This window comes from Ischnura elegans, chromosome 11 (genome assembly GCF_921293095.1).
Source record: "Ischnura elegans chromosome 11, ioIscEleg1.1, whole genome shotgun sequence".
Classification (NCBI taxonomy): domain Eukaryota; kingdom Metazoa; phylum Arthropoda; class Insecta; order Odonata; family Coenagrionidae; genus Ischnura; species Ischnura elegans.
In genome coordinates this window covers 47,698,392-47,951,302 of record NC_060256.1, presented here as the reverse complement: position 1 = coordinate 47,951,302, position 252,911 = coordinate 47,698,392, and the positions used below count along the sequence as shown (strand labels likewise).

General features: G+C 37.8%; 2 protein-coding genes across 4 annotated transcripts; one reads left to right on the top strand and one right to left on the bottom strand.

Annotated features, from left to right (window-relative positions):
* Positions 1 to 23,533: 23,533 nt before the first annotated feature.
* Positions 23,534 to 87,657, top strand: LOC124168135 (alpha-tocopherol transfer protein-like). Of its 2 annotated transcripts, none has more exons than XM_046546259.1 (8): positions 23,534 to 23,756; positions 73,525 to 73,696; positions 81,213 to 81,307; positions 82,478 to 82,631; positions 84,362 to 84,555; positions 85,321 to 85,431; positions 86,978 to 87,128; positions 87,478 to 87,657. In XM_046546259.1, exons 2-8 carry the CDS (start codon positions 73,528 to 73,530, stop codon positions 87,519 to 87,521), a joined length of 918 nt encoding a protein of 305 aa, XP_046402215.1. In that variant the 5' UTR covers positions 23,534 to 23,756; positions 73,525 to 73,527; the 3' UTR covers positions 87,522 to 87,657. The 2 variants fall into 2 exon arrangements, with proteins under 2 accessions (XP_046402215.1, XP_046402214.1); XM_046546258.1 differs by lacking the exon at positions 23,534 to 23,756 and adding an exon at positions 60,240 to 60,710.
* Positions 87,658 to 97,892: 10,235 nt separating this feature from the next.
* On the bottom strand, positions 97,893 to 188,537 carry LOC124167932 (alpha-tocopherol transfer protein-like). Of its 2 annotated transcripts, none has more exons than XM_046545997.1 (8): positions 188,421 to 188,537; positions 115,074 to 115,268; positions 108,921 to 109,015; positions 107,192 to 107,345; positions 104,760 to 104,953; positions 104,103 to 104,213; positions 101,522 to 101,672; positions 97,893 to 98,448 (listed from the first exon to the last, which is right to left on the bottom strand). In XM_046545997.1, exons 2-8 carry the CDS (start codon positions 115,255 to 115,257, stop codon positions 98,414 to 98,416), a joined length of 924 nt encoding a protein of 307 aa, XP_046401953.1. In that variant the 5' UTR covers positions 115,258 to 115,268; positions 188,421 to 188,537; the 3' UTR covers positions 97,893 to 98,413. The 2 variants fall into 2 exon arrangements, with proteins under 2 accessions (XP_046401953.1, XP_046401952.1); XM_046545996.1 differs by lacking the exon at positions 188,421 to 188,537 and adding an exon at positions 160,068 to 160,444.
* Positions 188,538 to 252,911: the final 64,374 nt, after the last annotated feature.

Below are 252,911 nucleotides of genomic sequence, written 5' to 3'. Positions count from 1 at the left end.
TTTAATAGATAATAGAAAAAATGAAGTTTTCAATAAAAAATGAATCGTGGTAGCCCAGCGGGTAGAGCGCTTGGATACTGTTAGAAAGTTCCCGAGTTCAATTTCCTTGTGAATCTGACGGATATGCCCCAAAAAGGAACCCGAGGTACGAGATGGCCCGGGAAAAGGAAATTCCCCCCACTTTGCCATGAATGCGTGAAGTGGGTAGTTTCCTTCATCAAAGAAAACGAAAGGCATTATTTGAGGTTCGTTACTCACCAATACATCGTCTGAGATTACCAATGCATGCATGAGGCACAGAGCTCAGGGAAACCTCTTAATAATCACCTATTAAAATTGCCTGAGGTCGGAAAGGTTCCTTCGTTTGATAGGGCATTAATAATACTTATCAGTCCTTATGTAAGCCAAGCGCTACCTGCTAGCAGGGTACTCACCTACCTGCTAGCGGCCTGCATCGTAGCGACGCCCGTAGCCTCGCACCAAGGTGACCTCACACGGCGGCGGCCGGAACCATAATAACGTCATACACTCTTTTCCCAGCATTCATACTTGGCCGTCGCGTTTTCGCGCGCTTGAAAATTTTCACTTTTCATTTAATCGCGAAAAATATATATCGCCGTTTAAAAATCTAAAAGCGTAAAATACGTACTCCAGAAGTGATAATCTTTCGATTTAGGCAATAAAAAATAGGAAACCACCCTATTCCCACGCCTATCGTGTGAGCTATTATTGTTGCAGAGGATACCTGATTTGATACAGTAATTTACGTTACGTAATTTCATACTCTCTCTATAGGTAATTTTATATTCTCTCATATTTTCTCTCTCGTTACGTAATTTCATATACATTATGTATCAAAATCTACATTATATCCTGCGAGCCATCTCTCGGGTGTAAAGCAGGGGGTGATCAATTACCAACATTCAGCACGCAAGAGGACCGCCACATGCACACCGCACGGTCATAGAAATATTGCGTAAAATACATATACGTGTATATTCATGCAAAGATTAAACTTCCCATGTAATTCCTAATGCATATCCATGCAAGGTTAGAACAATGAAAAAATACCTGCACGATGTCATTCTGACGTCATTAATACTATTAATTGAGACACCGTTGATATCCTAAACCTTTTTTACTGGTGCAATATTGAAAATGCTGAGTTCAGGCGCATTATGCCTAACAGGCACAAATGTGAAAAAACATTAATAATTCTTGGCATGGCTCAGTGGGATTCAATTTTAAAGTTTAAAGTACCATCAGTATAATAAACGAACGCTTAAATGATGTCTTATTTGCTATGCATATACCCCTTTACACATCGTCATATGGCCCCGGACTGACCAAGCAAGGTGCGATTTGAGGTGCTCTTTAGGCTATTAAGTATTATTATATGCAATGAGGATTATAGCAGTGAGGATTCTGAGTGGTGCTGGGCCCCGTGACCACTGCAGGCCAATTTTTAAAAACTTTCATATCCTGTCATTTACAGCCTCTTTGTGTTTCGCAGCATTGTGCACATTAAAGATAACTTAGAAACCTACCCCATACGATCCACCATCCACTCTCATGACACCAGGGCTAAAAATAACCTAAATATTAATTACTGTAGGCTGTTTAAGACCAACAACCAGTCTGACAATTTGGGAGTAAAATTATTTAATAAATTACCCAGCAAAGCCAGATCAGTGAGCATCACAAGACTGAAAAATGTGCTGGAAAAGTGGCTGTGCAATAATCCACTGTACTCAATTCATGAATATTTTGAGCTGGACTTTTATTCTCTTTTATTATAAATGTAATCTTTGTAATGTATGTGTTTCTAATGTTTTGATCCAATGTACATGTTTTGAATGTATTCGTTGTATTGAATGTTTTTATAAATGTGTTGTATACGATAACTTGACAACATCTGCGAGGGCCAATCCTCGCCGTGGATGAATAAAGATTATTATTATTATTAATGGCGTAACTAGGAATATGCTTTGGGGTGATGAAGGTGGATGGGGAAGGGTGACCTCCCACCCCCTACCCACCCACCGTTTGGGAAAATTTTGTAAAAATCACATGCCTGAAAAATATATTTTACATAATTTTGGCACTTAAAATTTGGGTTTCATTAGAAGGTTACGTTAAAATTTACTATATGTCCGAACCAGACAATAGTTTTGAATACTATTTTTACTTCTCTGAGGCTTTGGGGGGGAGATCTATCCCCCTCACCCCCCCCCCCATAGTTACGCCACTGATTATATGCAATGCATTTTGGTGTGTCAATTCTATAAGATTAGTGTTTTTAAAATGTTTCTATCTTATTTATCTAACACTGCTTTTATTTCGCTTTGTTGTGTTATTATTTTGCTTAATTATTATGAATAATCCGCCACTGATCCGTCGGCATAAATGCGAAAAGTGAAAGGCTGCATAGAGCATGTCAAAACAAAAAAGCTACTATAAGCGCCAAGGGTCTATGCCATAGATCTTTCATATAGATCTGTATAAAAGATCTATGGTCTATGCTGCCTAGTGGTGCGGAGAAATGAAAAAAAAAACTCGTGCTGTGCCTGTCAGATCCATTGCGCCCGACGGAAGGTTAAAAGTACGAAGAAAGAATGACATTTTAAATCTCTCTGTTTTGCAGACTATTTATTTATTTTATTCTCGTGATTACGTCTACCATGGTACGACGGTAAACGAAGGGTATGTTTCACGTCGTTTGACAAAATCTTCGAATTCAATAAATTAATTTTGCCTATACTTAGATCTATGCTCCTTTAAAGATTCCCATCCCAACTCGCGTAACTTATTTAAAACGCTACTTTTTTATCGCATTAACTTTTTTAGCGTACAATGTATAAGAGAGAATCCGAAAAGCGATTACTTGAATGATATATAGCATCCTAAAAAGAATTCATAAGTTCTGCATTAGAATAGGGTAGTTTCCTTCATCAAAGAAAACGAAAGGCATTGATTGCGATTCCTTACCCACCATTACCGTATTCATAATATACAAATTATTTCGTTTTAGAAATACCGGTTTAGACGAATGGCAATGGTCAATTTTATCCTCATTTGAAAAAGGCCAGATTGGCGCCCATGCGATGCCACTCCACGTGACGTCACAGGGACCTAGTTTCTATACGAGTAGATAGGAGTTTTACATCGTCTGAGGTTACCAATGCATGCATGAGGCACAGAGCTCAGGGAAACGTCTCTTAATAATCACCTATTAAAACTGCCTATGGTCGGAAAGTTTCCTTCGTTTGATAAGGTATTAATAATCCTTATTTAAGCCAAGCGCTACCAGCTAGCATGGTACTCTGCTACCTGATAGCATCCTGCGTCGTATCAGCGCTCAGAGCCTCACCCCAAGGTCACCTCACTTGCGACAGCGGGAACCAGAACGACGTCAAACGGAGTTTTCCAAGAATTTATACTTACCCGTCGCGTTTTCGCGCGATTGAAAATTTTCACTTTTCATTTAATCGCGAAAAATAGATATCGTCATTTAAAAATCTAAAAGCGTGAAATACGTACTCCATGAGTATTAATCTTTCGATTTAGGCAATAAAAAAATAAAAGGAAACCAACCTATTCCATGCAATAGAGGGCTGATTTCTGTTGCCACTTCGGTCGCATTTTAATCGGTTTTCAAGGATGTCCGTGGGTTAACGACAAAGATAAGAAGAATCATACGACAAACTATAATATCACAGAGAATGGATGCCATAGGGCATTTTTTTAGCTTCCCGCATCGGATAGATAATTACTCAAGAGCAAGTTGATCAATATAGAGTTACGAAATGCTCATATATAGAAGTAATTAACTGATTTCGCATAGTTTAAACGTTATGGGAGAAATATTCCGTCATTTATGGCCGTTTAGAGCACTTATTTCTCCATGTCACAGCCAGCTTTCAGAGAGAGGGAAAAGTTGTTTGTAAATAGAATGTTTCGCGCGCGTAACTATGGCGACACGATTACGCAAACCGTAATCCGAGCGGATGGTCGTTCACCCCAAAACATGCGTATTCCGCGACATGCTGTAGCCGGATAGTTGCGATTTGACGTCAAAACAACCCTTTCATCGTAATTTGGGCGATTCTAAACGATTCCAGTCATGGAATCGTGATTCGGGAAATGGTACACAGAATAAGGTAATATGAAAATGTTATGATATCCGAAGAAATATCCTCGGAAACGCGGTCCACCAAAGATTGAATTTTAGCGAATATATTGAAGGAATATCTCCAACAAAATTTATACCTAACGCCAGATATGGAGAAAATTGAAAATTATATTACCATATGGGAATTTTTAAAACTAATTTGAGCGCAGCGGGACAAAATTTCAAATGTATGATCACTAAATATTGTATTGGCACCAGAAGCAAGCAAGTTTGCAAAAATGTGCGGAAAATGCATCATTCCGTTATCAATATGGCAGGGTCATGGTGGTTCACTTACTTATAAGTAAAACATGCTCTACTTTGAAAATTTAGCATCCAAGTGAATCATAAACGCATCAAGTGAATCATCATGCTGATCTATAACGTAGAACAAACGGAGTTAATGCGGGAGATGTAATAATACTTATGCTAAATTCCTTCGAAATCTTTTCCTTCTTCTTCCTTGCACGAAATATTAATGTCTAAACTAGTCAGCACCCAAGCTTTATTCTCCAATTGATAAAAAGCTTACTTTTTTACTTTTTATTGCATTAAATTTTATACTCTTTTTGGAGAAATGTTTTTCTAAGTTGTTAATTTTATTTTCATGTTCTACTTTTTATTTGACGAATCAAAAAGAATTAATCCATTGCTGTTAGAGAAATTTTTAACAAAACATTTATAACTAACGCCATCTATTGAGAAAATTTAAAACTGCTTCTCTACACGGTAATTTATTTAATTGATTAGACAAAAGTGGAATAAACATTCAAATTTCTAATTATGAATATTATATTGTCATCAGCAGTAAGCAAGTGTACAAAATTTCAAGCCGATCTGACAATGTAAAGTGGGTTGAAAATCAATTAGAGGATTCCATCAATGAAATAAAAATAAACGAAGTTAATAAAATTTATCTATTTATTTAGCTAACACCAAAAACAGCACTTACGCCTTTGCGTTGAGTTTAATAACAAATTAAATAATGTAAATATAGCAAAAACAACAAGTATAAAATAATCTCATTAATAACAATCATGTTTAACACGTACAATGCATACATAAGGTGGTAATCAAAATGAAAGTCTTTGCAACTGCCTATTGAAACTGGTGCGGGAGGCGGATGAAAAAGTGTGTAAGAAGAAGATTCAAATATAAATATAAATCAAATGCGTAAATACATTAAGAGATGCCACCTTTCACTGTTTATATTCCTCCCGAGGGAATAACTTCGCGTATTTTAAAAGGGTATTATTTTAGGATCGCCTATATCGTTGTCGAATATCGAATTCCTATATTAGTGGCCTCACCTGAAATTATACAGACACAGCCATTTAGAACTTCAATCCTAATTTTAATTCGAGGAAGAGAACAAAAATCGGCAACAAAAAATTATTTTTCTCACACTCCCCGTTTGTACGTGGTACGTCATTTAAAAAATGGTTTATAGATTACTTCTCCGCTAAAATTTATCAGCTTGGTACTCGTTTTCTTCTGACGGAAAATTCTATAATTGAGCTTCTCAGTTTTCCAACGATTTATATATAGTGTTGCAGTAGGCATCATCAATACTCCAGGAGGTGGTAAGGGAGACAATTTTAATTATTTTTCTCCTAATAAACATGGAGTTGCAACACCTTGGTTACCAAGCTGTGGCAACGCAAACAATTGTTGTATTCACTTAGCAGTTACCATAAAAACGGCTTTTCTTGGGAATTCAGCGTTTCCGACATTTTATTTAATGCTCAGTAGTTTCAAGGGCAAAGAATAACTAAGGTTGTACTAAAATGTACGATTATAATTTTCTGAGAGAATTATTCTTTTCAATTAAACGAGAGCTTTGGGCGAGTATCAACAATGGGATTTAGAAATCTCACACATTTTGAGATTAATTGTTTGAGTTTCCTCCCGAGATATATATTTTACAGCAGGAATTTATTTGTAATGTTCAAGGCCTACCTCAAATATTAGTTTCTTAATTTCCAAAAAGGAATTCTAAACCATTTTAAAACCATCCAATCCCTTAAATTCCATATTTCGCCTACGGTAAATAGAAAAAAGAACTCGCTTAAATATAGGTATATGACGTCTAAGGTAACCTTCACCCTGGATTTCTTGAAGTTTACGCCAACCAAGATCAACTCTGACAACAGGAGGACTTGTATGCTCTCTGAGAAGCATGGCCTTATAAGATTCCCGAGGGGCACTGACTTAGGGAAAAGTTGTCCGTATGGACGTAAGCACTCGTCCAACGCAAGCATCGCACGAGGTGGTGATGGAATATCCGTTGCAGATCAAACTGTTGAGTCACCCACTGCATGGGAAATCATGGGTGATGAACACCTCTCATCCAAGCCTCATCTGTTTCATCCGAAAAAGTGGCTTCTGCAGTTAACTTGTTGGTAGCGGACAGTAGGAGTAGATTAACGGGAGAGGATGTAAAACAGAGAATTATTCTGATGTCAAAAGTGAGAAAAATACTGTTTTCATTGATTAAAGTTGATTGAAAAATAAAATAAGAATTATTACTATAACATATCCTTAATTTTGACAATTTCACTCTAACATTTTAAGTATATTTTCGTGAAACTTGAAGAAACAATCGTTTTGGCTACATTATCTAAATATGAAAATATGCATTTCTTTGTTCAATAGCTATCGATATGTGTTTAAAATATTTCTACGATATTTATCAATGCATTTTGTTTATACAATACATTTTGTTTTTACTTGCCCATCCCTACTCAGAGCAACCTGATGCTGTGATCGAACAACCGAGTTATTATATGATTGTACAGGGATCAAGACGGTTGTGATTGGTGGATGCATCTAATCCAGTTCTGTGATCGGTTCAGGTGGAACCCTTGATCTTCGCTAAAATTTTTCCATTTAGCCGCATTTCAATTGCTCATAGTGAATAGTGAAGCCTGCCACGTCGTGGCGCAACTAGTCCATGTAAGGCTACTAAAAGATGAATTCTGAGTAATCTTTCGGAATAATTTTGTAATATTTAAACGTCCAAAATAAGGTAAATACGGCCATGAATCGTGACTGAGTCAGATGGGAAATAATGTTAATATTGCGTGGTTTAAACGCGTTATAGCAACACTCAATGGTTAAAAAACAATCACCTTCACATCAGATGGATAATCACAAGAGATGCGTGAAAATCACGAATGCGATATAGATGCGATGTGCGCAAATAAATGCGACATAGATGCGATGACTGAACTTTAATGATATTTTTACGCAAATTTGCCTTTTCTACGGCAAAATTCGAACATATTGTGCCGAGCGCACTTTAAATGCTCCGCCGACACTCACCGGTTAAAGCATGTGAGCGACTGGCCAGCTGATAGTTGGCTGGGACTCTACGTGGCCGCGAACTACAAGCGGGCGCGGGCAAGCTACACCTCCGCCACTATATGTCTTATTCCTTAAATTGTTATAATTATTCAAAATACTCTGTAATTTGTCATATAACTGTGTTTCACAATATTTATCGTCATCTACCACATTATGAAAATAAAAAAATAGACGCGATAAACTGTTATTGAAAGTGCGATAAAATAAAAATGAAAGTGCGATTTTGTCGTATCTTTAATAATCACTGTAAAATTATACCTCAATAAATGAAATCTAAACGATGTATAAACTACTTCTTCCACTACTTCTTTCACTATTCACTATAAACGATTGAGATTCGGCTGACAGAAAGAAAAAAAATTACTGACAAAACCCACTTGTGAGACCAAAGGTTCCAACTCACCTAATCATGGAACCCAATCATTAGAGACATCCACCAATCAAATTCAGCTTGAGCCCTGGCCATTCATATATAAACCCGGATATTCGACAAAAATTTGCTCTTTTATTAGTCTTTATTTCTTACATTCTTTTAAAGGCCAATTGTTTTCAGATTTTAAATGTTGCAATTATATGTGCAAAATATAATGAAATGGAGAAAAGAAAAATATTTTCTAAATAATGAAATTGCTACTTGCAATAAAAAAGGTAAAATGAAAATGGCCGAAAAAATATACCACCAAGAAAAGCAAAGAAATAAATAACTAATTACTTTTAGGTCATTCTGAAGGTCTTTCTCAAAGTCAAAACGTCTTTCTCAATCCGTTGGAGCATTCATTGAGAATGACCTAAAAGTGTCGAAACGTCACCAACTTCATGGCGTTTATTATCTTGGTCCTTATATATTCAAATGAGGATATTAGTATTGATGTTTCATTTTTTATCATGGCCACGCGTAATAGGGAAAGTAATTGCTAAAACTATGGCTTAATTTCAAATTTAGGCACGATTTAAAAACGATGACCGTGTGGAGTAATTTTTGAAACGTAAAAGCATGGAATTTATGAAAATTCAGCTTTCCATGCTAAAACAGTTTTCAGTCTCCATAGAAACGGGTGAGCGAAAGATAGCACGTGAGCAGTTTGGGTAGCGAAGGAAATATTAGTCGAAGGAATGAGATAAAGACTTGAAAGCTTTACCGCCGGATTCATAAAAAAACGTTATCTCGATATGAAAATGATTCGGTTACAAGACACTTATCAGAATTCTCATAATTCCCTTCAGGCTGCCGTGTGATAAGACTGATAAATACAGAGCTACCATACTTTGTCGAAACGGATAGTGAACTTTCATCACGCGCCGCGATTGTAACAATAATCTATATATATAAAAGAAAGTCGAAAATCGTGTTAGTTAGAACACTTATAACTCGAGAACGGCTGCACCGATTTCAATGAGATTTGGTTCTTTGGATTCGTCTCAGGCGGGGTTAACATATAGGCTATTAAAAAAAGGATAATTTCACAAAAAAAATTCATCTCTTTCCTATGGACATGCTTTTAGGAGTTATAGTAACACAACAATTGATAAGTCGGTCAAAACTACAAATTAAATAATTTGTTTTGTTTTTACCACTTTAATAACTGAATTTAGTAACAATATAACATTTTAATTTCTAAATATATTCAAAATATTAATTAAATTGAAATTGCATTTAAAAAATTTAATTCGAGCTAATTGTAAGCCCAGCCGTGGCCCAGCTCGAGTTGACACTCCACTACCGTGTTTGTAAACAAATCTCCAAGCAATTGTTGACAAACGGTAATGTCCGTGTTCCTGTCGAGGAATCGAGTAGCGAGCAAGAACGAAGATGTGGATGACTAAAACGAGGTAAATTCAAAAGTTCGTACTCTACATGAATTCGAATCTTTTAAATGTGTAACAAACGAAGACGAAATCACCAACTATCTATCTGAATACTTGAACGTACCTGGCTTACCAAGGCACGATTTACAGAAAAATGTAGTTTCTGTGTTCATGATCTTTCGAAGCCTAAACCAACCATAACTATCCAACGGAACGTGCTTGGTGATTAAAATAATTGGTAATGAATATGATTCACGCAACTTTACTCAAAGGAAAATTCAAAGGTTAGGAAGTCCTTATTCCGTAGATTCCATGATCTCAACTCATATGTCCTTTTGAGCTTAAAGGTATTCAATTTCCAATTCGTGTTGCATTCGTGATAACGATTAAAAAATCGTATGGTCAGTCTTTCAGTTTTTGTGTTGTTTGTGCTCATGTGCTAATGAAAACCCATGATTTTCTCATGGTCAATTTAACGTGCTATGTTCACAAGTCGATAAGCCATCCTCTGTATTTCTTCCTTCACTTCAAGTGCGTAGCTAGGATGGGGGGTTTGGGCGCAGCTAATAGCACGGGTCTGTAGGGTATAGAAAACTCGCTAAGGTGAGCGGGAAGTGTGGGGGCACTTCCACCAGACATTTTTTAAGATAAATGGTTCAAAATAGTGGGTTGTGCGGCTGTGTGAATAGATAAATATATTTTGTTTGTTAGTCATCCGTCCCCCCAATATTAATAACAAAATCTTTCATAAATAAATTCTCTAAGCTCTTGGGGGGGGTTTATCCCCCAAAACCTCCCCTCGCTGCGTCACTGCTTTGCTTCACTATATTTATTTAGCTTCATCCGCTTCATCTTGCGCCTGATAACAAAACAAAAACTGTTGTTTATCAGAAGGTGCTTGACGCAAGACATTAAACCCGAATGTGTAGGGCTCACCGTGGTGCGTTTACGCATGCAGTACGTTTACGCAGTGCATTTTTTCCAAACAGAGATACTAAAACTGGCGCGCCCTAAGTCATTTAATGGAAATGCTGCCTCATAGGGGCTTTTCTTGCACGATTTTGAGCATCAGTCAAGCGTCGGTCTGGGGTTGTGTCAACCTCCCCCCTGAATGGACCAAGTGTATGCAACAGACCAAAAACATTTTTTTACAGCTAATAACGCAAATAGACAATGCGTATAATGAATGCGTATAATTTTTATTTCATGAACTGCTTTATTAAGCCACAATGCCCAAAATTTCTTAAGCTAAAACGTAAGAAAATTTGTTGAAAAAAATCCGCGTAAACGTGCTCCGATCCACCTTATGTAGATTCAATAAAGAAAATGTCTTTCTGACAAGCAATTTTGGTACTCATTTACGTAGTTTTATTGAATTTGTATCCTTATTTTATTGTAATAAATTAAACATGATTAAAAACGATACAGCCGCTCTTGATTAATAAATGGTGGAAGTAAACTGTAAGGTCATTGATTGTTAGGCGGTACGAAGTTCGCCGGGTCAGCTAGTAATCTATATATACGTATAAAAGAAAGTCGAAAATCGTGTTAGTTAGAACACTTATAACTCGAGAACGGCTGCACCGATTTCAATGAGATTTGGTTCTTTGGATTCGTCTCAGGCGGGGTTAACATATAGGCCATTAAAAAAAGGATAATTTCACAAAAAAATTCATCTCTTTCCTATGGACATGCTTTTAGGAGTTATAGTAACACAACAATTGATAAGTCGGTCAAAACTACAAATTAAATAATTTGTTTTGTTTTTACCACTTTAATGACTGAATTTAGTAACAATATAACATTTTAATTACTAAATATATTCAAAATATTAATTAAATTGAAATTACATTTTTTAAATTTAATTCGAGCTGTTTGTAAGCCCAGCCGTGGCCCAGCTCGAGTTGACACTCCACTACCGTGTTTGTAAACAAATCTCCAAGCAATTGTTGACAAACGGTAATGTCCGTATTACTGTCGAGGAATCGAGTAGTTTTAACTCATTTTCTTGGAATGATTGCAAATTAGTTTCAGCGAGAGGTGAGCTCATCAACAAAGAGTTCCAGAATATGATTGATCACCAAAAGAATCAAAGATGGTTGATTTAGCGAGCAAGAACGAAGATGTGGATGACTAAAACGAGGTAAATTCAAATAGTTCGTACTCTGCATGGATTCGAATCTTTAAAATGTGTAACAAACGAAGACGAAATCACCAAATATCTATCTGAATATTTTAAGTCCTTGGACGTACCTGGCTTACCAAGGCACGATTTACAGAAAAATGTAGTTTCTGTGCTCATGATCTTTCGAAGCCTAAACCAACCATAACTATCCAACGGAACGTGTTTGGTCATTAAAAAAATTGGTGATGAATGTGATTCACGCAACTTTACTCAAAGGAAAATTCAAAGATTAGGAAGTCCTCACTCCGTAGATTCCATGATCTCAACTCATATGCTTAAACGTATTCAATTTAAAATTCGTGTTGCATTCGTGATAACGATTAAAAAATCGCATGGTCATTCTTTCAGTTTTTGTGTTGTTTGTGCTCATGTGCTAATGAAAACCCATGATTTTCTCATGGTCAATTTAGCGTGCTATGTTCACGAGTCGATAAACCATCCTCTGTATTTCTTCCTTCGCTTCAAGTGCGTAGCTAGGATAGGGGGTATTGGGCGCAGCTAATACCACGGGTCTGTAAGGTGTATTTATTTAGCTTCATCCGCTTCATCTTGCGCCTGATAACAAAACAAAAACTGTTGTTTCTCAGAAGGTGCTTGACGCAAGACATTAAACCCGAATGTGTAGGGCTCACCGTGGTGCGTTTACGCATGCAGTACGTTTAATGCGAATGCTGCTTCAAAGGGGCTTTTCTTGCACGATTTTGAGCATCAGTCAAGCGTCGGTCTGGGGTCGTGTCAACCTGCCCCCTGAATGGGCCAAGTGTATGCAACAGACTTGGACCTAAAAACATTTTTTTACAGCTAATAACGCAAATAGCCAACAACTGAATGCGTATAATTTTTATTTCATGAACTGCTTTATTAAACCACAATGCCCAAAATTTCTTAAGCTAAAACGTAAGAAAATTTGTTGAAAAAAATCCGCGTAAACGTGCTCCGATTCACACTATGTAGATTCAATAAAGAAAATGTCTTTCTGACAAGCAATTTTGGTACTCATTTACGTAGTTTTATTGAATTTGTATCCTTATTTTATTATAATAAATTAAACATGATTAAAAACGATACAGCCGCTCTTGATTTATAAATGGTGTAAGTAAACTGTAAGTTCATTGATTGTTAGGCGGTACGAAGTTCGCCGGGTCAGCTAGTATCATGATAAAAATAACATTTTTATGAAAACTTTTTTTTAAATAGAAGAAAATATCAGCCTAAAATTAAACTTAAATTATTGAAAGTTTCAAATATGATTGATGAGAAAGTTAGCATAGGTTTTAGGAGAACATTTCAGATGCCAAAAACTAAAAACACGGTTCACATGTAAGATTGCAAAATTAATCTTTCATTTTGCGTATATCAGACAAGTGTCTTAGCAAAAGCGAATATAATCTTACTTGTGTAGCACGTTTTTCATTCATTTGAGTTCTAAAGAGACTTCATTTCACCAATATAATGGATGCAGCGCCTTTATCGAATTTACGTGGACATTTTTGAAACTCCACATTTAATTTCTATTTCTGAACATTACTGGAGACACTGATTCGATCATAGTGCAGGAGTATTTCATTGCCAAACAGTTCTGAGCTATCCTGAAAATTTCAGCGCTCTAATTAATCAGGAAGTGTTCGAAATTTGAGTCGTAAGATACTGCAAAGGACAAACACACAAGAAATATTTGTAGGAGGACTGACAACTTGGGAGGTATGCTAGGAGGAGGAGGACCGATACGTGTAATTTGAAATGAGGCCTAGTTATATTAGAAGGAGGAGGAACGATTGTTTGGCCAAATATTCATACCGCTTATTGCGAATACGGAAAAGTGAGTGTTTCATTACTTTGAAAGTAGATATCACCTTCTAATGAGCCTGCTATGGCTAAGAAGGTTAAAATTATTTATATTTGGTTAATATCTACTCTGACTGATGTATTTATTTTTCCTTGTGAATTAATGCAATGGTTTATTTGTCGTATTGAGTCATCATCATCATCACTGGTCAACAATCCTAGGATTGGTATGACGCAGCTCTCCACTCAATTCTCCTATCAGCTAATCTTTTCACAACTCGTATCGTTTCGTATTGAGTAATGTGCATTACATATTTTGTACGGTGAACAGACCGTATGTTTTTTACTCTCTCTCTCTCTTTTATCTTTATAAATAAATGTGAAATAAAAAAAGCATTATTATAAAAATGCCCCTTTCTTAAAAAAACGACTAGAAATGCATTTTATTGCAGAATTTTTTAAAAATCGTCTTTCGCAATAGTTTTCGCTGTGAATAAGATATTCATTGTGAGCTTGCACCCAAATATCAAGGTTTCATATGACGGCCAAATTAATTTACTCGAAACGGTTAGACATTCATTTATTTTACTATCATATTTGAAAGCACATGATAATGAGTATGAAAGCCTTTTAGTGGTTGATTTCAATGGCGTAGCGAAGGGGGAGGTCCGGGGGGTGCAAACACCCCCGAAATATAAAAATACAATTACTTTTTTCATAAAAGAAAACAAAATATTGAAAAATCATAAATTTTCTAATGATTTCTATGACGAATGAAGTTTTTTCCATTATGAAAAGTGTTTAAATTAGTTTAAAACCTTCTACGTACCACCCTGTTTTTTTTATTTTCCCCCCTGGTTTCGGACCCCCAAACCCCCTCTCCCTCCTGGCTACCCCACAGGTTGACTCCATACAGTGTGCTTTATTATAATTTTTTTACGCGACCCATAATTTGAAATGAGGCCTAGTCTTGGCTTCCTCATTTAACCACGTTTAACAACAGAAGTGGGTTAGTCTACAGAATACAGATATGTGCTTCCACGTAGAAATGTGCTAGGGAATGTTAGTGTGATTTGCACGGTGTGCATTTTCGAATGTATGACCTTGAGAGTACAATAACGATCAATAGTGATTCTTCACGGCAAACAATAGGGACAAAGCTATAGGAAGGTGAGCTTTGTCACGGGCATGGGAAAAACATTTTGCCACCATTCATAAGTGACAGGAAGGAAGATTTATATGTACATGAATTCTGTCTGAAAAATTTCTTAATCCTAAAATGGGTGATGCTGCGTGTCGTATTGTTGCGACACTCCTACAATCCTCTCGTTTAATTACGCTCAAAGACTAATTGATTCAGAATAATTTAATCGCACATCTTAGTCCACAGTGTCTTCAAAAATCAAGAATACTAAATAAAATATTGAATAGGCTGGACAATAAAGAAAAACCGTTTCCATGGTGACTTCGTACATCCAAAAAATGTTTTAGTTGTCATGACTCGGTAACTAAGGAGTTGCGATCACATGCTTATGGACATAAAATTCTTTACATTGTCTTCCCTACCACCTCCTGAAGTAGATTCCTCTTGAAACACCCTGTATGTGGTAAAAATTGAATTGCTGCTAATTACGTTACATATATTCATGGTGAAATAAAAACACAGTACTATTCCACAAACTTATATTTCTGCAGTCTTGACTGACTTGAGTCTGGACTGCAGAAATATAAGTTTATGGAATAGTACTATGTTTTTATTTCACCATGAATATCTCATCGTTCCACCAAGTAGCGCCTAAATCTGTTGATTTTATACGTTACATATATTTAGGCTAGATATTCCATTAAAATTACCCTTTCGTAAAATCTTAACGAAGTGAGGAATTTTATGCACAACATCATCTGTGTTGGAAGAGGTTTCTTATTTAAACGTCTTCCAACTTGGGGCAGTTTTTAAATTTTAATTAAAACAATGATATTTACGTTGAAAAAAAAAGAATCACAATACGCAACTAACACAAAATGTTCATCATAGTTCTTTTCCCTACCATAAGATATATCAGCATTAGATGTTCCCTTTAAATACCTAAGAGTCCTCTTGATATTAACATAGTCCTTCTTCCGTGGGTTTTCCATTGATCCGATTTCAAAATTTATTGCAAGACTGAGATCTGGACGTGTCTTACAGGATAAGTATAAAAGACACCACCTGCTTCTCGGAAGTTGAATTTCAATCTTTTTCAGGATATCCAGCATGTTCATCCAGTTTGTTATCAGGTGTAATAGGTTTCTTTGTTGGTTGCGTTTAGATTACAGTAAATAAAAAGAAGGATTATTGTTCCGTTTTAACACATTGAACTATATTTTTATTCTCTCTCGAGTAATAAGAATAGTAAAGCCATAAATAACTAAGAATTTAACAAATGCTCCCAATCAGCAAAATAGCCATTCAATGACAATTACTATGGCCTCCTATGGAAACCTTGGCGTTTGGATCTAAAATTATCTCAAAATTGCCTCGGAAACCAGCCGTGAAAATGCTGATGGAATATGTTAATTTAATCTTGCGTGCGTAAAAGATTTTGAAATTTTGGAAAGTTTGGAAATTCCTAATAATAATTCACGGAGGTAACCGAAAGGAATTCTTTTAATTTCATCCAATCACTTTGAGATCGAGATAAAAAATTTCATCGTTACTAAACACCCTAAAACCTTGGTTGAAAGTGATCGATATGCTCCAATGAGATATTAGAAAATAGAAAAGGGCGACAAAATGCGAAGACAGAATTGGATATTTACATAGATAACTATCGGAAGGGATTGCGAGGACATATTGAATGTATTTCATGCATTTTGTTACCTATCAAGCCGAATGACCAACGAATGGTCGTGTAAAATCGTTTCAGGCTTAACTTTGTGGAATCAAGGCCGTATCCAGAAAATATTTTCGGGGGGTTTTTTTATGGAATAGTAGACAAATACAAAATTATTTTTATAAGACAAATAAAATAGCGTATACGGTTAAATATACATACTTATTATAAACCCTTAAAGGAAAATATAAAAATATTATTATAAAATTGAATTTAGCCTTCTAGCTTTTTTTGCAGCGACCAAATGAATTAACTCCTCGGTGTCGATGTCAATTCTGCGGTCCCTCAGGAGGCTCATAAGTCACTCACCTCTCTACTAATTCACAGCACTATTATTTCACACACTGCACTACAACTACACACACTGAACCTACAAATTCGCTTACATAATTATTGACATAAGTCGCATTGGACTACTAGATGTCCATGCATCACTATATAATATCGTCGTGTGAGCACCAAGCGAGTTTAAAGTATCTATTTAATTTTTTTCATTTCGGGGGGGGATCAAGCCCCCTTGATCCTCCCCCTGGCTACGGCCTTGTGTGGAATAATGCTATATCAATGATTAAAGCACAAATGGTAATATCCACACTATTTTATTTATCACTTAACCGACCATGGTTTCGAAACTTGGTGTCACTTTCAAGGTGAAAAAAGAAACCTTGAAAATGAAACCAAGTGTCGAAACCATGCTCGGTTAAGTGATAAATAAAATATTGTGGATATAACCATTTGCGCTTTAATCATGGATAACGAATGGTCGTCGCAAGAGACATAGTCAGAAGGATAGCTCAGGTGAAGAGTGTTTTCTACAAATAGAAGAACCTTCTTACAGCTGAGAATACAAGCGTAGAGGTAAGTTCATCAGGTTCTACATATGAAGCATGCTTCTCCATGGGAACAAGTCTTGTACGTTTACTGCAGCAGTTAAGTCGAGAGTGGAGGCGTTCGTAGGAAAAGGTCGAAGGAAAGAATAAACTTGAAGAGATGAAAGAGTTGTCTTACGTGGGAAGCCGAATTACCAACGATGGACGAAACAAGAAAAAAAATGATCAGAGAATAGCAGAGGCGAAGAAGACTTTCCACGAAAAAAAGAATCTTCTAACAGCTGAGAAGAGAAGCATAGAAATTCAATAAGGAACAATTAATTAACAAAACTAAGTAGAAAAACATGGTGATATATCATTATTACGGAGTACATATTTCGGCTTAAAGTACCTACCAATTTAGATGAGCATCTCATAATCAGCTGAAGGAGAATGGATGTGAATCCACAATATGTTCCCCACCCTGAATCTTGTGTCTGAATCAGGGGGGGGGGAGCAAGCCATGGTTGTTCGAGTTATAGTTAAGATTTAAGCATGGAAAAGGTGAATGAAACCAACATTTTAAGGAAACTGTAACAGCTCTTCATTAGTTTTACAATTATTTGTTTGAAAAAATATTATGTTCCTTAAAGAAATTTGCGATTTTCGCCCCAAGCTGACCCCTCCTGCCCCTCGCTGGGTACGCCATAGATACGCCATTCAATAGATGCTACCTATGAAGCATGTTTCACTATGAGAGCGAGGCTTGGACGTTGACAGGAGCAGAAAAGTCAAGTGTGGAAGCGTTTGAAATGTGGTGCTACCGAAGAATGATGAAGATAAAATGGATAGACCGTTTAAGTAATGAGGAAGTGCTAAGAAGAGAGGGGGAAAAAAGATGTCTTCTAAATTTTTAAGGAGGAAACGGAACAACAGAGTTGGCCACATTATGAGACATGATGGCCTGATGAAAACTATCGTAGAAGGGCCGATGGAAGGGAAGAAGGGCAAGGGACGGCCCCGAGTAAGTTACATAGGACAGGTTATAATGGATTCATAAGAGAAGAAATATATAACTATGAAAAGTTTAGCGAATAGAGGAGAGAAATGGATAGCTGCGTCAAACCAATCCGCCGTTTTACACGGGGCATGTATTTGCACAATCTGACGTGTGCACGAAGGCGCAGTCAAAATTGCGTCGTGTAAAGCGGTGAATTGCTAGAACACATGCGAGAATGCGTGGACGTGAGATGGCAAAATAGCCTATGTTCTAACTTCGTTAATGCATTCGCGCAATTCCACGCCATTTTAGAAATTAATGCAGCTCTAACCTGCGCATTTCCATGCCCCGTGTAAAACGGTCTTTAGGATTGCTGACTAATGATGATGATGACAACATTTTGATTTTCAGCAGGCAAGTTGGAAACAAAAATGTGTACTGTTTAGTATCCAAGTAGGAGGATGAATATAAATACAATTCCAGCGTAATTTTACTCTCATCGCAAACTCACCAATGACTTGATTAAAAATAAAAACATGTTCAACTCCCTCGAGTAACGTCGGAACATGAGCGTACCCAGCGAGGGGCAGGAGGGGTCAGCTGCCCCCCCTTGGAGCAAAAATCGCAAATTTCTTTAAGTAACATAATATTTTTTCAAGCAAATAATTGTAAAAACTAATAAAGAGCTGTCACAGTTTCCTTAAAATGTTGGTTTCATTCACCTTTTCCATGCTTAAATCTTACCTATAACTTGAAAAACCAATGCTTGCCCTCCCCCCACCCCCCTAGTTTTGATCCTGGGTACACCATTGCGTCGTAATCCCATCAGTTGTGACGTATATAAAATATTTCTCTCGAGTCGTAGGCGACATTGCATGAGAATCGCTGTACAAGATTCAGGGTGGGGAACATATTGTGGATTCACATACATTCTTCTTCAGCTGACTTTGAGAATCTCATCTAAATTGGTAGGTAATTTATATACTACAAGCAGAAATATGTACTCCGTAATAATGACATATTTTTCGACATAGTTTTCATATAGTCTCCCAAGAAACAAATCTAAGCAAACAACTAGTCATCAAGCATAACTAGTGAAACAATTTGCGCGTAAAAAACGCGAAATACTCGCCAATATTATGTCCCACTGGGTTAATAAAAATTTCAAGATTGAATCTACTGTTATGGAAGTAATAGTACGAATAATTTTAAAATTGCTAAAACGTGATTATGGGGAAGAAAAAATCTATTCGGTGAACCACAATGTAACCAAAACAATTTCTTTGTCATAACTCGGTTTCATAAAAAAATTATTTAAGACGCATGGAACTTAATGGCATATTTTAAACACACATCTTAAATTAGATTCAGCTTATTCACACTTTACAGCTTGTTTCCTCGTTTACTACTCATGGCTCTTCTACTTAATTGGTACTCAGTTACTAGTTAAACATTGAGGAAAAATAGATTAATCATTTAGATATCTGTCCTTCATACAGCTCCTGTAACTGTCATCAGGATTCATTTCACGGGTTCAAAGACAAAAACGAACGCTAAAAGAACGCCGATATGTAAATATCAACACTCATGGTTGCTAGGAAACATTCAGTTTACAAGCAAGGAGCGTTTCGGAGACGTCAACAATGCGTCACCGATAACCGTATTTGAGCGAGGGAAAACGTAAGCTAGCGCGCAGGCGCAATGCTCTTGAAATACAGAGAAACGGAGCGAATCACCTTCACGACGTAAACTAAGGAGAAATTCTAAGTTGTGTCACGCAGTGGTTTACTTCCGTCGATGCATTGGTAACGCTATTTCTTTTACTTACTGGGAAGTTTTCAGCGGGGTAGCCGCAAACTATGATTGAGTCATTAGAGGGGCCAAAAAGAGGTATCGGAATTTTCATCGGTCCTTCGGTTTTCTTACGGCGTTTTCAGAAGCAAAAAAATCAATTAAAAAAATTAATCATTTATTGAGGATCGAAGATTTCAAGTTTCTTCCCCCACTAAGTAAGTGGAGATTAATTGACATGGAGATACGATAACATATCAAAGAGATTTCACATTTTGCACCTCATGTCATCAAAAAGTATTGAGACGCAATATTAATATCGAAATCTAATCAGCACCCACACGCTATTCTAGTAGTGATGAAAAGCTTATTGTTTAACTTTTTAGTTCATTTTATATTTTTTCATGGAAATAAAATTTTTTGCGTTTTTTATTTCCTACTTTTTATTTAGTGGTTAATTTGTGGAATTTTTAGAGGTTAATCATGTGATCCATTAAACCAGGGCTGTTAAAGAAATTTCTGCCAGAAAAATTATAACTAACGCCATCTATTAAGAAAATTTAGAAATACATTTCCATGTGGAAATTTAATTGAGCACAGTGGAACAATATTTTTAAAAATTCTGATTGTGGTCATCAGAGGCAAGAAAGTGTGCAAAATTTCAAGGTGATCCTACAAAGTGAAGTGAGTTAAAATCAATTACGAAATTCCATCGATGAAACAGATGAAAAAAATTGAGTTAGGCATGTAAAAAATACTGTCTGGGTCAAGGTGGCAAAACTTTAAGGAACGGAGACGAATTCAAAGTATCAGAACTTAAAAAAAAAATCGCAGATGGAAGTGAAACACAGAATTAAAAAAACAACGGAAAGATGATACCCCTTCCTCCCTAGAATAGATTTAAAAAATAGCAAATTTGGCCATTTTGGAAAGGATCTCGAGAACTAGGCTCCATTTAGACATATTTTGCGTGGATGAGAATAAAAAATTCAAAGCTTATTCCTAGTTACTCCACCGGTTCAGAATACATTAACATGTGGCTAATTTTTTATACGTGAATATTTCAAACGTGATTTTACTAATTCTTTATGTTACTTCTGATTTACAAACTTTGTATTAAATTTCTTAATGCTGGGTATGTTGTTGTGACGGAATGGTGTGATATCTTTTTAGTTGTATGTAATATAGTTTCGAACTCATAGTCCATTGCACTACGTTCCTTTAAAAAATCATATGTAATCTTATCCAGTGTGTTTCTTATCCGTAAAATGCAATCGTCCACCTTTTGTGTAACGCACGTGGAAAAACATCGAAAGTTTTGAAAAAAAACAATGTAATTGGAGTTCAACACGTGAGAACCTATGGCAATAACATCAACAATCATTAAAAATGGATGATTACCAACATAAAATGAGGGTTAATCAGAAACGCTCCATCAATTGAATGCCCTCTGCAAGGTGTCAATAAGTGCTTTACAAATAATTTGCAACCATAAGCACCAACAGATGTTTTATCATCCATTTTAATGGCATGAAACTTAAGAGGCGTTTGCGAAAGCGCCAATAATCAAGTTACCATGACTTCGCGTTTAATTGATGATGAAAAAACATCTTATACGACAATTGACAAATTACCTTCAGCGGAAGAGACATCTAACGTCAGGGATGCCGACTTACGAAAAATATTGGGGGGGCACAAACCGGGGATCATCCCCCGGGAAATTTTATAAGTAGTGAGTGTTAAGATTTTTAAGCATTTTAGAATAGTCATATGATCAACATTAGAACCCCGATAACTCTAATCTCGATATCTGGACACTCCGGGGAAAATCAACAAGCCTGACAAATTTTTTCCTCACACCCATAACGAATTTTTGAGGGGGCACGGGCCCCCTCAGGCCCCATGGAGTCGGCGCCACTGTCTAACGTACTTATACTCAATTAAATGAGATTGCTAACGTACTTAAACGTAGATATTTAACCTGTATCGATGATCTCATTGATTAAGTACTATCGCACTTTCCATCAGCAAATGATAAAATGTGTTAGATTTGATAAGAGAAATATAAGCGCAGCTAATGTGAACGACTTTTTGCTCCTATTTCATGCAATTGTTGAATTGTATATACTATAGGTATAACTTGATTTTTTTAATTCTCTTGAGCTCAGTTTTTAACGCTGATTAGAGATCTGGAGTGTAGGTATTTCAGAGTTAAATGAAATTTTTTGCCAACGTTTCGACATATTGTCATACCTTCATGATAGCTTTTTTTTGCAATGAATATGATTTGTTAGAAAAAATAACAAAATATGATTTTTTCAATAAACAACTGCTTAATGGCATTCAACACGTGGAAACCTATGGCAATCACTTCAACGAGCATTGAAAATTGTGATTACTAGTATTTAATGAGGATTTATATGAATCACTCCCATCAACTGAATACCCTCAACAATTCAATTCTCCACAAGTTCGGGATTCATTCTATAAAGGCGTCAATCACAGTATGAAAACGAGAAGTTACCGTAAGATAGATTTAGCATTCCCCTTAGAGCTCTTGAGACATATATATCACTCACTCATAATATAATATATTTATCCGGACACCGTAAACGTATAGATGATTTGTTTATAGCAATGTTGATAATGTCAAATCTATAAAGCGATTTCTGAGTGAATATGTTTATAATAAAGATTTTATCGTAAAAAAGTCTCAATTGAAATTAATTTTTATCACAAATGATATATTCGCAAAAAAAGCCCTGATGTCTGATGAAAATATACCAATACGTTGGCAAAAAATGTGCGTTTATTTTTAAAAATTTCTAATATCTAACTTGATTAAAAAATATATTGGAAAGGAATGTTAAATATTATTTTTGAAACCATTTTTATCTTAATAGGAATAATGCTTACCGAAAGGTTATTCAGCATTAAAATAGACTTTAAAAATCATTTGACTTATAAACTCTTACTCATCAAATTACAACTATCTCCCCTTCCGAGGAATTCTAGCTGTATAACGAACATGATATGACTTAAGTTTCCATATCATCCGTGAAACTAATAATAGAATAATGATGTTTGCTGGAATACATAAAATAAATTTTCGTAAAACTTGACTACGAAATTTTAAAAGTTATATTTGAAAATAAAGCTCCCCTTCCACCTCCTGAGGTGCTGCAAATTTCTCCTTTAAAAAAACTGTATATGCTTGGTGGACTCCCCTCCCGACTTCAAGTTTTATTGCTATAAAAACATTGAGGAGTGAAAAAAAGACATATTGGATGGTTATGATAACACATAAAACGTTTTACTCGACAAAGAATCGGATAAATATGATGAGAGAGATATTAATTCTCACCCCTGGCCCACGACCTACCTCAACCCACCGTGCTGATTGAACAATCCGCGAAAACCGGTTCCGCGTTTTTCGACGAAGGCGCGAAGAATAAAAGACGCGGTCGGAGGTAATGGGTTACGAGAGGAATTTCATAAGTACTCACTGCTTGCCGTAACTGGAAAAGGCAATGCCAAAACGTCACGGCATGATCGTCAGGGAGGGGTAAAGCAAGATGGAGTAAGCGCGCAACGAGGCGGTAGCAGCGTGCGATGACGGAGAAGGCGTAGAGGAGGGGGAACAGGATATGCCGCGTATTGAGTCGTGGAATGGGAAGTAGGGGAAGGAGTGGTAGTTGCTTGGGTTGTCGTGAAAGGAGGGGGCAGTTACCGTGAGCAACAGAGGTCCCCTTAGGAGGCCGTGCGCTGCCAGCAAACGTTCAGTCGGCCACCAACCTTCGGAGAAGTGTTACACCTCCGTTCTCTTGGGTCAACGGTGCCGCCTGCCGGACCATCGGGACAACTATAACCACGGAAGAAGGAAAAACGTGTGCACTAAGATCTACTGGCGCACTCGACAACTCTCTTGGATATATCTTTTCCTGACGCTTGCCGGCATCAAACACATAAGGTAGGAAAAAATACTCCTTAATACAGTCTTATCATGAAAGCATGGTGTGGTTTTAACATGGTTTAAATAAAAACAGAACTATTTACAGTTTGTTTTTTTTGCATTCTTCGAATTTTTCGACTCAAACACTTTTTTTACGTGATTAATAAATTTCAATTCGTGCGCCAATAGTCGTTCGACAAATTTCCAAACGATACCTAACTTCTACACGAATATAAGTTAAAATTTCTTCTTAATGGTTGTCTATGCTTCCTTAATCCTGTGGTTTAAGTCGCGCATTTCTTGTCTATAAAAAAATGTACCCCCTAAAAAAATCGCCAGTACAGTATCTTGAAATTTCTGTGCTTTGTTCGTATGAATTACTGACACCGCACCATTCTTTTACGATAACCCTGTAAATTCTTACACAGCGTGAACCAAACATCATTCATCCCAGGTTAGCAAGTGTCCGTTCTATTTTATGCTTCTTATGAATGACGATTTTATTTTACTAACTGCGTGCTTTTAGGTCATTGAATTATAATATGTCTGACATTTGTTGAACGTCAACACTCCTACGATTTCAAGTTCAAAGTCCATTGTTGACTGTTTATTATCATTGGTCATGGTAACACCGAGCCAAGAACTCCTAGTGGCCAACCCATCAATCATGCTTGAGGAAATGGATTTACAACAATAGGAAAAACCTAACGTTTTGTGAGCCGCATGGTAAAACCATTCCACGAGAAGAAGCTACCAATAGGAATGGTAAACGCTGTGTTTTCGTGTTAGAAACACGCGTAAATACCAGAAACAAGTTGTTCGTATCACCATGGACCGCGAATGTCTCAACTAATAACGCTATTAGACTAGTCGGAAGTGTGAAGGTCGGAAGGTGTCGGAAGGTATATATTACACTACTCCGTAAAGCATTAAAATATCACGCAAAGGCTTAAATCGGGGTTAATGTGATTATAGATTCCAATTTGACTTGTATCGGACTACGTTGAAGTATAGCGTCAAAGCGAATTTTACACCACGAAATTTCCGTCCTTGGAATTTCTTCAAAACTACGAGAATAGCAAGGACTGTGATTTCTTATTATATCATTTATTCTAAGTGGATAATAATTGTTTCAAATGCATCTGTGTATTTAAAAATACCGTATTTCATCTCCATCCTTCATCAAAAACATAGATAGGCGATCGGGAAATAAACTCTTTTCCAAAGAAAAAATTCGTCGGACAAATTTAAGGTTCCTACAAGTTGTGCTATTTGAATTCTACATTGCCGGTGTTGCATAAAGTTCTTTGCTCCAACTTTTTCTTTCTCCAAACTGAGAATATAAAGAATTAATCGCAAACACGGGTTGAACCACGCGGATAGTTTTTTTCACTCCGTTGCAAACAAGCTTTTAATTTGGTTTCAGAGTAGCTTGGATGGGCGTTAATAATACCTTTTTACGATTATGGCAATAGTTGGGATTCTTGCTTGGGTATATACGTCATAAATGCATCGCACGGCGTAGGTAAATACGCTCTCACTCTAACTCAGCACGACCAGTAGGTAGCTTCTGTTATTTAGAGGATGCTTCCTTTGTTTCCATGGTAACGGCCAATGTTTACTCTCTCTCGAATTGCGACTTGCGGCTCAAAGGATTTTCTTATTCACGTGCGAAGACGCGTTCGCGATGCTCATTTGCATTCCGCGAGGGAGCATTATTTGTTCCTATGGTAACAGTATGGTTGAACGAATGATAATAAGCAACGTCCATATAAGCGAAGCTTTATCTAGTTCTTTTGCTAATCTAAACCGGTTACTTTGGCCGCCAGCTCAACAAGTCAATTTTAATTTGTAAAACAGTGACTTTATGAAAGTGTCTTCAGCTTAATCTGTCATATGAGTGGATATGCTGCTCTTGTGACATGGGTACATTAATGGTATTTCAAATAAGATGATGAATAACCCAATAATCCTGAGTTAAGGACTTGAAAAGGATAAAATAGATAAAAATTGTTACTCCAGAGAAGAAACTTAGATTTCAACTCTTAAGCGAAAAAAAACTTGAAATAAAATACTTGAAATTAAAAAAAAAAACAAATTTCATAAACGACGTACAACTCGGAGTGACCCAAAATAACGCAGGAACAAATATTATGTAATATTTCTCTATAATTCGTGTATAATTTCACAGCTATAAGGATAATGACCGTTTTCAATTCAAAGCGTGAAGTAAAAATTCCAAATTTTTTAATCAGAATTCTAATTTCATCGTCAATCACAAAAATAATAATTTTACTCATTTTAAAGTGAAATAACGAATTGTTTCTAGAAGATAGCGAAGGAATTCCATCATGCGACGCCAAACGCGATCGAATTTAAAAAATTAAGTATTTTATGGGTTCGAAGTGAATTCAGTGGGCATCTAAGGGATAGGTAATACCAATCCGGAAGTAAAGACTAAGGCCACTAAAAGATTCTGCCTGATTCGACGAATTCGAAAAATAAAATACATACATAAGTACATACATAAATAAGTACTTCTGCTTTCTAAACAATCCATGTTCAAAACCGCATATTACTTTTATGATAACCCAGTATTTCAACACCTTAAAGAAACGATAAATTAAGAGATATAGAACGGATGGGTGTTGGAATTCGTTTTCCCCCCAAAAAAAAAATAAAGGACTTTAAGGAAAGCAAGGTAGAATGTAATTTGAGGATCTATTTTTTATTTATTAGCTAATAATAGGGTCTTATGCAACATAAGGGCGCTTTTTAATAGTCATGCATATCATTATCATGAGAGACATTTTATCCTTCCGGGAAAGTGAAAGGCACAGATGTCGAGATGACATTGGTTGCGGAAACGTTAGCGGATTCATTTTCCCCGTGAGAGAGGCTATCCTGGATTATAAAATAGCCCGAGGGCCATATTTCCTCACGGTACTTATCGAGCAAGCAATAGTAATCACATTGATGACGATTTTCATCAGATTCAAAGCTGTTTCAAAGCAAGCCTGGGAAAAATACTGGCCGAGGAGTATTTGAAACGCAAATTAACGCTGCGAATGTATTTCAAATGCAAAATACAAAATACCTTTGATTTGGGTATTTGAAAAATACACTACAAAATATTATTTTAAATAGCTTTTAAAATACAAAATACGTCAGTATGGAAACTAAGAGATGTTAAAAAGAATATGTAACCTTCCTTGGCACGCTTTAAATGGTTGGAAATATGAAGAAAAGGATTCTTAAGGAAAAGAAGTAATCTCTGAAGCATAATGTTGCGGAAGTGTTATAACAGCTACTTTTTAAAGTATTCTACAAATTTATTTTTTATTTTAGGATGGGAAAATACCAAAAATCGGTATTTGAAATACAAAATATACATTCAGGTCGTGTGTTTGGAATGCCAAATACAAATTACGGATATATTTCAAATATATATTTTATAATACTTGTATTTGAAATTATGTTCATTCCTTTTTCTAAGTTTTATCATATTCCTTCATCGTCCTTAAGTTAAATTAAGGAGAACCGTTGAGAATTTACATTTACAAACGTAATGGAAAGAAAAATTAGAGCCAGCTCATATTTTCGTAGGCATATTTTAATATTTTTTCGTATACTCATATGAGTAACGGCGACGGCTTTAACATTTTTTAATGTAATGTTTATTGCATAAATTTTCGTGGCGAATCATGTAAATCAATAAACTCAGAGCTGTTACACAAATGTCTGCCGAAAAAATATAATTAGCGGCATCTATTGAGAAATTTTAAATCTATTTTTCCATACGGAGATTATGTTAAATAATTAAATTATAATAGAAAAAAATTTCCAATGTCTGCTAATTTAATTGTTGTTATTAGAAGCAAGCGAAGAAAATTTCAAGCCGACTTGACAAATAAGAAGTGGGTTATAAATCAATGACAAGACTGCATCTATGACATAGATAAGCAAAAATAAAACATACATAAGACATTAATAAAACGTTCAAACCTAGGCTGAAAACTTCGAGAAATCAGTTCATTTCTCATTTATATTTCACGTAACGACCCTGCATGATGTTTTGGTAAACAAAGCTGTCACTCATTAGAATAAAGAAAACGCACCTCTAGCAAATATTAATCGCATACTCAAGCAATCTAATTGGCCATTCGGTAAATAAATGCGTCGTTTTTTGATAGTCAGCTTTTTTTAAAAAGCATAATGCTCTACGGAGCTGACCGGTCGTTTTGAGGTCAGTAAGCCTCCCTCGATGACACACATTGCGCTTTATAACGCCAGACGCTGCAACTGCGGTAGATACATGCACGACCGATTTATCGTGCAGTCCCGCAGATAACTAACCGACAGTTATCAAGGACACGACATGGAAAAATGTTGCTGTATAAGCTGCAGTGTTTCCCCATGCCAGATTATTGTATCACCACGGAAAAAGTGGTATCAAAAGCAGTACCCTTGCTTCTACCATGTTTAACACGTATGCCATTTCAAATGCTGGTAATTCCCAAAAATGGTATATCCGCTTGTTTAATTGCTTTCCTCTTAATTTTTCGGTTGCCAAGCAATTGAAAAAGTTATAAACATCGGTGGTCATAGAGATACGATGTTTGGTTTATTGATTCGTAAGTGGGTAGCTAATTTTATCCCTGAACTCTAGATTTCATATTTACGTATGCAGTTTTGAATGTCAGGAATCCCAAAAAATGGTATATTTAATAAAATATGAGTAATAACATTGCTTCAGATGAGCGTTTTAAATTACGTTAAACTCTTCCTTTTCCTTAGCATCTGAAGGCTGATTGCCACTTCTTTGTGGCTAAGTGTACAAGTATGCGAGTACAATAAACAAACAAACAAGCATCAATAAACCAAACACTTTATCTCCAAGTTAAAGTTAAAGTTAAATCTTAAAAGTTTTCCAATAGATTAGTAACCGGATTGCGTTCTTGATAGTTAAAGTAAGAGTAAGAATTTAATATCAACATTTCTTCTCATTAATTTGTGAGTGGGTATATATTTCTTTCAATTATTCTAATGCTTAGCCATGCTTTCTAAAAATAGGCAAACTGTTACTGCTAATCGACTTTTTTTTCAAATTCTTTAACAATTTCTTCCGAAATCTTTATTTGAGGAATTAGATTAAATTTCCTCGATAGAGAAGTAGGCAATTTTCATGCCATCGTTATGCTAACGCCAATTCAATTAACCACTACAGAGGTCAAGGATAGCATTAGATACCCACTAACGAATCAGCAAACCAAACAATTTAACTCCATGGTACCCGATGTTTATAACTTTTCAATGGTAACCGGAACAGTAGGATGGAAGCGCTCAGCTCGGTGCGTGACGACGTTTCCAAAGAATCGGCCCAGTTGTATTTTTTTTCCTCGATCGCTAAACGGGACGATAGCTTTTAGCTCGAAGTGAAGCTGTGCTCTTATGGAAAACATTCTGCTGCGGAGAAAAACGCTCTCGACGCATTTTATATCCCTCGGCGTCACGTCCGCGTGGCGACTTTTCATTTCGATGCGAGGGAAGTAGGTTGTAATCCTCATTTTGCCTCGTTTTATAACAAGTTTCATACGCAGAGGCAGTTTTACGCATGCTCACATGGTATTCCCCACCAACGCCTCCTATCGACGTAGCGCAGACGTTAAATTTCCCCTTTCCCCGGTTCAGAATAGGGATAGACTTAGCTACCCACTAACGAATAAATAAACCAAGCATTTTATCTCCATGACTACCGACGTTTGTGACTTTTCCAATAGCAGTGAAGATTTCTCGGGACTCACACCGGGTAAGGTCCTCCAGATCTCCTTGGTCTCTGAATCCCTTAGGAAGATGGGCGAATTGTACATCGAAACGTCGGAAGAAGATATTTACCCGGTGTAAGACCCAAGAAATCTTCACTGCAATTGTTCGCCGGGAATAAAATCAGGTAATGCTTTTCCAAAAGCTTGGTAACTGGAGCATTACGACGGAAACTACATTTTCGTTAAATATCGACTTTGCTGGAATTAACTTAATTATATGAGCATCACTTATTATCGATATCGTGAACTTATATGCAGCTACTCACGCTTGGATTTATTAATATAGGTCTTTATTTTAATCTCTATTTACAATAGGCATTAATCAATTATTTTTTTTTATTAAAAAACAATATGAAGTAAAAGTAAGAAGTTCGATAAAGACATCCAATAGAAAGCATTTAATGGAAAATTTATTTCCGAGAACATGCACCGTACATTAAATATGAGAAATTAAATCAACATATAATATTTAACATCTCGAAAAACAAATCAATTCCTGTTCATAAAATATAAATTGAAGTTTAATTTATGTTATCATTTTTACAAAAAGAAAACGAGTAGTTATTAAAAAAATTATTCCACATAATCAGTGATTTTTCGCTGGCTACGATTGGCTGTTTTTCGGATGAGTAATTTACAGGCGCTGTGAGGGAGGTCTCAGTCCTCCCTGTTGATATTCAACAGTGTATTATTTTAATTTCCTGTGGCTTCCCTGATTTGCATAGGGAAGATCGGCACTCTTTTGCTAAAATTTTCGTCTCGAAAAAATTTAATTACGTGGCCGGGCCCTGTTGTTCATAAGCCAATGGACGCGGAAGAAAACCCGAGAAAATGCAGAGACCATGCAATGAAACCGCGGAAACCTTCGTTTTCTTACACCAGGCGAAAGTTATCGGTCTCATGAAAATGTGTCACCCAGAAACTAAGAGCAAATATAATTCTTCCTTCCGGGTACCCCATTAGAAACACATCGCAAAATCTTCAATTCATTCGTGATAATACGCAATCGTTAAGTAGGTCGTGATTATATGCCCCGCATACGCAATTTTATTCAAAACTTCCGCGGTTTCATAAAGCAGCACTGAATGAATCATGGATCTCAGGGCAGTAGCCGGTCAATGAATCCGGAAAAATATGACAGTAGCAATCAAATGGGTCATACACTCGCTGCAATCCCACATGTTATCGCATTGTTATAGCCACTCCTAAGAGATTTGAATGCAATGGGTCAAAAGTACTGTCCCACAAAGGATGATTATATGGTAGACATTTTGAGTTGTTGAGAAAATGTCACGATATACAGGGTGTTTCAAAAAGGACTTTACAACTTTGAAGAATCGATTGAAGATTGATGAGGATGACCGAGAACGAAATGTTTTCTTTAAGCAAGATGGCGCACCACCACACTATCTGACTGTCGTCCGGGATTTTCTAAATGACCGCTTCCCAGGTCAATGGATTGGCTGTAATGCGCCAATTGCATGCCCCCCCCCCCCCCCCCCCCGTTCCCCAGACCTGACACCACTCGATTTTTTCTTCTGGGGTTTCATAAAAGATATGGTGTACGTACCTCCTTTGCCGGCCACTCTAGCTGAACTTAGAGCAAGAATTTACGCTGCTGATGAGCAAGTTACACCTGAAATGCTAGTGAGAGTCTGGGAAGAAATCGACTACCGGTGGGATGTCTGCAGAATAACCAACGGAAGCCACATAGAACATCTTTAGTTTAAGGTAAAAAAACTTGAAGTTTTTTCCTTTAAAATAACACCAAAACCAGCTCTGTACCTTGTTTAATAAAATTTATATGAATTTTCAAAGTTGTAAAATCCTTTTTGAAACACCCTGTATAATGACAACTTGACAACTAAGTTGGCCTCATTATGAGGTATGATGTCCCGATGAAAAAACATTGGTAGCAGGACAGGTGGAAGGGAAGAAGGGCAAGGGACGTGCCGAGTGAGTTACATAGGACAGGTTATGAAGGATGTAAAAGAGAAGAAATCCGTCATTATGAAAAGGCTAGCGGATATGAGAGAGGAATGCAGAGCTGCGTTAAACCAATCTTAGGATTGTTGATTATGATGACAATGATACAATATAATAAGGAATACAGCAAGTAAGCAATAAAATTTACTCATTCTGAACAAGAAAAAATACACAGCGAATGCACTAGCAGTAGAAATATTTCGAGAAAAATAATATTAACTTCAACATCAAATACCATTTTCCTGAAATTGAGAAATGATTTTGCTTTACCAACGTATGATCATAAGCAGGCGCGCAGCTAGGAATTTTTTAGGCGCAACTAATACTGGGGGAGCTGGGGGGTATGGAATACGGGAGGTGTGGGTGCCCTCCCCCAGAAAATTATTAAGATGAGTGGTTCAAAATGGTGAGTTTCACGACTTTCTGAGGGATATTTTATTAACTCTTACACTATTCTATAAGTAATATTTATCCAATTAGGTAAAATGGATTATATTTTAAAATTTCTCTGAGTTCTGGGGGGGTTTTATCCCCCAAAACCCCCCTCGCTGCGCCATTGATCATAGGTATAGTGCCTTACCAACATATAATCTTACGGATGTTGAGCTGTGGTTATTTGAAGATAGAGGATTCCTAAACTTTGATTCGGAGATAAGGAAGAGGTTACAAACGATATAAATACGGATTACGCTAACGTCACCTTAATATTCGAAAAAAAGCTAAGAAAAATATTTCCATACATTCGACCATAGCCATATAATGTGCTTCCTCAAAATAACTTTCTCAAGGATTCCAAGACAAGTGATCCGTATTTCAATTTTCCTATCTTTTAGATTGCGTTCACCGATAAAATACATTTCGTTACCTTTCAAGTAAAATTGGAAATTTTCTCACCTCTTCCCGCCGCAGTAGGTGAGATTTTCCAACATCACCTGGGTTCATTCCATTTTTAGAGTTTTCCTTGCACTTTCTACGACTGAATGGAGGCATATCAGTGATTTCTCCGATGTGGTCATGGCATATAATTCGGCTAGTAGCATAAAGCTCGAAAGATCTTTCTCAGGCCAAATATCTAAGTATAGAGATTAAAAGATATTAGGCAAAATAAAAATCTAGGAGTATAACAACAAAAACCGCTGATTAAATTCCTAACCTTTTAAAATCCTCTCACAAAGAAAATTACTTATTCGAAAATCGACAATTAAAGAGGCAAAAAGTAATGTGTAATACCCAATAAAGAAGGAATATTCGGCAAATATTCCTACTTCGACATATTTGACAAGCGGTGTTGAAAAAGTCAAGGACAGGTTATATTTTGTTTTCGTCCGACCACAACTTGAATATGCAGCGAGCATATGGGATCCGGCTTAGAAAAAATTAATCCGCCAAGTTAGCAATATACATACATGTAATATAAAGAAAGCTGCGCGATTCGCCAAAAACCGCTACGGCCGTACAACAAGCGTTACCCAGATGTTAAACGAATTAGGCTGGAAGCCTCTAGAGACTCGGAAGCTGCGCGCTAGGCTTAGATTTCTTGAAAAATTGAGGATAGATATATTTAGGAGAGACACGGAGAACATAATATTAGAGCCCCACTACATTTCCAGGTCCAATAGAACCGATAAATTAAGAGAGGCATATTGCCGAATAGATAGCTATGGGAATTCTTTTTTCCCCCAAATGACAAAGGAATTAATCAAATGCTAGGCAGAAATTCAGTCGAGCATTTCCTTTTTATTTGCCGAGGGCATTTGACACGGGGCACGGAATTGCGCAAGTTAGAACTGCATCAATTTCTAAAATTGCGTGGAATTGCGCGAATGCATAAACGAAATTAGAACAGCGGCTATTTTTCCATCTCACGTCCATGAATTCTAGCATGTGTTCTATCAATACACCGCTTTACACGACGCAATTTTGATTGAGTCTTCTTGAACACGTCAGATTGTGCAAGTACGTGCCCCGTGTAAAAAGGCCTTTCACGGCTGGTGTCCTAGCAACCCCAAACACACACCTATTGAGGTAGCTTGCGAGGTATTATGTAGATTTTGATGAATGAAAATGAATAACAAGAACCTATATATAGGCACCGCAATCCAGAGAAATCTTTTCTATAAGCTGTGACGTCATGGCAAAATAAGCAGTTCCGGAACGCACTTTCCTTCACTTTTTATTAGAAGTGCAATATTACTCTGCATGTTTTTTATTACAAATTATTATTTAAATTTTATTACAAAATGTTTTGTTTTGGTTTCGAATGTATATATTTGAAATTTTGAGGCAAAAAAATTGATAAAAGTGTTCATTTGATTATTATGTCGCTTGCCAACAATAGCCGGACCGGCGTTCCGGCACCATGACACCTCTGTCTATAAAGTAAAACTAGGAATATTTTGACTACACGAGACATGAAATAAACAAAAATCATAAAGAATATTATGAAACCATGACAAAAAACGAGGAATAATAATGTTTCCCAAGCAAGAAGGGAAATTCGGCAACTATGGACGCCTTATCGCTCGTAAAATATCGATCGAAAACACTTCCCCGAAGATGAGCAGGTGTCGGACGAAATGATTCAACCGGACCATCACGAAGGGTTCAGAATCGGAAAAACCAAGAGACCGGCCGCGTCTCGCCGTTGTAAGTTTTCGACGTGGCGTTAAGGAGGTAGGTTGGAGACCACGCGACTCAAAACAAATACAATTTACAAAAGTTATTGGTGAAATATTTTATTACTGTGGAGCACAATAGTCGAGGCTTGAAAAACGAGACTAGGCCAAGTGTTTTACTTTACCTGAAATTAATTCACTCTATTTTACTTAAAAATTAGGGCACTATTTTTTTATTAATACCTTATTTATTTTTCCGGCTTAACTGCAACGCCATTTTCAAGTAACTAAAGTGTGTTGACTTCCATCGCAGTATTAATTTTCAAATAGTTTTTAAACATTTTTTGGCGTGCGTACATTTTATATTCACCATTATTTCCATGGCACGAAACGAGAGGTTGTTTATTCATGAATAATGATCTATAATTACTTTAAATTTATACCCTCAATTATTTAATTACTCCAAGGCGAGAATAACAAAATAAATCTCACTTGATGTTAAAGTCTCTCTTACTCGACCAGCAGTGTTTTTCCTCTTTTTACGGCGTGTTATTTATTTAAAACTCAAGTTATCGCATTGAAATTGTCAAGGTAAATTGGTCAGCGAGGTCAAGGTCAGTGACGCAAAGTAGTATCTTAAAAAATCTATCCATCCTGGCGCATCTTGAATTTTAAAATCGTACGTATGTGTTAAATTTGAGCCAAATAATCGTATCCGAATTTTCGTTCATAAAATCATTTGCGAAATACATCTTCAGTAAATGATTGGAATATTGTGATAAAACACGAAATTTGTTTTCGTAAAATGCTCATACCATATAAAAAATTAATGAAAATCGATTTTACGAAGCGAAAATTGAATTATTGGCCGAGGTACAGCTTTTCGATCGGTATTATGACGATAGGAAGTTCACAGAATAGATAAAAATTTTGAAAAAAGACCGCTTATAGGGATAGCCTCGTAACCTGTAACGTAGTCTCCTTCCTGTGGACTATTCCAAAAGTGTCCCTTCAGAAAAACATAATTAAATTTTATGATGTATTGTCCACTGAATAGTGCAAACAGATATCGACACTGAAATTCTTCAAAAATGTCTCAAAAAGTGCTTATGTCGGTGGTGTCACGGTGATGGAACGCCGTTCCCGCACTGCTTAGCAAAAGACATAATATTCAAATAACTTTTTTATCAATTTTGTTGCCTCAAAATTTCTAATTCGCAACAAAAACAAAAACATTGTGATAAAATGTAAATAATAACTAATAATATAAGAACACTGAGTAAAATTTTAATCAAAAAAATAAAGTTAAGGAAAGTTCGTTCCGGCACTGCTAATTTTTCCATGACGTCACTGGTAAACGTGGCACTAACAATGCCTCTAAATTATTACGGAAGATACAAAAAATATAGTAGAAGCGTTCCCTTGACAGCTGGTTGTCTAGAAGCGAAGCACAGCCCCGCGCGAGACCATGTCTGCCGCGTGTATATATACACACGTAGGTAGTCTTCCACCAATCTATGCATGTGTACATAATTACGTGTGCATCTTCATATGTACTTATTTTTCCTCTCACGGAGACGAGGTCCTTGAACCCGCCTCTCTTCCTGACGACTTCTTCCTCCCCCTCCTGAAAATCGCTTCTATGGTTACGCTCGCACGGGTGCCAGGCAAGGCGGAAAACGGAGGAAAAAGATTCCCTCATCTGTGAAGAGGCTCGGGTCGCTTCTTCCACCGTGAAAGAACCGCAGTCCGAATCATCGAACGTTTCGAAGCCATTATAACTCTTAGCGTCTCCGCTCCGCGCGTTGATATAACAAGCAGACTTCGTATTTATTCGTCGAAGATTTCGCGGGTCATTGTGGCTGTTAATGAATTTTTAAGGCCGTTTTGGACACGGGACGTATGCATATTTCATGTATTGTTAATTGAAAGCTTTTTTTCAACAATTTACGCTGACCGCAGCGCCATTTCCACTAAACCAATTACGATGTGACTTCAATCAGGGACGCAGCTAAGAATTAAGGCTAGGGGGGGTTTTAGGCGCAACTAATACTTTGGGATGTGGGGGTATTGCGTACCCGCCAGGGTAAGTGGGAGTTGCGGGGGCCCTCCTCCAGAAAATTTTAAGATTAATAGTTCAAAATGACTAGATTTACCGGTTATTGATAGATATTTGATTAATCCTAGCACTATTCTATAAGTAAAACTAATACATTAAGTAAAATGGCATAAACTTAAAAATTTCGCTGAGCTCTGGGGGGGGGCTTTATCCCCCAAAACCCCTCCTCGCTGAGCCACTGACATCAATTGCGCACGCATGCAAGGTATTATTTCATTACATATGGTTTTATTACTTATTTCATTGCTTATGATTTCAAGCTGAGGTTCAGTCATGACGTATCAGGTATCTTGACTCCAATTACAGCATTCACTAGCCAACACTCGGCGACGAGCCGAAATTAATTTTTATCTCGGTCCTTATTTTATACTTAACATCACATCAGCTTTAATACCAAGCTGGAATATGTATCCTAAGAGTAATAAAAAAAATCACACGATTTTCACATGCAGGGCCTTAAATCCAGGGGAAAAAGCAGATTTTTATGTGCAATTTCTATTTATGAAATCGTATAAAGTCTATATTTCTGTGAGCGACAGTCGATGAAGTACATTTTCAAAAAGTGCATTTTGAATTTTTCATGAAAAATGACATACATCGTTCCTCTCAACCCACCTCCTTTAATTCTTAGAGATATTCCAGCACTCGTGGGGAATCCTAAGAGTGAGATAAAACATACGGAAATTTTGGTGTGAAAAACTATTTCTAAGTGATTTATTCAGTAAGGTCCTCAAATATTAAATTGATTGCACTGATGTTATCAAAGTTACAGTGCTGCCTTGTTATGTTTGCAGACGTAATGATCATTCGTATTGTAATTTTTCATCGTAAATATCATTTCCATTAATTTTCCTCTTATTTTACATCAGCTTTTGCATAAGTGTTACACAAGTTTTACTGTCGTACAGAAAGTGTTGCACACATGTTAAGCGAATAAGGCTAGGAACCGATAGAGACTCGGAGGCTGCGCGCTAGGCTTACGTTGCTTAAGCAATTGAAAATATATATCTTTAGGAGCGACACGGATAACGTTAGATCCCGACTGTATTTCCTGGTCCGACAGAAGAGATAGATATATTAAGAGAGATATTTTGCCGTACCTACGGGTAGGTATGGGAATTCGATTTTCCCCAGAGCAGTAAAGTAATTTTAAATGCTAGTTGTAATTTCGTTCGAGTATTTGCTTTTTAAAAGTAAACGTATGGTGCCATTACACCCCTCCGCTACACGCCTTTTCAAGAGCCTTGCGAGGTAGCATGTAGATGTAGTTGTAGAAGTTTAGGAGAAAATCTGGAGAGATCTCCTTTTTCTACACATATTATTGTTTTCAAGCCGTCGTAAGTCAAATTTAATTGTACAATAATTAAAGACATGTTGTGAAAACGAATTCCGAAGGAAAGAAAAGTGAACAACATCAAATTATCCTTAAATGACGTCCATTAAGTAGGGCATAGCAATTCACAATACAACACGCAGAGAAAGTTATGTCATTACGTACGCTAGGCGGGTCTTATTTCACCTTGGGGCGCACTGTCACTTTCGATTGTTTGGCCTTGAACGAATTCTGCGGAACAGGCGGCGTCGTCGTCGTCAATTGGCGAATTGGGAAACATCCTCGCTCTTCATATTCTTAATCTACCGCTCCCACGGCGAAAGATATGGTTTCTTCATTTCGAAAACTCCTCCTCCACATTGCTCACAGCTGCTACTAGATCGTGCGAATGCAATGGGAGATTCGAATGTCGTTGAGATTCTATTGCACACTATTGTTAATGACACTTTTTAAATCACGCATCACAAGGTGTAGTCATTAATTGGCGTTGCGCTCTACCGGTAGACCAAGTTCTCCTGAACCAGCCAGTTTTCGATATTATAATTTCGGTGCCCAATTATTTGTATTGTGAGGGAAGTATGTTGTTTATGATAGCTGAAACTTATATGCTTCAATGAGAACATTGATTAGAAAAACATCGAAAACAGATAATTATTTTTTTGCAACTTTTCTGTTATTTCATCCTTTTTTCATTTTAATCAATTTTTTTATTTTTACATTGCAAGTAGAAATGTTTTATCGTGTTGTATATATTTTTTTTCTCATCATTCCTTTTTTTCATTATATTTTTTATTACTATTTTTTTACATATTTCAATGAGGAACTTGCATGGGTCGTAGATTGCTCTAAAAACTATTTTGAATAAGTCAAATGGATACATTAGGTCGCAAAAATACCTTCAGTTTCTCCATTCAACATCAAAAGAAATAAAAAAATTGCATTTAAAATCGAGAAAAATTTCTCTGAGCCGACCACTGCGCGAAGACACCCGAGCGTTGCCGAGGCCAGGCGTGACGTCATAGGTGCCTAAACAACCGTAGGGAGTAGGGAAATACGCTGAGCGCATGGTGTAAAATTTGTTTTGAGGGAGTATTTAGCCGCTCATCGTCATTTTATTTTGTTCTGTTATTCTTGGGCAAGTTTTCCTATTGCTCTTGTGCCTAGATTATTTCTTGGGATATTAATAATGCGGCATCGGGATGATGAAGTACATGCGTTTCACTTCGTTTGTTTTGGTTATCAGAAAAATGGATGATAACGTTGCCACTCGTTCGAATAGTACACCTGAAATTCATCTACGTCTACATAATACCCCGCAAGCCGCCTAAAAGGCGTGTGGCATGGGGTGTTAGGACACCAGCCTTTTTTTAGGACACCAAAAATTGATGCCACGACCCTCATGGAATTTGTTGAGACAAATTATTGCTATACGTCGGCGGCAAATCGAGTTGTAAAAGAAACTTGTAATACTGGAGGATAATGATCGTAAGCTGTGCTGTTGACATTAGAGTAAGCTGTGCTGTTGAATTTGGCAACGCCGGATTAACGGAGAAGGTAGTCCTATCCGTCCTACGGTACGAATTCACAGCAAAACAGTCTGCACACAATCCACATGTGAGATCGCGAATCGGTTCCGCTGCCAACACACACACAAGCTACAACCTATTTCTATAATATAGGTAAATCCATAAACAATATTCTAGCATATACCATAAAAATATAGTGGGGAATAGGCAAATACTCTTATCAAAAACTGGATGTCACTATCACATTCTTATATTCATCACGTACAACTTACCATAACAGAACTCGTTATGATGAATACAACTATTTATTCACTGATTTAAACCCTTAAATTAGCCCACACAAGTGACATTTCTCACTACTATTCGTTGAAATAATGGAATAACAAACTTCACACACAGTTTTTATTTCAATAGCGTGATCGTGAAATGTCATATCTACGGTGAACAACGGAGATTAGCACGCCACTGACAATTTTTACACTACTGTTAGACATTTATCGATAGCGTAATAGCACTTTTTACAATTCAATCACGATGGAACACTGATAACTCTTGGCCGATATTTTTCAACCTTGTCAAACTTTGTGCATTACAACCACTGGCACTGTGATTATTAGCAGTAGCTTAACGGGAGATGTCACGTTGAAAATAACACTATTTTGGCACAAAAATGTTCCAAGATGTCTCCAATCAGCGAGCAAAAGTTGCATTGACTGGAATTCACCCCATAATACAAGCACAGACAGTCCTAAACCACGAATTCTCCGGTACCTACGAATAAACGGATGAAGTTATTGTATATAAAAGCTAAGCGGACATCAGTAAACATCAAAATCGTTCTAATTACATACTTAAATGAATGATATGCCGTCGATAACATCAACTTACAATTAACGTATCCCCCTTCCAATGGCCGTGGCTCAGACTCCTACAACGATGTTATTTAGGTATTATCAAATTTTTGGTTTAACTGCTCCAGTTTTATATTTTATGCCCTTACTCAGATATTAATATTGTAAATAGTGCAAAATACGAGGGCTTCCAAGCCTCTATCGTCGGATATTTATCTTTAAATATGAAATAATCAACACGTCTAACAAACGAAGCTCTCACAACTGCTGGCAACTATTACAAACAATCACAACAATAGCTTCGCGTGATGTTTAGGCACCTTTGACGTCATCGAGGCTTCGTCGGCAGTGGCTTGGGGGGTGAGGGAGTTTTTCCCGCGCTTTAAAATTCGTTATATTTATCATTAAATATCTCGCGAACGAAAACTAACATTTACATGCGGTTTTCTTTGTTGTATTCAGAAAATAATTTTCTGTCCGCCTATGAAATAAAAAAAATTCATGCAAGTTCCCCATTGCTAATCTCATTCAAAATTTGATAAATTCATTAACTAGAATGAGAAAAGATATGGGAGAGACTCGTAGAAGAGTAACTTGATAAGGCAGTATGTATTCGTATGTTGTTGGAATAGTGAGTACCTACATAGTTACAAAACAACCTTTCCTTCTCTCCGGCTGCGAAATCTTCGCTCGTAATAAAGCCATCAGAAAAAACTTGAGTCCTCCCTGAATAAATCCCTCCGCCTCCTTATTTTCCCCAAACTCACTAAATTGAATGACGTCTTCTGTGCTCACAAGATTCCATCCATGAATGAATTCATTAATCATTTGGTGAAAAATTTTAAGCCCAGGCTCAGGGCAACTAAAAATATACTTCTTAAAGACATCTGGAGCTACGACCCAACGATTCCCACTGCATACATACTGCCCCATCAGTTAACTCTTGTATGAATTTTTCCAATATCTTTCCTTCTTCTAGTTTCAGCAAATCTTATGAATGTACTCATTTTTGAATACCGGGACTAGCCACAGTGATACCTTTACGGAGTCACCCGCAATGCACAATTTTTACTGAAAATCCACAGAGAAAAAAATCACTTTTCGCCTTTCCTCAGGGAAGAATGACGCCTTGGTAGCGTAACTACCTAAAGCACTCGACCGGAAATCGGGGGATCCGGGTTCGTATCCTGGTTAAGGCGAATGATGTTTCCTCTGCGTAATGTACTCATTGTTTATTGTCGACGACAAAGGGAAAAAAACTAAAAAATGAAAATGGAATGAAAAAAAGAAAAGGAAAAGAAAAAGCTCATTGCTTCTTGCAATAAAAAATAATTATGAAAACTAAATAATTAAATTAAAAAAAGAATATGTGGACTTGTTGATTAATCTTTCTTAAACCCATTACTTGAAAGAAAAAGCAAATAAACATAGTCATCTTCGACATATCACTTCGCCTCAAACACTCGAATATCATTTCGAAAATTAAACTTTGTCGAGAAATCGTATCGCATCATGGACATTCACTTAAGCACGTAAAAACAAATATAAATTCAAACGATTTTACTGGGTCAAGAACTTACAAATTAACTCCATTTGAGTACAAAAGTTTAATCATTTCAATGTACTTATTTTCAAAAAATGAAAATTATTCAATTGTTTAGAATTTAAGTTTCTGCTATCGCAAACAATACATTACACCCACAACACAAAGAAATGCGCAAGAGAAAACTTGTTTAGTAATCGGGCTGGTTGTGATAAACATGGTTTACCGGCTTAGCGGAAACTCGCCTTCGGCGCGCTATATAACATGAATCCCACAAGTACTTTTCGATATCGATTGCAACCTATACTGGCACATTTCAGTAACAATTACTGAGTAGCGATAACTTACCACCCTCCGTGACTGCATCCACTTCTACTGACTGATTCCTTACCGTAGGTACACACGAAGGATACTGACAGTAACCTCAAGAAGGACGAATGGAACCTATCTCTGCTAGGTGAACTTCTTCGCTATTTCCGGTGTCTGGTCTAAGGATAGATGGTGTGCAAATCATTAAAAGATTATCTCTATGTATCTTTTAATCATGTGTAGGTCAAGGCTATCATATTATTCATTTGCTGTGATTGTAATTTACCTGAAGCAGGTGGCATTGCTTGTGGAGATAATCTATTCAGGATGAGGAATCTCAAGCAGAACGTTGGGTACTTACTGCATGGCTGGTAATTGAAGGACATAAAAATCGTAAATAGTATATTATGCCGTCGAAAATGCTTTGTAGCTGGAATGGAGGTAGAATGAGTATGTATTAATTTTCAATGTTTAATAATTATTTAGCCAAGACTTATCAATTTAGAGCGTCGATTTGATTGAGTTGTGACAGTCGATTTATTCTTCGATAATCAAACCTTCGGATGCGCGCAATACAGATGGAGACTCTATTTGCATATACATATCCGTCATTCCTATCGCCGCAACCAGAAGACACGTAACATAAACAATTATAATGTGCAATATATATTAAGACTTTGAAACTTCTGATAACTGATTTTTTTGCAACTAGGTATAAATTATTAAAATCTTCTAATTTGGAACAAAAGACACATTAATACTTCATTAATAAGTGACAAAGCAGTTTTTCTCCTCTTGCCAGCTTCAAGATAAACTCAGCATTTAAAATTAGTCTCATCGATGCCGCATATGTACCAATATTTATTTTTAAAGGTGTCTTACGAAGAAATTCAACTTAACCATTTCCACCTCGGCAGATTTATACCCATTCTGTTGTCTTGATTATTAGCCCTTAGATTCTTTTTGACACTCATGCGTTTTCTATCCCATAAACCGTCGACTTTGCTGTTATTTTATTGCGGTAATATCCTCCTCGCATCTCTAGAAGTAACTAAAACCTCGAATTTCCCCATTCGACAATCTTTTCCTTAAATGTCATTCACTGTTTACTTCCCTCAAACATTGCCCTCTTGCGTCAACATTTTCAATCTCTGTTTCCTCCTCGTGTTTATCAGAGTAGACAATACATCCATTTCCTCGTTTTGCGCGGTGTTCTCATAGACATGAAATCATAATAATGAGTCCAGGAAGTTATGTATTTTAGTCTACTGCTATAGAAACGTAAAATAGCCTGTTAAGCGCTCTATATGTGCGTTTTCTGTGCTTGGGTCTTTTGCTGGGTCGACAGATTTTTCACTTTCGCAACAATAAAAAAACAACACGCAACAATCACTCTGGTCACGTAGCAACATACAAAGTATATTTACTCTAGAAATCACTTAGCGACAATAAAAATGGACGCAGCAATCACTAAGTTTTGTGTTGTTGGATAAAAAAAAAGTATTTTTCAAGGAAAACAGGGGCCAGTCGGCATATTGTATATTCAAGTTTATACTCCAACTGCATTGATGTTGGTACCTAACGTTATAATTCGTTCCAATGTGTATCAATCAAATCTTGAGGGTAGTCCAATGCATTAGCTTTCTCTATATCGCTCAATTTTTCTATGGGACAATTAAGGCCGACACCGCTCATATGTATTCTTCAGTACACTAATATTTATATGTGATCTACCGCAATACTGGAATAGGCATTCGAAGCATCCTTGAAGGTTGTGGCGCGGGTAAATCATTTCCTTTCTTTTTTACATGTTTTCCTCTCCTTGATAGATGCATCAAAGCAAGGTCGAAGGACAAAATGAACGCCTTTAATAGACTCCAAAAGGAATAAATCCGACATGGATTTTAAAAAAATCTTGGAAAATGGGAAGGAAAAGTTTTTGCGTTTATCCCCAAGGTCAAACAAACTCAATTCTCTACAGGAAGTAATGAAAGACAATCAAGGTTGTCCTTTAAAGGTCAAAGCAAGGAGCTACGAGATGGAGTAAGATTTTATCATTTATTTTCTGAGAATCGATCATAGGATGGTTTCCAATTTTTTCTTGTCTCAATCTGTCTCCTAATACATATAAAAGAGGATGTCTGTTTGTTTGTCCGCTATACGTTTCCATATGGCTGCACGGATTGCAACCAAAGTTTGTACATAGGTGAATCTTATATTCCAAAATATCTTAGTTTTACTTTCCGTAACGTCCGACGCGTCCTTTGCGTCGTTTTTCTCATTACCGTTTGCTGCGTCACATCTTACAAATTCTGCGGTTGAACATCCTGTAGTATAGGCACACCTCTTGGCTCTCTCAAAACCTATAAATCCTGCTATTTGACCGTGAATTCCAAGTTCCGACTTTCCCTCTTGTCTGCATACTATCCTTTATGAGCAACGCCAGGTGGCCTGCTAGTATACTATAAAACCCACTTCCCACCACTGATTGACTCAGTCGTACGTTTGAGGAGAACGAGACGATATACCATAACAATTCATAGAATCGAACACCACTAAAATCGTCTAAAACCATTAGAAAAAATTAAAGAAACACTAATTTTCTCTCTATTATGGCGTTGACAACTGCCTCATACTTTCTACTGCACATAATTTATTGCAATATTTCATATTTTCCCGCTACCATCTGAATCTTCTTGGTTACATAAACAAGCAAACTCTCCTTGGCAACGATATTGAAGACGACGATGGCCATTTACGTTAGCCACAGAATTAATATCGTAAAGCGAGGGTCTAATGCATCTCTATTTTCAAATATTTTCCGCCATTGTCAACTGCCCATTACTATTTGAATCGTTCATTCAATTGAAAATTCATTCCGTATAGATAATCTCGGCAAGCATATCTATTGAGAAGTTGTACATGTGTCCCTCTACCCTTATCTCACCACAAATAAATAAAATATCTATTCCACGTTTTTCTATTCTCTCTAGACAACGGAGTAGCACGTGCCTGTGTGTATAGGTGACGCAAGTACGTAATCAGATGAAGTACTCCGGCTTTATACGGATCATAGATTGTTTTGAAAGAATTGATACATAGGAGTCACCTATCTTATTCCCACTTGACGTATCCATCGAGAAAACAGTCGCTCCTCTCCAAATATCACCAAGAAAATGAAATAAGGTTCCATTATTTCGATGAAGTCCTTGTGAAATCTTCCACCGGAATAAACATTTCGTAGTTTCCGACATTTCCGGGTTTCAATCATACTCTATATGCTCATTTATGCTTCAAAATGTAGGTAGCAAGAAGGCTTGAAACGTATGTGACAATCAAATTTAACCCTGGTCATTAACAGATCTCATGAAGAGGGAGCAAGGAAATTTTGTATTCAACTTAAGGTGGTGTTCACATAAGCTAATACATTTTATCATGCATTCCATTCTTTCATTTTAATCTCCTAATTTATTATTTCCGTTTTACAAATAACGTCGCCTTATTATTAGTTAGTAATTACTTGTGTACATAGTTAATTCTCTTCAACTTGACAGCATTATTTTGATGAAAGCCCAAAAATCAGTGCGGTGACGTTTGCCTAAAATTTGTATTCATCATGGTTTTTATGGCATAAGTAACATTTTATCATATATTTCCCAGATCAATTATATGGGCCAGCGGAAAACAACAATTTTCTTCACTTTGACATGTTGCGCCATTAAAAAACTGCGTGACAATGCTGATTTTAATATATTTCCAGAAAACGCTGCTCGATAAACAGCATTTATTGCAGTCGGGCGATCAATTACAGAAGTCAGAGTTTTTTTTTAATTTTCATCAAATAGACCCAAATTCTAATGATAAATTTGAGCCAAAATGAATTTTCACGAAAATATGAAACATCTTTCCCATTTACCAGCAGATGTAGTTATTTTTCAACAATGTGTTGCGAATGAGTTTAGCAGACATTGATGAAAACTGAAGTTCTGCTTTTACGAGTGCAAGGACCAGAATTAGTCACTCATTTTTCAATAAATTTCACCTTTTATTGTAACCTGGTTACTGCACTCATGTCTTCGTATACTTCGTTTCTCGTCTTAACCTCTTTTACTTGATACAGGCCTCAAGTCTAGCATCGTAGTGGACCTATCTACGAAGGTCAGACTTCGCTTCGGTTCCGACCTTGGTGGACAGATATAATAACCTTCTAGTTCCGAGTTTAATTTCTTCAGAAGGCGAGGGTGTGGACAGTTACTCAATACCACACCTCGTTGGAGTGCTTGGGCACGTAGTGTTTCACTCGCTCTTCTCTGTGTTCTAACACTCAACATCACTCTTTCTCAACAGACTTTCGTCCTTCGTTACGGCGATGAATCGTTCGACGCCTTAAGGAAGCCTAAGAAAAGGCCAGATTATGGAAGAAATTGGCGGTGCATTTTAATTAGAAATTAAAGAAAAATTACCTTCACTGTTTTGGGATGTTTATAGAAAATTTAAGCGTGGAATGTAAGCCTCATTATTCTGCAGAATAAACTACAAACTCCCGCGCACACACTGTAATGAAATTGACCTAAAAAATGGGTCGGGAGCTAAATGCGTCTTAACTGCGAGCCATTCCCGAATCAAACCCATTTTCTAAGTTTCAAAATACTGGATGGAATCGTAATTTTAATCGTCGCGTTGCAATAATTGAGACTTATATGTTGTTTACACAACTTAGGCTGGTTTCTGCAGAGAAATAACCTACCACTTAAATTGAGCACTCAACAAAAAATTAACTTCTTCCGGTTCGGAGACTATACATTTTGGCCATGATGCAACCTCAGAGTAATTATGGACTAAGGGCATACTGCGGCTTATGCAAAACCAAAATTATAACCCGAGATCACGTGATGAGTCTGATGGTTCTGATTGGCAGACTAAGATTTTTTTCAGGCGTTTGTTTTCATTTTATTTATTGTGTCTGGATTTCTCTCTCCGTTGAATTTAATACCCACGAAGAAGGAAATTATTAGAATATTAGATTAATTAATTAATAGAATGGGGAACATGCACAATTCTTTTTAAGTACTGGAATAAGAAGGTCTCTACCTCAAATGTGCTCGCCGAAAATTTCGCGTATGAATAATGTTTTTCAGCTGAGTTATGAGTCTTTAAAAATTGATCTCCATCGGCTGCTTGAAAACACGACGTCATCGGAGCGTGACGTCACGGCACGGAATCCACTGATGACAGACTGTAGAAGTGGATAGAAAATCGATCTACTAGGGCTCAAATGCAAATTTGGCGAAAATAAATGCTGTTGTAACGACAAAATGCAGACTGAATATTTTGGGTTGCCAAGGCATTGTTGAAATAAATAAAGGGGATTGTTTGGGGAGATTTGGTAATCTCGAAAAAAAAATCAGCCGCCATAAGGAAATCGAGCTAAAGTTAACTGAGGTATTTTGCTTTCTTAAATCCCTCTTAAGTCAATTTGCCCTTTTAGGAACTACTACAAAGCTCGACGAAGATTTTTACTACGATATCTTGCATTCAAGGCTCTACCACTCAACCCTCTTTAGCGAAGTGAATGGTGTACCGTGCAATGACGTCAGAAGGCGTTTCAGGTCACGTGACTTCAAGCGATATTCGAGCATTTTTAATTACCAATTATTGACGTTTGCGGAGTACTAGGAGAGTTTTGGCTTATATATTTGGACTCGTGAGAAAATTTCCTTTTCAATGAGACTAACTAGCATGATGAACAAATTTCGTGCATGTTCCCCATTAGAATTAATAGAATTAGATTAATTAATAGAATTATTAGAACTCTATTTATAAGTATTTGTTACAAAAGTAGTATGCAATAATAATTCCGTAGTCCTGAAGTTGAGACCGTTTAGGGCGTTCTTTATGTATTTACTCATGAGGCTGAAAAACTAACCCTGTTGCTAGATGCAAGTCGACCACTATGTCTGACGTCATCATCTTCAGCATAATCAATCAAAAATTATGAAACTTGTTTGACGCAGCTCTCCATTTGCTTATGCCATCAGCTTAAATTTTCAATTTGGTTAATTATTCTCTTTTACATCCTTCTTCACAACGGTTCTATATAAAGAAGTATTGGAATTGATTCTTCTCTTTCTCCATAAATAACTATTAGACACAGTATTAATGTAAAAAATTATCTTATTAATCGCAAGTTATACACGTCGTTGTTGTCTTTTTGACTGATTTATCTTATCCTGTAACTAATCAACAACTTTTAACCCTTAACAACCCTTTTGTTTATTTCTTTCAATTGAAATTAGCAATCTATTAATTCATTAACTTCAACAAGAAGAACTCATTCTTTGTCTTTCTTGCCTTCCACGTGTTCTACAATTGCCGATCATGTACTACAGTCTTTTTCTTTCGGATTTCAGAAGATATGGCTGCCACTCTTAATAAGGACTTCCTCATTACTCACTTGATCAAATCGTTCGGCATCGCCTTGGTTTTGTTTGCAGCTGGAGAACCATTTTCATTGTTACGTATGTCGAATACCAAGTTTGACGTCACAAATCACGGAATGCTAGAATAGACTATTCTTGCTGCCGGTGAATACTCATCGGTTATTCCACCGCGTAAATATCTGAAAGTTAGAGGCCGACGATTAATGGAAAAACCTTTCCGACATCATGAGGAAGTAAAGCTTCTAAGCGAAAGTATAGGAATCTAGATTTCTGGGTTGTCCTCCGCGTCGATTTTATTTTCGTGATGACAGTTTCGCCGGCGTTGCGGTAGGCACCTTCAGGTTTGAAATGCCGGATGCAGGTTTTTGGTCGTTTTATGCCTTTCGTTTTGGCCAGCGCCTCCAGAAGATGGGTAAAAACTTTTCATGAAATAAATGGTTTTCCACCAGGTAAGTGAGACATCCGCATAGGCCTCTGGATGGATGTACTCTGAGCAATGTTCGATCCCTGCTCTACGGAAAATTAGAGAGAAATAGAAAAATAAAGGATGGAAATCAACCGATAAGGAGTGACCAGGGTGGTAACTAAGTGCAGGTAGATAATCCCGGCAACCCGCTGCAACACCCCGTGAGGATGATGCCAGAGTTGCGTGGCGAAACGTCGGCTATCTCACCTACCCGGTGGAGAACCCATGGTGACTTCGTCAGTACCATAAGCAGGGAAAACACCACCGTATTTTGCTTATTTTTTTAAAATTTGATCTCGGGATTCTCATGTTCGTTTAAGGGCGTCATGTGAAGAAATTCAACTTAACCAATTCCGCCTCGGCAGATTTATACTAATTCTGATGTCTTAATTATTAGCCCTTAGATTATTTTTGACTCTCGTTCATGTCCTATCTCTTAAACCGTGTACTTTTCTGATATTTTAGTTCGATTATACTCCCTCGCGGCGATTACTAAAAGAGTTCCTATTGACCGTGAATGCGAGACTCAGATAAAAGACACAATTCATAGCAGGATGGATAATACAAAGTGTAGTACATTGTTCACCTTAAACCTATAAATCACTTCCAGAATGCATGAGGAATTATAGATATGAATGGATACTAAAAGGCATAATGCATAAAAGTGAATGGATAATATATATAATTTATGACGTTATGATAGCTTTAATACCAACAAAATAACAAGAGAAATCAGAAAATACGCAACAATGTCAATGATTAGTCAACGTGGTATCGTAAGGTGACTGCTAGGTATTCTCGGAGCACAACTTCCGAATTTGGACGTTGCGTGCATTTGTACATTTTTACCATTAATAAACACCTAAATGTTCCTCGACGAGGTAAATAATATATAAAAACCAGGTTGGGCAGAATCACAGACTCAGGAGAGGGAGAGACAACCTAACTCTGAGGAAGGTGGGTAATACGCCACCGAAAATTTAGTACTTACTGTGAGTGTTTCTTATCTTATTTTGTGTACTGTGATTCTGCCCTGCCTGGGTTTTTTTTATGTTATTTACCATTAATAATTCACGCATGTATTCTAAGTAGCTTTTTTCGATAGTTGGCGATAATATCGTTCGATATGTAGCATTTAATTTGCCTGGATTATCGATAATTATCGTGTTATTCGCATTTTGGAACTGGTCGGTCTGCTCATTCACCCTTAAAGTTGGCGTCTTCGATGGATCTAGCTCGCTTTAAAGTCCTCTCACCGATAGCGAAATAGGAGTTTATTCTCGTCAGGAATGGTGTCCACTCGCCGTACCGCGCGAATGAGCGGATTGGCACCGCATCAAATTAAGTGGAACTTTCGTAATTCGCGGCGCAGGAAACTCGTCTCAATCCATGAATGGCCTCAAGTGGCTGGCGATTTCTTTTTAACCCGAGAGGAAGCCCGAGAAACATGCAGTGCTCACATACGACGATATCAATCATTAATAGGGTAGTTTCCTTCATCGAAGAAAACGAAAGGCATTGATTGCGATTCGTTATCCACCATTTGTGTATTCATAATATACAAATTATTTGGTTTTAGAAATACCGGTTTAGACGAATGGCAATGGTCAATTTTATCCTCATTTGAAAAGGCCACATTGGCGCCCATGCGATGCCACTCCACGTGACGTCACAGGGACCTAGATTCTATACGAGTAATTAGGAGTTTTACATCGTCTGAGGTTACCAATGCATGCATGAGGCACAGAGCTCAGGGAAACATGTCTTAATAATCACCTATTAAAACTGCCTATGGTCGGAAAGTTTCCTTCGTTTGATAAGGTATTAATAATCCTTATTTAAGCCAAGCGCTACCAGCTAGCATGGTACTCTGCTACCTGCTAGCATCCTACGTCGTATCAGCGCTCAAGCCTCACTTGCGGCAACGGGAACCAGAACGACGTCACACGGAGTTTTTCCCGGCATTCATACTTACCCGTCGCGTTTTCGCGCGCTTGAAAATTTTCACTTTTCATTTAATCGCGAAAAATAGATATCGTCATTTAAAAATCTAAAAGCGTGAAATACGTACTCCAGGAGTAATAATCATTCGATTTAGGCAATAAAAAAATAATAGGAAACCACCCTATTGTTCCGCCGAATCAGAATATCAGAATAATTTTTTGCACCAATGACTTCGTGTAGTATGGTGTTTATGTGAGCAGAAACTTATAACTAAAAACTTATTTTTATTTTTTTGGCATTATATTATATAATTGTTTTGTTTATGTTTTTTAATTACAATTTTTCAAATATGTTTCTTTTTTATTCCATTTTATGCCTTGTTGTTTTATTTTTTTTATTTTGTAATAATTTATTTTTATAATTGCAAAATTCAAAAATTGCAATTAATAATTTTTAAATTCAATGTACAAAATATAAACAAACAGATAATGCCGACAAATTTAATTAATTCAGCAAGAAGGAAAGACATAGGAAAGAGACGAGAATGAGTTTCAGCATATATACTCTGTATGCTGCACCGCAACCTGAGTGATTGTTGCGCATGGCTAGTTATTGTTGCGAAAGTGAAAAAGCTGTCGTCACGGAAAAAATTCTAAACACAGAAAACAACCAAGCACGAGTACTTGGCAGGCTGTTCTAGCCTTGTTTAGCGGTAGACTAAAACAGATAATATCTTGGACTCACTATTATGACTTCATTTCTGTGAGAAAAGACCATGCAAAACAAGGAAATGAATGTACTCAGTTAAACATGAGGAAAAAACAGGAACTGAAAATGTCGTCGTGAGAGGGCATTGTTTGAGAGAAGTAAACATTGATTGTGATTTAAGGAAAACATTAGGCAATGGGAAAAATTAAAATTTTAGTTAGTTGGATAGATGAGAAGAGTATACAGAAGTATCCCAAACATTTATCCTAAGAATTATTTCTCGACGGCTATATCAGAAGAAAAGTCGTTGAGAAAATAGCATTCATTCACCCTTTTCCGTCAATATGTATCATTTAATGTGATCATAGAACTCTAATAATTCATTCGATGAAATATTTGCTAACCTTTACTTCAAAAATAATATAAAAAAACCCTCTTCAGTTCTATTTCAGCCTTCCCGATTAGAAAACTGAATTAATTTCTATTTACAATGTATTACATGCTAGTTATAGCACACTCTCTGAGACTTCTGTATTTGTTTTCTACGCCTCTTCGACAAAGAAGGGTGCTTTATGACTAATTTTCAATTTGCACATCCTGTGTCTACCAAACCCCCTAGCGACGTTGATGAACTGAAGTCTACGAGGGTAATCCTTGAGATAAGATAACCAGCAACTGACCAGAAAAACTGAGTCATTTGATAATGGAAACCGATTAGGTTGGAGTTCATTGCGGACGAAATTAACAGCCGAATGAGTGATGAGGCATTGTCGATCCCTCGCGAGAAAGGATGGGGAGTTGAATGCAAGCCATAAATTTGGCAGCCATTTTTGGAATCGATTTAAAGCAAAAATCATTTTATTGCGATATGAAACTCTAAAATTATATCAATTTTATTAAATTTATTTGCTTTTCAAACCTCTTTGTATAATTTTTTCTTCCTCTCACCTACCACAGGTTTAAGGTCCTACTAGTTTAAAATCAGCATCAATTTAATGAAAATTAAGCAAAATCGTTTTATCCAATATATAATTGAAGTTTACTCAATTTTCTTGCCGTAAGACAAATTTACACCGGCACCATTCGAATGCATATGTTTTTTTCAAGCCACACGAGAAGCACAGGAATTTAGATAACATGGATAGCATAGGTAGCAAGGCTACAACATTAATGATCAGAAAAGCAACACTTTGCTTGTGCTATTTGTTCCACAGACTTAATCTTTCTAGAAGTTTCTCACGATGAGAGACTGGATGCTGCACAGGTTTGTGGAGATTTTAAAGATATAGCCGCAATAAAAAGTTCTATAGTACGTTTATAAAGTTAAAGTAATATAAAACTAGTCGTCTTTTAATAAAAAATTGTGGTATCATAATTTTCCTGGCCCATTTTTGTTATTAAGTTTTTTTGCCCATACTCACATGCATATAGATTATTATGCTCCATACTTTTATTTTTATCTCACCTAAGTGTCTTTGCGTGCGGACCCCTGGATGTTCTAAATCATCCCACCCCTTCAAGTTATGCCTGGACACGCCCCTGGCCTGGTGACGGGTTTGTTTACTCCTGATTGTTGAGGAGGCTCTCGTGCAAAAGACAGATGGCACAGTGCATATCGAGGCGGATGAATCAAGCACGGCATCACGTTCTCCTTCAAGCCATGTGATCCTGCGCTTCGCCGGGCACGGTTTATCCGTGCCCTCGGAGCCAGTCACGCTGGACTTGGTGAGTGGCGTAGAACGTGCTGGATTTCAGAACATTCCCCCTTCTGAAGAGATGAGCTCCGGGATGACGGCAGGAGAAAAAAATTGAGGAAGGATCGTGAGGGCATCCACAAGATGCGTAAGGAAAAAAAAAGACAAAAGAAGTGCGATTCCCGCGGGCGGACCGGCCGCGTTGTTTCCGGGTCTAGCGAGATCTCACGCTGCATGGGGCTGAATTATGCTATGCATCGAAACTTCAACTTCCTGCTTAGTCACGTGACTTTTGCAGAAAAGAAGTTGAGGCTTGGTCACTTCTGATGACGAATGAAAAGCAAACAAATATATAAATAGCATTTGAGGCTACAATCGACTCAAAAATTGCGTAACATAAAGAGTTTTTAGAAGACTTCTCTTTTCTCCCATTCCACTAAGGACTTCTGCAATGCTCACTCGGTTGATCGGGCACTACAACATTTGGTGTAACAGTTTTGGTGCTGTTGCCTTACTGAAGTACTTAGAAACCTTAAATTAATTAAAAAATACTAATAAGAATTGTCATGGAGATAAGCTTCCTGACTAGATACTGAAAGATTTAAGGATTTTAACAACAAAAGTTGATGCTGATACACACTACATCTCAATTAACTTAAACTGTCCTGAGTTAAGATTTTACTCCATGATGGGTATCAACAAGCTCGCAACCTAGGGGAAAACGGAATAGTGAATCTAATCAACATTTGGAATAGTAATTTTTCCAAAGATAACTCGAATATCAATATAAAAGTTGAGCATTTTCATATATTTTAGAGCAATAACGTCAAAATGAGAATCCATGGTGAAAATATACACTCCAGCCATTTAATCAGGTAGGATTGCGCAAACGAAACAAAAAATAGGACCCGTGTTATATTCGCACACATTGCGTCCGCAAAGCAAGATAGTTTTTCTTCGGTGTCTGGGCTATAAACGTAAAAGCAGCCCACCGAAAGAGTAGGTATACATCGAACTTAACCACTCACTTGCTTTCTCCTAGCGCAAATGGACACGCATATTATTATTGCGCTTTCAAATTTCACGCAACAGAAAGATTCGTTCCTCTCTGCTTAGTTTCGTGGCGATGCATGAGAGGGAGCCGTAACTGCTATTAAAAAACATCCAGTTCTTTCAAAACGGAGCAGATTCCTTTCACTCCAGTGCTCCCGATTTACGAGTTTCAGTGAAGTTTAGATAATCTGGACTACTGGAAGGCCTATCGCATAGGCAGAGGGATAAAATCTTATGATAAGGACCGTGAAGCAATAGTTTTGATGCTTTTGCATAGATAAATTAATTTAGACAATGTTAAATTGAATTGAGAAAATAAATAATACACATAAGCGTTGTCATGGAGGTCAAGTTTGTTGACAAGACTCACAATTAAGGGATTTAAACACCAGAATTTAATTTTTATACATACAACATCTCAATTAGCCTTAACAATAGCCCTGAGTTGAGTTATTTAGTTAAAAAATAGTTCAATATATTCGTATTGACTAAATTGACACAAGTGAATAAGCAGTAATTTACCTAAATGTAATTTTCTCGAGTTTTCAAACGGACGAGTCGTTCCATCATAGCCAACGTTTCGAAGTGGGAATCTTTCCTTCTTCATCGGGATTAATAAATATGTTCCTTTATTTCGCCGGGGTAAACAACATCCCTCGTGATCGGTATAACGCCATAAATACTTGCTATCGTCCAGACCCTCGTCATCAAGATGTACATTCTAATGACGAGAAACGATTTGAACCTCGAAAGGTACATTGAAAAAAAGGGGTGGACCTTACTGTAAAGTGATAAGGGTACTCATGAGGAAAGAAAGGCTTGGGTGATCGGAAAAATATTCCATGCAAACCTACCTTGACCGGTTGAATACTCAAATAATAATTATATTTCAGATTTTGAATCACGGATCACAAAAATAAGTTAAATCACTCTGAATGCTATGTGAATTCTATATTTATTATTTACAAACACCCCAAAGTGATGTTTAATTAATAGCGACGGTGGATTATAATCACCTGCTTTCGTCGCATCAGATAAGAACGCTTGCGTGCCCGTGAATGGGTCAAGGCCAAAGGAGATACCACATCGGAGGCGAATTTCGGGGTCGATGCCACGACGCGGCATTGAAGACGTATCTAGAAAAATATTTACGTGGTGGAAACCTCGTCGCAAACGTAAACAGAACGGCTGTTGCCGCTGCACAGTGGCCAAACAGCTGAGTCCAATGGGACTACACAGAAGATGAACCAGTCCGTCATGTTGAGGCTGGATTTTTGTTGCCTCTTTCAACGCATTGTAATCGGTCTACAAAAAATCTCCGTAGCGCGGCGATGAGTAGTGCGATATCCAATTATTCTCAGTATTTAGTACGGCACTCTAAACTAAGGAAGAACTAAATGAAACCGAGAAGTTACGTCGGAAATAGTCCGAATGGACAAGAAACCATTGAATCATACAATCTTCACAGCTGTTATTAACACCTAGAGGATCAAATTCGACCTTAATACGAAACATACGTTGTACAGTAACTACAGATTCCGTATTTGCGGAAATAATGGATGAAAAAATTTCGGGGGGCCTAGGCAGTGGCGGATACAGAGAAAACTCAAGGGGGGTCGCAAAAGATATTTTGATCTACCTTTACTTTTATCGTAATAAAAAACATTCAAGTCACATGCGGAGCTTCAGAAATTTTTTATTAAAGTGATGATACACATGTTCAAGACAATGCCATCTTATGATATAAAAAAGTTACAATTGTGGTTCTGCTATGTTTGGCAATACGGGTGGCCCCGCAAAAGGGGGGGGGGCGCACCTCCTCCGCCCCCCATCTGTATCCGCCAATGGGTCTAGGAATCAAAATATCTTTTGCGCCCCCCCCCCCCTTGAGTTTTCTCTGTATCCGCAACTGCCCAGGCCCCCATAAATTATTTCTGCCGCCATCAGTTACTTAGCGCTAGTAGCAAAGATGACGATTAGTGAAAAGACAGCTTTTGAGTTTTATGGCTTGCAAATACGGAATCTGTAGTAACTGTGCAAAGTGCGCCCCGTATTAAGTTCGACTTTGATCCTCTAGGTGATAATAACATCCATGAGCGTTGTATGTTTTAATAGTTAGGTTAAAGCCCACGTGGCTACGTGCCTGGGTGGTGGTACATCACGTGGTTTCCGAGGTTTTTCAATCGATACCTCCACTGGATAAACGCTCAACAATCGCCCACCGAATCAAATCCGCTCATCTAGATAGCCCTTATAGTACTAGATGAGCGGATTTGATTCGGAGGGCGATTGTTGGGCGTTTATGCAGTGGAGGTATCGCAATCCCTGCAGCATGCACTGGCCCATTTGTCGCTCCCCCTATAAATTCTAGTGGGCTTAACAGGTAGCCAGACTTGGTCACGCTCAAGGGTGACGTAATTCTTTAAATAAGGACTTTCGGAAGACTGTCTGGAGAACCTTTTAATGGACTCTGTGAGTGACTATATTGGCTGGTGTCCGTGTTCCCTCCACCGTCTGTGAACCCCCATCGCAGAGGTCAAATCAGTGCCATCGACGGATCAAATTCCGTGCATCTTCGGAAGACGCGCCAAGACTATGAAACAATCTCCCGAGGCTCTTCGACGAATAGATGTGGTCTCTGTGTGGTCTTACTCACATGAACGTTCGAGGTAACTGCGCTGTAACCGGCAACCATCTGTTACCAGTCTAGGCCAACATTCAAACCTCAAATTCAGCATCATTATGGGAAACTTAAGGTTGAAAATCAGAAATATATGCGTGTGGCTTAGATATACTACAATTCGGGAATGACGAGATTTTTAAAAATTTTCGCGATCTTGAAGAGCCCGATTGTCAATTTTTTTATTTTGTTGGTATGCATGCCCCCGAAGTATGGTAACATTTTCATCTGTATTCATTGTTTACTTTGTATGTGACGCCGCTAAGGGTAGATGTGTTTTTTTTTCGCGGAAAAAAAGGTTCATCATCATCATCATCATCACTGGTCAACAATCCTAGGATTGGTTTGACGCAGCTCCCCACTCAGTTCTCCTATCAGCTAATATTTTCACAAAAAATAAGTTAAACTTGAAAAAAATAACCCAAATTAATGTTCGTAATGTTGCGATCCATATAAAATCATAACTTTTCAATTCTGTTACACGCCATATCAAATGAATTATTGCAATTATTTAAGGTACTAGGTGTGTTACAAAATAACTGGGATTTTTAAAGTCTTCGCGATCCTGAAGAGTCCGGTTATCAAATGTTTTTTTTAATGTTGGCATTCATGCCCCCGAAGTATGATAAAAATGTCAGCTATATTAATTGTTTACTATGCCTGTGGTAGCCTCTAAGGTTTGACGAGTTTTTATGAGCTCGGCGATTTTCGGCCCATATTCTTTGTTTTTTCGTGAAGTTTCGGCCAAAAACAATACTATAACGATGCCCCAGCCTCCATATTCGCTAGAAATGGCTGTGTGTGTCTTCTTCCTATCTACAAAAATAAAGATATCCTTAAGGACCGTTTGACTAGCATGTATGGCATGAAAAGAAATAGCTGATACAGATGAGGGCTATTCCTATGATCAAGATTGAGGATTGGAAAAATCGCTGGCCCAAGTGTATAATATCTAATGGGAACTATTTTGAAGGCAACAGCATTAACGTAGACGAATAAATAAATATTTTGTTTTTCAAAAAACTAAAATTCTCGTTCTTTTCGGAACACAAGTCGCATACAATAGGGTAGTTTCCTTCATCAAAGAAAACGAAAGGCATTGATTGCGATTCATTACCCACCATAAACAAATATGCATAATAAACAAATTATTTGGTTTTACAAATACCGATTTAGACAAATGGCAAGGGTCAATTTCATCCTCATTTGAAAAAGGCTAGATTGGCGCCCATGCGATGCCACTCCACGTGACGTCACAGGGACCTAGTTTCTATACGAGTAGAAACGAGTTTTACATCGTCTGAGATTACCAATGCATGCATGAGGCACAGAGCTCAGGGAAACATCTCTCAATAATCACCTATTAAAACTGCCTATGGTCGGAAAGTTTCCTTCGTTTGATAAGGTATTAATAATCCTTATTTAACCCAAGCGCTACCAGCTAGCATGGTACTCCGCTACCTGCTAGCATCCTGCGTCGTATCAGCGCTCAGAGCCTCGCCCCAAGGTCACCTCACTTGCGGCAGCGGGAACCAGAAATACGTCACACGGAGTTTTTCCCGGCATTCATACTTACCCGTCGCGTTTTCGCGCGCTTGAAAATTGTCACTTTTCATTTAATCGCGAAAAATAGTCATTTAAAAATCTAAAAGCGTGAAATACGTACTACAGGAGTAATAATCTTTCGATTTAGGCATTAAAAAATAATAGGAAACCAGCCTATTGGCTCTAGCCTTTGGTGTATCGCCTCACACATAAAATAGTTTCCGAACTTAGTTAAGTAGAGTGCTCTAAATAAACTATTATCTCACTCATAGACTTTCTGGTACCCAGATTACATTAGAAATGATAGAGTGATTAAGGTTTCATCCTGAGTAATCCTTTTTATCTCATTCCCAGAGGGACCGTATTCGTAAATAGAATTTGTTATCATAAATACCGATTATCAAAGCCAAGGACGATATTTATCAGATCCAGATACTGCGCTGATATGATTCCGACTTTAAAATACCGGAGAAATCTAGGTGGAGAAGTGTTATGAGTTGTACCTAAAAGGTGATCCAGGAGTGAAGTTCACGCGGCCATTTTGCTTAGAGAAGCTGATTTTAATGTTTGTTGGCTATTTCTTTTTGATAATTATACATTTTGATACAATATTTCAATTTAACGTCAGTCATTAGAGTCAATTTCAAATTTATCGCATCACACCTCATATTTTATCCTAGGCGTGTGCACCATTAGGAAATCCTAATAATCTTTCCCTGCGACGAAACCAAGGTGAAACGCTACAATTTGATGACGTCAATCTGACTACGAAGAACGCACCACTGCCAAAGTGGTAGGGTCGTGATTCCGTGATTCAAAATTATTACCTTTCCCATACGTTACGTTCTACCATCATAGAAGAAACCCATCGATGTTAAAAATCAAAATGGTTACACAGAAAGCGGATTATTCAATCCTGATATTTTTAATTTAATGTTTTTTCCTGCTATTAGAGCCGATGTCAGAACTATTTTCATGTACTCAATTAACATTATGTGATTTAAATTACTGCTTTCATCTACCAATAACTAAAAAAATCAGTCGGTTTATAATCTGAAGATTTATTTCCATAATGTATAATGGCGTACGGAGAACATTAAGTTAAATTTTCATCAAAACGATATAAATATTAAAGCTTTAATAAAAATTTCTAATGTATTGTAACCAGAATGATACAGTAAAAATTCAGTAAAAAAAGGACCAGGGAATAGATTTATTAAAAACAATTTATACACCTAAGATATATTTGTACCCGCGCAGCTTCTACAGGGTATTTTACTGTAATTAAGGTTAAATCAGCAAACAAATCTCATGGATACCGTTATCCTAAACTCCACATCTGAATTCACCAAGATATGAATCGTTGTATAGGTCATCTATACGTCCTTTATTAACGACTTCATTGAAATTCAATCAGCATCTTTTATTTAAGCGTTAACTTGTACCGAAAGCAAAATAGGATATTATAAATGGTGAGGGTTAATAGGTAAATACTTTATCTGAGAGCAATTTATTCATCCCAGTAAAGTATCAGAGCCTCTTCGACCGAATATTTAACTGTTGTGACCGTGATATCAGCAAACATCTGAACATCACACTACATCAGAAATGCCCAAAATCTGAAACTGGATATAAGTTATCTCTGCGTCCATCTGCACCGATTTGATTAAAATTTTATAAAAAAATATGTGGTAAAGGAAGCAAAAAAAATGATATTATCAAAGGTTAGCTCCATTATCGTAACCGGCTTGATCTGCCTATTCGGCTCGCAACTCTTGGACCTGTACCACGAAGGTAGCCAAGTCTTAAGTGTGCCGACGTGTGCGTGATAAGCTTGTCGAATCATTCGACACGGGAAGGAAAAGGAACCAAAATGGCGATAGACGAAGAGCGAGCACTCGGCTAGTATTGTTAAAGCTCTGCCATTGTTACGGTTGCCGGGGAAACAGGAGGAAGTCAAGGTCGCGATCCCGCCTGTAGGAGGCGGATGGTCGCTTTTGCTTTTCTTCCCCAGGCTCGTGGCCCGTGCTTTTAATAAGTGAGCGACATTCTAGTCTCGGAATCTACCAGCTACTTCACTCAGTGAGGCCGATCGACGACTTTGTGTGGATAAGACTTTCACCTTGCGTCAAATTGGAGACATGATCCATTGAGTGCCAGGATATTTCTTACGTTTATTTTTGTCTAGCTTGCTATTCCGATTCCAAAGACCTACCGTCAAATCGAAGACAACCAGGATATTTTCTCCGTTTTCATCTATCGAGGATTGCTTATTTGGATTCCGACAAACTGAAAGTAAATGGGCGCAGGAGGATCGAAGCTACTGTCCTTCCAGGTAAATACTGAATTCCTTATATATTCATATGCATTATACCCAACTAGCCGCCTCAAGAGGCGAGTGGCAGAAGATGTAAGCCGTAGGATACCACCTATTAATATCTACGTGAATAATAATAAAATCTCAGTGTGCCTTGGGTGTGATTTGTCTTCCTGAGTCGGGAATTCTGCTAATTAATTAAAACACCATCATAATAGACTTTCGCAACCGGCTGAGAATGCGAGAATCTCTGATCAAAAATATTTTACGGGAAATGTAGCTTAGTAATCAAAAAATGTAATTTTTAATGATACGATCGGAAAAATATTCTTCAATAATCTTTGCCCTTCACAAGGCGCGCATGAACAAAAGAAAAGCATATTAGTGATCAAAATGAGGATAATAAAATAAAATTTTTATACACATAAGTCAAAGAATGTGTCCGTTTAAGTATAATATAAATAACTGAAGCTAAAACTAAAAAGACTATTACCAAAATAAAAAATTAAATAGATCCGTTAAAAAAGCGAATTATTCAAGATTAATTTAGAATCGAAGTGAATTTAAATACTTCTTAAGAGATTTCGAACGCCCAAAACCTTCCATCTGAACATGGAAAGTTCTGCCAAATAAAGTAAACAGTGCACCAGGGCCCTCATCGACTTTACAGACGAGTTTCATGGTTACATAAGCAAATATATGATGATGAAACACTTTGTGACGTACCCCTTGAATTCATTTTTAATTTCCACAGCCGGTCTCAACGCTTTCAACTAGCACAGGTTATTTTTTTATGGAATACACAGCTTGCGATTGACTCTTAAGAAATTGAAACCGGTTGTGGAATTTTAAAAATAAAGCAAAAAATATTACGAGAAAATCGTATTATAGAGTAGGTGTATTTTTAAAAAGTTCTACCGTCAACCAATGACTATGTGTATAAACAAATCCTTGGTGCCCAGTGTTTATGGAGGAGTTTGAAATGTCTGGAAGAAAAAATCAAAGGTATACACTACTAAATGCATTCCTATCCTTGCTTAGACCCCGGAAAACAATTATTGCTACAGAATTTGAATTAAAATAACCTGATAAATCAATCAAAGTGGCGAGAATCGGTCAGAGTATACGAAAAACAATTCCTCTCATTCAACTTTTCGAAATGTAATATATTCTATCTTCATGGCTGCGAATGATGAATATTTAGGGTACAACCACTTTATAATACTTTTAATTGCAAATTTAATGATTTTGGGAGATTTCGCTTGAATTTTTAACAAAGTACGCACCGTTAAGTGAATTCTAAGGTAATGGTAAAACCGCAATTGGTGTTATTTCGTTTTTGGGTGTTGTAAAGTGTTTATTAAGTTGATTTACCCTAGATATTTTCCACTGTATCTCTGAGGATGAAACACATTACATTCCAAAACATTGGCTGAGAATAGTTGTTTTTCATTTACTCCGACCAGTCCTACGGGATCCTGATTGATTTATTAATGAAGAGGCCAATGACAAGATTTCTGTAAAAATAAATTTAACATTATCGCCGATATATTTGAAAGTTTTTTTCCGAGCAAATATTTTTTATCGTGATGGTAGCTTGAGAATTCAGCTCGAAATAAGAGACTAGAAATTTCAAGTGTAATTGAGACTTTGGTTCACCTTCTAAATAGAACATATATCTTAATACACCTTGAAGATTAAGAAAAATGTTCGCAAAATGCTCCCTTTAGATTAAAAAAATTCAAATGAAAAGAAAAGTGCGGGAATTTTGTCATTTTAAAATCAAGGAATTCGGTTGATTGTTTTAGGTAGCATTGAATTTTCACGCGTGAAGTATTTTGATGTTTTATCGAAAAATGAAGAAGAAAAATATGTTCGCGGGGAATGAAGTAGAATGTCTAATGCTGATAGGAGTGTACCCTACATATTCCTGAGGGTGACATCATTATAGTGAAAGTTTTGAACGAGTTCTACGTAAAGAAAAATTCATAATGCAACCGGTTGAGCAGGAGTGATTCGTCTTTACAAGCTTAATTATCTCTGGTAGTTTCTGGGAGCCAAAAAAGAAGATTTGGAAATAGGCAGTTTTTTGGCTAGCCAAAGCGACGGAAGACTCTCTAGAAATCATGAGAAAACCTATGGAAAAAGAAAAAAAAGTATCTTTTAGTAGATCTTTTTTTCACGAAATAGCCAAGCTGGCTACTAAAATGCCAATGTGAAATTTTCCTGCCTTTACCAGACTTTTGTAGACTGTATTTCCAATTATTCCCACAGCTTGATGCCATGTATTTTAAGGAATATTTGTATTTATGGACATAAAGGTATGATTGAGTGAAGTAAATGAATAATCTCAAAGCCAAGCAAGACGTTTTGACAGTTAGTAGCCATAGGCGGATTTACACAGGGGCGCGTGCCCTACCCAGACGATTAAAACTAGACGAGATTACTAACGCAAATATTAATAAATTTTATATTTTAACATAAGAGTTGTAAAAGTTTACATATTAGCAACTTTTGTATTAAAATTAAGAGTGTATTTCTTAGAGTAATTGTTACACACAGTTTTTAATCCCAATAGGGTAGTTTCCTTCATCAAAGAAAACGAAAGGCATTGATTGCGATTCATTACCCACCATTACTGTATTCATAATATACAAATTATTTCGTTTGAGAAATACCGGTTTAGACGAATGGCAAGGGTCAATTTCATCCTCATTTGAAAAGGGCCAGATTGGCGCCCATGCGATGCCACTCCACGTGACGTCACAGGGACCTAGTTTCTATACGAGAAGATAGGAGTTATACATCGTCTGAGGTTACCAATGCATGCATGAGGCGCAGAGCTCAGGGAAACATGTCTTAATAATCATTTATTAAAACTGGCTAAGGTCGGAAAGTTTTCTTCATTTGATAAGGTATTAATAATCCTTATTTAATCCAAGCGCTACCAGCCAGCAGGGTACTCAGCTACTCGCTAGCAGCCTGCGTCGTATCAGCGCTCAACTCGCCTCAAGGTCACCTCACAGGGCGGCAGCGGGAACCAGAAATACGTCACACGGAGAGATTTCCCGGCATTCATACTTACGCGTCGCGTTTTCGCGCGCTTGAAAATTTTCACTTTTCATTTAATCGCGAAAAATAGATATCGTCATTTAAAAATCTAAAAGCGTGAAATACGTACTCCAGGAGTAATAATCGTTCGATTTAGGCAATAAAAAAATAATAGGAAACCACCCTATTATGAGAATACCATCTGCCAGTCAGACCCCCCCCCCCCCAGAAAAAATCCTGGATCCGCCCTTGTATGCAGCACAACTTAAATGGGACTCTAGGAATAAGATACTCAAATATCAAAGACATATCGATGAGTAAGATCGTTATTATAAAGATCACTAATCACCTCTCACAGAAAATATGATTTTTCCAGTCCTTCCTGTCATTTTCCCTAACATTACCCGACTTTACAGACACCATAAAATTACGTGACTTCCCTCTATTAAGCCCGTTTTACACGGTACTCGGAATTGTGCAGTCTGACGTACGTGTGAAGGCGCAATCAAAATTGCGTCGTGTAAAGCGGTGAATTGCTAGAACACATGCGAGAATGCGTGGATGCGAGACGGCAAAATAGCCCCTGTTCTAATTTCGTTCATGCATTCGCGCAATTCCACGCCATTTTATAAATTATTGCAGCTCTAACCTGCGCAATTCCGTGTACCGTGTAAAACGGCCTATAGGTCTCACGGCACCCAGACGTCTCAGTCGTCTGACCTTATTAAAAAATAAACTAACGCGAAGAATTCGTCGGGGTTATTCCTTTCCGGAGGAACAAAGACGAAACGGTAAGCGGAGAGAAAATTTCGCACTCGGAATTCCCCTATGGACGCGCCTTCGTTTTTAATGACGCCATTGGCCGAAGAGGAGGTTGAAACACATCACTCTCAGTGACGCGGTTAATAGCCGGGAAATTTGGTGGAAATTTCTTTCGTAATCGATGTTATCCAGGTACAGTATTGCTTCCGAATCAGCAGTAAAATACGTTTATTCGCTGACGACGCTGCCGTCTATCGCGAAATTAGTGACTGGAAATTAGATCACTACGACTTTCACGACGGAATTCTATCATCATCATCATCATCATCATCATTAGCCAACAATCCTAAGATTGGTTTGACGCAGCTCTCCACTTCTCTCTCCTATCCGCTAACCTTTTTATAGCGATTTATTTCAACTCTTTTAAATCCTATATGACCTGTCCTATGTAACTCATTCGGGGCCGTCCCTTGCCCTTCTTCCCTTCCACTTGCCTTTCTACTATTGTTTTCATCAGGCCATCTCTATCATCGGATTAAATTAAAGGTCATTTTTGGTGCCAAGAGTGGGGACTCGAGCTTATATGAGCAAAACATGGCGGTACATTTCATGCAGTGGTACTGCTACCATTCCCTATCTGGTATCTGTTAAGAACTTATTGTGGGGCACACATATAAGGAATATTTTTGGCAGAGCCCTGAAGAATCTAGGATTTGTCGAGCGTATTGTGGGATGATTTCCGGACGAGGCAGTAAAAGAGATGTGCTATGCTAAAGAGATAAGACTTGTCCGACCACACCTTAAATAAGCAGCAAGAATATGGGATTCGTTGCCGAAAGACTGTCATTCCAGGTAAATACTAAATTCTTTATATATTCATATGCATTATACCGTAATAGCCGCCTCGAAAGGCTAGTGGCAGAAGGTGTAAGCCGTAAGATGCCACCTGTTAACATCTACGTGAATAATAATAAAATTCGGATGAGAAAGTAAAAGAAAGGTGCTATTTTGCACCCATCCGACCGCACCTAGAATATGCAGCGAGAATATGGGATTCGTTGCCGAAAGACTTAATCCGCGCACTGAGTAAAATACAAAGGAAGTTCGTCAAAAACTGCTGCGGACGTACAGAAAGCGTTACTCCGATGTTAAACGATTTATGCTGGGAGCCGCTGGAGTCGGAGGCTACGCGCAAGGCTTAGATTTCTTGAGCAATTGAGAATATATATCTATCATAGCGACACGGAGAACATCGTATTAGAACCCCACTATGGGATATTTTGCCGAACGTACAGGAATGGGAATTCTTTTTTCCCCCCGAGCAGTAAAGGACTTGAATAAATATTATGTGGCACTCATAACACAATCCTAGAACCTCACTATGTTTGTAGATCCGACAGAAACTATAAATTAAAAGAGATATTTTGCCGAACGGATAGGTAGGGGAATTCGTTGTTCCCCCGAACAATAAAGGACTTAGAATAAATTCGAAGGGGCATTTACTTTTCAATCGATGTAAATGTAAAACAAAGAGAAACATTGACCTCGGACGCCATATATGATGGAGCTTTGTCAAATCCCACACCTCACGCCACAGTAATATGCACCGAGATAAATAATACCCGTTATATTTACGGTCCTGTGTATTTTAATTACATTAAGGAATAAAATATTACGAAGAAATAAACCCGAAGTGTTTGACGCCGTTACTATGGAAACATTGATACATTAGAGAATACGGTATCCTGAGATTAGAAGTCGATAGTGAAATTCACCCAATGGACCAGTCTTTGGTGGGTGGAGGTGGTTTGCAATTTCTCCAGACAGGAGTGATAACCTACCTCATTCTCTTCCTTCCCTTTCCCGACATTCTTTTTTCCTTCTCTTGACTCACACCACTTCTGGTTCCGCGAGACACCGTTAGCGGAGTAGGAGGTTCTCCCGAGAATCCTGTTAAGCCGCATGAGGTGGGCCGCCGCGCCGCGCCGGTTGGGGAAAAGGTCGTCGACGCCGCCAACTCTCCCTAGCGGCTAGTCAACGGAGACGATGGGATCGCGAGCGCACTCGATACTACGAGCAAATCGATTCGGATTCAATCGATCGATAATTTAATCGATACAATAATTTGCCACCACTCTGCCGTCATGCCTCGTTCACATCACGATCGTCGGAGCGATCGTCCTTACGATAGTTGGCCGAACTAGCCGTGTGAATGCATGTCCTGACAATAGTTCACGTAATTCCGAACGTTGCCACTTTACGATGGTTTGGCGCTGGCAGAACGGAAACGGAAGTGACAATAGAAAGACGAAAAGCTCGTGAAGCTCTCTTCACCCTATTTTTTTCATGGATTTGTCCTAGGAAGGAAGAATATGGGAGGAAGAAAAATTATTCGGTAAATACACGTTGAACACAGTAATATCTTGTCCCTGCATACCTCAAAAGCTTTGCTAACCGTCGATTTCCCGCTCACTTTAGATGTCAGCACTAGAGGGCAGCACAGGTTTTAACAATCGTCGTGAAAATGCACGATAGTTCGGACAATCGCTGGAACAATCGTAATGTGAATGAGGCAGCGACCCGATTGGCGAATTTTCCAAAACCATATCAATGTGCAGTCAGTCAGTGACGTCGTGTCCAGTGGCTGACTGGAGTTACTTCTATTGTAACATTCGTGAGTTGGATTATTTTAGAGGCCACGATATTGTTTAGTAAGTACTTGGCTATTCAAAATATATAGGGTATTTCAGGAGGAATCTGCAATGCTTCAGTAGGTGGTAAGTGAGACAATTCTAAGCATTTTTTGTCCATAAAAATGGAATCACAACTCATTTATTACTAACAATAAGCTATGGCAACAGAAAAAATTTTGGGTGCATTTTGCAGATATCATGAAAACGATTTTTCTTGGGTATCTAACCTTTTCGACATATATTAAATACTCTGGATGTTTAAAGGACATTAAATAATTAAGGTTGACTTAAAATGTGAAATTATAATTGTTTGGAACAATTAATCTAAAAATGGGTGATATTACGCAATTGTATTGTTGATACTCGCTCAGAGCTGTCGTTTAACTTAGCTCAAATATAAAAGTAAGATTTCGAATGGCTTTAGATGTATAAAAATGGTGATATTGTTGACTGATTTAGCTCAGAAAAGCATTCATTCTTTTACAAAAGAATTAAACTGTTTCAGAAACCCTTAATCTGAATAATTACATCCAATGCAGTCATCTATGAAAGAAAAACTTCATTTAAATAATAATATCCAACAAGAACTTGATTTGAGTCGATTATTGAGAAAAGAAAATACGATTTCCTCTCAAGAAAATTAATTCATGTTCCTACACAGATTAGACGCAATTTAACGTTTTTTTCCTCGTAGAAAACTCAAAAATCATAATGTGCAACAAGACCTTGATTTGAGTCGATCATTGAGAAAATTAAGTGCAATTTCCTCTCAAGAAAATTAATTTATTTTCCTAGAAAGATTAGACGCAATTTGACGTTTTTCTCTCATAGAAAACTCAGTGTGCGATGATTTTACTATTTTGAACGTGGTGGATACTTTGCGAAGTGATTGCAGCCTTTGCGGTTTTTCTTTCTCCGTGGTCCTTCAGCAGAAAAAAGAGCAATTTCATCTTACAGGAGTCACGTTAAAAAAAAACTCCCCCATGTGATCAAATGCGCACCCGATCATGCGCACTCGGTTAACTGACGTACCCCCAAGGGTCAAAATGGCGTCCGATGTCGCAGCAGAGGGCAGTGACTGAGAATTTCTCACGATATCACCTCCTGACTCCATTGTCTTAAGAGTTTCCGGCTCGCCCTGCTCTTTCGACCCTTGGAATGAAATTACCGCTCTACGGGACAGTAATCACTACTTGTGTCAGCAAAAGCGAACTCTCTTCTATACACCATTAGGTACTTTGTGGGAAAAAGTTTATCGGGTGCAGCTGAGCTGGATTACCTCATACGCAAATACGTATATTATTTTACGACTGTGTCCCGGATTTCCAGGTCCTAATGTCGTTCCCAAAGCAAATTTCGCTTCTCAAGAAGTATGTTAATATTTTTTTGATATAATTATCTCTAGAAATGGTTACAGAAATGTATCAATTTTTCAATATTATATCACCAGCAATATATTTTTTGCCGAAATCATATCACTGGATATCTTTAATTCATCGAAAATGGTAACACTTTTTATATCTCCGAAGTGATTTTAAATAGTTATATCATTTTGACCTGAAATAATTATCACCGTTTTAAATACCACATACAAGCCAAAAAGAATAAATAATTTTGGCTTCAATTTCTGAAAACTGCTTTGGTAAGCTGATATGAAAAATATTAACTGGCCAAAGCTAGGCCAGTTGCTATTTTTGCACGTACGTTAGTAGGTGATATTTTATTGTTATCATGTTTACATCTATAGCTGAAGTATCAAAATTTGATACACTGAGTTCTTTTTTTCGACACCAAATGTTAATTATGTATAGTGTTATCAAACTAGAATATCCAAAATTACTATAATTTTAACGTTCCTTATGGATGGAGGCGTAAAATTGATATTGATGAGGTTAAATTGTTATCTTTCATAGATATGAATGACATATAATTGCCGCCTGTGCAATATTTACAGCAAAAAAACCAAAGTTTCGTTGATTTCCTCGTCAGATTATTAAGGAAGTTAGTCTAACTTAGTCGGGAAGTCGGGATAGAGTACATGTGAATATCATCTATGTTGAAACGTGCAATTATAAGTGGCTTATTCAACTGAAAATATGAATTAAAAAATGTCCGCGCCATATTTTCTGGAAATTACAGGTAAATATAAGAATCTGTATTTATGAACAGAATATTTAAGCGAAACTTACTGAAGCATACGAGAAATGTTGATTAATGCTAGTTAACACATATTGGGTATCCAAAACACCGATATATTGTTCATCATACTTAAGAATCCAATAGCTTATATTGAACAGATTTCAAACATAAATGCGATGATTTTTCTCATCACATTTATTCAATAGCAATAAACTTTTCTTATATAAATGGGAGTTAACATTCAGGTCCGACCGGAAGTGTTAAGTTTGCAAGCTTTTTATCCATGATGGTATACTTCTATCAGAACACATTTTGTAACGTACGAGGGTGAATTACATTCAGTTCACTAATTGTGAGTAGAATTTCATATTGCTACACAACACTGCACTAATGAGAACACTAAAATTTCCGCAAGTGGCATAGATGAATATTTATTACTGGAAGTTAACTTACGATGAAAGATTATCTACATTGTATATTTTTAATGTAATAGAATAGATAATTGACAGACATTAAAAGAACACACATGAATGCGAGAAAAAAATATGTAACTAGCTTTCAGTGAATGTATAATTGAAATACTGCAAAGGGTGATAGGCATGGCTGCTTCTAGGCGGAAATAATGAAGCTTGACATGATATATTACCTCCGTGCCAACCGTAAACACTTGAGCAATAATGAAGCAAATGATTACACTTACACGGAATGTTTTATAGGAAACAAAATAAAAGACCATCCACGCAGAGATTTCAGCATAATTAATTGCATGAGCACTCGGATGTTAAAAAAGGAAAAGGAATGCTACTGCTACTTCGCACAAGTCTGGCCACACTTCGAATACGCGGCATGTATATGGGATCCGGGGCAGAAAGATCGGAAAAGATATTTACTGTCCCTAGAAATCACATACAGATGTGACAATAGAAGTAATCGATAAAGAAAATAATAATTACAAAAAAGAAGATGAAACAGTGGCATATTTTAAGTAAATATGAAATAGTTACATATGTTATATGATGTATGAAATAGTTATATAAAGATACATGAAATTTTTTTAAATTAGTAGCAAATGGACAAATATCACTTAGAACCCAACATAAAGCCCTCAAGCTATAATTGTAATTGTTGCTCAGTAAATACTTCTTCGGAGCATCCTTAAATGGCACAGGTGGAAGAAATTTGTTATTGGGAGGTAATTTTTTATAGGTTTTGGATAAGGGCAATAGTAGTCCTTTTTGCCAGAGTATGTTGGGTTCGTCTCTCAGACGTACGTCATTAGTCGTTCCGGTTGCGTGATCGTGAATAGAACAATTTTTTTGGAAAGTACTCCGGGTTATTTTTAGCAAGGATAACACATCTAAGTAGGTGCAGTGATGGGAATGTAAGGATTTTCCGTTCGTTATAAAGGGGTAAGCCAGGTGTTCGCCTGATACTTCGACGAAAGGGTAGGATTTTAATCTTTCCCCGAACAATTGACGAGTTAAATAACTCAAACTCAGGCAGGCAAAAGGCGTTAATTTTTATTGCATTCTCTTATAGGCTAACGCAGGGGTCTCCAAAATACGGCCCGCGGGCCGGATCCGGCCCGCAGAGGGCTTTCATCCGGCCCGCGCTCTCGTTTAAAGTAACGCGCGTTTCTCGCTCGTTTAACACTGTGAGACGCCGCTAGGAGCATTGCAGCGCTGTACAACACGTCAAAGTCGCCTTCAAATGTTCGTAAATAAGAAATACGCCACCGGATACTTCAGTAAACGTTAGTATCGAATACTTCAGTCATCGGCAAATTTGCTATCCGGCCCGCGGGGCGATTTGGAACTTGGAATGTGGCCTAGTAAATTGGAGACCCCTGGGCTAACGTAATCTATCCTTGCACTTTCCGCCACACGATCATCAAGGCGACTTGCAGGGTAGAAATTAGATGGCCTAATCAGCACTCCAGCTAAGTTGTAACTTAATGGGTTCCCATTCTTACTATTTAACTTTCGCCAAATTGGTGCAGGAGATAACGATTTTCCTTTGTTCAAGTTTCCGGTGAGGAGCTGGTCGCTCTCTCTACTCTTTACGACGGTAGATATTTACGTGGGGTTACATGGTTTGTGTTTCAGACCTCAATGGCCAGCTATCTCTCCAAGCATTTGCTAAAATTTCGGTTCGTGGTTTTCCGTATAGTTGGTTCGTTATGTCAGAATACCAGTTCACAAAGCCGTATAACGGCCAATTCAATTTCCCTGTTGTGAACTCTATTTTTACTCATTTTTATATTGTCCAGGGATTAATGTAACATTAATGGTGTCCATCAATTTTTCAGGAAACGCTACTTCCATATATCATATAGTAGTACTAGTTTCAAACCAAAATCCAGGAAATAATGTAAAAAAATATCAATTCCTGTCGAATATATCAGGGGTTTGCAACAGATAAAATGGATTTTAAGAGATAAGACACGAAAGTGTTACTATTGCATGAAATAAATATGATTTTGAAAAAAAATAATGGAAATGGAGATACGGCTATCTGGATTTATTTTTCGAGATACAGTTTTTGTGAAATAATATTCTGAAATAAGATTTTATGGACGAAATTCCAGATGCGATTATATGGGTCAATTTTTACTCATACGATTTTCTGGACTAGAACTTCAAGATACGCCCGAATGGAATGATTTTTTAGATACTACTTTGCGGCTATTAGTAGTCGATATATCTTCTTCAATTGTTCACGGTTGAAATTCACAAAAAAACTGTGAGTAAGCGCGTGAAATACTTGAACAATTAATTACGACCCTGCGTATTACACCAATTTCACGCTAATTTTCCGGGTAATTAACATGGGCATACCTCACGCAACGTGTATGATGGTTATAAACTTATCTCAAATTCTGAGCACCTCACTTAAGAAAATTGAGATGGGTCAATTGCTTAATTGAAGTCTCGAGGCTTAAAAAGGCGGCCGAAATGAGCTTATCAGAACGCACATGAATGAATCATGACGTCATACAGCAAAATCCTCGCATAATATGCTCCCAATCTAAAGCCTGAATCACACGATCATTTTATCCGTAGTTTCCTAGTGATCGCTCGCTAATGATCGTCGCCGGCAATTGTTTTTCGCGTTCACGATCGCGATGAGGATTCCCATCACCATTTTCATCACTCGTCCGGTCGCTTTTTCCGTCGCTAAAACCGTCACTAAAACCCAATATCAGCCAATCAGAACGAATTCCCGCGTGGAGCGATTGCAGCGCAACGTTTGGCAATCGTGGGAACGACATAGATAAACAAACACGCTATATATTTTCGTTATGCGGGTCCTATGACAACGTGCTGTGATATCGAAAGTGATGCGAAAAGGCGACGGCGGGAGGGACCGTGTGACTCAGAAAAATGATCACTAGAGCGATCACTTTTCCCGTCGCGAAAAGCGATCGCTCTGGTGATCACTTTTCGCGACGAAAGAAAATGATCGTGTGATTTAGGCTTAACATTCTGTCGAGGTATCAATGGAGAGGATGGTGGGAAATTCCTGCTTTCACATTTGAATCCGTATCTGCAGATAATAGGCCGAACGATGCGCTTTTTTCCATAATTATACTCTTCTTATTATCTATAAACATTAGATTTTTTACTCTATATTTTGACTCTCTTCGCCTATTTATCATGCATTCAATGAAAATTGCCTTTGATATGGCTACAAACACTCTAAATAAAAGGAACTTATGCTGCAATATTTTGTCTATGAACTACACATAATTTATCGTACGCTTCTGTTACTGCTGTAAAAAAATTATTGGATAATAATGTTAATTAAACCGAGTTATGCTCATGTAGGTAAGGCTATAATGTGGGAATCAATGTAAAAATTCTATTTTTATTGCCACATATTTTAAAATATATTATATAAAGGTTGCTATTTCATGGTGTTCAGTCGTCATTGATTACGGATTATGTTCAGTTTAATTGAGCTGATTGTCTAAAACAAATCACTACCGATGTTAATTTGGTCTATTAGTGCAATTGTACCAAAATAAAGACTTTTTACCGCTGAATATTTAGCATTAGCTCATAAAAATCAACATCAATGGGCTATATTTGTTTTGACATTGGTTGCTAGCCATTTTAATATTTTGTTGACTACTTTTGTTAAGGAAAGCATTTTTGTTTACCTGAATCGTTTACTTGTTTCCGCAGGACATGGAGGACATCAACACGAACCCTTGCCTTCCCATGGGACAGTACGAGCTGAAATTCGAGAGCGGAGATGATATTGGCCACGAGTTAAGAGAAGTGGCCAGGAAAGAACTCAGGGAGTCACCGGAGATCGTTGAGCGAGGCATCCGGGAGCTCAGGGAACTTTTACAAGGTCAGTTGAGTGGCTTCGTGCGTCAGTGAGAAAACCTCAAGATGAAGCAATTGGAAGTGTGCTCTTTATCCTCAATCTTTTCTCCTTGTAGTTATCAAGAAAATTTAAGCCATTAAGTTTCACATTACCCGGTTCCAAAATCAGACATGAAACGCTCAATTATCGACCAGCAGCTTCAAATTTCGCAAAAACAGGGATAAGATAAATAAGATTTGATGATTTCCCGGCGAAATGTATGGGTAAATTTCTCTCGGCATTCCATCCGGGTTGAAAACTACATTTTTGGCGGGAATAGAGTTTTTAACCATGTGGAAATCCCGAGATAAGTTTACCCATAGTGATTAGATGCTTGAAATAATTTCGAAAACAATCAAGTTTTATCATGTAGCCAATTTTTGTCGATTTTCACAAAATTTAGGATTTTTCACTTCTTTAAATTTTTGAACAATCCTAGATATGGACGATAGGACTGCGAAAACAATTAAATTAATTGTAAACATACCACATAGGTACTTAAATGTGGGAATGGTACATCGTTTACAATGGCAAACATAGCACATGAAACACATGATAGAATCAACAAGTAGGTAAGTGATATAATGTTATTTTATACAATAATTCGTCATTTTAAATTATATGTAATTCGAGCGAATGGATATCGAAATTTTGCTGTGTGTCAGTCGGATTATGCTGCGGTGGCAGGGGTTTGAGGTTGGGTAGGGGCATGGCATTTCCTCATCGTTGCAAAGTGTTTTATTCGAAAAATCGTTTTCTCTGCTCGAGGTAGTTTATTTTTATCCGACGATAGCCGAAGGTGCACATTTACCCATAATTTCTTTCATGTCGCTAATCCGCTCATTGAATCAATCATTTGTTGTTGTATGTTTTGGAGTCCGATGGATAACATGAACCATTCCCTTATTAAAGCCTGAATCACACGATCATTTTTTTTCGTCGCGAAAGTGATCACTATCGAGATCACTTTTCCCGTCGCGAAAAGCAATCGCTCTTGTGATCATTTTTCTGAATCACACGGTCACTCCCGCCGTCGCTTTTCGCATCATTTCCAATATCACAGCTCGTTGTCATAGGACCCACATCACGAAATTAAATAGCGTGTTTGTTTATTCATGTCGTTTCCACAATTGTCAAACGTTGCGCTGCAATCGCTCCATAGGGGAATGCGTTCCGATTGGCTGTTTTGGGGTTTTAGTGACGGTTTTAGCGATGGAAAAAGCGACCGGACGAGTGATGAAAAACAGCGATGGGAATACTCATCGCGATCGCGAAAAACAATTGCCGGCGACGATCATTTTGCGTAGTGATCGCGATAGTGATCACTTTCGCGACGAAAAAAAATGATCGTGTGATTCAGGCTTAAGATAAGAATGTAAATATGCACCATTTATTTATATTTGTCGCAGCTCTTTGGTTCATGTCTATTATTGTTTAAAAAGTGAAATTTGTGAAAATCTTAAATTTGGTGAAAATGCGACAAAAATTGGCCATTCGATAAAAGTAGACTGTTACTAACATGTCTTTTATGCATAACATAATAACATATGGTATGATTTCAAATTTAAAATATAAAAATTTAGATTTCTTGGCCATCGAGAGGAGAGTTACCACCGATTTAAGTTTTTTCTAACCCGCGTCAGGTTAATGTTCCGATTATCTTGTACATTTGACGTTATGTGAAATTAGGGCACTAAATAGCAAGATGACTTTCACTGTTATACTTTCGTTTTTACCCTTTCCATGGACCTTAACCGTCTAGAGTCAATTAAGTCAATTCCTCGAAATTTTTCTTGTTTTCTCCAATTTCAATCTCTAACTTCTTCATTTTCATTGTCTTATTATTATTATCCCTTCATTCCCGTATTTTACGAATAAAGTTCCTTCGAATGTAAGAAATCATCGTTGTCTTTCTGTAGGTCACATTAAAAATAATTCCTGATAACTTTTACTTTCGGGCAAAATATTTTCAGCCCTAGGCACTTGTTTTCCGCAACTTCCAGCAAACCCCTAAAGAAATTTTCTAATCGAGATATAGCAATTTTTTCATTTATTTCATTTAACGCAAGACGCATTTTGTCGTCCTATACAGCATTCTCCAGAGAAACTTGCATTAACTGTGGTAAAATAATTCGAAAAGTTCGTGCGTAAAATAAATTCAGAGGAGAAATTTTGCAATGTCTCATTTAAACAACATTAATTATTTTCAACATTTAGTGCCGAAAACCGCGCATAAAAAGAACTTATATTAAACACAAAAAGACTGTACAATATATTTAAGGAGGAATTAAAATACCCGTAGAACGATGATTTTAAGCAAATTGATGCTTTGTCTATTTTTCCTTTCGTTTAATTATATTCCTTAACGAAGATCTCACTCTTCCCATTTATATTAGTGCACTGGTATTTTCTCAATTCCCAGAATGAAACCTTAAGTAGGACATATTTCATTTGTTGGATTTTTTTGGGCAAAAAATCGTATGGTGTAAAGCATTAAAAGACTATCGAGCGGTGTTTTATGGAAACCCATGACTTGAATACTGACCTCAGGAGGAGATCAGCTCAGTTATCAGAAGGTAGTTTTTCCATCATAAAATATGCATCGGTGATTAGTACCATTAAACGTTTCAAAACAAAGCTGGAAGTATAAAGTTATTACGTACGAGCAAAGAATGGATATGCAATTTCAAGAATAATCGATGCCATTACCGCCACTCTTAAACTTTTAGTATCTTGTCCTTTGGCCTTTTATTCATTAACTCAATGAGAATACAGGTTTCGCATATGAAACACAGTCCTTCACTTTAACCTAATATGTTCTTGACGTGACTTTTTCCCGATGGGTTGCCACACTTTTAAGCACGTGTCCGTTCAGGTGTTGTCCACAGGAAAATTTTCCATTCATTACATGTGATGTCGAGTATTTCACAAAAAGTGACTTTCGGAAGATAACTTTTGAGTGCACTCATTTGCATAATCACCATGTTTTGCAAGCACCAACACTTGAGTGGAAGATGGACAAAACATTTAGAGTGAGCTAATGACACTAAAGGAAGTTTCCGAGAATAATTATCACTTCCTCTCTGACTACCATGCCTCCAGCAATAGCGAAATTATTTTCATAATCGGAAGATACAAATATAGGTATGATTTTTTTAAAGGGAGATGGGACTTTTATTTGTAGCAAGGTTTGTTTTTTCCGATGGTTATCTAAATAATTTCGTTTCCCCAAGAGCCATATTTCCTTTTCCCTATATTTTCACTTTCATCATCGACCAAAAATCCTGAGATTGGTTTATTGCAGCTAAGAGATCATATCCAATAATCTTTTCGGAGTATTATACTTTTTTAATTGAATCGTCTGTTACAGATTGCCGATTTTTTTTGAATTTTCAGTTTTTAGTACATTATGACTCTACAATTTGTAATATATTTATTGGGGCATAAACTACTGAGCACCAAATAGACGGAGCATCAAATTATTCCTATAGTGCGGAAGCCCCTAAATTAAATGAGTTAGAAAATATTTTCTCAATTTCCCTAAAATTTACAAATTGTTGGATATAGGGTTTTTGTATGAACGATTCGATTAGTAAATGGGTATGGGGTAGACATCCTTTTGGTTTCAAACAAAAGCAAAGACTCATTGTGAGTGCCTCAACCTGAAGGTTGATTTGGATGGGTCAGGGTAGAGCTCACCCAAAACTAATTAAGTGGCGTGTAGAATCCTCATATTGGTGTATTATGGTGTCGTCATAGTTTCTTTCTACTAGCCACTTCGCACTGCGAGGATTTTTTGGGCCGTTCAAAATGCTTCACCTTGAATTCAACCCAGGAACCTTCAATTCGTAGGCATTAGGCAACCACGTCCTCCTCAAACCAAACAACTGCGAAAATGTTACTTCATGATTTGAAAAATAAAGAAGGAACTTGATGACACTGAGGAAGAAAAAATTATTTTCGAAGCGTAAGCAAGAATGAGTCACGATTCAGTCATAAAGGTTTTTTTCTCGCCGGTATAAAGAAACTTGCACAAAACATAGAGGCCTATAAAATAAGCGATGTGCTGTTTTTTCAACTTATGGTCACCGATTAATGACAAACTTTGAACTTACAGTAGCGGAAAAAACTTCGATGGCAACATCATGCTCATCTGCTAAGGTCAAGAATGGGTGGGAATGGGTGGGGTGGTAGTAATGTAGGAATAAAGAACAAATGACAAGGAAATTTGTACACTGATGAGCAAAGTATGAAAGCTAGTATTTGGCTTATGAACTACGCTCAAATTATTGTCATTTTTGTTCATCAGCTCAATAAGGAAAGTACGTGTTCTCAAAATCATAGAGACTTCAAGAGAAGTCTACACATTGGAACTTAGGAAACCTTTCGGGATTAATAAATAAAATAGTTAAGCTTAAATTCCTCCAACATACCCCATGTTTAGTTCGTCATTGCCAAAATTAAACAGGAATAAATGGAAAAAATACATTTTATCACAATCATTAGTGTTCCAAAAAAGTCAGCATATTAATACAAATAAAATAAAACTTAGCCCGTAACAATTTCAGCTTTGGAACTTTGAAAGTATTTCATTATTTATCAAGAGAATTGTGTAGCTTGATTTACACCATCTTTCGGTTTATTAACTTTTGCTTTGCCAAAACCAAACAGAACTTTCTGGGTCTTCAATCATGCGAACCCGCTCATTACCCTAAAGTACTTCAAGAATGAAACTTCTCAATAATGATAGGGTTGCAGTTGCTAGTAGGAAGGAGACAAGGCATTGCCACATGAAAAGGTATATATAATGAAAACAGTGAATTTATTTATAAAAATATTATAAACAAGCTTAATAACACCAGATTTAAGAAAAGTGCCCATTTTATCTGACAGCGTATAGGGACGTGGTCAACAACAACACGACATTAAATGTATTAATTTTTTTATTTGTAGGTAAACATAAAATCTTCAAAACGTAGCTCTCAGGATAATCTTAAAAATTATAAAACACTAGTAGTAATTCCTTTTTAAAAGCTGAATCATAACTATGAAAATAAAATGTTTACGTTCCGGTGGATAGAGGCACCATTTTTCCACAGCCAAAAGCCATTTACGTCCACAAAGATGAACCAATAACTTCCTCAGCTGAAAATAGACCTTTCAATATCATTTCGCCATTAAATGCACGCAAAAAAGCGAGGCAATATTCATCATGAAATTTCGAAATGGGGACTCGATTTGGTCGAAATATCAGTTAAATGCAACGCCCAAGCTTGCAATTAAATGAACTCCCACTAGCGTAATGAATGGAATTAGCGGGCCTTGCGACAAATGTCCATGTTCTGCGACAATTCTAGTATGTACCTCTTCAGGCTTCTGTATGTTATTACTAAAAATATATTATCATCTGCGAGGTTTCTCAATGCCTCTTTAACTACGGAAAGTACAAGTTTTTGTCGTTTACCGACAGCGACTGAGGCAGACAAGCATTAAATTGTTCCTAACCTCAATTTTCAAAAGCTTGAGCAATTTTAATGTACCTGCTCCACCGCGCCGCGCCGCGCCGCACCTGAAGAATAAATGTCCAGAGAGAGGCTTTTGAAACATTTTATAGAAGTTGAAGTTGTAGAACAGCTATCGTTGAATGACGCTGACAAAAATAGGGTTAGACCAAGCGAACACTTCAAATACATAGCACATTCGGTTAAAATAAGGATTATAATATGGCCAACTTAACTTTCCAATGCAAACATGGTATCTCCGTAGTATTCGCAACGATAACTGATATCGGCCAATTACGCACTACACGAAACACGAATTTTTTTCAGCAAATATATTTTAAGTTTTTTTTTAAAATGAAGAACTCCGCTGAATAATCACATTATATAAGTGCCAACACAAAGCGTTGTAGCAAGCAAGCGACTTGCACATTACGAAAAAGGGACTATATTTAAGTTGATCTTTCTGAAACGCATGAAAAGGGTGGGAATAACTATGTACGCATGTATTTCATGACTTTTTCCGGTCCTGTCTTTCATCTCACAAAGATGTGTGAGATCAGCAGCTTCAATCCAAACTTTGACAAATTTTGCGTGCATTTTAGAAAATTTCATACGCCCATGCTGCGAAATCAACAACGGAAGTTCATTTCGACAACCGGTATGAGTGAAAATAAAATAAAAATATTGAAACGAGAAGTAACATACAGCCAAGTAAGCACCTTTCGTGCCGGTTGAAAGAAAAATGTTTTTTAAATTGTACAAAATTACATATATCTTGATACCACTCTTTTATAGCTCGACGTTTTCATTGAAGAAAAATGTATGTATGTACCATTAAGAAATGAGGCTTCAGGGGATACAACACACCGGGGTCGGGAACCAAGTCAGAGACTTATACGCCCGATCACCCGGGAAGGGGGAGTAGAGGAAGGGAAAAGGAAAGAGGCGCCGCCGCGATAGGAGCACGTCGCCGCCTCTGGGGTAGGGATAGGGTTCGAAGGGAAGGGACGGGGTAAAACACTTTATCGCTGTAGAAGCGGAAAGGGCCCACTTACTAGCGAAACCCGGAATCAGCCATTAATATGCCAACGATTTTTGAGAATTTTCCTATTAAAAAGAAAAACTCAGTGATAAAATCGTTGGATAATGTACCACAAAGTCCGAATCATAGTCTAACCAATATATTTGTAAAATAAAAATCTGGTTGGTCTTCTGTGGCCGCAAAATGCATTATTATCGAATAGCCAGTGAATATGTATCGGGTTTTACACCGGTTACGGTACTCCATATCTCCTTCCAACGTTACGATGTGCAATGCAACTTGATTGCTAAATCATTGGATTCCTGAATCCCTGAGGACGATGGACGAGTAGCAATCGTCTGAAAGAGATATGTAGGACCTTATGTATGACGGTGTAAAACCTGAGAAATCTTTACTGCTATTTTCTGCATAGAAAAAAAACACTAAACATCGAATTGTTTAATATCTCAACGCGAGGGTGACTGTGCTCACCGTCAATGACAAATTTTGGAAGTATCCATGTCTATAAAATAAAATAACTTTGTTTTATTCCACACTTTATTTTAAATAGCACGACCCGGGTTTCAGCATCTAGTGCTATCATTGCAATTCCACAAAATAACGCCTGGGACCGTGTCTAGGAATGTTCCATAATTTAGACATCAGAAAATGAAAAGCAATGCATGGCCATTCGTTAAAATTGTTAGCGATTCATTTGAATCAAAGGTAATACAAATCGAGGAAAATAATTTTTAACTAAAAGATAAAAAAGGGCAGGAGTCTAACTGTGGATGTGTAAATTTTCTCAAAATTTTCCTACAATATGTAGTTCATACATTAAGGTGGGCACAAGAAACGTAGCAATACCGGTAGACTCAGATTCCTATTCTATTCTCATACTATTCCTATGCTATGATCTGTACCACGGTGGATATTATGGAAATAAATTAACTCTTTTTTCCTTTCTTTTTCTCACCAGATGAGAATGATCTCAACATACCTCTGGAAGATGACTCATTCCTGGTACAGTTCCTCCGACCATGTAAATACTACCCAGAGAGTGCAAGGGCACTGGTAAGTTCTTTCCTTTTTTTATAGAAACTTGTAATATTCCGGGGGATCGGGTTGGTGTGGTGGTTAGAGTGTTGGCTTCCCACCCGGCGGGCCCGGGTTCAAATCCCGGCGGTGGCAGAGAATTTCAAGAGACTGCCCGATCCCTGCTTGAATGCTGTGTGGAGGACATTTCAAGGACAACACTCCGTCCGTCGGATGGGACGTTAAGCCGTGGTCCCCTTGGCGCCTTTCGTTAAGAGCAGGCTAATGCCGACGCCGGGTTTCTCTCCACCCTTCCTTCCATACCCTACCCTCATGGCGCAAATGACCTCAGCTGTCGGTCGCCTCCTCCAAATACCATACCTTGTAATATTCCTCTGACCATGTAATTTCCGTTATCCGTTGAATCTGGATCACCTATGTAAGAGGAATGGATTGAATCATCGAAGTTGCCGACACTTCCGTCTTCTCTATAAGCAAATTTCCATGTGAAGTGTCATTTATGAACTCAAATAATAAATAAAATTATAATTCTAAACATAAAAACATTACAGTCATCAAAAAGTTAGAACCAAGATCTAAACATAAAAATTATTAAGAATATAAGTATATACAAGATGAGATGTTTATTTTCAACCCAAATTAATGAAAATATACGTTGAAAGTACACCGCTTTGTGTGTAACCGAGTTCAAAGCGCAGATAAATGGTACATATTGAAACTAATTTTTTCTGCGGAGATTCTACACTTTTGTGCTATTTATTAAGCAAATACAGCAATATATATCGAGTACAAATTTAAAAAAAGAAAAATCAATAATGTGTTAAGTGCTATTTTTACTCTGCTGGCGTACTGTATAAAAAAATTTTCATTGGCACATGAAATGTTAAATCAAAGATCTACGGTGCAATATTTGTGGAATTTTCAATGTGGTCATTTCTAAACGTGTACTTCTATGAATACTCATGTCTTTTACTGTTTGATAAACGCAAAGGCTCCAGCATTACCGATTACTGGGTTTGGGAACACAATTGATAAATTATATACATCGCATACTCCTCAAGTCTGCTGTGATAAAAATACTTTTTCGAATACATGTTTCATTTTAAAAGTGAGTAAAAATTACGTATGCTATAGTGTACTGCTAAACCTGCCTGATACTATGTTTATTTTCATGTCTCTTTTCTACAGCTCCGAAGGTATTACGCTTTCAAATTGAAAAATGCCAAATTATACGTGGGCCTGACACCGATGAGTGCGAAGAATATTCTGCAACAGAGCATCCTCACAGTTCTCCCGAAGAGAGATCAGCATGGAAGGCGGATGCTATTGGTCGAGTCTGGAGGTGAGACACATTAACTGTGATCCACAAATCTAAGAATTAACTGTAGCTTTGGAGCTGAAACACAAATAGAAAAGAGGAGGAATTGAAATATTCCCATGAATAATTCCAATTCAAAAGGAAACATTGGAGTTATCTTTGTAAAAAATTGAGTTAAGCCGAATAGTTCCAATCTAGGGGGCCAGGGGGGGTTTAGGTGCAACTAATACCGGGGTGTATGGGTGTATGGAATACCCTCCAGGATAAGCGGTAGGTTCGAGATTAATAAATTGCGGAATTTTGTTCGAAATGGTGAGTTTTACGGATTTCTGAAGGATATTTTATTAATACTTACACTATTCTATTAATAATTTCAATCCAATTAAGTAAAATGGATTAAAATTAAAAATTTCTCTGAGCTCTGGGGGTTTATCCCCCAAAAACCCCCCCTCGATGCGCCACTGCAATCGATGATCACAAAAATGTAACGGTGAGGTTTACGGCTTGTAAGAATTAACTGTATATTTGGAGCTGAAACACAATTTGAAGAGAGGAGAAATTGAAAGTTTCCCAGAGTATCCGCATGAATAATACCAATTCAAAAGGAAACAATTGAGTTGATCTTTGCAATAAATTGAGTTAAGCCGAATGGATCCAATCGATGATCACAAAACTTTAATGTGCGTGAATATTTAAACTTTTACTAACATTAATGCACGCCTGTATTCAAAGTAGATTTTTTGGGATTTTTTTAAGCACCTTAAATGTGTATTTTGAGTGTTTTTTGAATGTATAATAAACATGTTTATGTACTAACTGCATTTAAAAAAAGGACCGTCGATTATTTCGATTAATCGATCTTTCGGTTCGAATTTCTAATTTTCTTCTAAAGTCGAGCTTATTATTTCGATTTAAAATCGATTGTTCGAAAAAACGATTTTGACAGACATTTTTCCATCACTATACTCAATCAATCTTCTATCTTTCAAGTTATACGCCAGGAAAAAAATCTCGATCGAGGGGGAGCGTGCGTCCTTTAAACGAATCTACACCTAAATGCATACTAACCAGCAAGCCGCCAAAAAAGGCGTGTGGCAGTGGGTGTTAGGATACCAGCCGTTTACATATACATGAAAGCAAATGCACAAACAAAATTACGATAAGCATTTATTTAAGTCTTTTATTGCACGGAGGAAAGACGACTTCCCATAAATATATGTTCGGTAACAGTGGCGTAATTACGAATATGCTTTGGGGGGAATGGTAAGGGACGGGGAAGGGTGACCTTCCACCCACCACTCCCCCTTTTAGGAAAATTTTGGAAAAATTACATGCTTGCAAATGCGTTTTACATAATTTTATCACTTAAAATTTGGGTTTCATCAAAAGGTTACGTTAAAATTTACTTTAAGTCAAAACTAGACAATAGTTTTGAATATTATTTTTATTTCTCTGAGGCTTTGGGGGGGGGGGGATCTATCCCCCTCATCCCCCCATAGTTACGCCACTGTTCGGCAAAATATCTCTCTTAATTTATCGCTTTTGTCGGTCCGGGAAATATAGTGGGACACTAATATGATGCTCTCCTTGTCGCTCCTAAAGATATCTATTTCAATTACTTCAGCAATCTAAGCCTAGAGAGGTGCAGCAGAATGAGTTTTTCCAGCAAATGACGGTCGAAACGTTTACTTTCTGGTCACTTTCATGAATGTCGCAGGTGAATGAAATTTGAATGCCTTTTGTTTACGTTGCAGGCAAATGGAAGCCGTCGCAGTGCTCGCTGGACGAGATCTTCCAGGGGTGCGTGATGATGCTGGAGGCGGCCATGAGGGAGCCGAAGACGCAGGTGGCGGGGGCGCTGGCCATCCTCGACATGGACGGCCTCGGACTCACCCATGCCTACCACTTCACGCCCACCTTCGCCGCCAGGGTGGTCGAATGGGTCCAGGTGAGAAAGGACACCCAATTGCACGAACGATAGGGGCAGATCCAGGATTTCTTACTGGGGGGGCACAAGGATACCCCGTAATACAAAACGAACGCGATGATAACGGGACCGTATTAAAAATCTTGCCTATTTTTTAAGGGTCTGGGGGGGCACGTGCCCCCGTGCCCCCCCTTTCCTAGATCCGCCTATGTTCTGGAGGATTCTGCAGTCGGCCTCCGAGATGTGTTGTCAGAGGCGGATTTAGGGGAGGGCTACAGGAATGATGACCCAAACCCTCCAAAAATGTATCAAATGTTTAAAATGTTTATTAGGTAGTTTAATTACTTTTGTATCTTTGAAAAGGGGTAAAGAGAGTGTGCATGCAAATTTAGGGCTACAAGTCCCAAACGTGAGAGTTATTTCAGTTGTATTTTTCGTAGAGCGTAGCATTAGGGGCGCAGATAGGAATTAAGGCTGGGAGGAGGGGGTTTAGATGCAACTAATACCAGGGGTGCCTGGGGGTAAACTAAGCACAATTTTTTTTCAAACTCACGAACTAGTCATAACATGGAAACTGTAAACCAGGAATGGTGCAACCTAAGCACAATTATTATGACAATCAAGTTTTAAATCCAAATTGAAATGAGGAATTAATTTGGCTGAGATATGCTTTTTAAACCTTTGTCTATCTCTTCATGCTACTCAGGAGCATGGGTCTATTCTGGCAATGCATAATTTGGAGAGACTCTTGAGTGTAAAAATAATAATGTCTTCTCTAATCTACAGGACTGTCTTCCCACAAGACTGAAAGGAGTCCACATTGTGAATCAACCCTATGTTTTCAACATGATATTTGCACTCTTCAAGCCTTTCATGAGGGAGAAGCTTAGGAAAAGGGTAAGTATATTCGTGAAAATTGGATTTTGATAAACAGATATTGGTATTATTGAGGTCACTTTGTGATTGGTACCATACGTGGTGGGATAAACGTAAGATTACAATAAAAAGAGAAGATTTTTCGTTTGAGCATGACATTCTCAATGATACACATTTTACTGGATCCCACGTGGATGCCATCTCCAGGATTAGTGTTGATGATCTTCACTCATTTGTATTTCGATGACAGGATTATGACCCAAGATTTTATGCATTCATCCCATTTTTAACATGTGTCATCATATATTATTAAAAAAAAACAGTTAATATCGTGTGTCTCGAGCACACAGGTTGATTCATGACATTATTTTATTCAAACAGCCCCTAAATGAGCCATGAGCTTAATTTAGTTTTCTAATATACAGTGTGTCCTCGTTTAACGTCGTCCCGTTTAACGTTGTTTCACGATAACGTTGTCCAAAAATTGAAACCCTTGATCATTTAACGTCGTTATTGCTTCGCGATAACGTTGTTCAAATTATGCGCGGCGAAAAAAAAATGAATGGCGAATAGAACGCAAGCGCATCTGATGTATAGTAAATATTACCATATTAATGCGATTGGTAATTTTCGTTCGACAGAAAAGGTTGGCGTGGGTAGCGTATGTTAACTATGCATCTGAGCGAATAATTATCGCCTCATTTACCCATTATCCGTATATTTTTCTGATGCCAACCGAAAAAAATGTCCACGAAGAAGAGTGGCTATCCTGGTGGTTCTTCAGACGTGAAGAAAAACGGCGATATTAGAATAAAAACTTGGTATTATTAAAAGAATTGAAGAAGGTGCAACTGCTGGAGAGATCGGTCGAGTTTTAGGTTTGCAGGTCGAATTTTTACAGTTAAAATTTCTTCTGTTACTGAAAATATCGATGTTTCGCCATTAAAATACTTTCTTTTTAGTTTTTATATTTCATATAATAATGCCTTCTTCGCAACCTTTTCGTTATGAAAATTCGTTTCGTTTCGAATGAATCGTTATCATGCTGAAGTGATATATCGGTAATGAATGATTCTCGCGATTTCCGCCGGGTTAAAGAATTCATATCATCACGAAAATTGACTCGCCCTTCGTCCTCGTGCTTCCGAGTGTCAGATTCAGATTTTTTTCGTTTTGGCCTGATTCAGGTGTCTCCCGATTGGTCACGAAGTCTGCTTAAAGTTACGGCTCCGATAATTGGCCTCCTTGGATTCTCGCCCGGGAAATTCTGGATTCTTCACGAAGAAATGGATTGTTAGGAACATGGCTAGGAACCAATTTAAATTTTTTACATTGTTTCTTATGGGAAACACTGCATCGTTTAACGTTGTTTCGCTTAACGTCGACTTTTTCAGGAACGAATCAACAACGTTAAACGAGGACTCACTGTAATCCTTTTTTTCTCTCCTGATCCTAAATGTTCCTAATTCTCCATTAATAAACAGCAGTTAATTCCAATCTAACTTTCAAAGTAATATTTTCTGTGTTTTACTTGAATACTTATTGTTATTTGTCCTATATATTCCAGCTTTTCATGCATGGGTCTGACAGGAAGTCAATCCTTGCACACATAGATGCAGATTGCCTACCAGTTCAGTATGGGGGCAATATGAAGTTGCCCTCCATTGAGGGCAAAGAATGGGTCAAATTCTTCTCCCATTATGAGAAGGAGTATGAGAGTAAGTATGATATGGATAGCATCCAAAACAGTTTCACAACCCTTAAAATGTAATCGAAATGATCGCATAGTTAAATATACGTCTTGATTCATCCAGAAAAATATTTGGTTTTATGACATATTTATGCATCAGGTCATTCAAGAAATATTATAAGCAAGAAAATGTGATTTAAAAAGGTAATTTTAAATTATATTGCCAAATATCAGCATGGTAGGAAGAAACTATTTTTTTCAAATAGATGCTGAATTTGGCATCACTACATAAAATACACAATTCAATCCCATTATGAGCTCCAAATAAGTTGAGTACAAGATATCTAAGAGCTAAAAGTTTTTTCTTATTTTTTCAGTTGGAGGGGCATATGGATTTAAGCCTGGTACCAAAGTCAAATGATGATCTTAAAGTTCCAAAACCTCAGGAGAGAAGGCAAAGTGATATTTTTGTACACACCCAAATACTTATGTATTATATTTTTATTAAATGTGTTTATGTATAAAATAAATGAATAAATTGTTTCTTATTGAAAGTTGAAAATCTGCTTCATTGTTGGCACCCCAAATATGTATTACCAAAGCTGTTTCATTTTTATTAATTTAATAGTTTTTGTATCCTTTAATGTGTAAAATTATTAAAAATTTCATCTGATGATGAGAATAAAGAAATTTTAGGCTCCAAAGTGCAATAAAAATTGGTATTTTAAAATATTGTGCATGGGATAATGCCCTTTTCTCCAGAAAGGTATTAGATACTCCCCTGTCCCAGGTCATGACCCCCCAAAAATTTGATGCTGAACCCACCCCTAGTCATATAACCACAGGGGAGAGGGGACTTCCGCCTTCTCCCCAAAATGTTTCCCTAATGGCAACTGTCAGAAATACAACCACTCAGGAGATGACTAGCTGAGAGGAACCTGTCTTCTGACCATGAACTCTAGAACCTTGTTTTAGCCATACAAAAAATACATATCTGTTGAATGTATCATGGTTTTAATTTGAAAAGACACATTTTAAAAAGAATATTCTCACAATTTTCTTTCAGGGGATGCATTAAGTACACATATCTATAATTTGAATGCGGGTGTATGAATCAATTGAACATTGCACAACGATTTTCTTGGAAATTGAATATTACATATTAGTATGTAAATGCCACCAGAACCATAACATTTATAATTTTTAAAAAAATCAGGCACACTTTGGTTCAAATGCCTATGGAGACTAAGGGCAGTATTCTAACCTATTCCTAGTGGAACGACTACCTGTATGATGCATCACTAGGGGGAAGTCAACTCTAGGCCATTATAACAATATCTATTTCAGTAATAGCAAGCGATGAATGTAACTTTCAGTACTATGCAAATTAAATTATAGCTTACTTAATGAAATACCTGCATGGAATTAATATCGATGCATTTGACTGAAGCTTTCAAGTATATAGCGGTAACGTAACATATGCCACACTGGCCCTCCCTTAAACAAAATTCTGGTTGTTCTATAATTCTGATTATGTGTATTATCATCCCAAAGAATATTATTCCCAGTCTGAACCCTTTTACTGCTACCGGGCCGATATATCGGCCCTCGCTGGTTGAGCGAAAACTGCCAGGGGCCGATTTATCAGCCTGAATTACCTATTTTACTTTTTTTATGATTGTGGCCTTTTCAACGGCTATAATTTCTGTAAACCCCCATAATCTATCTATGGTTATAAGATATAAATATATCTTAAGGATTGGGAAAAAATATAGAAGTATTTAATAAAATTAAGTACCTAGGTGAAAAATTTTTAAATCTGAAATGTTGCTAATTCCGAAAAATAGCCTTGGCAGTCTTTGAACATCCCACCTGAAATGTACTGGCAGTAAAAGGGTTTAGCAAAATTTAAGTATCCGGTGGGCGATTGCTGAGCATAGGTGCACTGGAGGTGTCAAAATGTCAACGCTTGACCAAAATCAATGGAAAAAAGGAGTGGTACAAGTTGTTTCATTACGAAAAACCTTAAGGAGCCCAGAGTAAGAATCCTAGGAAAGAAACACATGTAGCTGGAAGGTTGATGAGAATTGTTGATTTTGGAAGGAATCTCATCATAATCATTGAGGGGTTGAGGATTCTTATGCCAGTATACTTCTCTCAAATCCAATCCAGAAAGCACACGACGGATGAAAGTTGACCGTTACAATTGCTATCAAATGATTTCAGTGATTCCAGCCACAGCATTTTTTTTAAATCTCCTTTTCTATTTTATTTAGCATATTTCAAAATTCTCTCCCTAGTTTCAGGGGCTCATAGTGTATATCCAACATAGGGCTCAAAATCAGATGATTTAGCTGAGCATGGGCCAAAGTTAAACAAGTGACCTCCTACAGTGCCTGAGTAACTGTTTGCAATAAGGGCTTACTGTCAAATGAACACTTTTTTTCCATCATGCTATCGTTGTTACCTTGAGCAGTTAATTTATATGCCCGTGACCATATTTAAATTTTACATGCATTTGACAAAGGTGACAGGACAATTTTGAAATGCCAATGAATTCTAATTTGTTTGGAGAAAATCTGGTTAATGAGGTGGTGCCGAGAATGAACTCACCTTTTCTTGTGGTCAGAGTGCCTTCGCCCTCTAAACCTTGTCCAATGATCTTGATCAGAACTTTGCCACGTGAATGAGTTTCCAACCTAAACCCCCCTATTTCTATTCTAAATTTACCCTACCTACACCTCCCACCAATACCTATATATACCACAGTAGCTGCTCTTTATTAACACGTTGCGTACCGGGGTATTTAAATTCCTAGGAATGCCGATTTGGAAATATGTGCCTATTAGGGCGTAATGCCTTTGCTTTATACATGGTTAAAAAGCTAATGTTTAGGATATAACTTTACCCAATCAAACATTATGATGCATCAATTCATTATTAATCACGAACAACATCTGAAAGCATACTAACGAATACGTATTGTACGCTTTAAAATTGTTTAGGTTGATGCCCCTAAATGACGAGAATCTTCGTCATCCGTCTGGAATGTTCGGGAAAAAAATGACGAGAATTCTCACCATCCATACGCAACGTTTTAAGACAGCTCTTGATAATGACATGCATACGTTGAAACCAGTCGAGCAAATAATAAGTGTGGAAAATTACTGTGGCTGTTTGAATCTTATTAATATGAATTTCCACAAAGTTAACTTGTCAACAATCGATCTGATCAGTAAATGGTTAGTAAACATTTTTTTCAATACTATACCAAACAGGCAGTGGAGTAGCCAGGAATTTGGTTCGGGGGAAGGGGTCCATAACTATGGGGCAAATTTTTTAAAAACAGGGTACTAAGTAGAGGGTTTTAAACTGATTCTAAAGGCCTGGTTACACGGTCCATTAACCCATACGGTTTAATATATGAATGCGTGTCTGTTTGCATGTCTGAATCCATGGACATTTGCGTGAACGAGGAGCATGAATGAGTGGTTACACGGTACATGCGTTCGCACAAGTTTTCACACATTTTCTCGTAATGCAAGGCATTTAGTTTTTGTTGCCACCAGGTGGCTCTGTTATGAGTTCAACTTTTGCGAATGCATGAACGAAATTAGAACAGGTTCTATTTTCCGTTCACACGTTCATGCATTTGTACATATGGGGTGGTTACACGGTGAATTTTTCCGCTCATTCTCGCATTCATACATATAGACATTAACCCGTACGGGTTAATGCACCGTGTAACCAGGCCTTAACACTTTTCATAATAAAAAAAAAACTTCATTTACCTTAGGAACTTTCAGCAAAATCATGATTTTTCGATATTTTGTGTTCTTTTTTGATGGAAAATGATTGTGTTTTTATATTTCAGGGGAGGTTCGGACCCCCCGGACCTCCCCCCTTGCTACGCCACTGCAAAGAGGTCATAATGGCGTTTACATTAAGGATTCCAGCCAGTAACAACATACTGTTACAAGCATGAACACCCATTCCCTGGATAGAGGTAACATACCCAGGTGGGACACAAACCCACGACCTTTGGATTACAGTAGACTCTCGTTATTACGAAGTTCACGGGACTGAAAAAAAGGAGGTTCGTAATAACGAAGTTCGTAAGAAAGTTTCTTTTAGGAATCATCGCAAAAAAAAAAAACAAACCTTGCCAAAATTTCTCGTATTCTTCAATATCCCCTACTAATAGTCGCACAGCGGACTACCTTCTGAGTAATGCGTATGATATACGCGTTAAATTACCCGCGAATAAATAAAAAAAACAATCACGCTTGATTTTATCAACTGAAGAATTCGGATGATGCCAACGTGTAGTAGTCATTTCCAATTGATGAATATAGTGTAGTTCATAAGTAGACGTGTCGGGGAAAGACGGACACGTAAGTAAATAGCATCTGAGTGGAAGTTAACGCGAGGTAATCAAACGGCGAATGATACATACATCCGAGAAAAACCGATATGCAGCTCAATCGATCAAAGTATTTGGTGAGCTTCAACGGTAACTTTACTATCGGAAATCATAGATGGGATAAATGTCATCTAAATAAGACATTCAACAGCTGAATAAATAATATTTATTATTAAAGTTAAACAAAAATGTATTAGAACAAATCTATTTTGGCGCCGTTTTAAAATAACCCGTTATTTGGGTCTGAACTTTGTTCTTCTCCGTCGCTTCTTTAACCATACCTTCGATTTTCGTTAAGTGAAAATCGAAATCAATATTAACATTATTGCACATTTGGAATGCTTTGAGTGTGTTTAGCGCAAATATAACGTCCTTCCTTTTTGGCGGAACAACAGGCACGTCATTTTCGTCCTCGCTGCTTCCTTGGCTAGTCCCTGCCACAGCGTCATCTCCATCGTCGATCTCTTCGTCGTCATCGTCACACACTTCAACATCATCATCAATTGAAAGGTAGTCTGTAGTTGACGAACAAACTCCGAAGTGAATAATGTAGTCGTCAATTTCACTTCCTAAACTCCTTTCCTGAGCGATCGAGTCTTCCACGCCCTAAAAATTTTAAAAGCTCATAAAAATTTGCATTCACGGACATAAACTGGAAATAACTCAGTTGTGAGCTTATTACATACTGACCTCGGGAATGTCGGAAGTAGCTACCGCCAAAGGAAAACCTGCCGCTCTCCAGCAATTAACAATTGTTTGGGTAGAAACATCCTTCCAAGACTCGCCTACTGCGTGTATGGCATGCAGGATAGTCCATTTTGGAATGTCCTGTATTGTCTTCCCCATTTCTTTACACATAGAAGTTGAATATAGCATGATTTTAACTTTACCCAAAAAGGTGAACTTACATTTATAGAGATATGTAACTAGAAAGGGTAAAAAAGTGTACATACCGATCCAGCGCATGTAGTACTGCACAAGTCTCATCTTGTACATTACTTTAAAGTTTTGAATTATCCCCTTATCTAATGGTTGGGCTTTACTTGTGGCATTAGGTGGAAGGAAGATAATTCGTGCGTTTGGTAGGTCTAGTTGATCCAGATTCGTGTGGGAGCTAGCATTGTCCAGCAAGAGGAGAATATTTCTGTTCTTTCCAGCCATTCTTCTTTGAAGTCGAATTACCGTTTTGTGAAAAATTTCCCTGGTCATCCAACTACTTCTATTAAACTCGTAGAAAACAGGAAGGCTTTCTTGTCTAATATTTTTAAGGCATCGAGGCTTCTCGTGCTTTCCGATAAAAACTGGCTTGATCTTCTCTGTCCCAGTCTGATTCACACACAGACCTACCGTCACTCGCATTTTACTTTTTCTCCCACCATGGCATCGCTCTCCTTTTAACGCCAGAGTTGTTTCTGGGAGAGCGAAGTAGAAGAGCCCTGTCTCATCAAAATTGAAACGATTATCGGGACTGTATTCATTGATGATGGCATCAAATTTATTGTGCCAATCCCTTATAGTCTCCCCATCGACAGCTCCTTCTTCGCCACATATCTTCAGAGAAGTTATGTTGAATCGAGATTTAAATTTCGTCAACCAACCCGCGGAGGCTTTGAAACCCTCGATATTTTTTTTCAATGAAATTGTTTCTGCCTTCTCCATCAAAATAGGGCCACTGACGGGAAGATTTTCTTGCCGACATTTACAAAAAAAAGCATATAATTCATTTTCTACTTCACTAAATTTAGCACCACGCATAGTCTTCCTCTTCAGCGCCATTCCCTCCGCCACCTTCGTTTGAATTCTTTCCCTACTCGAGAGAATGGTAGAGAGCGTAGATAGAGAAACTCCAAACTTTTTAGCGACTACTGTTTTGCTTATATTTTTCTCTTCTACCTCTTTAACCATCTTAAGCTTTTCTTCTAACGAAATGCTCCTCCTCGATTTCTTCGATTTATTCATCTTCGGTGCAATTCACGTAAGTCGTCACAATTGCAAATGAAGTTTTCTCACCACTGTCTCGAGGTCTCAGTTAACCGACGATGTCACCTTCGCACTCGTGAAGTTGAGACTGCCTAGATTATCATCAGACCCCTAACTTTCCAGAGCAGTGCCGACTTCCATGTGGCTGCAGTTGCTTTGTAGCTCACTCTCGCAGTGTCAAAGTAACACAATGTAGCGAGGGACAAAAAGAGTTGCGTGAGTAGAGGATAAAGAGCATAGCTTTAGTCAAGGAAGATTTCCTTACTTACATTGTTTTTATTTTAAAGGGTAGCGGCGGTGGCATCTTCGTCAGGTGGAAGGGAAGAGGGGAAATTCAGTGCGTCCGTGAAAACATTGCAACTTAGTAGGGGAGGTAAAGAATGAAAAGGGTATTCTTTCTTTAGGTGTGGAAGGAAGGTCAAGAAGGGGGAGTGGAAAGGATATAAAAGGCCTTAATAGAAGGAGGGATGGTAAGGTAGGCAGGGGTGGGTGTTCTTGGGACTTTAGGTGGGGTAAGATATGAGTGGGAAGTATGGGCGGTGGTACGTAAGAGGGACAGAAGCGGGGGGAAGCCTTCAAGAAAATGCGGGTGGGGACAAGGGTAGGTGCAAGCAGAGAGTACCATTAAATTTCACCACGATAAAATGAAATTAACGCACTTCAATAATGTCAGAATTAGATCGTGTTTAGACTCGTTCTTTTTTATAAATTTCGAGCAGATTACTATACTTATACGATCGCGGTGGTAAAACTCTAAATGAGAATAGTACCTTAGCTTTAGTCACCCAAGAGGCCAATAGCTGATTCATCCATGAGTTGATATTATGGGGGTGTGAAGGCAGGTGGCAAGTCTGAGATCATCGGTTAAGAGAGGGAGGGGTAAAGGAAGCTATAATGTAATCGGAGAAGTATCAGTTTCTACTCTTCTCTGGTAACCCTGCGCTTCTCTGATTCGTATTTCTCTGTGATATATGAGCTTCAAGGTCACTGATTTACTCCTACATTCTCCCCACCCCCTTCTTCATGCCTCACGCTCCAAAAAATCGGTGCGTGATTGTTTCTCGGCAGAAAATCAAATGGGCCTCGGATCCATGGAATTGTGAGCCCCTAGTGCTACCTGCAACAGTTCCAAAACGCATACGCTCTGGGGAATGAGGGCTTGCCCTTGTCATACTCTCTGGTCCATAGCAAGGGTGCAAGGGGACTGCGAATGGGGGATGGTGGGGGTCTGCAAGTGATGGAGGGTGGGATAGGTATTAGGGTATGGGACGCCAAACGGGAAGGTTGCAAGGGGAGGGTCTAAAGTGATGGTAGGATGTGGGAGAGGATGTATGGGGCTCCAGTGTCTCTTGCTTGTGGTGATGGGTGAAAGGGAGGAAGAAAAGATGAAAGGAAGAATGACAAGCTCCGCTCTACCGATCCCCTTTCTCACTGAGGCGATGCATTTTTTCGAACTCTGACTAGCGAATGGCCAAATAAAAGCAAATATATCTTCTTGACTTGCGTTCAAGGCTTAGATTGAGGCTCCGTACATACACAAAAAATGAACGAATTGAAAACCGTATTAAAAATCTTGTCTATTGTTTAAGCGTATGGGGGGCGTCATGCCCCAGTGGCCCCTCTTAATCTGCCTATGATAGCTGCAGTACAATGGTTCTGACGACTGAGCGTAATATTGCCAATCCCACGAGTTTTTAGATTGATCAGTAAATCAGTGAGACTACGGTTCACATTTGTGAAGCGCCAATCACTCAAGGAATGATAATCATCAACAGGCCAAAGTAGAATGGTTTAATGCAGATCTCCACTCAATTATAAAATTATCTCTTCATGTGTTCGTATTAATTTTCCTTTACGTCGTAGTTTTGACAAAACTTGAGAAATTTTTAAGCTTATTTAATCAAGAGTATGCGCGAAGAGGATAATGGAATTCCATCCATATTTTAAATATTATTTACGATATTTTGGCTGGATACCAAATTCTCTTTTTTGGACTTCAAACATATTCGCCACTAAAAAAGACGACAACATCGTATTCGTTGAAAACAACTCAAACAATATAAATCACTTAAATAATCGATTATATATTATATAATCACTAAATAATCGATTATATGTTAAACACTCCCGTTGCATCTCAGGAACGCTCGGAGATATTTGGGGGCCCTGAGATAAGCTTGTCTTTTCACCTTCCCCTCTCCACGATTGTGTTTTTGAGCCCTTCCGTGGCCTCCCAAAAGTGGCGGCTCGCTGAAAACTCTCCCCTTAGGATGAGCTGCATAATGCCAGGTACGCCATATCAAATGACGTGCTAGCAATGTGGTTTGAATCTCTATCCAGGAGAAGAAAGATTCTATTTTATTCGTGGATTTCATTGTCAAGCTTGATTTTTATGTAACTCATTTTTATATTGTCTGCACATTTCAATAGTGTCTTTTAAAATTATGCCGCTGGATTTTCGACACCACGATTTCGCTCCGCTCTTTTCGATACAATTTAACTCGCGAGTAAATGTAAACAGACGTCCAATATATTTTCACAATCATCAAGCACCCGTCCATTCTGTAGTTCAGGTGAGAAAGATATAAACGTTTTGCATTGCAAGCAGGGGCGGATCCAGGATTTCTTTCTGGGAGAGGCACAAGCAAGGCCGTATCCAGGATTTTGTTCGGTGGGGGGGGGGGCACAAGGATACCTCGTTATAAAAAACGAACGAAATGATAATGTGACCGTATTTAAAATCTAGCATATTTTTAAGGGTCTGGGGGGGGGGGGGCACGTGCCTCCGTGCCCCCCCCTGGACCCGCCTATGATTGCAAGTGATACGAAGTCCATCAGCCTATGATGACCCTGACTGTTATTAATATCGGCACTTCCTCAATCACAAAATGTCATTCATAAAAAATCCAGATAATACGTGACTGTAATTAAGCTGTAGAACTATCGGGGATAGCTCAATTGAAATCAAATTGACTTAATGATAGTTATGAAATGACAATGACGTCTTATCATTGAAATGAAATTATGCATTAATGGAGCTCTCTAGAACTTGTTTGCTACTAAAGACTAAATTCCTTACAAAATAATATCTTAAAAAATTCTCGTTGGCTTTGAACTCATCTGCTTGGAGATTAATCCTAAGGAGAAAACAATTTTCGACAGCCTAGATCTTGCCCTCCGAATTCATCCGGCAGTTCCTTGTCGTCTTCCATTGCGATGGCCGTCCGGCATCAAGCACATCCACGTGCGAAACACCAACACCTTGGCATTGCATGACGCAATAGAGGATTGATATCTTCCGGAATACGGCCAATTTACAAACGGTAGTGAGTGGGTCAACATGGTTCCTCTGGAATGAAGCTTCTTATATGATGTTGCGTGGATTCCGATTGTATCCTACTGAATGAAGAACAATAATTTACGCTCTTTATCACACTACACGAGGAGAAAAATGTATCGTAATAACAATAACGTAGCGTAGTGTCAATCCAACTAAATGCCGTCGCTTAACCGAGGAACGTCGTAATAAAGTTCTTTTCGTAACCGCCGGGACCGGGACCGAGGTTCGTAATTTCGTAAAAACGAAAATTTCGTAATAAAGTTTCTTTTACTATAGATTGGAATAGGCTTTTCGTCGGGACCAACGATTTGCTTCGTAAAAACGAGAACTTCGTAACAACGTTGTTCGTATTAACGAGAGTCTACTGTAGCAGGTTAGGACTATACCCAGTTGCCACTGAGGCTGGCTTGGTTATTTGCACAATTTCATTTGAAGATCATCCAATATAGCTCTCTGCATGTGGTCATTTCCACTCAGAAATACAGAAGCACCCTTCAATTTCCCATCAGCTGACTGCTTACCCAGACTTCCTTAATGGACCAGAAACTTAACCGAGGTGTGTATGCACCGACATGACACACAAAAAATACCGAAAAATGACCCTGTTTCCAATAGCCAGGAGCCAGTTTGGCAGAACCACAATAGGCTGAACGAGTGATCATCCATACATTCCATCAGTATGTGCCTATCAGTGCAGAATAATACTAAAGACTTGATATCTCAACCTCTCGCACTTGTGCTGAGTAAATTATGTTCAATATTGAGAGGAAACCTTAGGTTGGCGGCGTGATTCATTAATTAAGAATGGTAGAAAGGTTCTTTATTCAATAATGGTAATGTTTCTTTACGTTGAGAGATAGTAAAATAACTGATGGTTGGATATTCTTGTTTAACACCATGTGGACATTCTCGAGTCTCTCTCAACAAAGATAGGAAAGATTGTTCTCAACAATGAACATCAGAGCTAACTTTGAGAAATGCTTCCCCATATGGCCTAGCTCTGGCATCAATTATTCTGATCACATGAGTCTCTTAAAAGTATATTCTTCTCATTTCACCAATCTCAACAATTTTATTCAACATTTCTCCATAAATTCTCAACAAACATAAATTTAACAGTCAATATGGAATAAATTACCAATGTAAGAAAATTGGTACCATCTCATTTCCAAAACTTCAGTAGATATACATATAAAATAATGGGATGTGCTAAGCACACCCTTGTAATTACCTTAGGACACTCAAGAAATAGTTTGTAAACCCTCTCGTACAAGTAAAATACCTACAATATGTGTCACTATAGTAAAAATGTTCTTTCTCCTTACATGAGTATAAAAACAGTGGAAAAATTGTGCGAAATCATCTTGATGGAGTTGCTGGAATAGTTCAGGACACTTTCAAAATCATTTCAGGTCAAGTCCCATCTTTCCTCTCTTGGACCTTCATCACAATGTTTTGTGCAGCTTCTTATCACACGGTTGACCACTGAAGATTTATTTTTCATGGTTCCAGCTTAGAAGCAATTCTGAGCAATTCACTCATTCCAGCACAAACTAGTGAGCTAACGAAATCACTTATTCTTGTTGTAGCCATATGAGTTGATAGCTGAAAAGAAAATACTTTTAATCAGAGCTATTCATGCTAAAACACATCTTAAACAAGTGAAGTTATATTAAACCATTTCCTAATGGCACTTACAAAAGAAAAATCTATTCTGTGCTACAAGTAGCATGAGAAAAAGCATTTTTCAGTTCTCTACATGGAGCTCTTTCTTGGAAAGGAGTTGAGATAGTAATATTGTCCCTCCAATTTGGGACCCAACTTAACTATAACCCCAGCTGCTGGATTAGACCCTCCAACCATTTCTTGGAACAAGTCCATGGTAAACTTAATATATATATTTTAAATAAACTTAAATATTGTTTATAATTTTCAATAATTTACACTAGCATAAGAATAACTAACATTGTTTAAAGCATTATAGAATTTTAAACAGATTACCTAATAGCATTGAGAATAACAAAGGTAATAAACACAATTTATTGACTTCTACTCCAAAAGTCCGCTAAAAATAACACTAAAATTTTGCTTAAAATTGCACATAAAAAACCAAAGACTTCATTTCCAAGAATAAAATATTGGAATATAGACTTTGAGATCAACTTAGAACCTCATTATATCTCTACATCTGACAGTAGCGACGAATTAAGAGAGATATTTTGCCGAACGGGTATGTAAGGGAATTTGTTTTTCCTCTGAAAAATAAAGGACTTTAATGAATGCTACGCAGAACTTCGTTAGACAGGATTCCCATTCAATCTATATTATAAAATTTACGGTTTTTTCCAGGTTTTACCGGTTTAAATGTCGTCAAATTCACAGTTTGTAGATAAATCATTTTAGACAGAAATATTGATCACGTCACAATCATCGGCCGCATGTTAACTAAAAATGTAACGAACACGACAGACACCTTGCATGCAAATGCAGCAATCAGAGCGCTATCTCTCCTGGCGTCACGTATTGTTTGCAAAATTCAGCTCCAGCTAAAGGTTGTGAGTATGAAAATAGAGAGACCAGGGTGCCAGGGAAGTTAAGATGTGTCTGAACTTTCGCAAGTGTTAATGAACACTTTGGTTACATGTCCTCCGGGTTTGGTACAGGCTTAAGATCAATGTGTCATCATGGCACACTGACCAATTATTGCACTTCAAATGTGCAATGCGAATGCGAAAATGTGCAGATGAATCGGTGGCCATGTCTGCGCATGACTGACCTTGCAATATGATCGAAATATCCACTTTTCTTTTAATCTGTCAATCGTATTTCTACAATCGTAAAATCATGATTGAGAGATTTTTAAGGTTTTATGACGAAATTCACGGCTTATTCACGGTTTTAAGGTTTTCAAGGTTGATTGGGAACCCTGTTAGAGCATTTCCTTTTATCTGTTAACGGCTTGTGTCCGAGCACCTCCTGCCACACGTTAATTGAGGTGGCTAGCTGGGTAGTGTGCAGATATAGATTTTGATTTCAATGATACAGTAGATCAGTTTCAGTCATTTCAGTGCTGGCCATAATAATAATTATTGCATTATATACATAGTGATAAGGCTAAGAGAAACCTCATACTAGAGGTGTTTGTGAGGGCATTCCTATTCTTTAAAGCTATTCCATGAAGGGTTCCTCTGCTGAGAAGTTCGGGAGGAAAGACAGTCCTCGAACCTTAATAGATCTCCATGGGCTGCTGCCACACCTACTTTCCTATAACTATTGGTACTGTCCATCACGTAAAGTGATCTAACACGAATTACAATTCAGAATGGACTTAGGATGCACGCGGACATTCTCACAGAATGTATGAATTCCCAATGAGGTCCTAAATGAGGGGGGACCCAAAAATAACTGGAGGGAAATCGCTGTGCACGTAACTATTAGGCCCTTATTAGACGAGGTAGCCACGTGACGTCGCCAGCAAGGAAACTGGCTACTCAGCTTGTCATGGGTCATTGATTCTTATGGATGTTATTACACGAGGGTAGCCAGTGACGTAGCCACACTTTGGCGACTGACTGGCTACTGAACCCAGTCGCCACTCCGGTCGCCACTGGCTACCCATACTGGCAACGCTGCATTGTAGTATACGGAGCTTATTACACTAGGTCGCCACTATCATGCCGCCACTCGGTCAGTACACAGTGCTGGCAACTGAGAAAAAAACGGAGAAAATTCTGGCTACTGAACTGGCTACATAACTGGCTACTAGATTTGGTAGCCAGTGCATCGCCAGCTACTGTCGCTGGCGACATCACCTGGCTACATCGTCTAATAAGGGCCTTATATTTTGGGCTTCTCCAAGTAGATGGATTTTATTTCATCATTTCTGAGCCAGTATGCGAAATGGCGTGGCTTTAGACGGTTGTAGCGAGCCCTTGTGACCGCTTACTTTCGAAGAGTTTTTTGATCTCTTCGATTTTTGAAATGGCTGATATTCGAGAACAGCGTGCAGCATTGAAAATATGTTCTCTGCTTGGTAAAATTTAGTCAGACAAGGTTAATCTTTTGTCCACACCTTATAAAGAACATGCCGTAAAAAAGAACTGAAGTGCACGAGTGGTATTCGGAATTCAAACGCGGCAACATGTCGATCGAAGACAATCAACTCGAAAAATCTGGTCTTTCTTTGAGGTCATTGCAGTGAATTTAAGCTGAAGATTAGCAAATGAGATGAATCGCGGCGAAATTCATTCCCTGTTTGCTGACTCCTGATGAAAATGCGGCACGTGTTGCTGTTTACTGCAACTTGAGTTTTTGATAAACAATTGCATGACACTGCGTTCTCACCAAACCTACTCGCTAGATGTCTTACTTTGTGATTTCCTTTTGTTCCTCCGGATGAAAATGGCGATGAAAGGGAAATGTTTTCATCACATTACGGAGGTAAAAACGGAATCGAAGGCAGTCCTTCAAGGCATCGAAAACAATGAGTCCAAAGTTGTTTCACACAGTGGAAAAAAAATTTTATCCAATGTATCAGTGTAAATGGAGAGTACTTCAAAGGTGACTAGCATTTGTAGCATAAAAAATTAAATTTAAAATTTTTTAAAAAATTGTGTCCGGATATTTTTAGGTTCCCCCCTCATATTCATCCTAACAACATTGCTAAAACCAGCCTTACCATCATACTCCTTATCACATTTCAGCAGGAGTTCCAACCATTCTGGACCAGTAATTCTTGGAACTTCTAATGTGCCACCGTAGCAGTCCAGGAGGTATTTGGGATCAATATGCTGGTGGAGGGAGTCACGGTCTGAGCCATGGAAAATAATCTGAAATGATAAAATATGCAAAAAATTATTATTAAATAGTATTTACTTTAATGAAGATAACTATAGGTTGCATTGAAAACATACAGCATATATTCCTGCAAATGACATGACTTTTTAACCCAGTAAAATCTTCTCAAAAGTCTAGGGTTGTCGTACAGATTTGGTCTCATACAATGTGCATACCCAGTGTCGGGCAGCTGCCCCCCTTGAAGCAAAAATCGCAAAATTCTTTAAGCAAAATCAGGACTGAAACAAAACGAAAGTATTCAACAAATTTTCTTTAAACCCACGAAAAATGATATGTATTAGTATAAGATATGTAACTAAAATAAAACAATTTTTTTTTTCAAGGAAATAATCTCATAAACTATTAAAGCGCTGATATAATTTTCTTAAAATGTTGGCTTTATTCACCTTTTCCATACTGAAACGTCACAACTTGGCTTGCCGCCCCCTAGACCATGGCTTGACCCCCCCCCCTTAGTTATGATCCTGGGTACACCCGTGTCTCATACAGTGATGGAAAAATGTCAGTCAGTTTATTATTCATTCGATAAACTCTCAAAATACTCATTTGAGTAGTAGAAAAAAAAAAACAAAAAATCTAATCAGAATACACCATTGAAATATTTGTAGAAAAAATTACAAATATACGCACATTAAAGTTTTGGGATTACCGCTTGGAACCATTCTACTTCACCTTAAGTTTTTAGAAAGATCAACCCATTGCGATGCTTTCGCGATGATCGAGGGCGTGAAAATCCAACTTTACCACCCTTTAGATAAGTCTTTCACTCGGGATGGATGATGCTAACATCACGCTAACACAACATTGGTGATGCTGCTGAGATCAAACGAAATGGTCAAGATCGAAGTTGAAAAATCGATCCAAGTTGAAAATCAAAGATTAGTGCTTGATCCAGTTTCCTTGCTCTTTAATTATTAAAAACTCAATTTTCGATTTTTCAATCACATAGTCCCATAGTGCCAGTTTTCAAACTTCTGTACTGACTACAGAACCTGCAGTAACCACAAAGGGGGAAACCGTCCACAGTGGTGTTGACCGTCCCCCAAATTTTATCTAAACTTTTATTTGTTTTTATATCCTTAAATGTCTAATAATTTTCAATTTCATCTGTTGTAAGAATATAAATGTAATTTTATGCTTTAAAATGTTCATTATTACACCTCCACTATTGGATCAAAATACACACAAGATAAAAATGGCAATTTTTTGGGAAACCTTTGTACAAAAGTATTTATGTACATACAGTAAAACCTCTATGTAGTGAACCTCTTTACATCATAAACCTCCATACATCATACCACCCCTACGGTCCCGTCTGATTTACATGTAAATTTATAGGCAAACCTCTATGTAGTGAACCTCTTTATATCGTAACACCTCCACTTATCATACCAAGGAGATACCCCCGAGACGGTCTAACTACCTCCGCAAATTGTATCGAGACAACAAGAGACCATTAATGCAGCCGTGATTACCTACATCGAATGACATTATCCGCAATGAATGTTTCACTCTTTTTTTTTCTTATATACCTTTAATATGCTGTAATTTTCACGTTAATCATTAGTTGTGGCCATTTTGTTCGATATGAGAGTATACCTAACAGAAAATGAGAAAAAATGTATCCAACTATCCTAATCATTTTAAGTGACTGTTGAATTGAGAGAGATGACATAATTTTCTCCCGAATCATAATAAAAATCATGCGATAGCACTCGCTTTCTGTAATTAGTAAATAACAAATATATTTTCACTGATGCATGCATGTTTGTTTAAACACATAAATATAATGGTTTAAAAGACAGTAGTGCCTTTCATTTCCAAAGATATGAAAAAATGGTGCCTATCACTAAAACCTCTCTATAGTGAACCTCCATGCATCAAATTGCCCAAATTTTGGTCCCCTCCATTACGATGTAAAGAGGTTTTACTGTAGTTATATTTTCCAACATATTAACCTACTTTAACGAATTGAAATACAAATCACATTACTCTAAACTTAGGGCCTATTTTATGTACTTTTTGTAAATCTGTCATCTCCAGAGAGGGGCTTTTTTAATATACACTAGGTAGAATGGTAATTTTGTTCAGACCCCCACTACTGCTGGGAGGTTACACCCTAATTAGCCCCTCCCTTGTCCCTATCCTGCATCCGCCACTGACCACCCCCAAACTTGATGCTGAATCCACCCCTGTCCATAAGACTTTTTCAGGGAAAAATAACCTAGCAAGAGGTATACTTTAAGGAGTAAAGAGAATCATTCCAAAAAAAAAACTAAATTCATCTGCATGGAGACAGATGATACAAGTCTAAATGTAGTAACTTCATTCAAAATCTCCAAAAGCAATTGACAAGTTATTGAAGAAATAAGGTCAAGAGACTCAAAATATAAATGTCTTACTCTGTTCTTCAGCTTCTCCCTCAAGAATGGCTTGAAAAGTTGAAACACAATGTTAAATATCCCTGGCTGGTTTACAATGTGAATTCCTTTCACTCGAATAGGTATGCTATCCTGCAATTGAAAAAGGAGACTTCATTAGACAATTACAAATAAAACAAGTCCTTAAAAACAGGATATGAAAGAAAGTAAACATAATTATGTAATATACGTCAATGTCAGAGGCCTGATTTATTTGTATGCTCTATGAGAAGAAGTACTTCCATCTAGCCTCTAATTTGAATTCCATGTTAGTTACAAACTTAAATCTTTAATGCCTGAAAATGCAACATAGTGGCATTTGATATTTTTGTCACTTACTTCCAATGAGTATCAGTACTATTTAAAGAAAAATTTGAAATTGATAAACTCAAATTTGTACAAACAGTATCAACCATTAATAAGATAATAATTCAAGAACATGCTCATGGCATTGTTTGTACGTCATATGTGCAATTTATTAGTAATGAAAGTGTACCGCAGGTCTAAACAACAAAGAATGGAACAAAACAATGGTGAAAGTTGTATGTAGCATCAAAATTTAATTAAAATTAATCAATGTAAATTACTCACTCAAAATATTCACATGAAATATTTGGATGAAAATGTTTTGAGACCAACCTGAAGCCAATCAACAATTCGTTTCGCAAATGGTGGAGTGAACTGCCACACTTGTTGGAGTGAAAGGCTGTCCATGTCAAATATAACGACACAACCTCCCACTTGGGACTTTGGTTCAACCATAGCAGCCTCCAAAAACAACACACAGCCCTTGAACACTTCATCAAGTGTGCACTTGCTTGGCTTCCATTTTTCTAAAAAGGAAAAAAGAAAACAAAATCATGTAAGTTTCCGTGAACAAACAGAGCACATTTAATTAAGCATATTTAAGCATGATTGAAGTCTTCAAATGAACTGACATGAGTGGCAACATATACTTAATAAAACCTCACTACTCTTAAAAATATTAAAGTACTCTCGGTAAGTGGATAAACTTGCACATTCACATAATTGATATTTAGAATAAAATTGGCCAGTTCCACAAAAATCTAAATCATTATCGAATGTACTGGAAAACCTATCCATGAATAGAGATGGAGCTAAGGCTAAATGCTATTACTGAATGTATTAATGCTACAGTTTATCTAGTCCATGCATACGTAATAATTGAATAGGGTGGTTTCCTATTATTTTTTTATTAGCTAAATCAAAAGATTATCACTCCTGGAGTACGTATTTCACCCTTTTAGATTTTTAAATGACCGTATCTATTTTTTGCAACTAAATGAAAAGTGTAAATTTTCAAGCACGCAAAAACACGATGGCTAAGTATGAATGCTGGGAAAAGCCTGTGTGACATCATTCTGGTTCCCGCTGCCACAGTGTGAGGCCACCATGGTGCGGAGCTATGAGCGCCGCTACGATGCAGGCTGCTAGCAGGTAGCGCTGGGCTTAAATAAGGATTATTAGTACCCTATCAAACGAGGGAAACTTCCCGACCTTAGGCAATTTTAATAGGTGATTATTAAGAGATGTTTCCCTGAGCTCTGTGACTCATGCATGCATTGGTAATCTCAGATGATGTAAAACTCCTATCTACTCGTATAGAAACTAGGTCCCTGTGACGTCACATGGAGTGGCATTGCATGGGCGCCAAATTGGCATTTTTCAAATGAGGTTAAAATTGACCATTAACATTTGTCTAAACTGGGATTTCTAAAACCAAATAATTTGTACATTGTGAATACACTAATGGTGGGTAACAAATCGCTATCAATGCCTTTCATTTTCTTTGATGAAGGAAACTACCCTATTTGCAACCAAGACCATTCCTTTTTTTCATTTAAAATACTCAGTAACAAAATAAATTCACCAGTCCTTGGAAATATGTTTTCATGTGACAATGTCAACTAATAAGGACATGCTATATAAAGAAATGTAGCCAAGATTTTCATCCGACAAACATTTTACATCATGATCAAATGGCAAGAATAATCCAGAGGCAAATTTCATATCATCTGACACTGGATTCCTTAACTAGGCATTTTACAGCTAGTAAAATTTTTCGAGGAATCATCAATTTAATATTTTTAATTGGGTATGTTTGTACGGTTACATACAATATGCAATAAGATACATGATATCCTTTCATTTTTTTAGCAAAAAGTTTTGAAAAATTTAATAATAATTATAATTTTGTCTCTATTTTCAAGCGAATTTAGGACAGCATTGTCCTCTCTTACAATTAACTTGATTGACAATCACAAACATCCATGCCTTGGATGGTGGTCAACTGGTCAATCCACCCAGGCAGGATTCGAACCCGCGACCTCTAGGTTAGCAGTCAGGGACTTTACCCCGGTGCCACCGAGGGCAGCAAAAAAATTGGAAGATTTTTAGAATCACATGTGGATTAAATGTGTGGGCAGGGGCAGATCCAGGATTTCTTTATGGGGGGGGGGGGGGGGGCACAAGGATACCTCGTAATTCAAAACGAGTGCAAAGATAATGGGATCGTATTAAAAATCTTGCATATATTTTAACACTAGAACTACCGATGGAGTCATTTTGCCTCCTCGCGATTTTTATTTCTCCATCCTGACTAAAATTTTCCGGATTCTGACCTGAAATTCCGTGACTTTTATTCATTTTTGTCACAAAATAAGGCTTAGCGATTAAAATATTCTAGAAAATAAAATAGTACACGCTTTTCAAAGAAATCGCGAGGAGTCAAAATGACTCCATCGGTAGTTCTAGTGTTAAGGGTCTGGGGGGGCACGTGCCCCCATGCCCTCCCCTAGATTTGCCTATGTCAGTGTGGGTACTCACTCTGGTACCTAAAATTTTGGAAATTAAGCACTGGGTGGCAGCAGCTCCAAATCACCCCGAAATGTTTGGGAGATAAGGTACACAGTGTAACTCCTACTCATGGGCCCCTCCCATAATGGACATTATCTCTATTAGAAATCCCTTAGATTTTTTTTTATTTTGACCCTGAGAGCATACACATCATAAGGATGAATTTCAAAAATATAGAGGGGCATTTAACTCACTTCCCAGCTCCAAGACTAGAATCCTACGTCCCATTTGATCCCTATTGGGTAAAACTGTTAGGATATTGTTTTCAAAAATGTTCTTCTCCGTGGACGGCTTCAAGTTTTTATATATTTTTTCATGCTTGATTTTGAAGGCGTAGTAGCGCTTTATCTGAAAAGAAGGAAAAACATTCTTTCATCAAAGAATTAAAATTACAATCATTATACACTCTTCTATATTCACCTAAACCAAGCAGCAGCATTGAATATGACAACTTCAGTTGAACTTAATTTTAACCAATTGATTCCCACTGTTGCGTTTCCGCAACATTTCGTAAATCTACTGTAATGATCAATATAATTATTTTGTTAATGAATAATCTTAATTAGACCAAAATATATATGAAAAAAAAACAAAAACAAAGGCATTTAAAAGCCTTTCAGTCCAGGGGTTCAAGTGAGACTGCATCAAATAATTGGTAGACAATATCAATGATAGAAAAAAATTTAAATATGTAATAATTTAGTAAAAACAAAATATTATTTTTGCAAACACACTTTAAATGAATGGTTACTGTGTACTCACATTTGAGTATACCCTGAATTTCAATTTATTGATCATTTGCATGTAAAGCAAACGGAAATACAATTGTCAACATTTTATCAATATTTCATTAGCTTATTAACCCTTAACCGGTGACGTGCGGTCTGAGAGACCGCTGCGTTTCTAAAATTATGAATATTTTCAAAGTTAAGATTTCAGAATATCTATAATTCTCGTTAGCTTCATACTTTTGCATAACAAGGACATCCCACTCTTAAAATTTAACGTTCCTTTTATTAATTTCTGTAAATTTGCAATTGAACTCGATTTGCGGTCTGCAGTGGCGGATAGAGATGGGGGGCGCGCGCCCCTCCCTTGCGGGTCCGGCCGTATTGCCAAACATTGCAGAACCACAATTGTGACTTTTTTATATCATAAGATGGCATTGTCTTATATACAGTGAAACCTCGATTTTACATTCCCCCATTATACATTTTCCCTGATTTTGCACCATTTTTATCAGGTCCCAAACAATACCGCCATTAAATAATGATACTCTATTTTACAATATCCTCAATTTTGTACTTTTTGTAAGTGGTCCATTCAAAAGTGTAAAATAGAGGTTTCACTGTATGTGTATAATTACTTAAATTAAAATTTTATTTTACTCTGCCTGTGACTTGATTATTTTTTATCATGATAAAAGTATAGGCAACTCAATATATCTTTTGCGACCCCCCTTGAGTGCTTTCTGCATCCGCCACTGGCGGTCTGTGAGACCGCACGTCACTTACTAAGAATGCATCAAGAAAAGGAATAAGCGGGATAAATTTCATGGCTACTTACTACTTAGCCTTCCAACTTTAACATTTAAGGCCTTTTTTGAATCTGGTGAAATATTGATACATAAATATATAATAATTATAACTCAAGTGTTTTTGGCATCAGATTTTTGATCCTGCTTCAAATCACAATTTTTTATGACAAATTGGTTCGTATTGGGAGGGTAAAAATTTTAATACATATAAGTTTTAAAATAGTTAAGCATTCAAAGAAAAATTAAATAAAACAATAACAATGGCGTAGCAATATTTTATGAATTTTTGAGTTATAGCGGTCTCCCAGACCGCACGTCACTGGTAGTGTAACAAGAATTGCACGTCACTGGTTAAGGGTTAAATCGTTCATAATCATAATGCTTACCAAATCACAGGCACTTTCAGGATAGAATTTGCATGGCCTCAGGAAACGGATGAGGAAGTAGTCATTCTCAATTGGAATGTAAAGGTCTTTTTCCTCTGTAGAGAAAAAGAAAAATACACATTTATAAGGAGATGCATCTTCTCTCTCAAACTGGGATTCAATTAAAATATAAAATATGACTTAAGTCATCAATTCAATTGAAATATAAAATGTCTTATGTCACATTTTGTATGTTAATTGAATTATAGTTCATATGGAATAGTTCATAAATTGAGTATACATGGATTCCATAACATTTTTTCGAGGGATTTCCAAGTGGAAATTTTCCATGGGTTACATATGGATTCCATGACAATTTTCCATGAATTACACATAGATTCCATGACAATTTTCCACATGGATCCATTGTATTTACATCACGGAATTTCCATGGATTACAGTCAGAATTCCACTGTGTGTGCTGTTTGGGTTAGAACAATCAATGCTCTCAGATCATTTGTAAATACAATACTCAGCTAAGTAATGGACCATGATTTACAATACATGTATTGTGGGCCGACAAAAATTTAACAACAAATTGAGTAGAGCCAAATATACTCTGGGAAAAAATTTGACTTTCTCTATAGTTTAGTGACATACATCATTCCTGCACTACGCACATGATGATCCAAATATTTTCCAGTGCTCACCCTCGAAGATATTGTCATTTTTATAAGAATACCATGCATCTTTTACAGGATTTAAGAAGAAGCAAGGAGAATGGTAAAATTGAAATAGAGATAATTTCTTTACTACACGGCACTGAAGTACAGTAATTGAATAGAAATATTCTCCATACATATTACTATTTTCTGATTGAAAAGTAAAGAAAATGATTTTTTACCTAGTTACCTACCCTACTTTATGTGCACAGCCTTCGAATAACAATACAGAATTCAAAAAGAGAAAGTCTAATTTCTTACAAGAGTGAAAGTGACACCCCAATTCATGGGAAAAAATTTTTTGCCAGAGTTAACAGTAAATGTATGTAATTGATACAAACAAGACTATCATATTTACACAGTCTTGTTTATACAGAGTACTTGTACATACTTGTATATACAGTGACACTTTTCTTCAGTGGACATCAAATGGGTTGAAGAAAAGTGTCACTCGACGGTATGAATATAAGATCATGACTATTTTTTATCTATATTATCAGTGCTTGTAAAGGAAATATGCTATTATGAATTTTTTTCTATGTGAGATTTTTCAGCTAAAAACATGATTTTCAGACATTTAAGAAGAGTACAAGTAATATATTGATAGGATTTGAAACTCCAAGACTTCAGCACCAAATAATAGCATGTGGAACCTCTGCACCATACCCAAATTAGTATGGACCAAAAGGGTAGGGGATGAGCTTCCGGGAGCCTGGGGGAGTGGGAGGGATGAGTTACAATTGTAACTCACCGCAACTGTTAACTATGTGGGAACAAAGCATAAAATCTTTCTGGAAAAAAATGTGCTTATTTTCATAGTGATACGGTTGAAAAATGTCTGCCATAATGCAATCCATTAAGGGAATGTTTCAATGGTGAACGTAAAAAGATTTTGCTCTAGATTGCACGGAAAACTTGAAAACTGCATTTCTGACCAATTAATAAGAACAAGTGTAAAAATCTCATTTTCAAAGGTGATCAACTTAACTAAATAATCGTTTCACCAATTTTCGTTTGAAATTCTCATAAGCCTCACAGTATCCTTCTGACTTGCAGCATAAAAAAGTGAAAGTCAAGGTTACGAAAATTTTTTAGGTCGATAAGAAAATTCAACCTAGATTTTCCTCGGAAATAATGCTAATCATTCGAGCTTGTCACAGAAAAAACTACTAATTTTTTTTTCTTAATTCCATGTTCTAGCCAAATAAATGCAAACCTACTCATCATCACAATGGCATACCGCCTGTTTTGTAGCCGTATGTGATGATTGAAGATATAAATGGATGGGGCAAGGTCCTTCCTAAAAACGCCAAACAGGCTTCGGGTGATCTCAATCAGTGGCGCAGCGAGGGCGGGAGTTTTGGGAATTAACTCCCCCCCCCACCCTGAGCTCAGAGAAATGCTTAAGTTTAATCCTTTTTACTTAATTGGATTGATATTACTAAAAGAATAGTTTAAGGATTAAAAAAATATCCCTCAGAAAGCCGTAAAACTCGCCATTTTGAACCATTTATCTTGAAATTCCGCAATTTATTAATCTCGCTCCTACCGCTTATCCTGGTGGGTATACCATACCCACACACACCTCGGTATTAGTTGCACCTAAACCCCCCAAGCCTTAATTCCTAGCTGCGCCTCTGATCTCAAGCGCGTTATAATGAGAATGTTATTCTATTGTAATCAATTGAATGCTCACCAACAAGAAATCTGGGAGAATTTTGTGCCTGAGAGTTACGATTAATTCGAACCTATCGTGGGGAACACACATAAGAAATATTCCTGTCAGAGCCCTGAAGGATTATTAAGCCTAAGCTAAGGTTTGTAAAGCATATTGTGGGAAGATTTTCGGATGGAAGAGTAAGACAGAGGTGCTATTTTGCACTCGACCGACTAGGGGCGGATCCAGGATTTCTTTCGGGGGTGGGCACAAGCAAGGCCGTATCCAGGATTTTGCTCTGGGGGGGGGGGGGGGGCACAAGGATACCTCGTAATACAAAACGAACGCAATGATTATGAACCGTATACAAAAATCTTGCATATTTTTTAAGGATCTGGGGGGGGCAGGTGCCCTCGTACCCCCCCCCTTGATCCGCCTATGCGACCGACCACTCCTTGAATATGCAGTGAGCATATGAAAGCCGGCGCAGGGAGACTTTGCAAACTTAATAAATTACAAAGGAAAGCTGCGCGATTAGTCAAAAACTGTTACCACCCTCAAGTGTTCAATGCGGCTCGCAGGGGTAATTATTCCTAATCTGACGAATAGCGAGGCTATAAGAAAAATAGCTCTTTAGGAAGAAAAAAATTAGAGAGTACGTCACAGTTTACACAATCTCATTCTCACTACTAATGTTTCAGTAATTGATAGGACTTCATTCACAAAAAAAAAAACAATATTTTGGGAAATCTATCACGTTTCTGTCTTCGGTGAATAATGATCCCATCACACCTTGAATATGGACTCTAGCCCAGAGAGACTTAATTCGTAAATTGAATAAAATGCAAAGGAAAGCTGCGCGATTTGCAAAAAAAAGAAACCGCTACGGGCGCACAGAAGGGGCTACAAGGACGTTAAAGGAATTATGGGCTGGGGTCGCTAGAGACTCGGATGCTGCGCGCTAGGCTAAGATTGCTTGAGCAAAACGAGTAAGATGGCCTCAATACATTTTTTTTAAATACTTAATTTTAATAGATAACCGTAACGAATTACCGTTTTTGATAACTAAAATCACGTTTTCAACATCAAAAATTCCAAAAATCCCCCAACCTCACCTTACCCCGGAGTGTTTACCAGGGGCGCAGCTAGGAATTAAGTCTAGGGGGGGGGGGGTTAGGCGCAACTAATACTGAAGGATCTGGGGGGATACAGGATACCCGCGATGCTAAGCGGTAGGTGCGGGAGCCATCCCACAGAAAATTTTTAAGACAAATGGTTCCAAATGGTGAGTTCTACAGCTGTGTGAATAGTTCGATTCTTTATTTGTTAGTAATCCATCCCGCTAATATTAATTTCAAAATTTGTCACATTAAAATATTTGCATAAAAGAAATTTCTCTCAGGTCTGGGGGGGGGGGGATTATCCCCTAAAACCCTACCCCTCGCTCCGCCACTGGTGAAGGAACCCCGGAAGGACCACGAAATCTCTGGTACTAATCTGGCCCCTCTTAATCTTGATTCCCTAAGCTAGTAAGTCTAAAGGAAAACCCGGCCCTGTTGATATCTTTGTAAAAGCGAGCAAACATGTTCTCTATATCCACACAAAATTAGCATATAATAGAGAGTTTCCGCTTGTTCATTCGTGTTTCACCACACTTCATATTTCGCTCAACAGAGCAACCTTTTACCCTCTTCTATCTTGCGTGAAATTATTCACGATCCACCTTCGAGCACGTGTTACCGCCGAGGTCAACCGCAACACCTTTGATGCTTTTAAACCGATCTTGTCAGTCTCTCGATCATTATGACACAATGAGGATAGAATTTCTTTTCATCGCTTACCAGTATGCACAGTCACATTGACTCAAATTTTACGCAATACCGGGACCGGATTGAGATACGAAAAAATATCATTTTCCACTCAAGAGTTTACTCTCCTCTTCGAACATAACTAGCGCTGCCCTTGGCCTTTGCACGCAACAATTGAAGTCACCTCGCAACGCGTGCACGGTCTAAGCCGCGGGCTGCGGTAAGCGACAGTCTAGGCGTCCAATTTCGTCTCCCGGGAGACGAGAGTTATTTACGCAACGCATCGTTCTTTCAGCGCCATTCTACTTTTCTCGTTCTGGCGGGAACCACACGACGAGCTGGGGAATAAAATATTGGTTACAGTCGGCTACTCAAGTCCCCTCTTTTCTTCAGGTCACGGTGATCCAGTCTATACTCGCTCTCCATCCGGATTGCATGGCCTATACTCGTGTAATTAAGTGAAACGATGAAAAAAATATACGTAAGAGTGGGATTGTGAAAGGATGGATACCACGCGAGGGAAAGTTTAAAAAAAAATGTATATGATTTCCCATCCCAGAACCCAAGGTTGTCCCGAGAGATCGTAATAGTCTCAGTGGGAAGTGTCTGCTCCATAAGAAAACGCGACGTAGGCTTTTTTAAGCTTCAAGAAAGTAAGTTGGAATCAATCCAACGTATACAGCAAGGATCGACGTTGGACTAAGAGATTAATGTAGATAATGCATAATGTTTTGAATATCTTTCTTTGGTATGTCAGCCCAAATGGTGAAATCCTCGCCTGCTAATTCTGAGGTCGCGGGTTCGAGTACCATAGGTTTGTCTAAAATTGTACTGGTCAAGTCCAGTGGAGGGTATTGGGGGAAGGGTTACAGGAGCCATGAACTCCCCTCCAAATTTTATTAAAATTCTTTAATTTTTATTAGTTCAATAGTTTTTGTATCCTTGTAAAGAAGCGAAGGAATTGTATATTCTGGATAATGTTACTGACCTCTAAGAAAAACTTGGATGGGAATCTCTGTCAGACCGTGGGGAGAAAATTATACCAAACCTATTGCGTAAATTCAAGAACAGTTTCTTTTCCCACGAAGTTAGCCATATCTTGCGAACGCCAACATACTACGGTATATCAGACCATAAAAATATGCACAATTAAATTTAAAAAATAATAAATAAACATAATTTGCGCTATTTACAGTCCCGGTAGAAAATTAGTCCGCAACAAATGAATTCCGTTACTCTACAGAATTTAATATCATCAGTCAGTCAACGCCATCGATTAAATTGACCGTCTCCCATTTCGCTAATTGCGTTGGTATGTTTATTTCTAAGCCTGGGTTAACAGCAAAAAATGGAAACATTTTAAAAATGTCATTTTGATACGGAAAGCTAAGGTGGTATTAAGGGCAGTGGGCTGGAGGAGTGGCCGGCCCCCACTGGAATGTTGGGGTTGGTCAGGTGGCGAGATATCGCTCGTTCAAGGCTTTCGACAGGGCGGCGGGCCTCTAATCGACCACTCGAACGCTGTGTGTAGGGTCTCGTTTTCTGATAGTATGTCGTAGAGGCGGTATGGGAGAACCGTACAATGTATTGAGCCCGAATGGGCTTGTTCTTTGTTGTTGATTTCAATAGAGCTTGATAAATATACAGACCCGATTTTTTCAACAGTTTTCACAGTGGTCTGAAATCGGAAAATGCCGGACAAAAGCCAAAAATATCTTTTTTTTTAGATAGAGACTTAAAAATTAGCGTAAATTATATAAAGTTCCCACGTCAATGATCATATTTGCCCCGTTCTTACCACTATCTTGTACAGACCGCTTTTGAAGCACCAAATTTATAAACTAGATTTACGTGCTATCTATCAACAAACTTATTTACAATTCTTGTAACCAGGGGGACAACAACCGAAGAATATTTTTGCTCAATCCTCAGCATATTTAATTTTAAGTCACGGAAGGTGTCAGAAAGAGTTTAGGAAACCCCTTACCCTTAAGGAGATCCCTGAGTTCCACAAGGCTTTCCTTGACCCTGTCGGGCGTCTCCCTTAGTTCCTTCCTCGCCCGCTCGGCGTACACGTCGTCAAGGTCCTCCAGCTCGAAGCGGAGGACGAAGTCCCCCAACGTAATGGACGGAGGTTCCGTCATGCCGGAGAGCATCTTGGTCCCCTGCATCTTAACAGCACCTGAGGAAATACGAGGAGAAAAAAAGTGTAAATAATTAGCAACAAAGTTAAGAAAATCAATTCAACGGTTATGGGAAGTTAATGAGAGAGAGGGAGACCAAAGAACACACAAGTTTAACTGAATAGCGAAATTTACGAATAATATTTTTTAATTCCATAAGGATATGTTCCTAAAAGTAAGATCTTAAAATATTCCAAGCAACACTATGAAGAGTAAAATTCGAACCGGACTGTAAAATAAAATAGCAATAAGTAGGTCTGAAACAATCTGAAACGGATGATATTGCGTAATCGTATAGTTGATACTCGCTCAAAGCTCTCGTTTAAATAAGCTCAAAGATTAATTGTTGCGGACAATTAAAATCGCACATTTTTGCCCAACCATAATTATTTAATGTTCTTACAAATTTAGAGTATTAAATAAAGTGACGAAAAGGCTAGATAAAAAAGAAAAATCGTTTCCATGGTACCTGCAAAGTACATTCAATAACATGTTTACGCTGCCATAGCTAAGTAACTAAGGAGTTGCGACCACATGTTTATAGCAAAAAATGCATAAAATTGTCTCCCCTACCACCTCCTGAAGTATTGCAGATTTCTCCTGAAAAACCCAGTATATAGCATAATCAATTGCTGAATCTTGTATTTTTCATTTGGCACGATTCACCAGTTAAGCGAAAAATAGACAGTCACAAGAAAAAAGCTACTAAATAGATAAGATGTCAGCGGCACGCTTTGAAAGGCAAAGAAATCTACAACCACATTTACGATCCAGCCCGCATTTCTGTATCTCGATTTCCTATTCAATTATGATCGAATGCGTCAGCTGAAATTAAAATTTCAATGAGTTTGTTTCAACAGTTGCACAATCAACGCATCACCAAGGTCTATTGAGAAAAGAAACAACGCCGCAGCTACTGCAGTTAACGATGGGAAAAAAATCAAAATATAAATTAATTTACCATGGCATAAAATCTCATATATTGCATGGCAAATATAATTTGAGGTATTTAATGTATAATTACCTGGCCACTATAATATGGAAACACTGCTGTATGAGGTTATCCGTCAAAAATGAAATACACCTGTTACAAAATAAATCATAAACGAAAAAATTGACTCGTCAGAATTCTTACTCATAAATGCCTTTCCTAACTACACTTAAGTGAGAACAAAGGCTTCATTTAACCCGAAAGTATGCTTGATAAAATAACACTTTCAAGGTTGATAAAAATCGATGTTACTACAGGTGAGCATAAACAAATGAATAAGAGGCAGCGCCAGTAAATTATAAATATTTTAAAATAACTTTCCTAACCCCTCAGGTTGGTATTTTAGTGTTTTCCTGGTGGTCAATGTCAATTCTGAATTAGGTCGAGTAAGAGTGGTTTTAATACCGACTAAAGACAATAAAAATAAGTGATTTTAATATGACATGATTAAAGACGAATGAGTTATATAATTCTTCCTGCGTATAAAATAATAATTCGAGGAAAAACTCGTCGGATGACACAAAAAAGGAGTTCGGTATAGCGATAAAAGATAGAGGAAAGGGTAAAATTTTGACTTTAACACCCAAAACCCCTGCAAAGTTAGGGCAAAACCTAGTACTAGGACCCAAAAAACCAACAATCATTTGAAGGAATTTCGTGCCCATGGTGACAGAGAACTCGTGATTCATTGTGCATATTAAACTGGGGGTTAACTTTTATTGTCTGACGTCATTGATTTGCCCAAATAAGGGCACTGTTTTGGAAGCCTGGGAATAAGTACCTCACTGAAATAACTCACTTTCACGGAAACGGTTCATTTATATCACCTTGTTGCCTTGAGAAATCAATGTCTCATTGAACGATTCATATAGAGATACAACAGCTCTCCGCATGTAGGATTCATTCGGAAATACTCCATACAATTCAAGGGAAAACGTTGGTACATCAGCAGGAGAGATAGGAGGGTGCGAGAGTAATACGATACGTAAGGGAGAATTATCTCAGTCGACCAGGAGCAGCTGCATGCAACAATGATGAAGGCTCGCTTATCAGAAACGTTGCCACGGGAGACATCCACGCCTGACTCCATCACAACAGCGGCAATAATACCATAGATTAAAGAACACTCATAGAGAGGGGGATGCAAATGTTATGCCTCGTTCACAGCCTAACTTCACCTACTTAACGCAGCGTTTTAGTTGATAACCTGAAAAGTCATAAGTAATAAGTCGCGAAAAAATCAAAATAAGTCCAGTCGGACGATATTAAAACGTCCTCTAACGTGCGCCTGTCAGCTGGAGTTGAGAATTCGAGTCGTCGGAATTATTTTGACGAAACCATTGAGTCATTGAACCCAACAAGAAATTAAGATAGAATTAGCTGAGAAATTATCTCAGCGTTCATCTATCCAAGACTAATTTACCATCGCTAATTAAATCTTCACGCGTACAACACTATCCTCTCCACGTGTTTGTTGAAACTTCATTAAAAGATGCTAACTCTTCAGGTGCAAGGTCACTTAGCGCTACAGTAGGAAGAACTTAGTAATCATCCCACTTATTGTAATTGAAAGTGAACGCAGGTGAATCTGATCTTGCCGAAGTTTATTATCAAATTTTTTGACGCTTAAAAAAATATTTCAACAGGTAAAGGTGATAACGGGAGTTCAAATGTTTGTCATTCATAACCTGAAGATTAAAAAAAGAACACGGGCTATAATAAAAATAGCTTTTAGAGTAAACTATTAGAAAGTAAGTCACAGTTTCAATAATAGCATTTCCATTACAATAATAGCATTTCCTCGTCCCCTTGCCGAACCCCCCCCCCCCCCCGACGACGCTCTTTCGGAGCAAAACCTTTTTTCTCCCGGAACATTGAAACCATCCACAGGTGAGTGAAACTTTGAGTGATTGCTTATTGAGTGCAAGTGTTTCTACGGATCACTGGCTGTCTTTAACAGGCCCATCCTGTGAAGATTCCCGGTTTTTTGTGGAGCAAGAATCCTTAGCGGAGGTCCCTACAGCCCCCACAAAGGATCTTGTTGTGTATGTTTGTGTGAGTGATTGTGTGAGTGTGTGTGTGTTTTTTTTGGGCTTTCCGGTTGAGAGGCTGGTGTTTGGTCCCTGCGCGGAATTTCTCCCCCTTCCCGCACACCAACGCAGTTTTTTCGACTTGCAAGGTGGACGAGCAGGGAGAATTATACGGCCAATTGAGAAATTCCTTTTCTTTTCTTTAAAAGCATTCCCCTATGTAATATTTAATCCATTAACAGGACATAAGTAGTTGAATAAAACATTAATTTTGTAAAATCAATCATTTTCATTTCCTCGGTGAGCCATGGTGACCCGAATTATTTTAACTTTCCTTTTGGCCCTCTCTTTAAAAAGTTTCCCCATAATTGGTCTGTACAGTAATACAAATACGTAGAGGAAACTTCAGTAATAGTTCATACATAACTTTCCCCGGAGTTACCAATCTAGAAATACACTTTCCCGACGAAATATGTCTCGCAATTCCCCTCCAGGAGAGAGATGCCTGAAAGGTGAAAGTCCACTTGAAATGGAAGTAGCTACAGCTTCGTTCCGGGAACAAGAGACGCACAAGTGTTCGGTGGAGGGTAGGAAGCTGGTAAGTAACATTAGAGAGCTGCATTCTCCGTCGGCTATGAATGCATAGACACCTGAGTCGAAAAAAAACAAGTTCTTTGTGACGGAGAAAGTGAAATTGCTAGCGGACATACTATGTTGCCGACTCAACTCTTTCAGCTATGCGAAAACTTAACTATGGACGTTTCCTTCCAAGATTAACTTGCAGAATTACACCCAAGAGCAGTGGCGAAACCAGGATGGGGATAATTGTGGGGTGGCTAGGGGATAACATCCCTGCATTAGTGGGAGTAATAATAATACAATGATAAATAATTTTATTACTCCGCACACAAATTACATGACAATAGCGAAATTGAGTAATTGAGTCCGAACAAAATTACTATATTATCCTGTGTAAATTGGACACTCCAGGGAGATATGGGCATTTGGCCCCTTTAACCTTTCTGGATCCGCCACTACCCCAGAGCAATTACATCCACATAATACCCTGCGAGCCACCTATAGGGTGTTTGGCAGGGGGTGATCAATCACCAGCATGCAATTAAATTCCCACATGCACACCACACGGTACAAAAAACGTTACGCATACTAACATATTATACTACATTCATTCAAAGGCAAAACTTGCCGATTACTCATTAAGGCAATCTGCCAATTAAGCTATAACACACTAAACTTGTTATTAGAAACACTAAGAAAATTTATAAACATGCATTAAGGAATACATAAGTTAATAGGCTGCATTACAAATCAACTAACATATTTGCAAGTCCTAACGCTGCCGTTATAGTCTCTAATTGATCGTGGAAAAAGTTACAATCTATCTGTTCCACTGGTATTTATATTATCTGATCTACCGCAATCACTGGTGGCGCACAATGGTAATTCGAGAGATTTTTTATTTTTTATTTTAAGCATACCGGGACTAGCGACGGTGATAATTTTTACGGCAGTCATCCGCATCCTGGTGGAGGAGAATGATTTTTTTCTCTGTCGATTTTTCGCGTAATTTGAGAGATTGGGAATAAAAAAGGATATTTTTGCCTAGGTTTTTTTCCAGAAAGTTGGCAGCAAAATATAACAATTATGAAATAAAACTACTACCTAATTTATTCTTCAATTTCAGCCAACTGAAGAGGCAGCAGTGACAATACGAAGTTAGTTATAGGATGGTTAGAGCAAAGAACACTACCTTGATTTTTAGTCGTGAATCATGTCCTCGATTAAGCCAGAGCTGTTACATAAAGTTTTGTCAAAAATTCATACTCATAGCCATCTATTGAGAAAACTTGAATATATATTTCCATATGGAAATTTATATTATGAACCTGAGAACAATGGAAAAAATCATAAGTCTGCTTATTGAATACCTACTGTATTTTCATCAAAAGTGAGCGGGTGTGCAAAATAACAAGCCGATCCGACAATCGGAAGTGGGTAAAAAATCAATTGCAAGATTCCATCCAGGGGGACTGCATGGAGGAGGGCCAATTCCATCCTATAGAAGGCTGATTTCTGTTGCCACATCGGTCGCATTTTAATCGGTTTTCAAAAATGTCCGCGGCGCGGTGATGAACGCAATGCGATCCACTTTTTTTTCAATATTTTGCATTAAAATGTTTGGAAATGCGAGGAATATCATTGAAAAGTTATGAATTAGATAGATTACATCACCATGTGTATAAATTTCGGTTGACACCCCTAATTATGCCTTATTTCCCGGTGAAAAGTGGATCGATTTATCCGTCAGCGACGCGAGTCCTGATTTTTCTAAACCCATTTAAATGTGTGGTCGGTGAAAACACATTTAGCGGGCGACTTGAGGATCCTCTTATGTAATATTTGTGATTCCATCGACGAAACAGACCAAGCAAGTTAAGAAAAAGCGTATAAATATGGCGAACAACAACACTACTTCCCGTATAGAATCCAACCAAGGAGGTTGTAAATATCTGGAGGGGGCACCACTGGTTTCGAGCGTGGAGCGAAGTATGGCCGGAATGGAGGTGCTTGTGGTAGGACAAACCACGCCCACTTTGACCAAAACATTTAACAATCCCATAAGGGTCAATGCTTATACTATTTGGTGAAATTCTGTAACTCGTTAATACATTAAAATAAACTATGGAATGCACAATTTAAACCTTTTTTTCCTAATTCATTGGTAAGGTTCGCGAAGTTATGACTCAAACATCTTTTCCCAGGAAAAATTATCATCAATCACCACGGTTACGTTCTACAACCAGCACAGCTGAAAATAACATTTTACGAGAGTAAACTAGTCATTTACCTGGACTTATTATTTAGTTTTATTACAGCCAACGGAAATGTAACAATTGCAGTAATAAAGTACATTTTTAAGGATATCCCCACCGGTAAAGTGGCTTTCAGGACACAGACTTTATACATTAATATAAGTGTCGCGAATGATGGGAAAAATCCGATGAAAATCACCAGCGAAATACTAATGATTATGGTAGCATTTTCACTTAATGCACATCATTTTCAGAACTAAACTTAGCCATCTCAAAAAAGTGGCGTAGCCAAGGGGAGTATCCGGGGGGCCCGGACCGCCCCCCCCCCGGAATATAAAAACAAAATTATTTTCCTTCATAAAAGAAAACAAAATATTGAAAAATCAGGAATTTATTAAATGTTTCTTTAACAAATTAAGTTTTTTCGATTATGAAAGGGGATAAATTAGTTTAAAACTCATTACTTAGAGGCCGGTTTTTCAAAAAATTTCCCCCCTGGTTTTGGACCCCCCCCCCCCCTCCCCCCCGAACCAAATTCCTGCTGCTGCTGCTGATATTGCAGCTTAAGCACAACATAGAATTCCGCACGAGTCCTTGGGGCAAGGCCGCAGAGATGTTGTTCCACGCCCGACACAACAATGGTGTTAAGGTCAAGCCGGCCCCGGGCGGGCGAACCAATTCCTGCCCCGTGGGCTGTGAGAACGGCCTTTCACCGGCGCGATTCTTACGGAAAAACTCCCACCCGAACCGCGAGATAGATGGATATACTTAGAAGGGAATGAAAGTGAAAATTGGGGTCAGGTGTAAGTAACATCGGCAGACACAAGGCCAGACGAACGCATAAGAACGTTACCTATAAGATTTCCATATGCGCCGCCTTGCGACGCGTTATCGGACTCGAATGAGAGTAAGAAGTCTAAAACTAGGTTTTTACGCGTCGCAGCTGACCGCTATGTCGGCAGCCACTGAACTCGCAACAACAAAACATACCCTGAATTTTCACACGCCTCACGAGATTTAACCTCACCTATAATAGGCGGCTTTAGGGGGAGGGATAGGGGGGCACGTGCCCTCCTCCCCCAAACGCTTAGCATATAGACAACATTTTTAATACAATTATCATATCGTTCGTTTCGTTTCGCGTATCACGGAGCCTCAATAATTTAATTTCATATTATTAACTTTCATATTAAAATAAAGATAATAATTCAGTACAGTAAACGTTGTATCTTGCTTTTAATCTCAAGTATAAGAAGATCGTTTGTCTATCAGTCCCTTGTCCCCCCCAGAAAAAAATCCCGGATCCTCCCTTGAGACCTATCCCAACCAAACTTGAGGTATACATCTACATATTACGCTACAAGCCACCTACAGAAGTAATGAAACATAAAATATTTTGTAATTCCACATAAATGTAATACTTTACGACCTAGATTTCGAAGTGGATTGTCATCATCTAGTAAATTAAGTGGAATTACAAGGTATTTTATATTTCATCATCTCAAGTCGATTCCACGAAGTCACGACCGAGACGACGAATTACACCTACGCAGGCGTTTTGCAGGTTGTGAACCGACATCAACATGCACTTGAAGATTAAAAATAACTTCCACTAACATACCTACGCGTCACGTACGCTACATACGACACAAAATATATTACAGTGGAAACAGGATAATTCGAACTTCTTTAATTCGAAATATTCTTTAATTCAAGTATATCTCTTGGTTCCAAGCATAGTGTATTCAAACAATGCTATGACAACCGTGGATAATTCAAATTTCTATTTGGATAATAGGATTTTTGGTGTGTAAAATTAAGGTATGAATATTCTGTTAGTCAATAAAGTACGTATTCAATTTTTTTAATCTCTTTGGTTATAATGAATCTATAGCAGTGTATTAAGCAATGATATCTTGTGTAAACGTAGACGATTACGAGTTAAGTTGGTAGAGCACGGCAGTTCAGATGTTGCTGAGGAAATTTTAAGTTTAAAATAAAGAAGCTATAGTATGTACTTTATTTCGTAGATTTTTGAAATAAATACTCCTGTTTTAAGGTTACTTTAATCTTGTTAATAGGCGCTAATCAAAGTAATTACATTTCAAGAGCGTCAATTTAATAAAGAGTTTCGGTTGGAAATATTAATTTTACTGTTTTACTTATTCATTAAGAACTTCTTCAATTCGAATTTTTGGATAATTCGAAGTATTTAATTGTTCCCTTTATGTTCAAATTATCAAGTTCCACAGTATATACTCCTTAAGAAGACAACCGCATATGAAGATAGAGCATGCAAAACATGCCGATAGAAACACTAGGAAAATTCAGAAACCTTACATGCATTAAGGAATGCATTAGTTAGTAAGGTACACTAAAAGTCAACTAACCTATTTCTAAGTATTAAGACTGTATTTATAATCTCTTAACGATCCCGAAAAAATCGGCGTTCTTAATCTACCTGCTCAACGGTCTATCACTATTATTTTTTTCTATGACATGATCTAACGTAGAATGCTGAAGCTCGTAAGACACGGCTAGCTTCGTCAGAAAATAACTGCTCTTGTATTTACATATAAGGTTTAGTCTAGTTTTCAATCTACGGTCTGACATTGATTCCCATCCGAGTTGTTCTAAGAGGTCAGTAACACTAGCAACACGTAACGGCTTTTCACCTACCTGGCTGCTCTTTACCTGTTCACGTTCTAACTCCGTTGTTAAGCAACTAGGCACGGAGCTAGAGGGGGCTGCTTTAGGGGTATCAGCCCCCCCGAAATTATTTCCGTGTGACGATTGCCCGCGATACATATTCGCTGAGGACACTCGCCCAGGGGCATCTATGTGCTGACCGCACGTTTATCAAGGCAGTTGCATTTCATGTCGTGGCGTGGAATTGCAAGAATGCATGAACGAAATTAGAACAGGGGCTATTTTGCCATCTCACGTCCACGCATTCTCGCATGTGTTCCAGCCATTCATCGCTTTACACGACAAAATCTTGACTGCACCTTCGCACACACGTCATATTGTGCAAGTTCTATCGTTTTCAAAAGTATGTACACACCTAGGAGTCCCACTTAACTGAAGGGGCCGGGTCGTGAAAACTTATGAGGTTGGCACATAAAGCGACCTGCATCCCTCACTTGTGTGCCACCAAGAGCCGACGAGGACGGAGGTGGACACGACCTAGCTACCGAAGCCGGAGTCAAACTGCATTAGCATGAGCCCGATCAGAATTAAGATTAGAGGATTGAATGTACTCGGGTAACCCTCGTCCACAAACACGTTGAGCCGTCGCGTCGGAGTGTTTTCTTTCGGGCTCCGTGGCAGGTTTTTCCTATCTTTAGATACATATTTGGACTCACCGTTTATCTGTAACCAATTAATCTTACGGAGCCCGAAAGAAAACACTCCGACGGCTCAACGTGATTGTGGACGAGGGTTACCGAGTACATTCCATCCTCTAATCTTAATTCTGATTGGGCTCATGCTATTGCAGTTTGACTCCGGCCTCGGTAGCTAGGTCGCGTCCACCTCCGTCCTCGTCGGCTCTTGGTGGCATACGAGTGGGGGATGCATGAGGCAGGAGGGACGCTTCATGTGCCAACCTCACAAGTTTTCACGACCCAGCCCCATCAGTTAAGTGGGACTCATGGGTGTCTACATACTTTTGAAAACGATAGTACCTACTACGTGCCCCGTGTAAAACGGCCTTAAGATTGTTTAGACGTAGCTCTCCACTCAATTCTCCTATCAGCTAAACTTTTCACTCCAACGTATTTCTTCTCGATCACATATTTCTTTACCTGTTCCATATATTTTGTTCGAGGTCTTCCTTTTCCGTTCTTGCCACCCACTTGCCCCTCGACGATAGTCTTCAACGGTTATTCTCATTTCCCAGATTCGTGCACTGAAGGTTTCCCGCTACTGATGCCTTAAAACTATCCTATTGAAAAGGATTGTATACGATGATGAAGACAATCCTTTTCAATACGAGGATTTAAGGCATAAGTAATGGGAAAGCTTCAGTGTATGAATCCGAGAAAAAATAAGAATTACCGATAAGTAGTAATAGCATCATTTCGTTTGTATAGAAATCTGAAAAATCTGCTGCACCATTACATTGACTGCCTGACAACAAAATTCTTAATTTTCGAAACAAATATCCGACGGATTTCAGAAAAAAGGCCGATGGAAACCAAGCCATAAAAACTACGGACGTTTTGGAAAAAGAGCATTGACTATTAATTTCATTAAAATGAAAACAAAATATAAGTTTCATTTTTTGCTAAATTCACTAGATAGTAGAAGAATAATTTTTAAAGGATTTAATGACTTTGAAAGAAACGGATTCAAGTCAAAGTATTTAATCGATATAATTGCAATTTATGCACTATGGAGTGAAAACCATAATCACTTAATTGCAGGCCGAATGGAATTGAATGAAATATATTGCAATAAGTATATGAAATATTGGAATGAATACTTGTAATTTTCCACAATTATAAAATTTATTACGGCCTCAATTATTAATGTTACCACATTATCTCAAGGTACAAATAAATCAACAAGTTACATAACACATCACTTCAGCCTTTAAGATCATGCAGTAACATTGAAACCTAAGTCGTAAGAACTTTTATAGTCGTGGAAAAATGCAGGTGTTGATTTCAAAATGGAAAAATTCCACTCCACCACGCTTATATCTTCGGATTTTATTAATATACAAACATCAAAAGAAGATTTTCCTTCAAAATATTTTTTTAACTTGACTTTTATCCAAACTCTTATCCCCATTTATAGGTTATTGAAGCCAGCGGTTATACATCTACCCATCATTACACAAAACGAATTCCTGAGGTGGGATACTTTCAAATGTTTGTATCCAATTGATTTATTAATCGGTTTCAAGGGGAATTTTTTAAATATTCATTGACAAGAAAAATTTCTATGCTCACTGATTGCGCTATTGGAATAATAACATAATTCCTGCTCATAAGCCAACAATTAAATTTGAAATTGTTATCAGTGGCACGCTTCTCATCGGTTGAGAAATACTTCTCCAGGCAACCAGTGTTGCCATGACAATCCACCTCACGCTCCGAGTAATTAGATAAAAATTGACACAAATATAATTTCTCGCGAGAAAAAAATGACAATGAGAGCCTTCACAAAGCAGGGAATTCCAAGCATAGCGCATGGAGATTTAAGGATTTAAAAAAAAACTGAGCGCGTGTGAAGACAGCTGACAATAGAAAAAAGATTAATGTCGCGATTAGTCAGCAAGAACGCAGGAAAGTAACTCGAAAGCTCATGGTGCAACGAAAGAATAAAAATTTTGAAGCCGGAAATGCTTACAGACTTTAAAAACAAAGTGGTAGTCACATGATAGTTCGATGAAACAGCGCTATCTAGGGGAAGACGACGCTAAACTTCCCCTCAGAGGCATATGGAGATAAGGAGCTATGCTAGAAACCGGAAACGAATTCTTGTTTTTTTTCTCCTTCCAGGAAAGCAAGATGAACGATGCGAAAACATTTTTATGGGCAATGACAAATTACCATTCCCGCCGCGAATAAACAACGCACAGAATTGATAGTGAATCTCATTGTAATTTTCACTTCAATGAATAGCAATGATGTGACTTCGAATGATGGCTTTAATACGAAGCAATACATCTAGGATACAACAGATAAGAATGCTTTCTCAATTTTCCATTACTAATTAAGAGAAAATTTCTTGTGTTTGTTTTTCAAAAAATAATTATGATTAACGGATATAAATGAAATCACAGGATAGTCTAACAAGTAAAATTGACTTATTTAAAAAAATAATTTCTACATAGGTTCAACTGGATAGTAAATGTTTGCCATCTAGCAACGTTTGCATTTACAACTGGGTTAGCTCACCACCAGTGTCTACAATTATTCCAATTTTCACTAAACCAACATCTTCACTACCTAGAAGTCAATTTTCAGGCATGGTATATAATCATGGGCGTACCCAGCGAGGGGCAGGAGGGGGGGCAGCTTCCCCCCCTAGAGGCAAATATCGCAAATGTCTTTAAGGAAAATAATATTTTTTCAAGCAAATAATTTTAAAAACTAATTAAGAGCTGTTACAGATTCCTTCAAATGCTGATTTCACTCACCTTTTCCATGCTTAAATCTTACCTACAACTTGAACAACCATGGCTTGCCCCCCCCCCCTAGTTTTCATCCTGGTTACGCCCTTGTATATTATTAATTTACATACGACATTGTCAGAGAATCGACCCCCACTAAAAATCACCTGAAAAGCTATGAAAAATTGCCGAAACAACAAATTTTCTTTCCATAGCAGTGCCGCCAACTGCCTCTACCTTTTTAGGTCATTTGGGGGTCAAAAATAAGATTTTTCAAAAATGTCACTCATTGTATCAAGACTACAAGATACGTCGAGAGACCAAATTGCAAATCGATCGGAGCACTCTTAATTTTGGTCACATCGTGCGCTTACGCTATTTCGTTTTTTTCTTAACAACGGAGGTAGAAACGGTGTTGCGTCATAGGACTCAACAAAAATTTTATGAACTGGCAAAAGTGGTCATAAAAGTCCGTGGGGTCTAGCGAGCATTTTACTTAAAAATGCAACGTTTCACTTCCCAAGTATGGATAGGACTGAGGGATTGTGCTCCGTTTTCTCCGCAAGCATCCAATATAGAGAAACTTCAATTCACTTGATTTACCAGCACGCCCCACATTCCCGTGACAAAAAAGATCGATGAGTAAATCGATAGAATTGATCGAGTAGAAACTATGCGATGAGTCAATTTTCTTTCGAGAGGAAATTTTCTTGCCATTTAGTCAAGGACTCGAGAAGAATTAGAGAAACAGGTTTTGATTGGAATATATTTTTAAAACTTTACTTTAAAAAACTTTCCTGTCTCCAATTTATATTAGTTTTTATTCTAAAGTCAATATATATGATGGGCTTTAGGGGAACTCATTACATCCGCCCAATACGTCGTATTTTTCATTTTTTTATAACGTGTATATTAAATAAATAAATATAATACCACATGATATATAAGGATGTTTGTTTCTTTGTAGTCTTTGTACCTGATGATGACGCCGCTGCGTCGAAACTAGTAGTACCACATAAATAAATTGGTGGATTTATACATAGCTTGTTCGCTTTTATTTATTAGAATGAACCTCCACAAAGTTGAGCCTGTTATGATAGAGATTAACGTATACATTGTTTAAAAATGAAGCTACTGCCATGAAATTTTCATAAAAATTAGAACTGGCCTTATCTACATACTAAGCTTGTTCTGACGAAGCTCTCCATTCCTCTCTCCTATCCGCTACCCTTTTCATTGCGACGTGTTTCTACTCTTTTAGATCCTTCATATCCTGTCTTATGTAACTCATTCGGGGCCGTCCCTTGCCCTTCTTCCCTTCCACCTGTCCTTCTACGATTGTTTTCATCAGGACATCAAGCCTCATGATCTGGCCAAGTAATTTGTCCCTTTCTTCTTCTCTAAATTTTTAGAAGGCTTCTCTTCTTGTGCCATAAACGTGAAAATTATAAACCTAAGAAAATGATGAGGGTAAATATTCCGATTTAAGATGCCGGAAAATGTTGGGGATGGTCGAAAATATATCATAATAATAAGTCAACAATCCTAAGATTGTTCTGACGAAGCTCTCTATTCCTCTCTCCTATCCGCTACCCTTTTCGTGTTTCTACTTTTTTGCATCCTTCATATCCTGTCCTATGTAACTCATTCGGGGCCGTCACTTGCCGTCCTTCCCTTCCACCTGTCCTTCTACGGTTGTTTCATCAGGAGATCATAGCTGAAAATGTTGCCAACTAATTTGTCCCTCCTTTTTTTTAATAATTAAAAAAAATTAAGGTTACAGTTATTCAATACAACATGTGGCACATTGAGAGCATAGCATTTATATTACAAGTTTCAACTTCAACTTTAGGGGCTTTTAAACAAAACTATGACAATGTAATATATTTTGTACATTTCAGATTAAAATAAAGAAATTACAAGTTTACAATATCACTTATAAACCAATCTTTCACTTTTCTTTTAATGTCGGCCAAAGATTTGAGATTACATAAAGCCTTTGGCATAGAATTAAAGGTATGAGGTACAACATACTTTAGCAATCTTTTACCGTAAATGTTATCATAAGGATAAGTTTTCAACAAAGGACTGTTGCTGACTGTTGTCTTCTTCTTTAAGTTTTTAGAAGGCTTCTCTTCTCATTTACTTTCCTTATCACTTCCTCATTACTTACACGGTCGATCCATTTTATCTTCATCTCGGTGGCACCACATTTCGAATGAGTCCACTCCTGAATTCTCTACTGCTGACAACGTACGAGCCTAGCTTCCATGGAAAAACATGCTCAATGTCAGTGGCGCCGACTCCATGGGGCCTGAGGGGGCCCGAGCCCCCTCAAAATTTCATTATGGGTGTGAAGAAAAAATGTGCCAGGCTAGTCGAGTTTCCTCGGACTGTCCAGATATCGAGATTCGAGTTATCAGGGTTCTAATGTTGATCATATTACTCTTCTAAAATGCTTAAAAAGCTTAAACCTCACTACTTATAAAATTTCTCGGGGCAAGATCCCCGGTTTGGGCCCCCCCAATATTTTTTGTAAGTCGGCACCCCTGCTCCACATGTAGTATCCTCAGGATTGATGTGCTCAATTATAAACCATATGAGCCCAGTGGTCTAAATGAGACAGGCAATATACCTCAACGTCCAGGCTATTTTCCTTATTGATTAGCGTCACAAGTGCAAGGAGCGCACGGATGCAAGGACAAGAAATAAAAGAAAATCGCCAGTCGGTAACTTTCCTAGCGACGACGCAACGAGCTAAGTCATCGGTTTCTCATTAACAAAAAACGAACGCGCTAATTGCGCGCGACCTATCGTCACAGAGGAGACTCAACATTACCTCTCCTGTGGTCAGTATGCGTGAGAGATAGAGAAGGACCGTAGAAGCATCGGAAAAGATGGCTCAGTACTTAAAATAAGTCACTTCTACAGATTATAGGGTCAGCTAGAGCCGCGCAAAGTACGTAAGTGTACGCGCACTGTACACGATGTTTCAGGAGGAATCTGCAATACTTCGGGAGGCGTTAAGGGAGAAATGTTTAAGCATTTTTGTCCATTAACATGGCGTCGCAACTCCTAAGTTTTTTAGATATGGCAACGCAAACATTTTTTATGGACATTTTTTTGAAGTTACCACGAAAACGGTTTTCTTGGGTATCCAGCCATTTCTACATTTTATTAAAGCTATATTCTTTAAGGATATTAAATAATTGAAGTTGGATGGAAATGTGCTATTTTAATTAATAGTATTAAATAAAATGTTGTAAAGGCCGGATGCCCAAGAATTACCGTTTTCATGGTAACTGCAAAGTGCATTCAAAATAAAATGTTTGCGTTGCCATAGATCAGTTACTAAGGAATTTATGGACAAAAATCCTTAAAATTGTCTCCCCTACCACCTCCTGAAGTGTTGCAGATTCCTCCTGAAACACTCAGTGTACGCATACGTACATATGGTAGAAATTGTGTTGAGTCACAGGAGTCATCACAGACGTCGCGTCGTCGTCATAATTTTTTGTACATAAAATCCACGTCATACTCAATAATAAGGCCTAATAATATACGAGAACAGAATACCGCGTAAGTGTTCTCTTCTACAAGCACTGAATTACCTCGAAATATAATCTTGTTTTTTTTTAACACTTCGGAGAATTAAAAATACGAAGCACGATAGGAAAGTGAGCTAAAAATTGTCCGCCGCATAAAGCCTAGGGAGGTTTGCGAAACATCAAGCAGTTAATCATGATTTACCCGGATACGCCGTCGGCTGCTTATTTTCTTTAATCAAACTCGATTTCATATAACGAGTGCTGTAAAGCACGGAGGACGCAGTCATGGGCAAAAACACAGACACCTTCGAGTGATTAATTCAATTTCCAACCTTTCACCTCTGTAATTTCAACAACGCGTATCTTCTCCATTCTTCAAACCACCATCTTCGAGCACGGATGAAGGTCAAAGTAATACACACGAGCCACTACGTTTTCATTGAAAAAAATTTCCATACTTGTACACTTCAAAACGTCACTGAAAACGTAATTACAAAAAAAAAAACAAACGTCTACTCGTATTGACAAGAAAAAGCTATTTTCTACGCATATCTTCAAAGCTGCGAAAGCCATCACTTCAAATCTTCGTCCACTCCCCGTTCCTTGATAGCGACCGATAAAACACTCTGATACCGTCTTCCTTGACCCGGCAATCTAAGGAGCAAAGCATTTTTTAAAAATTAAGTCCCATCATTGTTAAAAATTCTCGTATTCAACCGACAATTAGGGCAACTAACACGTGCAGGGGAAAATTAACCTTATACGACAGCCCTTTTTTTTGGAGGGTTTGTTCAGAATGTTCAGTATGTATTACTATGCAGTGTCCATTAACAAAAATAAATCGCATCGAATAGTATGCCAATGAATAAAATATGCGCAATACCACTTCCAAACTGTATCAGTATGTTCGTTGTCTTGGGCGTGACTTCAAGGACTCGACTTAACATAATGAAAAGTAAAAACCTTTGGATTTATAGGGAATTACAAAGTTTACTACATTTTCTTTACATTTCAGTAAGGTTTTCATCGGAATTTTTCTTCTTTTGCTCCATAAATAACTATTAGAAACAGTATTAATGTACATAATGATCTTATTAATCTCAAATTATACCCGTCTTTGTTGTCTCTTTGACTGATTCATCTCATCCTGTAACTAATCAACAAATAAACAACTTTCAACCCTTGACAACCCTTTTGCTTATTTCTTTTAATTTAAATTAGCGATTGATTCATTCATTAACTTCAACAGTTTTACCACATTACACTCCACGGACTCCGCGACCCGGTCATTGATTCAGATACTGAGAAATCGCAATCGAGTGACGCCATCTCAAATTTATATTTTTAAGTTTTTTTAAACAAACAGGATTTTTTTAATTTTCAACTCTTATATGATAATTACACACAGTTAAGTCAAGTTGAGCGGCTGTGACACAAGGCTTACTATACCCATTCGAAACAGGCAGACCGTTAAGAGCGATCGAATAATGTTTTACAGTTGATTTTCTTATTTGACCCCAAACCCCTGAATTAAAACATAATGGGCGTGTCCAAGAGACCGATAAAAATGTTATTTTTCTCCGATTACGCCGGCTATTGATAAAAAAGGGACCCAATGCGAAATTTCACGATACATAAATATAAGCTTAAAAAAAATCCACCAAGATAAATAAAGTTCCCAGTAAAAGGGGAGGCATTAGAGACGAAATTTAGGCTTTTGTTTTTTGTTTTTTCTTTCGTCTCGGAGCACAGAACCGACCAAACTACCGGTGGTCTTGCTCGTGCCTCTTAAAATACACAGTGTTCTCCCTATGATCGAATAAGCAGGTTCTACTTTCGTGGAGAATAAGTCAACAAAAACCCTTCATTTTATAGCTCCCTTCAGCAGCATTCTAAATATCTTGTGGCCCACTAGCAAGTGTCAGCTTGTGATATAACTTGTATCCTCAGGATGTCGCGGACGGGAGAAATAGATTCGCGCGGTGAACTTACGATGGGACAAGTGAAAAGCAAACAGAAGTACGGGAAACAGAATACAGCGCAATAGTAGTATTCAAACGAAAACCAGAAAACGTACAATTTTAACCCTGATAAGGTCATATAGTGGCATGCAAAGGCCAAGTGCAACTTGCGCGTCATAAATTTCGTCACTCAACCGGCCTACTTATGGATCATCACTCAGTTGGAATACACAATCAGGTAAGTGACACTTAAACATTTGGAAGAAAGTTATATTCCACGGTGATAAATTTGTAGTGGCGTATCTAGAAATATACTTTGGGGATGTGATAGAGGGACCTGGAGGGGTTGACCCCCCTCCCCACAGACAACGAGGGGTCCCGGAAAATTTTTGAAAAATGACTCATCTCAATGGCTTACTGCTTAGGATATTAATAGGGATCTATCCCCTAATTCCCCCCATGGTTACACCACTGGACTTCTGAACTTAAGCATTGAATGAAACAAGTGACTTACCACGTGGTTATTTGCACGGTTTAATAAACACCAAGGATGAAATTCGCCAGGAAAAAATGATTTGGCTCAGCCGGTATTCGAACCTGGGTCTCACAATAGCCGATCACGCATGCTGCTAGTTACAATATAATTATTTTTTTTATCCTTCTCATCTTAACCTCGCCCATAGTCACTTTGTAAATAGCGAGTGAAACCCTGGTAAGATTTGATGAACTGCTTTTTTTTAAGCTAGATCTATATTGCTGTTATAATCAACATTTTTACAATCGAAAAACATGATCAATATGGACAGTAGAGTCTTACGTTTTTGAAGTGCTACTTCCTGAAAATATAAGATGTAAATCTGAAGTTTTCTAGAAAATTTTGTAGACAGAAAGTCGACGAAGACCGTTTTCAAACATTAACTACCTACGTGATTTTCCATATAGAAAAATAATTACAATTAATCTTAATAGATGGCGTTTGTCATAAATGTTTGGCGGAAATTTCTTTAACAGCTCTGGATTAATCGATTACATGATTCAATACTAAAAAGCCCATATTATTAATTAAATAAATATCTCGCTTTTCCAAAAACCGTATAAAATACCGTAAAAAGCAAAAAAGTAAGCTATCCACCACTCGGAGAAATGTGGGTGCTGTTTAGGATTAGATATGTAGTAATATTGCGTGCCAATGCACACTCACCCAACAGGCGCCTTACACTAATTTCCTATGAACCACCCACGCGATATTCTTCGAGTGATACAAAGCTTATTTTTTTACTTTTTAAAGGCTAGTTTACACGATACATTAACACGTACGAGATAATGTCCGTTTGCATGAATGATTTTTGTGGACCGTAACGGAACATGTACGAATGCATGAACCATATTAGAACAGGTTCTATTTTCTGTGCATACATTTGCACAAGTTGGGTGGTTACACGGTGCATTTTGGCGTTCATTCTCGCATTCATACATTTATACATTTATCCGTGCGTGTTAATGTATCGTGTAACCAGACCTTTAACGTATGCTCGTCACTACCCAAGGAAAACTAACAAATTCATGATAACCTCTTGGCAGGAGCGTTGCCAGGATTTCGAAAAAAGGGGTGATCGGAGATTACGAGGCCCCTCCTACACGTATGGAAAACATCGTAGGGCAAAGAGGGGTCCGGGGGTCGTTCTTGACACACCCTATCAAAATCACCGTGACCTTAAAATACTTCCATGCCATGACCTCATTTCAGAGTCATTCCGAACCATTAAAATGAAAAATTAGATTGCAGATTACTTATTAATTTATATTTATGCATGTGCGCACACTTCATAGTAAGGTAAAGAAAGTTCGTACTCACATACTCTTGAGGAAAACATATAAATACCTATAGTATATTAACCCGTACGTATTAATGTACCGTGTAAGCAGGCCTTAAAGTATTCCAAACTGTTCTTGGAAAGAGGGTGCTCATAATAATCTTATTTTATGTACGTATATTAAGGAAAGGGTACTATAGAAATTTTATTCAAGGGAATATGCAAGAAAATGCCTTATCTACACGTTGGAACCACCTATGGCCTACAGAAATCGGGAGGATCACATTTTCAATCGGCACAACGGAAAATGTAACTGAATGAATTGATCTGTTGCTCCAAGATGTCAAGATCGATATTTGATTGAAGGTTAAACTGTTGGCAGCGAGGTGTCACGGCTCCTGGGGTTGGCTGTCAGGGCAAAGTAAAATTCGATACGGCAATAAAACAGCTGCCAAGGGAACACCCGATGTCTTTCGCAGCCCATTTTTTTTCTCTGTCAGCGAGAACCCTCGATAGAGAAAACGGATAGGTTGTCACGCAAACCACTCCCCGTTCCTTGAGATAAGGTGATAGCGACCGATAAAACACTCTGATACCGTCTTCCTTGACACGGCAATCTAGGGAGCAAAGCATTTAAAAAAATAAAAATTAAGCCCCATCATTGCTAAAAATTCTCATAGTCAACCAACAATAGGGTGGTTTTCTTTTATTTTTTTATTGCCTAAATCGAAACATTATTACTCCTGGAGTACGTATCTCACGCTTTTAGATTTTTAAATGACGATATCTATTTTTCGCGATTAAACGAAAAGTGAAAAATTTCAAGCGCACGAAAATGCGACGGCTAAGGATGAATGCGGGGAAAAGTCCGTGTGACGTCATTCTAGTTCCAGCTGCCGCCGTGTGAGGCCACCTTGGTGCGAGGCTATGAGCGCCTATACGATGCAGGTTGCTAGCAGGTAGCAGAGTACCCTGATAGCAGGTAGCGCTTGGCTTAAATAAGGATTATTACTACTCTATCAAACGAGGGAAACTTTCCGACCTTAGGCAATTTTAATAGGTGATTATTAAGAGATGTTTCCCTGAGCTCTGTTCCTCATGCATGCATTAGTAATCTCAGACGATGCAAAACTCCTATCTACTCGCATAGAAACTAGGTCCCTGTGACGCACGTGGAGTGGCATCGCATGGGCGCCAATCTGGCCTTTTTCAAATGAGGTTAAAATTGACCATTAACATTCTTCTAAACTGTCATTTCTATATAATGTTAGGTAACGAATATTAATCAATGCCTTTCGTTTTCTTTCATGAAGGAAACTACCCTATTAGGGCAACTAAAACGGACGGGGGAAAGTTTAACTTATGCGACGGCCTTTTTTTTTTTGGAAGGTTTGTTCAGAAAATTACGGGAATTTTACTTTTTGAAAAAAAGAAAATTATTGATTCGCCTAGATTAATGTTGCCGTAATCAACATATTCCCCATTAGATGTTATGAAATTGTGACAGCGCTTCTTCCAATCCTTGAAATACTTCTCAAACTCGATCTCTGGGATATTTCTTTTTTGTTTTGGGATATCCTTCGCCTATATCAGCGATTGCCTCTTACATCATATGTTTGTAAAAGGGCGTCTCGTTAAGGTTCTCTTTATTTTTGGAAATAGAAAAGAGTCACATGGAGCCATGTCTGGCGAATATGAGGCTGGGGCGTCGTTACAATATGTTTTTTGACAAAAATTCATGAACCAGCAATGATGTGCGAGTCTACAATCGCCGAGCTCATAAAAACACGTCCAAAAATATTGCTAGTTACCGATCAAGAAAAGTAACCGCTTGTCATAAACACATTAAAATTTGTTGACTTTAATTATTTTATCTTGATGCATATCTTTGATTAATATCCGATGAAACATGTTCTCAACTTTAGGCGAGAACAAAAAATCGATCATAAGTTTGAAAAATTCTTCCCAAATAACGCTCGTTGAAAGTATAAACTGGATGCCTTAACATAAATAGAACGATTGGGAAGCCTAAGGGACTAAGTCTGGACAGATTGGGCACTAGTAACGAGTTGTTTAAGCTATCACGCACTCCTAGTCCCGCGACCGAGGTCAAAATTTACCACTTGGAGTAGAATTCGCAAAGAACCCTATTGACGTCACCCCACTTGCGAAAATTTGCCTGCAATACATGCACTTCAAAACAATGAAGGCCATGGAAGACATTGTGGACTTTTTTGCTGACGACAACAGCGGAAGGTTAAAAAATGACGTTTTGTCAAAAAGTATAATCAAGTAATTCCCAAATAGTAAAACGATACAGGATTGGACAATCATACGAGTTTTTCTAAATAAAAAATTAACCATCAAAGTTTCTGTACCCTTCTTCAGGGATGAAAAATTACTAATTTTACGGCTTACTAATTTTCAGTCCAATCGCTCGAATGATTAGCAAACTTGGTAGCTAGAAAGGAAGGATGTGCGACTATTCATCTAAAGAATCTAGGTTCAAAAACGTTGTTTGTGTGAAAAATAAACTTAAAAATGACATTTTGACACGAGCAAAAGGCAATTGAATACAAAGAAAGATTGTAGATTGATTCAATGATTTGTAAATGTTATATTTATTTTATTCATGATTTATTCTGATTTTTCAAATATATATTTTTGTTCCAAACTGGAATTTTCTTATCTAAATATTCATTTTTCTTAAATTTATTTTTATATGATGAATATTTATCGGGTTCTCAGCAAGGTTAATTCTTTTATATAAGCCGACGTTTCGAGAGACGACTTGTCTGCCATCTTCAAGGCCGTGTTACTCTACGGAGGTCCAAATTCACACTGAACCGATTCGACCGTTTACAAGGACAACAATACGTCTCAGGGGTCGTCCGATTGGCTATGCGTCTTTTGAAATTCTTCACGTTCTTCCCTTAGGTTTTTTATACATCTGATTACAGGTCTCCATGTATAGCCAAGATGAAAGCCGGTGTCCCTATTGAAATTTTTGGGATTGAGGCGCATCTGTATTGCTTCATTAATTATATGGTCACAGTAACGTTGTGCGTGGCAAAGGATTTTTGTATCTCCCCATCTAATAGCATGGTCTTCATTAATGCTGTATTCCGCCACGTTTGGCTTTTCTGGTTGCACTAATCTGAAAAATCTTTGGTGTTCTTTTAGCCTCGTCTCAATCGTTCGGCCTGTCTCCCCCACATATTTTTTACCACATTCACAAGGAATTCCATAAACCCCCGGTGTCTTCAGGCCGACCGGATCTTTCGCCCTCACCAAGTGGTGCCTTAATTTAGGTGGTGGCAGAAGGATGGTTTTGATGTTATACCGTCGTAGAATGGTAGGGAAGAACGTGAAGAATTTCAAAAGACGTACAGCCTATCGGACGACACCTGAGCCGTATTGTTGTCCTTGCAAACGGTCGAATCGGTTCAGTGTGAAATTGGACGTCCATAGAGTAACACGGCCTTGAAGATGGGAGACAAGTTGTCTCTCGAAACGTCGGCTTATATAAAAGAATTAACCTGGTTGAAAACTCGAGAAATATACATAAATAGTATTCATCAGGAGATATCAAAATCGTTTATTATTTATATATGAATTCACTTATATAAAATTCATAAGAATTTTTTTCTGCTTTTTTATCCTTTTCCTTTTATTATTTGAAATTTTAATCTGTGAAATTATTAATTACGAAGGTATGATTAAGGAAGACTTAGAAATCAATGAGAGCAAATAACTCACGTCTTTACATATCATTCGAATGCGATATTTTTGTAGGCTCCAAAAACGATCTACAAGCCCCTAACCATCGGCTATTTACGCTTCCAATGACCAATTCTGAAATAGCACGCGCCCACTTGGCTTTTTGAGAACACTTACACAAGATTTTCTATTTCAGGGGAGCGCATTTACGACTTCCTGGTCGCCTGGAGTGCCCCCGCTTAATTGCTTTAGCCCTCCAAAAATGGCCGACCTTGGCTAGGAAATGCATCAAGAGTTAGTGATTGGGATGGAATAGAGTCGAAAGGATTCATGCATTCGGAACGAGACGAAATCTCCTTGAGGGTCAGGGATTGGATCGAACAGGTGCATAACCACATTTTCACAAGGGAACACTGCTAGTATATTTCGCGTAGAAGTAATGAAAATTCCATCTCTTTTTGGCGGAATGAGACTGAAGGATTTAAGAAGCTAAGGAGGGATTGATTTATTCCAACAATCAATTCTACTCTTCAATTCTACTCTTAAGTTAACGTAGTTCAAACGTTAATAATTTGTATTTTTGAGCTGAGTATCGACAAATGATTTAAAAAATTGATATTTTTTTAAAACTTACAATTGACAAATGATTTTTTTAACTAAGTTTTTTTTTAAATCTGACTTCTGACAAATATCTACATACAGAGGGAACATAGAGACAAAGAAAAAAATATCGTAACTAACATTTAGAGCATGTTTCTCTTTGGAAATGAGACATGGACAATGACAGCAATCGAGAAATCAAGGGTAGAGGCTTTCGAAATGTTGTGGTACAGATGAATATTGAGGATCAAACGGATCGACCGAGTTAGTAATGATGAAGCCTTAAGAAGAGTAGGAGAGATGAGAGGATTTATGTAAAACCTTGATAAGAAGACGGAATAACCTTATAGGCCATATTTTGGGACATGATGGACTTATGAAGACAATTATCGTGGGAAAAGTAGATGGCAAGAACGGGAAAATAAGACCTCGAATGAAATATAGATGGAATAGGTAAAGCAGGATATTAAAGAGAAGAAATAGGTAAGAGTGAAAAGTTGAGCTCATAGGAGAATTGAGTGGAGAGCAGCTTCAAACCAATCTTAAGATTGATCTTTCCATTCTATTCGGGTTTTTCACCGCGTTTGTTGTTTTTTAATGACAACGATTTCGCTGGTTTCGGTTTGGCGGCTGGTTTGGCTGGTTTTCATGCTCAGCCATATCTGACCATGCTTGGAGTGAACCTGGACATAACATCCTCTTTGAAGACGCCAGGATAATAGCTAAAGAGAATAAATACTTCCCTCGCCTGATCAGAGAAGCTATTGAGATAGCGAAAACGCCCGCAAATTTCAACAGGGATTAAGGCTACAGCCTGCATATTGCATGGAAGAGGATTCTCCGACCACCAACAATTATTATTATTATTATTATTTCGTCTTATTTTCTCAAGCGAAGCGACAATGAGAGATGGACAACCGGCCAATGAGAGAGCAGCAGCGGACCAGCAGCCGCCGCCGCCTATATAAGGCGGAAAATTTTATGCATATAAAAGGCGGAAAAATTTTCCAATTTTTTTCACATACCTTCGACCTGAAGACGCTGACTGTAATGCCAGCGAAACCGTTGTCATTAAAAAACAACAAACGCGGTGAAAAACCCGAATAGAATGGAAAGATCATCTAATCAACGCCGCGAAAATCTTCGGACCTACAATCTTAAGATTAACTAGTGATGATAATGATTAACAAACGACAGAAATGGAATAATTTTAACCACCTTTAATAGAAAATGAAATTCAGAACTATTAAAAAATTAAAATACACTGTTGGGACCAGGAAAAATCAGTCGCGTATTCCGAGACAATTTTTATTTTAATTTACTGCTCGATTATTACACCACTAAACCCAATCATCTCAGGATTCTTTCAAATTTAGCATATTTAACGTCCTCATTTTTCATTAAAAAATTCCAATTTGCAGTGTTTAAGAACAATCAATAATAAATTTATAGGAAAACATAATTGTGAAACTTGCGCACTTATGCACTATGGTCTGCACAACCACAGATCACTGCTAAGAAGGATGGGTACAGGCCCCAAAAATGTATCACCCCTAAAAACTCTGTATATGGCTTATGCACGGCTATGGTTCTGGTAACTGGCCCTGAAGAAAAGGGTGGTTTCCTATTATTTTTTTATTGCCTAAATCGAAAGATTATTACTCCTGGAGTACGTATTTCACGCTTTTAGATTTTTAAATGACGATATCTATTTTTCGCAATTAAATGAAAAGTGAAAATTTTCAAGCGCGCGAAAACGCGACGGGTAAGTATGAATGCCGGGAAATCTCTCCGTGTGACGTATTTCTCGTTCCCGCTGCCGCCCTGTGAGGTGACCTTGAGGGTGGCTTGAGCGCTGATACGACGCAGACTGCTAGCGGGTAGCTGAGTACCCTGCTAGCTGGTAGTGCTTGGCTTAAATAAGGATTATTAATACCTTATCAAACGAAGAAAACATTCCGACCTTAGCCAGTTTTAATAAGTGATTATTAAGACATGTTTCCCTGAGCTCTGTGCCTCATGCAAGCATTGGTAATCTCAGACGATGTATAACTCCTATCTACCCGTATAGAAACTAGGTCCCTGTGACGTCACGCGGAGTGGCATCGCGTGGGCGCCAATCTGGCCTTTTTCAAGCGAGGATAAAAATGGACCATTGCCATTCGTCTAAACCGGTATTTCTAAAACGAAATAATTTGTATATTATGAATACAGCAATGGTGGGTAACGAATCGCAATCAATGCCTTTCGTTTTCTTTGATGAAGGAAACTACCCTATTGTGCCCGGTGTTTGCTGAGCTTAGATTTATATTTGTAGACGGCGATTTGTCATTTTTCATTTATGTTGAGCTGAGTAATTTGAGATTGAAAAGGCATGAAGTAGCCGAAGCGGTTATAAACTCAAATGGGTTGGTTCGCTTGAGTGCTGCCCAATTATTATATCCTCTACCACTACACTATGAGCTATGGCAAATGGAGAAAAATTTATTGTTGAAATACACCGTTTAAATGTAAATGAATACTTCTCGTAAATGTTTATCGTTAAAAAGTCAGGGCAGGATATGCAATAACGAACATAATTCACAGTGTCCGGCGATATCTGGTGGAAATGTTTTATATCCATGAGAATTAAATTAAGTATTTTGTAAATACAATTGTGTGGAAGTTTACCATTTCATTTTATTATCATGGATGCAATAACGAGAGCAATATTGCATGATAAAGATGCTTCATGAATTTGTCTCTAGATAATTTCCACATTTTGTGGCTAATTAAAAGGTCTCTGCACTTGAATTATATTTGCACAGGCACTAGTATAACACTTATCCAGGGAAAAACTCCAATCATTTTTTGACGTCGTAGAAAGAGACCTCCGCAGAAATATCTTAACTTTTAATGACGACTTTGTGATTATAACGATGCAAAAATCGAAAAACGCAAAAAATTGGAAACAAAACAACTACGAGATTGATTTTATTCGAGAGTGCGCCGAAGTGAAAATGAAAGTGCACTTAGGGAGTGTGAGGCATCGCTTAAGCAGAGACAGCTTTTTAAACGTCGGTTTTCCGCGGTCTGGTTTGAGCCGCAACGGGCATGCGAGCAAGATAAACACTTTTACGAGCGAACTCAATCTACCTAAGTGGGTCAATATCATAACTGGACACTCGATACAGTCTGGCGCGTAATTACAGCATACCGAGTATGTTCATAGAGTGCTGGTCTTGCAGAGTGCTTAGTCAATTGTAGAATGTTTCATCTTCCTAATAATCGTCCACATTGAGAATCTTTCCTTCCGTTAAAAAAATCAATAAAGTGATAGTTTTTTAACGCAAAATGATATTTAATTCAATGACGCATTATCAAACACATTACCTTACGTTTTAAGAAACTAGAATTTCAATTGATGCACGAATAATGCAATAAAAATTTAATTAAAAAGCACCTCTTTGATGCGCTAAAGGTTAAAAATGCTACGATTATTATTTAATTAATTACTTACACCAAATTACAGTCTCCTTTTTAAAATGATTAATTTGATTCTTTTTTTAACGCAAAAACATTTCTAAGCGTATTGGATTTTACAATTTAAAAGGACTATTATTTCTGCAGAAAAATCAAATTTACAATACGAGGACAATTTAAAATGAAATGCAAACAAGGCTTTAACAATTTTGGATATAAAATTTTGATTCTGCGTAGTTAATTCATCGTTGATAAGAACGCACAACTTTAATTTTTTATGGTGTACAATTAAATTGCTTTAACAATGTAACTTATCTCATAGCGCATTCACATGAACTCGGAAAAACTATTTACAAATCGTCAATTTTTAGAACAAAGGTTTCCGCGGTGATGATGATAGCTGCATTTTTCACAGGTTTTCTTCCGCGTCAGTTGGTTAATGGATAACAATTTCCCTGGCTGTACTGCCAGGGTCTTCAGGTCGAAGGTCATCCTGTTTCAGTTCGAAGGCTATCCTGATAGCGAAAGATAATTTGTTGAAAATAATTTGGATGGATCACAATTCTCAAGCTTCACGAAAATCCATTATAGATAATATTATAATGGGCACAAAATATTTCTGCTGTAGCAAGAACTTGGTAAACAATATATGATCACCAAACTTCATTGATCATTGACGCAATATGTAAGAATTTATTAAATAATTATTCCTGTGGATATTAAAGAATTTATATTACGTGACTTCCCATGCACAATATTACAGTAGTAACCAGAAAGTTATTTATTAAGAAAGAACTCGCTAAAATATCATTGCACACTATATTTCATTGAACTGTACGAAATATGACAGAATTTTTTCAAACATTCTTCCCGAGTATACCAAGAATTTTTAAAGTGTGACTTTACTTCGAAAAATTCCATAGATTTGAACCCAATCACGGGATATGAACCCTATATACATTGCAAAAAGGTACGTTAAAAATTTAGAATCTTCTTTTTTGTGAATTTACACCTGATTTTTTTCTTTTTATTTAATTACGGCAAATAACATTGCTTTAACCTTTTATTCTGTTTGTGTAACAAAATGATACACTTATTTTCACTCAGAGCCTTGATGAAGGTGAATGTCAGGAAAAAATAGCATTTTAAAATTTTAAGGCACTAACTTAATATTGAATATAGAGGTCATGAGAGGGAGGAAAAAAACACAATTGGCGAAGAATGTAAATATGATAAATATTTACACCCAACCTCACATCCTCCAAATATCATCAGTTGAATAATATAACGGAATTAGTTGTGGAAAAAACAAGCTTAATCCCAGAAGTTTCCTCCTCAAATAAATCAAAATTTATCCACAGCTAACCTTCAATCAACCTTGTACGTAAACGCTCTTACGTAATGACGATAAAGTTCCTGGGACCAACTCCAGTAATTTTTCCGTTTCTGTTTCACAATGAGCAATAATAGAAATTAGCATCCATGACAAGCATTAACCAACTATCTTAAGATGATATGCACATAATAATGATATGCAGAAAGCGTTATGAGCGGTAATCATCATCGATAGTTGATGCATTACAAAAAAAATTCGCAGCATAAATTGACTGATGGAGAAAATGCTTGGCAACATGCCTTTTTTCGATAGGCATTTGTTTCAACACCCGCAAGGCGTTGCTTAGGGAACAAAAACATTCCGTGATATTGAAGTCAGATTGATTGTTGCGTTTATGGCGATCTTGGCGGTGACTAGAAGGTTGGCAATAATGGTGATAAAAATGCAGTCTTCGGGAATTTAATTGGCAACAATTGGAAAAATTTTTATATGATATAATATTTCTCATCTTGATTTTTTTTATTTACACGGCATAGATTCTGCTTTCCCGCTTGTGGGGCATTCTTTTGTGCCCACGGTTAAGAATGCAACAGTAATTGTACATCATTCGAACTTCCTCAATTCTCTGGTATCGCAATTCCACTCCCTTGGTATTTTCATGGAACCTTCACCTTGTTCAATACTTGCAATTGAAAATATACATAAACATATTATTTATTTTTTGAAATAGTAAAAAGTCACAAGGCTGGCGAATAAGGAGGCTGGGGCATCGTCACGCTAATATTAGAAGAAATCGTAAGATTAAAAGCTAATTACTTGAAATCAACAATTACTTAATGAAATGGATAGTTATTTTTCCGTTTACATGTTTTACTGAAAAAAGTATGTAATTTAGTTTCAATTTCTTCATAATAAGAGTAAAGACCGTTATTAGACCGTAGACCCGATCAACTAATGAGCTTTCCTCTTCCTTACTATTTTTGTCTATACAAGCACCACCAGACGAGCCAGTGGCTATAAGGTTTTTACTCTAAATATCGAAAAGATTTATATGCAATCTAATTACACATTTCACCATATTGAAGTGTGAAATTAACATTATCTTGTGATTTAGTTGCTACATGTACGTGTATAAACATTAACGAATCAAGTATTATCATGCATGAACGATGTTAAATGATCTTTGTGACAATAACTAACTAAATTGCTAAGAAGATATTAATATAATACATTGTGAATAAATCAAAATGCGCGCCATTTGTCAAAAAAAAAAACTGCCGGCACGCCATTAGGTAAACATAGTAAAATCCGAATAAAATGTATGTTCTACTACGCGCTAACGTTTATATTTTTAGGTAGAAATGTTTTTGACTCAATATGTGGCGTAAAGGTAGTCCTCCACGACACTGAACTTCTTCAAAATCGACCGATTTCACGAAATTGCGATTTTTACGGCGAACGCTCCATGTTCGACAGATCCCTGCAGCCGCTCTGATGATCAAAAGTACCAACTCAGTAGTGTCTTTTGTAGACCATATCCTGCAGAATCCGAATACAAGGTTTAAAAATTCCAAGAAAAAAATCGAAAAAACGACTTTCGGCCAGCTTTTTTGATTTAGGACCACTTTGCGGCGTTACGACGTTTTGAGTATCATTTTTACATTCAGGAGCCCGAAATACATGAACAACGCTTACATTTACGAAAACGTTTCAGTTTTTCACCTTTCAAAGTGCTGCATCTAGTGTAATTGCTCTTGTTTATATGAGTGGGTTAGAAGCAAAGGGGTACAAGAGATTTTTTTCTCAACAGAGTTAGGTAAAGTTAATTGTTAGAATAAATACACAAAAACCTGGTTGCCAAGGGATACGAGTGAGTCTCAGTTCTGTGCTGACATCGAGAGGAAAATCAAATGCACTACTAAGTATCTAATTGATCTCGTTTGCTTTTTATACCTAATTTCTGTACCTAACTCTGTATAGAAAAGTGAAATCACTTGTACCCCTTGGCTTCCCAGCCACTCATAAGTATAAACTGTCGCGTAGGTAACTTCTTGTCAGCTTCTACGGAAGATATCCCCAAAACAAGCGATCCCTAATGCGTTAAATAACAACGACCACTGAACTGAGCACGAGAGAGACAAACAAGACGTTAATCTAATTACGTTAAGCGCTTTTCAAGCGTCCTGCCTCTCGGACACCCATCGAACTAAAAAATTGAAAACAGAAGAAGGCAGGTTCGCGAGACGTAACCGCACTCACTCCGAGTAGCGTTGGAAACCTTTTAACCTAGTTTCCCTTTGATACAACACGCTCCTTGGAGATAAGTCTACTTGTGGGAGAGGGAACGTGATTCACAGCCGACGTGAACTTCAAATGGTGAGGAGAGGGTCTTGGAAAGCCGTTTCAAGAATATCCTTGAATGGGAGCTTACTAGAGCTGTGTCGTTCATGATTGAATCGTTCATGATTGAATCGCTCAAATAAACGATTCATTCGAATGAATTTAATCATGATTCTCTGGTGAAATCGTACCAAAACAACGAAATCGGTCATAATGAACGATTAATCCAATTCCAGTTGAGTAGGTTGGTTACGTCGCTGCTGACCGAATCCGCCGAACATAGCTCCTTCTTAGCAAATTCCGATTTTTTGTAGAATCATTAACTGGAATTTAGCAGGAGAAATATAGATTCATGACCATCTTTAAAATGAGTGTAGGATGATATAAATGCAGGTTGGTTGCCGAAAGGAATCAATTTTTATCTTCGAGAACTAATTTATAATTAGTTCAGTAATTTCAGATTATTAGGACCGAGCCTAATCCACGATTCAATGACGCATGCGTAGCGGATCCAAGTGATTTTTTATTTAGTTATTGATGAACGCTCAAGTTAATCACTATATGCTATCATTACTAAAGTCCAATTTATACTAAAATAACTTCTCCCTTTGAGTGCGTATGTAATACAGAACATACGAAATATTCGACGAGACAAAAAACCAATTTCCACTACTCCAGCGACTTAAATCCGGATAGCAAAAATTGGTGAAATCATTTTTAAAAACTGAGAACGAGATGCTCACATGTCTCTAGGACTATGAACCCAAACCAAACAGCAAGCATAAAATGACCAAAATTGCCCTTAACCGAACCCACATTCCTTCCCCTTCAATAGCATGTCTGAATCTATCACACGACTTGATGGCATATATTTAGGATGAACCAATATGGTAATTTCCTTCATCAAAGAAAACGAAAGGCATTGATTGCGATTCGTTACCAACCAGTGGTGCATTCATAATATACAAATTATTTGGTTTTAGAATTCCCAGTTTAGACGAATGGCAACGGTCAATTCTAACCTCATTTGAAAAATGCCAGATTGGCGCCCATGCGATTCCACTCCACGTGACGTCACAGGGACCTAGTTTCTATACGAGTAGAAAGGAGTTTTACATCGTCTGAGATTACCAATGCATGCATGAGGCACAGAGCTCAGGGGAACATCTCTTAATAATCACCTATTAAAACTGCCAAAGGCCAAGCGCCACCAGCTAGCATGGTACTCTGCTACCTGCTAGCATCCTGCGTCGCAGCGGCGCTCAAAGCCTCGCCCCAAGGTCATCTCACTTGCGGCAGCGGGAAACAGAATGACGTCACGCGTGGTTTTCCAGCATTCATACTTAGCCGTCGCGTTTTCGCGCGCTTGAAAATTTTCACTTTTCATTTAATCGCGAAAAATAGATATCGTTATTTAAAAATCTAAAAGCGTGAAATCCGTACTCTAGGAGTAATAATCTTTCGATTTGGGCAATAAAAAAATAATAGGAAACCACCCTATTATTAAATAAACACCATTGACGTCATGGAAAAATTGGCAGTGCCGGAACTCACTTTCCTTAACTTTCATTAGAAGTGATATATCACTTTTTTTGGAGCAAGTCATTATTAATATTTTAATACAATTTTTTCTTTTTGGTTACGAATTTATAAATTATAAATTTTGAGTAAAAAAATTGATAAAAGTGTTATATGATTACTGTCTTTTGTTCACCTTTGTCTTTTGTCATGGCGTTCCTGCGCGTTCCGGCACCATGATACTACTAATAAACGCCGAAGAGGCACCTGCAAAGCTGGATATTAGGAGCTAAAAAGATCAAAAGAAATTCGCTGCGTACGTTGAGTAGCCAAAGACAACAAAATAAGTAAGGGATACTAAATTTCCTTGAGAAACTGTAGTGTCGCCACAAACTTTGTCCTAAAATGCTTGAAAAAGAAAGTACCTCTGCCTCCCCTCAATTGTGAGTCGAGAGGGATGATGTAAAAATGGATAGATGGAGTCGGGGAGGTTTTTTCTCAAAAAGGCCGCAGAGTGTACGGAAGAGGGGGAGAATGGATTAATCAGTTTGGTTGCCACGGGAGACCGAACTTTTAATTCCCGAGTCAGCTGCGTACACACGATTAACGCCTCGCCCATTACACGGCGCATTCGATCTGTTTACATTCGACGCCTTTATCTCTCCCTCCACGTGGTGGCCGAATTTCACCATGCACTCAAGCATGAAACAATAACGCGAACGACAATGCTCGCAAGATGCTTTTGATGGCCATAGATTTTCAAAAGAAACGTTTATTCGCAAACACCGAAATTTTTCGCACGTCTTTGATTCAAAAAAATATTGTTAAATTGTTTACAATTTTTTATTTTATTGTCCATACAGCTGCCCATCGGCCATTGAAGGCAATCTAACAAGTGGGAAAAAACTTTCTAAAACAAAAAATGAGAGAAAAAAAGACTAATAATATTGAAAATTGAATAATAAACAAAAATGAAAAATATCTAAAAACGCAACAAAAAATTGATAAAATCATGAAAATTGAAGGAAAAAAATATAAGTCCTTAGTGAGAAGAATGAATGGCCGCTTCAAACCAATCTTAGGATTGTTGACTAATGATGATGATTGAAAGGAATGAAACATGGTGAGTTAACGATTATAAATTATGAAAATTTAAGAAAATCCAAATGACCGATATAAATTTCTATTTACCACATACAAAACGACCTAATTGAAGAAACTAATCACATTTTAGGTCATCTATTAATAATGAAATCCCGAACTCTCTTTGACCATTACATACCTTGATTGAAGCTTTCGCGTCTGATGGTGATTAAAAAATAGTGACATACCGGCGTATGCCGCATGTCGTAGTGGAAATTGCCCTGTCTTTTCGCGACCGACTGCTGGTCACTTTTTCAATGGAATGATTCATCATTATTCTCTTAAAAAAGTGACCAGTAGTCAGTAAAGAAATGTCGGGACAATCTCCACTACGACACGCGGCATACACCCGTATGACACACTTTTTTAATCATTACATACCTGATATCGTTTGAAGATAAAAAATAGCTAACCTTCATAAATAACTGATACAAATAATATTTCAAATAGGCTATCACATGATCAAAGAAAAAATGCTTTCATATATCTAATACTTCCAAAGTTACAAAACAAATCGTGTCTCTATCACACATTTTGACACCAATAGTGTTCCAAATGGGCCACCACATGGCCACAGAAAAAATACATAGATACATCGATCAAATAACACTGCCTATAATATTGCAGCAGAGAATTTAAAAATGAAGGTTTACGTTTATCCAAAACAAATAACGTCCGTTATTCCGTTAAACAATGCCTTCGCCAACATACAAGAAACCTATGAAGGTTAAAAAACAGAATCAGAGCACGCATAATGCTGAAAATATGTTATGGTAGTGTTCAAAGGTTAACACTTTTCCCAACCATTTTTAATTCGAGCGTAGCGTCAGTTTTACGAGACAAAGTTCTAGGAGCAACAAACATATTTCACCATGACACACAATATGCATGAGCAATGAGTTACCGGGTAATATTCGTCAAACCCATTGTTAAGCGTACCTGGAACCAACCATTCAGGTGACGTGCATAACACAAGAAAAAAACGAAAGAGATAGAACTCGAGTTGTCCCCACCTGCAATTTCCCAGGGCGTGCCTGACGAGTCCTCCGAAGCCATGACCCGGATTTGAACTCGATAACCGTCACCTTAACCACCTCTGCCGACTCGTTGTTTACTTCCATGGATACCATGACACAGCCGACAGGCAAGAGGGTTGACAAACGAGGAAAAGCTGCCTCTTCATATCTCATCCATGTGCATTGTTCGCGGCGTTCCCATGGAGACCCACAATAAAGCCGCCACCCCATTGTTATTCCTTCGACCGCATCCAAGGGAAGGAAACAATGTTTGTACAAGAAGGCGGGAAGAGCTCCTTGGTGTTATACCCTGCTGGTGAACTCACGGCCTGCCGCACGGAACGTATTTGCAAGCCGTGTTTGAAATGAAGTTCGTAAAAAAAAATACAATGACTCGTATGCCCCGAACGCTTTATCGACATATCGAAAACGAGGACTTGAAGAAAGAGAAAAATGCAAAACTAGCACAAAAGAAAGGTGACGATGCCTTGCGTCGTCATCTGGAGGTAAATTTTATTTCTTGAACAAATGACGGTAGCGTTTTTCTACTTAAAAATTTTACAGTGCACGTTAAACTCACAAGGAAAGTCCCTCGAGCGTCACCGCCCGATCACGTTCAAATTTTGCTAGGTGATAGTAAATTGATACCAATGAGGTGTTTTTCGTTTCAGCTGCCAACGCCCAACACTTTTCGAGATATTAGCGATGAAAAGTAGGAGGAAAACGACTAAAATTATGCAACCCACATAATTAATTTAGCCTCAAATAATCCGTTGCTAGGAGAAAGAGCACTCAAGCATATTGTTTTTCAGTAGGTTGCATAAATTTAAGCGTATTCCTGGTATTAAATACCGGGTAATGCGTTTTCCGTCGCTAATATCTCGAAAAGTATTGAGCTTTGGGAAATGAAACAAAAACTACACCTCATGGGTATTCATTTCCTATCCCCTAGCAAAATTTGAACGAGATCTGGTGGTGACGCTCAAGAAACTTCCCTTGTGAGTTTAACATGCAATGAAAAATTTTAGCTTGACATTACGATACCGGCCTTTAGTACATGATTGCTTCCAAAAACCCGCACTTCTTATTGCTGTCGAATTGTCAGAAACATGTCGTTGAAGCTTGATTCCCCTAATTAGCTTATTTTTAAGCCGGTTGAAATAAGCCCACTAATGGAAAGAGACGGGTGTGAAATGGAAATTCAATATGGAGGCCTGTAGTCTGTGAATTACATGCAAGTATCGTTAAAAATAAACATGAAATGGCATTTTATAGATAATTTTAGTTTTGCTTCATCCAATAATATGCTTGCCCAGAAGATTAATCCTTCCTATCAAGTTTATTACTAGAAATTGATCAAGTTTAGTTTCTGTTCTCGATACCTCCCTGTAATATATAAGGCTACGGGTCATACTGAAGAAAAAAGTTGATGTATCTCCAAAGTTTTTCACTGAATTACTAAAGGCGAACGCGTACGCGTAGATACGTACCAAAATTTCTTCGCAATCGCAAGCACAAAGTTATCTGGGCGGAAATGGGTTAATGGGCTACTTTGCCTTACTGCAGATTTCGAATACTCTGTAGTTGAGATTAAGGCTTAGTATTGTTCCGTTTAAGCTAACGAGACACTATAAAACCGGCCATAAGGGTCTACCCGCATTCGTTTCACCGTTAAAGCAAAATATTGACAGAGAAGAGATTTAAAAAATAATATATGCCAAGGATTACGCATACAAAGAACATTTTTAAAATATGAAATCGCAATTTGTTGAGACATTTTTCCTTTCAGACATTTTTTCTTTCAGGTAAACCATATTCTGCGTCATTCGCATCAAACTATCTCTTTCGATCACGAAGGTTCATCATGACATTATAAGTTCAAGACAAGGTTCGGGAAGGTCTTCAAATTCTATAAATATTATATGTATATATTTAAAGAGATGTAAAATTTTCATTTTAATACAGTAAGCACAGACAATTTTATCGTGCATTTTACAATGGCCCCATTCATACATAGTAAAGAAGAGCTAAGATTGGTATACTGCAACCCTTCGTGTCTCCCTTTCCCAAGCAATATCTATTAGTTACCTGATTTTCATCTTTGAAAATGTAAGGAATTCCACTTTCTTCACCATGGGCCACCATGCTATTTGCTATTTAGTTTAGGTTTAGTGCCCCGGGCCGATATGTAGGCCCGTGACACTAACAATAAGAGGGTTGAGGTAAAAGATCTGACACATACAATTCAAGCAACATTTATTATTAATCAAAATTGATGGTTAACCGTGAATCGTATCAGCTTAGTTACCATTAATAAACAATGAAAAAAGGTATGTCAAAATTCAAGTCAATTCTTTTTCGTTAATTTGCAACCGATTTGTTCCTTTTTGATTATAATTCGTAAAATAACATTGTTTTAACCATTTATTAGGTTCATGCATTAAAATAGTATACTTATTTTATTTTCAAGCCCTAATTGTGGTTTATAAATAAACTGAAACGTCGGCAAAAATTGAATTTCAATTTAAATACTTAAAATTCCAAAATTTAAATTTGATATAGAGGTAAAGAAAATAGAAAAAATATGTGGCTTTAAATACGTGCGGAAGAAATATCACGTCTTTAAACATCTTAGTGTTGATTAATGGATCGTGGCATAGTCACCCACTGCACGTCGATGGGAAGTAATTCCTTCCCTTTTAATGCAAATCGACCGTGCACCTGCTCAGACGTGACTTAATCTCTCGCGCACGCGCCGGTGCAAGTGGGTTTACCCCGCAGGAAGTGAACGGGAAATACCTCCGACTCGAATCGCACGCCTAATAACTCACTCATTCGCCTTCAGGGCCAGAAAACTTCGATTTACGCGAAGCTGGATGTTTCGGATGCGAATAAATCCCATGAGACCTGACGCAAAAGGTACTCGTAGGAAAAACACACGAGGTGAAACGCGTTCGTAATTTTCCATGATTAGTCTGAGACGCAACCAAACATCATCTCACCTATATCAAGCGGGATGAAGTCATTTGAGAGAGCAACATGGGTCGTCATCGCGCTACGAGATAACGGGTATTCAATTCAGGGCATTTTTCGTGGGCCGGAGAATTTCAATAGGGTGGTTTCCTATTATTTTTTATTGCCTAAATCGAAAGATTATTACTCCTGGAGTACGCGTTTCACGCTCTTAGATTTTTTAATGACGATATCTATTTTTCACTATTGAATGAAAAGTGAAAAATTTCAAGCGGCGAAAACGCGACGGGTAAGTATGAATGATGGGAAAACTCCGTGTGACGTCATTCTGGTTCCCGCTACCGCCGTGTGAGGTCACCTTGGTACGAGTGCCGCTACGATGCAGGCTGTTAGCAGGTAGCAGAGTACCCTGCAAGCAGGTAGCGCTTGGCTTAAATAAGGATTATTATTCCCCTATCAAACGAAGGAAACTTTCCGACCTCAGCCAGTTTTAATAGGTGATTATTGAGAGATATTTCTCAGAGCTCTGTGCCTCATGCATGCATTAGTAATCTCAGACAATGTAAAACTCCTATCTACTCGTATAGAAACTAGGTCCCTGTGACTTCACGTGGAGTGGAATCGCATGGGCGCCAATCTGGCCTTTTTCAAATGAGGTTAAAATTGACCGTTGCCATTCGTCTAAACTGGGATTTCTAAAACCAAATAATTTGTATATTATGAATAGAGTAATGTTGGGTAACGAATCGCAATCAATGCCTTTCGTTTTCTTTGATGAAGGAAGCTAACCTATTCAGGACATTTTTCGTGGGCACGAGAATTTCAATTGACACTTACAAAGAAGGACGAGAAAAGACTTGAGGCGTTCGAGATGAATGGGCTTGGAGAAGAATGGAGAAGGTTAATTGTACAAAGATAAAGAGGACCGAAGAAGTGCTGGACATGGTGGGTGAGGAGACAGAAATTTAATGATACTCAGAGGAGACAGAATTTATGGATGGAGCGAGTATTGTGCGGGGAGGGGTTGTTGAAAACAGTGTTAGAGGGTGGAAAGTTGGGTAAACGAAGAACAGGAAGGAATAGGACTTTTAGATAGAATGAAAGGGAGAAGGGCTTAATGCAAATTGAAAAGGGAAGTACATGAAGGTAAAGCAAGCTGGCAGAGTGCTTCTTATTTACACCATGGAAACCTAACGTAATCGATAGAATACTATAATAATAAATTGCTGTCACGGGCAGCGAGGTACCCTTGTAGGTAAAGCACTTGGCTGCTGATAGAAGAATCGCAGGTTCAAATCCCAGATGAGGCATTCGGAAACCTCTCAAAAATTTCTTCAACTGCGAGGTGTCCCAGAGAAAAGACCTGGCCGCTATACCCTGATTGTGTAATATTCACACGCATGTGACTTGGCCTGGGGTGAGTTCTAACCTCACCTACCCGTACCAAACTTCCGGTTGAATCACTGAGTTAATTTCTGTATCTAAAGTGGCTTCATTGATTGAAATACACTGTTTATCATCAATCTTAGATAACAATAATCATGATGCGCAAAATGTCAAGCCCATCCGAAGAGAAAAGCGAGTAAAAATAAAAGTATGGATGCAAAATAAGCCTAATTTGAGTGGTAGAACGAGAATAGCCTTACCAAAACAAGTTAACGTTGCATTAAAGATGTTTTTTGTATGAAGGACGAAAAACATACAATGTTTACCCCAGTCATGTTCTATTTCTAAGTCTGAGAAAATTTTTCGGAAAATGCATATTCTTGGCTTCCCACCAAAAAAGTGAAGAGCAAATATTGCTGTAAATAATTGATGCATATGAGTAATAAATAAACCGTTAGTAAGTAGCTTTAAAGGTTAACTGATGATGACGCTAAGACGCTGAAACCCGGGTCGTGTTCTAGTTTTTATTTATGTGGCTTAGTAAAAGTTTCCTCGCCTTATAAAGTTTGTGATGGAGTACCACAAAGTTTCCCAATATCGTGTTTTATTCTTACGCAATTACATTGTTAAGGGATTGTCATGGTATCACTACACGATCTACGTGTATCTCTAATAAAAGCATAGTGTATTATTATTTGATGGTACCCTGAAACAGTTTCTCCTTCAATGCTACCTGAAATTACTTTACATTTGTGATAGAAATGTAATATGTTGTATGGAGAAATAATAAACTTCATTATCACCATTATTTTGATTATTATTAATAAACCGTAAGCTACAGGGGCGCAGCTAGGAGGTAAGGTAAGGTTCCAGGCGCACTAATACTTGGGGGCCTGGGGGTATTGCATACTCGCCAGGGTAAGCGGGAGGTGCAAAGTCCCTCCCCAGAAAAAAATCCGAGATAAATGGTTCAAAATGGTGAGTTTAACGGCTTTCGGAGGGATGTTTTATTAATATTTACACCATTCTTTTAGTAAGATTAATGCAGTTAAGTAAAATGGATTTAACTTAAAAATTTCTCTTGAGATTGAGGGGGGGTTTATCCCCCAAAACCACCCCCACGCTGCGCCACTGGTAAGCTATACTCGAAACATATGCAACGAAAGATCAGCAAAATTTCTCGGCTGTAGACGCAACGTCACTTGGCGACGAAGGGAAAAGCATCCACCTGGATACATCATCCTTGTCAGACGCTCGCGTGAAACTCACGTACACGTGGGTTAAGACTCTTTTCCCTTAAGCGAGAGCTCTTAAAAGTGTTCTAACATCATGACTGTGGAATGGGGAAACTTGAAATACTAACGGTACAACTAAGACACATGGGAGAGAGAGAGAAGATGGTGGGAAAAAAAGGAACAAGAGGCATGAGAAAAGGAATGTTTCACTTTCTCCCGTTGCCCATGGCGACCCCACTTGGCCGACTGCTTAGCCGACGCGATGTCTCGCCACAAATAATGCATCTTCCAATGGGATTACATAGAGGAGGCACACAGCCCTCACGTTAAAGTTTAATCTTTAATGGTCCATTCGAATGCATTTCAATCAGTTTCCAAAAATTTCGGCGATGGTGTGAGAGCGATTAATTTACACTCCATATTTAGATAATACACAGCGTGATTCAGGAGGAATCACCAATACCACCCGATGGAGGTATGGGAGACCATTTTAAGCATCTTTTTTCCATAAACATGGAGTGGCAACTGCTTAGTTACCTAGACAACTTCTCATTAACACTACTTCTACTAGTACTTTTCCTAGTATTATTACTAGTACTACAACTACTTAGGCAACCACTAACGATTACTTAGGCAGCACAAAACATTTTCGGATGCACTCTTCAGTTACCATGACAACAGTTTTTTTTTAAGGTATCCAGCCTTTCCGGCATTTTATTTAATACTCTGGATTTTTTAGGACATAAAGTAATTCAAGTTGGACGAATATGTACGGTAATGATTGTTTGCAAAAAGTAACTTCAAAATGGTTGAGTTTGCGAAATCGTACTGTTGATGCTCGATACCCCATTGATTTGCAATTATAATTGGTAAATCATTATAAATCTAAATAAAGGGCGAAAATAATACGAGGCTTTAAAATCCATTACTTATAAAGCTGTGTGGAAAGTGGAAAGTACAAAGTCATCTCATTATACATGCTTAATGTCGTGAACGAGGGCAACAATGGAAGATGACGTCATAGAGCATAGCTGGCGGAGCTCTCAGATAATCTGACTTGGCATGCAAAGACTTTCATCGCGAAAATTTCACGGATCGGATATTCATTTTCTTTCATAAAACGGCACCTCGAAATTCTTGGGTTCGGACTCCGACGCGTAATAATTGGTAGGGGAGGGGCGTCCTTTGTTTCCGAAGCAGGCCATTCGGCTCGAAGGCCGAAAATTATCTTAGAAGGATGGAGCAATGAAGAACCCACACCAAAACGCTGTGTTACACAGCCTCGAGAAAAAGAAATCCCACGACTTTCGAATTTAAAAATAAAAATAAAGCACAAATGAGTTCGGCCTCCAAGTGGCCAGGAAATCACTGTTTCCAAATGCGAGAGCTTGGGAATTCACGGATTCACCGATTTTATTTTATTGTCGATTGTAATGAAGCGTGGAAAATGAAGATTCCCGCGTTTTTCGAATTGTTCGATCCGAATCCCATTTTCGAGCTATTCGCGATAGATAACCGACGGTCTCAATTATACTGTAGGTAATTTAATGACGTCACCAACTTATGTCTACCATTTCACCGTCTCTCAGGTCCAATTTTCATTTATTGTCGACAGTGATGGAGTTTGGAAAATGAAGTAATTAGCATTTCTCAGTTTTTCGAACCGACAACTAATTTTCGAGCTATTTCCGACGAAAAATCAACGGCCTTCTCTCTTCCGTAACTAATTTAATGACGTCATGAAGTACTGTCTACCGTGTAATTGCGCCTTAGGTATTCTTAGCTTTTGTGCATCGGCCTCAAGCGGCTTATAGTAGATTATACTCTTACAAGATATTTCCTCCCTCGCTGGAAGGTTATCCCTGAATGGGTACATGAGCCAAAACCCTAATGACGTCACCAACTCAATAAAAAAGGGCGAAACTTTCGCGTTTTTTTATTTTAAACCTTTGAAGATATGGCTAAATGATAAAGGTATTTTTTCAGTATAACTAATCTTTCCTTTCCATTTACCCATGAAAGAGTTCCCGGTATGATAGAAAATAGAATCTATAACCTCGGGTTTTTACACAAAAAATTGTTTATATAGCAGGGTTTGAATTATTCTTTCGAAACATGAACATTGAGTACTGAGCAGTGCTCTAATACGATAGTAGGTACTTCAGCCTTTGCTAGGGATAAAAACTAGCAGAAGCTATATCTGTACGTTTACGTCAGCGACAGTAACATTTTTTACGCGACTGTGCAACAAGAAATTAAAATTTATTTTACGTTACACACTTATTTCTATAGTTCTCTTCTTCTCTTCCCTTATTTCTATTTCTCCTAAGTCCTCCAAATAAACTAAGGTTCATGGCTGGGGAAAAAACCGGTCGAGGTCTTGGAATATGCGTGATAAAAATGGAGTAAAAGGTAAAGGGCCCATAAGGAAGAAGACCTTGGGAATAATACAAGGGACAGACCAAGAAGGATACTAGGAATGACTATTAACCTAACGGAAGATAAACCTATTTCATTGGATTGGAAGAAATGGTTGTAATATGCACTTCCTCAAGAATGATGCATGGCATTGGCCACCGGGATCTCTCAGCTCGCCGTTACTATGACTATTAACTATAAACCTTGCTAAACAAAGAGAGATGTTTCCTTAAAATGTAATAGATTGGTCATTTTAAATCAAGAAAATTATGTTTTTGTGTTGATTTTGTGATTCAGCAAAACTGCAGTGTGTTATGTAGCTAATATCTTAAAAGAGCGTCTTTTTAAGAGTCGGTTATCTCCAAACAGGAATTATCCTAAGGGGGACCTAATGTTCCTTGTTTTATGTAAAACATTTTGTACTTCTCAAGCTCTGTGTATTATACAAGGAATAAATTTCAATTTTAAACAATTAGATAATAATGATCTGTGAACTTTAAAAGGTTGATGTATCAATGTATTACGAATTCCAGAACTATTATCACACATTACAACATTAAATGAGTGCTTGCCTTTGAAAGTCATGGGATTTTAATTCACTTGGTAGGTACGAGATCCATGAAATTAGTTAGTAAAGAAAATATAACAGGATTTATACACAATCAAAATAATTGGGTCAAAGCAACGCGGCATATTTTTCTCCAGCGTGCAACACACAGTCGAGAGAGAAACGAGAAAAAAAGAGAATGGATTCCACGCATGGGTAAGCGCAATATGAACACATGGAATAAAAATAAAAAAAGCTTATACTTCCGCCCGTCAACACGCTGCTACACCACACTATCATCACCTATCAAACGGAATTCGCTGAAATCGCAGTGTTCTGTTTACCACGGGGTGGATTTTTCACTCCAATAGTGACTCGAAAGCGTTTCATCTCACATCACGGAACTGACGGTTTTAATACAAATTTATTTCATTAAAACGCTGATCTAAAGAAGAATATAACAAAAAATACAATAATTTGTAATGCAACATTGATCTAGAGAAACTTCTTTCAAGAAAATTTATTTATTTTAACGGGTACAATAGAATTATTTTCCAAAACAATAGCCTCGTACTTCTTTTCAACAATCCACACCACAAACCTAAACAAAACCATGGCAACACAGCATAAACAAATACTCCAAAGGATGAAGTTTGCATTGAAAAAATATTTGACAGTATTTTTTCATGCAGAACTTTGGTCCTTTGGCGTATTTAACTTTGCACCCGTGCGCGTGACTGCGGACAAAGTCACTTCTTTCATGCAGTATTTACAACAGAAACAAGTTGTGCGCTTAAGTTAAATCTTAATACGCAACCTCAGCGATACATCAAACGCATCAAAATAAAAGATCTTGTGGTCAGACGTTGGCTAAATTCTTTTTTTTCAGTAGCTAAATTCCTTAATCTCTTACTGTCGTAACATGAAATGTATGACCACGATAAAAGTCGAGTCAATTCAGGTTAAAAAGACAGTTGGGTATGTTGAGTTAATTGTATAGCTTGGAAAAAAATTCCCCATAGAAAATTGAAAGTACTCACAATTTAAATATCAACTTTCCCTCAATCCAGAAAAATAACATTGGTTATTATAAATCCTAGATTTAGAGGATTCTAACAGCTTAAGAATAAATCCAGATAACTCCCGATGGCATTATAGCCACTGTGAGCGCATTGGATGACTAACTAAATGCAAGGTTGCAATGAGGGAATAATTGCAATAACTTAATATTAATATCTACGCATAATAAAACCATGTAAGAGCCATGATGACTACATCGATTAAAGTAGTTTCGAGGATTTTGCATAATAACGCTATACATGGCGAGATCTTAATACCACTACATGTTAGCGATCGTGCAACGTATGAATGTAATTAGCTTCTATGAACATTGAGGGATTTAAGGAGACATATATGGTCTGAAGTTCACCTGCTGCATCATAACCAATGTAAACCTTTCAATAAATCTCTATGAATACTATTCGACGAATAAGATTTTTTTATGTAACCTGCGACCATCAACAATATTTTTATGGTTCACAGGCAGGTCGGCCAAATTAAAGCAAGGATATCGGTAGTTGCTGAGCTATTAGTTAATTGCGTCACCCATAAAAAAGATAAAAGAAATATGCAAAATGCCGTGACAGTATCGGCAGCTAACCTTGACGCCTTCATTATTTGGTTGGCATCGCAAGTAATATAGGGCAGTCAAATATTTCAATTATATCGTCTCCTTTGGAAATTTTGCTTCAATGAGGGAATACAAATAAGGATATGGGGCTATTAAGTATCGATGGAAATACCTTTATTTGCCTCCTGGAAACGAAAAATCCTTCCCGCACGGCGGCTACGCTATCCCTTACGCGTTCCCCCGTTTGAATCTCCAAAGGGCACTTCTTCCAAACACAAGCAAAATGGCCGCTTCAGTCAAATGTAAAATAACCACACAGGCACAGCAGTCAAATGGGGCGACTTAATTCCTTCTCTGGGTCAATAAAATAGGACGATGTATCCTCTTGTTGCCGGAGCGTCAAACTACAGGGAAAATTATACGACCAAGCACATAAAAGCACTTTAGAAAGTACTAGCTCCTTCCACGTGCGATCAGCGCCGTGCGTCTCAAAGATTCGAGGAACTGTACTCGCGGTAGAAGTTTCCTTGACGTACTGAACTGGATTCTCTTGCACGTTGGGGTATCCGCTGCTCAACAGGCTACACTTCCCCTCCGCACTCCCCTCCAGCCACTACTCACGTGACGCATAAGGTCGACCGGCAAGATTTCCTCCTCCCCTATCTCATCAAACGATTCCACTTACTCACTGCCCCCCCCCTTTTTCTCCCAGACGCCCATCACCCAAACCAACCGCTTTCTTGCGCCGCCTCCCAAGCACTGCACTATGCGTTGTGGACATGCCAGCGAGCAGCTGATGCCGGCTCTGCTCTTTAAATGCACACCTGTATTCCTCCCTCTCGCCGCAAGGGCTAGTTTGATGAGGAATCGGGGCCGTTGGACTCCGATATCGATAAAACTAACCGTACCATAATCATCATCAGGGGCGGATTCAGGATTTTTTCTGGGGGGGGGGGGCAGAGGGGTGTGACAGGTCTTCTCAAATTTAAGATTAAAAACAAAATACCACAATTACAGTAGAAAATATTCTCTTTATTTTGAGGTCGCGGGTTCGAGTCCCGCCTGTGTAGATTTCCCTAGTCCAGGGCATGGTTGTTCGTGTACGTTTAATTGTTAAATTTGTTGAATACCCCGATATAAAATGGCCAATATGAGCTGTATTCGGTGGTTTGAAAATAAAATAAAATATGAAAGTTATTAATATTTACTTTATTAATTATTATTAAATGATTGAGGCTCCGGAATACACTAAATAAAATGAACGTAATTATGACCGTCTTTAAAATCTTGTCTAATTTTTAAGCGTCTATGGGGTGGGGGGCACGTGACCCCCTTCCCGCCCTAAAATCCGCCTATGATCATCTAGTATTGTATTTGGAGGAGGCGATCGACAACTGATGTCATTTGCGCCATGAGGGGAGGGTATGGAAGGATGGATGGAGAGAAACCCGGCGTCGGCGTTAGCTTGCTCTTAACAAAAGGCGCCAAAAGGACCACGGCTTAACGTCCCATCCGACGGACGGAGTGTTGCGCTTGAAATGCCCTCGACACAACATCCAAGCAGGGATCGGGCAGTCTCTGCCACCGCCGGGATGCGAACCCGATTCCACGGGGTGGGAAGCAAACATTCTAGCCACCACACCAACCCGATTCCTATCATTATCCTCAGTAAAAGGGGTACACCTGTATAGGTTCAACTGTTTTTGGCGAGATATGGTTGAGCAGCATACTGAATAAAATGGTAAAACTTATTGTACTATCCAAAGGTTTATTAATAATAACAACGCGTTTCGGCGTTAAGCGTCATCTTCAGGCCGTATACTTGTTGCTTCAATTTGTCCTGATGATAACGCTAAGCGTAAAAACACATTGTTATTATTAATAAACCACAGAATAGTTGAATAATTTTTTTCATTTTATTCATATCAGTCTAAGAAATTGACACCAGTGCCCTGAATGTGTGAAATTCGCACACCTGTGACTTAGTCCGCGGCGAACTCTATCCTCACTATTGCGATTTAACTTTCAGGTTGAGAGAGTTTAAATGCAAATTGGAGCCAAATTTTCTAATACAATGATTGCCGGCAGAAAATAGTATGCCGTAATTGATTAAATTTCACATTTTCCGGGAAAGATTTAGGCAGAAACAAAGATATACCAGAAAGGGGTCAAAATCATCCATTTCGATTGTTGTGTTAGATCTGACTAAAGCTCACCATGGAGATCATCACCATTCCTCCCTCCTATCCGCTAGCCTTTTCATAGTGACGTTTTGTGACTGCATGCCGCGAATGGAACAACATTGACCGACCGCTACGTAAATCATCATCACTCGCCTCCTTCAAAAAGGCACTAGACGTAAAACTTCTTCGAGAACAACAGCGAGACATGTAACATCATGGGAACAGTAGGAAAGATTCATCACTTATCTCCTCCGGCTTCATCTAATTTTCTTTTTCTTTACAGGTACTGGGTGACATTTTCCATGTAATTTATTGTAATTATAGATACTCAGGCTTACATTAGCTCTCTCAGAAGGTTTCCGCAGGGTTTTCATGCCCCCCTTCTTGTGTGGGCGTTTCCCTGCAGTGGGTTTTTTTCCAATAAGGATGACAGTCAATATCCTTAGGTTTTTCCCACGTTCACTAACATCTTTTTACACTTGGTCAATGGTAACTTTGTTAACTTATAATTTTATTTTTTTATTGAAAATGGAACTTATATTTATTTTTATGTTATTTCTCTGCATGTAATTTCACGAGCATCTTGACAATTTATTTAACTGCATATATTTAATGTTTGACGAGGGGTTAGATGGAAGATGGGACTTTCTAGTCCCAATCTCGCCCAATAAAGACGCTTATTATTATAAGTAGTAGTAGTATTACTATTATTATTTCATCTCTATAATATCCTTCATAACCTGTCCTATATCAGCTCTTAACTCATCAAACCATCACCACAGAAACTCTCGTACCAACGAACACTAGGTGTTGTAAAATCCACTAAATCGCTTAAATATTATAAACAAAGTCGCTGAAATGCGTCCTACCCAAAGTTTTAAACGATTTCTACTGGACACTGCAACATTTAAGCGTTAAATTTCAGACGCATCGATCACATATATCTGATCAGATCTCAGATATCCACTGAATTACTGAAATATTAAAAAATAACACGGTGTTAAATCAATTTTTCCTAAAGTACTAAATGATTGTTACTTGCAATTGCAAAATTTAAGGGTTAAATTATGTTTACATGCATATCATGTTCTACAAATTTTTGCGATTCCTTTTTTCGTAAAAATCTATACAGCAATTTTCCAGGTGAAATAATATGGATACTAACAATAAATAGAAAATTTTCAAGCGGCACTGGATAATGGCATTACATGAATTTCACACGCGTTCTCTCCTCAAAGTGTAGAAGTATTCTGAAGAACTTAGAATATCACATATTTTATAAAACTTAAAGCCTACCCTTAATTTAACAATTTATTTATTTATATCACACCAAAAACAGCACTAAGGCCTTTATATTGGGTTTATAAACAAAATAAATTATGTGAATATAATTTAAAAATATGTAAAAAAAATAATAATAATATCATTAATAACGACCATTTTCAACGTACCTATACAATACATACAAAAGGTCGGAGTCAAAAAGATAGACTTTTCACTTGGTTATTAAAATTGGAGCGGGAGGCAAAGATGTCAAGAGAGGAAGAAGTATTGGAGATTGAATTGAAAATAGAAGGTAGGCGGAAAAAGAGGGATCTATGAGACACTGCCAGACGGAAATTGGGTTGGTGCAGAGCTTCATAAACATTAATGTTGAATATCATTGTAAATATCATCCTACTTACGTAAGTATTGAAATGGTAAAGCAAAAAGGGATGAGGTTGCGGTAGACTACCGAGTTATAGACCAGAGGGTCGCCAGTTAAAAACCAGGTCAAGTCTAATAAACACTCCCAGCCATCTGGGCGTATTATATAAAACTAGCTGCTCCGAACTGACACCATTTTCACGCAAGGATTATATTCAACACTGAAAATCACGTTTTCCATTACCTCAGCCTCATCAAAATAGACTCGACCTTCTAGAAAATCGCAACTCTTTTATAAGTTCTTGGAATATTAAGATCGCTGCTGACAAAGTCCTACCCACAACATAACTACTTCTTTTCATCCGAAACTAATGGTTTGCTGAAAAAAATAGAGGCACAGTGTCTCTGTTTTTCTCTGCTATTTGGAACGAATCTTTTGCTCACATTCCTTAGATATCTTCCCGGGATGACGTCATTGGAATAATCGCAAATGAAAAATACTTCCATAAAATTGATGGTTGTAAAGATTTTTCATGGGTCATCGCCTTCTTCGAGAGAGACTTCGGAGAGAACAAAAAATAAACAAAAATAAGAAGGATAATAAAAATAAAAAAGATTATAAAAACATACCATTTTCAAAGCCTGCATAAAATGCACTAAACAGTAAAATAACAACTCATTGTTATTTTATTTTTATTTTCCTATTTCTTAGCGGTAAATCATGTAATACATGAAATAGGAGCTATTTAAGAAATTCAGCCAAAATATTTATAGGTAAAGTCAACCATTGAGAAGATTTAAAATTATTTTTCAAAACGAAAACTTAGGCACAAAAAATTACGGCATCATGGAACGAAATTCCTGGCTACTCCACTGGATGAATACGTCCACGAGGACAAGTGACAGTGCGAAAGTACAAGGCGGTATCATCAATTCACCTGATAACAGCCATTTTGATGAATTGCACTTTGCTAAAAACAAAAACTCAGTCTAAGAGATAATCCAAGGTTTAATTCTACCTTCGCAATAAGACCGTCGGGTTGCTCAACTCCTAGTACCGCGTGTTGGCAGCTGCCGAAGGCCGTAGAATGTTGGAAAAAGCAAGGGAAAAGGTAGGCGGAAATTATATACAATGATAAGAGTTCAACCATCTAAAATTAATAATTCTGAAAGCTAATGACGCTTAGGTCAGATATGAGGCAGTATCCTCCAGCGTGTAACTGTAAATACAAGGTTCATGACAACTATGTATTTTCAATTTACCTGACATTATCTTGTAACGTATGACTACAAGCTCGCTAACTTTGATGTATTTTATGTAGGCGGTGTGTTCAGGAAATAATGGGTATTTTTTCTCGCGAGTGGGAGAGTCCGATTGTCATTTTTTCATTATCTTAGCAACATGCCGCTAAAGTATGATAATTATATTTTCAGTTCAAGGGCGTGCCCAGGATCATAACTAGGTGGGGGGAGGCAAACCATGGTATTGGGGAGTGGGCAAGCCATATCGTGACATTTTAGAATGAAAAGGTGAATGAAACCAAACTTTTAAGTAAATTATAACAGCGCCGTATTAGTTTATGAGATTATTTCCTTGAAAAAATACTTTTATTTCAGTTACATATCTTATACTAATACATATCATTTTTCGTGGGTTTAAAGAAAATTTGTTGAATATTTTCGTTTCAATTCTGTACTGATTTTGCTCAAAGACTTTGAAGATTTTTATTTTTTTCTCTTCTATTATTGACCTTCTTTAATACATTTTATAATATTTATTAGAGTTTAGGTCAATGTAAAACAAGTTATAGCCAACGTTTCGATTTTTTTAATCATCCTCAGGGCTATGAAATAAAAAAAGATAAGATTAAGATTAGATTAAGATTTTAAGATTTAAGATTTTTGCTTCTAAGGCCCCCCCCCCTTCCCCTCGCTGGGTACGCCCATGTTTCACTTGTATTCATTGTTAACTTTGCCTGTGGCAGCCGCCAAAGTTAGACGTGTTTTAATGAGCTCGGCGATATTCGTCTCACACTTCATCGCTTGTTCGTGAAGTTTTGGCCAAAAACAATACTTTTAAGATGCCCCAGCCTCTACATCTGCTGGACATGGCTACGTGTCACTAGTTTCTATTTAAAAAATAAAGAGAACCTTGAAGGGCTGTCGTTTCATACACATAGATGACATTAAAACAAATCGTGGGCAGATCTGGAATGCTGCTATATACGAGGTTTGTTCAGAAAATAACGGAAACTAAAGTTTCAAATTTCTCGCGAGTTTGCGGAGTCTGATAGTCAACATTTTTTATATTACGTCGGTTATATACTACTGAAGTATGATAAAAATTTCAGCTGTATTCATTACTTACTTTGACTGTGGCAGCCGCTTAGGTTAAATGTGTTTTTAAGAGCTCGGCGATTTTCGTTTTTGAAAAGAATTGGATCGAAGAATGTGTATCAAATTTTGTCTAAAGATGAAATAAAGTGTGTTAAATGTAAATAAAGGTCAATGGTGAGTGTGCTATGAGCAGGGGCGCAGCTAGGAATTAAGGCAAGGGGTGGTGGTTTTAGGCGCAACTAATACTGGCAGGTCTGGGGGGTATAGACAACCCGCCAAGGTAGACGAGAGGTGCAGGAACCCTCCCCCAGAACATGGTTCAAAATGGTGAGTTTCACGGATGTCTGAATAGCTGGATATGTTTTGTTGGTGAGTCATCCCTTACTATTGGTTACAAAATTTGTCACATGAAAATATTTTTAGAAAAAAAAATCTCTTGAGTTCTGAGGGGGGATTTATCCCCCAACACCCCTGGCTGGACCACTGGTGAGCTGTACCCTCACCTACCCAAACCAAAATCCGGGTTGAATCAAAATGCGAATCGCAACCTAAATATCTACCATATTTGAAGAGAATATTGGCAATGCGGGCTTTCAACACTATTAGTGGGAACTAATTTTTTATCTTCAGAATAAACGCTCAGACAAGTTAGCTTTTCAAAGAATTTAGAAGGAAATTGTGTACGGTATTTTTTTTTATTGACATCCCAGGCAGGACATTCATCTTTAATAAAAACAACTTCTCCCTATGCAGTTCATGACCTTCAGAGCAACAGCTGAGAAATTGTGGGATTCTACAACAACTTCCATAAAAGCAGGAAAAATATCATCCTGAACACTACTGACCGCCTCCCATGACCATAGAGAAGGTTGCCTCACCTTCTGCAGGCCACTAATTAATGCATAAAAAACCATTGGTGAACAGGAAAAATGATCAAAACCAGAATAAGCCGTATTAACAATTCCTCTACGGTTCTTAATACCCGTAATTCTTCTTACCTGGTGCTTACAGGAGGGACGACATAATAAATATCCAGATTTTGGGCTAATTCGTAGTTAGAAATAAAATTAAACATATACCTCATTCTACATTACATAAGAGATTGGGGTTGACACACTTCCTGAGAGTGATAGGTTGCCATTCCGTCGTGGAAATAACGAAAATTTGGGTAATCGTAAAAATTAATTGTGAAAATTATTACACTAGGGGTAAAATTTGAAATGAAGTTGTGAGTTTAGCGTAAAGCGTTAAAATAAAGCATAAAAGAGTTAATGGCAGTACTAAATTATAGTACACGGGTAAAACATTGAGAGATTTCTTTGAAGTTTCCTCTTAGTTGAGGATTGCTATAATTACTAATCTGTTCGCCATTTCCACATTTGCCAACAGCATTTTATGGTTAAGCTTTCATTATTCATTAACTCAGGCTCTCCTTTATTGATAGTTTCTGGAAATATACGTACTTTATAATTAAATCTATCATAAGAATAATCAAAGAAAAGAGGAATAAATTCGCATAAAAAGGTTTATCATGAATATCCTCAAAGTTAGCACAACAAGAAGTATACCTGATTGCCTATTGGCTCAAAGAGGCTCTAACTCTTCCCTTCCGACAGAAAATTCGCAATTAAGGCAGGAAAAGAGATATGGAACCATTTATCTAGCATGGATATTGCACGAGCCGCTATCACTGTCCGCATAGAGACGCACTTCGTGGTAAGTGACGCGGCAGAGTTATTGAAAGGATCTAGCCGCAAATATAGGCAGTACCTGCGCCAAGACCGGCCTTCAGCTGTCGATATAAAAAGGAATACGCTTGATCATCATTTATTTGTTTCTTTACTTTTCAGAAAGGATGGGGATTATTTAACCATTGACGTAGTAATGGCTTCCGCGGGTGTAATCATATTTCGTTTTTTGTCATAAGATGCAAGAAAAGCGCATGATTGTGCGACAGAGACACAGCTCAGATGAAACAAAATGAAAGCGCGTTGCGTCAAGTTTCGTAGTTGGGAAATATGGCGACTGCGAACCTCGGCGCTCGCCCAGAGGTTAAGGTGAACTTCTTAAGTTTACGGACAGGTTTTTCTCTACGATATTAATGTGAGCCATACTCTCCATACAGATGCATAAAGGTCTGCAAAGGAAGGTTAAAAAAAACTAATCCACCAGAGAAGTTGGATTAATATGTCCGTGGGTAGGAAGGACATGCTCGTGCAGCGTAATGCTATCGAATTAGTACTCTTTCTGCATTACGGAGGTAAAGTCTAGTCTAGAGAGAAATTAACAATAAATATAGCCGTTGATTAGCGTCTAAGGGTATTGGTCTGGATTTATTTTAAATGGAAACTTTTTCCAAAGTTTTTATACACCTTCATCAGGGTTATAGATGAATAAAAGTACACATATGTGATACATAAATGCATATAAGGTTAATAAAATGTTTCTTTTAGAATAATTAAAACATTCAGTTGTATATTAATTAAAAAGAAGAAACTAGAATTTTGATTGACTTTCTTTTGCAATGAATCGGATTTGCTTATTGATGATAACTAAGCTAATAATATTTCATAAAAACCTAACCATGGTAACTAAGCTAATAACATTTTATAAATACCTAACGAATATGATTAATTAAACAAAAATAAATTATTCTTAAATTGAAGATGTCTATTTTATTAAATCTGCTTTTACATTTGAAAACATGAATCACATTATTAAATAATAATTACTTTCAGAATCTGATATTTCGGCAATAAAAGTCAAAAGTATGGCTATCGTCGATGCTGTGGCTTGTAAGGGGACATGGGGTCATGGGCGTACCCAGCGGGGGCAGGAGGGGGCAGCTGCCCCCCCTTGAAGCAAAAGTAAATGTAGTTCAAAAAGAAAGTTTTGAACAAATTTCCTTGAACTCCAAAAAAAACTCGAGCTAACAATTTTAAAAACTAAAAAAAAAATGCTGTTATAATTTTCTTTAAATTTTAGTTTCCTTAAACTTTTCCAAGTAACAACTTGAACAACGACGGCTTACCCCCTCTAGCTATGATCCTGGATACGCACTTGCATGGGGTGATTCTATTCTTTAAGATTACGTTGGGAAATGCTGCTCTTTAAACACTGTGATCGATGTGTTATGTAGCAACTGTTACAGTCGCGACATGGTATTTTATATATTACGTTACTTCATAGATTTTACATGTTCCTAATTCAATCTTCACGTAGCTTGTTTTGAGTGTTATGATTTTTATCTGTAATTTTATCTATATTTTAAAATTTATTTAAAAATAACTTGCATTTACGTTCTTCAAAACGTTTACTCCAATTCACTAATCAACGTTAAACGTAAAGGTTAAGAGAAAGAAAAAACTTTAAAAAGATAAAAATTAAGATCAACTAAAAATTAGCTTCAGACCTTCGGTGCGTTCGTAGAGAAAAGTAGCGTGGATTTGATGCCATACCCGCTATCTCTATCGCTATTCTACAACAACTATAGTAGAAAATTGCCCCACGTAAGGCATTGTAATAGAGTTCCATGTGTAGCCTTTAGCGGTGTGGGGAATACTCAGCGGAGATGTTTACGGGATATACACCGCGTGAGTCCATTTTCGTATACGGTATTGTACAGGGCTTCTCCAGGTAGATGCAGCTGTCCCGGTAACCCACGTTCAATCCAACCAGCCAGTTGAAATTTTTATTAATTTTGAGCGCATTTGTCTATTTTTTGGGTTTTAAGTTATACTTGTGTTAGCAGAAACTTAAAATTAACAAATTTTTCAGAAATCAGAAAAACAGTCAGTTTTTTCGTTCATTCGAAAACAGATTTTTGCAGTACATAGTAGGTAATAATTTTTTTTATTATTTTTAATGATTTAATGTTTATCTTTTTTAAATATTTTGTCAATTATTTTCATTTTTATTTTATTTTTTTGTTGCAAGTAGCAATTTTCATCATTATATATAATTTTTTTTTAATTTCATTATTTTTCCCCGTATTATATACATATGCGTCGAAGTCAGGCGCATTCTCATTGATTCATTTAGAAGCGCGGAGACTTATCATATTCCCTTGGTCTTTACTGACTTAATTTGGTTATTCAGGTGGTAGAAGATGATTGAAACCACACCTCTAAACATCTTGCGCCTAAAACCACCACCCCTTGCCTTAATTCCTAGCTGCGCCCCTGCTCATAGGACACTCACCTTTGACATTTATTTACATTTAACACACTTTATTTCATTTTTAGACAAAATTTGATACAAATTCTTCAATGCAATTCTTTTCAAAAACGAAAATCGCCGAGCTCTTAAAAACACATTTAACCTAAGCGGCTGCCACAGTCAAAGTAAGTAATGAATACAGCTGAAATTTTTATCATACTTCAGTAGGATATAACCAACGTAATATAAAAAATGTTGACTATCAGACTCCGCAAACTCGCCAGAACTTTGAAATTTTATTTTTCGTTATTTTCTGAACAAACCTCGTATACAGCAGCCTTCCAGCTCCGTCAGCGATTTCTTTTAATGTCATCTGTGTGTATGAAACGACAGCCCTCAAGAAGCTCGCTGCGATGCCGACGAAACGGTCATTTACGAAGATGGGCAACACGCGGAGAATATCCCGAAAACCTCTCCGCTGGATTCAAATAGGGTTGAGTGGTAAATTTTCCGCATCGACACCTATACTGAAATACACTTATCACGCGAAAAATCCTCGGAGAAAAAATATCATTCGCCTTGAATGGGATTCGAACTCGGATATCCTGATTTCCGATCGAGTACTTAAAGCCTGAATCACACGATCATTTTTTTTCGTCGCGAAAGTGATCACTATCGCGATCACTAGGCGAAATGATCGTCGCCGGCGATTGTTTTTCGCGTTCGCGATCGCGATGAGGATTCCCATCGCTATTTTTCATCACTAGTCCGGCCGCTTTTTCCGTCGCTAAAACCGTCACTAAAACACCATATCAGCCAATCGGAACGCATGCCCGTATGGAGCGATTGCAGCGCAAAGTTTGACAATTGTGGGAACGACATAGATAAACAAACACGCTATATATTTTCGTGATGTAGGTCCTATGACAACGAGCTGTGATATCGAAAATGATGCGAAAAGCGACGGCGGGAGGGACCGTGTGATTCAGAAAAATGAACACCAGAGCGATCGGTTTTCGCGACGAAAAAAAATGTTGTGTGTGTGAGTCAGGCTTAAGCAAGTTAAGCTACCGAGGCATCATTCCTCCCTGTGAAAATTTGAGGACTATACTGTGCTAGGCGTTATGGACTGCTGAGCATATGATGCCACAAGCAGTCCAAATCGTACGCACAGCGCCACATCGGGATAATTTTTTATACATGATTCAAGACGAATGATTTTTTTCTCTGAGGATTTTTCGCAAAATTTGTGCATTGCGGGTAACTCCGTAAAGTTATCACCGTGGCTAGTCCCGGTATACTTAAATTAGTCAAGAGCGACCGCCTACATGTGGTCAAAGTTCGGACTTAGCTCTCCGGCTAGGGAGATTTTTAAAAAATTATTCACTTTTCAATTCCATGTTATATCCGTATACCTTATTTTTTCTTCCGGGGAGTCTTACTCAACGATTCACGCCACGGGAATACATAGAGGAGGCCGTATTCCATCCCATATAATGCTGATCTCTGTTACCGATTCGGTCGCATTTTAATTGGTTTTCAAAAATGTCCACGGCGCGGTGTTGATTGCAATGCGATCCAAATTTTTTCCCAGTATTTTGCTGTAATATTTGTAATTGCGAGGAATAGCTTTAAAATTTATGAATTTGACAGCTCAAATCATCATGTGTATAAATTTCGGTTTACACCCCTAGCTATACCTTATTTCCCCGTGAAACTCGGATCAATGTGTCCGTCAGCGACGTGAGTGGCGAGTTTTGTAAACCTATTTAACCCATTCTAACCCAGAGCTTACTGGGAGAATTTATATTTCAAGACTTTTCTTTTTTTTAAATGTGAAAATTTTCGACTGAATCATAATTATTGTCGCAGCTACATATTTCGTCGTTAAAATTTACAGCACAAAAGAAAATCTTTTAAATCCTTCCTAAATAGAGTTGAAAATCTGTACTTCTTTGATGTTGCTTAGAAGCAACATTGGTTTATAATGGATTAAATGCGCGGTCGGTGACAACACATTTTGAGGCCAACTTGAGGATACTCTTCTGCAGTATTCGTGGATTCACGGTTAATTCAAACAAAACACGATTGCTCAAACTCACAAAGCGCTTGTTAATATTTTAACGCGGGTGCACGTTCCTAAATCTAACGGAAATTATTACTTTAATTAAAGTGACTAAACCCCACGCTAAATTCAACCGATTTTGTGCTATTTTTACGCGTTTTTTTCAACTGCTTCGCCTGTTTGTCTGTTTCATCGATGGAACTTGTGATTGAATTTTAACCCTCTTAGCGCCACGGCCTGATATACCTATCGGCTTTCGCCCCACGGGTGAATAGTGCCACAGCCGATATATCGGTTCGAATGTAGACCAGGTTTAAAATCATAATATGTAATAACATTTTGTAGTATCCCTCATCCAATATATTATAATATTATGGCTAAAAATAATTCCTTGTTAGGAAAATAAAAAAATTACATCGATATGTTATACAGTAACTTCATATTGTGCTTTTTCACCATTATCATACGTAAACAATTCTAAGACGCAGCTCTCCATTCCTATCTCCTATCAGCTAGCCATTTCGTAGCTACGTATTTCTTCTCTTTCACATCCCATATAACCTGTCCTAGGTAAATCATTCAGGGCCGTCCCTTGCCCTTCTTCCCTTCCACTTGTCCTTCTACGATTGTTTTCATCAGGTCGTCATACCTCATAACGAAAGTTGTACGGTCTTCTGCTCAAGGTTTTTTTAGGAGACTTCTCTTTTCTCCTACTCTTCTTAGCACTTCCTCGTTGGCTTTTTCACAAATTGCCTCAAAATTCTTAAATTAACGTCGGTACGTTTTTCCAGCACCACCAAATTACGGTGGCACTATGAGGGATAGCCCACTTTTTAATCGTCGGATCGGATTGATACTTCAACCTTAGGTAGGAAATTTCCTTCATTTCATCGTCTCGTCCTTCACCACTCATATCGCCTTCGGGATTCTCAGCGTAAGACCAACGTGTAACGGAAAATCCGAGATATTATTTTCAACGATGTTTTTCCTTCACGAATGCCTGGAAATCCCAACCTATATTCTGACGTCGAGAGCTATCGAATTTACATTAAAAGCTCGTTTGAAAATCTAATATTTTATGGAGATAAAGGTACTACAAGCTCTCGGAATCACTGAGCTGCCGCACATATGCCGAGTCCTCACATTATGAATCAATATGGTGGTTTCCTATAACTTTTTTATTGCCTAAATCGAAAGCTTATTACTCCTGGAGTACGCATTTCACGCTCTTAGATTTTTGAATGACGATATCTATTTTTCACGATAAAACGAGAAGTGAAACATTTCAAGCGCGCGAAAACGCGACGGCTAATTAGGAAATCTGGGAAAAGTCCGTGTGACGTATTTCTGGTTCCAGATGTCGCTGTGTGAGATGACCTTGGGGCGAGGCTTTGAGCGCAGATACGACACAGGCTGCTAGCAGGTAGCAGAGTGCCCTGCTAGTAGGTAGCGCTTGGCTTAAATAAAGATTATTATTACCCTAGCAAACGAAGGAAACTTTCCGAGCTTAGGTAATTTTAATAGGTGATTATTCAGAGATGTTTCCCTGAGCTGTGTGCCTCATGCATGCATTGGTAATCTCAGACAATGTAAAACTCCTATCTACTCGTATAGAAACTAGGTCCCTGTGGCGTCACGTGGAGTAGAATCGCATGGGCACCAATCTGGCCTTTTTCAAATGAGGTTAAAATTGACCATTGCCATTCGTCTAAACTGGGATTTCTAAAACCAAATAATTTGTATATAATGAATACACTAATGGTAGTTAAGGAATCGCAATCAATGCATTTCGTTTTCTTTGATGAAGGAAACTACCCTATTAGACTAAAAAATAAAGGGATTAACGAAAAATATGATAAAAATGATAATATTCCACATATCAGCTGTTCCAATATTCACATAAACCATTCTAGTGGCCATAATTTTCCAATTTTATTGTTCTCAGAGTATTTTTATGTTTTTACTGGGCCATTTCGTCTCAAATCAGGCAGATAGTGTAAAATCATGTCAGGTGACCATCACCGATTTATCTGAAAGTTATATATATATATAAAAGTAGGATCCTTATGATGAATAATGATCAATTTATCTCAGCTCAGAACTGAACCGTTATAAAGTTACCATCCTTTGAACATTGCAGAGTCAGGCCTCGGAGTAAAAAATGAAAAATCGCATAAATAATGATTACTAAGGAACCATTGCCCATTATATATATTGACTGAAAGCATATTCAATCTTTTTTACTTCCATGGCATCCAATGTGTGCAAACACCCACTGCTACTGACTGGAAACTGTGAGTGAGTCGCAATTTGGACAGAGTGTTTTTCAATGGCACTTCATATAAGTCTTCTACTTTGGCCCACGTGGCACATTTAGATGGACCATGTGGATGCATAAATGAGACATTAATGCCATTCTCTTTCAAACACACTGCAGTGATTTTAGAAATTCACCAGGTTTTTCGGAAACACATAGTGAAGTCATTCATGGTGAGATTTTGAGTACTGTAAGTCTTTATATTTGAATTTGTCAGTGTCACAGTCTGTTTGGATGTGTGGTGTGCAAAGTGAGCAATATTTGTCCCATGTCTGTTAACTGTTGATGCCATGCACAGGCTTCAGATAGAAAATTTAGTGCTTCGACAATTTTTCCTAAGATTTTATACGATTTTATTGGGGATCGAATCAATGGCTTTTTCTCGTATGTTACTTCAGTATGTAGAACTCGTTCATATTCCGAGTTAATATTACAAAAAGCTTAAATAAAGAAATTGATTTTACTTAAAAAAAAAAACACTAATAGTTTCGAAAAAAGAATTGAAATAATGCGTTTTCAAAATTTATTATAGTTTGATTCACCAAATTAATTGTAACAATGCAACATAGCAACAAAAAAAAAAATAACTCCAGGCCAACTTACTCGGAACAAAATTCAGCGGCCCTGATCATGATCCCCGAGTCTGAGTTCAGCAGAAATGGAGTTTATAACCCGGTGGGATACCCGAAGGAAGTTTTCCCCCATATGCTAGATTTGCGATTGAGAAATACTGAGATCGCATAGGTGTGTGCTCTCTAGGAATCTATTCGCAATACGGCATCATACTCCGGAGATTTCTCTCGGACAATCCTTCGTAATGAGTCCTCCACTTAACTAACGGAAAGTTTTTTTTCCAAAGAGAGACTACACTATAGGAGAAAAACAATGCGTTAGAAAGTGAGAGTGGACAAGTAAGAGCGTTCTGACGAAAGGCAGATTTTTAAAGGCGAGCAAGAAGTGCAACGAACTGTTTCGTAATCCGCTTCGTTTACTCAGTTAATTTTCTTTTCGTCCTACTCAGCAGGTGCATCGAAACGAAAAGTGTAGGTAGGAGGCATGTCGTAACGGATGAGCTGGAGCTAAAAGTAAAGCCCGTAAGAATATACTTATGGTCATTCAGATTGACTAAGACAAGGGTCTTCAAGCCGCGGTAAACGGGCCGCAAGCGGCCCGCCGGCTAATTTCTTGCGACTTCCGGAGTCTAAAGAAAATATTGTATCGCACCACACAATATAAAATATATATCGACACACACTTCAAAAATAAACAATGCCGAAAATCGCATTGATTGATTAAATTTTTTAACCAATAAAATGTATTGCACTTTGCAATCATGTTTATTTTATTTTATTGATGTGGTGGTAAAGTGACGTGGAGCATTGTGGCCAAGGATGGCAATAGAAACTGAACGAATGTCAGAACAAACAAAACTTCAATAGTTTCGTTTCCTGGAGCTAAATTTAGAAAAGAAACGGAATGGATTTAAACCCAGGGAGCTAAACTCAGGGTCCAAACGAAATCGGAGTCAAAACTACTTCGGGTCGAAACTAAACTAAAACTCTTGGACGAAATAGAACGTAGATAATGTTTCGTACCGGAGGGACCCCGCGCTTCACCTTCTAACAATGTAGTTTCGACCCTCACACCGAGTACGAAGTATGGTTGAATCACAGATATATACAATAGATTGGCAGTGCCTATGTTTTCCTCACGGTGGCGCTGAAGCCGGCCGGCAGAAGAATTTTGCGCAACTAGCCATCTTGCTTTCACCGACCGTTGCTCATGTGCCATTAACATACGTGTATTTGAGAGGCTACTTTTCCTGCTTTTGGAGCTTTTTAAAAGAAGAATGGTGAACCACTGCGTTATGTGGGGGTGCAAATTTAAGTATACTACGAGGGGAAATTTTCCTGGGGGCGAAAATGTGTCTCTACACGCGTAAATAATAGATATAAGGAAAGCATGGTTTGCGTTCAGTAATGTCTCCGCTTCCATCTCACAGAGCATGAAAATATTTTCCAAAGCCTTTTTTTTGTACGTATCGCCACGAAATTTATATCACGTGAAGTGCAGGTTATGCTCTACCTTTTTAAATTTATTGTTGGCAAAATTCACATAGTTGTAGAAATAGCATCATGAAACTGTGACACGTTATTTTTGCTGAAATGCAAATTGCTCTCCAAAACAAATTCTAAAGGTGTGTGACGGAAGCGGATATTTACCGGAGTTTCTGAAAGCGATATCATTTCAAATGCAGTAGCTTCATATCTCTAGGATCGGTAATTAACCCCTCAAGCGCGGCGGGCATTTATTTAAATACCATCCCAGCGGCCGGATGAGATTAAGAAGACTTCACCTTATTGGCATACTATCATTCAATAATTTATATCGTTCATAATATACGATCATTATCATTAAAAATTTTTGTAAACTTGCATAATGTAGTGCGCTACTATATAATAATTTTTCAAGCGTTTGAATAAATATAGGCGTTGAGTTTTTCGACCGAAGTCGTCAATGTGCTGGTTTAAAACGGAATTTCATCGAATCATTTTAAAAAATTCTGAAGGCCTAAAGTCGTTATGAATATTTTATTGGAGAGGGAAAGCATTTCTTCAAAAGATAGAGCAATTTTTTTTAATCTAAAATACAATATCTGGCGGAGAAAAAAAATTATATACAGTAGGTCAGGAAGCGTACTGGGTACGCATGACGGCGTTGAGGGGTTAATAACATGTGCATTCTCTGTCTCGGTGTCTGTGTTTTGATGACGGAATCATCATGATGTTTTCAGTTGTGTTTTCTGTGTTTACCAAGAAAAGACTTTCTCTAGTTTCCATTATGTCATATACTTTCCGCTGTTGCATTATTACATTGTATCGGAATTTTATTTCCGTTGTAGTATTATTATTTATTTAGATATGTAGAGCGTGTATTATGCACCTTTAACTCTATCTGGAAACTTAACGAATTTCTTTCAAAAGCATAAGTTTTGACTTCGTTAATATCTATTGAGTGAAATTCCGAGAAACCGATCGCTTAAATAATGGTTTGCATGTGCTCGCGGTGAAATGACGCGGTCACATTCATTATAATTCAACCTTTCCATGTAGCACTTATCTAAATCTACATCTACATAATACCCCGCAAGCCGCCTAAAAGGCGTGTGGCAGGGGGTGTTAGGACACCAGCCGTTTACAGCTATTAAAAAAAAAAAAAAGAAGAAGTGCTCTAACGAGGTTGGGACAAGCGTTTATTAAAGTCCTTTATTGTTCGGGGGAAAAACGAATTCTTATATCTATCCGTTCGGCTAAAAATCTCTCTTAATTTATCGCTTCTGTCGGACCTGGAAATATAGTGTGGCTCTAAGATTATGTTCTCTGTGTCGCTCTTAAATATATCCATTCTCAATTGCTCAAGCAATCTAAGCCTAGCGCGCAGCCTCCGAGTCTCCAACGGCTCCCAGCCTAATTCGCTTAACATCTGGGTAACACTGTCTGTACGCCCGTAGCGGTTTTTGACGAAACGCGCAGCCTTCCTTTGTATCTTATTCAGCTCGCGGATTAAGTCTTTCTGCACTGGATCCCATACACTCGCTGCGTATTCAAGGTGCGGTCGGACGAGAGCGAAATAGCACCTTTCTTTTACTTTCTCATCCGAAAATCTTCCCACAATACGCTTGACGTATCCTAATTTCTTCAGGGCTATGCCGCAAATATTCTTTATATGAGTTCCCCACGTATTCCCCACGTATCCCCACGTTTCTTATCAGGTATATTTGATCATTTTGTGGCTTCTATATAGAACATGGTGTCTGTTATAATCACTTATCCCGGTAAGATAGAAATTCTAATTAAAAACGTACCCCCTCATGATGTAAGATTTATATTATAGTCTGCTTCCCCTTCGAATATTATAACAACATGAAACTGATTATTGATGATCATGGATCAAATCGTTGAGTTTTTTAAGCCAATAACTTCTTTTCAAGTTCGCTATTGGGTGATCGTGAGGGGAAATCCAAAACACTGCCTATATAAAATAATGTAAATTATATTTCTGATGCTTAAGGATAGGAATTCAATCGCATTGACTCTTTACGACCTCAGAAAAGCATTTTACAGCACCAAGCAGCATGCCTTGCTCAGAAAGTTAGATCATAATGGGTTTAAATAGGTTGAATCAAATTTAATTACGTAATATTTTTGGCCCGATTACTTATGGCAGTGAAAGGTTAGGTAGCATTGCTTCTACGTTTTTCGTCTAATTGACAAGCTCTAACTGAGCAACAACTCTTTGACAACAAAAATACAGTAAGTGGAAGCATCAAACCTTTGGAATTTTCGAATTATTTTGTTTGAATAGTGTGACAATGTCGCTGGTAAATCTAAGGGTGAACAATACCATGTATTCACGATTGTAGGCTACCTTCCTACACTAGCAGACGACGTTAACCATTTTCCCCATCTGCTACGCCCCTTCTACATTTGGGACACAATATTTTTTTTTCGAGATAACTCATGCATATGGATTCCAATTCCATAATATTGAGCAGGAACCGAATTAGTATTAATCTTAGCTCAGCTTATATTACCAATTTCATAACTTCGTCACGGTTATGTTCCGCTCAAAGATTGGTTAATTTACCACGTAAGTGTCAAGATCGGTCCCTTTCTTTTTAATTGGATACATCTTAAACGAAAATGACAACGTTTTCTATAGTTCATAGCCTTAATCAATGCGCCATTATCTTTCACAATGTAATTTTCCTCCAGTTCCCTACTTACGCAAACGCATAGGTCGGTGAAAGCAACATGGCCGCCAGCAGAAAGGCATGGCTTCACCCCCCCCACTCCCATTGCCAATCTATTGTATATATCTGTGGGTTGAATGAAGTAGAGGTTTAAGAAACGTAACGAGTCGAAACTATTCCCTCGTATCCCCCTCCACTCAACTTATGGGATCGAAACTTAACTATGAGCAGCGGAGTTTCGATTAATTTAGTTTCGTTCCCGGGAGTAAAGTTTCGTTCCGGGTCGAAACTAAATTCCTTGGTGATTTTAATTTCGTGCGGGAGCGAAACTAAACCTAGTTCTTGCATTTTCGTTCCCCTCCGGGTCGAAACGAAACATTTTAGTTTCCTTTCACTTGCCATCGCTGTATGACCTCTTTGATCGACGGCATTTTCCATTATAAATTGTTAAAATTCACGTATAATTAAGTAAAATGATGGTAGTAAAAAGTATATATTTTTCACATGCTTCATTAGGACAGAATCAATGTACTATTTTTATGATTAATATACTATTTTTATGATTTTAATTTCGCGCGGGAACGAAACTAAACGTAAGCCTCGTATTCAGGGATGCCGACTTACAAAAAATATTGGGGGGCCCAAACCGGGGATATTGCCCCGGGAAATTTTATAAGTAGTAAGGTTTAAGTTTTTTTAAGCATTTCAGAAGAGTCATATGATCAACATTAGTACCCTGATAACTCGAATCTCGATATCTGGACACTCCTGGGAAAATCGACAAGCCTGGTACAAGCTCGGGCCCCTTCAGGCCCCATGGAGTCGCCGCCACTGCTCGTATTTTCGTTTCCCTCGTGATCGAACGAAACATTTTCGTTTCGTTTCATTTGCCATCCCTGATTGTGGCCCTCCGGACCATGTGAAATCGATTTTTGGCCTTTGTATTAATAAAAGGTTGAGGACGCCTGGAGTAAGCCATGAAAAAGAAGAATCGGTCATCTAATAGAACCTCTCACTCTCGGGCAATCAGTCTCATACATTCTGAAGTAATGATTCTTCGAGAAATGAGGGAAATGTATGCATTACTCTCATTTCTCTCTTCCCTTCACATTTGTCAGAAAATAAAAATAAACATCATGAGATTACAATTATGACACTTGTGTGACTACATTTATTATGATAATACAACTTAAATGTTTTCACACAGCACTCGAGAGGGTACATGATGAAACAACTCTGACAAATATGTGTTAGTGCGGACAAAAATCATCAGTGCGCACGCAGCCATAAGTGAGCTACAAAAATTGGTAAAAATCTGCATTCATCTGGACTTGAACCTGAGTTCCCCTCAACGATATTCACCCTATCCGTTTCGTCAATGAATTAGTTTGCAGCGTTAAACAGCAATCTATGCATAAAGGTAACTTTAAACCGGAATGTAGACAGGGAATAGGGGAACCCAGATTTTTAAATGCGAAAAAAACGGCAATAACTATAACTAGTCCAGATTGGTGTTGCTTAATTTATGAGCAACGCCAATCTGGACTAGATATAGTTATTGCACGTTTTTTTTTGCACTTAAAAAAATCGCATACCCCGTTCCACCCTGGGTTCCCCAGTACGTACTTAAATATATACATTCCGGCAAGTGTATAAATAAGTGTCGTTGCAATTACATACCATCAAAATAAATGTTCATTTTTTTCTCATGAAGAAATTGAAAATTTTTAATGGCAATCATTATAACAATAATAATGTAACAGTTACTGCGTTTATTTTTATGACGTACATTTTTGTAATTCGGTGGTGACGTAAATCTGATTCTTATCACCTAGGGGACCACCCAAAGCTTCTTCTCATTTGCCGTTAGGAGTTTGTAAAACAAAAATATTTCGGGAGTAAATAAATAATTATTATGAGTTTTTTCTCTTTCTCGTGTCCTCATTTTTTAGCGTTGATAAGTGCAATGGAGTGTAGGTCTTAATTAAATTGTAAGATAATAAGAGTGTAGGTAAGAATTAAATGTTAAATTTTTGACCAATGTTTCGATATGTTTTGTCCTCGTCAGAGCTTTTTTTGCGATGTATATGTTTGTCATTATTTGTTGTTATATTACCGAAAACCCCTCTATTACAATTTCACTGCTATACTTTCCATTTAGTTCTGGTTTCTAGGGTTGCTCTTCGTAATTCGAGTTTCTTGGTGAATAAATCGTTCCCAACTGAGGCGAGGATTTTATCTTTCACCACGATTTGCAGAACCCCTATTTCACTTCAGTTTCTCCTGATCCCCTTGACAAGTGAGAAGTGTCGACAGCATTTCCTCCACCTGCACTAACCCCATCTTCAATCGATTTCCCGTCAACTATCGCTCGCTAGGTCTCCCATTAATTGAAAATGCCACACCTCATGGTAGGATTCATATCGGCTTTCCAAGAATATTACCTCGACTGCCTTATGCCCTAGTCGACGCGAAGGTCTTCCTTTAGTACTTCAAACTTTGGCGTCAATCTATACGAGAATATCGTCTTTGGCGTCTTAAATTTTTTTACAGAAACATTCTTCCATCTAATATTTTTTTTTAATTGGCTCTCCCAGAACATGCTTCTATTTAGAAATATTTTAGAATTCCCACAATGATGCGTAAGAAATTCGTGAAAGCTGTTGATCTCTTCAATAATTTTATTGAGTCAACATCGGCAGCATAGAATTCAGAAATGGAATAACTGAAAAGAATAATAATATCACCTGAGAACGCAAAGAAAATGCTAGCGGAAAGACAAAGCAGTCTATTCTAGAATTTTTCTAACATCTGCGACAAAGAGACTGTAGCTTATTAGTTTTATCGATAAAATGAGATGATTATTTTAAATTAGTGAGATATTTATTCTTGCTAAATAGAGGCATCACGACGTATAAATGATTAGACTCAAATGAATAAATCATTTTAGAAATATCTTGTGCGCACAATGCGTTTCGCTTGTTACGCATTTAACATAAGTTGCGATCTCAACATTTCTTGTCGGTTCGCCTTTCAATGTTACCATGCAACGAAAATCAAATAAAAAATACAGTTTTTTACGGCGAAATCCTTTTGTCCAGCCTGAACGGTGAATTCATCAGCAAATGATTGAATCAATACTTTTCACAAAAGTGCCAATGAGAGCTCCAATATTTCCATCAACGGTTTTGCTTCTGCAGAGGTTTTTCGGATGACAAACCAAAGAAAAGGAAAGAAGACACTTTCAAAAGGAAACAATGAGGTGACGGCTGAGAAGGGTAACGAATTTTATTAGAGCAAGGTATCAAACAAATAAAATTAAAATATTCATTGCGAATGGTAAAATAGACGTCTACTTAACATCTCCGTACCATTTAACTGATAAATTCAGCCCTAACTGTGTGCAACCTTTCCATTATGGAAAATGAAATAATAAACTTACTAAGTTTCACTAAATATACTTGACGATATAAATAAGTTATGAAACCCTGCTAGTGCTTCTTTAAATATATTAGTCAACCTAAAAAATTATTATTTCATTTTACAACTTGATGGCCCGTACCTTTTAATAATAGCATACGTAAAAAAGTAAATACTGAATAATGTTATCGCTAAATCATAAAATATATTCAAAAATTTACACTCAGGGCTCCCACTCTAACTGAATTATAAAATTGACGTTTTATCCAGGTTTTCACGATATATTTTGCGTCAAATTCACGGCCTTTTGATAAGCCATTTTAGGAAGAAATATTGATCACATAACAATCACTCGCCGCAAGTTAACGAAAAATATAGCAAACGCGTTAAACGCTGGGAATGCAAACGCAGCAATGAAAGCGCTCTTATGACGTCGCCTATCGTAAGCAAAATTTAGGGCCGGCTAAAGTTTGTGAGTGAGAAAATGGAGGGTGACAGGGAAGTGAAGAGGTGTCTGATTTCTCGCCAGGGTTAATGATCACTTTGGTTGAAGGTTTTCCAATCACAGCATTAAGGTCTGTGTATCGTCGTGACGCACGGACCAATATTTTCGCTTCGAATATACGTACGCAGATAAATACGTGGGAAGTGTCTGCGAGTGACTGACCTGGAAATATGATCGACGTATCGATTTTTCTTTTGATCCGTAAATCGTAGATCTACAATCAAGTTTGAGAGGTTTCCAAGGTTTTACGACGAATTTCACGGCTATTTCAAGTTTTTTTCCCGGTAGACGGCATTCACGGTTTATTCACGGTTTTAAGGTTTTCACGGTTGAGTGGAACTCTAACACTATTATCCAAAAGATACAGCACAGAGCGTCTTTGATTTTGGTACTCTTTTGTGATATACGATTGAAATATTTAAAAACTCAAGTCAACAAGTAATATAGATAAGACACTGCACGGGGTCCCAACAACCATGCTTGACCAGGGCTCCTGAATTTCTCCGGTCGGGCCTCATTTAACTGCCCACAAGAATTACAACACGAATTGAGGTGAGTAGTATTGTGATTTAGGGTGCGTCGACGGCTAGGTCATTTCGCACCACTACTACGTCGTTTAATTCCGATATTTCAATGGAAATAGAATAAAAAGATAGCCACTGTACAAATTCTCTTCGTAAAATGGGTGAGTACACTTATATTTTATTAAAAATTCTTATTTCCTTGAGGAACCGAAGGGTATTATTTAAATTGGTAGGGTGGTCCCCTAGAAGGGATTCTAGGTCTCCCCCTAGATAAATCCGTCTCCACGCGGCGCGGTACTTATCACATTCTATGAGGATAACGGGCATCTACAATCATCGCATTGGGGAGGTTCCTTCTCTTTAGTAAAGAGATACTCATAAGGTAAAATGCAGTGTCCTGTCCTCAACCGCGTTATTACTACCTCCTCTATCCGATTGATGAATTGAAATGAGATTTATGACATAAAACGCATTGTAAACAAAATATTATGCAGGAAACATGTATCAAGTTACATTAGTAGACACTCGTCCACGCCATCAAATGGGATCGTTTAATCAAACGCTGGTTCGCAGTTAGTTAAAAGAAGTAAACGGAAGAAAAAGATAAGTTAATAAAAAGCATCTTCATCCAGTAGTTCTCTCATAACTTTGAAATGAAAAAAAATGAAAAAGTCCTACGTTAATGAGTTAATGACGTCATTGGAGTTTCGGTCCATTGATTCGTTCATAGAATGTTGCTCGGTAAATGATGAAATATGTCATATGATTGTAAGCAACAGCTAGCTAGGACTATTCGCGAGACCGAGGAGTAGCTGAGACGCGGTGACCCACTCGATTGGTTACGTCATCAACTTATCCGTTAAAGGGTTGAGGTCGTCGCTTTTTAGCTGCGGACAGCTGGAGAAGTGGACGGGGGATCGGAAGACGGAAAAATACAAGTCTCTCATTTTTCAAGCTCTATCGCAATTGCTGGTGAAAGATAATTGGCGAGCGAGCTTATTACACTGCATTTCACTTACAATTAGTTACCGGTACGAATTAATTGGATCTCGAATCTCACAATGGTGTAATTAAGAGCCTGTATTACAATTCGGTGCACGGAAAAAACATTTCATCATTCATCATGGACAGTGAGCACAAATTTAATTTACTATTTACAGTAAATACCAAAGAGCCATAAGAAATAATACCCATTGTTTTTCAGATCAGCAAGAGATATTTCTTTCAATTAAACTTAATACATAGTGGGGTTGAAGTAAATCCACATATGATCATAAGGTATGTTTATGATTACAAATTCATCTTTTTCAACAAACCATAGCTACGGAAATAAAAGGGAAGTTCATGGCTTAAAAATAAATAATTCTATATGTTGTGTTTGATATACAATAAAAAGTTGAAAATTGCCTACGCTGTAAATTTCAATATGGCAACTTAGGTTACAAACGAGTGGTACATCACTATAAAACAATTTATGACCGATCGATAAGGGGCAGTGACGTAGCTGGGGGGGAGGTCTCGGATGTTCGGACCCCCAGAAACCCGAAATATAAGAACTCATTTACTTTCCTTCATTGAAAAATGAAGTTTTTTTCTATTACGAAAATGGTAAAAATTAGTTTAAAACCCTCTGCTTAGTACTCTTTTTTTTTATTTTCCACCATGGTTTTGGACCCTTTCTTCCCCTTACAAAATTCCTGGCTACCCCACTCATAGGGGGTACTACGTTCTCTAAATAATTTTCCTGTCCGCCCAGATGTATGCAAACCCATTATATTCACTAAACGTGGGTCCAAGATCTTCATTCTGAGAGCTAAAAGAAGGAAGAGACGCGAAAACGAGACAGGAGTTGTCATTTACTAGCGAAATGGTGGAATAAAGGATTGGCTTCAAACATAGCGCCAATGGCATCGTTGCCATAACAACTCCGGGGAGTTATTCTGTATTTCAGAATGATAATTACCACACTTGGAGAGCTTTAGGATCTTGAAAGGAATCGTTCAATGAGTCACTCATTTCTCTAAGGCAATAACGATGACACACGGAGGTTAGAATATCCTGGATGGCGCACCACTGCCTCTGAGCGTGAAGGATCCTTGAATGGGAAGAATGGGAATCCTTGGGTAGGATAAGCCACGCCTTTTGACCAAAAAATTGGCTACCTCATCAAGTCAATGCGTACTATTTGGTGAATTTTTTTGTCATAACTCATTCATACATTAAAGTACACTTTCGAATGCACACAGTGAACCTTTTTATCTTACTTTATAGGTAGGCATTGCGAAGCTCTGCCCAAAACATCTTTTCCCAAGGAAACATTATTATTACCTGCCACGATTACGACGTAAACCTAGCTCAAGTGAAAATAAAATGATACAAGCGTTAACTGGTCATTTCCCTGCACTTCTACTTGTGTTTAATTTGATTTAAACAAATGGAAATGTAACGTTCACGGGTCGGTCACAATTTAAGTACAAATGTATTTTTACGAGGATTTCCCCACCGATAAAGTGGGCGGCACAAAGTTCAAATATAAATAGTAGCATCACAAATTAATGGAAAACTCTGATGACAATGATCAGCTCAATAAAAGTGATTATGGCAGCAGTTCTTATTTAATTTCGTGCATTTGCAAAACAAAAACTTATTGCTAGACTAATCGTGATATCATTCTGAGACAAGTCCAAAAATTGTCAAAATAAAATGGCGGAACTTTGACCACGCTAAAAATTCGGAAACAACGCCTATAGATATCCCAACCTACTTGCGATGAAAAGTATCCAGTCTCGGGGAAGTGACAGTTTTAAATGAGCCCAAGGCCAAATGAGCCGTTACTTGCGCGCCAAAGGCGTTCACTTATTGAACATCCTAACAATGCCCGTATTCGACCCAATATGCGACGTCATACGAATTCGAGCTTAAACTTGAAAATACAGGATAAGCGCATAGAGTGCTCTGTGATTAATAGCGGCGATAACCCTTAAGGTAGGTTTTCACGGACGCGTTTCAGGCGAAGAACGCGCAAACGGGATCTTCAGCCAATCAGAAGCTTTCGCGTGAGTCCGCGCGAAACGCGTGAAACTCGCCAACATGGCTGCTTGCGTAAGTCTTGTCTCTGTCGATAAATTCTTTATATCCTGAATTAGGGAGAAATATACCTACGTATACAATTTTAGAGACAACAGATACCGAAACAGAAATATCAACTATAAAGGCTGGACGGAGATATGAGTATCTTTTACAATGGAAGGTAAGGAGAACTTTATTTTCTGACAATTCTCAAAGCTTAAGAATATTGTAGCTTGAGTAATAACATCATTGTGTTTTGAAGCGAAAGATGTGTTGGCCAGATGGAAGTCTCTACATGACAAAAATAACTCCCTGTACCTACGGCAAATTGACATGTGGATGAGAGAAATGGGCTCCCAGAGAAAATGGAAGAATTATACTCATTTGTGTTTGATGATCCACAAAAGATAATTACAAAGCTGTGGAAATATTCACGGTCGTCACGTTTCATTTGTTTTATTATCGTTTCTCTGCTGCATATAGCTGGCGGGAGCCTCATACTCGTACGTTCGCCAACGCATAGGTTCGCTTGCACGCAAACAAGGAGGTTGTAAATATCTGGAGGCGCTGTATTCGAGTTTTAAGCGTGGTCAGAATTCCGCCATCTTGGTTTGACAATTTCCGGACTTAGTCTCAAACAGTGTACGTATATAATCAAGCATTCTATTCCTTATATCGCCTCTGATTTATAAAATGAAAATGCAGCAATTACTTCTTGATTGTCGCCGGAGTTTTCCGATCGTTCGTCATACTACTGTCTACATTAAACTTGTTTAATATAGTCCATATAGTTATATCGTGGTGATAACATATCGTCGTGAGCATACTTACGTACTATTATACCGACCGGTCCGCTATCGTAAGATTTCCATTGGCTGTAATCTTAGTAATTACCAATAGAAGTGCAGGGGAATGGATATTTTACACTTGTAAAATGTTATTTTCGGTTAAGCTAGTTGCACAGCGGAACCGTGGTGGTTTAAAATAATTTTTCCTTGGGAAAAGATATTCGAGGCATATTTTCACGAAGCCTTCCCATAATGATAGAAAAAAGGTTTACTGTGTTCGTTTGCGATAGTTTATTTTAACGTAACAACGATCGTGACTGAATATTTCACCAAATAGTCAGCATTGACTCTTATGAGATTATCAATGTTTTGGTCAAAGTAGGCGTGGCTACCCAAGCACCCATTCCTGCCACACTGCGCTCAACGCTCGGAACCAGTGGTGCCCCCTCCAGTATATTTACAACCTCCTAGCATGCGAACGGTTCACGCGAAGAAATTACGCGTTTCCTCGCGCGCGTAAGCCCCGGATGCGTCTATGAAAAAGTAGCTTTACTCTCATCTTGCGCACTTCCATTTATCCGTCACTGCAATGACATGGTCATTCGCTGGCACCCGTCATTTTCTCGGAGACAAGAACGCCTCGTGAAACTCAAAGGTTTGTAATTTGCATGCAGCAAAAGTATTCGCCTCTCGAGACCACTCAAAAAGCAAACAAAAAATTATCCAGCGGAAGGTTATAGTTGTACTGTCATTCCTCACCTCAAGGGTGTCCTTGCCCCAGTCGGGTTAAATGGGGCCGCGAACAAAAAATCCATTTTGACGTGCGCGTTTCAGAACTTTTTCCTCCTCTTCGTAAGTCCAGCAATATCTTGAGGACGTCGGAGATCTAGGAGGCGACTATAACATCTGCGCTCTCTCCTCCTGGAAGCAAGACGCAAGAATGAATGTCAGGAGTGACAATTTTTTATCAACCCTGCGTGGCTGGCAGCGAATTTCTTAACCCCTTTCAGCGTTAATAGGCACGCCAACCTTTGCGAAACTCCCGAAGGGAAAACGATTCTCGTCTTTTCTTTTATCCCATGAATATGTAGATAGACTCGAGAGAGACAATTGACAGACGAATCTTGTTTCAAAACGTAACTCATCGATATTCATGAGCGAGGTTTCAATTCAATTGCGATCGACGAAACATATTGCATTACCCGCTAGAAACTTAATGACCATTCATATGTGGGCGTAGCGTTTTAATAAGTTAGCAGAAACTTTCGCTACCTAGCAGGAATAGAGAGCGTAGACATATGCGTAACGTGTGACGAAACAATAATTAGTATTTCCTATCTCAGTGGAGTGGAGGGGTAAATTTGAAGAAGAGAGCGACTAAAAAATCAATAATACAAGGTATTTCAAGAGGAACCTGACACACTTCAGGAGGAGGGAGAGGAGGCAATTTTAAGCATTTTTGTCCATAATCATGAGGTCGCGAATCCTTAGTTACTAGCGGTTACTATGGAAACGTAAACATTTTTGTTCTACGTCATCGCGAATGCAACACGGATTGGAAAATGAATTTGTTTTTAACTCCAAGTAAATATCAGTTGGGATCATGGGAATCCTCGGAATAAGAACTTCTTCATCTTTGAATTTCCTTCGAGTGTAGTCGCGTGAATCAAATTGATGATCAGTTTTTTTTAAATCACCAAACGCGTTCCATTACATACTTTTAGTTGGTTTAGGTTTTGAAGCATCATGACCACAGAGCCAACTTTCAGCTGTAAATTGTGCGGTGCGGTGTGCCAGGCATATCAAAGAAGTTTGAAAATTGTTAAAATAGTTGGTACTTCGTCTTTGTTTGTTATACAGTCAAAAGATTGGCGTGAATGTAGAGTACCAACGATTTTATTCTGAATTACGAAGTTTAAGTCAGCCACATCTTCCTTCTTAGCTGCCAAATTAATTCCTTACTCAATCCTTTGTGATTTTTGTGGATTTAAACCTTGAATCACACGATCATTTTCTTTCGTCGCGAAAAGTGATCACTTGAGCGATCGCTTTTCACGAATGGAAAAGCGATCGCTCTAGTGATCATTTTTCTGAATCACACGGTCCCTCCCGCCGTCGCCTTTGGCATCACTTCCGATATCACAGCTGGCTGTCATAGGACCCGCATCACGAAAATATATAGCGTGTTTGTTTATCTATGTCGTTCCCATGATTATCAAACGTTGCGCTGCAATCGCTCTATAGGGGAATGCGTTCTGATTGGCTGATATGGGGTTTTAATGACGGTTTCAGCCACGGAAAAGTGACCAGACGAGTGATGAAAATAGTTATTGGAATCCTTATCATTAGAGTGATCGCGAAAAACAATTGCCGGCGACGATCAATTTCGAGTGATCGCTATAGTGATCACTCTGGAATGACGGATAAAATGATCGTGTGATTCAGGCTTAAAGAATGTTCGGTAATACATTGTCGATGAGTTCATCCATCGACGAAGCGAAATTGCCAAAATTTCGTGGCAATGATATCAATCTGCTCGATTCGTCGACAGGAACACGCCCATTAGCGACAGTCACCAATTGTTTGGAGATTTGTTAGCACACGCGTTAGTGACGTGTTTGTTGAAGACTCAACTCAAGCAGGGTTCAGCTCAAATAAACATATTTTTGAAACAACTGTAACATTTTAAATATTTTTTAACAATTAAAATGTTTTCAACATTGGTACGAAACTTAGTCATTAAATTGGTGAAAACGAAACAAATCATCTAGTTTCGACCGACGTGACAGCTTTTGCAGTGTTACCAACTCCTAAAAACATACCCCTAAGATCTAGATTAATTTTTTCCGTGAAATTTCACTATTTTTTTAAAGGTTTATTCTGTTATCCGGGGCGGAGACGAATACAAAAAAAATATCATTCAACTCGGTTCAGCCGTTCTCGAGTTATAAATGGTGCAACTAACACGATTTTCGACTTTGTTTTACATATATATTTATATAGGGAACCCGGGGAGGAACGGTTTGGCGGGGCGGAACGGGGTAAGCGATTTTTAAGTGCGAAAAGAAGCAGCAATAACAATAACTTATAAGCAACACCAATCTGAACTAGATATAATTATCGCCACTTGCGCACCAATTTTTTTCGTACTCACATCGCTTCGGATAAGACTAAATAAAAACTAAATCACTGAAAAATTTTCACAAATACTTTAATTCTATTTACAGGTTTAAAAAAACTAACGTGTCCATCATGGAAAATTATAGGATAAAACTTTGCTAGGCTCACCTGCACATTATAACGGGTAAAAACCTGGGTTTCACATCATAGTTGACGGAGTTTCATAGTTTTCACGTACCTGAAGATGTAGCTTTATTATGAAACCCGGGTCGTATCCATTAAAATATACAAGTGAGCTTCAAAAACTTCGCTTACCCCGCAACGCCCCAGGTTCCCCTATATAGATGAGATGAAGTTGCCAAAATACTTCTTCAATAAAGTTGATGCAAAGGCTTCTACGGGGTTGCTTAGCGACTGCCAGCATTTTCTTGGGTTTCCTACCGTGTTCGTTGATTTTCAAACCTACCGACCTATACGAACTTATATACTTCGTATACTTATACGAACACGGAGAGAAACCCAAAATGCTGTCAATCACTGCTACTTCAATACTCCATTCAAGCCTAACTTAATCGGAATAATAAAAATAATAATCATAATGTTTATTCCACTTATTTATAAAATGCAAAAATACATATAGACAATAAATAAAGCTGTAAAGTAGAACATTGGTACCCCAAGTAAACCTGAATAGGGGTTACCATTATTTCTTAAAGCAGTTGCTGGTGATGATTCATAAACATTTTAAAAATATATAATAATGGGAGAAAAATAATTTTTATAGTCAAATAGATGTGTGCTGTACAAGATCGGAATAGAGAAAAGAAAATTCAAGAACAATATAAAAAACAATGCAAATTACAACATAAATCATGAATTTAAAGAATAATAGAGATTTTTTAGAAAAAGTAGTAGGAATGATAACTTTTAACAATGAAAACACAAAAGAAGTAACAAATTAAAATTATCAAGGATGAAGGCATAGGCCTGCATCTAGGGCTATGCCTGCTAGGGTGGTGCGAAAAAAGTGAAGTTGCAAATTCAGTGTCGTAATAGCGCGGAAAAGTTGCGATACGTTAGTACAAGAAAAACAAAAAAAGAATTATTAAAATCGGACGTCATCTTCCGATCCCGCAAAGCACCTGAAAAAATGACAAAAATGAAAAAAAAATGTTTTTTTGGTTATACAAAAATTAAAATAAACTTTGTATTTTTTAACGCTATAGCTAAAAATGATTACAAATAGTATTGGTTATTAGTATTATATACATATTCATGGCTTTAAACAATTATATCCGATCGCGAAAAATCATTAAAAATGTATAAAAATTGCAAATTAGCCGATTTTTCAGAGTTGTGTAATAATTACTTGAGGATATTTTAGTCTAATATACATGTTTGATTATGCAGCTCTTCCTTTATTAAGATATGATTTAATAATATTTAAACATCCCAGAACTCTCCGGGGGGAGGTGGCCTTACTTCGGGTTTAACCCTTTCCCTTCCCTCAATCCAGCCAATGAGGGTTAGTGCTACTTACAATATTTACATTTTTTGTCCTACTTTTAGCTTTTAGTTTTTGAACGCTACTTTATACTACGATTTGGTGGTGAAGTCTGACATAATGGACCTTGATTTGAACATAGCCCTAATAAATCCATCTCTGGATAGATAACCACAAAGCTTAAGGGATGCCTCTGTTACCAATTTCACTCACGGCTTCACTGCTTGCGTGTGACATGGGAATATTTAAAATCCCAATCTGTTTTATCGCCTGATTCAATGAAGGAAGCTATTTCTTCATTGGTCATTCTCCGAAGAAGAGGTGGAGTAGATAGTTTTACTATATTCCGGTCAATCAATTCTATATATTCTGTTGCTTTGAAGTCCATGGTAGGAGTATTTAAGTTTCCGATGGGTTTGCCTCTTGGTTAAGTCTGTGGCTTTTAATACTCTTTTTAGCCCTTGCTCTCTAATGTGCCTTCTATAATAAAAAAGAAACATCGCCATCAATACGTTCTCTGGGTGAGCAAAGTAAGAGTTCCGTTCAATAACCGGGAAAACTACTTTATTTTAATCTTAAGTCAAGAATCAAGAGGTTTCTATTGCTCTGTACACACGAACAGGCATGTAAGATTTAAAATAAAAGTAACTTCGTCTTTAAAAGAATCTGAGGGGTTTTCGGTACTTACATAAAGTCGGAGAACTCGATTTTGGAAAGATAAGCCATCTAGCATGTGAAAATGGTCCTGAATCACGGTTTGCTAAGTCATTTGGAAAGTCACCACAAATAATTGCTTGACTTATGTTAATAAGGTATCTTTGGCCCTTGCTCAAAATTTATCCATCCACTTGTAGAATTTCATATTCAATTGTTTGGAAATGCAGCATTGGAAGCTTTCCATAATCATTCAGTTTTAGAATTCCCACTTAAAGATTTTTGGCCAGTTAATTCGCCATCCAAATACTGAAAAAGATGGCGGAAAAGTAATTCAATGAAATGAAGTAAACAAACTGCCCACTGCAGCGGATGTCCAATGTGTTCTTCGATCTCTCTCATTGTGCCACCTTTCTATCCAATGTTGGTGTTGTGCCATCACAGCAAACTAAATCTAAGTACTTCAACGATACTCCTTGATTAGAGAAATGAGATAATATGAAGGCCAAATGTCCTTAACAGACCCGGAGCTTGGATAAACATGACTTACATACACAGAGGACGGTTCTTTTATTAGGGAATGGTGCTCCTCTTTAACTGTCCAGCGGTACTCCGTCGAATCAATGATTTCTATTACTAGAGTATCGTCTATCCTTCCCTCCAAGTATTACCCGTGTAGTTCACCTAAATCAATTTGCAATCACAATGCAAAGCTGTATTTTGCAATTTTACCCCTCTGGATTTACTATAAATCGCTTATAGTATTTCTCCTTTCCCTTCTAATATCACATCATTCAATGAACTTGAAGTGTCTCCTTCAGTTATAACACCAATGTCTTCAAGTGCACTTGATTCTATAACAGCAGCTGCACGGTCACAATAACAATGCAAAGCTGTAGTTTGTAATTTTACCCTCATTTTCCGTGGTGACAAAGTTTTCTTGGATGTACTAGACATTTAAACTTCAAAGTCATCAAATTGCTCCTTGATTGCTAAATTTTGCGTGGCGTCATTTAAAACCTCAACATCTTCACTCTCGATTTCAACAGGTTTAACATGCTGCCTTATTAAAGCACAATTTTGCCTTTCAAGTCTAGTGGCCAGATATATTGTCTCTTTTTGATCTACTGGATTAACTAAAACTTCACTAAAATTTGTCATAAGTAATTATTAAATAACTCTGAAAAATCGGCTAATTTGCAATTTTTGTGCATTTTTAATGATCTTGCGCGATCGGATATAACTGTTTAAAGCCATGTATATGTATATATTACTAAATATCTACACTATTTGTAATCATTTTTAGCTATAGCGTTAAAAAATATAAGGTTTATTACATTTTTTTTACAATTAAAAAAATTTTTTTTTCTTTTTTGTCATTTTTTCAGGTGCTTTGCAGGATCGGAAGATGACGTCCGATTTTAACAATACTTTTTTTGTTTTTCTTGTACTAACGTATCGCAGCTTTTCCGCGCTATTACGACACTGAATTTGTAACTTGAGTTTTTTCGCACCACCCTAATGCCTGCATCCTTTTCTAGGCCTAGAAAATACCCCTAACATAACCTATATTAACTGAAAAGGCATTTCTTTCGGTGGAAAACGCTTACACCGCAAAACGAGTTCATTAGACATCCTGCCATATATAAAGCGAGAGTTGAGTTACGAGTTGTCATCCATTCAGGATAAATAGGCCACATACGCGCTCAGGTGCGCGAAAACGTGAAAAATCAGTCACTCACGTAACGATACGGCGTCAGAAGTGAGAGTGGTGGGAGTAAATGTGAGCTCATACCGATGCTTACAGTCACAGACCACCTGCGACAGTTAAATTCTTTGAGATAACCATCTCTGGGAGCTGGTCTCAAAGAAAATCTCTGGAGCGAATGAAAAACTTCAGGGGGCATTAAGAAAACTAAATCCAGACGGTAACGTAGGGACTAGGAATAAGTTCAACAGATTCAGGCTTCAATTGGTGGACGTTAGACATATTTAAGTAAATAAAAGATCGTAGCACTTTTCCACGAGAGTTTTTAATGCGTACGACGCGTTTCGGCTCACTGAGCCATCATCTGGTACAAGATACTTTAGAACATGTGAAAATCCCTTTTATACCCTTGAGAAAGAAGGGGGGGTAGGAGAGGATTTGATCCCATCCCCCATCCTCAAAGATGTCAATCCCCTCCTTTCTCAAGGGTATAAAAGGGATTTACACATGTTCTGAAGTGTCTTGTACCAGATAATGGCTCAGTTAGCCGAAACGCGTCGTACACATTAAAAACTCTCGTGGAAAAGTGCTACGATCTTTTATTTACTTAAATTGGGACTAGGAGTTAACTAACTGGAAAAAAAACTAAATCACTGGAAAATTTTCACAAATACTTTAATTTTATTCATAGGTTTAACTAGGTGAAACCTTTCCATTGCGGAAAATGACAGAATAAAACTTTGCTATGTTCACCTGTATATTATAACAGGCAAAATCCGGGTTTCATAACGTAGTTTCACAACATACCTGAATATGAAGCTATGTCATGATACCCGGGTGTGTCCATTTAAATATAAAATAGAGCTTTAAAAAATGTTATTTTTTCTTCTCCATACTTAAATTTGACTTCAACACCGGTTTCAATTAAGGGTTTAGCAGGTTTAGATGGTGAAGAGTGCCCCCAGATATTTTGAAAAATAAATAATATACACTTAAAACGTATCATTAATTATGTTTTTCCCCAAAGTTTTAGGCCTTAATAATGGCACTTTACCCCAAAAAAATTGAAACACGATTTTGTGCTTTTTAACCATATCTCTAGTTTTTTTTTATTTTTGGAAAAATGTTTTGTTGATTTTAAAATGTATATGCTATTGCGTTCTACCATCGTGATTTTTAAAAACATTTTTGACAGACATCTATAATTTACGTAAGTTTGAATTTTTCAAATTTAATTAAAAATTTTAGGAAACAAGACACGCCGAAAAAAATATATTTTATTAACCCTACATCAAGGTATATTCCTAATTTTCTTCAGGTTTTTAAAATTAGTGGAACACGGTCAAAAACACGGATAACTGATTTGCGCCATTTACATCTATGTATTCCACGAGGAATTTGATTTGATTGTTGAAAGCAACGATTATTAATGAGTTTGTAATATTATTGATTGGGAATAAATATTAACTACAACAATGCCTCATGCTAATAATGACAGTAAATAATAAACTCGATTGTTTCTGGCTCTACTTTGTGAAAATCCATTCTGAACAATAAAAAGTGATGGTACTTTTTCACAGGATTTATTCAATACGACCGGTTTCGTCGCAGAGGCGACATCATCAGGTAGAGAGTATAACGATTATAAGGATTTCTGTACCTGATGCGACGAAACCGGTCGTATTGAATAAATCGTGTGAAAAAGTACCATAACTTTTTATTGTACAGTAAATAATGCTTATAACCATGCGTTACTTTCTTCAAGCTTTGAGAAATACAATCTGGCGAAAATGATTTTTTTCGTAACATATCCCACCGGGCGATGTAAAATCGATTTTTGGCCCTTGCATTAAAAAAGTTTGAAAATCGCTAACCGTGGCATTACTTTAATAGGCCGAGGGCTGATCCTTACATTCTGTGATTTACAATTGGGCTGATTTTTTCGTTGAAAGAGCTTTATTTATCCGCAATTATATTCAAATAACCATGGTAGAGTAAAGATTTTTACTTATACGACTTATTGTCTTATACGATAAATTTCACCATACATATATTGGTATGTTTCAAGGATTGCGATGCAAAAAAGCTAGGATGGCGTTTGGCTCAAAACTTTTTCCAAAATTTTCTACGAACATCTTAACTTATGACATAATTTCTAAAAATACAATAGGGTAGTTTCCTTCATCAAAGAAAACGAAAGGCATTGATTGCGATTCGTTACCCACCAGTAGTGCATTCATAATATACAAATGATTTGGTTTTAGAATTCCCAGTTTAGACGAATGGCAATAGTCAATTTTAACCTCATTTGGAAAAGGCCAGATTGGCGCCCATGCGATGCCACTGCACGTGACGTCACAGGGACCTAGATTCTAGACAAGTAGATAGGAGTTTTACATCGTCTGATTTTATCAATGCATGCATGAGTCACAGAGCTCAGGGAAACATCTCTTAATAATCACACATCAAAAATACCTAAGTTCGGAAAGTTTCCTTCGTTTGGTAGGGGAATAATAATCCTTATTTAAGCCAAGCGCTACCTGCTAGCAGGGTACTCAGCTACCTGCTAGCAACCTGCGTCGTATCAGCGCTCAAGCCTCGCCTCAAAGTCACCTCACAGGGCGGCAGCGGGAACCAGAATGACGTCACACGGACTTTTCCCATCATTCCTACTTACCCGTCACGTTTTCGCGCGTTTGAAAATTTTCACTTTTCGTTTAATCGCGAAAATTAGATATCGTCTTTCGAAAATCTAAGAGCGTGAATTGCGAATTCCAGGAGTAATAATCTTTCGATTTAGTATTTTAGTTAGATTTAGATTTAAAAATAATAGGAAGCCGCCCTATTTAAGGCAGCAGTAAATGCGCTTTCTTTTAATACAGGGTAGTCTTTCTCTCTCTCATCATGCGCTGAGTTGGATGTAATATTTCGAAAGAAATTATCCAGGCAAGTTCAAGTTGAATGCGAATATTCATAAGAGGCTGACACATATAACTGTCAAATTCTATCAATCGCCGCGAATCATAAAATATTCATTATTTTCCTTTAGTTTTATTAGCTTATAATCTTCAGCCTTGAACTACAGAACCACTTCGTCCACATAACACGTTGTGTAACAAGTAGAAATAACCTACGCTTGGAATATATTTGAATACATTAAATTATGCGTGGTTAAATAAAGAAATGCTCATAAAATGCTAATGCAAGGTGCAAAGGACAAAGATTTTAAACCAGTCACATGAGATTTCTCATTTAATAGAGAATTTAGTAGCAGGGTATGGTGATAATCAGTTTAGCAAAACGAACTCATTAGAATTGCTAGAGTGATTGACTTCTTCGAAGTTACAAAACAAATTGGTTGTAACAAGCTGACCGCAAAGATGAGTTTTTTGGCTTACGGATATAATAAGTATGATAATAATAATAATAACAATTTTGATTATTATCATCGTTTATATTTCTAAGTCAACGAGTTACACGAGAAACCATACAAAGTTTGTATTTGGTGATTTTTACTCACATTTTTTATACAGTATTATCTTTTTAGGATCTACCGAATTGTCCTTCATAAAAATTCAGCTTCAGAAACAAGCTGTTCAAATAATTTCTTAGAAATGTAATAGATCCACCAGTAAACTAATTTTCAATGCGTGAAATCTTCTTCCTGTGCCATGTACATATAAGCCTCCAAATATAATGTATGAGAAGAATCATCATCGTAGGCCAACTATCATATAAATTGGTTTGACGAAGCTCTATATTGCACTCTCCTTTACGCCAGCCTTTTCATAACGATGTATTTCTTCTATTTTGCATGAATGAAGAATAATATTGTTAATATTGATGTGAACAGTGCATTCCACCAACATTGATGTCGGAAAATGATGGCGAGAAACGGTCATTTTTTTCCGCCATCATTGGAGCGATCGCTGGAGCTGTCCCTTGAAAGGAATGGAAAAATAAATCGAGTGATCCAGACTTTATGAAGGTACCGTATTTAAGCAACAAACCCAAATAAGTGGAACTATTCAGAATTTTATAGGAAGAGAAAAAAATTGGAAACGGAAGGAGACCTCACCAGGGCTAATGACATGGTTGCCTTTAATTACCATAAATGCAATGGTGGTTGATTCTGACACAGAATTTTCCGGACGTTTTTATTTCTAGAAATTTTGCAAGCCATGTTTCACTTATTTTTCTTTGTTTCAGAGGATTTCCGGAGCAGTTGAGTATTAAGCCCTTACTTAGTTGAGCAGTGATCATAACTGGTAACAGAAGTATCGAAGTTCAATATCTAAAAAAAAAAAACAAATCCCGTAAATAGATCTAATGTAAATTCTGTTACATCTCCTTTTCCGCGGGTATTCGACTTAATCGATAAAAATTTCCTCACGATCTAAGCAGCATGAAAACAAATGCTATCGTCGCAGTCATTTGTTTCAGTTTTTGTCATTTACATCTTGTTTCCAAGAGCAAATGCCGACGAGCGGTCATGTATATAATTCCCCTCAGTTTGTGGCCAATGATTTGCCATAGCAACGTATCTTCTGTTTATATAATCGAAGCTCTTGGCGGCCGATACCTGTGAGGAATTCGTCTAATCCCCTTTCTTTTGTTTTCACGTGACACAGAAGGGCGAAGTCCTATCTGTAGGAAAATATTCTCAGCAGAAAAAAAAACCGCGCGAATTTTTGCTTGGCCTTCCTCTTTTTGCGATCACGTAGTCAGCTGCCTTCTTTTCTATTTTTTCCCACGAATCCGGAAGAAAGCCTTCCGTGGATGGCACGCCAAAGTAAGAAAGAAACCTTAAGTGTTCGTCTCAAGTGGGGAGAAGTCTAAAAGTAGGACTTCCCTCAATGCACACCCCCATCCCCTTTAAGGTACGACGAGCGTTGGCCACTTGGGAACATAATACTCAGAATCCATTGAAGGTTCTCCATTTTGGGAATAAGCTTCCTCTTTTCATTAACTCCGCGACTCCGTTTACTATTTCAAGAACGTTTCTCTTTTGCATTAAAAAAAGAAACGCGATGCGAATTCTTTAGTTTATGATGTATTCAGATAAATTGTTGTAAAAAACAAGAAATGGCTTTATAAACGCGGTTTTACACTGTAAAATTCACGCTAAATTCTGTTCACAGCAAATTCAGTTGAACAAGATTTCTCCAATTAATATGACTAAAAATGAAAGATTTAAAATTGTAACTGTAGTAAAAAAGAAAGATAGTGAGAATTCTTTAGTTCATGATGTATTCAAATAAAGTGTTGTAAATCACAATTAAAGGCTTCCTCAAGGCGATTTCAAACTATCATATACATTCAAGACTCGTTGAACAAGATATCTCGAATGAAAGTGACGTCACGTCCATCGCTATGACAGCGGACGTCTTGTCTTGAGTGCTCTTCAATCCCTTCGATTCCATCAAATTCATCTGATATAGACCAGTTCTAATTTCTATTAATTATCGAATAGTATTGAAACGTTTCCACCTATCAGTGACGGTTTTACAACCTTCCCTGGGAACCCTTGGAGATGGGATGAGTATTGACATCATGGCCGCTAGGGAGAGAAACGCCGTTGAAGCCATCATTAAATTTTACGAGGAGCAAAGGTGTTTACATGAAGTGAACTACCTTACAAAGTAGAAGAGAAGTTCGGCACTGCAAGAAATTTATACAACGTGTTTCTTGTAAGTACAATTGTTATTATAATTCTCTTTCGATATCGCTTTAAGTTATTCCTTTGTCGACCATGTGGACGTTATTCAAGTAAGTTCAAACATTCTACAAAAGCGCGAAAGGAGCGAGATACCGTTTTAAATAGACTCTCTCCTAATAAACCGTCACAAAAGGCTCTGAATATCTTAAACAACCTATAGTTAGCACGAATTATTCTGTTTTTTTTTCGCCGCTCCCTAGAGTAATTTTTCAACCAAGATACAAACAGTTCATACGTTTTGGCACAGTAGTAGTAAATGAGGAGTCAGTTTGTTACCTTTTATCATCAATTTACTTTGAGATGGCCGAGGATGAATCGATTTGAATCAGGAAATAATTCCTCGAAGCCTTTGCCTCTTGAGGCCCATTCTTGTGAATAATCTGCTGAAAATTACTGGGAAAAAAGCACGATTTTTATTCTTCTTTCCGAAACATATTCAACCTAGTAATTGGCCTGGGGAGACGTTTGGATGTCAAGGGATTCTCCGTAAGTTAGTGGTGTCTTTTGACTTCCGGACGCCATCGTAATTCTGTTAGGAGGCCAGCCCAACCTTGGACTTTTAGTTGGTGGAAACGAAAATTCTCGTGAACAAATTATACTACTAACAATAGAAAGAATGAATAGCGCGGGACAGAAGGCATTAAAATTCGGTCAAGGCAATTTTCTCCTGGTTGTAATAATCATTAGCTGTGAAGAACGTTTTTATGGGATATACCCATGGGTACCTGAATAAGTATACATATGGATACCTCCATACGTACTATGAACAGCATTTTTGATGTGTGCACAATAATTCCGAATTGACGAGTTCTGTTTAGTAATGGATTTTGATTACTTTTATTTTATATTGTACCTACTCTTTTCTTGTTGTAATTTTTCAATATCCATATGCTTAATACCACTAGAGAAATTCAGCCTTTTTGTTACTAGGTTATTTAGATTTTAATTTAACAGTAATGCTGTTGTGCGTATTAGGCTGAAAATTTACTTTAGAATTTCATAGAATAATTTCGAAATTTTGATATTTGTGTATCACCAGCTCATTACGTTCAAGCAGATAAAATTTTCCCCGTTTCCTTTCCGCAATTATTATCTCACATGATTACAGGCTTCTTATTATTAGGTGCATGACGTGTATTTCTCCATAAATGTATCTGAAATCAATGATGATTTTTGTATTATGAGCATTCTTCAATTGAACAGCATTTCTGTGGTATGCGGTAGACTGACAATATACTTTACATATCTTCAAGACAATTCTAAATTGACGAGTTTTGTTCAGTAACAAGCACTATTAGAGCTTTTTTTCGCTTTGATGATTTTTAGGAAGTAAGGAAATAAAACTTTGTAAGGTTCACTGTTATTTAATTATGGGCACAACCCGGGTTTCGAAACTTGGTTACATCGTCAGGTGACTGATCTTGCATGCATCACACATTTATACACAAGTACACAAGTGACAGTGAGGACATCTATCGGAAAGGAAAATGACTGGTTGAAAGAGCGGGGGTGAGGGTTAAACATGGAATGGAATAGGGAGAGAGGGGGGGGGAAAGGAGGAAAGAGGGGAGGAGGAGGATTCCAATATGGAGAGGTTTCACAAAGTAAAGCCTGAAGTTATTAGTTATATTGATGGTTTTAGTTTTATATTGTATCTACCTACTCTTTTGTGGTCGAAATTATTCTATTATTCATTTTTATTTTATTATTTACATTTCCCAATATGTTCATATTAGGGAGTGTAAATGTATACTTCGTATGTTCCAAAGGATATCATCTTAGGACGATAAAATTAAATACTTGCAATCTGGTTATCATTTGCAGGGGTAGCGACAATGGAGCTGTAAGTTAACGAAAAAGTGAATGAATGTTTCTTTTCTTACTAAAAAATTATAAAAAAAACATTGTTGTAACCCATTATGTTTATGTATCAAAATCATACACTTATTTTTATTTCAAGCCCTGATGGTGGTTTAAAAATAAATCGAAACGTCGGCAAAAAGTGCATTTCAATTCAAAGACCTACACTCCAAGATTAAAATTTTATATAACATATAAAAGTCAGGAAAAGGATAACAAAACTAATGTTATGGATTTAACCAGGGAAGAATGTAATGGCTTTAAATTCATTTTATCATATCGATGGCGAAAGGAACATTTTTGAATATTTTCCTAAACAAGCCTTGAAAATCCCTGACATTTCGCATTTTCCCTGTAAAGCTGTGTTTACGCTGAGTTACATGTTAGACAAACAAGATACATATAACACGTATTACGAAAGAGTTACAAATCCGTGTCACATGTTACAAGTAACATTGTGTTATGAAACAAAAAATGGTGTTATATATGTATAACTTCAAGTGGGAAACCAAAAACTTGTACAAAACGAATTTTTATTTTATAACACAATGTTACATATAACATGTTACACGGATTTGTAACTTTTTCATGTTATATGTATCTTGTTTATGTAACATGTTACTCACTGTAAACGCACCTTATGGTGACCCATTTTCTCTCACATTTTCCTAATTTCTATTTATGTATCACTTATCTAACCTTTTTCCATGGTGAACTCTATCCTTGATGTGCATAACTTTGCATCCGTGCGCATGACTGTGTACAAAGTCACTCGTGTCATGCAGTGCTTTGAAATACGACGGTTCCGAATAGCAACAAAATAGGGTTTATTTCTCCATCAGTGGTCAGAGTCCTCTGAATGGCAGTTCTCTACACTACTCCCTCATATGGTCTACTATGTAGTGCAGTGTATTATCGACAATCCAGAGGACTCTGTTTAGTAAGAACAACCTCCGTCACGTGTGACGTCAACACCTTGTTCAGTAACCAAGCTACAACTCTACTTAAGAGGCCTATTCGGGTGATACTAAAACTTAATTACTATGACTCGTCCTTTCCGCTCTTCAAAAATTTTAAATTGCTCCCTCTCAGACACAATCTACAATTCACAGTGTAACAATAAGTACTTTTATACACATACAACTTGTACACACACAGGTTTTATACACATACAAGTTGTATGTGTATAAAAGTCCTTATTATTAGACTTTTTTATGAGGAGTGGAAAAAACTACACGCGTCAAATTGGCCTGGCAAGTGGAATTTCCGTAGATATTTGACACCCTTACCGAGGCCCGAATTGTCACTGTTCAGAAAATTTTTCTTATACATTGGGCCAAATGTCTACAAATTATTACCACCTGAGTACAATAGAGCGGTAAATCTTCAATTTTTCTAAATTATTGTAAAAAAATTGGCGGTTTACTTATACTAAAATGAATTAAGTGATACTTTGCTTAATCAAATGTGATAATTATAATAATATATTTAATCAAAGATATTATTTTTGTTTATGCTGGTGAATGTTCTTTTTTCCGCTATTTAAATCAATGCATGAAAGATAATTATAAATGACGGTGACGTAATCGACACAGGTACGCCTTCTAGGTTACCTAAGCTCCTAATATTTTTTCTTTGTTTGTGAAGTATATGGAGCAATAAACATTATTACTATTATTATTATTAAAATCCATTACGGAGTTCACCCTGAGAAGATGGCTTATTAGTGTAACTGGCTAACACGCCTGACCAGCAATCAGGAGATCCTGGATCGAATCCCAGGTAAGCCGTAACTAACCCCTTAGATAAACTCGGATGGGAATCTCTGTCAGACCGTAGATTGAAATATATATTTAACCTTTTAGATACATGCAGGAGCAGTGTCTTTTCTAAAGAAGTTGGCCATATCTTACGGACGCTAGCATACTACGGAAGATCAGATCATATAAATAAAATAAGAGAGATAGACTGTACAGACAGATTCAGAATGTCTTTTTTTCCACGATCAATAAGAGATTCTAATGGCAGCGATATAACTCATAAATAGATTAGATGACTTGTAGTGTAGCCTACTAGCTTATGTAAAGCTTAATGCATGTTTCTGAATTTTATTATTATTTCTAGCGGCATATAGTAGCATAATGTGTTAGTGTGCGTGACGTTTTTTGGACCGTGTTGTGTGCTTGTGGGAGTCCAATTGCATGCTGCATGCTGGTGATTCATCACTTCCTGCCAAACACCCTAGAGGTGGCTCGCAGGGTATTATGTAGATGTAAGCAACATATTTTTTCATGGAGAACTTCATTCGTGGTGTATACCACCCTGGTATGCCTGTGAGAATGAAATCAATTCTTTGCCACAGCTACGTCTTCCCCGGATCAGCATCTACAGCTCGTTACTAGGCCAATGACGCCTCCTTTGGAAGGGATCGCAGGCTGAACCAATGTCACTGTTGAATAGGAGTGAAAGTCGTTCTCGCGGCTAGAAGAAGCTTTTTATTGACTCCAGTGCTTGCTTCTCACGTTCATAGTCGCTGGATAACATATCTGCGACTAAGAGATAAATACTCCTGAAAGGTTAACAAGCCATAGAGGAAGTGATAAAATATGAATGCACCTTACTGGGTTTCAATGTATCCGAGGAAGGACAAGTGAAATAGAGCAAGACGATTATTCTAGGGTTACTTGGAGTGACGTGCAAAAGTCAAGGCTGGATAATGAATGTCTTCGCACTTACTCGGCGAATAATTTCAGCGAAATCTTCTCGGGTAAAAATTTTCCACCCGGTAAAAAGTTTAATGTCAGCGGACGTTTCGAATACAAGTAGTAGCCTTCAGAATGTCTGACGAGCCTGAAATGTCGGACAATGTTAACCTCCTCGCCCTGAGGGAAGTCTGAGATGATATCACATACTGGTAGATTATAGCTGAAAGAGTTTCAATAAGAAGGAACAACCAAGTACATATCTTGATGGTAGCATTATTAGGCCAATGAATACTAGCTGTTGGAAAAACAATAAAAACATCAGCTGGATCTTTTCTTCCTTTTATTATCCGTAAAATGCTTATTTCCATGATTGTTTTACCTTCACTTCATTACACCCCCCTGCTCTATGATGACTTTCCACTGGAATTAGAGAATAAACTTCTGAGCAACAGTCCGGCCGCCGAGAGTTGTCCGATGGCATTTAGAATGGTCAAAATCGGGGTAGGGGGCAAGGTTGCCAGGTAAGAAAGGGAAACGCCCACCTCACATGTAAAAAAAAGGGTTCCGTGAAGAAATCAGCCGGAAGGTACGACGAGCGTGAAGGATCCAAAGGAAATATCCTTTAGAAAAATCTTCTCGGGATACCGCGCGGGTTAGATTATTTAAGAGCGCCGATGTCCTTTGTTTTGGCGATTCGAAGAAAGGGCTTGTTTTGGTGGCTCAGGCTTATTCTAGAACTTCGTATGCATGTGACCACGTTGTATGACTACAGTCCGGCCGCCGAGAGTTGTCCGTTGACAGATAGAAGGGTTAGGGGGCAAGGTTGCCAGGTAAGAAACGGAAACGCCCACATCACATGTAAAAAAAAGGGTTCCGTGAAGAAAGCAGCCAGAAGGGACTGTTGAGGTTCCGTAATGAAAGATCGACTTATCTCAACATGAATTTATTTGTTGCTTCTTCGCAGCGCAGAACAAGACTAGACTCATACAAGGAATAATCACGATAAAAACCCAGTCAGCCAAAAAAACAAAAGAGCAATGAAAAACGTAAAACAAGTCAAATCAGCAATTGAAAACTTTTACATTTTCTACAACACTCCCCCAAAAAGTTTACATTGCTGTAATAACAAACAAAAGAAATACATCAAATATCAATAACATCTCTTTTGCTCAAAAATGACTCTTACTTCATCAGTAGCAAAATTAAAAGAAAACCCTTACATTCCAAATAAATAATTCACATTCAACTTCAAATTAAAGTTCACTCATGCCCAATAAAGAACGCAAATTTTCAAATGGTACTCTTGGAACAGGCTTAGTAAAAACATCTGCAACTTGATTTTTACTTGGAACATACTCAATTGATAATTGTCCTTTTTGGAGTTGTTCACGAACAAAATGATAACGTACATCAATGTGCTTAGACCTCTTGTGAAATTCAGGGTTTTTAGCAAGCTTAATAGAACTAATGTTATCACAGAACAACACCGGGGGACACTTTAATGGGGAAATTTCGTCAAAGAGTCTCTTCAACCAGACAGCATCTTTTGCGGCTTCACTAGCAGCAATGTACTCAGCCTCTGTGGTTGACAGCGACACACACTGTTGCCGCCTGCTGGCCCAGGTGATGGCACCACCACTATGCATAAACACAATGCCACTGACTGACCGCCGCGTAGTGGGGTCGCTGGCATAATCAGCATGACTGTAACCAACTAGTTCCCTACCATTCTCAGATGAACTGTAGAGAATCCCCTGTGACATTGAACCCTGCAAATACTTCAAAATCCGTTTAACTAAACCCCAATGTCTTACCTCTGGGTTATCAAGGAATTGGGATGCATAGTTCACCGAGAATGCTATATCTGGCCTAGTAGCAACAGCCAGATACAACAGGCAGCCCACAGCCTCTCGATAAGGTGCACTTGTTTTCTCAGCATCCTTCCTTTCCTCTTCTTTCAAATACTGTTCAATTGGTGTAGAAACTGGATTTGCTTCAGCCATATTGAACCGCTGCAGCACCTCTTCCACATAAGAACTTTGGTTTATGAAGATTGAACCATCTGTTTTTTGAGTTATGTGTAAGTTCAAGAAGTATCCCACTGGTTCACTAGTGATTTTAAACTCCATTTCTAAACGTTGCATAAATTCAGTAATTTTATGTTTATTTGATGCTACCACAAGTCCATCATCAACGTAAATGACCACTATCAGTTTGTCATGGCAATTTGTCCCATAAAATAAGCAAGGATCTACTTCACTCTCACACAGTCCAAAGTCCTTAAGAACTTCCTTAAAGCACTTATTCCAACACCGGGGGGATTGCTTTAGCCCATATAAACTTTTGTGAAGCTTGCAGACTCTGCCAGTGCCATCATCATACCCCTCTGGCTGCTTCATGAATATTTATTCGTCAAGAACCCCATTGAGAAAAGCAGTTTTAACATCAAATTGTGCCAAATGCATGTGTTCCTTGGCAGCAATACTTAATACAGCTCGTATAGTATCGAGCCGGGCAACAGGGCTAAACGTTTCACTATAATCTACTCCTTCTCGCTGGCTAAACCCTCGCACTACAAGTCGAGCCCTGTATCTATTAATGTGACCATCACCTGCACGTTTTAATTTGTAAACCCATCGATTAGAGATGGATTTGCGATTACCTGGTAGCGTAGTGAGGGTCCAGGTCAAGTTTTCCTTTAAGGCAGCCATCTCTTCCTCCATAGCCTTCTCCCAGAGTAATCGCTGATCAGATTTCATTGCCTCCGAGTAGCTGCTTGGCTCATCAACCTCAGCTAACATTGACTCAATGAGGCGTTCAGGTGGTTTGATTTTCAAACGATCCCGTAGGTTTCTCTCACATTTATCAGTGGGTTCAGTAACGCAGTCCTCTTCAGGATCATTTGAAGGCTCCAGCTCATCATGCACGTCAGTTGGAAATAACGTCAGCAGCCCCTCACAAGTCTCAGGTTCAAATACGACGTCACAACTCCGAACTATCTTGTTTCCAGGTTTTATCCACACTCGAAATCCATCTATATTCTGAGAATACCCCACAAAAACCCCACGCTGGCTCTTTGGGTCCCATTTCTTCCGACGGACTGTTGGTATGTGAATGTAACAGTTGATACCAAAAACCCGAAGTTTGTCTAAATGAAACTCTTTCCTTGTAAAGATCTCATACGGTGTTTTTCCATCCACACTGCTTGGGCCTGTTCGGTTGAGAACATAAACAGCCGTATTAACTGCTTCTGCCCACAATGTTTTAGGCAAATTCTTTGCTAATAGCATAGTGCGAGCGAGTTCAACCACAGTCCTGTTACTACGCTCTGCACAACCATTTTGCTCTGGCGTATATGGATTGCAGACACAGAAATCCACACCCATTGACTTTAACAGTTTTTCTACCTCATGATTGACAAACTCTCGACCACCATCGCATTGAAATACACGCACAGGTCGTCTGCATTGATTCCTCACGATCTGCAACACTTCTGTAATCTTCTGTGCAGTTTCTGACTTCTCCTTCAGAAAGTAGACCATGCGAAACCTCGAGTAATCGCATGTAAAGCATAGAAAGTAACGTGCTCCACCCAGAGACTCACACTCCATCGGCCCACAGATGTCAGCGTGTATCAACTCCCCAGGTTCTTTGGCTCGCTGACTTCTTGAATGAAAGCTACTCCTGTGCTGCTTACCTTGAACGCAAGCGGCACAAAAACTTTCACCTTCAGTAGCTTCGATTTCCCGTTGTTTGAGAAACTTCAGGACATGTCTTTTATTTTGATGACCGAGACGCTCATGCCAAATTTGTAGTGTGTCTTTCGATGCTACATTCATCTCTTTGGCACCCGTTACATCTAACTTCAGCACACGGATGTGGAGTCTGAATAATTGTCCATACCGGACGCCACAAGCTTTCACTACACCGTCTTTAAGAAATTCACACTTAGTTTTCGACGACTTAAAAGACAAGCCTTTATCAAGGGCGGAAACAACAGAGAACAAATTTCTCCGGGCAGTGGGTACATATAGTACATTCTCCATGCGACACGGTAGCAATTTACCGTTAACACAGGATTCAAACTTGATTGTCCCTTTACCTAGTGCATCCATTGTGGATTTGTCGCCAATATGTATTTTCAATGGCGTTGAAAACTGTTCAAAAGAAGAGAAACATTCTTTCTGGTTAGATATATGATCGGTGGCACCGGTGTCTACAACCCACATATCACCAACAGTCTCTGCATTCTAAAGTTCACTAATGAAAGCCTGATCAGCCTCATCATTACGGTCTGGCGCACTATATTTATTTTGTACCCTCTTCTGTTTCCAACTAGGACAATCCTTTTTCATGTGCCCTTGTCCACCACAACCATAGCACTTGATTTTCCTTTTATCTTTTATTTTCTCTCGTGAAGATTCCCCTTTCTTTCTACTTGAACCTGCGGCATAAGTGGAAAAATTGCTATTTCCCTGAATTTTAGATTTTACAGTCATCAGTGCTACTGCCTCTTCCTTTCTTTCAGCTCGTTTCAAACGACGTATTTCATCAGAAGTCAGCACTGCCACCAAATTTGCGAAGGTCTGATGATCTTCAGGTCTCGCCCACCATGCCTGTTTCAGACTCTCGTACTCGTCAGGCAATGTGTCCAGTAACTTAACCATCAACGATGACTCATCCGGCTTCACGTTTAACTGCTGCATTCGTAAGACTAACCCTTCAAACTTCGCGATATGAGTGACCATATCGTCGGCGAGGCTCATATTGAAGCCAAAAAATTCCGCTTGAACAGTATGAGCAGCTTGTTTAGTCTGTTGTTCGAATACAGCATGCAATTTGCACCACATGTCTCTCGCCGAGTCACACGCGACGAGAAGAGCAGCCACTTTAGATTCAATAGACCTTACCAAGACTTGGCATGCCGCTCGATCCGCCTTGTCCCAAACTCTATACGCTGCATCATAGGAAGTGCGCTCATTAGAGGATGACTTGCTTCCCACAACCTCTGGTTTTGAGACCTCTCCAGTGCAGACCTCGTATGCATTTTCAATACCTCGTAGTACATTTTTCACCGAGAATTTCCAAATTGTCCAGTTCTCACTACCACGTAACTTCTCGATTCCATGGAGCTCCATGCTTTACACTTAACAGCAAACAGTTCGTTCACAAGTGCAACCAAGCAAATGTCCAAACGAGAACGTGGCGCGAAAACGTTATTTAACTCGCGAAAAAACACGATTGAAAGCAACGAAGACTATTTAAGCAACCAAGGAACGCAAGGAACCACGCTCTGCTACCATGTTGAGGTTCCGTAATGAAAGATCGACTTATCTCAACATGAATTTATTTGTTGCTTCTTCGCAGCGCAGAACAAGACTAGACTCATACAAGGAATAATCACGATAAAAACCCAGTCAGCCAAAAAAACAAAAGAGCAATGAAAAACGTAAAACAAGTCAAATCAGCAATTGAAAACTTTTACATTTTCTACAACAGGGACGACAAGCGTGAAGGATCCAATTGAAGAATCCTTTGTTTTGGCGATTCGCAGAAAGGGATTGTTTTGGTGGTTCAGGCTTGTTTCAGTGCTTCATTTGCATGTGGCAACGTTGTATGACTAGGAAAGGGTGTGAGGTGCATTTGGGGGACAGCGATTGGTTGCAAACCATGTTGGCGCAGGGTTCTCCGCCCCTCCTTTTGAACTTCCATCGGGCAACTCTCGCCGGCTGGACTGTAGGCGAGGGTGTGAGGTGCGTTTGGGGGATAGCGATTGGCAGCAAAACGTGCCGACGCAGGGTTCTCTGCCCCTCCCTTTGAACTGTCATCGGACAACTCTCGCAGGCTGAACTGTAGATTTGTTCCTGACCTCCGTAAAGATGATCACATCGCCCATCACCTCCAAATTGACATGAGGGAAGACTGCCAGAATACTTATGGGCATACTTCCCTCTTCAGTTCACAATAAGGCCTATTCTCTTTCATTCCGTCTAAATATCCTATTCTCTTCCTTTCCCTTCCTCGTTTACCCAACATTCTACCCTCTAACACTGTTTTCAAAATCCCCTCCCCAGTGGCGTAACTATGGGGGGGATGAGGGCAGGGGCGGATCCAGGATTTCTTTCTGGGGGGGCACAAGCAAGGCCGTATCCAGGATTTTGTTCTGGGGGGGCACAAGGATACCTCGGAATACAAAACGAGGGCAATGATAATGGGTTAGTATTACAAATCTTGCATATTTTTGAGGGTCTGGGAGGGCACGTGCCCCGGTGCCCTCCCCCTAGATCCGCCTATGAATGAGGGGATAGATCCCCCCCTCCAAAGCCTCAGGCAAATAGAAAAATTATTTAAATCCATTTTCCAGTTTTGACAAAGAATAACTGAATATGCTTAAGTTAAATTTTAAGTGACAAAATGACGTAAATTGTATTTCTAAGGATGCCATTTTTCAAAAATATTTCCCGGAACTCATGTTGCCTTGGGGGTTCCCCTCCTGTAACCCTCCCTCCCCCCACAAAGCGTAATCTTAGTTACGCTACTGCCCCTCCCCGTTTAGTACTCGCTCCATCAATACCTTCTGTCTCCTCCGTATCACAGCTAGAAGCTGCCTCTCCTCACCAACCATGTCCAGCACTTCGTCGTTCCCCTTCTCTCCGTCCACTTAACCTTCTTCATTCTTCTCCACATCCACATCTCGAACGCCTCCAGTCTTCTATCGTCCTACTTCCTGAGGGTCCACGTTTCTGCACCTTAAAGCGCTACACTCCAGATCAGACTCTTCACTAACCTTTCCATTATACTCTTACATAACGATCCTCTCACAAGCTCCACCCCGTCCATAAACGCCTCCTTCGCTAACGCAATTCTCATCTTGATATTGACGTGTATGTTATAAATGTAATAGAAAACCCTCAATAACTCCACTTATAAAGTTGTCATGGAAAATAAGCAATAATAGGTTGTTGTTTACGTTTGGGGACGAAAGAGATGGAACACGGTAGTTCATATAACTTTTTGTACTTAAAAAGATAAAGAGGAAGGATAAAGAAAGTAAACAAAACTGTAAGTAGTGAAAAGATAATTAATTCTATCGCTACAATACGATAATATCCCTACTGCTGTATCCGCTTTCCTCTAATAGGATGCCCAAATAGTTGATCTGCTCTACCTGTTCAAGTTCTTGCTAACTTATTTTTACCTTGAGTCTAAAATATCTATCGCGCGATAATTTACAAAATCGCACAACCTTGGTCTTCAAAACAAGGCAATGGCAAACGCGCGAAGGCAGTATAAAAACACCTTTCAGTATCCACCTATCAAACGACTTCGGTTATTTCATAAGAAGCTGTTAGCGATTTCGCTGATTGTATTTTCTTGCTTCAATAAATGCCATTAGGGGGAACGTTATTCCAATCCAAATGGAGGAAAATTATGATATATGGTCAGGAGAGAGCCAAGCAAAAGATTATGCAGCGTTTTTCATAGCTCTTATAATGGTTTGGAAGGTGTGTCTTCATATGCCTTAACACAGAAAAGTGCATACTAAGCAGTTGGGAAATAGTCACGCGCAGGCCTTCGAAGTAATTTACACTAATTGTAAGGGAGGAAATTATCAAAGGTTAGCTTCCATCCTGAACCAAATGATGTTTCCATGGCAAATTTTGCCCAAAGCATGGTATAAGGTTTAAATATGTTTTTCTTATAATTTTAAGGTTTAAATAAATTTTAATTCGGTTTGTATTTCCGATTTGAAATTATTATTTCAATGAATTAAATAGTCGCTTTTAAGGAGAGCTAACAGGAGATTTAAAATAAAATCCACGATTAGTTCCATTTCGTCAGATTCAACGTGTGGGAGAATGCTTCTCGAAGCTTCTTGGTGTACGGGAGCGAGGCTAGGACGATAACGACAGCAGAGAAGTCAAGAGTGGACGAATTCGATATGTTAGCTATCGAATAATGAAGAAGAAAAAATAGACCAACCGAGTGGGCGAAAAGGAAGTGCTAAGAAGAGCGGGAGACAAGAGGTGTTCTAAAAACCTTAAGGAAAAGGCTGGGCAACTTCGTCGGCCACATTTAGAGGCATGGTGGCCTGATGAAGACAACTGTAGAAGGGAAGAAGGGCAAGGAATGACTACGAATGAATTATTTACAATTTTTACTGCATTATCTAATGCAATTTATCTACTAACGCATAAATGCTTAGTTTCCATACTGAGGACTGTGTATTTTGCTCTTGTGAATCCGAGGATACAATATGGAATATCTTGTTGGGGCGCAGGGAGGCCGATATACAAAAAATATTTGGGGGGCCCAAACCGGGGATCTTGCCCCGAGAAATTCTATAAGTACTGAGTTTTAAGTTTTTTAAGCATTTTAGAAGAGTCATATGATTAACATTAGAACCCTGATACCTCGAAGCTCGATATCTGGACAACACGGGGAAAATCGACAAGCCTGACACATTTTTTCCTCACACCCATAGCGAATTTTTTAGGGGGATCGGCCCCCCTCAAACCTCATGGAGTCGGCGCCACTGTTGGGGCGGCACCTATTGTATTGACGTCAAACCAATTAAAATTATTCAAAACAAAATTCTAGGAGTGATTTTACGAACTTCCATGACTTAATTATGCTTCCCGCTGTTATTAATGTTAAAAATCCTTCCAATTAGGCATTTTATTGTTTATAAAACCTTAAAGAGTTTTTACAGTCGCAGTGTACATAACAACAAACCGTGTCCCCGCACAAAAATACCCTAAGATGCCACGAAATTACTGATATTCCAAAACCAAAATTTGATTCAGATAAACACTTTTTAAATTATTTAGCACCTAAATCATATAATAAACTATGGCAGGAATTACATCGCTATAATGGACAAGCCGAGTTTATTAATAAATCGAGAGGCTTTCGCCTCAAAAATGTTGAATTTCTCTTTCAGACAAATATTTGATTTTCCTTCGATTGATCGATTACGTTAATGGCTAATACTTTTTTTATTTTTCGACAACTTTTATTTTATTAAATTTTTTTTAAATAAACATTTCCTATAATTATATTCTTATCGTATTTTGATATGGATTTTTGTTCACATACTTTTTATTATTTTTCTTCATTATATATGGACACTTGTTAATGTGATGAATCATAGATGAGCTGATTTTGTTTAAAACTATTTTGTAATATGTACCGCCGAGCATTGTCTTATTTTCATTGAATAGCAATCCCTACAAAATATTTTATCTTACGGGGGCCTAATTTCATTGATAATTATCAATGTATCTAGGTGTAAGTTTTGGGAAGTGGATAAATATCTTTTTATTATTGTTATTTATTACTTAGGACAGGTTATAAAGGACGTAAAAGAGCAGAAATACGTCATTATAAAAAGGCTTGTAAACAGGACCAGGATCTACCATGGATATACGCTAGGAAAAATGACATTGAGGTGGAAATTTTAACTCGTCGTCCTCTGAGAAAACGTAACGGGGAAAATGGTACATCTAAGGCCATCCAACATCCCATGATTAAGCCCTTCTATTACACAGGGCTATTTTCCCTCGATGGTCGCTTCGATCGTACCGTCACCTTGGTCAAGAATGCTCCTATGTCACGAAGTACCTCAGGGCACATTACCACGTCCCGATTCTGCACCACAAGGCCATTGCGGTAGGTAATCCTATGTAATTGAGACTAAATAATGAGGGCGTATAATGGTGCTTTTCTATGATATAAGATGGCGTGAGGTTCTTTTCCAATGCGTGCCAGATGGACAATCAAGGAACATCCTTCAAATGTTTAGCGAGTGGGCATGCGTAGAAAAGTTGAAAATTATGAGCATCCATCAGAAGTAATGAACCAGGGTTCCCATTCTAACTAAATTATAAAATTCACGGTTTTTTCCAGGTTTTCACGGTCTAAATTGCGTCAAATTCACGGTCTATTTGATAAGCCATTTTAGGAAGAAATATTGATCTCATAAAAATCACTTGCCTCGCGTTAACTAAAAATATAGCAAAAGCGATAAACGCCGGGAATGCAAAACGCAGCGATGAAAGTGCATTTATGACGTCGCCTATCGTTAGCAAAATTTAGGGCTGGCTAAAGGTTGTGAGTGAGAAAATGGGGGGTGGCAGGGAAGTGAAGAGGTGTCTGATTTCTCGCCAGGGTTAATCATCGCTTTGGTTAAAGGTCGTCCAATCACAGCCTTAAGGTCTGTGTGTCGTCATGACGCACGGACCAAATATTTGCGCTTCGAATATACTTGCGCAGATAAATGCCTGGACAGTGTCTGCGAGTGACTGACCTATTTTTATTTTGATCCGTCAATCGTAGATCTAAAATCAAGTTTGAGAGGTTTTTAGGGTTTCATGACGAATTTCACGGCTATTTCCAGGTTTTTTCACGGCAGACGAAATTCACGGCTTATTCACGGTTTAAAGGTTTTCACGGTTGAGTGGGAACCCTGGTTCTGAACGTGACATCTGAACTATGTTTAACACAAGCATTCCCGACCAATGCTTACACCCTATCATGCCCGAGTGGGTCGAATTGACCCAATGTGACCATGTTTGCATATTTTACTCAAAATACTTGATTCCTTCCAAGTTTATTCATAAAAATTGTTTATAAAGCATTTGGGAGGGTAGTAGAAAATGAAATTGGACGAAAAATATTAAAATTGTAGTTGTTAAACAATTTCATTGGAGCATAAATTAACTCCTGTGCAGCAGATTTAAGCTCTTAAAAAACAAAAATAAGAATCTATGAGACTATTTGACATCCACTCTATGGATCTGAAGTTTGGTCCTGGACGAAGGCTTCAGAAAGAAAAGTCAGACATTTTGTAAGCAAAGGTATTAAGGCCTATTTACACGGTACATTAACCCGTGCGAGTTTTAATGCATGAACGCACGATTGAACACGAAAATGCACCGTATAACCACCCAACTTGTGCGAATGCATGTACAGAAAATAAAACTTGTCCTAATGTGGTTCATGATTTGGTACTTGTTCCGTTCCAGTCCACAAAAATCGTTCAGGAAAATAGAAAACTCGTACCTGATGATGTAACGAGTCAACTGATTTTATGAAATATATTTGGACCATAATTAATAGTAGCGGGCGTAACTTTGTGGAAATCATTTATGGTAGGAATAGAAGGAACAATGACTTTGCTATTTCCACATGGTAATTTAATGAGACCGACTATGGTTTCGTTACAGCGCACAGTGGGCTAGAATCGAAAAAAGCTGACTAAAACCTCAAAAACGATTTTATTGAACTAGGAAGGTGAAACTTCGCATAGGTATTCTCAAATAAATTTTGCATAACTTTCCAGATTATTTCTTTCCTGTGTTTTCACGTTAACAATATATGTGAGGTCAAAGTTGAACAAATTTAGCGAAAAACGACCAACCTCGATTTTTTCTGAAAACTGCAAACTTTATCCTCGTACAGTGGTTTCATGAATAGTTTTATGGACAAAACTGTTATACCACCTTAATTGTCACCTTTTTTTCTTCCATTTGAGGGGTTTTTAAAGATTTTGTTTCATCAATAACCATATATATATAACAAAATGGCGGAGCCTGTTTTCAGCCTATTTTTTTTACATAAACGTAGAGAAAAAGTAGATATTGCCACGGACTTCCGCCAAGTGACTGATGCCACGTCGTTCTATGAAGTTTCTGCATTGTGAATCTAAAGTCAAACCTTGCACCAACTTGCAGAGTTACATTGTCAAGGTCAACCTAGTTATTATTCTACTCCTACGATATTTTGGACCAGTTCATAACGGAGGTATCTGCCCTTAGCAACGTGCTTGTTGCTCATTCCGGGGTAAGCCGTACCCTCCAAACAAACCTAAGGGTTGAATCACTAAGTACCATTTCTACTTGCACTGAACGTACGGATAGAACCATCACGTTACTTCGGGAGCCGACCTAGATATCTGCACGAAGGTCGGTCAGCATCTAGGCTAGAACCATATAAATCGCTCACTCTGCATCAGATCCAATTGACATCCGGAGGGTATTCAAAGAATTAACACGCCCACAATTTGCGTTTCTTAATTAACAAGTTATTTTTCTCACTAGTAATCAAGACCTGTCGGAAATGATGTTACGAGCTAGCGCAATACCTCGCACTACCATATGACGCCTGCAATAAATCGTTCGCTGAAGGTAATCCGAACGACCTCTAAAGTTATGGTCAATAATGTAAGAAAATCGCCGGAGCGAAAATTGAATCCGACGAGGCCTTGATGCAACATGAGTGGGAATATGAAAGTAGCACAAAGTAGCGTTGAATTCATTAATAGCTTTCAGAAAAAAATAACAAATCTTAAGAATCAGATCTTAAGATCAGAAGATAAACTACCAACATGTATAGTATAGCTACATGTAATATGGTTTTCAACAGTGTCTTAGCCATGGGGTCCGGACTCCCCCTCCCGAAATATAAAAACGCAATTATTTTCCATAAAAGAAAACAAAATATTGAAAAGAAGAAAACAAAAAATATTGAATATAAAATAAAACTTAATATTGAAAAATCATGAATTTACAAAATATTTATTTAAGTAACAAATGAAGTTTTTTCGATTATAAAAAGTGTTAAAATTAGTTCAAACCCCATTACTTAGTACCCTGTTTTTCAAACATTTTCCCCCCTGATTTTGGACCCCGCCCCCCAGAACGAAATTCCTGGCTATGCCACTGATTTTCAATAATATGTCGACACACGCGAGACCCACTTAACTGATGGGACCGGGTCGATGAAAACTTGGAAGGTTGGCACATGAAGCAACCTGCATCCTTTGCCTTCCAGGCGCCTATGGACGACGAGGACGGATGCGGACGCAACTGAGCTACCGACGCTGGAGTCAAACTCCAGGAGCAAATGCCCAATCGTAATTAAGATTAGTTGATGGAATGCACTGAGGTAACGCACGTCCACGCACAAGTTGGCGTGTTTTATCCCGGACTTCGTGGGGATGAGAAAATAGTCGATAGATTGGTGCCAGGAACTATTATACACTCTAATGTAAGTCTAAACTTATTTGAAGAAAACAAATAGAGGCAAACTTGTGGACGCCGCCGTTACGAGTTATGCAAGAACAACACAAGAAAACTTAATCAGCAAGTTATACGAAGAGGCTTTTTTCACACTCCAAATTTCATTGATTTGCACGATCGAATTGATCCCTGCATCAGGCAGCCCTGAAGATATGAACGTTGTCAAGGAGACTGAATAGGGGAATTCCAATGCCATCCCATAGAAGGCTGATTTCTGTTGCCACTTCGGTCGCGTTTTAATCGGCTTTCAAAGATCTCCGCGGCGTGGTGATAACTGCAATGCGATCCACTTTTTTCCAATATTTTGCAGTTTTGCAATATTTTTTTTGTAATTGCGAGGAATAGCATGGAAAAGTTATGAATTTGATAGATCACATTATCATGTGCATAAATTCCTGTTTTAATTATGAACTTATTTCCCTGTGAAATTCGGATCACTTTGTCCGTGAGCGACGCGAGTGGCGACTTTTGTAAACACATTTAAATGTGCGGCGGGTGACAACACATTTAGAGCCAGGCTTGAGGATCTCCTTTTGTAATATTCGTGCGCATATAGTTATGGAAAATTCAATTTCGATTAAAAATCTAAAATCGAGTTTTAATCGTGACAGATAGAGAAAACCGATATAGACTCACGATTTTCCAGTTTCAATCCAAACGAGATTTTTCCACTCGACCTTGACTGTTTCGTTTCAATATCATTATTGTCACGACCGGCTTATAATAACATCATCCATTATGAGTGAAACTTTTTCCTAAGGCCCGTAAAATTGAAAAAGCACACCCTTAATCATCAAAAAAACATCTCATTCGGATGATTTTTCTTAAAAATTTTACGAAAGCCGAAAGGGTCTAAATGATATTCCCAACACATTCATGTGCGGGCATTTGTTAATTTTCCCTTCTAATAATTCAAGAATGTATACTGAGGTAAATTTTATCTACTAATCTAATGTGTATTTTAGCGTTTTTCGAAAGACTAATAAACATGTTTTTGCACAAACTGTTTTTTTTAAAGAACTGTCGATTTTTTCGATTTTTATTGAAAAGTCGAACTCTTCATTTCAATTAAAAATCGAGATATCGATGCATCGATTTCGACAGAAATCTTTCTATCGCTGGATGAGAAACGCGCTTCTTCTTCGAAACGTTGGTGACAATCGAGTTTCTTTACCCCAGCGAAGAAGCAGTATTTCTGGTAGTTTTTCCAGAGGAAAATTCATTACTTACTCTGGAAGGACTACTTTTAACTTCGGATCATTTCCAATTAATTAGCACTCATGAAGATAACGGACAAACTTACCCACAGTCTAGCTTCAGTTTTCAACGCTCTCTTACGGATATATTTCCAATTAACGGATTGTCTCCTAACGGTAAGGGTGCACTGGTCCCTGTTCACTTGTCGTATCATATTTTCCCCTGCGTGCGCATTTTCGCACAATGCTCGCCGTCGAAGAGGTGGTATACGTATATAATCACCGGGAGCCAAACTAAAATTGCGACGGGGCACATGTGATGACCGAGGGCCTATGCGGGTGCTGCCTCTCGTAGCCGGGAGCAGGCTGTTCCTCAGCAGGTTGCTGCCGGCGCCTCATATCCAGTGGTGCGGTGACCCCATCCTCCGCTGGCTGCACCACCTCCGTGCGCCTATAGAAAAAGAGAGGACAGAAACACCCAGCACTATAGAGTATCTGAAATTTTTGCTTAAAACGATAGAAAATAAATAGTATGCTGCACAGCACCGCATAGACAGTGGAGGACATTTCATTTTCAGCAGTTGGATCAGTGCTGTGGACTTGTGGTCCTGTGAACTTCCTTTGATTCGAGTGAGTTGCCACACCCTGGAGTCAAAGGAAGCAGTGGATACGACACCCTACGGCGGGATCGCGGGGTTACTCTCCTAGTCCGAGGTCTGAAGCTATTACCTTATCACCTCTGCACCGCAGGAGGGGGAGGACAAGTCAGGAAAAAGGAAGGAGGCGCCGCCGCGATAGGAGCCGGACGACGCCTCCTGGGATAGGATAGGGAAGGAAGGGAAGGGAAGAGGTATCCCGCACCGTCACAGAGGCGGGCGGATCCTACCACTAGCGAAACCATGATTTAATCTTTCTAGAAAAAAGAAAGATTTTCCTATGAGGAAGGAAAATCCTACGATTTTTCGTAGATAAGTCAAAGGAAGCAGTCAGCATCACCTTGATGTTGCTGCATGCTTGGTGACGTCAAATGCTTGCACTTTGACCCCTATGATTTGGTTTCTGGTCCATGCCCATTCACTAAGGACTCGTCATCTGTGATTATAGTGTTCATGGAGTCAGGTTCATTGTTTGTGGAGTTCAGCATGTCCCACAAAGGTTCAAAATTAAAATTAGATTAAATTAAAATAATTTAGTTAGTATAAAATGGTGTAGAATTCAGCAAGGAAAATACATAACTATGCGATTAGTTTGGCGTCTTACCAGCTACTGAACCAAATTTGAACGGGATGGAAAAACAATGGAGCGAAAAATAATTGAAGAATTAAAAATAACAAGCTTTTTCCAAAAATAGAATAAAATGTACTAAAAAGTAGCAATTAAACTTTTAATCACTCGGAGAAAAAGCCTGGGCTATGTATTAGATTTGTTATTAACTAGCAGACCACCCGACACTGCTCGGGAAAGATAGTACCCGGAATAGTGGGAAACTTGGAACTTGGAATCCGTGGTCAGATAGCAGGGTTTTCAGGCACGCTGAACAGCAAATATAGGAAAAAACTATTTCCGTATAACGCACACGGGATCAGCTCATATCCCTGCTCCACAACATTGATCGTTTTGTGTACCCGTACGTGAAGAGACCAAAAACGTGTTATAAACTTATACCCCAGCAAAAAGGTTTGCACCGAGAGGTTTAATAGGAAAGTATAGCCAGTGGCGGGCCATTTTTTTTGTTGAATTTTAAATTTTTTATATATTTTGATCGTTTTTTGTCATTTTATTTATATTTTTTATTTTTGCACATTTACACAAGATAGAATGCTAATTTTGTTCGAACCCGCAATAATGATGGGAGATTATCCCCTACTTAGCCCCCCCCCCCTTGTTCCTATTCTGGATCCGCCACTGAGTTTAGTATCCTTAAAGTTATGTTTTCCCTTCTATCGAGTGAAGAGGTATGCCTACCCGGCAGGATGTCCAACTACAGAAGTTGTATGACGTGACGTAACAAATAGTAATGAGAAAACGTAATAAAAAAATAGTACTACGGGATTTGGCGGCATACGATGCACCAATGTATCAACTATGGTAGCATTTCGTCAGGCCGTATCGAAACGCATAGCGGACAGACAAACAGACAGCCTCTTTTATTTATAGACGAGTGTAGGGGAGCGTGACAAGTGAATAAAGACTGGCACCCGAGCTTTATTCTCGGAGAGATAAAAAGCTGATTTTTTACCTTTTAGTGAATTTGTTACTGTTTCTGGGGAGAGCGCGGTTTTTATCTTTTATTCTTTTTTAAATTATTTTTATTTTCCACTTGAAAGCGGTGAATCACGTAATCGACTTTTTTACTCACCTACTTTTTGGCATTGCATCTGAAAATAATGAATCTCAAAACAATAGAAAGTAGTGTATTTTTTACTAATAACTGATTGTTGCTTTAAAAAAAGTTAAAATTGGAAAAAAATTCTGGAATGGACTGTGCTTTACCCTCATTTCCTCCGATAACATTTATTGTCAAAAGTTCTACAAGAAAATAACGACATCAATTGAGAAATTGTTAAAGTAATTTTACCATGGAAATTTAGTTTATTAATTAGAGTACAATGGAACAAAATTTCACATATCTGAGTAGTGACTATTTTATTTTCATTATACGCAAGCGACTATGCAAAATTTCAATTGGAAGTTGGTTAAAAATCAATCACAAGATTCCATCGATGACACAGGCAAGCAGATGAGCAGGTTAACATGTGGTATGTACAAACATGTGATAATAAATACAAGGAAGAAGAGCATTAACGAACAGAAGTAATGGCTAGGAAAAGAGAGGAATAGAGGTCTACAGTATAACAATCTTAGGAATAAAATACTATTGTTGTGAAATGGATGGCATACCCATAAATGGCATAGCCAAAAATCGAATCTTTAAAGTTTTTTTTAACATGGTCCCTACGCCATAAAATTAGTTAATTATAAGACATAAACTAGTAATTTAATATACAAATAAGGTACTTTTCGATTATTAAAACATCAAATAAAAAATACATATTTTTTATTTGATATTTTAATTGGCTCAATAATTTGACATTAAATTAATTGGAATCTAAACTTGGCTCTATCTCACCTTTCTGTTCATTAATGACGTCACTTCCCATGTATTTCTTCTCATTGTTTCCATTCAATTTACTTTTTATGCACTTGTTTTTTTGGATGCTTATACAATATTTTTGATGAATATGATTAAATGATGTATATCCAATTATTTTCTGCATCTGATACTCGTTATATTTATTACAACCGTTTCACGTTATGTTTTAAGTATCAGATTCTCGTTATATGTTATGCATTCGCTTGTTATTGGGCCACTGTAAATTAGCAATACTGCTGTGTGTGGGAATTTTCAATGAAATAAAATAGAAAAAATAAATTAAGTTAGTAAATAGGTACGGCCTGCGACTTTTGTCTAAGATCAAATTAAAATTTCCTACGCCACGCTTAAAAATTCATTTTGGCTGCGAGGAGGTGGTAATCTGCATCATAATATGCAATCGAGTAACTCAGAAAGATTTATCAAACTTCATACGATGTATGGCTCCAAAAACGGGCGATAATATAAATGCTGAGATAACTGCATTCAGCCGTCAATCAACTTCCCGTGCAACCATGTGCTGCTATCTAGCAGTCACGAAATGAAACGAAAATAGCACCGAGTTCTCTATACGGCCACTAGATGGCACAAAACTGGCGAACGAAACTTGTCTTCTCTTCTTAAGATTGACCGCGCTTTCAAATACCATACTGCTGTTCCAGAGAACATGAAATGTGGTCCGTATTCATTAAAAATAGTTGTACTCACCCTGAAATGCTACCAATGAAATTAGACTCACGGTACTTCAAAATAGCTTCTACTAAAACCAAACGTTGTTTCCGAAATAGATAAATATCTAGTAACGCAGACTTAATAATAATAAATTTCATTTTACAGTCAAGAAATTAGTGTATCTCCGCATCCAATAACATGACCCCATGCCTATGATGATTGGACGATGGTGTGTAAGAAGACAAAACGAATCAATCATGAATCAATGCCATTAAAAATCATTTCCCGGTCTGCATAAACAAACACATGTTCGAGGATCTCTTCTTCCTTGTCCTTGCTCAATGCCGTCTGGCGCCCTGGATTCTTTGAATGGCGACACTTCACATAACTGTCAATTGTCCAACGTGGTTAATTATATTTCAGGGTTGCTTTTCCACTGCTCACTTCATTATTAATCACAGCAGTGACAGCAAGTTGCAGCGTAGTGTCATCATAATTTCGATACCTGCGGCCTCCCAAATAGGTATTAAAGCGTCTTGGCATCTGAAAGGTATGAAAAACGCAACCTAAGGGAAAAAGTGTACTAGAATTTGAGAAATAACAATATTGTCAGTTGGCAAAGTTGTCCCATTTCCACCAAGCTCCCTGGTGCAACATTGCCAAGTTACATTATTAAACCTAAGTATAACGTACATTTTACCATTTAAAGCGATTCTAAAAGTAAATTATATGCTCTATTGAACGATACCAGAAGTTTTTACTTACGTTTGAGAAAATGGGCATGGCGAGACACTTAATTAGCCTGCCAAAATATCCAGTTTGGCGCGAGGAAATCAAAACACTAATAAAGACCTGCAAAAAACTCGTAAGACTACAAGTGTGTGGATAGGCTATCACTCAATATCTTTTCTGTGTGATGAAAACATGGGTCCTTTCTTGGATAATTGGGGAACTTAGTAGGGCACCAAAGATAATATTTTTCAAAACCTGGCAAAGTTGTCCCGGTTTACGGTATTATTACTTCAAAAAAGAAATGCGTGGTAAAAGATTTAAAGTGACGGTAACGTAAAACTAGGTCCACCATGGAAGTTATTTACAGACAGACGGAAAACTGATGGATGAATACTTTGTAGACGTGATAGAGAAATTTAAGTCGAGGACAAATGAAAAAAAATAGACAGATAGGACAAGCTTGCGAAATGTTTTAACCCTAAATGTATACTGTGATTATGGTGAGCGTATGACCTAATTATGTTTTAAAATAAATCCAAATGTTTGGCCTACGACATGCTTAGCTAATTTTGACCAAAAACATCAATAAGTATAGAAGAGGAAGGCGAATAAAAAAGTGGTCCATTAAAACGTTAAAAGAAATTTAAACAGGTAGAACAACGCCTGCATGGTTCTTATTTTTTTACAAGTTACTTATATTGCTACAAGTGGGCTATAGCCTGGTTGTAGCATAAGCTTTAAATTAAATGAATGAAAATTCTACTTATCTAAGAGCAAAATAATGGGAGAGCAATATAAAATACACCGATAGGATACAAAAAATACATTAATTCGAATACCATACAACTAACAAATGAAGTTTGAACCAAGTAACTCAATTTCTAACCCTTCCTAATTTATCACAATAATCAACCATGAATCCAGGATCACTTGATCTTAAAAAATTTTGTATTTGCAGGGATTATCTTAATAAATTTATTCACGTGAGTCGCTCCACTCCTTTGTTCCTCTATGCAGGAAGGGATTTTTCAAAATCTTCGTTTTCCGGTTTTTTTAACCTAATTTTGAATTTGAATATCCTCCCTACGTGACAGGGTGAGTCTAGCTTTTGACCTCCTACCCTCAAACCCCGCTCTTTTGTATAAGCTTAATAGACGCTACATAAGCTATTCATGGTTCTCCTTACTATTAATGGTTTCCTTTGATATAGTAGTAATTGAATTCAAGTATTAATTTAACTGGAAGATACGGAAGACCGGGTTAATACCGTATGGCGGAGCAATATCGTGTACCATAATTTTAGATCCACTGGAGTATGTAGTGAGCCCTGGGAAGTGCTGATGTGTAGCGGAAGGCAAGCGAAACCGATAGGAACAATCTGGGAGCTTCTGCTTTTACGCACGTGTATGTGACGAAAGTTTTTCTGTTTTGTCAACTTTTCTTACAATTTCAAAGACTTACTCGAACTGAGGTAAGTGAAACATGTTATTAGTGGCTATATTCAAACGAGTGGTTTTGAATAGCCGATATCGTGAGCTATTTTTTTAAACCAAACACAAGTCCTCTATTGTTCTTATTTTAGGTTAAGGTTGAAAATGCTGCGTCATGTCGTTCTGGGGCAATTCCGTACACCTTGCCATGCCGTGCAAGGCGCAAGGTATACCGTATTGCCCCGTGTTGAACGATAATGCCCCATATTGTATTATAACTTTTCTGGGCAACTTGGACATTAAAATGTTTATGTTTTGAGAATTCTCATGTGTAATATGAAGGACCTTTGAATAGATGAGTTGCCAATCCGCCTAAGTACAGACGAACCTCGATAGTCATTCCGACTATCGTTCCGACACGGTAGTCCGAACTTCTCATTAATCCGAACGACCTTCAAGCGTCGTGTCTGTACTAATCCTAGTTTGTCTATACTAATTATGGATTTTTATATTTTGATGCTACAACAAAGCATTTGTTCGCAATTGTAAAATGATTTTTTTATTTTAGTTTTTTTTATACCTGACTTTTATTACAACTAATATAGGGGTTTTGGTATTATTTTAATTTTAATGTAAGCTAAGATGCTATGTTTTACTTATTTCGATGATAGAATAAAACTTTAAATTACATTTTCCACTTTGTCTTTTCCTCACAGTTTTTGTAATATCGTTCATCATGAGGCAATACCGCACAGAGCGGTATCGCTCCTAACTGGTGTACGGCATTGCCCCGGATACTCGGGACATAACCGTGCAATGTAAGGTTTTTATGAAATGGGTGTTACACTCAAAGTTAAAATTCCAAATATGAAGCAAAGAATTGGTGGGAAATCGAATTTCCTTCAAAATAATGTGATTGTCTCTTTCATTGAAGTTTTCAATTGAAAGATATAAAATAAAAATGCTTAAGTGTCCGCTATTACCCCGTTTTACCCTACGTTAATGTTTCGCAGTTTTTTCATCCTTCCTACTGTGAGATAAGTTTGTAAATTTTTAGTCAAGACTACTTTATTACAAGAGAATTTATTATTATACAAGAGAACTTTTAATAGACTAACCGCATACTAGAGGTAGGTTAACAGTAAGCAGATATCAGAGTTACGACAGTTCAGTGAGAGATAAATCAAGTGAAAGCCAAGGGGCATCACGAAGGGCGGATTTTGCCGATGAATTTCACAGCCTCGGGAAAAGAATTTCGACCAGGCGAGAGAGAAAACGGTTGACACGGTCGTCTGACCTCAGCCCATGCAATCCTGGCATTCAGCATTTGCAATACTCCGAAATACACGCACAACAACATAGCACCGTTTCTTCATGGAGTAACCTATAGATGCCTCAAGAGTAAATATAGACGAGAGCTATGTTCCGCTGCTGAGAAAATGCAAGGTGGCCCACGAAAATTATAATGTGCCTAGAACAAAAATTAACCCCAAACCTGAAGAAGGTGATATTTCGAGCTTCTCAGACTAGTCGCAAAAATTTACAAAGGAGGAAAATTACTATCTACTCACGCGTAAAAGAAATTCTACCGAGGCCAGAAGCTTATACGTAAGTTTCTGTCGCGACTACAACGGTCCCAGTGGCGTAACTATGAATATGCTTTAGGGGGATGGGGAGGCCTGGAGTGGCGACCTTCCCCCCCAGGCATAGGGGGGTCCGTGCAGAAAACCTTTGAAAAATGGCATGCTTTGTTATACATATTACATCATTTTGGCACTAAAAATTTTAACTTTAAGCAGATGCAGTAGTTACATTTCAAATTGGACCGTAGTTTTAAATAACTTGATTATTTCTCTGAGGCTTTAGGGGGGGGGATCTATCCCCTCACCTCCCCCCATAGTTACGCCACTGCACGGTCCTGTAATGTTCCTGATAACAATCACCCAGAAATTCCTAGACATAACATAATTCTCCCTTTCATACTCTCCACTCCAGGTTTACCATCTGTAACAAATTTGCGTCTCACATAAGGTCTCGTAACATTCCAGAAGCAGCAAATAATGCTACTTTCGCATCATCAGACTACATCAACATAATGCCCTTATAGCCACCTTTAGGGTGTTCGGCAAGGGGTTATCAATCACAAGGATCCCTACGTGCACACCACACAAGTCCATATGACACTTTAAGGCTCATAAAGGCACAGGGCACTTTTAGGCTGGGAGCCGCTGGAGACTCGGAGCCTGCACTCTAGGCTTATGTCTCGTTCAGAATACAATTCGATACCGGTATTCGATGCCTCCACATCAAAAACGCTCAACAATCGCCCACCGAATTAAATCCGCTCATCTAGTAGCCCAACAATACGAATCCACTCAGCTAGCAGTGTCCAGAGCATAAACGCTCATCTCCTATTCTCCAAGCTTGGGGGTGAGCGTTAGGCCCAGCACACACGGAGCGACTATATTGTAACTACAGTTGGGAATCAGTTGCGTCTGCAACCAGTTTGTAACTGAAACAAAACTTCTGTTCGCACACAGGTGTAATGACAAAGGGCTGTTGTAAATCAGTTTCGTCTATTTTGCAATCAGTGGAGTGTTTATTTAGTGCGGTACGTGTTATTTTTTAGCCCTTGCATTGGCCATCAGCGCAACAAAACAGTTGCGCGCGCAACTGGTTTGCAACGGTAGTTGTAAAACAGTCACACCGTGTGCGCTGGGCCCTAATGTTCCGGACACTGCCAGTTGAGCGGATTCGTATTGTTGGGCTGCTAGATGAGCGGATTTAATTCGGTGGGCGATTGTTGAGCCTTTCTGCAGTGGAGGTATCGAATTGTTCCAACGATCGTTGGAACTTGGAACTATCGTGGATTCACACAACTATGGTTAAAATCTGTGCTGCCCTCCAGTGCTGAAATCTAAAATGAACGAGAAATTGACGATTAGTACAGCTGTTGAGGAATGGTGGATTAAGATATTACTGTGTTCAATTTGTATTTAACAAATAATTTTTCTTCCGCCCATATTCTTCCTTGCTTGGACAAATCCATGAAAAAAAATAGAGCGATGGGAGCTTCACAAACTTTTCGTCCTTCTCTTGTCGCTTCCTCTTCCGGTGTCGCAGTGAACTATTAGCGGAACTACGTGAACTATTGTCCGAACATGCATTCACACGACTACTTCTGCCAACTGTCGTTAGGACGATCGCTGTGACAATCGTAATCTGAACGGGGCATTATATTGCTTGAACAACTGAGAATGGATATCTTTAAGAGCGACACGGAGAGTATAGATAATATTAGAGCCCAACTATATTTCCAGGTCCGACAGAAGCGATAAATTAAGAGAGATGTTTTGCCGAACAGATAGATATGGGAATTCGTTTTTCCCAAGAACCATAAAGGACTTTAATATTTCGTTACAGCATTTTCTTTTTCTGTGTAAATGGCGGGTGTCCTAACACCCCCTGCCACACGCCTTTTAGGCGGCTTGCGGGGGTCGTATGTAGATGCAGACACATAGGCTTCTATATCCTACTTGCCGAGGGCAATCTGCTCATGAGGCTGGAAGATAAAAAAAATATGCTCTTAGAAATACTAAGAAAATTCATAAATATGCATTAAGGTATACATAAGTTAGTAGGTAACCTATTCCACGAGTCAACTAACCTATTTCTACGTCCTAATAATGCCGTTATAACCTCTTATCTATCGCGGAAAAAAGACATTCTAAATGCATCTGTTCTACCATCTCCCTTATTTTATTTTTATAATCTTATCTACCGTGGTACAATGGCGTTCGTAAGATATGGTGATATGGTGAACTTCGTCGGAAAATAAACTGCTCTTGAATTTACATAATAGATTTAGTCTAGTTTTCAATCTACGCCCTGACAGTGATTCCCAACCGAGTTGATACAACAGGTCAGTGACACTAACAAGATTATCGTAACGACTTTACACGTACCTGACTACTGCGTTCAAATTCACTTATATAATATCCAACAGATCAAATTTAAGAACGAGGTTTTCTCAAGATACGAATGTGTGTAACCCCATCAAATAGATATTTTCTCTTTGGAAATCAAAGATAGTTTCAATATGCAAGCGGAATTTTCCCCGAATACAAAAGAATGTAAGGAAAGGGGAAACTATCTAAGCTCTGATCACTATTTGCCCACCTAATATTCCACTGTGCCAACTGATAATTCGATGACGCTTACAGCCACGGCATTAGCGTCAAAGTAACATCTATTCAATCGCAGAAACGTTTTCTCCCTTGAACTTATTGACAGGCGTAGTGACTAAGACAGATAGTGATTCTGACATGATGATAAAACCTAGTAATTATAACAACGACTTGATTTTACCTTGAACGGCTGCGATGTTGACAAAAGACATTATCAGAAGAAAAATTCCTTACGTTCTCACGACCACAAATGTCGTAAATATTCGGTCACCCACCATGTCGAAAATATCTTAACTCCAAAACAGCCCTAAGGTCGGTGCAAATAAATAACTTTTTGCAGATCATCTTACAACAGCGGAGAGCAATTAATGTACTGAGGACTGAAAGATTGTTAGTTGGGCAGCGGCCATCTTGCCACACTTAGTTGCAACAGCCATGTTGATCACACTCACTTGTCAGTCAACTGCTCAGAAGCAGCCCTGGGATCACCGCTGTATCATACTGCGTAAGAAATAAGTCAATGACATCAGTGCAAACCGGATGCGCATTTGCGTGTTCATAACAGATATCATAACTGAGTCAGGACATTGAGAAATTGGAAAAAGTAGCGGACATAGTGTGCACCGTAAAATGTAAAACAAGGCGGTTCCTTATGTGTTAACCACCGTTTCCGAGGAAATAATAAAGAGTAATTGGAGCCAGAAAAATATATATTTTTTGCCATTCCACAATTAAAGTGAGTGTAAAATAATACGATAAAGAAGGCATTTTTTACGCCAAACATAGATAAAATAAGAACTCCTCTGGATAATTTATCAGTCGACGGATTCTGACGACTGACAAATAATTAAGAAGGCAACTTCCGGAATCAGCTGTTTCAACCTTAAACACCGAGACCCTTTCTACGGTTACTCTTAAATGTTCTTTTGATTTATAGGTATGTATAGTTTATTTTGTATCCATTCCATACGGTGCTGAATGCTTATTAGCGACTCATCCAATTAACTACTTGTTTTTTCAAAATGAATACCGGTGTTTTAACGCTTTATAATATTTATTAAACCAAAATTACAGCTATAAATATTACTAAAAATGAAAGAGCAGCTCAAACAGTCTAACATTAAAGCCTACAAAAGTTCAATGTTAGCACAATCATCGCACGGAACACGACAAGACAATACGCGAGATCTTTCTTTAGTCTCAGCCCGCAGTGAGTGGAGGTACGGATGTTACCTGATCATTTCTTTCGCATTTTTTCTTATTTTTGATAGTTTTTCGATATATTTCCGACCTAAGATCGTAGATCTCCTGCCCTTTTTTAAGATCATCCATCTGACGCCAAAAATACACGCCGTAACTTACTCCTCAGTGAGACTCAGTATTCCCATTCCATGGTCCGATTTCGGTGGCCGCATGCGCAACCAACTCCGCCGTTCGAAAGCGGAAGTGCGCACATCATGACGTGACCTCGTAATGTACAATCGTACCTTGCCCTCTGACCCATGAATTTCATATGAGCATTGTGAGCCGCGACTTGCCGGGAGAATACATAAGCAGGAATGAACTAACACGTGGACGAAACACCACTTGATTTAGATATGTTCCAGGTCACATGTAGTGAGGTATGACCAAAATTAGATATCGTCTTAACCCTTTAAGATCCAAGGGACATATAACCCCCATAAGTTTTGAAATGTTCTCAAAATTAAATGAGAAGGTATATGATTGTAAGAACTGGTTCTATTGAAGAATAGGCTATTGGCATCTAGTTTTAAATTATTTTTGTGATATCCTATAGATATATTTGAGTTCCCGCATTGTTAAGAACTTCCGCTTGAAATGCTGTTTACGAAGTGGAAATTTGATATTTTGTAACAAATCAATGAGAAAGTCAATTATAACAGAACTTTCGTATTATCCGTATTTCGTATTTATGCGTTCCTAGCCAGTGGAGTTAGAGCGAAAAACTCCGCTTCAGCGCTTTAATTTTCACAAAATTATTGTTTTTAAGCCATGGGACACATATGTCCACATGGACCTTATGGGAGCGAGAATTGGTATTATTTCACGACCAAGACTGTATCTCAGAAACTATTAGAGATATCGCTTTCATACAAATGTTTTTGGGATTTAAGCATCAATATTAGCCTAAAAACGTATTTTTATGCAATCTAATGGCTGCAATCCTATCCATGGCCTCTATCCTTGCTTTCTCCGCTGCGGTCATTGTCCATGCCTCACTTCCGTATAGGAGCATACTCCAAATGTAGGTTCTTATAAATTGTTTCTTTACTTCCATATTTAAGTTTCCCGCTGTAATCAGGTCTCTCTTTTGGTGGAATGCTGTCTTCTTTCCTTTTCCTTTGCCTCCTTGCCTTTTCTTTCATTTCATTAATGGCTTTCTCAATGCAAACGTTGAAAATTACGGGTTACAATGTACAGCCTTGTCGCACTCCTTTCCTTATTCTTGCTTCTTCATGGCTGGGCACTGATTTTATCACCGCTACTTGGTTTTTGTATAAACTGTGAATGATTCTTCTGTCATTGTAAAGAACCCCGATTTCCTTTAGGATTCTAAGCATTGTGCTCCAATCTACGTTGTCAAATGCCTTCTCTAAGTCCACGCACGCAACGAATGTTGGCTTGTTCTTTTCCATTCTCTTCTCTATGAGCAGTCTGAGGGCCAATTTTGCTTCCTTTGTGCCTTTGTTTTTTTCTGAATCCAAATTGGTCCTCATCCAAGAACTCTTCTTCTGTTTGTTCTATTCCTAATGGACCTTTAATGGTTAACCTTTTAAGGTCCATAAGGATTGCACCCGTTAGATTGCATAGCAAAACACGTTTTTAGACTTATATCTACTAATGCACACACTCCAAAAAAATTATATGAAAGCGATATCTCTAATATTTTCTGACATACAATCTGGGACGTATTATATACCAATTCACGCTCCCTTATGATCCATAGGGACATGTGTGTCCCATTACATAAAAACACTAATTTTGTGAAAATTAAAGAACAAATTCGGAGTTTTTCGCACTAACTCCACTAGGTACACATTAAGGATGAACCAAAAGTCCTGTTGCAATCTATCTTCTCATTGATTTCTTATAAACTATCAAAATTCCACTTTGTAAACAGCATTTCAAGTGAAATTTCTTAGCAATGTGGAAACTCCAATATCAAGAGGGTATCAGAAAAATAATTTAGAACTAGAAGCCAATTGCCTATTCTTCAATAGAACCAATTCTTACAATCATACACCTTCTCATTTAACTTTGAGAGAATTCAAAAAATTTGGGACATATATGGACTCATGGACCTTTAAGGGTTAAGAGCGTGAATCACTACCGAGACTTTACGCGTTAAAGCAAGTTTTGGCTCCCGCGCATGGAGCTTGGGTAGCATAAGCCAAAAGACCATTATTTTTCGCATTCTTCTCGAAAATTCACCGTTGGCTATTAACTGCCTCTTGTACTCATGTCTTCAACTCTAATACCGTAATTCCATATATGCTCCACTACATTCCCATCTCTCAACGCTCTCTGTTCTACCGATTACCATCCTTATTTAACTCCATGGCTTCAAAAATCCCTTCCCAGGACCTCTTTTCCTCTGCCATTAGTTACAAATCCTCCTTAAAATGCCATCTGAATATAATTCACGATTGTCTAATCCATAATCTAACGATTTGATCGTTGGATTATTCTTCCTCATAGAATGATCCTCCAAGATTGTTAGAACATTAATGGCTTGCCGGGTTTCGCTTACAGTCGCCGCTCTTCGCTTCTATAGCGTTGAGGTGTTTCTCCCCGTCCCATTCCTTCCGCTCCTATCCTATCCCAGAGGCGTCGGCGGGCTCCCATCGCGGCGGCGCCTCTATCCTTTTTCCTTCCTCTCCCGTCCCTCCCCGGGTGATCGGGCGTATAAGCCATGGGCTTGGTTCCCGGCCCCGGTGTGTTGTATCCCTGGAGGGTTTGCCTTGAACCCTCAATCCATTTGTCTAATCCATAGTGCGCCTTCTTATGTTTAAAAATTTTGTTTTCTGTTAGTTTTTATATGTTGTGTTATTGTTTGTTATCTTTTAGCTATTATTTATTTAAGTAACAGCCAATGTAAAAGCCTTTGTGCCGTTTTTGGTGCTGAAATAAAAAAAATTAAATAAAATCCAACGATTAAGAAAAACAATAAAAAATGCTATGTAAAACTTGAAAATTGCCCTTTCCGTACCTTATAGTTATTGTAAGATAGAACAAGTTGCAGGGTTCCCACCCTAACTAAATTATAACGGTTTTTCCAGGTTTTCACGGTCTAAATGTCATCAAATTCACGGTTTGTACAAAAGGCATTTTAGGCAGAAATATTGATCACGTAACAATCATCGGCCGCACGTTAACTAAAAATGTAACAAACGCGACAGATGCCTTGAGCGCAAACGCAGCAATGACAGTGCAATCTCTCATGACGTCACCTATCGTTAGCAAAATTCAGATCCGGCTAAAAGGGTGTGAGTGGGAAAATGGAGAGAGCAGGGTGGCAGGGAAGTGAATAAGTGGCTGATTTTGTCTTCCAATCGCAGGCTTAAGGTCAATGTGCTGTCATGGCACACATGGACCAATTAATAGTTGCACTTTCGAATACACGTGTGCAGGTAAATCCGTGGACAGTATCTGCACGTGACTCGGCCTTGAAACATGATTGAAATATCCGTTTTTTTCTTTTAATCCGTCTATCGTAGTTCTACCATCAAGTTTGAGAGATTTCTAAGGTTTTATGACGAAATTCACGGCTGAATAAAATCTTCTCGGGTTAAGCACCGGGTCAGGCTTTTTGGCCTCAAAAAGCCTGACCCGGTGCTTAACCCGAGAAGATTTTATTCATTCGATTCGCCGGGAAAAACTACGATCATTGAAATTCACGGCTATTTCTAGGTTTTTTCACAGCATACGAAATTCACGGTTTATTCACGTTTTTAAGGTTTTCACGTTTGAGTGGGAGCCCTGAAGTTAGGAGGTAAAGATATTTAGGAAGCGTGCAGACTAAAGACTGGAGGAGTGAGGGACAGAGATAAAGACAAGAATAGCTATGTGAAAGGCAGCATTCATCAAGAAGAGAAAGGTGTTCTGCAAGCAGTATGAACTTAGGGATGAGGAAGAGAATGGTGAAATGCTAATTGTGGAGATCTGTGTTATATTTATGTGAAACAAGGACCTTGGGAAGAAGAGATGGGGAAATGATGTATACTTTTGAGATGTGGGTGTGGAGAAGGCTGGAGAGAGTGAAGTGGGTGGATAAAGGGAGGAATGAAGAGATTCTGGATCCAGAATCCAGACAGGTTGGGGAGGAAAGGACATTACTGAGAACTGAAATGAAGAGAAAAAGGTATTGTATAGGACATGTTTTGAGAGGGAGGGGGATTTTTAAAGCAGCAGTTAATAATAATAACAATAATAATAATAAGACATAATCAAGTTGCAAAAAATATCCACCAAAAACTGGCCTTCCAACACAAGTTAATAGATACCAAGACCCCATTTTATGAATACCACCCCGAAACAGTGCTTAAAACAGCGCATTTAAAATTTACTATGATCTGCCTATCCACACAGATAAAACTATAGTTAATAATAGACCAGATATAATGTTGATTGACAAGAAATACAGAACCTGCTACACAGTTGATATTGCTGTGCCACTATCGCATAACATCGAAAAGACATTAGCCGGAAAAATAAATAAGTACCAAGAATTGGCAATAGAAATAAAAAGAATATGGAATATGGAACAGGTTTATATAGCTACAATTGTCATCTCAGCTACCGGTATCACCCCAAAACATATACAAAATAGTTTCAAAACACTCAACCTATTACATCCAATTGCAAAAGTCTGTAATAATTTCAACTTCTCGCATCACGAGAAAATTTCTCAACGCAATTCAATAGTAAAGAGGTGGGAACCCGTGCTCTTTACACTAAAACAACTCAGTGAAAACTGAAGAAAATTAAAGGATAATAATAATAATAATACGTTTTTATTGGGCGATATTGGGATTAGAAAGTCTGATCTTCCATTTAACACCTCGTCAAACGTAAAATTTATAGAGATAAATACATAATCAAGTTGCTCATGAAATTATATGCGGAGAAAGTACATAAAGAGACATAGAAGTTCCATTTTCAATCAACAAACTAAGTTATAAGTCAACAAAGTTACCACTTACCAAGTTTAAAAAGATGTAAGCAAGCAGTTGAGGGAACAGTGGAAGGAGAAAGGAGGAGAGGAAGAATAAGGCTGAAGATGACTGACGCGGTGAAGAAACTATACGGAAGGTTAGGAAGGAACTATACGGAAGCTAAAGAGGAGGTCTCGGGCAAAGTGAGGTGGAGACGACTTTGGTGCTTGGGACCAGCTAGTAAAGTAGGGCAGAAAAGCAGCTGATTATGATGACAGTAAAAGGAGTTGTTTATGTTGTATACTGTGGATTCTCGCATTTTATTATGATCTTTCATTTCATTATGTTCTGTTGTTTATCACAAATTCCGTAAGGTATCTTTTGAATCAAGTGCATTATTAATAAAACATGGTGGCAGTGGTGGGACATGGACCCACGCTCTTTCGGATTGGTGGACAATTAATGTGCTCTACCACCCAACAGGGTGTTCCTCATAAGCACATTTTACATGTGTTTATCACGAAGTCCGTGGTGTATCTTTTGAATCAAATGCGTTAGTAATAAAACAAACTTTATATGTAAACATCAATCCTAGGCTCGAAATAAGGGTTTTTCATTGGGGGTCCGAATGATCCCACCGTCGGAAACAGTATGTTATCGTAGAGAAACCGATATAGTTGCCACACGAGGATAAAACTTCTTATGACTGTATTATGCTAGTGAAATTATGAAGAAGTCCGACCAAAGCTTCTGACTAATACGTGCGAAAAATATTGTATATACGCATATTGCATCAGTGGCGCGAGGGGGGGGGGGGTTTGGGGGATAAAACCCCCCGCAGAGCTCAGAGAAACTTTTAAGTTTAATCCATTTTACTTCATTTGATTAATATACCTATAGGATAGTGTAAGGATTAATAAAATATCCCGCAGAGAACCATAAAACTCATCATTTTGAACCATTTATAAAAATAATTTCTGGGGGAGGGCCCCCGCACCTCCCGCTTATCCTGGTGGGTATACCACACACCCAAGGTGCATTTGCGCCTAAAACACCCCCTCGCCTTAATTCCTAGCTGCGCCCCTGCATTTCATTATTGCAGAAAGACGCATATTTCTTACTGTACCCTAACAGGAAAAGCAGGAATAACACTACTGAGAACTGTAATGAAGAGAAAAGTGAATTGAATTGGGCATTTTTTTGTGAGGGAAGGGGATTTTGAATGCAGCAGTCGAGGGAACAGTAGAAGGAGAAAGGAGAAGAAGAAGACTGAAGGACACGGTGAGATCAGGAAGGAGCTACAGGGAAACTAAAAGGGAGGCCTTAGGCACAGTGAGGTTTAGACGACTTTGGTTTTACGGACCTGCCGGTAAAGAAGGGCAGAAAAACAGCTGATGATAATAATTATGATAGTTATAATTAGAGAATAAAGGAAACCAATACAATTTCTGTATCACCATGCCACGTAAACAAACTTATCGAAAACCGGTCGTGGAGTGGTCGTTAGTGAGTTGGAGATAGGATTTTGGCGGAAAATAAATCGTTCCATCTTACACGGGGTCATGGTAAACATTCAGGCGCCATAACAGCGTTAAATTTCAGTCATCGCAGGGACCAAATTATAATATGGCACAAGAGAATAAGCTAACTTTTTTACGAAACCGACAGTGGCGCCACTCAATTCGACGAAGCAAACTTTTCTGATCCATTGCACATCTCATAGTAAATATAAACAAAAGCGAGTTTTGGCTCCTTCTCATGCCATTAAGATTGAAAAAGAAAAATCCCAGATCGCAAAATCGCAGATGGCACCAACATTTTTATTCTCAGAGTGGTGAAAATCTTATTTCTCCACTATATAGTGCATTTTATAATGTTTTTGGAAAAAATGTATTTAAGGAGGAACCTGCGCTTCGAAATACTGCTTTCATTAGTTAGATAAACTCGATAACAACGAGTTAAAATTGCTCAATTAGTCATTCATAAAAATTAAAAGTAATGCTAAATCAATCAAAATAGCTGTACAATGCATGAATTTTACTTAAAATGGAATAAGCTAGTGATATGAAGAATGGCTGTTATATTGACTCTTAGGTATCGGAAGAATTTAAGTACTTTCTCTGGAAATAGAGTGAAGCTTTATAACTACATCATTTGTGATGAATAAAATGAACTTAACTAATGAGACCTTTTGCTCTGTAAATTTCAACCTAATTTGGAAAAATGGTTTATTTATAATTGCTGACCACCAACTTGACAACGCTGCCAACATAGTAGTTACATATCGTAGTTTCACAGCGGTTGAGCACCTTTGTTTGTTTACGTCACGGTCTTAAAATATGAGAAGGTCTGGACACTCTCCGTTCAGGCATGGTCATTTAATGAAGCCGTTTCCCGTTGAGGCCGGTAGGGGCGCCACCTATCCTGAAGGGCAAGTTTCCTACGTATCTGTATACGATACTTCAGTAATTATGAACTAATTTATGGCAAAAATGAATATAAACACATCGACAGTGGTTACTAGTTAACAAGTTCATATGCACTTAACATCTTATAGCGAAAAATACCTAGAAATCGTTCTCATTCGTGAGTATTAATCAAATGGAAGGCGTTGGATTTCAGCTTCGTCTGCTTCCATACCTTTGTAAAATCAGTTACAGCCATAAACGAAAGATTGTCAGCAGTTAAAACCTTATGTAGTGAGGAAAGGTATTTTTAAGGAAATAATTATTTATAGCTATCTTGTGGTAAACGTTAATATAAGTTGTCATAGAAGCTATGTACGCACCATTGCCTCTGAGCCCATCGACATGTTTCCACGGCCTTATAAGAATATAGATGTTATTCCTTGCTTTCAAACACTATTAACAAATATAATATCAGAAACGCAAACGACTTCTTACCAAGGCCGAAGTGAAATACTTCTTATGAAGTGACGTATGTTAATGTTTTTAATCTCCTGAGTCTCGATCAAGTGATAATAATAATGGCAGGGCACAGCAAATCTAAAAAAATGATTCTATCCTAGGGACGTTTTGCGGGTATAGAATAGGCATATTTAATCGTTGAACAGGGTGAATAATTTCCGGAAGTACCATTATTACCGTTAAAGGCTATTTTATAACGATGCTTGCCTACTCACCAAAGGAATAATTTGAGATTTAAGGAAGTAAAATACCATATGAAAGATAAGAACGAAAGAGATTTTGCAAATAATTTCCGAATGAACTTCCACGGAAACAGTGCAATGGATATAATCCGAGGGATTTGCGGATGTCTGATCACTTTCAGGTGCTGGCAAATCTGAAATATTATCCCTCGCCCAAAAATAAGATGAGTAGTACGACAGAAACCACAGGCTAATACTGCTAATACGCGGTAAATGTACTTTTCATGAGAGTTGCACGCACCATCGATAACAGCTGCATTAAAAGAAATCATCGAAAGAGGTATTAAGAATGAAAACGATTCACATTTTTCCAACTTATATAATGTACACACACATCAAATCTACATTTCCAGAATGATTACACAATGCTATTGAAACTGAGATTATTTATACAATCAATGCAAGGTAATGTCATGAAAAATAAATTTTAATTACTCACAATTTAAGATTTCTATTAATTATTTCTATTACTAATTTCTATTTCTAATTACTAATCATTCTAAGAGATTCAATTTAGTAGGAGAGAATGATGAATAGTTGATGAAAGCCGTCGCACATCTTGCATTTTCTGTGTTACTTTATTCCTCCACTGTGAATGACATTGACCACTGGAACAGCAGAACCTGTAATTTAAAATATGTATAAATTTTGGAGCTTTAGCACATCAAAAAAAGGAATCGTACAGCTATTTCATCGCTTCTCAGGGTCCTTGGGGACTCTAAAAAGCGAAATTCCCGAAGTCTTGTGGCCATAACCAGTGGTGCAACGCGGCACCACACACGTCCACGGCATTTTCCTTTTTTCAGTAAATCCGCGATATATATCCACGAAATATCAATGTAGAACAGTAAGGAAATAATGCAGAAGACTAACATTCGAAAATAAATGAAAACTAAATCTTAATTAATTACAAAAATGACTATTTCCACTCACCTGTAGTATGCGCTCAACAATACGGAAATTAACTTACCCGCTAATTCTTGCCCTCCAGAATACGTGGCGCCGCCCCGGCAAACGTGCGGCAGGTTGAGGAAACGACTTCAATAAAAGACCATGGGTTCCCAATGGAGAGGGATAGGAAGTGTCATGGGGCTGGTTTACGTTACCTCGTAGAGTTACGTTGCATTGTGACAATATTACTCGTTTTATTATCCCTTTTACTTAGCCTTAAGTTATTAAATATACCTTTGGGCTGAAGTGATGGCGTCATTATGCCGATTTAAAGGCAAATTTGTGTCTGAAGGTAAAGGTAAGAGCTTAGATTATTTGAGGAAACGAAATGTGGCCGAAAGTGAATCCATCAATTCCATCGAAGCGATTTCAACGAGTGCATCTGTTGAAGGATACCGAATCGTTTACGTGCATTTTTAATTTATTAAGAAATTTTTGCAATATTTCCCAACATAAAGTGTCCATCATTGTTTAAATAATCAATGTTTATGTCTTGATTTATGAAGATTAAAGTCCCTGTCGAATGACTGACACAAAGCTCTTTAATGTTTATTTCTTTGTAGATTTTCCATTCAATAGCCTCATCCATACTATTAATAAGGAGTTGATTAGTGAAAATTAGAAACTAATGTGTCAGTTATAACCCAAATGTAATTCGAACCATTAGTATCCGGATAATTAAATAATACTTGTTCCTAGTGCCGAAGTTTCAGTAAATTTGGAAGGCTGGCATTGCAACTTCTACGGACTCACTTATGTCAGCTGCCATCGATTGTTCAGGAATGCATCCTAATTTTTATCCTCCTGCAATGACTTCATGAATAGGTAAATGTATTTACTGTTGTTTTTTCAAATTATGCTAATTGGACCTTTGGAAAACGTATCAAAGTAAATTGTTTGGCCAGTGAAAAAGGAAGTACTCTTGTCTATTTTATTTTATACTTTCGAAGAATTACATGGGTGAATATTCGATTAATTAGTACGCTCGCGAAGTTGTATTTCCAAATACTACATAGTCGGTACCCAATAACAATATGCTTGTCTCGTGGTACATTCATTTACCTGTACACCTTATTCTAGACATTTAATATCAATTAAACTGATGATTAAATACACAATGCGCTAGATTTTCTACTTAACGCTTAGAACTTCTATTTAAATAAGTATTTTCTACAAGTTGAAAACGATGCATATTTTTCGAAATAAACGTAAAAAAATTTGAAGTAGTATTCAGAAGAACAGATAAACTATCGCAAGTCTCATTATTTTCTATCATTTTCGCTTTTGAAGCGATACGCCGACAATTTCAAGGGATGTATTGAATTCCGGTCATGATTATTCGCATGTTGAATAAAATGTAGTCGCATATAGGAATTACTTTAACAACCAGCACTGATAAATTTCATACTTCGGTGTATAGCACGTTTCGAGATGAACTGAATATTCGTTTAATGAATACGTATAAAATTGACTCCGAAAAATCCAATTCACTGGAATTATGCAGCGGTCGACAGGTGCAATATCGCTCTTCATATTTTTACCTCCGTATATTTGCAACGTTGCCACTACCTCCGCCGCATAATGGCTGCTCGCTCTGCAGAAAACCGGAAGTATGTTCTTTAAACTTAAATACTGGCGCTAACATATCGGTAACCCCTTCTAAAAAAATAGATATATTAAGCATCGATGTCTATTCTATGCTGTGCTAATTTTTCAACGATATATTTCGGGCCAAATTTGAGATAAAAAATGTTTTACAAGGGAAGGTCATCATTCTCCCATAAAGACAATGTATTTCAAGGTGGAAATCCGTCATTTTCAAATCCATAAATCTTTCTTAAATGGCCGGTGACATAGTAATATTTTTTCACTATTCGATAGAAAAAATAATGAGCAACAACATATGTCAAAATAAGGGGAGGTTTTCGGGCATGTTTGAAATGATGGTTCCTCCTTAATCTAATTTTATTGTTTTCTTCTATTTCGTGTGAATAAAATTTTTAATTTTAATTTATTTTTTAATCATTTGTAACATTATTCTAATTATTTTATAAAATTTATGCATATAAGGCAACAAAAACTTCCTAATATAAAATGCGAAATACCAAAACCTAAAAACGATGCAGAGTACGAAAAGTCAACTTGTAAACAACGTTTGAATATTTTAGGAAAACAATCGCCTGCTACTGTTTTTGCATACGTTATCTCCTGTTTGCAAGGTAGACGCGAAAACCGTTGCGCCAAATGACACTTTCATAATTGATGAAGAATGATTTTTTTTAATGAAACGATAACAAAATGTATGAAAAGAGACACCTCCCACTAAGTCAAGATCACGATAAGGAAAATAAAATGTCGTCCGTGCCCAAGAATAACTCCATGCGGAGAATCGACAAACCATGTCGTAACCATGGCGACTCATATTCACACGTTAGCCGATGCACTCAGAGCGCGAACTCCAATGATAAAACCTGACCCCTCTTCAGATGTCACTCACGAGAGTTAGAACTCAAGTATTACTCGAATACACCATTCGTACCAGAGCTAATAGGAGAGAATGACCTCGAAGTGTGCTGAGTTCAAAAGGTTGAGCATGACATGAGTTCGTAATAGAACAATAGACGTACTCATTAGACGATACCAGAAAAAAGTAGTTACCGCTATTGTTTGAACCTCATATCTAAATCACCGTTGACGTAAAGAGAGTGGAAATACGATTTCATCGTCCTATCATTATCAAGTTATTATGAAATCCTAAGTTTTCCCCCTAAGTCAGCGACTACAGCTTGAAAGGGCGCACCTGTTTGGCTTCACTAGGCGAAATTTTGTCCTTTTATTCGTGGCGTATGTCTAGTTTAAAAACAAACGCTTAAAAATTTTGCAGGACAATCTCAAAATAAAAATTAAACAACATTAACTTGCATTCCAAATCAAAACCTTCGAAAAAATACAGTGAGGATAAAATTTTCATACTTAAGATTAAAAAAATGTTGACAAGCCAAAAGATATCAAGAAAACAGCATGAATATATAGGGCCAATCTATTCAAATTCATACCGAAACCTATTTAAAAAGAGGGTTCATCAAGGCGGATATTCATGAAAAAAATTCTTTGTAGACCTATATGAAAGATTTACGAAGTGTGGCCACTTGAAATTTGTTCAGTTAATTTTTCATGAGGTTAGAGGCACTTGAAAAAGCAGCAAAAATGGCAATTCTGGCGAGCTAGGAATAAACCCACTGAGGTCAATGCGGTGACAAAAGTGAATCTTGGCTACCAAGGTGTCTCCCACCTTAGGCACCTAATTATGCAATTGATATAAATTAGGAAGACAAAATAGACCCAAATGGGGACTAAATTATTGTCGCCTGTTGGCATCACCTTCTGCTATCTCTGAAAGAGTAAGCTGGCTTTGAGATTTATTGTTACTTTTATATGCAGGACGTTTCAAAAGGGATCTGCAATACATCAAGTGGTGGTAGGAGAGACAACTTTAAGCCGTTTTTGTCATAGAAACGTGGGGTCACAACTCCTTAGTTACTGAACCATGGCAACGCAAACATTTATTTTGGATGCACTTTTCTGTTACCATGAAAACGGTTTTTTGATTGTTATCCAGTCTTTCCGATATTTTTTACTATCTGGATTTTTAGGAAATAAAATTATGGGGGTTGGAAAAAAATGTGCCATTATAATTGTCGAAAACAAATTATCTTTGATCTTAATTAATGGCTTCGAGTGAGTACCACCAATACGATTGCGCAATCTCACCCATTATGAGATAAATTGTTTCAGACAATTATAATCGCTCATTCTCGTTCAACCTTTACTATTTAGTGCCCTTAAAAATCCTGAGTATTAAATAAAATGTCGGAAGGGCTGGATACCCAAGAATTACCTTTTTCATGGTACCTGCAAAATGCATCCAAAAAAATGCTTGCGTTGCCATAGCTCAGTATCTAAGGAGTTGCTACCCCATTTTTTTAGGACAAAAAATGCTAAATAAAATGTCTCCCCTACAACCTCTTGAAGTATTGCAGATTCCTCCTGAAACACCCTGTATAATTTAAAGGATAAATAGTCACTTGATAAAGCGAAGAACCCATTTTTTACACTAATTGCACCTGAAAACATTCCAGATACACACAAATATTCAAGATCAATCAAGTTCAGGTGTTATATCAACTTAAATAAACACGAAGAAACAAAGACGAAATTTAGAGCGTTGAAAATTTCATTAAACGTGAGCTCATCTAAAAAGTAAAGCAAACGAAGCCAAAATACGAAATCTTCGAATAAAAGACGCAGCCAAGTGCCAAGTTGAATGGTAAACAAACGCTTTAGTCCCATAGTGTGACGTATAAGCATGAGTAATCTCATGCCAGTAGGAGCTATTATGGCGAACAGAAAAGCATATAAAATAGATACCGCTCATATCAGCTTCACGTCGAATTATTATCATTAAAGCATTCTACCGATTAAGGTAGGTTTCCATGTATTTAAGAAGCATGTTTTGCTAGATTCTATGTCACTGAAAAGAGCGCAAAATGATACATTTTCCACCTCTTTATGTCGATTAAGACAACTCGTATAGCGATTTGAAAAAGTTTTTTCAGTTATGGAAAAATTTACAAAGCCATATTTAATGAATGTTTTATCATGAAAAACCCTTTAAATTAGGTGTTTTCCTGTCTCATAAGCACCTACCAAAATTTAGCAAAACCTAAAATGGCGAGGAAAATTTGTAAAAAAAAATAGTGTGTTAATTATTTGACATGGATTAGTTCACTCCTCAACCGAGTACTTTGTCAAGATATGGAGTTTCGCCGGGTGGATTTCGTGGAAGAAAAAATAAAAAAGTTTATCATATGATATACGCACGTGAAATGAATCAAGGATTTGTTAAGCAATGAAAAAAGGCAATCGATTCGAAACAACGCAACTTGTTGCTGCCAAGGTGACTTGAGTTATTAGTTGCCCACTTACACTGCAATTCACACGAATTTAAAGATTCACTGAGAATCAAATGCGCATTCATATAACCATTGGGCATTCGTTAACAATTTCATAAATCCTAAATGAAAACTTTTCCAAAAGGTTTTATGCTACTAACTCAACTTAATCAATTGATACCAACACACAGATTACAGCTTTACCTTCTCCATGATAAGATAATCCCTGATTAGTTTTCCCTTCTCCATATGTATTTGTCCTCTATATCAGTATATCTATATCAGTAACAGACGATTGCCAAAGCATTATTGTTGAGGTATGGTATGGTATTTTGGGGGAGGCTTCCAGGTGCTGCTTAGATGGAGTCCTTGATCTCTATTCATGTTATTGAGATTAAGCCCGGTCTCTCTATTGCTTCATTGGTTATTCTATCCCAATGACCTTTGATCTTTCCGAGTTGGGTGGTTTCTTCGCAACAAACATTGAGATTTTCCAGGACACAGTGCTATGCCACAGCCAATTTCTCAAGCACTGCGTCCTGGAAAATCACAATATCCACTGGTTATGGTATGGGATTTGGAGGAGGCGACCGACAGCTGAGATCATTTGCGCTATGAGGGAAGGGTAGGTAAGGAAAGGTGGAGAGAAACCCGGCGTCGGCATTAGCCTGCTCTTAACGAAAGGCGCCAAGGGGACCACGGTTTAACGTCCCATCCGTCGGACAGAGTGTTGCACTTGAAATGTCCTCCACACAACAGTCAAGCAGTGTCCGGGCATTCTCTGAAAATTCTCTGCCACTGCCGGGATTTGAACCCGTGCCCACGGGGTGGGAAGCCAACACTCTAGCCACCACACCTAATTATTTTTTATAGCAAGATAAGAAAGAGACGGCTGTCTGATGGTACCGCAGAAACATCATTCATTGATGGATCTGTACATGAGATTATAACTAACGAAACAAATCCACCTATTATTACGGAGGCTTCCGCGGTTAGTTGATTGGTGATGGTTTTCCGGGTTTACACCGCGTTGATACATGTTTTGCGGACGACAGTTTCGGGCGCAAAACATGTATCAACGCGGTGAAAAACCCGGAAAACCATCACCAAATCCACCTATTCATTGAAATCCTATACTTTTAACGATAATATTTTGAGGGAACCATAGCGCACATTTGTAAAACAAGACAGAGGGATATCAAACGCTCAATTTTTATATTGATATAAATTGAGGTATAAGTGTAATACCTCTTCATTTCTCCTCCCCGGTTTCCTATATCGGTATTTTATGCTGATCTCGGAGAGGCCCAACATTTATCCGCTTTGATGAATCACAAATGTTTAACCATGCATTTAACGTGCAGAGGGATATCATTAACAATGCTCTCCATCGTAATGCGAAATTGAGTACCTAGTCTTCAAATATCCGCACATGTATTAATTCTCTTACCTCCAAATTTCCAAAACCTTGATATTTGACTGATTTTCTTCACACAAAACCACTAGGTCTCTCATTTTTACCAACGTCTAGGTCTTTCAAGAGCCTTTTTATCGGAAGTAGTTCGGCTGTTACATGTCTCAATGCGACAAATACTGTCTCTGTGGTTGGCATGGATACAGTTGGATGCTTTCGGGTAGTCAAGGAAACAATTCCCTCCTATTTAGCTAGATGAAGTCCACTAGGAACTACCTGGGTTTCATAGCATAGCCACATTAATCGGTTAGTAACATAGTTAACTCGGATCATGCTTATTTACAAGTAAATCTAAGAAAGTTTAGCTATTTTATTTTCCATGATGGAAAGGTTTCACAGATTTTAGCCAGAAGTGATGAATTATGCAAACAGTAATGTCAGTATCTTAAGTCTCAGACAGGATAACAACAGAAATGTCGTGCTAATATCTTTGAAGCCGATAAATGGTATAAAATTACCAAACGCAAGTTTCACCTGGCATTTCTGCAGGTAAAAAACTATAGCACGCATGAAGGGAAAATAAGAATGGAAAATTCAGGTGAACCAAACGCTAGACCAATGGCGATAAAAATCTTCGAAGGGCGGAAGGTGTTTTAAGTTTCTAAAACATTTTTATCCCAAGAGAGAATAGGAAGATGGAGAGAAAGAAATGCAATCTGGACAACATCTCTAACGGGAAAAGCTTATATGGGCTTCAAAAATGGACGATATTCACACGTTAAGCTCGTCCGCACCCTTTATCTCGGGAAAGCGGAGTAAGAATGCATTTTCCCAAGAGACGCGTCCAGGTTAATTCGCTCATGTGTTGCGCTTCGATGAAGGATCATTACAGACTGTGATAAGATCTTTCGTCTTAAAGCATTATGATCAACCTGCTGGATAGCTGAGATGCAACGCCAAAATTGAATCGGGTGGGAGTTGGAATTTTCCCAAGTCATCGTGATGATGAGCACAATTTTCGCCCAGTGATTAAAAAAGTAGGTTGGTACAATTATGTCGGGCGTGACTTTAAGGAATCGACCAAACAAAATAAAGAAAAATATAAAGGTTATTCTACATAAATTTATTAAAGTACGACCTAAGTTTCTACGTGGTACGTCATCACCCGATACATTTAAATAGAGGAGAGCCTATTTGAGAAAGTGAGAAGCAAAGGTGTTCGAGTGATATTTTTCTAAACAGAATACGTTATAGATATTGATACAAGAAAGATACAAAAAACTTGGGAGTCCTTGTTCAATGCTGACGTCGAGTGGAAAATCAAAAAGATTACTAAAAATATGATCGATCTCGTTCGTTTTATTTACCTAAATTTTGTTCCGTACTCTGTTTCGGAAATAAAATCTCTTGTATCCGTTGGCTTCTCTCCTCGTCACATAGTGGCACAAAAATTTATTAAAAAAATATCAAAAACGCAACGGTCTGACGTTTGTGTTACGGGTTGCGGGGGGGCATTATTATAGACATATTAAGGCAATATATAATGAATTAAGTAAGTAGGAATTAGAAAACAAATGCCAATTATGGCTAATAATATTGACCAATACTGCGTATATGTCACAATTTGTGGCCGTTTCCGACAGTGCCAATGATTTGATTTACACAATGCACAAAATTTCTTCGCTACGTCAGATCGGTAGTTTTTACACTAAATTTGTTATAAAAAATAAAATAAAAAAGATAATAAACACGCTTTTACCAAAAACATGATAGAATGTGTATATGTAAAATATAAATGTATATAAGTACAAAACCAGCTTTTCATCTATCGGGGAATAAAGCGTACCTTACTACTAGAAAATTATGGTGATAAAATGCAGCATCAATCCGTGACAATGGCTTTAAGGAAAGCAAACACTTTATTAGGGATTTTTTTCTAATTACTTATGAATGTAGATTGCTTTCTGCTGATCTTGCGAAATAACTGTCGTCCTAGACACAGCTTATTTATTTACTCTTCTTCGTTGCCATGGGAGACACTCCCATTCCCCGAGAACTTTTAACCTAACCTTCGCATCAAACTAATGTTTTCCGTCTCCGAGCAACGTTCACCATTGCCCCAGGGCACTGATTGCGTTTGTTCAGCATACAAGATGTGGAGGTTTCCCCATAATATTTCTCTCCATATTTTTCTCTGCCAGCAAGACCAGAAAAATCGGAACGAAACGAAAAGGTCGAGGAAATCCCTTTACATTCCCTAGAGCATGGCATCCAATTTTGAGAACGCAAATTTCACTACATTTCGCGACGTTTTGAGAGTTGAACTTCGCGCTTAAACCGACACGATACCGACAGGAAAGTTTCATTTTAGTCAGACAAGTCTTGTGAATGAAAATGAAACAAAATCCAGATAATTAGGAGACAAGAAACTTGACTCCAATTAGGCGGCTGTCCCATTTTTCAGAATAATTGCATGCGCAAGGACGTTGAAATCTATAAAATTAGGGCTTATTTAGTAAGTATATTATATGCTGAAGCCTGATGATGAAGATACTCTTCGTAACCTAGGTTTCACTGAAGTTTTGTAATAAATACAAGCAGTGGTGGATCCAGGATAGGGACAAGGGTGGGTGGGGTCTTAGTAAGGGATAATCTCCCAGCAGTAGTGAGAGTCCGAACAAAATTACCATTCTAGCCAGTGTAAATTGGATACCCAAAAGCGGGCGGGGGCTATAGACCTCCTAAATCCCACTATGGATCTGCCCCTGGATTATAACATACCAAAAGCGTATAAAATAGGCCCTAATTTTAGACCCAATTTGTATTTCACTTCGTTAACGTAGGTAAATACATATATCCGATAATATAACAACATTAATAATTATGTACAAAGTGGCAGCCTCCACATATTTAAATTTTATCTAGTGAGTGTTTCGACCCAATGGGTTGGGCCCCCTAGCCTCTCCCATATATACACCACTGAATATTACTGATAGCCACTGAATACTAGTGAAAAGACAAAGTTTTCTTATAATTGCGATATTAGAAGAAAACTCCACTAAGTCGCGCCCAAAACAACGGCATTTTCACCATATCTTTCATTAAACCGTTACTAAAAAAATTAAATTGTAAACATATTTTCATAAATTCTGAGCGTAGATGAAAAATTATAGATATTTCCCTCCGTCTCAACGCTTGGGAGCCTGAGTTCAAAGCTTATGCAGCGGTAATGGAGACGATGAAAGTGGATAATAGGCCAGGCTTTGATTGATTTGAAGAAATCTTGAAACCGGAAATCTACTCGTAAAGAATTGGGCCAATCGATTTAAACGTCAAATTGTCCAAAAAAAAGGAGAAAAATCGAGGTAATACTTTCATGTTAGGTTCTAGGAGTTTTCTCTCATATTGAGTGGCCCTAAATGATCAGAATATACTGTAATAAAAGGAGACAATATATATGATTTCCTCAAAAGTAGTCTTCACGCCCGAACGGGTAGTTCCTTTTCTAGCGGACATTCTGGTTATTTATTTGTCTAATGTCATACAGTGATTCCCATCGTTTTCCCCTATCTATTATCCCAAATGAAGAAACGACCATTTATTTAATTATTGCTTTATTGCTGGCAACAACACATCCAAGGCTTAAAAATATCATTCGTCTATGAGTTTATTGTGTCTTACCTTCTTCTTTTGTTGAAAAAGAAAATAAATATAAAAACCTCTTCAAAAATTAAAAGCTATGTTAAAATATAAAAAATAAAAACATCAAGAAAATCCTGCACCGAAAAAATTCAAACGTGTATAAAATAAACCAAAAACATTACAAAAAGCTATAACAGCAGAAAACAGGAAAAAAATCTGTCATTGTTCAATTCAAAGATTGTTTCTCTTTTTAGGATTAGTTAATTTATGTTCAATCTAAAGCCATTTAGTTTTTAATTTTTCCCTTCACACTAACCACACGACAACCACTTTTTTGTGCATTTTTTTTTACTAGACTACTAGTGGTGGCTTGCCAATTGCATCCGGGACAGTTATACACGCGCCTTCAGCGCATAAGAAAGTCTATTTGCAATAATGGCCGAAATAAAATAATTTCCGCTTTTAAGTCCATAAAAACCACAGCAAAAATATTCAATAAAGTCAAGTGACATACAACGTCATATTTTCAAGAAGAAATCACGTAACTTAAGAATTACTTTTTTCAAATTTTAAATCACAATAGGAAACTTTTATCCAAGTATCTTTCAACCATATATTCTTTAAAAATTAAAAAAAAATCCCTTAAAAATTTCTCTTTGTCTTTTATCCACATCATGTCCTATGGTTCGTGATTATTAATTCTCTATTGAAGCGATTAAAAATTCTCCATTTAGAGATTATTTTTAGAACTTTCACCTAAATGACAATTTGGGAAAATGTATTTGTCGGTGGGGCCTTGCGCACAATTAAATCGCTAATATTCATGTGATAGAAAGATATTGAAAAGAAAACAGCCTATATTCCGTGAAAGCAAACCATTGCAAACTCTCAGTACCTGCTTTGTAGATAATAAAGCCCATTGCTCCACTTAAATTCCCTTTAAATGGCGGCAATCTGTTCTTAGAGAGCCCTTCAAATAGAGGTGCTCTGTGGCAAACGGAATTCACACCTAAAATAAGTCTCAGTACCGGCAAAAAGCCGAGGTGAGGAGAGATAACAAACGAGCAATCAAGTGCCCTTTGGAGCACTTAGGACGCAAGCGGCACTCAACGGTTTGATATCGAATTACCTCCGGAAATAGTTCTCGAGCGACCACACCCTTCACTGCAGAGAAAGAGGAAGATTCGGGCTCAACTTCTCGATAGATCGAAGACCCGACTCTCATATCTTAAAAAAAATGCGAAGATCTCTTTGGTATCGAGAATCGAAATAATTATCGCGGATAGATGAGCGTTCGACCGTAAGCAGACGTATATGGAAGAGAATCATTGTTGCGATGGCAAGCATTTCCCTATATGGCGTTCGATGAAATCGATAAGCAAAGTATTAGATTCCCTCTAAATAGTTTAATGCGACAATCTGATTCTGATCTAATAGGATCACGTTCCCGGGCATAAAATGGCATTAGGACTGTCGGTCTACGGAAAATGCTTCAAGCTACAATTACCAACTGCACTCTTTGCAGCATCGATACGCACACCTGCGGCTAGCGCGTCGAAAATCACGACCCATAGCCTAAGACTTATTTTTTTCTTCTAACCGTATCCCTATTGCAGCTACGGACTAACCTTTAGGAAAAGAAAACTTTTTCTGGAGTAGAATTCTCACGAGCTCCACATTAGGTTGAAGCTGGCAAGTTTTCAAACGTCGGTGAAGGGTTAGCACAATGGTTCCTCGGTCTTAAGTCGATCGACGAAAAGGGTAATGGCGCACCCTGAGGTTGGACAACGCCCGAATACCCATCTTAGGAGGTGTTAATCCGAAGCCTCGAAATGGTTCAACGATTTTAGAGCGATCGTGCAAAAGTTAAGGGATACACACACCTTACGTGAAAAATAAGATGGCACACATCGACTAGGCACGAACACTCAGTGCGTTGGCGTTCAATGAAGGCAAAGGAAAGAGACCTTCCGCAGAAAAATATTTTATAACAACAATGAGCACGTGATTACAAGGTTTTACATTTATTACTACATTAAATATGTCAATCCACTGTACCCATCTATCAAGCGCAATTTTATGATATTCAGTTATTCTACTGCAATGACATTTATCCTCAACATTAGAGTACTTTCCCGCCACACCCAATCTGCCTCTTTACTCCACATTCCTACACCCAGGCTATCTGTAATTAAGAGCTGACTTTTCCATAGACTTTCTTTTCTAATAAATTCTCTCCATGGTGATATTGATCCGTTTGTTCTGACACTTTAAAATTTTACTCACCCAACTTCAACATATTTATCGCATAAATGACTAGATAGCCGGATAAATATTTGTTGTTTTCATTTTTATTCTATTTAAATTTGTAATAAATAATTACTATTTAATTATTTAATATTTGTTTTAATAAGTGCACTTTAAATTGGCAGTCTTGCTGTATGTGTACCTCTTTATTAAAATAAAATAAATTCCTCTGCTCCGAAGCAGCTTGCCAAAGGGAACCAAAAGTTTTCATTATCATTTGCAATTTTTGAGCACCATGACGAGCTTTATGTTAGAGATAAGAGAAAAGGAGAAAAATTAAGAATAATTTTCATTTCTATGGTACAATAATGATTGCTTTACCCACAAAATTAGGATCAGATGGCTTCAAATATTTAGATGCCTCAGTCTGCAAATTTTCGAGGTTTGGTTGGAAATAAGCAAAAACTTTGTTATATATTTTTATTTTCATAAAAATGAATCAGATAATGATTACTTTATCCACGAAATTACGGAAAGATGATTTTAGATATTTCGAAAACTCACAGCGAGTATATTATTTCCAATACGCATTAATTTCAGATATACTTAAACGTATCAGTTTAATTCATAAACAGCGATTTTTTCTGGAAATTTTGTTTTTAAAACCAGCGGATACGTAAAAGATCAGGTGCAACATAAAATATGTCATGAATTCCATTGCTTCTTAACTGTCATGGGAAGATACACATCGAAGATTCTAGAAAAAGGATTAACTGCCGATATATGACTTTGAATGTAAGGATAATTCAAAATTTAATATTTATGAAAACATTTGGCAATGCAACGAAAATTACTCCGTAGAGGCAATGAAATTCTTCAGGCGGAACCGTAATGATATTTTTCTCCGCAATTAAAATGGAATCAGTCTGTTGCTAAGAGTATGATGACGCGGGAAAAAATCTTCTACCCTTTAAGG

Coding starts and splice junctions, on each gene's coding strand:
- LOC124168135 (XM_046546258.1), top strand. CDS start 60,675: ATGGGCGCAGGAGGATCGAAGCTACTGTCCTTCCAG. Junction 60,711..73,524: donor CGAAGCTACTGTCCTTCCAG/GTAAATACTGAA, acceptor TTGTTTCCGCAG/GACATGGAGGACATCAACAC. Junction 87,129..87,477: donor TTATGAGAAGGAGTATGAGA/GTAAGTATGATA, acceptor TTATTTTTTCAG/TTGGAGGGGCATATGGATTT.
- LOC124167932 (XM_046545997.1), bottom strand. CDS start 115,257: ATGCAGGGGACCAAGATGCTCTCCGGCATGACGGAACCTCCGTCCATT. Junction 107,346..108,920: donor CTGAAAGTGCCTGTGATTTG/GTAAGCATTATG, acceptor CCTTCTTTTCAG/ATAAAGCGCTACTACGCCTT. Junction 104,214..104,759: donor GAATTGTTGATTGGCTTCAG/GTTGGTCTCAAA, acceptor TTTCAATTGCAG/GATAGCATACCTATTCGAGT.